The sequence below is a fragment of the Cupressus sempervirens genome, chromosome 2, assembly GCF_028749045.1.
Source record: "Cupressus sempervirens isolate cs-2001-9-10 chromosome 2, ASM2874904v1, whole genome shotgun sequence".
NCBI classification, from domain to species: domain Eukaryota; kingdom Viridiplantae; phylum Streptophyta; class Pinopsida; order Cupressales; family Cupressaceae; genus Cupressus; species Cupressus sempervirens.
The window spans coordinates 46403329-46691686 of NC_143119.1; the positions used below are offsets into that span (position 1 = coordinate 46403329).

Below are 288358 nucleotides of genomic sequence, written 5' to 3' on the forward strand. Positions count from 1 at the left end.
ATTTGGTTTTGTGGGTTTGTGATGATTTTCTGTTTTGACTAAATCATATTAAAGGATAAATTAATGATTTAATTTAATGGAAATTTTATAAAGAAATTCAATATTTAATTATATTTAATTATTTGGGAAATTAATAAAATAAAATAATTAAATTAAAAAATAATTATTAAAGTCCTAATTTAGGCGTATTTATATTTATTTAATTTAATAATTATTATTTAAGAGTTTTCTTTTAATAATGGACTCTAAATATATTATTAGTTGAATTAATAAATATATTATTAAAAATGTCTGGTGAATTAATTAAATAAAAGAATGAAATTTAAAGATAAAGTTATAGTTCTATTGTATATAGTTATATTTATTTAATTTAATTATAATTATTTAGGAGTTTTATTTTAATAATAAGCTCTAAATAATGTTATTAAGTAAATTAATAAATATATTATTAAAAACATCTCAAAAATCAATTAAAAAGAGAAAGCTAATTATTTAAATTAAGATATTTTGTAATTCAATATCTAAAAGAGTTGTGCATGAAAAGGTGAAAAGGTAATAAGGTAATAAATAGTAATTGATCAACAAATTCCCTCACGTGATTGCACAATCATAGCCCCAAATCAAGGGAGAACTCTTTATCAAAGATCTGGAGCTCATTTTACAAGGACACAGCTTTTGGAGGAGCAATTTCAGAGAGGAAGGTCTTCACACAGGGGGAGGGAAGAGAGAGAGAGGGAGGAATAGTTGAGTGTTTTATGTGACTATCATTTTAGCATCAAATCCAGGTAGGATCTCATGGTTTATTTATATAGTGGTTTTTTGTTCTTTAAATTTTCGTCTTCTCTGTGTCTGTTGTGTTTCTATTTTCATAATTCCTCTGGGTTGAAACCCTTGTTTGCATATTTATAGTTCTTTGTGTTCAAAGACATCTGTGAATGAATTTCATTTTTTTGAAATCAATGTTTGTTAATTTAGAATTGAGACCTTGTTTGTTGAAATTATCGCTCCTTGTTTCTTGAGAATATTTATAAATGGATTTAATTTGAAACATTTGTTTGATTGATTGAAAAAATTGAAATATGGGTTTTGTAATGAAAGCCAAGATTGTTTTACCGATTTCGATTGGTTGGTTCAAGTTTCTATATCAAGTTTATATTGGAAAATTTATAATAATAATAATATAATTACATAGTAATTTGTAATTACCATGTAATTACATTATTAAATATTAAAAATATATTGATTGAGGGAACACATATTTTCTTTTGATTAAATCAAAAAATAAAATAAAAATGTTATGTTGGGTGGGCAGGGGCCACCAACCCCCCACCCCCCTTCTTTTCCCCAATCTTTCTTGTCGTCGACAGTGGTACCGTCGTTGCATAACAGATACTGTTGCTATGGCAATAGCCTCCTACAAAAGCATTACCACAAGGCTAACAAACCTTTAAATAAATGTAAGGATTTTTTTTTTTAATGTTATTTCTTATTTATATTATTTATAAAAATAAAAATTTAATAAAAATTTTATTATATAGTTTTTAATATATTTAAAATTATTAAATTTTAAAAAAATTTAAAAATATTTTATTATATTTATTGTTAATTAAATTAACTAATATAATTTTGTTAACTATATTATTATTAATATTAATTATTATTTTATTAATAGATTAGTAGTTATTTTATTAATAATTTAAAATAAGTTATTATAATCATGAATAAATTAATGATTTTTGGGTTGTTGTTTAATAATATTTAATTAAAGTTTTTAATTAATTTATTATTAAAATGTATTGGTACAACATACTTTGATTTGTGATTTGGGGAGAATGGTAAACTCGAGTTATGCTTGATGGTTTAGTTTGGTCATGAAAATGATCTTTATCAACATTAGGGGAATTTTATGATTTGGGAATCTTAGTAGTTATCATACTTTGAAAAGACAGAAGCTAAACTCTGATTGTAATCACGAACTTTAGTGAATCTATGACTTAAAATGAAATGAAAACAGAAACCCTATTTTTGAACATCGAATCTTGTGTTTGTTTGAAATGAATTAAACTATGAAACTATGTTTAAGAAACTTTATATGATTTGTTGAATCGTCTAGGATTCTAGTGAACTCAAGAAACCTTACTGAATTTGGTAACTAGAGAAATGTAAATTGAAACCCTATTCTTGTATATCTAAATCTTGTGCTTGAAAGTGAAAGTGAAAACATGAAATCAATAAGTGAGAATTAAACCGTTGCATTTTCAAAACATAACGAATTGAGAAAATGAGTTTTGTATGTGCTTTTTTATGACACATGATTTTACAGTTGGGTGTTGGGTTGACTTAGTACTTTGACCAAATCAAGATGTTTACCAGAGGCTTGAGAGTTCTATTTTGTGATGTCATGATGATGTTTTGATCATGATCGTTTATACTCAACCATGGTAATGTGTCTTGTATGCTCTATGAGGAGTTTTGATCTATTGATTGTTATTGCTTTCTAGTGTTCTTGTGTGAAACTAAGTTGAATGTTGTGACCTGTCTAATTTAACCTTTGAGTCTTTGATCAGTTATTTTTGGATTGCTTTACAGTTGCTTGTATAGGACTAAGGTGTTTGTATGAATTTTTCTTGGTGATGTCTTGTTATGACATGGATTGGTTTATGTGTACTTGATTTTTGATCAATCATGTTATAATGATTGCATTAGTGAAAACTGTGATTCTTTGATTTGTACTTTTTCGAGCTTAGGGTAGGTTATCTGTATGTCATGTTTGGAACTGGCTTACAATGGAGGTTGAGGCCCTAAAGATGTTGATGGGTAACCTATTGTAGGTTATTTAATAAGTGATAACATTTCATTAAATGGGTTTAAATTGAATTAATAAGATATTGGTACCACACAAAGTCACCAGGGAGTTGGAGGATTAAAAGACTAGCCGATTAACCTTAGAGCTAACTCGTTAGTATGCCTTGTAAGTAGGAAAGGATACTAGTATCATGTAGAGTCACTAGGGGGGTAGAGGATTAAAATATTAGACATGTAACCTTAGAGTTGGCTCGTGCGATGACACTTGCCAACATGCATAATAAATTCCCTACATGTTTGTATTGCCTCTAGGATTAGTTGATACCCTTTGAGATAGTTTTCTTTCAAGTGATTCCTTGAAACTAGATGTTGGATTTAACTTTTGAGTTTATTATTTGATTTGGGACTTGAGTTTATCTACTCAACGTGGTGGGAGTGGACCTCTTTGGATTCCACGAGGTTGGTAGTAGTGTTTTTTCTTGTACCATTGAGATCCGATTGTCAAATGTCGTTACTAGATGTGTTTGTGCAAATGTTCCTTTCTATCTGATCTTGTATTTCTATGATGGATGGTTGTACTTTAGTGTATTGTATTTGATTTCATAGATCTTATGAGATGATGTTATCTATTTCATGATGTATATTATTATAGCCTTTCATACCCTATGACTTGTATAATGGATGATTGTGCATTCTTATTATTGCCAAGTGCAATTCGAGATAATTGTATATTGTTTAAATGGAATTTGCACTTGTAGTTATTCTTTAATATGGATGTGTTATATATTGGTTTTAGTATTAATTAAAATTAAATGTGATTGAACATCATAAGACCCCGAAGAATTGTAATCAATTTTATAGTACGTGCTTATGTGTATGTTAATACTTCCACTATATTATATTTGTTGTTGTTAAGTTATTATGTTTCAAAAAAAAATGTTTGGAAAACTTAGTGAAACTTTAGGTTAATTTCTTTTGGGTTCCTTGATGGGCCATTATAGAAGCCTTGGGGTGGCCCTCTATTTGAGCATTTTTGGAGTTGGTAGCTTCCTCAACAACATTGTTATTTCTATTATCGAGGAACTTGATAGTATAATAATGGGGCTAAACTAGTTTAAATACAACTTAAATAGAGCTCATTTGGACTACATGTATTGGCTTTTGGCTGCAATCAATGCACTCTTCTTGTGTATCTATATCTCTTTTGCCAGGAGCTTCATTTACAAGCAAGAAGAAAGAAATGTTTGGAAAGATGAAGAGATATCCTAATCATTAAACATCACTCACAGAAATATTCTATGACGGTCTCTTCAACTTTGTCAGATATTGTTATATAAGTACATAAAGACTCCATAATTTAAGAAATCAAGAGGAAAGTCTACCTTCATTTCAAATCCTCATTCTATGAATTTTTATAGAGAACATAATTTTTCTATCCCTTGTTTAGAACTATGTGTATAGAACATATATACACCATGCTTCAAGAAATGAAGAAGAAACTCTACTCTCGTTTCTAAACCTTCTTTGAAAGCTTTTGTATTGTATGCAACAACAAAAGAAAGCATAAAAGTTCAGACTTGTATATTATCAACTACCTGCATAGAATATGGATGAATTAGGTCTACAAATACCTATTGTTGCCCTTACTTTGACTTCATTGACAGTAAATTCAACTAATGTAGCACAAGATGACCAATTGTAATTATGATACAACTTAGATAAAACTAAGGACTTTTTGACAAAGTGTATCAAACACAATTCTTTGTTCCCATGAAAGTGGTTGGGTCAAAATTCCTTAGGCATTGTTGGAAGGAAGATTAGGATAGCTGAATGAGTATCACAGATTGAGTTTTTTATGTTAAGAGCTTCTTCAGGCTAAGCAAATAACTGCATTGAAAATCCTTGGCCTTTACCTTATATTCTTCTTGCAAGAATCTTATAGCTAATATATAATTTTTTTTGTGGGCAAAATGAAACATGTTGTATGTAGAGAGTCTTGCTAGCATTGATTGGGATTCTCATATTCCAATACTACGAAAGGCAATAATTCCAATCATACACAATCTTGTATGGGTGATGTGGTCCTTGCTATTATACTACCTTAAATTACAACCTTGTAACACTCTATTTAATTTTTTTTTGAAAATTAAAAACCACAAACCTTACTTTTGGGCTCTTTTATATTCTTCTTGAATCTCATATACTCATTTGAGATCGTGCTCATTATTATAAAGATTCACTCTTTATTCTCGTTCAAACATGTTCAGTAAGAAACTGAGAGTGGACACAAATGATTCGTCCATGGCTTAGTAGCCGCTTCATGACCACAATAGAGAAATTATTTGTTGACTACTTGAGATCCATTATTAGACTTTAAACTTATTAAACAACTCCCCTAAAGTTGTATAAAAATTGTTTCAATTTTTTTTCATGGTAGTGGACCCAAAACTTCAAAATTGCTCCTCCTTTGCAGATCACAATTTATATGAAAGATAAAAAGGCTGAGATCTAATAAAAATATGGAGATTGAGGTAATTTGTTAAAACCTTCAATGTTTTGATAAAATTGTGAAAAGTGTGTTAAAATTGTCAATGGAAGACGAGACCAGCAAAAAAAGATCCCTAAAAGCAGTTGCAGGGGTGGAATTAAGCTATCAAAATCTCTTTCTTATTTCTTCCAAAACCTAATATATTTTAAATTTATTTTTCTATTTGATCAGAGTAGTATTATTCATAATTTTAAATTTATAATTCTTTCCCTCCAACGTTTTGAGAAAATGACACCAACAAATAACTCATAGCACAAAACTCGCCACTGCACAATAAATGCTTGACCAAAACTCAAATATGGCCACCATGGTGTAAATAGGAAATGAAATAGATGTAATTTAACCCTTACCTTTAAATGCAACTATAATTTAACCCTTACATTTAAACAGCGTTGTAAAACTCTTCTCAAAGCCTCCCACACACCCGCACTTTGCCACGTAAACAAATGAAGTTTCATTTTTTTTAATATCCCGATGACATCAAAATTTATATGCCAAACTTAAATTTTTTCAAAAATTTGATGTTATCAGGATCATTTTTTTAATAAATGAATTTGACAAGCCAAATTGGCTTGCCGTAAAAAATGACCCTCAAATGTACTATTGAAGGAGAACTAAGTAGAGCAAATTGATGATCAAGCAGAGTTTGAGCAAAGTGAAAGTGTAAAGAAGTGAATCATCCAAATAAAGATCAAATAGAGATCAAAGAAGGAAGAAGAAGAGCATAACAAAGACTTGCACAAGCAAGCTAGTGTCAAATCTTACATACCATTTAACTATTACTTTCTTACCATTGTAGTAAAAAAATCTCTTAACCAAATGGACCTAACAAGTCTATGAAATCCTCTATGGTAACATTGATTAGTGATGTTTGTAAGTCCTTTAGAGAAAGTCACCCTTTAGACAAGATCAAGGAGGGATAAGGTTTAGATGATCTTTATGTTAAAACCCTCTAACTAGGTCACACAAAAAATGTGCACGTAAACCTTTAACAAGGTTGGCTCCTAACATAGCTCACTTCAGAAGAGTGAAAATTATTTTGGTTGTTGGTCTTAGGTTATTTTTTATTTACAACATTTTCATGTTAAATCATGGTGTCAATTATGTGAATGTTGTTATGTTGCAATTTATTTTTTCAAGGTATTAACTTTATATTGCAATTCAGTAATCACTAGGTAAAAGCCAAATTATATTTCTGATACTTGGTTTAATTAATAAACCAAAGTATAGGTTTTATTTAATTATTAGTTTGACTATAGTCAATTAATTGAATTAATTAACTAAGGAAAGAGCATACAATACAATAGTAAATTATGAGCCTCTCATCTGGGAGGTCTTGGGTTTGAATCTAGTTGATCCTAACACATAATTGTAACAAATCTAAATAAATAAATAATAAAATAATCTCTTGGCTTTGGCCCATTACCTATAATTTTTTTTGAATTAATTAGCTAAGGGATGACATAAATTATTTAAATATTAAATATTTAGTCAATTAATACCTTAAGAGATGACTAAATAGGATTACTAAAATTGTGCAATTAAATTTAGGTATCTACATTTTGCCTATTTTTGACATAGTGTTTGGAAAATACTATATCAAAGAAGTTTGAAAAAAATGACACAAATAAGATTTTTAAAGGAATGAAGTTGCTCTAATCTTGAACAGAAAGAGGAAAGACCAAACTGTGTGATGCTCCCTCAAAAAGTCATGGTGAAGCGTACTCCCCTTAATACCACAATTGCTTTAATGTCCACAAAGTTATAATAGCTTTAATGTCCACAAAGTTATAATAGCTTTTTGCACATCATATACCCTGCTATATTAGCTTTCATACATGTCCTTTTTTTAGTAAGCATAATGATGAGTTCCTCCTGTTGGTGTAAATAAGTATTTACTTATTACACTTACTTAAGTTTTACTTACGTTAATGCATTATTTAATTATTTTGCATTATTTTATTATTATTTTAGGTAAGACACTTAGGAGTTTGTGAACTCTCATTGAGTTACGCAACTCTAATTATGCACATGGTGTCTAGAACACAAGATTATGCATCATTCACTGAGTTGTCATGATAACAACGCAATTTTTCGCACTCCTCATTTAGCACATGTTGTCTAATCCACTAATTTGTGTGCTACACCATTGTAGTCTTATCCTCACATCATTGCGCTTAATCCCGTGCTTAACGGAGGATAATCCATATCTAGTGGACATGTGCCTGGTTGTATGACATATCATGATGCTGACTTCTATGCATTCTAGAAGCTCTCTTGAGGCCTTTATATTCAGGCACTCCTAGTGTACTTTGGCATCCAGTTATTGAATGAATATCATCATTCTAATCATACTTTGCCTATTTTGGTCTACTATGTGCTTGTGTTGAGTTCTTTAGTTCTTGGGTGAATTTTGGCCTAAGCCAAATTCTTACATGGTATCAGAGCTAAGGAGGATTCTCATCACGTAGCCATTCGAGACCATTCATGCTTTAGCACCTCGACACCAATCCAGAGGATCTACAAAAATTGGTAGCATCTAGAGCCAAATTTGACCTCTCTGATGCATCCGGAGCATCGATCCAATAAAGATTGACTATAAATTCGCCTATCTTGGGTGAAAGTTGATCGTGAGGCAAAATTTTTTTGTAAACCGGCACTCGAAGGCACAAATTTGCAAATTGGGTGTGATCTAATTTGATCTGATTATTTTATTTTATTTTCAAATCTATCTCTGTATTTTCTGAATTTGGCATTTTTCAAAAAAAATTATACATCATTGGCAAAGAAATTTTTTGGCAGAGCCGGGCTATCAACCCCTGGTCTGCATATTTGGTGAATTATTTTATTCGCAGGGTTTATTCTTAAATTTTGGCATAGGAGACCACAGACATCCCGGCAGACATCCTTTGTTTCGTAGTCTGTGGCACTTTGGTCTTAAACCCTGTCGAGTCTTCAAAACCCATGAATGTGGGATAATTCGCAAGTTCCCAACGGTGAAATTCATTTTTTGACACCCGTGAAGTATATATTCTGCTATCGCCTTCACTACTGAGACACGCTCATAGCATGACATGCGAAAAATTTCAAATAGCCCGTGCAGAGGTCGCAGACCGCCCGTAAGCGACATTAATCGACAACACCTACTTATAGAGCAAGCCATGCGGCCATCATTAATTAGGTCAAGCATCTGACAGTGGAAGAACGTGCCAATTCATCCATCCTAGTTAGCACCCTATCACAGACATGTTTAATTTTTTTGTACATTTCGTACAGTACGGAATTGCCACACTAGCAGCCATGTCAGCTAGTGGGCCAAGTCATTGGTGACATCATCATTCTGCAAGCCTAAAATTGATACTCGTCTAGACGTCATCACTAGCCAAATTACAATTGCTGTGATAGCCATATGACCATCAAATTTAACTCTGTCTTTTGCCGGTGCAACCCCTCACCAAATTGATTTTGGTTGTTGTAGTCCGACTTCAAGAGGCCATAACTCACACATCCGGACTTCAAATCAGGTGCAATTTTTTTTGAAATTGGGTAAAAATTTCTAAATCTTTCAGTGGTGCAGCTATTTTTTAGTTTTGGTGCATAGATTGTTCAAAAATTGCATTTTTTGGCGACTATACCTGGATAATCCTGTATTTTGCAACTTCAAATGCTCTGTACGGGCACATCTAGAGTAAAAAACAGGTTTCATTTTTTTTGAAAGTTCGTATTTTTTCGTTTACTTTCTAGATTTGGCATCAGATTATAGAGTTGTGTGGATAAAATTGTCACTTTCAACAAAAGGGCCTTTCTTTGCTTTGTAATGCTTTAGAATTGTAGTACATTGTAAAGTTTCAGATTTGTACTCTATTAAGAGGTTTTAACAAGCAAAATCAGAAGTCCATGAAGGCCAAAATTGGCAAGTGTCCCATTGTAATTGCACTACTAATAAAGTGCCCAAAGCATCTATTTTGGGGGTGTTTCTTGATTTAGTGAAAAGGGGGGGGGTATTCTTGGTGTTGTGTTCTCTCTTTTCTGCATTTTTCTTTCATTTTCTACATTATGGGCAACTTTAAGTTTCCTAAATTAACTCCTCATAACTATGCTTCGTGGTCAATCAAAATGTTGTATCACTTAATGCATAATGGAGTTTCACAATATGTGGATGGTACTCTTCCTAAACCAGCAGGTGCTTATGTATCAGCAAGTGAAGTTTCAGATTGGGTATCCATGAATAGGAAAGCCCTAGGTGATATATGTTTGGGGGTAGATGATAAGATCATGTATCAAATCAAGAAATGTACTACATCGAAGGAAGCTTGGGATACCCTCGAAATCCTTTATGGTAAAGTGTCTAAAGAGGATGTATTCAAAATAGAAGATGAGCTAGTTTCCTTAGATCCTAAGTCGTATGACTTAATACAGGACTTCATCATTAAGGTGAATGAATTAAGGACAAAGCTTTCTGATTGTGGGAATTCTATAAAAGATGATAGACTGATCTATCTCATCCATAACAAGCTGCCATCTGAATATTCCACATTTGTATCTTCTTTTAACACCTCAAAGACTACCTTAGGGTCTGCCTACAAGAAAGTCACTTTTGATGAATATGCAAAACTGTGGGATGATGAAGAAAAGAAGTTGAAAACAATGGGGATTCTCAAATCACCTCAGTCCAAAGCATTGGTGGCCAATGAGGGTTCTCAACATTCAACTGGACAATCTTCAAACAAAGGAAAGGGTAAGAAGAAATGGAAGAACAAATCTGAGGATTCAGAAAAGAAAACACCTCAATCAAATCAACAAGGCAAGTCCTCAAATTCCAACAAGAAAGGGGACAATAATAATGAGAAGAAGAAGTGTGCTTATTGCAAGAAAATAGGTCATGAAGAGCATGAGCGTTATATCAAAAAGATGGATGAATTAACCAACATCATGAAGAAATATAATGTTTGATTGCCTAATGCTTACAAGGAGAAGGGATCTTCTTCAGATTCAAAGGGCTAAGGGCAAGCATTCATGGCAAATGCAAACTCTTCGAAGGAATGGATATTTGAATCCGGTGCCTCATATCACATGGGTTCTTCAAAGGAGGATTTTTCTTCAATGAATCACTCAAAGGTACCACACATCTTCATGGGGAATGATAGCAAAATGGAAGTTGAAGGGAAAGGTAATGTGGAGATGGAAAATAGAGATTTTCAAGAGGTTGTCTATGTTCCAAACCTAAGTTCTAATCTCCTATCAATCTACCAAGTCACTCACTTTGGCGATGGACATAGAGTTGAGTTCCTTCCAGACTCAGTCAAAGTGCACAGTCTTAAAGATAATTCCTTGGTTGCAGTGGGGAAAGTGAATGATCACAAGAGGTTGTACTCTTTCTCACATTTTTTACCCAAGACTCCTTCAAAGGCCTTGTTAACACAATCAAATTCAAACATGCAATTATGGCATGAGCAGTATGGTCATCTTGACTATCGCTATCTTTAGCAACTTTGCACATACCAAATGGTCAAAGGTCTACCTCAAATCAACTTTTCTAAGGGTAAATGTTCATCAAATTCAGTTGATATGCATCCAGAGGGGAAGTTACAACAAGGGAAGTCTTCTAGAGCAACAAGTGTTCTACAAATGGTTCACATGGTATTAGCAAGTCCTTTTGCATTCAGCCAAGGTTGCTACATACTCACCTTAGTTGATGACTTTTCAAGGTTTACTTGGGTCTACTTTTTGCATAACAAGAATGAAGTATTGGACGCATTTATAGACTTCAAGGCTCATGTAGAATGAAAATCTAGAAAGACCATCAAATTACTCCGCATGGACAATGGAAACATGGATGTGAATAGAAGACTTCAAGATTTTTGCAGACATGAGGGCATTGATCTTTAGATTCCTTCAACATTCAGTCTGCATAAGATAGATGTTGCATCATTGAGGATCCAGACTCTTAAGTCTATGGCAAGTTGCATGATTCATGCCAAGTCTCTAGATCCATCATTAGAAGTCAAAGCAATCTCAAGTGCCACTCACATTCTTAATCGTTCTCCTCATCCAGCCTTTGATGGAAAAACTCCTTTTGAGGCATGGTGCAGCAGAAAACCTATTGTGACACACTTCAAAGTCTTCGGTTGTCTTGCATGGGCAAATAGATCTTCCAGGGGTCACAAGGCACAAACATCTTAGTCTTGTACCTTCACTAGTTATGAAGACAGTGTGAAGGCATATAGACTTCTAGATCCTGAGACACATCAAATATTTGTGGAGAAGGATGTACATTTTGAGGAAAGTTCTCCGAGCTTGTCCTCTACTCCTTTCGTAGATCATAAAGTGTGGATACTAATAGTGACACTAGCGATAGTGCTTCAACAGATTCAGACACGTGGGGTTCTATCGACAGATACAGTGAGAGGTCACTTCATCAGTTCAATCCACATGCATATATTGCCATAGTGATAGGTCCAGAACAGCAGGGTACTTTCATTCTTCCAGATATAGGTTCAGTGACAGATTTGGGGGATAGTATTGATGATTTTCCTCTTCTTCTTGATGCAGAATTACCTTCTTCAGTTGTTACGAGAGCTCCATCAGACTCTCTTGTTCATCCTCTACATGATCAATCATCACAGATTGAAGTGATTGTGGATACTCATGATCAGCAATTTTAGCAGGGTTCTTCATCAGTTAGAGAGATAGACAATTCTTTGGGATAGGTTCTTCAGCAAGTTGAACAGGTTTCAGAGACATCACTTATCCATGGGATTCTTTCCACACATAGTGGAAGCATCTCATTTGTACCCTTGGCATTGTTTCTTCCTAAGGGGAGGAACACCATTCTGCAGTCTTGGATTAGCTTCTTCATTGGAGCACTCACTGTTCGACATTCTTCTTTGGCGGGGGGGGGCATCCTGTCTCTCTTCCTCTTCTCATCATTCTCTTATGTATATATTGGATGTATGTAATAATGGGGGGTCCTGATTATTCCATCCATCAATGCATCCTCCTTTATCTCTCTTTTTGGGGGAGGGTTTTTCCCATGAGGTTTTCCCTCTTTCCTCACTTTATGAGAGATTGCATATCATTATGTACATGGGTACCTAACATGGCCTAGTAGTCGAGACCCATATTGCATTTCATCCTAGATTGCGTAAGCTTAAGGGCATTCCCCTAACTTGCACTTAAGGGGGGGTGTTGGTGTAAATAAGTATTTACTTATTACACTTACTTAAGTTTTACTTAGGTTAATGAATTATTTAATTATTTTGCATTATTTTATTATTATTTTAGGTGAGACACTTAGGAGTTTGTGAACTCTCATTGAGTTACGCAACTCTAATTATTCACATGGTGTCTACAACACAGGAGTATGCATCATTCACTAAGTTATCATGATGACAACACAGTTTTTCGCACTCCTCATTTAGCACATGTTGTCTACTCCACTGATTTACGTGCTACACCATTGTAGTCTTATCCTCACATCATCGCACTTAATCCCGTGCTTAATGGAAGATAATCCATATCTGGTGGACATGTGCCTGGTTGTATGACATATCATGATGCTGACTTCTATGCATTCTAGAAGCTCTCTTGAGGCCTATATTCAGGCACTCCTAGTGTACTCTGGCATCCAATTATTGAATGAATATCATCATTCTAATCATACTCTACCTATTTTGATCTACTGTGTGCTTGTGTTGAGTTCTTTAGTTCTTAGGTGAATTCTGGCCTATGCCAAATTCTTACACCTCCATTTTCTTAACCAGGACCCTTCAACGAATAATATAAAGAAATAACCACTAATGTATTCACATGATTTGATTATGTGTAATTGAAGGCTTCATATCTTGAACAAAGCATTATTTTATTCTATTAGCACGACTATATTTGTTGTTTTAAAACTAAAGATTCTTGGCATACATTCGCATCCATGTTCATGTCTTTTTTAACCATGTTAGGGAGGCAAGGCAATGCATTGTTAGTTTCTTTGACTTCATTAATTATTTTGTAAATTTTATTTGACATATGTACATTATATGTATTTAAAATATTCATTTTATTCTAATCAAGATTAATTAACTTAAAAGTAAGGAAAAAGAAATAGAACAATTAGGCACATAATAATAATAAATATTAATATTGTTTTGTAATTTGATTAAAATACCAAAAAAATGGCAAATCAAGCAAAAAAAGTAGTCTATCTACGAAAAGTAGATTTGAACCCTAACTCTTGATCGGGATCAAAAATTTGAGATCACGGGATGTGCCCTAAACAAATATGAAATTCTAAAGTGGGAAGAACAGAGATTGTTAGCAACATAAAACTGCACAAATAGTTCAACACTTTAGATCTAGGACTAGATGCTCAAAAAATCCCAGCAAAACCAAGCAGTTTTGAAGCTCTAGTTCAACTTCATAATAGTTGAAATGTCACCATTTTCAGGCAGCAAAAAAATATGATAGGCAAAGCAGAGGGAAATGGTAGCAAGTCATGAATCAAAAAAGCAAAAGATTTGGCTCCGCAATACCAATTTCGGTTCCAAGAAACAACAAAGAAGTAGAAGATGAGTGGTTGAAAAGCTAAGAAGTCTTCTTAAAAAAGAGCAAGTGTAATGAGAATCCTAGAAATACCCACTAAACCAACTGCTCTGATACCATTGTAATGGACATCTTGGAAATGCTCAAAAACTGAACCAATTACTAATAGAGATTTTAATGTCTTTACATAGATTTGTAACCAAATAACATGAACAAGAATGAACTTATGCAAACTGAAGATTGAACTACTACTGAAATAATATTAGTTCTCAAACTAATAAAATTAAATACATATCAAACTCACTAATTACTCCAGCATCATAAAATCAGATACATAACAAAACTCTTCAACTCACTAATTACACCCAATCTGCCTATAGCTGGAAATGCACCCAAGTTGCCTGTTAATGGAGTTAATAACAATGAATTCTAGAATGTCAAAATAGAGGATAGATTTCCTCTAATGCCAAGAATAGATTTGTAACTCACACATCCAAGTTCTTATCAAATGTAATTCACAATAATCTGATGCTAAACAATGAGGCTCTCACGCCTATTTATTTTTTTCCTTCACCCTTCTGGAAAGAACTAAAATATTAATTAATTGCATTTTCTAGAAGCTCCCCCTTTCCAATAATTAATGCATTCTCTAGGGGCTTCTCCCTTGCAATACAATAATTAATTGTGCTTCTAGAAAATTAAATTACCAAAGGCTTCTCCCTTTCCAATAACTAATGTACTCTCCAAAAGCTTCTCCATTACAATACAATAATTAATTAAATGTAAAGTCACCTTTCAATTTTAATCTATTTAATGAATTTATAAGAAATTAATTTAATCAATTTCCCCTTATTTCTCCACTTAGCCTTTGGAGAACGTAAAGGCTAAGAACTCCACTTAGTTGCCAAAAAGATGGGAACATTACAACAAGTATACGAAATTAGAAGAAATCAAGACAGTTAAAGATAGTATAGAGGGTAATTGCAAACCCCTATTTACACAAATCATTTCTAGACTGACAAAGGTTTCAGTTGCTAATAACATTAAACTTGGCAGTAAAAAATCACTGCCCCTCTACCCAATAACTCTATAGATAGATTGACTAAGACCGCAACAACGACACCTAAGCCGTTTGTTTATATCCCCCTGCATAAGAAGAAGCAGCTTCTCATAAACAAGTGGATCAAATTTTTTAATCCTCTTCATAGAAAAATAAACAATGTTAAAAATAGTGAAATGATCATAATTAACAATGAATATAGTGAAGTAAAATGGCAGGAATGCTCTGATCTTAGAGTATATGCGATCTGGAATGACCTGACGAGATACAAAGCTAAATTGGAAAGCAACCTAACAAGGATCTACGGTGCAAATGTAAGTAACATAACCCCTTTTGACAATTACTCTTGGTATTTGCAATGCCAAGATCGTAGAACTAGGAGAACTAGTAGAAATATCAAATTGTTATTATGAAGGGCATTCAATGAAATTCATAGCATGACAACCTAATTTTAATGAAAAAATTAGTTGAAAGTTACATACAATAAAATGGATGGAATGTGCAAATATTCCTCCATAACTAAATGATATTAACATTATAAAAAAAATAGGGCAAGCTTTAGGAGATATTATAGGCTTTGAAGTAAACCATTATAAACCAAGTAAAATAAGATTCTTAGTTTCAATAAAAACAAAATAGAGTGAGCCTATAATGAAAAAAATCATAACAAACAAATCAATATGTAAATTAACCTTTACTAAATATGAAGGATAAATCAATGAAATAATTGGAGAAAACTTTTAAAAGAAAAACATAAAGAACAATTTGAAAAAAGCCTTAAGGAACATCAAAAAAAGGGAGAAGGCAGAAGACAACAGGGAAAAAAGAAAATTAGTTGACAAAGAGAATACAAATAGTCAAGTCTTGAAGGAAAAAGAGGCAGAGCAAGAAGATCAAAGGTAAACTAGAAGGATAACATAAGAGGTCTAGAGATAAAGAGGAAGAAAAACATGGATTATATACTGAAAAACATATGATTATCTATTCTTTCGATTTTGACCTCTTTTGCAGATAATTACTAGTTTATTCTATGTCAGAATTCAAAGGATAAAGAGGAAATTCTAAAATTAGATAATTATTTTTACAAAGGACATCACATTAATTTTTCAGCATGGAAACCAAACTTTAAAAAAAACCTCATTTAAAACATAAAATAAATCAAATGGATGGAAACCCTAGAAGTACCATCAGAATTAATGGAGGAAAATATTGTTAAGAAAATTGGAGATTAATTATGAACAATTATAGGTTTTGAAGATAGCATAGATAAAGCAAATGCAATTAGGGTTTTGGTAAAATTAGATCTAAGTAATATAATAAGCAGAAAATTTATTACTAATAGATCAATATATTACTTAACACTTAAAGAATACTCAATAGATATAAACAAAATTAAGGATTCAAACCTAATAAAATCACATATTAAAAATAACATTAAAGATAGCATAGTTGTAAAAGGGAGCAAAGGCAAAAAGAAAGCATGGGATGATGAGGCTATTATAGAGTTGAAAAACTATAGAGGAGGTCAGAGCACAGAGAACGAAGTAAACAATTATGATAAAAGAAAGCTAGAAAATGGTAAAGTAACATTGCAAGAGGAAAAGGACAAGGATGAATTGATGGGAAAAGAATGGATGGGTAATATAAACTACCAACAGTCTCTGAATAAATTCAAAAGGTGTAAGGATTGCCAAACAGAAAAAGGGACTATTGAAAAAATAGATTTCAACATCGTTGAACTAAATAAGCTCTTTCGTGAAATCCTTTTGATAAAAATGGATCTAATAGACCAAAGCTTAATAGCGGAAGAAGTTCATAAGGAACATAAAGGAAAAAGGATAAAAATTATAGAAATAGGGAAAACATCAGGAAAAAATGGTGAGAAGAATGAGAATTTGAGGCATGATCAAGTAAAAGAACTAATTGAAGTTATAGAAATGGAGCAAATGGACCAAAGATCAGATAAAGGAAATGATCAGACTATGAACAACATACAAGATAGAGCCACTCAAAGGGAAAATACAGAGCAAGAGGTTAATATACCTCCAACAGACTCTGCCCAATGGAGTAATATAGCTATTAGGAAAGAAGGGAAAAAGAAAAGTTACAAATTTTGGGGAATTCCAAGTAATGGAATGGATATGTTTAAATCAGATACAGAGGATACAAAATTAGCTTCAAAAAAGAGAGGAGCATCGTCAGAGCCATCAAATATCTTGAACAAAGATCAAATCATGTGGAATGAACTAGAGAATAGCCCTAATGAAGATGATACTAGTAAAGAGGTCAACGATTCAAGGCCAAAACAAATCTCTAACAGCACGGATTACCAAATCAATAAACTAATGATTAAAGAAATTTTCATAGAAGATGATCAGGAGAGACAGGATTCAGCAATTGCAGAAAAAGTAATCAAAGAACAAAATCTTAAGAATAGGGATATCAGTGAATCAAGAAGGAATGAAGACTCCAAACTGTGTGAAATCAAAATAGAAATGTGAAAGGAAATCACTAAAAGAACTTAGAGAGGCAGCTGGGTAGGTAAAGGAACAAACTAAGATCCTCGATATACTGCAAAGTAGGAAGGGGAAGTTCCTTCCCAAGGATCAATGAGAATCACAACCTGGAATGCTAGGGGCCTAAATGCCCCTAGCAAAAAATTGGGAAAATGGAAATCAGAAGTCTATTAGTCACAAGGAGCATCAGGAGCACTTGGAATTATTTAGAAACCTCGGCAAGTTAATATAGAAGTACTCACCTCTCATACTGACTGGATGGGAGTGAGGGTAGTCAATAGAAAATCAAACTTGCAATCAGTCATAATAAATGTTTACAGGCCTACCCAAACAATAGACAAACTAGTGGTATGGAATGAAATTAACTCTTTTATCAGCTCAATGCCCCAAGAGACATTCATCTTAGGAGGAGACTTCAATGTAGTTTTAAGGAAGGAAGAAAAACATGGAGGATGCAATCCAATACTCGGAGCTATGGAAGACTTTCAAAACTGGGTCTAGAAGGGCTCCCTTATAGAGATCACTACAAAGAATGGAATTTACACTTGGAACAATAGAAGAAAAGGATTTTGTTATATAGTAGAATGGTTGGACATATTTCTTGTACAAGGTGAGCTTGGTATGGATAAGGTTCTAATTGCTGAAATCCTACCAATGACAGGTTCAGATCGGAAATCAAAGAGCAACTCAAACAAAGTAGGAACCCCTTCAAATGTGAGAAAATGTGGTTCATGGACAAATCATTTATCAACTAGATAAGAGGATGGCAGTAGGAGGAATAGTTCTAGGAATAAAAAAATGTTTTGGTTTGTATCCAAATTAAAAAGTATTAAAGAAAAAAATTTAAAATGGAATAATAAACATTTTAAAAATATATTTAAAGAAAAATTAGAGATTGAAGAAAAAATAAGTAATTTAAATAAAGAAGTCATTATGAATGGTATGAATAATGAAGCTTATCACCTAGAAAAAGAATACCAACTAAAACATGAAGAAATATTAGCTAAAGAAGAGGTATTCTAGAGACAAAAATCCAAAGAAAAGTGGTTACTATAAGGTGACTGTAATACAATTTTTTTTCATAATAGCACTATTCATAATAGAAACCTTATTAACATATCAAAGATCAAAAATCTGGAGGGGGAGCAAACTGAAAACCCAATAGAAATAGCATATATCTTTGTCAAGTATTTCCATGACACCCTTAACAATTATGACACATCTAATAGATTAGTCCAAGAGGAAATGCTTAAACATATTCCTAAATTGATTTCAACAAAAGATAACGGATTCCTTATCAAACCCTTCACTCTTCATGAAGTCAAATCTACCCTATTCAATATCAATCCAGATGAATCACCAGGTCCAGATGGTTTTCAAGCTTTCTACTTCCAGCAATGTTGGGACATTTAAGTAGAAGAACTATGGAAAGCCCTAGAAGCAACTCGAAATGGAGGTTCAATATTAACTAAAACTAATCACACTTTTCTTACTCTTATCCACCCAAAAAATGAAAGTGTCATGCCTATGGATTTTAGACCTATTGCCTCGTGTAATACTATTTAAAAGGTGTTCTAAAAAATCCTAGCTTATCATCTTAAGAGATTGTTCCCCAAGCTTATTTCGAAAGAACAAACAAGTTTTGTCCCTGGTAGATCTATATTAAATGGTATCTCCATAATTTAGGAAACTATTCCTTTCGCAATTAAAAACAATGAAGCCTACATGTTACTAAAACTAGACATCCAAAAAACATATGATAAAGTCGACTGGAGATTTCTTTGTAAAACATTAGAGGCCTTTGATTTCTCTAAGCAATGGATTAACATTATCTTTCAATTTATTTCTACCCCCAAAATTTCCTTTCCCATCAACGACACCTCGAAAGGATTCTTTAATATCTCTAGGGGTATCAAATAAGGAGACTTGATATCTCCATTTCTATTCATCATAATCGCAGAATCATTCAGGAGAGCAATCAAAGCTATGCAAGTAGAAAGCAAAATTAAAGGTTTTAAAGTCACTAAAGAAGTGCAAAATACCACCCATCAACAATTTTTTGACAACATAATACTAGCAGGAGTCAGTACTTTAGACGAGGCCAAACAAATGCAACACATCTTAGAAACTTACACCAAAGCATCAGGACAAATGATTAATGCCGAGAAATAAAAAATCTTCTTCTTAAATACACTCGAAGTTAGAGAAGATCAAATTTGTAATAAAATAGGGTTTTTAAAAAGCACTTTGTCATTTAAGTAGCTAGGAATTTATCTTGACAAAAGCAACAAAACCAACCTTGGTTGGGAACATATTCTTAGGAAAATTGATGGTCAAACAAAATCATGGAAAGGAAAATGGTTAACCTAGACTGGGAGGACAACTAAGATCAAAGTAGTCTTATTTGCAATCCCAAAGTACCAACTTTCGTATTCACTTCTACCTAATAATTTTAACCTTAAGATGGAAAAGAAATTGTGTAATTTCTTTTGGAATGGACTAGAGGACAAGAAAAAAATGACCTTAATCAACTGGACCAAAATTTGTAAACCCAAGGAATCTGGGGGCTTAGGAATAAAAATCTAGAATGGTAGAACAAAGCTCTAGGTGCTAAACAAGTTTGGAGACTATATCAAGAAAGGGACAGGAAGTGTGCCAGAATCCTATTTAATAAATATCTGAACCCCTTGGATAGTACATGTTTATTTAGAATCTGAGAACCCCCTAAAGGCTCTATGAGATGGAATTTCCTTATTAAGTGTCGAAACCTGATATCCAAATACCTTACTTGGGAGATAGGGAAAGGTGATACAACTTTGTTTTGGGAGGATTCATGGTATTGATACCCCCCCCCCCAAACTATTTCGACCTAGGTCCAAAATCAATTACTCATCTCAAAGCAATATGGGGGACAAAAGTGAAAGATTATATAGAGGAAATTGAGTTGAACTCAAGAAAGATATGGAAATGGAAAACCATTGCTAATTGTGGACTTAACAAAATGGATAGAGAGAAATTTGAAAAAAATCTTTAAAATTGATCAATTTCAACCAAAAATAGGGTGGACAAACTAATTTGGGCAGCCTCTAAAGATGGGAATTATAAAGTGAAAGAAGGATATAAAATGATTACAAATTCATAGAGCTGGGAAGTTAATACCCTCCCAATCAACCTATGTTGGGACCGAACAAGACTCCCTAAAGTAGGTATGTTCCTTTGGGCTTCCATACAAAGGAGAATTCTAATAGCAAATAGAATTCAAAAAATGGGCTTTGAAGGTCCCTCAAGATGCATTTTATGCAAAGAACATGAAGAGAACGCAGAACATCTCCTATATGGTTGTAAATTTTCCCAGGAATGCTAGAGGTGGCTCCAATGCAAACTGAATTGGATTGCCTCGCTTGAAGAAAAATGAATAAATCATCTATTGGGTTGGCATAAAGACACTTCAAATAAAGTATATGGAAAACTGTGGAATATTTCCCCAGCAATCATAACATGGGAGATTTGGAAAGAAAGAAATTGCTGCATTTTCCAAAATATTAGTCTTAATGAGAAAGCTCTCACTGCAAAAAATAGAAGTGACTATAATGAAAGTCATGAATAGTGATCTTAGGAAGAGGCTCAGAGAAGAAGGAACATTTTCTAATTGGGATGCAGAGATCAAAAAGATATGGCCACTTCTAATCAATCCACCCTTGTTTTACAAAAAGAAAAACAATTCAGCTGGGCAAACTTGCAAATGGGAACCCACAATGCCCGGATGGAAGAAATTGAACTTCAATGGGGCCTTAAGAAGAAATTTGGGTAAGACAAGCATAGGATACATAATAAGGGATGAATCAAGTAATTGGCTAGCAAAAAGTTCCAAACCGTTGGAAATGCAACAAATAATATTGCAGAACTTGAAGTAGTAGAAGAAGGAATCAAACTATGTATAAACCTAAATATCAAAAGGATTATGATAGAAGGGGATTATCATATCATAACTAATGCTCTTAGAAAAGGAGAAACCCCAAACTAGATATTAAATTCAAAACTAGAAACTATCATCGAATATCTCACAAAATTTGAAGATGTAAGATTCTCGCATATTTACAAAGAAGGCAATAAGGAAGCTGATAATCTAACCAACTTAGGAACTAATGATATTAGTTGTTTAATGTATAATCATACCTTATAATCATCATAGTTATCTCTCTCTCTCTCTCTCTCTCTCTCTCTCTCTCTCTCTCTCTCTCTCTCTCTCACGTGTTAGTTATTCCTTGGTATGATTTATGTGAGAGGAACTCATGCATTCATCAAGGCATCACTTCCATCATTTTGAGTTCAAGATCTTTCTCCCCCTTTATTTAAGTTTCAATATCGGGCTCGGTTAATAGTACAACTTAGATAGCATCTGGTATCAGTTTAGTTTAGCCTATGATTTGCAAATTAGGTCCTCCATGGATACCAATATTTTCCATTTTCATGCTTTTGAAAATTGAACTATGGCATTCTACGACTCGATAATGCAAGAAAGATGGAATAGGCTTTTACGACCAATTGATGACATAAGCCGAGTTGCAGTCAGCCGAGCATTGGGAGAAGGGGTTTTAAGCTATAAATATTCATGGAGGACTAACAGTGATATCATAGAGCTCTGGGTTGGATGTTTAGCTAGGTTGGAGTGGAGAAATTGGACACAATCAGGCTGACCTACAATATCTTTGAACCTTGTTGGTCGATAGGGTTGGAAATTGTGGTTGCCAACATTGACCATGTCTGGTTATAAGGGATAACATTTAGTTTTATAGAGAGTGACCGAAAATGGAATCAAGTATCAATTTCCTACTTAGGTTGAGAGGTGTCATTGAAGACCTGGGTAAAGACTAGCTCACAAATTATTTAAGGGCTTATGATGCATACATTCACCCAGACACTAATCTCACCAATTTGGAGAATGTGGAATTTTGCCTACCCAAAAATGACAAGTCAAGCAAAGGAAGGATGGCCTATGAATTTCCTCTAGGCTCAAAGGCCACAAATTTGCATGAGGCCTCAAAAATCATCATGGTCTTTAAGAAAGTATAGTGATATCTATAGTATTAGGGTCATTTTGGTAGTAAATTCGACCCAATATTAAAGGATTAAGTATATGTAATAGGTGTGGGTTTCAATTCTGTCGATAGTTTAATTGTCTAAATACTATGCTCGAATAGCAGGTAGTAGGACACTTTTTACACTACGTCCTCTTTGATTGTAATACGCATTAGTTTTTGAAATGTAAATAACGATACTAGTATTAATGAAGATAATCTATTTCCTAAATTCAAGCCTCACTATTGGGTTTCGTTTGCACTATTTGGATGCAAGATTCATTTTTGTTATTTAATTTGAGTTTCTATCATTTGGATTAATGGAACTTCAAATATTTATCTCCTAACATGTGATCCTTGCATAGATTTTTAGTTTATCACATATAACAATGATAAAGGAATTCACACTCAGTACTGGTTACCCTGACATTTGGCTTATGATTACATTCTTTAGTAAATTCTTACCACCTAGTACCTTAAAATATTTTAATATCTACTATTACATGGAGTTTTCTCCCCCCGGATTCCAATTGAGGCTATGGTTAATTGATTTTATTTTCTCTAACCCCTAGCCCACCTTGCTATTTATTATGTGATGTTTTTTGATCAGGACCTCTGTAGTTTATATCTCAGAGTGCTTCATAGACATATCTGAAGCCTTTTGTGTATCATTTTGGACTCTTAGTATGATTTAATAACTAAGGTATGCCCCTTTTATCTATGTATAATATAGGACTTCGGTCTCGGGAAAGACTGGAGGTCTTCTTGCCTTGTTCTTTCCTACTAGTGTCCATCAAAACAATAGATTGCTTGTACATTTAAATTTTATTAATAAAATATATCAATGCTACAACCGTTTATCAAATTTTTTTAATTTTTTTTTAAGTCTAATTTTTATAAATATCTACTAATTAAAAATCAAAATTAAAAAAAAACCCACTAGAAAGCATCAAAATTTGGTGGGAGCAAGACAAAGTAGAAGGTTTGAAGATGTTTGTTTTTGTTTCCAAATTAAAACTATTAAAAAAGCGCATTCTAAAATGGAACATAAATCATTTTAATAATATTTTTGAAGAAAAATTAGAGATAGAAAATCAATTAAGAAATCTAAACCTTGAAATTATAAAGTACGGTATGAACAAAGATAGCTATCTGCTGGAAAAAGAGTTATTGGCTAAACAAGAGTCAATTTTATCCAAAGAAGAGACTTTTTGGCGATAGATTTCTAGGGAAAAATGGTTAGAAGTAGGGGACCGAAATACCAAATTTTTCCATAACTCAACTTTATATAATAGATCTAAGAATAAAATTATTAGCATCAAAAATCACTTGGGCACTCGGATAAAAAAACCAAGTGATATTGCTGATACATTCATAACTCATTTTAAGAATATCTTAAACAACTATGAAGTGTCAAATAAAGTGGCACAAGATAAGATGCTTAGATTTATACCTAAATTAATATCTGCTAAGGATAATAAGTTTTTAAATAAACCCATTACCTTGGAAGAGGTGAAATTAGTAGTTTTTAATATGAACCCTGATAAATCTCCTGGACCTAGTGGTTTTCAAGCCTTTTTCTTCCAGAAATGCTGGGACATTATTGGGGTTGACCTATGGAAGGCTATTGAAGCCTCAAGAAATGGTAGCGCTCTACTATTTGAAAATAATTTTTCCTTTATCACTTTAATCCCCAAAAATAATGATCCTGAATCTATTGGGGATTTCAAGCCTGTCGCCTTATGCAATATGATTTCTAAGATCTTCTCCAAGATCATGGCAAACAGGCTTAGAGGTTTTGTGCCTAAACTGATCTGTGAGGAACAAACAGGCTTTGTCCCTGGGAGATCTATTCTCGACGGTATCATTACTATTCAAGAAACAATTCATTCAGTCGGCAAAAGAAAGGATCCTTAAATCTTTATGAAACTTGATATCCAAAAAGCATATGATATGGTGGATTGGAGATTTCTGTGTAAGGTTCTCGAAGCTTTTAGATTCTCTCATCAATAAATTAATCTCATTTCTAAATTCATATCTATGCCTAAAATATCTATTCTAATTAATGAAATTCCTGAAGGTTTCTTTGAAATCTCAAGGAGTATTTGACAAGGTGATCCTTTATCACCTTCTCTTTTCATCATTATGGCTGAAGCTTTTGGGAGAGCCTTAACTGATTCTTTCCAGAATCGATTAATTTCTTGTAATATTGTCACTAGAAATATGCCTAATATCACTCACCAACAATACGTTGATGATACGATTCTCCTTGGCAAAAGCACTATTTCAGAAGCTTCAGGATTTAAATCCTTCATAAAATCGTATATGATGGCTTCAGGACAAAAAGTTAATGAGGCAAAGTCTAAGATTTTATTTATGAACACGAATGAAGAAACTGGAGATAGGATTTGTGAGTTTATGGGTTATAGAAAAGGACAATTCCCATGTAAATATTTGGGAATTGTGCTTGAAAAGGTTTCCAAGTCCTACAAGGTGTGGCATAACACTATTGAAAATTTGGATGCTAGGATCAAGGGATGGAAAGATAAATGGCTCTTGAAAGCAGGTAAGGTTACTAAAATTAGTTCGATTGTTTTTGCCATTCCAGTTTATCTCCTATCTTGCCTCCCTCTTTCAAAGAGCTATCGTAATAAATTTGAAACTAAACTTAGGAATTTTCTTTGGAAGGACTATGAAGAAGACAAAAAATTGGCATTAATCAAATGGGATGATATATGCAAACCTAAGGAAATGGGTGGACTTAGTGTCAAGAACCTAGAATGGAAAAATGAAGCCTTGGGTGCAAAACTAATTTGGCATCTGTACAGAGAAAGAGACCAAAAATGGGCAAAGATAATATATAACAAATATCTCAATGTGGAAGACCCTATTTCTATTTTTAGAATGATCAATCCTCCTACGAGCTTCGAAAGTTGGAACTTTATGTTGAAATGTCATGATCTTATAGGTAAGTTTCTTACTTGGGATGTTGGCATAGGTGATAAGGCCTTATTTTGGGAAGACTCTTGGGATGGCCACCCCCTCTAGTTTCCAAACCCTATCCAAAATATTTAAAGGACTTGTTAATCTCTCGATGGGGGAATCAAGTTGGTAATTATAAAACTAAGATTATGAGTAATGGTGTGGCTAGATGGGTATGGAAATCAGTGGAAGATTTGGGTGTTGATCCGGAAGAAGTAGATGCCTATATCATGATTTTATTTGATAGGGTAGTCAAGTAATTAGAAAAGCTAGATAAACTTATTTGGGCTACTACCAATGATGGCAGTTATAGAGTAAAAGATGGTTACAAAGCTTTACTCTACTCTCAAAGTTGGGATAGTATTGATATCCCACTCAAGTTATGCTGGGATGGGCCCTGTCTTCCTAAGGATGGATTCTTCTTGTGGTTAGCCTTCCAAAATAGGATCCTAACCACTGAGAGGCTAAGAAAATTTGGTATTCATGGTCCTTCTAGATGTGTACTATGCAAACAGAACTATGAAGACCTAAACCACTTTCTTTATAGGTGTCCTTATTCGCAAAATTGTTGGGAGTGGCTTAGATTTAAGTTGGGTTGGTCTTTTCCATTCCCTCAGTCTTTTAGGGACCTTCTTATAAGTTGGCCCACCAACTTGGCTAAGGGAGTTTATAGTAAACTTTGGAATATGTGTTTGTCTATTGTATCTTGGGAGATTTGGAAGGAAAGGAATAGGCACATCTTTCAAGATTATGAACTTAGGCATGAGGAGTTAATCTTAAAAATTGAGGCTAGTATTGTGGAGGTCACTAACTCCCATCTTAGAAAATGTATGAAAGAAGAAGGATCCTTCTCTATCTGGGATGATCTTATGAAAAATAATTGGGCCAACTTGATTAACCCCCCTCTTGTTTATTTAAAAAAAAGCAAAGAAGATAGGGCTAACTGTAAATGATCCCCCACCCTCATGGGCTGGTCCAAACTCAATTTTGATGGAGCGGGCCAAGGTAATCCTGGCACAGCGAGAATTGGATGTATCATCGACAATGATTTTGGTCAATGGTTAGCAAAAAAGGTGATGGCCATTAGGCCTATGTCTAATAACTTGGTCAAACTAGAGGCATTGGAATTGGGGTTGCATTTATGTTTGGAGGTTGGGATAGCCAAACTAGTTATTCAAGGTGATTCTTAGATTATTTTGAATGCTATTAGGAAATGCTTTACTCCTAATTTGGTCCTTCACTCTAGACTTGATGTTGTCCTTGATCTTCTTGATTATTTTGAGGACTACCAAATTCATCACATTTATCATGAAGGTAATCAGAAAGCAGACCAGCTTGCAAATAAAGGTGTTGATGGTGTTAACATTCACCTCATGAAGGATTTGATTTTTCCTAATAATATTTATAAATTATAGTAGCTAATTTTCTTTCCTTAGTATATGCATGCCCTATCAATAGCACAGATTAGAAGTTTTAGTTACTCAAATTATGTAATTAGTGCTTATATTTATTCATGTTAATGCATGACTAATGTCACCTTAGGTTTGAGGTTGTTATTTCTTAAGTGCTATAGAGAAAGGGCTCGATGCATGATAAATTTTAGCCCAATATAATCAAATCATGATGGGCTTCTTGTTGGATGATTATCATTTTTTATCCTTTGTTTCCCTCGTGACTTGGTTCGATGGTGTCATCACCATTATTAAGCGCATTAGTTTCTTTCTAGATCCTCTTTGATTTGTCTTTTATGGGATTGTATTCACCTAAGTTTATTACCTTTTCTCTCTATGGAAATGGACACTAACATTATGGTATTCCACTCCAAAGAATCATGAACTATGGCTTTTTGTGGCCCTGTGAAACCAGAACGCTAGAATAGAATCTTGAATCCTTTAAATGATATGTCGAGGATTGTAGTGGGAAGGGTGATCAGTGAAGGTATTTTTGACTACAATTACACCTAGGAAACTAACAGTAGAATTATTGGATTCTTTATTAGATGTTTAGCTAGAGAAAAGGTGGATCATGATTTGATATTTCATCTCTGTAATGACATTTTTCAATCTACATGGCGCAAGGGGCTAGAGAATGCAGTAAGGAGCATAAACAACAAACTGCGTATTCTACTGCCTAAGAGATATATGGCTTTTCCTCTAGGTTCCTCTAAGCTGGACACAACTTACCATTGACCCTCATTAATTATCTAGGAGAGCCTTGCTTTCTACACCTAGTGGCCAAAAATGGAGGTGAGTATTAGGTTCCTTTTGCATTGAAGGGGCATTGTAGTTGAAGTTAACAGGGTTTGGTTGATAGAATACCTCAACATTTTCATGCATATATCCATACGGGAGTTTCATTTGATAACTTGGAAGCCTTGATCTTTTGTAGATCTTTTGTACTCCCAATGTAGAAAAGACAAGTAGATTTAAGGCTGGTTTTGAGCTCCCCCCTAACTTTCAGGTGGAAAACCCTAATGACATTTCTGAAGTCATTATGGTTTTTCTCGGGTAGGGTTTTTGGATGGATGGGCTCCCTCAGCTACTTTTTGGTATATAGGTAGTTACTCCACTTTTTGTCACCAATATGTTGGCTAGGGTTTTTATATTTATAAGAAGGTCCAGTACTCTGTATCAAGATTTAAAGATATTTTAGGTTTAAAATTGTATATCGCCTTTATGTAAAGGAACATATATAATTAATATACATAACAGTTTATATTAATGTGGATGTTGGATTTGTATCTTAAACGACTCCAAATCTGATATTTTAATCTTCCATTCTTGTTTAGTGTCTGAGCTATTATCTCATATGTTAGATGGTGGAATGATGATTATTTATTTAGAATTGGTGGTTCGTGTACTTGAGATTTTGGCTCCCCTGCATTTACAAATTCGTTCCAAATGGTTTTCTTCATAGATCAGATATGGGTTTTTGAAGGTTAATGTACTACTATCTTAGTAATCCTCTTGGTTAGTTATGAGTAATGCTCATTCTCGACTCAATCTTTAATCGCTTTATTATGATTATGGTGTTAAAGTAGGCTAGTTTGCATACCCCTTCAATATTATGATAAAGTTTCTTCGATATGCATTACCAGTAATTGGATGCTTTCCAAAGTTGCGAGATTGTTTCCTTTACTCTCATGTCTTGGAAGGATCTAATTAAAGCTCTATCTCTGATGTTGGTGAAAATAAGATTGCTTCTATTTTAAGCATGAAGATTCATTTAGAGGATTTGATTATGCCTTTTTTTGTGATTGATTATGATTATGTCATCATACTGTATATTAGAGATTCCAAGATTTAGGATGTTGGCTTCTATTTCATTTGGCTTTGATTTTAAAATGAGGGGGTTAAATTTTCTTATGTTTGGAGGTAACTACCTCTGTTGTTGCGATAGATAAAGTTCACGAGATTGGCAGGATAGTGATATTTGTGTTTAATTTCTTTCTTAGTTGGTTTCAGCTTTAGCAGGTTTAGGATATAACATTTGATTGAGTTTCCCATTTGTTATTTCTTTCCTTTTTTTAAAATATTTGGTGTTAGTGTAGATCCCTTATGGTTTATTTATTAATCATCATTATTATCATAGCTTTAGACTAATTTTAATTAGAATTTTTATGACTGGTTTCTCATGTCTTGCTGATGCTTGTTATATGATCTCCTTTGTTAGCATTCCAATTTGGTATCTTATAGTATGATTCCTATTTGATTGTTAATTTCAAAAATTACCAAGGTATGGAAATCGTTCTCCATATAATCTGGTTAGTAGACATTATTTTCTATGGTTTTACTTCATTGCTAATGTGTTAACTATCTAGCTCAACTTGAGAAAGGAATGTTCGATGGTGAAGAATCTCTCATGCAAGGGATATGATCATTTATCAATTAGACAAAGCTCTTCCTATGTATAACATTTAGATGAAATGTACACTTTTAAAGGGTTTCGTTACCTCATAATTTTGTAAAACTATATAAAGTCATTATATTCACTAGGGTATGCCCCTTTTAAAATGTACTAATATAGGACATATGTCTCAGGCTAGACTGGAGGTTTTCTTCTACGTTCTTTCCTACCAGCGCCTATTTGAATGGAGTAAAGCTTTTGTAAACCTTTTGAATTTCAATAAAATTAATCAAGGCCTTGGCCATTCACCGATTAAAAAAATTAAAACTTTTATCATGTTGGTAAATGGATTGTTCTTTCCAATGTAACTCTTACATGCCCGAACCTGTGAGAAATAATTTGATACCAACAGTTAGATAATCTATCATGAGATTGATAGATTTCCTCTAAATTGAAAGGTACAACTCCCTTATCAATGGTATTCAATGAATTTGTTTGTTCATAAACTAATTGAGTACGTTCTTAACCGGAGAACAGAAGAGGAAAACCAAGCCAGCTCTAGACAGAACTAACTCAGGCAGATTTTAGTTCCTAAACCTATCCAATGCCAAGAACCCACAATTCCTATGACTTCTTGATACTAATAATGCAATATGGATGCAAATTATGTGAATACAATGAAGAAATGAAGATTTAATATTCAGATTTATGCAATAGGAATACGTGCAAATACTTTGATCTACAACACATTCATTATTTGATGCAAGATGCAAGATAATGTCCAAAACTGAACACAACAATACTCTGATTGAATATATTCAGAAAATAATACTCAAATTCTCTGATTTTAAGCAAAACTCTTCTTTATTTTGAGCACAACAAATACAATGCTCTGATTTTTATTTGCCTGCAACTCTAGCCAAATCTATTGCAGAAATCAATGCATGAAATGAAATGCATAAAATAAACTATTGTCTTCCCTCTACTCTAGCAATACCTACTCTTGTAGAAAAGAAGCCCTTCTCAATGGAAAAGGTTTTACAATAAATACATTCTCTAGCAACTGTTTGGTTTCTTCCAGTGACTTTTCAATTCTGTAACTGATCTTGTCTCTTCAACTTCTCATATTTTTCCTTTTGAAAACTGATATGCTTATTAACTTTTAAAGTTAATAATGATATATATTAACATATTTAAATTATATGTTAACAATTGACATTTAAATATGTTAAATCAATATCAAAATCTTTCCTTCATTGAGTGGACAGCAAAATGAATAGTTCTGTCAGGTAAAAATGAGCCATTTTTCGTGGGGCATATCTTTTTATTCCACTGTTGGATTGAGCTCGTTTTTGGATATGTTCTTTCAAACTTACTTATCTTCATCCTAACTGGAGCGATCGGAAAAATAATCAATGAGTAAAAAGATATGAATTTCTGAATTCTGCTCTATATGACTGCTACAAAATCAGAATTAATAAAATAAAATTTTCAGCCATTGTTCTTTCAATGCTCTATAATCCATCTCTTCAATCTGCAACAATGTTATCTTCAATGCTTACAATGTTAATTCTCTGCTAAAATTTGGGAGAAATTCTTTGGAATTCTTATAGCGAAAATCTGACTTTTGTCTTCTCCCTTTGGTGGAAAATTCAACTTTGACTGTGAAAGTCGCAGTGGAAAATGAATTTTCCATTTTCATGTAGTGGGCACAATTTTGATGTAGATTGATTCACAAATTATTTTTCTGGAGTAATCTTGATGCTAGACCCCATATACCTTCATCTTGGATTGAGATTTGCCTTTTCTCTCCTCATGTGGAAAATTGGACTTTGCCTGCGAAAGTCGTAGTGGAAAATGAATTTTCCGCTATGCATTTTTATTTTTGCCGAAAAATCAAAAAAGTGCTTCTCCATGGAAAATTAGAAAATGACTGCGAAAGGTGCAGTGGAAAATGAGTTTTCCATTACACATTTTTTCTTTGGTGGAAAATCCCAAGTTGGCTTCTCCATTGTGGAAAATTAGAAAAGTGCTTCTCCATGGTGGAAAATTAGAAAAGTGCTACGAAAGTTGCAATAGAAAATGAGTTTTCCACTACACTTCATTTTTCCTTTGGTGGAAAATCTCAAGTTGACTTCTCCATTGTGGAAAATTAGAAAAGTGCTTCTCCATGGTGGAAAAATGAACTTTGGCTTCTATTTGCTTCCACATTTGTATATCTGGACCCAGAAATAATTCAATCCTTCATAGAAACTTTGTTAAGCATACTGGGAACAATTTTTGGGAAATTCTTTATGGGAGGCAACTTTAAAAGTTAAAAAAAAAATGGTGTACTGAAAGTGCACCTACATATCATAAACATAAATTAATTAAAATTTAAAATTCAATAAATTTGATATAAATATTGATTAATAAAAAATACATTCAATTTTAATTGAGATTGTAAAATATTGATTGTAATTATAAAAATGTTATTCTCAAGTATCTAATTATTCATTTCAAATAATAAAATACCTTGAACATAAACATTATCCACACATAACTATAGTTATAAAATAAAATCATATTACTATAAATATTTATCTATTCAAAATGTCCACCCTTTTTCATAATTCTAAAAGCGAAATTATTTATACTATTCCTTGGAATTCTATACTCAATTTTAAATAAAGATTAAATTAGATATTTAGAAATAAAATTCATATATTTTAAATAGAAGTTTCTACAAATTTGATATAACTGTTGTAACTATTAATAATAGCTTATTGCTTGAGTCAAATTCCACAGTGGAAAACCACATTGCATTATTCCTAATTAAAAAGACTTGTGAGCTAGCAAATAATTAATAAATCAAAGTTAATGATGGAGCTAAAAATGTGAAAGTTTTGTTTTAAAATGATGAATAGAGGAGTAATAAGTGTCCTTGAAAGCGAATTGTCCAGAAAATGGTAAATAAATGCTAATAAATGTGGACACTACGACACCAAGAAAATAGTAAATAAGGATCGACAAACGCCTGCAATTCAATTGTCTTGCAAGGTGTTTAATGAACTTTCAACCATTGATAATAATGCTAAAAAAAAAATTCTTCATGCCTTCGGTGTAAATAGTAAAAAAGAAAAAAAAGAGAGATAAAAATAAAGTATATTTTCTAGATTATCAATTAAGAAGAGACCTTCTAAGAACTTTGAGAATTTTTTTATATTATAAGTTTTGTGTATAAGTAGTGATTACAATAAATTTGTTTACATATGATATAAATGATGAAACAATAATATTACAAAATTTGATTTGAGTGAGGTTAAGCATCATTCTATGTTTATATAGTTATTACACTATTTTCAAGGGACACCAACATTTATTATTAGATTTCAAAAAAAAATTCAAAGTTGAAAATATTACTTTATAATATTTATTGAATTGCAACAATTGTATTAAAGACATTAACAAACAAATAACTTATTAATAGTATTCTTCTATGGCACTAGCTACGATACAACTTATTTGCACCATCAAAAGCCATGCCAAGTCTTGCCCATGCCCGACTTCTCTACTATGCGATGAAACATGGAATTGTGACGTGATAAGATGACAGGAAGTGCCAGTCAAATCCAACCTATGTGGCTTCTAGTATGTTCCCAACAAATTCTCCTCAGGCTTAGCGTAATGTTTATAAATGCTTCATTTTCCTTGTAAGCAAATTAATTTTAATTGATAAAGTTTGTTATCTAAAAAAATCAACATTTTTTTTATCATAGTTTCTTTTTTCAAATACGATATAATATTAAAGTTATAAATATTAATAAAAAAATTATATTATATTTTATATTTTGAATTGTAAGTGTTAGTTTTGTTTAACTTAATTATTTATCCTATTTAGTAATACTTATGACAATTTTATATTGTTATTATTAAAAAATTGCATTCATCTATTTATCAAATTCTATCTATTGCTATATATTTTTTAGAAATCTATTGCTATATATTTAAAATATTTATTTTTTAAATGAAAGTTATAAGTACAATAAACTAAATTCATAAAATTGACAAATATGATTTCAATTTTTTCACAATGTAATATTATATAATTCAAAAAATAAATAAATTTATTGTGATCTGCTTTTATTACAATTAACTTTTGTATTCATTTCAATAGTTTTGCAACTAATAGAATAATAAAAAATATTATTATTTGTTTTAAAATATCTTAATTATAAGCAAGGGCATACAACACAATGGTAAATTGTGAACCTCTTATTGAAGAGGTCTTGGGTTCAAATCTACTCACGATCACACTTGATGAATTATAATAATAATTAATTACAACACTAATAATTAATCTTGGCTTTGGCCTCTTATCGATCGAAGAAAAAAAAACTTAATTATTAATTATTATATTTTATAAATTAGTGAAAGAGAAAATTTGTGTAAATTATTTTTAAAAATTTATTATGGTCTATTTTTGTTATAATAATGGACTTTATCATTGAGATCTATTTGGTTAAATTTATTGCTTAACTTGTAACTTAAATCACTCTTTTACTTCAATTCCTTCTTCAATATATATATATATATATATATATGTTATTAGAAACCCTATCAAATTTAGATAATAAAACAAAATTTGGTTTTTCTTATAGTTATTAATTATCTTTTAATGTAACTCGTTATAATCAATATAAACATTCTAGCCATCTAAGCTTCATTCAATCAACAAAAACATACCATAGCATTGAAGATTTTCGTAACTCATTATCATGACAATTTTAAAACTTGAATTAAATCCAACATATAAAACATAAGATATCATTGATAAAGATTTGTTCACTACCATTAACTTGACAATCTAAGACTCAAATTTCATGTAACATCTAAAACAACACACGCGCGCATGCACACACACACACACACAAAAGAAAATACATCCAAGCTATAAAAGAAAAGATATTATTGGTGAAGATTTGCTCTCTATCATAAACTTTTACACTCTAAAATTCAAATTACACCCAATATCTAGAACAAAGTATATTATTGATGAATAATAGATTTACATCTAATTCATTGTTAGCAATCTTGATAAAAAAAAAACATTATGTAATTAAAAAACAAGAACCACTTAAACAATATATGCTTGTAAGAATTTGCCAAAGGGCAAAATTCACCCAAGAACTAAGAACTCAAACACAAGCACAACTGTAGACAAAAAATGGAGAGAGTATGATTAGAATAACAATGTATTCAATAACTTGGTTCTCACAGAGTACACTAGGAGTGCCTGAATATAAAGGCCTCAGGAGAGCTTCTAGAATGCATAGAAGTTAGCACCATGAAGTGTCATACAACCACGCACATGTCCACCAAATATGGATTATCCTCCATTAAGCACGGAAGTAAGTGCGGTGATGTGAGGATAACTCTACAAGGGTGGGACACACAAAACAGTGTTGTAGACACCATGTGCTCAAATAGAGTTGCGTACTCCTATGTTGTCAACATGACAACTCAAAAGGTGTGCAAACTCCCAAGTGTCTCACAAATAAAAATAATAAAATAATACAATATAATTAAATAATGCATTGACCTAAGTAAACTTAAGTAAGTGTAAATAGTAAAGTACTTATTTACACCAACACCCCTCCCTTAAGTGCAAGTTAGGGGAATGCCTTTAAGCTTGCGAACTAGGATGAAGATGCAGAATGGGTCCCGACTACTAGGCCATGTAAGGTACCCATGTACATAATGGAATGCAATCTCCCATAAAGCAGGGAAAGAGGGAAAACCTCACGGGAAAAACCCTCCCCCAAAAAGAGAGATAGAGAAGGATGCATCGATGGATGGAGTAATCAGGACCCCCCCATTACGACATACATCCAGTATATACAAAAGATAATGAGAGAAAGAAGAGAGAGATAATAGGCTCCCCCCCCCAAAAGAAGAATGTTAGTGTAGTTTTTTATTTTTCCTATTTTGCTAAGTTTTTCCTACACTTTTAATAATCTCGCTTAGGTTAATAAAGCATGTCTTATTAGGTGAATGGTTGTGAGGTGTCACCTTCCTACATGTGAGCATCTATTAGCTATCTTGGGAAGATACTTTGCTATCTTGAGTCCGATAGATGGTTGCTCCTCATTGGTTGGTGTTGCCACCTCCTCCCTCTTCCTAGCCTATATAAGCATGCTACCTGGCTTGTATTTGTATCTCTTGTCTTTGCATCCTCTTAATGCTATTTTGCTTCCAGCATTTGCATTACTCTCTTGGAGACTAACTCTATGATGCTATTTTGATTTTGTATCATTTGCATTCATAGTTTAGATATTTACTCTTTGCACTAGTTTTCTGGGTTATTAATCTTTTCAGATTCTAACATGGTATCAGAGCTTTTCTATGTGCAAGAGTAGATTTTAGTTTCCTTATTTGAGAGATTCCGGAGGGGGCAAATAAACTTTATTGTAGTTTTTTGAAAAATGAAGTATGCTCTTCTCTTGCATCTTTGGATGATCTTGAGAATCAGAAAAGTTTTGACAAAAACAGTTTTTCTCTGGGGTTTCAATCTCAAATCTGACAACCAACTTGCATATTTGGAGTTTTCAATCAGTTTTGCAGGTTCCAGCATGCCATTGATGGACTTAAGAAGCTAATCTAGCATTTGCATGTCAAATTTTGGTCGCTGGGGTCGTTTTCTGATTTTTTGAGCCGTTTTTTATTATTAAAGGCGTATGATTTACACTACAGCAACATCTTCTGTTCATCAGCAAGAAAAACGCTTTCTGGGTTTTGTTCGTAGCCCCGAAAAACCATCTGGGTATCTTTTACATTTTGCATGGAAGCTGTATATTTTTTAGAATTGAGCATGAAAAGCTACAGCCATACCCCTCTCCGTTGGCAGCCGCAGATTTAAATGCAGTTTTCAAATGTCTTGTTCTTGCTTATACGGACTCCGATTTTGATGATTCTTGTTATGAACTTGGCTATTTTTTTGTGTTCTATCCACTAGTGGAGTTATTTTTTGATTTTCATGCATGAATTCTTCAGAAATTGCAGATTCTCAGCCATGACTGTGCACAGTTCTCTTTTTGGAAACTTCAGAGGATCATAACTTTCTCATACGACCTTGTATCGAGGCGATTCTTTTTTTGAAAGTGCATAATTTTTTGAGTAGATCGCAATGATGCTATTTTTTTCCTTGATTATTGTGCCCAAGTTTCACTTTTAGCATATGTTCTTCATGAGGGTTTGTAATGCATTGAAATCAAGACCACTAAGTATCTCTTTCTAGTGGTAGTTGTAAATGCACTAAAATAAAGTGCCAAATCATATTTCTTTGGGGGGGGGAGGGGGTTCTTTGATTGAGTAAAAAGGGGGGGGCACTGTCGTGGCTGGGTTCTCTTTTTTTTAGCATTTCTTCTCTGCATTTCTTCATCATGGATCAAACAAATATGCCCATCCTAACTCCATACAATTACTTTGAGTGGAAATCATGCATGACAATTCACTTAAGGAAAGCTGGATTAAATAGGATAACTATGGGACTTGAAACTGAACCTGCTAAAGACGAAGATAAGCCTAAGTTGTTTAACAAATGTGATGAGGCATTTGGAACATTGTGTTTGTCTGTTTCTCATGACTTGCTATTTCACATTGAGTCTTTGGATACACCAAATGAAGTATGGACAAAGCTAGAAACACTATTTGGCACACAAGATTCAATGAGGGGTCATATGTTGGAAAATGAATTAATTAGTTTGAGTCCAGGAAATTTCAACACAATCCAAGATTTCTTCACCAAATTGAAATCACTAAGGCTGCAGTTAAAACAATGTGGAATTGAAAAGAAAGATGAACAACTGATTCTTAGTATTCTCTCTAAGCTAAGTTCAGAATATTCTGTGTTTGTCTCTACCTTCTATGCTACTAAGGGTGCACTTGGTACTCAATTCACCATGCCATCTTTAGATGATTTTGCTGTCAATCTCACTCAAGAATAGGACAAGCTAATCTAGATGGGCATTCTTAAGTCCTCTAAGTCACATGCCTTGGCTGCTAACCAAGGCACAAAAGAACAACAAGGACAAAGTAGTAACAACAATAGTAAGGACAAGAAACAAAAGAATAGCGAGGAGAAGAAAGATCAGATATCAATTTCTTCAAAAGCAACTATTGATACACCATCTTCCAAGGGCGATAAGCCTAAGAAAGAAAAGCTCAAATGTGCCTATTGTAAAAGACCTGGTCATGATGAACATAAATGTTTGCAGAAACAACTTGATCACTTGACATACATTCTTGAGAAGAATAATATCAGTGTTCCTGAGTCTATCAAACAAAGTTCTAATGAAGGGTCTAACAAAGAAAAAGAAAACAATAAGGGGAAAGGAAAGGGCAAGGCCCTTTTTGCAGTTGCTTCCTCACCATCCACTTGGGTTCTTGATTCGGGTGCTTTACACCACATGGCTTCATCTAAGGAAGAACTTGCATCCTTGGAGCCGTGTACTATACCTTCTATTTTGATGGGTGATAACACTCTTGTTGAGGTGTGTGGGAAAGGGTCTATTGATGTGGGGGATGGCACATTCCATGATGTTCCTTGTGTACCCTCATTGTCAACTAATCTCCTATCGGTACACCAGATCACTCACACAGGTTTAGGCAAGCGGGTTGAGTTCACTCTTGATTCAGTGGAGATACATGAGTTGCACAATGATTCTACAGTTGCAGTTGGGAGAGCAGATCATCAGTCACGACTCTATATGTTTTCTCACCTTGTTCCTGATCCTCCTTTGACTGTTTTGCTCACTCACTCTAATGATGTGAGCAGATTATGGCATGAGCAGTTTGGCCATCTTAACTTCCACTACTTGCATCAGCTTAACCAACAGAGCATGGTCACAGGGTTGCCTTCTACTTTGACATTGGAGTCACTTAGAATACATGATAGATCTTCTAATGGGTCAGATTCACTTGAGCAGTCTTCTACCTCCACTTTTGATGCAGAGAGTGATTCAGAGGACTCACCTCCTTCCTCTCCTAGTCATCATTTACAGGTTGATGATTCTCCTCTAGATTCTCCATCTTCTGGTCCACTTTGGGCTAGACAGACCTTGCAGTTTGTAGGTGATTGGGTTGGGGATCCATCAGACACCAAGCAGACTCGTTCACAATTCCAGGATGCTCTACGTATCTTCATTGCTACTGTCTCAAATCCACAGTCCTTTCATGAGGCTTCTGGTATTTCTGAGTGGGATACAGCTATGCAGGAAGAGTATAGTTCCTTGATGAGGAACCACACTTGGGATCTTGTCCCTTTTCTTAAGGGAAGAAAACTTGTTCGATGTAAGTGGATCTACCGGACAAAATTTGCAAGCTTTGTTGGAGGTGTGGGATGCTTCATCTTTTGGGGGGGCCTCTTCCTCTCACTTGGAGTCCTAATTTTCTTTGGGGAGTCTCTTTTCTCTCTCTTTTGGCGGAATTTTATGTACATGGGTACCTCATCAGGCTTGACTTGCCGGGACCCATTTCTACATCCACCTAAGCTTCGCTTATGGGGGGGTGTTAGTATAGTTTTTTTATTTTTCCTATTTTGCTAGGTTTTTCCTACACTTTTAATAATCTCGCTTAGGTTAATAAAGCATGTCTTATTAGGTGAATGGTTGTGAGGTGTCACCTTCCTACATGTGAGCATCCATTAGCTATCTTGGGAAGATACTTTGCTATCTTGAGTCCGATAGATGGTTGCTCCTCATTGGTTGGTGTTGCCACCTCCTCCCTCTTCCTAGCCTATATAAGCATGCTACCTGGCTTGTATTTGTATCTCTTATTTTTGCATCCTCTTAATGCTATTTTGCTTCCAGCATTTGCATTACTCTCTTGGAGACTAACTCTATGATGCTATTTTGATTTTGTATCATTTGCATTCATAGTTTAGATATTTACTCTTTGCACTAGTTTTCTGGGTTATTAATCTTTTCAGATTCTAACAAAGAATGCCAACAAGTGAGAACTGCTCCAAGGAAGAAGTTGGTCCAAGAATGCAGAATGGTGTTCCTCCCCTTAGGAAGAAACAATGCCAAAGGTACAGTCCTGAAGATGTGTGATGGCCCTAAAACCTGCTCAAGTATCCCTGTATTGATGTTGAAGTTCACCCCTTCCAACTGTGCTAAAAAGAATGAATGCAGATCTGGAAAGGATGTCTGTTGAACTTGTTCCACTGAGCCATATGTCTCCTCTACTGACAAAGAGACCTCCACTAATTGTCGTTCATAAGAATCCACAATCACGCCAACTGGTACTGATTGATCATGTAGAGAATGGACATGAGGGTCAGAGTGAGCCCTTGCAACAACTGTAGAAGAGTCATCATCAATGAGAAGATGTAAGTCCTCAAGTCTGTCTCCTAAGTCAAGTGAAGTTGGAGCTGGAAAACGAGATGTACCGTGATAAGATGGACCTTTCACTGTGGCAATATAAGCACGTGGACTGGACTTATGTGACCACTCACTGCAACTATCGATAGAACCCCATGTGTCTGAACCTGTTGAAGCATTATCGCTTGTGTCACTATCAGTTTCCACTGTGTATGATGTGTGGAGAGGAGTAGAGGAAAAGATCAGAGAACTTTCCTCAAAGTGAACATCCTTCTCCACAAAAATCTCATGAGTCTTGGGATCCATAAGTTTGTAAGCCTTCACATTGTCTTCATAACCAATAAAGATACAAGGCCTAGATGTCGATGCCTTGCAACTCCTAGAAGATAGGTTTGCCCATGCTAGACAACCAAAGAGTCTAAGGTGACTCACAAATGGTTTTCTGCCACACCATGCCTCAAAAGGAGTCTTGCCATCTAAGGTTGGATGAGGAGACCTATTAAGTATGTGAGTAGCACTGCTAATGGCTTCAACTTCTAATGTAGGATTGAGAGACTTGGCCTTTATCATGCAACTTGCCATGGTCTTGAGAGTCCTAATCCTCATAGCTGCAACATCTGTCTTGTGTGGACTGAATGCTAGTGAGTTCTGAAGATCAATTCCCTCAATTCTGTAAAAGTTCTTAAGTCTTCTGTCAACATAACGGTTCTCATTGTCCACTCTTAATACCTTGATGGCTTTCCTTGACTTGTGTTCAGCATGAGCCTTGAATTCTTGAAGCTTATGAACTACTTCATTCTTGTGATGAAGGAAGAAGACCCAAGTGAATCTGGAAAAGTCATCAACAAATGTGAGTATGTAGCAGCCTTGGCTGACTAAAGTCATTGCAAATGGTACTACTAATACCATGTGAACAAGCTAAAGAACAAATGGAGCTCGAGAATACTTCCCTTTATCATACTTCTTCTTGAGATGTGTATCCACTAAAAAAGATGAACACTCTCCCTTAGAAAAGATGATGTTGGGTAGACCTTTGACCATGTGTTTTGAGCAAAGTCGTTGAAGAGCAGAAGTCAAGGTGACCAAACCACTCATGCCATAAGTTGATGTTTGAATTAGAGTGAGTTAACAAGGCTTGAGAAGAACTCTTAGGCACAAAATGGGAGAAGGAATAAAGCCTCCTGTCATCATTGACTTTCCCAACTGTTACCAATGAATCATCTTTAAGATTGCGCACCATCATTGAATCGGGAAGGAACTCAACCTTATGACCATCTCCAAGGTGAGTGATTTGGTAAACTAATACGAGATTAGAGCTTAGATTGGGAACATAGAGAACATCTTTGAATTCCCCATCTTCCATTTCTACATGTCCTTTCCCTTCAACTTCCATCTTAGCATCATCTCCCACGAAGATGTGTGGTACCTGTGACTGCTTCAATGAAGAAAAATCTTGCTTTGAAGAACCCATGTGGTAGGAGGCACTTGAGTCAAGTATCCATTCTGAAGAAGAACATGTGTTGGCCATAAGTGCTTGTCCTTTACCCTTTGAAGAGTTAGGAGTAGAATCCTTGGAAGTACCTAGCACTTGAATCTTATTCTTCTTGAGTAGATTTTCTAACTCATCAATTCTTTTTGTCTTGCAATGATGCTTGTCATGATTTGGCTTTTTACATTATGCACAAAAGAGTTTGTCCTTCTTGTCATTACTTCCTTTCTTGTTTGAAGAAGAGCCACCTTGTTGAGAGGAGTCATTTTGTGTCTTAGATTGTGTTTTCTACTTCCACTGCTTCTTCTTCTTGTTGCTTTTTCCCCCTTAACTAGATGTATGATCATCACGAGCTACTAAGGCTTTGGTCTCAAATGACTTGAGAAGGCCAAAATCCACCAAGTGAGATTGTTCAATAATCAACATGTTTGTAAATCCATCAAAGGAAGGCTTCTGGTAAGCAGATCCCATGGTTAACCTATGAGTATTAAAACTTGAAACAAAGTTGACATACTCAGAAGGTAGCTTCTTTAGGATGTGATGAATTAACCTGTCATCCTTCATGGGATTTCCACAATCTTTAAGAAGTGCCCTATACTCATTGACTTTGATGATATAATCCTGCATTGTGTCATAATTCTTAGGATCCAAGAGAAGTAGATCATCCTCAATCTGAAATCCCTTTTCTTCATCCACTTTACCATAAAATTGTTCAAGTTTGTCCCAAGTTTCCTTAGATTCTGAACAATTTTTAATTTGAAAGAGAAGATCCCCATGTACACAACTTCTGATTACACCTAAAGCCTATCGGTCTTGATTTGTCCAATCAATGAGTTCTTTAGCATCAGTAGGTTTGGTAATAGTACCATCAACATATAAACTATATCCTTTTTCCATTAATCTACTCCATGCAATATCTTTCCATGTAGAATAGTTGCGTGAAGTTAGAGGAGGACATTTAAAACCCATGATGCAGAAATGAAAGAGTACAATAGAGAGACACAAAAACACACTACACACCCCCCTTTTTCACTCAATCAAAAGACCCCCCCAAAAGATATGCTTACGCACTTTATAAGTAGTGCGTTTACAATGGGCCACTTGTCAAAATGAACAAAGTGGACTTTCTGATTTGGCTTTTACAACTACCTTATGAGGCTAAAATCTATCACTTAAGCACTGTAGCTTAGATGTACAACAATTCTGAAAAGAATCAAAGCTTTACAATGCCAAAGAAGGCCTAATTCTGAAAGTGAGAAATTGGTCCACACAACCCTAGAATTTGATTTCAGATCTGGAAAGTAGACAAAAAAATATGCACTTTCAAAAAAAATGGAACCTGAAAAAGTGACCGGATGTGCTCGTACAAAGCTTCTAAAGTTGTAAAAGGCAGGATTATGCAGGTACAGTTGCCAAAAAATGCAAATTCTACAAAATCTGGGCACCAAAACTAGAAAACAACACTACCATTGGAAAATTCAGGAAATTTAACCTGATTTCAAAAAAAATTGTACCTGAATCGGAGTCCAGATGTCCAAGTTACGAGGTCGCAAAGTTAGGCTGCCAAACTAAAAAGCAATCTGGAGAGGGTTCTGGAGGAGAAACTGTGAGTGTAAATTTGATGATCAAATGGTCGTCAACACAGTTGTAAAATGCCCTGGAATGACGTCCAAACAAGCATTAAATTTAACACAGTGTGCTGCTGACGTGAGCAAAAATTCAACACCCTTGGGGTGACGTGGCAGTTGATGTGTCTGCCCGTACTGTACAGACATGACACGTGGCAAAAAGTACTGCTAATGTGGTAGTGCTATCTAGTTCCATGGGTGATGTGGCAGTCCGATCAAAGTTGCGTGTCAATTACAGCTGGGCGGTGATGGGGTTGTCCACCATGGCAGATTGTGGGCGTATTAAATAACGCCATGTGTCGTAGTTTAAATTGTAGCACAGAATGTCATGTGGCATCTGTCCTTCGGTGGGCAAGAAAGGATCGTCGATAGGAGTCTAAACAGTCGCTGGAGACTTTTGAACCCTCTCGAACAACCACAACATTACGTGGGATCTCCAAAATGCGGGCAGGAAAAGTTTGTGTCGAAAAACACCTCTGCACTCGCCAATCATCGGAAATGGCTCCACATCGGTGAAAAACAGTCGAACATGCCAGGATCTAGTTAACATGATGTCAAAAAATTAAGCTTGGCAGGAAATGGCGTGCCTAGGTTCGTAAACAATCAACGGCCAGAAATCGTTGAAACAACGGCGGTCGAAGGTACCAAACGTGAGCGCCGGAAGTGATTTGCAGCGGCTGAAAATCGAGATTTAATCCCACATCGGCCAGGCTGGGGTCTGCAGACTCTTTTAAATGAAAAGGGCCGCAAGACTTATGTAAAGAACAAAGTTCGTCGGTGGATGTGTTATCGGGCTTTGTATGTTCGGTTGGGTCGACAGCAAATATGAATACAGATTTGCCTATCGGTTAATGTGGTCGCCGAGAAATTTGTGAAGAAGGGTGTTGGGTTATGCAGTACGACCCTCTTCGCCAAATAAATAAAATAACTCCCTGTGATAAAATAAAATACCTTCCAAAAATGGTAGATTTGGGGTGTCACAGCCCGGGTCTGCCAAAAAAAATTTCTCTAAAATTCTGCTAATTAACTAACAGAAAATAACTACAGAGAAATCAAATGTGAAGATTTGAATTAATCAAATGAATTTGCGAAAAATAATCATACCTATACTGCAAATTGGGGCCTCCGGGTTCTAATCTGCAAAATTTTTTTTGCCTCACAATCGACTTTGAGCCAAGGTAGGCATGCTTATAGTCGATTTTCACTGGTTTAGCATTCCAAATGTAATGGAGAGGTTAGATATGGTCCTAGACACTCCCAATTTTTGCAGCACTCCAGATTCAGGCTGAGGTGATGAAGCAAACAAGAGGTCTCAAATGGCTTGTGATGAGAAAGTCTCCAAGCTCTGATACCATGTAAGAATTTGCCTAAGGGAAAATTCACCCAAGAACTAAGAACTCAAACACAAGCACAACTGTAGACCAAAAATGGAGAGAGTATGATCAGAATAACAATGTATTCAATAACTTGGTTCTCACAGAGTACACTAGGAGTGCTTGAATATAAAGGCCTTAGGAGAGCTTCTAGAATGCATAGAAGTTAGCACCATGAAGCGTCATACAACCAAGCACATGTCCACCAGATATGGGTTATCCTCCATTAAGCATGGAAGGAAGTGCGGTGATGTGATGATAAGTCTACAAAGGTGGGACACGCAAAATAGTGTTGTAGACACCATGTGCTAAAATAGAGTTGCATACTTCTGTGTTGTCAACATGACAACTCAAAAGGTGTGCAAACTCCCAAGTGTCTCACAAATAAAAATAATAAAATAATGCAATATAATAAAATAATACATTAACCTAAGTAAACTTAAGTAAGTGTAAATAGTAAAGTACTTATTTACACCAACAATGCTAATACTCATATATTATAAGTGTTCAACAATTAAAGTTAAATAAATTTTTTTAGACTTAATTTGTTTCTTACTGTGTATTACCTAAAAACTGTCAAATAAATTAATTGAAACTCTAATAGAATGAACCATATTTCAAATTCACCAAATTGAAACAATTCAAAATTGAAAACATTTTACTTCTTTAATTCATCATGTTGTGTAATGGAATTGACCGTGTTAAACTCTTTTCACCAATATTTTTATTTTTTCAATATCTATATTCTCAAGCGACCATATAATACAATTAAAAAATGGATACAATCAGATCTAAAAACTCTATTAAATATCATTCATAATGTTATGACATGAACTAAAATTTCTATAATCCAAATCAAGATCACCATTAAACATTATTCAGTCATATCAGACATTCATCTTAGAATAAACAATTGCACATCAAATGCCATATTCCACACATAAATGTTGAAAATAAAATTACACATTTCATTCACATTATTTTTGTTTAACTTTGTTCATAGTAGACCCTATTTATAAAATTCACCAATTTATTTATTTCAAAGTAAAATATGATCTAAAACAACATTAGCCAAAAAATGCAATTGTCCAATAAAAAACAACATTAAGTATTAATCAGAATTTTGGTCTTAGGATTAGCAAGTGTGCATCAAATGCCATATTCAACATACAAATCTTTGAAAATCCAAACATTGATTGAAATAAGAGGGAACAACGAACAATTGCTTTGTTTAAAAGGAACAAAACCTACTTCATTTTCTCTAGACTCCTCATTGAATCCTCACTGAACACAGATTTCTATTGTAGTAAACATAAATTTTTACTATCCTAACATATATTTCTTTTGTCCTTTATTCAACCTTGACACTCTAATTTTCTCTTTATACTTTACAAAAATATAATAATAATAATAATCAATAATTATAACACTAATTCTAATTTTTATTTTTATTTAATTATTTTCATGAAAATGAATGTTATTGTGCTTAAGAGTTTAGAATCAATATTTAATTTATCTTATAAATCTTGATTAATAAAAAAAAAAAATCACTATACAAGAAATCTAAATAATTTTAGATGAATACACTATACTATATAATTCATATTGATCACTTGTTGTATAATGCTTTATTAGTCCCTGCCTATATATAGGTAGGGTACTAATGTTTTCACTAGACCCCCCTATTTAATTTATGAAACTCTAAAAATACTCAAGTTCTAAAGTTTGACAAGATTTCTATTTCTAAATTAATTTATGTTAGTTTATTTCTAATTTTCAATTGGTCCATTGTAATTTTCATGGGGTTTTATGTTATTTTCCCAGTTCAAAAATTTAGAAATACATCTCTTTGAATAGACAACATTAATTGCACTTAATAGTACTCTATAAGGAATGCATTGCTAGTTGTCTGATCAAATCTTCACCATCCAAAAAGGCAAGTGTATAATGTGACTGTACCTGGTGGGACATGCAAACACGTGTAGGTCCCCTATCCCAACAACATCCAAACTTTGCTGACTCTACCTATGAGGGAATTAAAACCACTTTTCTTTTTTGTCAAACATTGAATTTTTTTTATTTACACACAACGACGTGTGAGATAGATATATTAAGTATAGTTTTATATTTATTTTAAAAGTAAAAATTGTTTTTTTTATCAATAAATGGCCAAGGCCTTGAATTTATTGATCAATAATTTTTTTATAAATTATAATAAAATCTAGTGTTCAAACGAGCATTGGTAGGAAAGAGTGGGAAAGAAAACCTCCAGTCTGGCCTAGGACCATATTCCTTTATTATTTACACGATAAAAGGGGCGTACCCCAATCAGATTATCACAATTGACGTTATTATAATAGACAATCTCATAATTTAATGAGTACAATTAATCAAATGATTGATATATACAGCTGAGACCTTTTGCTAATGAGCCATTCCAGCCACTACGTTTTACTTCCTTCCATAACTAGACGAAACATTCATCCTACCTTACTGACTTGTCAACCTATGTGGTTAGTGGTAGTGCTATATTTATTTTCAAGACATAAAAGGAACCTTGGCAAGATTATGCTAATTCCCTTATCTTAGGATTATTACTATATCCTACTATACTTGAAATGAAGCTTACCAACTCATCCAGATAAAATTACCCCAACTCAATTAACTAAATCCATACAAATTTCAGCAAAGTAGTTAGTATTAAATCCCTACCATATACATTATATATGTGCTTGTAATTAAAAATGATACTATCTTAAAAATTCTTTAGAATGCTAAACTATGATAAACTTCAGCATGCTTATTACATGAAAATGACAAAACTAAACCTCAGCTACTTTGTGGAGCCAAAAGAATTAGAAGAATTAGTCTCAGTCTACTAGAGCATCACAACTTACATCTAGACTTAATTTATTTAAAGAACTAGAGATGAAACAGGGCAGACTGAATTAACTACTGTTAGAGCCAATTGATACCTTGATTACTCAGCTCCACAACCCAACTTTACTATTTCCAATCGTCAATCAATTAAAATAAAACAGAGTTGAGTCCCAGACTATCAAACCCTTCGAATTAGGAATGAAAACACATAGTGATCCACTAAATACAAATAACTTGGTCTACCATGAATAAATTTAATACATGAAATTCAAAAATCTACTTGTTCGAACAACATAAATCTATATCTAAATTTCCAAACCAACTTTCCATGCATCAAGCCTGATGCATTACTAGATAACTCATAATGAAATGAAAGTTCAGATAAACTTAATACAAGAAATGAAGCCTTCAAAAGAGATGAATAATTCATACTAATGATTATTATTTAAGTCCATACTGAGAGCAGATAATTATAATTATACCCAAACATCTAATAATCCAAAAAACACAGAGACTATATGTTCCTTGATTACATCCTAGAATCAACCTTTAGTAGCTTCTTATCTTAACTAAAAGAGCCTTAAAAAGGGCTGGCATATACTTATCTAGAATGATGTGAAAAAATGACAGGATCTATTAAGCTAACCGCATATTTGAAAACCAAGAATCCCTAACAAATCTCCCAAATTTTGAGGGAGATATTACATCTTAGCCCAGCCAACACACTAGAGCAAAACAAATTGAGAATCCAAAACCATTGAAACTTGAGAACTCCTTATTTCTTCTAGAACACCATAATCACTTTTGTAATGTCATTCAGGTCTTTAGATTGAAAATGAGGGTTAAATTTGAACAAAGATCTTGCTCTGCTAGTCTTCTCAATATTGGGAGTGCAGAAATCCAACATATCCAAATTACCAAAACCCACTCCCGGGTGGATATAAGCCTTGAAAAGGCCGAGATAATCACTAAGCCATTCGAGGCCTTGATCCAGTCTGATCTTTCTCTAGTGAAGGAGGAAATGGAATCAGGATTCCATCTTAGGCCAAGCCAAATTGAATGTAGCCATATCCCTAATTACTATGGCAAGCCTCCTAAGAATGTTTGCCACAACCATACTTCTTGGTAGGTGATTCATATACATTTTCGAGAGAGGCACACATAAATTTTTATCCAAACTCATGATTACTTTGAAAACACCATGACACCAAGTAGAATTGAAGATGTTAAAATAGAGTCTTACTATAGTCCATTTGGAGATCTTGACTTTGGCCATGCATCCAATGAATATGCCAATGATATCGCTATTCCTTCTCCAAGTGAAATCATAGTTGAAAAAACCTTCACCAATAGCCCTACTTACTACAATGTGAGTCATCTCATCAACTGGCTTAAGAATTTGACTCCATCTTTTAGGTTTGATGTTGCCTCGAAAGGCCATAGTGCAGACCTCGGCGGTATGAAAAAAACATATATTTGAATACATGTTTGTAAAGTGACAAACCAAATGACAAAGACAAGGCACTATAACAAGAAGAATAAGACATGACAACGATTTCTCTAGAAGGTGCTCCACTGTTCTGCACTAACTAAGATGCTTGACGTCATTGGAGAATCATGAGGTAGATAAGCTACCATTAAAAGACATGCATCATTGCAAGGAGTGACAAAACCTAAATGATTATTGAAACTAATCATAATTTATCCTATAATTTAAAGAACCCCGTGAGAACATTAAAAAGCTACTAAGACTTAAAAAAGAACCAACCCTAAACCACCTAACTCTTATGTACCTACGGGAAGTATAAGGAACAAGAACACTAATTAACAAGAAACCCCAAACCACCTATCCTTATAAGTGGTTATCCTAAATAAGCTATCTAGGTAATATCTACATCGAGACACTGAGTACTTATAGACTAGACTTGAAGCATAAAAGTAAAAATTGTTAATGATTTGAAAGATAAAATATTTTCTACTTTTAGGTTAATTAATATTTTAGCTAAGACTAATAAAGATATTATAAATATTTAGCATTTGTAAATAATATTTTTGAAACTTTAATAATATTTAAAAATAAATAAATTATATACTATTATGACTCAATTTTTCATATTGATCAAAATCATTAAATAGTTTATATATATATAGTAAAATTTAATTTTCATTAATCTATAAATTTATTTATTATTTAACTAAGTTAAAAAATTAAATCTATAAAATCATTCAAAATTTATGTTGTATGTAGAGTTTTTCAATATTTCTATTATGGGTCAAAATTTAATTTTCGCTAAAAATAAATATTAAGACAAATAAGTCTAATATATTTCAATGTTTTCATGTTTCACGATGAAAAGTGAATGAAATATATATAAATATGCATTAAGAAATTAAATATATAAGCCTAACATAAATTTAATTGCAATAGTAGTAATAATTAACATTGAGCAATATTTATTTCAACCTATTGGACTATATTTTTATTTACAAATATAGTAATGTAAACTAATACAAGCTTTAAATGTCTTATATAGTACAAGTCAAATTTAACTTTTCACATATACATCACATCAAGATTTAGTATATTAACCATATGATTCACACAATTTTCCTAAACTTAATTTTTATATATCTATAAACTAATAAAAATTAACTTAATATTGTTACATAATTATAATCAAATATATTTTATAATACATAAATGTTAATCTTTTCTATAAAAAAAATCAAATAAATATCTAGAACTAATATCAAAATATTATATTGTATATTCACATATTATATCTCTAACTAATATTACATATATTTAGTTATAATAATTTCTCATACTTTAGCAGTAGGCAGGGACTCGTGCTCAATAGAGCTCTTATTAAATATTAAATAATTTACAAAATTATTTTCAAAGTCTAAAACTTAAAAAACCATAAACATTGTACTCTACAAAAGCAAAGAATTATATTGAATTTTGTTATATTATGTTAATATTTAAGTTTATATAAAATGAAATCACATACAATTTTTTTGGCTAAAATTATACAATACGGTATTCTTAAAGCATTTCTATATCACAAATTGGTTTAAACCAACGAGAATGCAAATAAATAATATTTTTTATGGAAAAAATAAATAATATAAATTTAAACTTTATAAATAAATATTTGGATAATGAAAAAAATGAGAAAGATTTTCATTAGTTAACATTTATTGAGTATTGAGATAAAGTGAATGCAATAGTATTGACAAGTACAATAATAATTTGTAATTATTTTATTGGTTGTGCAATTATTGAAATAAATAAAGGTACAAATTAAGTTATAATGTGAAGGCACCTACTACAGTCTAACTTATTTGCATTGTCAAAAGTTGTGCCAAGTCCTGCTCATGCTTGACTTCTCTGCTATGCAATGAAACAAGGAATGGTGATGTGACCAGGATGACATGAGTCAAATTTGACCTACATGACTTCCGATATGTTCCCACCAAATTTTCCTTAAGCTTAGCATAATGTTTATAACTAGTTCATTTTCTTTGTTGTAAGCAATTTAATTTTAATTGATAAAGTTTGTTGTGCAAAAAAATAAAGCATTTTTTTCAAAGTTATTTTTTTTCAAATATGATATTATATTAAAGTCATAATTTTTTTTTTGATGAATAGTCGTTTTCTATTAATAAAAATATACTAAGAGTACAATTCACAAAAAAGGGGGCCGAGGATACAAGATCACCCCTCAAGAGTTCACACGACCGAAGTCAGAATCAGATACTATTCATTAAAAAAACCATATAAGAAGCAAGTCCCCAGTCAACTAAAACAGTGCCAGATGAGGGGGGAAAGTCGTAAATTTTAATAAAATATTAATATTATATTTTATATTTTGAATTGTAAGTATTATTATTATTAATGATGAAGTGATAATTTTGTTTTGTTTTAGTTATTTATCCTATTTTGTAATACTTATGACAATTTTATATTCTTATTATTTAAAAAATTAATTCGTCTATTTATCAAATTGTATCTATTGGTATATATATTTTAGAAATTTATTGTTATATATTTCAGATATTTATATTTAAAATAAAAGTTTATGAGTAAAAAAAACTAAATTCATAAAATTAAAAAATATGATTTCATTTTCTTTACTATTTAATATCATATTAATTGAAAATTATTTTTTTATTTTTTTAAAGAACTTATTGTGGTATGTTTTTATTAAAATAAAAGCTGAAATTAAATTCATAAAATTAAAAAATATGATTTCATTTTTTCCTCTATGCAATACCATATTAATTCAAAAGATTTTTATTTTATTTAAAAAAAAATTACTGTGGTATATTTTTATTATAAGTATAGATTTTAGGCACTATCTATGCAGCAACATATTTGCACCTTGGTAAAAATACATATTGCTAACAAACAATAGTATGTTAGCAATTATGTTATTTAATAGTAAGTGTTTGCAAATTACTAACACATTTTTTTTATCGATAATAAGTTTTCTGTATTAATTAGAAAAACATAAGTACATAACTTCCATAATGGATCAAGTCCTACCATCATCAACCTCTTCTACCCTTCAAGCATACATTCTTTCTTCCCCTTTATAGCTAATTTTCATCTATTAGCCTTTCCTCTATTTTAGAACTATATAGTCTAAATTTTTACATACTACAAATTCATCCATAAAAAACATTTTTTGAAACTAAGATATTAGCTCATACTTGAGCTCTATCTCTCTTATGTTGCATTTTCATCTATCTGCAGTTTTGACTATACTAAACTCAAACCTGGTTTTCCTTCAAATTCATATAGTTGACTGAAGTTCTCTATCTTTCTCGTCATCTCCATGCAAACTCAAAATTTTGCTCATTCCCTTCATCGCTTGACTGTCGTCCTCAAAATTATATTTTGTTAATCTCTCGTGCCTCATCCCTTCATCTCCGCCCGATCCTGCCAAGAGCCTCCACTGCTTCTTTTGCGACGAGGAACATTCCTCCATAGCCTGACAACTGGATCTTGCTCTAACTGTTCCACAAGCCCCAGTTCCCTCACTACTCTATGCCAAGCATCCTCTACTTTCCTATACATTAGGGTTTTATCAACTTGTGCTTTCTAGTGCAAAAAGGGCATGTAGCTGAAGCATCGAGCATCATCCTTGTCAACAAAACACTCACTGATATCTTTCCCAATACCTAGAATCAACCACTCCATGATTGATTCTAGTCTATCTAGCATATCCTCTACAAACAATGCTCGTGTTACCGATTCCACTTTGTAGGTGCTCTTGTTCAGCTCCAAACCCCATGCAATGAAGACTAAAATCATGTCCAGGTTTGTGCGCCTTTTTATAGCTCTTTCTTGGAACTGGTCTCCAATAACCTCCAACACAACTGAGATCATCTCCTTTGTTTTTATTTTTAGTAAACCTTTAAATCGTTCCCATCTTGCAGGTTCCTTGAAAGCTCTTAGTTGTTTGTTTGAATCAACTAAAAAAAGTGACCTCCATCTTCATTTTCTTCTTCCTTAAAAAAATAAAATAAGAAATCCTTACTTTCTTACCACACTTTGTCTTTGCTGCTAGTAATATAACCACTCTTGTTGCTCTATACTCTTCCCTTCACACGCTTTGTCTGTCACCTCACAATTAATTCTTCTCGGAGTTTAGGAATGCCGCCGAAAACCACCATCATATCCATTTGGGCAGTCTTTAATTTGTCTCATAATTACAATTTTACATCACATCTCCCACCATCTTTATAGATGTGCCATTACTTTACTATAATAACTCTTGTTGCGAATAGTCGTTGAAGTTCTCCAACATCACTTCTCCAATATTGGATAAATTTATCGCCTCTCTAAAGTGTGGTTAATTTTAAAGTTCGTGAACTTATCCAAATATTTAATAATTTCATCTATTTGGCTTTGTAAATACCAAGTTTGTGAATGTCTCATTTAAAACATACTGACTATGATCTCTGAATCTTTTTCCAAATGAAAATTATTGGCCCTCAACTTGGGCATTGACTACGGTGCAACTTATTTGCATCGTCGAAAGTTGTGCCAAGTTGTGCTCGTGCTCGACTTCTATGGGCTTAAACATTGCATGACACTATCTACGCAATAGCATATTTTCACTTTGGTAAAAAAAATATTGTTAACAAACAATAGTATGTTAGTGATAATGTTAGCTAATTACATTAATATGTATTAGTAATATGCAAACACTTACAATTAAGTAACATAATTGCTAACATACTATTGTTTGTTAGTAATATGTTTTTTTACCAAGGTGCAAATATAAAACACATTGCTAATAAACAATAGTATGTTAGCTAATTGTATAATATGTGTTAGTAATTAAGGGAAATGTTGCAAGTAATTACTTTTCGAGGATAGGCTAATAGGATTTTCTCTTCATGGGATTGTTTGATTCAGAGAAATTGGTTAGATGTGAAAATTAACTGGTATAATGATGGAAGTAGGAGAGTGGACAAAACAAAAGGTAGGGAGAATGCAATTTGAATACCGCTGGATGAAGGTTGGATAAAAAATAACTTCAACGGAGCCTCTAAAAGTAACTCGGGGGTTTCAAGAGCAAGGGCCATTGCAAGAAAGGCTAATGGGGAGGTTAAAGCCATAACATCAGAAAGAAAACTGGATGGAACTAATAATGTAGCGGAATCTCATGCAACTCTCCTAGCCATGCAACTAGGAGCCAAGTTGAGGGCTCTGTCGAGGCAACAACATATTTGCACTTTGGTAAAAAACATATTGTTAATGTAAACAATAGTATATTAGCAATCCTATTAGCTAATTGTATTAATATGTGTTAGTAATTTGCAAACACATACAATTGAATAACATAATTGCTACCTTACCAATATGTTTTTTTACCAAGGTGCAAATATGTGGCTGATGTAGAGGTGTCCAACCAGCCTATTCTTTCAAATTTCACCATTCGATCCTTTTGTTAGGGCTGATCATATTGGGAATATTGTATGACAGACGATGGAATGTATTCAATTCGGAAAGATATCCTTCAAGAAAAATCAGTGGGCAAAGAGAACACACAGCTTTTCGTAGCATATAGTCAGGAAGCCTGGAATTTGACGGTCACCATATCTAGCACTTGGAGGCCACTTAGACGGTCACCCTATGCTGAAATTTGAAATTTGAAAGAATGGGCTGATTGGATATGAAGTAGTAGATGAAACAAACAACGAGCATATGTGAAAAAAGCAAGACACCAATTCTTGCTTGGCCACCATTAGTGTAAATGGTCAAGCGTTGCAGCTATTAGAAAATGTGCGTTTCTACCATATGCCCTACAACATGGTTGAGACTGGCAACTTCTTTTCAACTTAGAGGAAGCAGCGGAGTAAAATTAGGTTTCGAAGGGGGGCAAAGCTTTTCCATCTGTAAATGGAACAATAGTGATAATAATTTTGGGCAATACCAATGGAATCTTAGATACCCGTCCTTCTGTACTTCAACAGTGCATGCTATTCGTGCTGCAGAAATTCCACCATTGATTTCGTCCATTGTTAGGTACCGATTTAGGAAATATTCAGCGGTTCGCAAGGGTCAAGTTCAGGTCATTTCTCTTAAACTTTTCACCTGCAATGAAATTTTGATTCTGTTTTGAGAAATAAGAACATATTTTATCAGGCATTTGTGGGTACACGACAAGGCTTTCATGTTGTTTGCTAATTTCTGTTGTTATAGCCATGCTTGATTGCTGAGCAAAATTGCATGCGAGGATGCTCCTTTAATCTTTGCTTTTACTTTTCAATATTTATTTGTGGTTATATCATAGTATTTTCCAATTACCAGCTTGGGTTCGAACCTAGGTTCTTCTGACGACTGTGTTATGTATCTTATACATTTATTGCCTCAAACAAACTTTAGCAAAGGGAAGTCAGAAAAACAGGAATGGAGCCTTTGAATTGTTTAGTGAGATATCACATCAGGGCTAAAATCAGAACCAATGAATGAATTTCAGAGTGCTTTGGTAGTCATATTGGCATCACACAAGTTTGCCCATTTTCCCAATTTCGTTTGAGCCATACATTGGTATGTTGAAAGAGCTATACCTGCCTATCAATATGCCGACAGATCTAACCAATGGAATCGTTAGAATGAATACTTGAATTACAAGATTAAATATTTCATATGATGCTATAAGTTTTAACACTTCCTCTGGGCAAATATGAAATTAATTAGGAATTACTGAGTTCATTCAATGAACAAAAATATTTTATTCATAATCATAAGAACACTCAATGTAGAGTTTATTCACAAATAAAAATCATGGAATCACTCAACATGATAAACTTGTAAAAATCTCAGCTAAGCCTTTTAATCATGGATGATCTCCACATGAACTGTCATGGAGTAACTCAACATGACATCAAACTCCCATCATGGATTTACTCCATGTGATGTCATCATGGATTCACTCCACATGATGATCATTCCTAGAGTGAAAGAGTTATCATAGCTAAATCTTACAACCTACCTTGTTTATTCACACATAAATAACAAAACCAAGACTTAGATCCATTTAAGTCTCAAAGTTGATCATACCTAGCTTATTTCTAAAATAAGAAAGTTTCACCTTAGACAATGGCTTGGTGAATATATCAGCAGTTTTCTCATTTGTGCTGATGTATTTCATCTCCACAATCTTTCGAAACACCATGTCTCTTAAGTAATGGAATTTGATTTCTATGTGTTTAGACTTGTCATGGAAGACAGGATTGATAGAAATTTTAATACAGCTCTGATTGTCACAAAAAATAGTGGTAGAGTTCAATGATTCTCCAAATAATCCTATGAGAGTTTACGAAGCCATATTGCTTCTTGAGCTGCTGTATAAGCAACCACATATTCAGCCTCAGCTGAGCTTTGAGCAACACATTTTTGCTTCTTGCTGCACCATGAAATCATAGCAGACACAAGGCTGAAGCAAAAACCTGTAGTACCTTTCTGTCCATAATGCAACCAACCCAATCTAAATCAGGAAAACCATGAAGCTGAAGATCATCAGTGTGTGAAAACTTCAATCCATACTTTAGAGTTCAACGGACATATCTAAGAATGTGCTTAGCAGCAATGAGATGAAATTTCCTTGGTTCTCACATAAACTGACTCAAAGTATTAACTGCATAGTAGATATCTGGCCTAGTATTAACAAGATACATGAGGGAACCAATCAACTGTCTATAGAGAGCGGAAATAATCAAATCTGAATCAGCAAGAACTTCTTGAAGTCTTTTCAAATTAACCTCCATAGGAGTCACATTTGGTTTGCAATCAAGCTCTCCGAATCTTTTAAGAATATCTACAACATACTTGCCTCAGCTGAGATTAATCTCATCAGACTTTTGCAAAATTTCCAATCCAAGAAAGTAGTGCATTAATCCAAGATCTTTCATCTCAAATTCAGAAATTAAGTCATTCTCACATTTGTCTATCAATTTATCATCATTAGTAATGAAGAGATCATCAACATAAAGAACTAGGATCAGCATGAGGTTATTATACCTTTGAAATAGATATTCGGATCAACTTCATTATTTATAAAACCCAAGCTCAGAAGATATCTATCAATACGAACATACCAAGCCTGAGGAGCTTGCTTTAGACCATACAGTACTTTTTTTCAGCTCGCAAACATGAGAATCTCTGTTTATGAATTACGAATCCTTCAGGCTGTTCCACAAAACTTCTTCATCAATGAAACCGTTAAGAAAGGCTGTCTTGACATCCATTTGGGGTAGCTTCCATTTTTTAACCGCTACAATAGTAATTATAGGTCTAATACAAGTGTATCTAGCTACAAGAGCAAAAGTCTCATCATAGTCTATACCTTTTTTTGAGAAAAGCTCCTTGCTACAAAGCTGGCTTTGAATTTCTCCATACTCCCATCAGCCCCTTGCTTAATTTTGAACAATCATTGAGAAGAAATAACAGATTTACCTTTTGGACGAGGGACAATCTCCCAAAAATCATTTTTCATGATTGAATCATACTCCCCCAACATGACGTCTCTCCAAACTTGCCGTCCTTTAGCTAAATCAAAACAAGAAGGTTCAGAGTCAATGATATTACACATCAAGGCTACATAACTGTCAAATTTCTGAGGCCTTTTACTTTCTCTAAGGGTTCCCCGTGGAGCTGAAATGTTTTCAACATCTTGTACAGTATTTCTAGCCCACAATGGGCTTTTCTTTTCATTCACTGGAACACTAGGACCAACATCAAAATCAGGCAGACAATCATCAGGAGAGTCCTCCCTCTCAACAAGTCTAGGAGAAGAGGGAGTAGCAAGAGGAAGTTCTTGAGAGATTACAGGTGCTTCCATATCAATATCTGAAGAGGGTTCGATAGATCTTCCACATATCAAATTTTCTTCAAAGGAGACATCTCTTCTTAACTCAATCATCTTTTGACCCAGAATGTAAATTTTATAAGCCTTAGACAATTCACTATAACAAACAAAAATTCCCTTCTTTCCCGAGGGTTCCAATTTAGATCTTTAATCTTTGGGAATATGAATATAAATTGAACAACCAAATATTTTAAGATGACATACATCAGGTTTAGAACCAGAAAAGGCTTCTTCCAGAGTCATGTTGTTAAGATCAATGTGAGGGCTCCTATTTTGAACATATGCTGCTGTCCTGCAAGCTTCAGCCCAATGAAAAATCTACAACCCTTGATCATGAATCATGGCTTTAGCAGCCTCAACTATGGCTCTGTTTTTCCTTTCAGCAACACTGTTCTGTTGAGGATTGTAAGGAATGCAAAAGTCCCTCTTAATTCCCAAATCAACACAAAAGGATTGAAATGCACAAGAGATAAATTCACCCCCATTGTCAGATCTGAGAGTCTTGATCTTCTTTTCTGTGATATTTTTTGCAAGAGCTTTAAATTCCTTAAACTTAGATAATACTTCATCAGATTCCTTGGATTTAAGAGAGAAAATCCAAGTCTTGCGAGAGAAGTCATCAATAAATGTGACATAATACCAAAATCCACTTAATGAAGCTGAAGACATGGGCCCACACAAATCAGAGTGAAACAATTCTAGCACATGCTTAGCTCTACTTTCGCTTGAACGAAAAGGATCCTTAGTGAATTTGCCCAATGCACATCCCTTGCAAATGCCATCATAGGAAGCACTAAGTTTAGGAAGACATACAACCAGCTTATCCATAGTAGAGAGAGATTTGGAGTTGAGATGATTAAACCTTCTATGCAACAACAAATTATTATCAGAGGCATCATGATTTAAAACTCGAATTTGATTTACAGAAAGCTTGTAGAGACGTTCATGACGAACTCCAATCACTTGAGTTAAAATCAGAGGTTTTCTTCCATGCAACTACTGTTCCATTAGTGAAAGCAACATTAAAACCTATATCCTCTAAGGCTGAAATAGAAATTAAGTTCCTCTTGATACCAGGAACAAATAAAAATTGCTAAGATGAAGAGGTATACCAGAACTTAATTTGAATGAAGTGTTACCAGCCCCTTTAGCGGAATAGGAAGCATCATTTCCAATGATTACTTGCAAGTGAGAGTCCTTTTCTTTAAAATTTGATAGATGTTGCTTATAGCCTGAAATGTGGTGAGAAGCACCGCTATCTATCAACCAAGTATTGCAATCTGCTGGAACATTACTGGACAATGCTGAAATGAAAAGAAATCCTTCTGGATAATTGTTGGAGTCCTTGAAAGAACTTGAATCTTTTACATCAGAAACAACCACTTGATGATCAAGATTCATAGTACACTTTCTAGAATAATGACATTATTTATTACCTCTGAAACATTTCACTTTGGACATATCTCTTTTCCTTTTAAAATCAGAAGATGAAGAAGAGGGATACTTATCATCAAAGCTCCTGAATTCCTTTTCTTTCCTTTTTTCTTGGAACTATGAGTATTAACTATTAAGGACTTGATCTTCCTCATTGAAAGATTTGCAAGAATTTCCCCTGGCCTCCAACTTGCATTCTTCTTGAATACAATCAGATCTTAATCTATCAAAATTTGGAAGCTCGCTTCTACCATTGATACCTTAAATGAATGATTCCCAAAAATGTGGGAGACCATTCATGGCTAACATGACAAGTTCTTTGTCATTAATAGACTCTCCAATAGTATCCAATTGATCTTTTAATTCTGAATGTTTCAGAAAGAAAGAACTAATGGAGTCTTCTTTGCCCATTTTGATATGAAGAAGCTGCATGTGAAGAGCCAAAGCCTTGCTAGTATTGTTAACCTCATACAACTTGTGAAGATGGTCATAGATTTCCTTTGCCGAGATTATCAGTATAACTATCATCATTCTCAAAGTTAAAATCATGAAATTACAAGAAAGCTAAGCTATCATGTGTGATAAGTCTCAAGGAAGCCAATATCATATAAAGAATGTTATTTATTGATGTCGAAAGAATTTCGCAAGATCCAAAAGGACCAAAAGAGAAGTCAAGTTTATATTATTGATTATGCACTTTTGAAGAGTTAAAGATAAATGGATCTAAAATTGTACATTGCACTTATACAAATCAAATACAATGTATGCGATAGGCATTGAAGAGTATATGCAATGTTGAGGAGTTTGGTGATTGAGGATTGATGGATCAACTTTCATATGATAAGCTGTGATGTATTGAAAAAGATGGAAAAGAGTGATATCAAAGTAGGAAAACAAGACAAGTATGCAAATTATTTAACGTTGATGATTTTATCTTACAAGTCTGCTGATGACACTCTCATATTACGAGTAAATAAACTCTATACACAACAATCTATATGAATAAACTTGAATAGTGATAAAAGACCTGCCATATTCATGTGTTTATCTAATAATGAACACATGACATCCTTGGGAACCATACAGCGAATGCAACAATGTGACCAATATTATGTGATGGTATCTAACCAAAAAAGAATGGATTAAATGCAAGGAAAAATATGTAGCAATTGTTATGAGTTCAATACAGAATAATGACTGTGCCAAGGAAAATAAGAAAGATGTTATAAATCCAAATTAGTTCATGGGATGTAAAGAAGATTCCATCAATATCATTTAAGCATTTGGTGGCAACATATTGTCCATGCCATCAAAGGCTACGAATAAGTCAAGGAATATTGTCAGAAGTTTTAAAATATTACATACTTGCTAACAAATGCTAAAATATATATGTATTTGCCTAACACTACATATGCAGTGTATGTACTACAAGGTAACGACATGAAGTAATAAGAAGCGGTTAAAGAAAAATCAATACAACGATGCCAGTATGGATGTTGACCGAAAAATCTTATGAGAATACTATCGGGAGTCTTCAGCCCAGTCACATGATTACCATTTTCAATGTCATCTTCAAGAAAGCTGCCAAAACTTTGGAGGATATGGAGTAATTGACGACAAATACTGTCAACATACATTGACCAAGCAGCAACAAATATAATATTGTGTATGCAACAATTATATTGTAGGAGGACATGGTAATTGAACCCAGGGGAAGTGGCAATATTTTCCATAAGGTAATAGTCTTAGTGAAGGCCCGATAAAAAGACAACGAACAAAACATAAGCCTGCAATTCCTCAAGTGCATAGAACAACAAACAGGTTGTGTGCCAATGGCATCTTGAGTCTGCAATAAATCCCGATGGAGTTAAAATATTGGCCATAGAAAGGAGTGATTTTTGTTGTGAGGTTTTCACACCATCGCCCCAAAATTTTGGGGACCCCATTTTTCAGTTGCCTTAGCAAAATTTGGAGTTGTCCAGAGGTTTTCGATTAGAAAATTTTACACCTTGGACGCCTTTGGGCTAGGAAAGGGATTTGATTTGTTTTCACCCGATGCAAAACTTGATTTTCCAGAACATGTAATTTTGTCCTTAGGCCAAACAAAATTCAACGATATTTGGTAGGATAAAATTGCAAATTTTGGACTTAGAGATTTTTTTTTGAAAATTTGAAATAATTGTATAAGCTTGAGTAGTTTCAAAAAGAAATTTTTTGATTTAGTCGTTTTGGAAAATCTTGAATTTTTTTGGTGAAAAGGAAATTTTCTTTTTTATAGTGAAATTGAAATTGGAGTTTGAATTTCAATTGCCAGGAATGTTTTGTTTAGTGAAAAATTTGAAATTGTATTGCAAAATTGAAATTGGATTAAATTGCAAAATCTCATTAATTTGGTTGAAATTTATTGAAACTAGAGCCTAGAAACTAAAGATGAAAATCAGTAATAAATAAAATCATTAGAAAGAAAATCAACACCAGAAGATATCCTAGGAAAACCCTTCTAGAATGAAGGGAAAAACCCAGCCACATAACAAAAGATCATTTTATTGATAATAAACATTGAAGTGTACAATATCCTTTGCTTGATGTGAATATATAACAATAGGAGAGACTCTTCACATTATAACCAAAAGTCTCTTGAGATTCCCATAACTCTTGTAATTAATTATAACTCTTTGAATATTCATGCGTCAATGCATGTGAATGACACGTCATTTACATTTAATATTCCAAATTTGAACTATAAATGTCCTCTTCAGCTGAAGGTGACAATAACAGTAATAACGTCCATATTTCTAGAGAAAAGATCTCTATCACAGCTACAATCTTCAACACTCCCTCTTAGCCAGAGAGAGATCTTTAATTGAAAAATCACACAAAACTACAACCAAAAGTCAATGATAAAATCTCATCATATAGATCCTATAAAATCCATGGAATCACTCAACATAAAAACCTATAACAATTACTCATATTCATGGATTTGTTTAACATAAAAACCTGTATCAATTACTCATTTTCATGGACATGCTCAACATGATAATTGGTAACAATTACTCATTGTTAATAATCAGGGAATCACTCAACATAGCAGATTTGTAAGACTCACAACTAAGCCTTTAATCACAGACTCTCTCAATGTGAGCTGTGATGGAATCTCTCAACATGACATCTAACTCCCATCAGGAAATCTCTCAACGTGATGACATCATGGACTCTCTCAACATGATGTTCACTATCGCATAGTGAAAGAGTTATTAAAGCTGATCTTACAATCTCATTTATTCACACATAATTGAAGTAGACATAACAAAATAAGACTTCGTTCCATTTAAGTCAAATTATACAAATACCACAAGCATCACAAGCATGTATGATAATGAAGGGGATATCATAAGTACTCCTTCTTAATTATGAAGTCTCCCTCTAAATCTAACATTTCCCAAAGCAACCTATTGCCTTTCTTGTTACAGCTGCAACAATGAGATATAAAAGATTAATCAGTCAAAGATATTAAACAATAGTATACTCTATTTCTAGCAATTCTCATAAATACTCATCTCTTTGTAGTCTAATCTCAATAAACACACATAAACAAAGAGATTTAGAATAATGCTTGTAAATCTCATAGCATCAATATAATTATAAGAATATGATATCAACATAAAAATAATACTTATCTCTTCAATTCCTTAGTAGTTGTAGCAATTTGTTGTTTAGTTTTCAGTGGCTATTTAAAAATAATGAAGAATCAAGAACTCTAGATAAAATATTTGCATGAGTTCAAAACATATCAAGAGAATCAAAGCACACTGTTAGAGAACCCAAAGATGCTGAAACCTCATTTATTAGTTGGAGAAATAGGGGAATTTAATGGTGGATAATAAGAAAGAAAAAAGATAATGATAAATTTATTATTTTACTCATGTCCAACAAATGACCACAACCAGTCAATGGGACTGAAGAGCCAAACAAGAGAACAACCAACAGAAGGAACACCAAATGGTGACCACAAAACACAGAGCAACGAAAAGAAGGAAAGAGAACCCTGGACCTTGACAAACATAAAGAGGGTAGAAGGGCAAGAAAACAACCTTAAGCCACTAAGAAAACTAGGGAATCGAGGAGGCAATAAAAAAAAAACACCCAAGGACAACCTGGGTGGTGTCGATGATGCTGCCTCTGAAGGCGACTCACCTGCCAGGGAGTGGATCTCTACGAGTAAGATCTGTGGGTCTCACAAACTTGGAATGAGAAGGCAAAGGTAAATGCTTTTTTGTGCCACACACCAAACTAAGCAAGAATGAGGTAATGAGCTGATTAGACAAAGGGCAAAAGCGGCACCAAAAAGAATGATCCCATGCACAGATGGCCTCCTGCATATAAAGAGAAACACATCTTTGATCTATGTACCTAAAGGAGAGAGATTGGGCCTCCCTAAAAATGTAATAGAACTTGCCTATGCAGTGGAAGATAATGTGCTCAAACTCCACCTCACTAAGAGTACAAAGCTAGCAAATCCTATCCAATTGGTGGTCAGTACGATCTATCTAACCAAAGGAGGAGAGAGATTAGGCCTCCGTGAAAAGACAATAGAACTTTCCTATTCAGTGGAAGATAATGTGCTCCTCAAACTCCACCTCACTAAGAGTACAAAGCTAGCAAATCCTATCCAATTGGTGGTCAGTATGATCTATGTACCTAAAGGATGAGAGAGATCAGGCCTCCATGAAAAGAAAATTGAACTTGCCTATGCAATGGAAGATAATGTGCTCCTCAAACTCCACCTCACTAAGAGTACAAAGCTAGCAAATACTATCCAACTAGTGGTTAGTACCATCTCAAAGATGGTGGGAACTGGCTTCAAACAACCCAAAGGAAATCTTGAAGGACTACAGCTGATGAAAAGAGGTATAAAAAGGATACACAATGATGTCATCTTGAAGCTCCAAAAAGTGCTCAACATAAAAGACATCTTTGGGCAAAGAACCTGGTGAGGTGCTTACTTAGGTGATGTGAATGTACCAAAGTAACGAGACTCGGACCTGGCTCAAACTTGACAAGGGTAACTCAACTCGTTACCCAACTCGAACTCACCTATGACTTGGCAGTAACTTGGCAAAGTAATAAAACCCTTGAAATTTAGAATTTTTTTTGGATTTAAATTAATTCCGTGCACCCTTGATTGAATAAAGATTAAAGACATAAAAACATCATAAAATAGAAGGTAATTTGATCACATACATAACATACATCAATTACGTAACTACAAAGGCAAAAAAATTAAAAATCAGCCAAGTCAGATGAGTCAGCCGAGTTACCCTGCCGAGTCAGCCGAGTCAACTCAGTTATTTTGACCCGGCTCAGGTAACTTGACTAGCTAAATCAGAGAACTCGCCCAACTCGCGGCGAGTCTTGTTACTATGGAATGTACTACCTATAAATATCATTCTTGATGGACATGTTCAATTGCTGCCTAGGAGGGAGGAGGTGGAGGGTCATTCAAAGGATACTGGAATAGGAGAAGACAGTCAATCTCAATTCTAATAGTACCTAGAAGGGTTGTGGCCCTTCTAAACCAACAATGAGACCAACTAGAGGGAGAAAAAGAGAGAAAAAGGGACTTAGAGAAGTAGTAGGCGAGGTAAGTGATGAGAGTGATTTGTTAGAAATTATCTTATATTTTACCCTTTACATAAGCCTTCATCCTTATTTTCATATTCCATGTTCTATTCCATTTTCCCATGTTTTGTTGCATATATTTCAATATATATACGTAATATTTATTTTAGTTTTTAGATAAAATATTTGATTGTATTTTACTAGCATTTATTATGCCGTAGGAAATTCATATTTCATATGGAGAAGAAATCCCAAATATGTGACAGCCTATATGCAAATTCAATATTAATTATTTATGACTAAAATCAAGAAGAAGCTTGTGGCTAAAATCAAGGAGAAGATTATGGTTAAAATCAAGGAGAATATTGTGGCTAAAATCAAGTAGCAAACTATGGTCAGAATCAAGAGGAATATTGTTTGAATATTGTTTGCTAAAAATATGATGGAGTGAGATTTGAACATGCATCCTACCAAATCCTATTTATTTCTATTACCACTCCACCATGCATGATTTTCAAAATGTCACATTCCATTTACTCAAATAACAATGCTCATTTCAAATAAAATGGGAGACCAATGGTTTAGAACCATTGATCTCAGCCTTCCAATTACAGCCTTTTAGCCAATGGGTTATGCATGCTCTTTCCTATCTAATTTGTATTATATTCTATCTAAAATGAAATTGCTCTGTAATTAGAAAATGGAGGACCCAACGGTTTCAACTATTCAGCTCTTAAATGAGGGCTAAGAGATGAGATAAAGGAAGTTGTAGCACTTTACATGATGATGTAGCTTTGCCAATTCTGATCCACGTAATTCTACTTCAATATTACTTGTCTTGGGGTAAAAGGTTTGTTTTGGTTTTGGATTGAAACAATTCTTATTATGAGCAAATTGGAGGACGGTGGTTTGGAGCAGCAATCTCCTATATTTTCTCTCTGCACACTCAATACTCTGCAAATATTAGCCAAGAGGCAAATAAATTTGTCTTGCCATGGATAACCATCGTTTCCTATATTTTATTTCTTGTCATAACTACCTACAGCCTTTAAACAAGGCCGTACAGAAACTATTATTCTGTTTGTTTAAAACAATATCAATTGTGGTACATATTTGTTATTAGCTGCGTATATATAACCACCATAAGGCAAACTCAATGAACATCTCTGTATTCTATTTGAGAAATAAAATATCGATTGTGCTGATCAATCCAATGTCCACCATATTTTATCTCACCGCCTGACGGATTGGGAAGGGGCTCACACTTTCCAAATCTCCAAGCCACAGGATTCACAGTAGGAGATTTCAGCAAACCTCAAATCCATTATACTTCAGCAGTGGAATAAAAATACTTCTCAGATATAGTGACGAACAATAGAGAAGTTGGGCAATCTTAGCTATACCTCAGTAAATAGATTGCAAGTGCAATTCTTAGAATTTCCAACCCTTATACATCAACAAGGGCACAAACTTCAGACTCGGAAATGTCACGAAGACAACAAAAGCAAATAATATTTAAATGGATGCTTTACTTATCAAATGGGCTCATATTTATAATCTCCAAATGGCACAAAATTTCCCAAATGAACTTCACTTAAGAAGCTTCCCACACACAACATTAAAACATGATAAAGTGCCATTATAAACTAATTTATTAGTTGCTCTTGGCTCCAAAAGTGACCTTTTCCACCATAGCTTCAAATTCTGACATGTAAGGCCATTTTTTCTTTTTCCCATGATTTAAAACTTTTTGTCCCGATTCTAACAAACTATGATACTGAGGTGACCAATCAATAACACTAATAAAAATAGCAACCTCAGCATATTTAGATGAATAATAATAATTCACCCGTCTTGCATAAACAAGAATAATCATTAACATATAATACAAGAATAATCATGTCATCACCATCTATCTTAAAGTATAAGTAGGATCAACTTCATTCTTAGAGTACCCTAACTTTCTTAGATAGTTGTCTATTCTTTCATACCATTCTCTAGCAGCCTGTTTAAGACCATATGGTGCTTTTTTTAACTCCAACATATGAGATTTTCTATCATGAGTGAAGAAACTTTTTGTTTGCTCAATATAAACTTCTTCTTCAATTTCACCATTTACGAATGTTTTTTTAACATCCATTTGATGAACTTTCCATTCTTTGGATGTTGCAATTGCGAAGATAGTCCTAACAGATGTGTATCTAACAACTGGGGCAAATTTTTGTTCATGATCGATACCTTCTTTCAATGAGAAACCACGTCCTACAAATCTAGCTTTGTATTTTTTATTGCTATCATAAGGTGCATGCTTAATTTTGAAAAGCCACCTAGAAGAAACAACTGATTTGTTTTTAGGTCTACGTACAATATCCCATACATCAATTTTTAGTATTGAATTATATTCTTCAATCATTGCTTTTTTCTAAGCTTTTCTTGATAAAGTTTCTTCAACATTTGAAGGTTTTGTTTTGATAAGTTCAATTAATAGAGCTACATAACATGACTGATTTCTTGTACTCTTGCTTTCTCTAATTACTTAATCAGGTTCAACATCATTCTCTTCTCACATTTTCCTAGCCCAAAGTGGCCTCTTTTAATTGTTATCATTTTCAATTGTTAAATCCTCATAACTTGATCATATTAATGTTCTGATATTCTAGATTATATAGATCAAATAAGCATGTAAGTTCCCTTACATATGTCCTTATGATGAATACTTCTCCCTATACTGATCGGCAATTTGCTAGGCATTTTTATATGCCTTGTAATTAATTATTGTAGTTGATTATTAATTGACTATTAGTTAAATGAAAAGGTCGTCAATTTGTAGTGGAATAGGATTGTTTCATGGAGGGCCGACCTAGAAGGGGTTGTGTCTTATCAAAAGACAAGACCCTTGGTTAATGTATAAAGGAGCAAGATTGTGGATAGAGGACACACAATATTATCAAAAGTTTGCTCTTCTAACAATCTGATCCTTGACGACTTAGTGCAGAGATAAAATATAATTTCCAAAATTTATTACAAAATTCTTGAACTATAACATTCAGCCCAAAATTGAAGTAGATCAATTTGTAGTAGGAGTAAAGTCAATATATTAGTAGTCGTTGATCAAAATTTTCAGAAATCTTACACGGTATCAGAGCTCTAGTAGTCAAACCTAGGCTCTACAAATTGACAATCAAACTTAAAATATCTAGCAACATCTTGCTACCTTCAATGGCTAGCACAATTAGAACCGAAGACAGGTTTGATGGAAAAAAAAACTTTGTTGCTTGGAAATTCAAAATTATGATGATTCTTGAAGACAATGATGTAATATAATTCGTTGATAAGGAATCCAAGCAACTTGATGATGTTCCTCATAAAACTATTTGGATTAAAGGAAACAGAAAAGTCATGCCAATCATATTAGACGGAGTTAAAAATGAAATAGTACCTATGCTAATGAAACACCAAACAACATTTAATATGATGAGTGCATTATTAAATGAGGTTAACAATGCAACTAGAACCCTTGCACTAAAAAAGCAACTAAATCATATAAAGATAAGGAAGGTAGAGTCTATGAATTCATACTTCCTAAGGATGGCTAGTCTAAGACAAGAACTTGCAAGTATAGGGACCATAATTGAAGACAAAGAGCTATCACTTATGGCTATAAATGGGATACCGGATTCATGGGAAACATTCTTAGAAGGAGTAATTGCTAGAGACAAACGTCCAGACTTCAATAGACTTAAAGGAAATTGGCTTCAAGAAGAATGTAGGCAACTCAAGAAAGGAGGGAAATTAAAAACTGAAGATGAAGAACTTCATGTCCTCAACACAAATTCCTAAACAGGTAAGAAGAAGCATTTCAAGAACAAGAAGGGTAATCAAAGAAATAAAAAACCTAAGGAAGATTTATCCAAAATAAAATGCTTCAAATGTGAAAAATTTGGACGCTATAAATCTAATTGCCCTGAGAATACAAAGCAAAAACTAAACTGTACAAACGTTACTAGGAAAGGGGAAAACTATGATCCTAAGAAACGTGTATTGTATTTAGCGCTATCAAATGAAGTATCAAGCAAAGCATGGGTAATTGATAGTGGATCATCTCGACACATTGTAGGATACAAAGAAGTACTAGACTCAATATCAGAAGAAGTTAATGATGAAGTTACCATAGGTGATAATTCAACTCATTCTATCAAAGGAATTGGGAACTGCACCTTGAAACTGAAGTCAGGTATTTTTCTTCATCTCAAAAGAGTACTCTATGTACCAGGGATCAAGAGGAATTTAATTTCTGTTACAACACTTGAAGGTGATGGACATAAGGTTGCATTCTTGGACAAAAGTAGTGACCTGGTCTAAGAACTCTTCATTTAAGAAATCAAAGTTGATTGGTCAAAGAAAGGGATGCTTATATGGATTAAATATAGAAGCTATTCAAGCCTTAATTCATGAAACTGCATATAAACAAAATGTAGCATAAAAGGTTAGGCCATCTAAACTTTAAAGCCTTATTGACTATGGAAAAGATGGTTACTAGTTTATATAAATTGAATAAAATCATTCGAACATATGCAAAGGATGCGCTCTAGGTAAGAACGCCAAAATTTCATTTCAAGATAGCACTAAAAAACCTAACAATGTTTTAGAATTAGTCTACTCAGATTTATCTAGACCAATGTCTATTCCTTCTCTTGTAGGGTTCTAGTACTAAATACTTTTTATAGATGATTTCTCTAGGAAAAAATGGATTTACTACTTAAAATGTAAAGAATCAGAAGAAATCCTTAGGAGATTTAAAGAATTCAAATCCTTAACTGAAAACCTATCAGGACACACAATTAAAACTCTTAGAACTGATAATGGAGGGTAATATACTTCAGATTTGTGTAAACATTTTTGTAAAGAAGCAGGAATTAAGAGGGAGTATACTGTTCCTTATAACCCATGGCAAAACTGGGTAGTAGAAAGGAAGAATAAAACAATTATAGAAGTAGCAACAACTATGATATTTGATCAAAATTTAGAATATTATCTTTCGGCAAAAGCCTCATTGACTGTTGTCTATATTCAAAACAGAAGTCCTCACTCCCACTTTAGAGAGAAGACTCCTGAAGAAGTTATTTCTAAGGTTAAATCAAATATAAGTCATCTTAGGATATTTGGGTGCCTAGTATACATACATGTTCCAAAAGAAAAAAGAACTAAGTTACAACCCTTTAGGAGAAAAAATACTTTTGTCGGGTATAGCAAAACTGCTAAAGCTTATAGAGTTTACATACCTGGTCAGAGAAACATTGAACTCGGTAGGGATGTAATATTTGAAGAAGATTTAGCATTCAAAAGAACCCTAATTTCTGAAAATCCTACACATATACCTAGTTTTGAAGAAAATCATGAATTTAAGTTTCGAAGGGAGAACATTGAAGAAATTGAAGGTGAAATTCAAAATCTTAATATTGAGAAAACTCAAAATCCTAAGAAAAGAACACTTTGGGCTATTAAAATTGTAGAGGAAGCACAAGACTTTGTTGCACTATCTGGAACCTTCAGAGAAAGCAAAAGACACAAAAGATTTTCTAGCTACGCAACGAACATGAGTGATTTGTCTAAATTAGAGGCAACCAATGTTTCAGATGGTATTAAACATACAGCTTAGAAGGATGCTATGATGGAAGAATACCAGTCCATTGGTAAGAATGATGTTTGGGAAATTATTCCAAGGCCTAAGGGAAAATCTGTTGTTTCTTCTAAATGAATATTTTAAATCACACGTGTTGCCAACGGTAGAATTGAAAATATAAAGTCAGATTCGTAGCCAAAGGATTCTCTCAGAAGGAGGGAATTGATTATAAAGAAAATTTTTCTACCTATGCAGCAAACATAAGTGATTTATCTAAATCAGAACCAGCGAATGTTTTAGATGCTATTAAACATATAGTTTGGAAGGATGCTATGACGGAAGAATACCAATCCATCATTAAGAATGATGTTTGAGAAATTATTCCAAGGCCTGAGGAAAATCTGTTGTTTCTTCTAAATGGATATTTAAAATCAAGCATGCTGTTGAGGATAGAATTAAAAATATAAAGCCAGATTTGTAGCCAGAGGATTCTCTTAGAAGGAGGGAATTGATTATGAAGAAACATTTTCTAGCTATACAACAAACATGAGTGATTTGTCTAAAGTAGAACCAACTAATGTTTCAAATGCTGATAAACATACAGCTTGGAAGGATGCTATGACGAAAGAATACCAATCCATTATTAGGAATGATGTTTGGGAAATTATTCTAAGGCTTGAGGGAAAATCTATTGTTCCTTCTAAATGGATATTTAAAGCAAGCATGTCGCTGATGGTAGCATTGTAAGATATAAAGCCAGATTCGTGTAAAGATTATGAAAATTCTATGAATCAGACTTCTATTTCCTTCTTTGATTGCTTACAATGATCTTCTACGTTCTGAATATTATGAAGTTTACACTTATAATTCTGATCTGAGAATTATATATCTGCAAATAGATCAGTCTAATATATTGCTGAGAAAATAACCTTAATGGTGTAATATATGGGGAAAATCGAACTTCTCTTATGCTAATATAATAATTAACCTTGTGACTGAGAGTATCTTCTGAACTTTGATTGCAGGGTATTGGTGCTTAGTATAGTAGACTTAATTGTTTATGTGTATTCTCTAACTACACCAATAACCCTCCTATATATCCTTACTAAAGGGTATGTCCCTCAAAGGGACATATCCCTTCCTAAACTCACACTAACTAAACTCCCCTTAAGTCAGTGATCTGGGAAAACAAATATAATAACACTTAGCTATGTGTTAGTTTAATTAAGCATTATAATGTTGCTTCATGAGAAGTCGCCGGCTCCTATAGGAAGAGTTATATATCTAATATAATGCCAACTTTTATATATACAATAATAAGAAAAGGAAAGTACAGTCTATACTATCAGACCTATAGGTTATCTGGGTAATATTCTTAACACTCCCTCTTAACTTGATAATCCTATAGAGAGATATTATATCTAGAAACACTAATACAGATGAATAAGCAAGAATTAATATTCTATATCTGTTTGATTCTTCCTAGTATCTGGTATCATAGAACACATGATACAAAGTCATATTACTAAACTTGTGATATGACAAATCACTGCTACTAGTGATATTATATAGGGTAAATCTAAAGAGTAATCTAAAGCAACTTTCTCGTATTTCAGTCCAAAGTTAATAGTGCCTTTTAAGTATATCCTAATGTGTTTTACCACAACTGGGTGAGTCTCCTTTGATTCACACAAAAACTGACGTAAGGCATTAATTGCATAACAAATATCTGGTCTTGTATTTACTAAGTACATAAGGGACCCAATCATTTGTCTATAGAGAGTAGAATCTATGGAAGGCGATTTTGTTGTTGCTTCCTTAAGTTTATGTAGATTAGTCTCCATTGGAGGCAACAGAGGTTTACAATTCCACATTCCAAATCTCTTCAAAATGTTTGATGTATACTTTCCTTGATTAGGTATGATACTGTTAGAATTCTGTCGTACTTCTAGTCCTAGGAAGAAATGAAGGAGTCCCAAATCTTTCATTTCAAATTATCTAGTTAGATCTTTCTTGCATTGATCTATGAGATGATCATCACCAGTTATTAGTAAATCATCAACATACAGTATTAAAATTACCATATCATCTTTATCTCTTTTATAATATAAATTTCGATCAGCTTCATTCTTGGAGAATCCTAAGCAGGTTAGATACTTATTAATTCTTTCACACTAGGCTCTGGGAGCCTGTTTAAGTCCATGGAGAGCTTTCTTCAGCCTGCAAACAAAAGCGTTAGTATCATGAGTTTCAAATCCTTTAGGTTGCTCCAAACATACTTCTTCTGAAATCTTTCCATTTAAGAATGTTGTTTTTCCATCCATCTGATGTATCTTCCATCCCTTTGATGCAGCAATTGCTAAGACTGCTCTTACAGAGGTATATCTGGCAACAGGGGCAAAGGTTTCTTCATAATCAATCCCTTCTTTCTGAGAAAATCCTCTGGCTAGAAATCTAGCTTTATACTTCTCAACACTACCATCAGTAGCATGCTTTATTTTAAATATTCATTTGGAAGATACATGTGGTCATGTCCGTACATCAAATTTTGTCCATATCGAACATTTCTCATTTTTTCATGCATGATACAGAGCAAAATAAGTACATAATTCCAAATCCAGGTACAACAAGATAAACACTAACTTACAAGTATAGAGACAAATCCTGCAAAGCTTTTTGTGTGGTAGTAACAGAGACTGACAAGAGACTGACCTGCAGGTAAACAAGTTTCGAGTGACCTTGCACATGAATTCTTTGAACTCCCCTACTAAGAGCACCTTCTAATCCCAGAATTATTGCACGATATACAGCCATATTATGTGTTGCTATTCCCAAATTTTCCTTTAGTTCACAAATCTATTTATAAACAATCCATTTTAGATTAAAAACTTCTACACTGTCATGGAAACAAACCAATAAGTGAACATCCTTATCAAATGCATATAAAAACTCTTTAAAACAATTCTACCAATACCATAACTATAGTAAGTTTTTTTATCATACTACTGAGCCATATTGATTTCCCAGCACAGCTCCAGCTCCTGCTTTGCCAGGGTTTCCTTTCGATGCACCATCAAATTCTAACTGATAAAACCCCTATTATATTCAGAATTTTGTAGATCAAATTAAAAATAATAATGTACTCTTGCAAATATCTATATCTTCAACTGATTCCTGCACATAGCTCAAATAATAAAAAAAATAAAAAATGAACAAGATAATAATAAAACCCGTAATTCTAAAGATACTAGTAATTTTTTAATTCAATTTTAGACAAGCAATATGACAACCACCACCATAAAGAAAAAAATAGAGATTTAAAAATACACAGGCATAAAAGAAATGTGACAAGTACAGTACGTATTGCAACATAAACAAATATAATGCATTTTATTAAATAATCATGAACTGTGGAGCAATTCCCTAATCATACCATCATCCGTGAAGCAATTCCCTAATCCTACCTCCAAAGCTCGACTGATACTTTTTTAAATTATTACACTCAATTTATATTGAAGTATAAAGCATAAGCTACAACATAAAGCTTTTGTCAAGTTTAGAATGAAGAGAATTTGTAATCTATCAATATTTAACACCATTATACAATCTGAAGGGAATGAAAAGCTTGAGCTTTGAGACAACCCATTGATCCCACAGAACAGAAGCATTTACATTACAAGTTCGCATAAAACAGCCTTACAAGATAATAGTAATACACTAAATTTCCATTTCTAATAACATAAAATCAGAATGATTTCATATTATCTATACATAAAAATAGATAATCGCTCAATAATATACATTACTTTTGAGCTGGTAGTCCAGACATTACCTTAAAGACGGTGTGATAATACTTTTAATGATCCATCCTGCAGCAATCACCAGGTCAGATTGAAACTGCTTTGAAAATCTGGTGATGCGAACTTCAGTCCCAGCCTGCAGATTTGGATTGACCAGGACAGGCTTAAGACTGAATAGAGAATCTTTTTATTCAGTTCAATACCTCAAGATGACTTTGCATTGTAGTGCCACCCCATAGTTCCCTACGATTTGTTTTTCTGATATGATATTTATGTGGATGTTTTTCGTATCCTATCACTCTATGGATGGTTATTTTACATCATGGATAGCATGGCCTTTTCTATGAGGACAATGTGACATTGTTCAATTTGGTGATTATGTGGCAATGCATATATCATGACATTTCCTTCTGGATGATTATTGATATAAAAATTCTATGTGGTTATTTATTGCTGTGAACACTTCAATTATCCAGTCCAGGACAACACTAAATAGAACAGCATGTAGCCACAAGCCTTTCTTCAAATTATGAGGGAAGATCCTTTATAGTAGATTACAAGAGTAAAACTTATAGAAGATAAGATAATATAAGATTATTAATGTCCAACAAATGGACACAAAGGTCTATGGGACTGAGAGTTTACGACTAGACAGCTTACAACAACAGGAGCACCAAACAGTGTCTGAGAAAAGCGAACAAGAACAAGAAATAAAAGGAAACAAGAAGACAGAGGACAAGGAGAAGACTAGGAGTCTTTCCTTGGCAAAAAGAAATTAGACACAAAAGGATAAGACTGTAAGTGAATAGGTGCCCTGAATTGTCTCTGTGAGCTCGTGGAGGAGTGTCGCTGACATAAGTAACGACTACGAGATGTGATGGATCTAGAATGACCAGTAGAACTGGTAGAAATAGTCATCCTTTTCACACCCAGTAAAGGAGATAAGGGTGAAAAAAGGCAGTAATAGGCTGATCAGAGCAATGTCGGTGAGGAAGTAGTGACTATAGAGTACTATCACAGAGCAGAGTGGCTTCCTGAAGATAGAGCGCAAGACACCAGCTGTCACAATAATTGAAGAAAGCAAAAAGAGAAAAGCAGTCCCGGAACAGACAATAAAATCTCCCTCTGATCTCATAAAAGATAGGGCATTGGAAAGTAAAGTGAATCTCTATCTCGACCTCGGCTAAAGCACACAGCTTATAGACCCGCTCTCCTCTGTCAATATGATGATCTGTCTAAGCACGAACACGGTGAGAACCAACTCTGAAAGACCCTGGAGAGATAGGAAGGGCATGACTCCACGGTCGAGAAAGGTAACTAGGATCGTCAATAATCCCATCACTGATATCTAGAAAGTGCTCCGTATAGAAAGCCATTCTCGAACGTAAGCCACCATGAGGGTTAGTCCAAGTAGTAATAATATAATGTCTATAAATATCAAGCCTGACATGCTCATTTAACTCCTGTCTAGATGGGACGAGATGAGCAGGGGCATTCAAAGAAAATTGATAAGGAGGGAACCGATCAATATTAATCCCAATCGAGCTCAACAGAGAAGATGCATGTGCATAATAACAACAAGCTCGAGAGCTAGTATCAGAACATGCAATAGCAACCGAAGAGCACTATGCCAAGTAAGAATATCTATCACACTCACCAATTGAATATGCAAAACCAAGCAGACAATGAAGGAATCAAACCAAATAATATATGGCTACAAGACTAAAGGGATGAGCACCAAACTCGGCAAGAATGATACTGTGAGGAGTGAATCTGTGACATCTAATGATGCACCATTGAAGCAATGTCCGAACCCACTCGATCAAGGCCCAATCAAAACTAAGGAGACAAGGCCCCCAAACCACTAAGTCATAAAGAACAGTCGGCCGAACAAGGGAGTCCAAGAGGGATAACTTGGATGAGGTACCCTGAAAATGGTGTCTGAAGCACTATTTCTCAAGCATAGCAAAAGAACCCATACCCTTGCTAACTCTGGACTATATTACTAGTCTCATACTAAAACGAGGTCTAGAAAACTTGACTCCCAAATACATATAAGAAGTGATCTCAATCTCCTATCTGAAACAAATGAAGGTCAGAAGTCTTAAGGCAATTAAAGATCATAACCCGAGTCTTACCCAAGTTAACCGCTAGTTGTCTTTGAACACAAAAGGAAACCAAACCATCCAGGCACTTTGTGAACTCTTTGTAGAAGAAGCAAGAAGAATGACATTGTACGCGAAAAGAAGAATGGAGATCAAAACCTAGTGTAAATAGCAACCATCACCTAGGAGCAAAGACTTCAAAATGAAGTCCTCAAGCTCATCAATATAAAAAATGAACAAAGTGGGAGAGAGAGGGCAGCCTTGTGTAACCCAAATGGAGTTGTGGATTGGGAATGAAAAACCATCAGGAGTCCTAAATCTAACCACAACAGTTTCATAGAGTCTCATGATAGCCGTTAGTAACATCTCAGAAATCCCAATCTCCTAAAGCCTCTGAAATAAAGCCATCCTAGGAACAGAATCAAAAGCCTTATGAAAATCAACAAAGCAATAGTAATCTTTCTTTGATCTATGTCCAACCTCCTCAATAATAGCTCGTAAAGTGAAAATATGATCCATAGTCTGGTAGCCAGCAAGGAAACTAGCCTAACCTCTAGCTCTACAACCCTTTTTGTGAAGCTCTCTAGATAACATAGCATTGAGAGCTGTAGCATATAATTTGGCAAATGTGTGCCCAATCATAATAGTCCTATAATTCCCAAGATCAGATGTAGGACCGGTCTTATGGATTAGATAAATCAGATGTATGGACCAAGAAATTGGAAACCCAGTACAAATCACCTTATTAAATAGTATGGAGAGATAAAGGCCTAGAATGGAGGCACCGAACTTGAAGAGTTCAGCCTGGAACCCCTCATCATCTGCCGCTCTGCTACATCTCATGGATCTGATGGCCTTGTAAATGTGAGAGGGGGTGAACAGGTTATAGAAAGGAGGCGAAATGGAATGAATGGAAGGCTGCCCAGGAATGTCATAAAGAACCATGGTGTGAGTGGTTAGGGAGCAAAAATCAAGGATGGAAGATGGAGGGGTACAGTGGGGGAAAGGAGTGTGCTGAGAATGCTAGGGATTACGGATCAACATGGAGCAAAGGGATTTACATTGGGAAGCAGTAAAGGATTGTTTCTTGTAGTGAAGAAAATGAAGGTAAGACAACTAAAGGTGAGCATAATCAGGGAACTGAACCTCAAAACCATTTAGATTTCTAATTTATGTACAAGATTCTAAAGACACATTGCAAACAAATTAAAGAAATCGCCTATCTGATAGCTCCCAAGCAAGGACTCAAGGTATTAAAATAATATTGTCATAATGGTCAACTTATTTAGAAAGTTCTTTTTATGTAGGTAATATTCCATCCCCTTTTGTAATTTTCAAATTAGTTGCAGAATATTTGACTGTGTTTTCAAGGGTTTTTTTTTTGTTTTGTGAATTTTTCGATTGAAATATGTGCTTGAATGAAAGGAAATTATTTGCTAACAAAAATGAATTCATATTGCCCAATAAACTACAAACTTCCAACATTAATCAAGAACTATAACATACCATCATTCAGGCATCCAACATCAGAAATGAATTGAGCAAATCAAACTGTTTAACTGCAGACCTACAGTTTGGTGAGCAATGCCCAAACCAAAACGTCCTCCAGTAAAACCTGTTTTCTGATATTAATGTCCATAAAATCACAGTAACTGTTATGGCCTACTGCACTGGAGAACTCGGGTCTGAAGCATTCCAAGAAAGCCCAAGTCTTTCCTGCAATGTGATGACTAGCTGAGATATGATTGAACAATGCCTTGTGGTTGAATTCTACATGGTGAGGATGGTAAGAAAAATCACAAATTGATAAATCAGCATATAAACCCTATCAATTCTACCCTCTAGTAAAATCTGAAAATGATTAAAATGTTCACTATTGTAGGTTGTAAAATAACTTGTAGAAATGATTAATTGGTAGGTAGCCCAATGCAACCCATGTGAAATTGCCCATATATTATGCCCTTGAGTGATATTTCACACCTGCAGACATTCAGATTTGTCAAGAATTTTGTCTTCATAAATAATCTATGTTGTTTGGGGATGCAAGCCCAGCTCTAAAACCCTCAAACCCTTGTCCCTGTACCAAAAACAATCTAGGGACTTAGGCACATCCATGGGACATCCCCTCCTAATACATGATTTCTGAAAAAATCACTAACAATGTTCCCAACACTCGAGTATGGCTTCAAAATAATTTGGGGACCATCAGGGATGCGCCTTGACCATCCCTGATATGAACAGGTGTCCTTGACAAGATAGGTGGTGTCAACACCTAAAAATTTTTTTAAACTCTTTCTTTTTTAATTTAAAGTGTGCACCCTTCCTTTCAACTTGATCCTAACATTACCATTTGGTCGTCAATTCCTATTGTTTGGGAAGCTCAAATTAGGACTGGAAGAAAAAAAAAATTGGTAGTCATGGGAAACATTCTATCAAGAATTGTGAAATTAAGAATGTTGTAACAGTCAAGGAACATGCTCAAAATCATAGCAGACTGTTTCCAAGGTGTTGTGACAGTCTGAAACTGCATTACAACCTGGAACTTGCATCTTATGTCATTTTGTTGCATCAAGGTGCCATCTTGCTGTAACAGACCTATATCATGATCAAAAATTTGAAACTACATAGCATACCTGTTTGTATAAATATCAATCCACTTGCAATGAGATGGGGATGTAACTCCAATTTAAATCATTGGCAAATTTGCTGAAGAGTTATAATTGCATTAGGAGACATATACTTGATCCACTGTCTGTAGCAGCACACTGGATTCAATATCAAACCTACAACAGCCAACTCCAACACAGTTTCCAAGGTATTTCATGTTCATATTTCATAATGTCATTTCAAATTTTAAAGTACTGGCACTATTGTGTGAATCAGTATTTTCCAAATCGATTGTAACGATATAATGTGTACACTAATTATTAATATTAGACTTAAATGATAGTAGCGTTGTTTGCCATACAGGTAAAATAATTGAACGCATATAGACAACATAACTCTTTTAGATTATTCACATATAATGGAAACAATATATAATGAAAACACGAACAATAGAACTCTTTAGATTATTCGCATATGCCAGAACATTATATTATGCTATATCAGATGAATGATTAATGATAGATGATTTACAATGATTCCAGACAGGATATAAATACTATCCACCGAACTTGCCCGAAAGAGTTCATCGGCCACAAACATTATGTCCACTACAAACTATTTACCCGTCGGCTTCAGAATACAAAAACACCGATGACAATCATCCCGTCAGCTACAGAAACACCGACGACAATCCAGCCAGCTGACACCATCCCCTCCAAAAAGAAAAGTCGTCCCCTGATGACTAACAAAATATGTGAGACAAATTAACAAACAAAATACATTCACGGACTAATTACAACAAGATAAATCTGCTTCTGACAAATCATTGTCACCTTCGTCCCGTGCCTATAGCCTCTGTTAACACAATACTATCTCCTCAAGCTGACCTTGATAGCCACCCATGCTGCTTTGTCTGCTTCCAACACTGGGTCCACTAAGATAAGTGTTGGTGTACTGCCTTCTGGATGACCCACTCCTCCCGAGCTCTCAATGCATCCACCAAGACAGCCTCTCGGCCAACACCTACCAATACCCTATCAATGGAGCGCAGAGGCAAAAGATTCACAATTGACCTGCACATGCAAATGGTTGGCGAGGAGGCCCCATCGTCAGATTCAGAAAGTGACGGTGAAAGTGACGATGAAGGTAAGAGGAGAATGGAACCAGACGAAGGAGTATTGAGACTTGACAGAGGATCGAATGATGACGACCTGGACTCAGTGAATGGTCTTTTCCATTGGCAGCTAGAGGACTACGAATTGTTTTCAAGTTGTAATATGTTAAGGGTTGATGAAGGGGAGAAAACAGAGGAAAATGAATGTCCTAAGGAATATGGAGAAGCGGATGAAGGAAAGGCCGTTAGTAGTGGCTAGGGATTGAAGGGAATCTAGTAGAGGGATCTTCCTCCAACATAGCTTGTATGTTGGGAGCTTCATCAAACTAATCTTATCTATCTGTTGTTTGAGTCAATCAAATTTCTTTTTATTGAAAAATGGAGGATTAGTTTCTTGTCGAGAAAATCTATATTGTAGCCAATGGGTAGAATTGTATCTAAACGAGCGCGTGACGGTTGAGTCACCCTTTGGTAAGGTATATGTACACTATCCAAAATGGACTTTGGATCAGCATTGTAATCATTGTATTCGGATTGTAAGCATTGAGTGCATATTGCATATATGAATAAAGTATCTGTTCTGTGTTGTATCGTGCTATACTACACATGTTAAGTATCTTTACCCTGTACGGTAAACATTTGGTGTCATTGCCAGATGAACATGGAACGAAGGAATGTTATGACGACTAATGCTGAATTTTCTTAACAAGGATAGGAACAAGGTAAAAGACGAGGATGAAATGTGCACAACACAAGAAGTTTTAATTTTAGCACAACATGCAGAGGGCAGGCAGAAGCTTCAGAAAATTGCCGAGAGGCACCGAAGGGGTGAAGATGCACAGATAGAGGGAGTGCACTCACCTAGTAGGCTGAGGAGTGCCAAAGAATTGCTGGAGGAGACTCGACAACGACTAAATTTGGTGGAAGAAACAACAGAGGAGTTTCTTAACCTCTATATGTCGAGGGTAGAGTATTTGAATAGAAGGGAAGCAACTCACACGGCTCGAAGTGCCGAAGGAGCATGAGCGTGGAGTGAACTCTTCGTTCTTGATACATCGGCAATAAGTTTAATGCAATTAGCTTACAAACATAAGCAATTCTACCTAAGAAACGACTAGTTGAAGCAGTAGGGAAGAACTAGTGTTATCTAAGTATGTAAGAAGGCACCACTTAGCTGATTAGATCATTAGATATAAGGATGGTGGAGTGATGACAAGAAGAAAAAAAAGAGAGACTACATGTCTACTCTCGCAAGTTGAGCCCAAGGCTAGAAAAGAATCTTGAGGGATAAAGATTGGATGAAGGCCATGGAGGAAGAAATTGTCGAAATAGAAAAGAATTAGACATGGACACTAGTTACCCGAGCAATGGATACAAATGCATCAGCAAAAAATGGGTATAAATGAATAAAATTAATGAAGATAGGGATTTAATAAGGAATAAGGTCAGACTTGTTTGCAAAGGATATTCATAGGAAAAATAAATTGAATATGGGGAGACCTTTGTACCAATGGCCAGATTGAAAGGAGTCGAGATACTCCTAGCATTTTCAGCTTACAAAAGATTCAAGGTATATTAAATGGATGTAAAGTCTGCATTCCAAAATGGAATCCTAGAGGAAGAACTGTACATAGACCAACCTAAGGGGTTTGTGTCTATAAAGAACAAAGTGTGCAAGTTGAAGAATGCCTTGTGTGGATTGAAATGGACACGCTGTGTATGGTATGACAGACTTCACTCATGTCTAATTAAGGTTGGGTTTGTGAGGACCAGTGACAATGTCAACATTTATTTGAAGAAAGAGATTGAAGTTGAATTGTTGATTGCATAAATATTTGTAGATGATATCATCTTTGGAGGTGATGATAAAATGAGAAAGGAGTATGTATAGGAGTAGAATAAAGAATTTGCGATTCCATGATTTGATAGATTAAAGTTCTTCAATGGACTACACGTATCTCAATTAAAAGGTGGAAACTTAATAAGTTAGACAAAGTATGTGAGAGAGATTCTAAATACCTCTGGACTAGATGAGTCTTAACTGGTAGCCACCCCAATGGTGAAATTTTGCAAGTTGTCAAAGGAGGATGAGAGTCCTAAAGTAAATGAAACACTTTACCATTCCATGATAAGCTATTGTATGTGGTACACGAAACACCAAACATTTCACAAGTAGTAGAGACAGTGGCTTTCAGTTTGCAGAGAGGAGGTCCGAGCTTCGAGTGGTGTGCGTGGTTTCGGTGGAGTTGCTTGTTTGATTAGAGATGATCTGTTCAGTAATACCACATTGGTTCTTTCTAACACTTATGCCAGATTTATGTGGATCCGAGTTGGAGGTACCAGTCATCGTCAGAAAGATATCTTCATTGTTGTTTGTTACTTCCTACCGACTACCTCACCTTACGCCATTCATAGTGTTGAGGATGGGAACCCTTTTTCAGACCTATTCGAGAGAATCTCCAAGTTTGGGGCTATGGGTGAAATCATCATCTTAGGAGATTTTAATGCACGGACTAAAGATCTCCAGACCCCCCAATATGATCGTGGGTCATATTTGATTTGTACTATTGAGAGGGATCTTACTAGTATGGGGCTTCAGCATTTATTTGAGAATCACAATGGACCTCTAACTTGTTATGGTTGCCACCTTCTCTAGCTCTGTGAGTCCTCCTACTTGGTGATTCTGAATGGCCTCTCTTATTTCTCGGGTTCTGAGCTTTTTACGTGTTGGCCTCATAGTGGGGGTGCAAGCATGGTGGATTACATCCTCGTTGTTGCTTCCTTCCTCCCCTCCATCCAAAATTTTACTATCTCCCGTCTTCCCTTGGCTGATCATGCCCTTCTTAGCCTTTTGATCCGTGTTTCTTCCCACCTTTTATTACTCATCTCTAATTACCCTGCCCGGTTCCACCCCCACACTCGTTTCTGTTTCGAGGATAGTGATCAAGACTTCTTCGTTTTCCATTTGAGAAGATTCCTTTGCCCAGCTAGCTTCACGGATCACAGTCAGGTGTCCACCGTGTTTCACTCACTAGCAATCGCGATTTGGGAGTCGACTCTCCTCTCTATCCCTCACCGCTCCATTTCTAGCACTCACAGATCGGCTTGACGAAATACTTGTCTCATGAATCAGTGGTTTGATGATGAACGTAAAACTTTCCACCGCTCCTTGCGCTTAGCTTTTGATATTCATTCCCCTGCTTTCACCAATTTACGACTCTCTTACAAATGCTTTCTTCACCATAAGAAGCGATTATTTATTGCTTCACAAGGCAGATCACTCCGAGACACTCTTATTCAGTATCCCAAGTTGTTTTGGTGCATCATGTTCCCCATACGTAGCCAACCCCAGTCCACCCCCGACCTTCATCTCCTTGCTTCCCATATCTCCACGTTGTATGACATCTCGGGTCAGCTCGCCCCCTTTCCCAGCCCTCTCCCCCATTGTCACTTATTCTCCACCTCCAACATTAACGAGGCCATCAGACTTATGAGATGCAACAGGGCTATTGGTGAGGAGGGTTTTTAGGCAGAGCTCTTCAAACTCGGTACCACGATCTTGGGCCCTTATCTCTCTACGCTCTTTAATAGAGTGGTTTGTTTTGGTTTTCTGGACTGTTGGTCGAGACACATTATTCACCCGATCCATAAGTTTGGACTGACCTATGATCCCAAAAACTATAGGACCATCATGACTGGGCATACATTTGCCAAACTTTATGCTACAACTTTGAATACTATTTTATCTAGTGAGCTTGATAGGAGGAATTTCAGGGCTAAGGGTCAAGCAGGATTCAAGACAGCCTACCAGACCATAGATCATATTTTTACACTACGAGCTATTATCGAGGAGGCTCGACATCACTCGAAGAAAGTCTACTGTTGTTTTGTGGATTTTCGTAAAGCTTTTGATTCCATCCCCAGAGCAGCCCTTTTTCAGAGACTGAGAGATATTGGTAATTCTGAGATCTTATTGACGGCTATTATGAGGTTATATGAGATTGTGATTGGTAGACTCAGGACCACAGAGGGCCTCTCTGATCCTATCCAGAGCACCATTGGGGTGAAGCAGGGCTGCCCTCTCTCGCCCACCTTGTTCGGGATCTACATTGATGAACTCGAGGCTTTTCTTAGTGACTCCTCGCTTCCAGGTGATGGTTGTCATCCATACCAGGTATTGATCTCCATCCTTCTCTTTGCTGATGATGTGGTTCTTCTTGCTTCCTCTCCTGAGGGTCTTCAGAGGCTTTTAGATAGACTTGCATCTTTTTGTGATATGAGACCGCTGGTTGTGAACCTTGAGAAGACTCGGGTTATGGTCTTCAACGGTCTGAAGACTTCACATCTCCATTTTCACTTCCAGGGTTGGGAAGTTGAGATTACATCATCTTACACATACCTTGGGGTTAAGTTTTCTGGATCTCATTTTAGCTTGAGATCAGCTATTCAGCCTCAGATTAGTAAAGGGTGTGGTGCCCTTGCCATGCTCGAGAGAGTGCTTCAAACACCACTTTTAGGATACATCGTCTAAGCTATCCCTCCTGGATTCCTTAGTAAGACCCACAGTGTTCTATGGTTTGGTGGTTTGGGGTCCTTCTCTTTTAGACTCGGATTGGGCCATGATCGAGTGTACCCAGATTATGCTCCTCCGTCGGATTATTAGATGTCACGGTTCTACTCCCCAAAGTATTATTTTGGCTGAGTTCGGTGCTCACCCATTCAGACTTGCAGCCATTTCTGACTTGATTTGGTTTCTCCATAGTCTTCGTGGCTTTGTTGACTCGGAGGAAGGCCAACACAGATACCCTTATTTAGCCTACTGCTCCTCAGTTGCTATTGTTGACGTTGATCTTGCCACTAGAGTTCGCGGTTGGTATGCTCTGGCTACTATCCTACTGAGTTCAGTGGGGATCGACATTGATCATCTTCCTCCCTACCAGTTCTCATTGGATGCCCCTGCTCATCTACTCCCTTCTCGGCAGGAGTTGAATGGGCATGCCATACTTGACATTTACAGGAAGTATATCACACGGACTTGGGTGGATCCTCCAAGGGGACTATGTTCAAGGATGGCTTTCTACGCTGAGCACTTCTTAGTTATCCGAGATGGGATTATTGTACAGCCTGAGTACTTACATAGATACTGGACTCACGCCCTACGTATCTCCCTTGGCTCCTTTAGGTTGGGCTCACACAAACTCTGGATTCAAGTCGATCACCATATTGCTAGAGAGGTCGAGTGTGTACACTTTGTACCTTAGCAGAGGCAGAATCTGAGATTCATTTTCTTTGCAGATGCCCCATATACTACGAGATTAGAGGGAGATTTTACTGTTTGTTTAGAGATTGCAGATCCCTCTCGAATTTTTTTAGGTACACTGATCAGCGTTGCATTGCACTCTATCTTCACGAGTCCTTATAGCTTCGTGACCATACTTTACAGCTTTCATTTCCCAGGAGTCAGACCCAGGCACAGCTTATTACAACCTTCTTCTCACCCTTAACTCCAGCTCGGGGTGTGAAGCGACCGTAGAGTTTCCCTAACATGGGCTGTTCCAGATCGATGAGACCCCGCAGGGGGCCTTTTTGCCAGTGACACTCCTCTTGTGGCACTCAGCTTCATCACAAGGCTTCTAGTACCTGCACAGTTCAGTCATTGTTGGACTTTTTCCCTATGAAGACGGATACCTAATCTTTTCCGTGATGTTTCGTGCTTTCTTCTTCTTTTGTTGTGCTTGTTATTTTTTGAACACTGTTTGGTGCTCTGTTTGTCTGCTTTTTCCTTGTTGTAAGCTTCCAGTCCCATAGACCCACGTTGTGGTCTTTTGTTGGACATTAATAATTTTATCTTATCTTATCTATCCAAAGGATCACACTTAGTTGCTGCAAAGAGGATGTCCAATACCTGAAGGATACTGAAGAATATGATTTATGGTATCCTTACAAAGGAACCTTTGAACTCAATGTCTTGACATATGCTAATTGGGCAAGAAATATCATGAAATAAAAATCACAATTAGATCTGCATTCTTTCTTGGAGGTGATAGAGACCTAATTTTTGCAAATTAGGGCATCCATTTGAGAAATAATTTTGGAGATTTATAATGGAAATATAATCATTGATGTCAAAAGTGGAAAGAAGGAAATTTCCATAAGAAGCTTGAAGAATTGATTAGAGAGTGCTGGAAATCTAGTTGCAGTTTGACATAAGACTTTTGGTATGTATTTATGTGGAGGAGCAAAAATAACTGACATAAAATACATCACTAGTTTATGTGCAACAACAATATGGAGTTAATATGTTCTTTATTAATAAGCTTTTTCCTGGCCTATACAATGTACAGTAATTAACATAGCCAAGGCAACGTATTGTTTTGACTGAGTCAGTAGGAGACGAAGGAGACTAATACAATGCAGTGATAAATACATTATTAATGTCTTGGAGTGACAATGACTTGAATCCTACAAGCAGTAGTCACTTATCAACAACATCAATAGCAATTAACAACAAAGAAGAGTTTTGCTTCTGCAACAACCAGTAGGCACGATGAAGTCAAATATATCTATGATGCACTTTAATAATTTAAAAGTAAGAATATTGAAGACTAGTAATCTAAAGCAAATGCAATGTACTATACAAAGAATGGTTACATTAAAGAATAAACATGAATCTATCTTCATGGAAGCAACCCTTCAAAATCAGAAATACATGGTAGAGATTGAAACTATAGATATGCACATACAGAACAAAGGGAGAAACTAGCTTACAAATTTTTGAAAGGTTGTTGTCGATATTTCTCAAGAAATCAATTAACTTTCAAACAATAACGCAAAGCAGAAAACTGACATAATAGTCCAAGGAATTTATAGTATTCTCAAGGCGCTCCAACTAATATACAATACTAGAGATCTCCCCAAAGATAAATTAAATTATTAAGACATCATTTCTCAAACATGTTTAAGGTTCGATTCCAAATTGATGAGATTAAAATAAAAGCCCGATAAAGTCAATGGTAAACGACGTAAATGTAAATGTTGTCGCACATGATAGGGATACTGTGTATATATTCGATGCTTTATGTCGCCTAAGGAGAGTAGAGTGAAAATGTTGAAAATGTTCGTGATATATTTGTAAAAAAAAAGAGTATGTATATATAAGGAAAAATTTAAACATCACATACTAAGCATATTTTCTAGACCAAAAGTGTTAAACAAGGTTGCATGGGTACTCGTACCCACACCCCTGGTACTCGTACCCATTGAGTACCCACGTACCCAAGTACCGGGTACACGTATCCCACGTACCGGGTACTCGGTGGAGAGCATCATAGCTAAGGACCTTGATTAAGATTCTTTTTTTTTTTTTTTGTTTTTTTTTTTTTTGTATTAGCTTGTTGTTTATCAAACTTAATTCAATACCAAATCAGTTTGAAACTTTGATACTCATTAAAAATAAACTTTATCACTGTTCAAGTCATAAGTTTATCATTTGCAATATGTCATTGTTATATGATTTAGGATCCTCTTGTTCATTTTTAAAGTCTGCCTTCTTTGTTATGCATCTAAACATTTATCATGTATTATTATTTCAAACATATAGCAAATCTGAAACTGAAAACAATACATTACATTTGCAAACTTTATCACTGTTCTTGTTTTGAAAAACCATTGTCATGATTCATAATTTCAGATTTTTTATAAATATAAAGGTATAATTTTTAAATAAGTTTGACATACCCAAGTACCTTCGTCCCCTATTATGAAAAATACTTTAAACATTAAACATTCAGCAATAGCATATATATATATATTTCAAATTTCTTGTTTTGAATGCTCAATGTCATGACTCATGACATATATTTTGATTTTTATGTTTTCTATAAAATATTAATAATATAGAAAAAATAGGCATACACACGTACCCCCGTCCCCTATTTTGAAAAATATGCGTACCCGCACCCGTTCCCGTACCCGTCCCCGTTCCCGTACCCACGTACCCGTGCAACCTTGGTGTTAAATAGTCAAAGTTGATTTTTTTTTTTTCTGAGCTTAATTCTTCCCTTAGTGTATGACATCAATGATGAAGTCAGGTGTATATGACATTGAGAACAAATTTGGTAGAAGAAACAATAGTATGCAACAACCATATATGATGTCTTTGTGGTTATTTGAGTCAGCCTGTTATGTGTCTCTCCACATCACTCAGTTTGAGGTATGCATATTGAAACAAAGATATAGTGCACCTTCATAAAGTATTAGGTCTATAAAATTATATCGTTGGAGATTTATGGTGGCATCTCTTTTGTGCATATGCAAGTTAATAAGGGTACATGGTGATGAAATCCATTTAACCCAATAAGTCAATTAAATTTGACAAACACAAGTATGATTAGCAAGTGTTATTTAATTTTGTTAATAAAAGGCAGGACTCTTGACTTAGAAAATTCACATTTTCTTGAATAATCAGATATATGTAAGGAGTGAATCATTTGCAAAGGAAATTTAGCAGTTGAATAGTAGAAGAGAGAAGTTATATTAAATAAGAAGAAAAAGGGATAGAGAATGGAGAAAAATATAGAGATACATAGATAAGAAAAATAAAATGTTTTATGTAGTTTTTGGTATATTGGATACTGTAATTAAAGTACAAATTTATTGTACTCAGTTTCAAAATTAATGCAAGAGCCATGTTTTTCTTGTTCATCTTGAAAATTGAAGTTCAAGTATTTTACTCTGATTAACCCCCTGTGATTTTTTATTTCAAAATCAATTGCTACTAATGGAGAAGAAATTGATTTCAGTACATGTCTTTAATCATCAAAATTTGCATATGAAATGTTGTCTATGTGAATTTTGTTTGATTGGGTTTTCCAATGAAATTCAATTCAATTAGACTAGGTTTTTTTTTGCGAATTAGACCTTCAATTCATTAAGTAGTGGATGGTATAACACTATTTGTCAGGGTTGTATATTCTGAAGAAAGTTTGACTCTATTTACCCAAGGTTGGATAAGGGACTCATCTACAATTTATTTTGTGAAAGTGGGTTGATGTTTAAGGCCTTAAGTTCAATATTTTATGCCATATCCATAATCCAAAAACACTATTGGTTTCATTTAAATAATATTCATTTCACAAGTAAATATCTCAAAGCATTCATATAACTTTTATTTTGATTGATTTTAAGGTATTTTCAAAATTAAGAACTCACAAATATTAAATTCTCCATAGACAAGCTTTGGACCAATTGATCAAGGTTTTTAGGTGAAGGTTTATCCACCTAGTTTTAGTAAAGTGTAAGGTATGGGGGAATTGAATCAAGAGGTTATTCTCATTCACTATCGAAAATTGATTGATAATCCTATTAGAGAATTGGAGAAAGTCTTGGATTTCCAATATGCATTTTTGGGAACCAAAAGGCAGAAGACTGGTAACATGGGCCAACAAGAAACAACATTATATCTCTCAATTGACAATAAAAGTTGAGTATGTAGCTGTAGTAATAAACTACACATAGATAGCTTGGATCAAACAACCTATAAGGTATTCAAGAAAATGTGATGGAACTAGTGGTTATAAGTTGTGACAATACAAGTGCCTTTAACTTATCAAAGAACTCAATTATGCAATCAAAGAAAAAGAACATCTCTACTAAGTGTCACTTTTTGAGAGAGCAAGTGCAAGAAAGAGGCCAAATTGGAATATGTCCCAACTAAAGAGCAACTAGTAGATATTTTCACAAAATCTCTTTAGATGATACTTTTGAATATCGATGGTTGTAGAGGAAAGTTAGGGGTTAACCCCCTATCATGCCTAAAGTAGAATTGAGAGGTCATACATCAATTCAGAATCTTCAAAGATTTTATTTACACTTGATTGGATGACCCGGTGAAACTAATCCATATGGGGAGTAGTCACAACAATAAAGGTGGTAGATATGAGCCTTTGGCATTGTTATGAAAGGGGAAGAAGTCAATAGAGGAATAAAGCACAATGGGAAAAGTAAGGGCATAAGTAGATATAGAATCGTGAGTAGTATGGAGAGAACTAAGAAGCACCATAAGAAGAGTAATTAAAGGGGAGCTACAAGCAAAAAAAGTTAAAAGAATGAAAAAGAAGTAAACAACAAGAAGGGATGAAGTGGGAAAAGGAAAGAGAAAATATGTGTGCGCGCGCGCTGTGTGTGTGTGTGTGTGTGAGAGAGAGAGAGAGAGGAACACCTAAAGGATTCAACTATCTTAGGAGGAGAGAAACATATTAATATATTATTTTCTAAGTATGCAGTAGTTAATGACCATTATATAATGTGAAGATTGTGCTAAGGCATGCAACAATGTATATAGTGTTGAAGTTGCCATCAATGCCAAAGGGAGAGATTTTTAGCATAAAAATCAAAAGAGTCATGAGACTAGTGGAGCTTACCAGTAAGATAGGTTATAGTAGTGTTGTCATTGATGTCAATAAAGAACTGAAGTGTCAACAAGGTATGACGCTAGTGTATCCTAGTTCATAGTAAGGTGAAAGTAAGATAAGTAAACATGGGTGATTTTCACATTCATACTTAGACAATTTTGCAAAGTACAAGTTGGCAGTGAGCAAGGAGTCAATCCAGACATACAGGAATTGGAGATTGGTTGCCAAACTAAAAGGAGGTCCTGAAGGATGATACATGAAATTATAACAACATTAAGGATAGAGATCCAATAAATGAAACATGTGACTAGGTACATCATGAGTGAAAGTGAAATCATTTCACACCTCAAAGAATGGAGAGGGAGTTGTCACATCATGCTCCATCGAGAAAAGAGGCAGGAGAATTTGAATTTGAATTCTTTCTAGCAAGAAAATAGAAGTTAGAAGAAACATGTGACCTCTATATTAGGAAAGTACACCTGACATGCATAACCTAAAATAATGATGCATGATAGACATAAGAGTACACACATGAAAAAGGTAAGATAATTCAAATTTTGAATTCTTAGATTAGGGTTTGTATATAGTCATTCATTTTTGAATGAACAAGTTGGATTGCACATTCTAAGAAGTTGGAATGCCAAAGTGCTAGGATGATTGCAATCAAAGAAGAAAATGTGAAGATAGTGAGAGTTGAAGAAAAGTGTATTTGGTGATGCCTATTGTCCCCAAAGTTATATAGGAAAGCTTTGGATGCACCATGTATCCATATCATCCATCTCACTCAACATTATAGGCCTTGACCTCTTCCACACTAAGAAAAATTAGCACTTTAGTTACAGTGAAATACTAAAGATACTATAATTGATCAATTAGATACATTGATCAAATCTATTTATGATCATTATCTAGATTTGTAGACCACATCAATGAGTATTGTTGAATAAAATTATAGGTAAACTCACGGAGAGAGTTTCTAAAGTCATGGAAAAGCTAGCTGAACTAGTGAAGGATGTTGAATAAATATTGATTGAAGGAGGAAAATTTTTCACAAAAGTATCAAATTATTATTGTTTTGTGAAAAAATACAAAATAAAAGAAAGGTGAAGCATAAAAGGAGATAGAGAATTTTAGCAATTAGCTTGTTCTAGTATCAAGTTCAAGTACTAAATTTAGTGGAGAATCGAAGAAGATTCTACATAAGATAAGACAATTATAATTGGAACTGTTGAAAAAAAAGGTTGTTGAAGTATAGAAATCTATCATGGGAACAATCATTATTTTGTCACTGATGTCAAACCTACTACTTGCTGGTAAGACAATTGCTTCTTTGGTCAGAATGCTATCATTTGATTGATTGATGTAGAGATTTTGAAAAGAAAGGATAACAAGAGTATTTAGAGAAAGGTTGAGTTATATGGTGTATAAAAGGAGCACGAAGACCAAGTAAGACCTTGATGATATAATGTATTGTTTATCTAATTAAGGCTACAATGGAAGGATACCAAAGAAAAAGACAAGAAGAATAGTTTACAATAAGTATGTTTTTGCTAAGCCTAACCAAAAAAACAATGTAGTTTAGGCTGAGAAAAATTTAGTATGTGCTGAGAAAAGTGAAAGATAGTATGTGCCAAGTGTCAAAGATTGCAATATTGACCGAGAAAGATCTAGTATGTGTCGAGAAACCTAGTGTTGGCTGAGCATCAATAGTCAATTATTGCCGAGTGATAGTAAAAAGAGTTTGAGTTGATTTCTTGAAATATGTGAATTGTGTTGAAGATAAGCTTGATGAGCTGGTGGCACATAATTCAAGATAAATCATTTTTAGGAAAATCTAATGAGGATTGTAAGAGAACTTTCTAGAGGGAACATAATGGAAAGAAGGGAAGATTCAATGAATCTAATCTAACCCTAAGATGGACAATTGTGATTAAGCAACAAAAGATCAAAATTCTTTATATAAGGAGATACAAGGCTAGAAACAAATAGAGTGAGTGTGTGAGTGAGAAATAATAAATCTGGAGGTGTTGCTTCATTTAGTGGCCAAAGGAATGAACCTGTTGTTGGCATACTAAGCATGAAGGCTTAAGGAGGTGAAGGCTTGAAGGATAAACAAGCAATCAAAATAAAGGAGAACGAAGGCCAAGCAGAATGGAGAGCCAAATCTAAGATATGAAATTTGCAAGTGAGCTGTTTTGTTATCAGACCAAGTCCTATTATTACACTCTAATAGTTGTATTAGTCTAGATAAATCCTTTGGATTAAGGTTGATCTAACAGTCATGAGTAAATCCTTTAACCGAGTGACATCCTAATGGGATGTTCTAAATTTTTCTAACAAGGCTCACTTTTAATAGGGTGATTGAAATCCTTTAACCAAGTTCACATTTAATAGTGTGCATTGTAACCTTTAATAGGGTTGGCTCTTGACAGAGCTCACTTTAGAAGAGTGAAAATTAGTAGCATGTTACTAGTGGTTTTTCTCAAATTATGTTTCCATGTTAAATCATTGTGTCAAGTTGTGTGATTGAATTTGTAGTGTTTCATGTTAACATTTCTACAAAGTTCATTTGACCTAGGACAAAAATATACAAAGGTTTGAAGATATTGGATGATCTAATCAATGCATGCACATATATGTTTGCTAAGCACTAAAAAGTTTTTTTTGAATATTTGGACCTTGGCTAATTGATTCACACCCCCCACCCTCCTCCCACCTAGTTATTTTAAATTATTCCAAAAAATGATATTAGAGAAATTGGTGCTTGTGAGGAAATAGTTTGAAGGTACTTGAAGCTAATGATCAAGGTGTACAAAAAGGAGGTACCCAAGCTAAACAAGGAAAAATTTCCTACATAGAAAAGTTTGATGAAGTTGCACTTGGGTGGACCTGGAGATTTTGCAATGTTAACTATGACCATTGAATATGTGGAAGTGGTTGGAGCTCTTACTACAAACAACTGAAAGAAAATAATGAACACAATCAGGCAATGTTGGAGATTGCATCTTTCCTAAGCTATTCAGATTTTGATGACATCAAAGAATGTACTTCTACTAAACAAATGTGGGATGCCCTAAAGAAAATCTATGGAGGAGACAAGAATGTGCTAAGAGCCAAAACAAAAAAGTCTACAAGGAAAATTTGATTATATGAGAATGCAAGAAGGTGAAACTATAGTTCAGTATTGTGGAAGAGTCAAAGATGTTGTAAATGGAATTAGAGGATCAGATGGAAAGATTGAAGATGGGACTGTGATAAAAAAGTATTAAGAACCCTATTTCCTATCTATGCTATTAGAGTCTTTGCTATACAAGAACTGAGATGTACTCATGGTAATTATTTGACCCTTGAAGAACTGGTAGGTAGACTCATTGCTTTTGAACTTAAAAATTTTGATAATTTCAAATATGAGAATGTTGACTCTACTTTCAAAGCTAAACTACCACTCAAAGAACCTAAAGATAAGAAAAAGAAAAAGGTTAAGCATGTTGGTAGTGATAGTGAGACAGATGATGAAGACCTAGATGAACTTGATGCACCATTAGATAGGAGATTTCATAGAGGCAAAGGAAAATATAAAGGTAAGTTACCCATCATATGTTTTAATTATAATGAAGTTGGTCATATTGCAACAAGATGTCTTGAGAAGACAAACAACAAAATGGAGAAAAATATAGAAGTAGAAGAGATGAAAGTGACAAAGACTATAAAGATAAGGGAAAGAAAGATTGCTACATTGTTGAAGAAGAATCTAATGATGAATTAGATGATCATGATGAAGAAGTTATGTATGTTTCTATCAAAGATGACTCTGATGAAGACGATGCAATTGTATTAGTATCTTATGTGAATAAAAGTGACATATGGATCATTAATAAGGGATGTTCTCATCACATGATTGGTGACAAAAGTAAGTTCAAAACTCTTGAGCATTATAGTGGAAATAGTATTAGATTTGTCAATGATGCACCCTGTCTAATAAAAATTAAATGATCAATAAGATTGACAGACAAGATCATGTGTGACAACACTTATTATGTGGAAGGACATAAGTATAATTTTTTGAGTGCATCAAAATTGAATAGTTTAGGATGCAAAGTTGAATTTGAACACAAGAAGGCCAAGATCTATGATGTTGATGGAGAACTTATTGGAAGTGGTGATCATACAAGAGGTAATCTATTTTATCTTGAAATGACTAAAGCAACTTGTTTTGTTGTACAATTTGATGATATGTGGATATGGAAAAAATGATTATGTCATGTAAATCTTGACAACTTGATTAGTATCAGTAAGATGAAAAGAGTCAGAGGTTTTCCAAAATGGAAGAAACCTAATAATGTGATTTGCAAACAATGTCAATTAGACAAGATGACAAAGTCTAGTTTTAAGAGTAAGAATCATACTTCAAATTGAAATTTTGGAATTAGTTCATATTGATCTATGTGGACCAATTGATGTGAAAAGTTACAAAGGTGACAAGTATTTCATTCAAAATGTTGATGATTACTCTAGAATGATGATAGTGATGTTTTTGAGAGAAAAATATGATGATTTTAAAATGTTTAAGTGGGATGTGGAAAGAGTTGAAAAGGAAACTGGTAAAAGCTTAAAATATCTGAGATCTGATAGAGTTGGAGATTTTACATCAAATGAATTCAACATTTTTTGCAATGACAGAGGAATCAAAAGACAAACTTCTGCACCTAGCTCCCCTCCACAAAATGGGATAGCTCAAAGGAGAAACATGTCTGTGATGGACTGTGCAAGACATAAATGATGGAGAAGAATGTTGCTTTGAAATATTGGAGAGAATCTATCAGTACAACTGTCTATACCTTGAAATGAGTACAAGCCAAGAAAGGTACAAATTTCAGAGTTTTTAAATTATGTTACAAATACTCACCCAATGTCAAATATTTTAAAGTATTTAGAAGCAAGTGTTACATTCTAAAGGACAACAAAAAGGGTAAAATTGATGCTAAAAGTGACGAAGGCATATTTCTCGGATATTCCACAAGAAGTAAAGCTTATAAGTGTTTAAATACTTACACTAACAAAGCTGTGGAAAGTGCAAATGTAAAAGTTGATGAATATAAATAAATACATGAATACGAACAAAAGAAGGAACCTAAAGATTACAAAACCTTTATGTACTACTATGAAGGCATATTTTCTAATACTGACGATTCTAAAAACCAAGCTACATCAACAAGAATTAGTAACTGTCAAGTCACATACAATGGATGTCGAGCTACAGTCATAAGCCAAGATAAATTCTAATGCCTAGATCAGTTTACAAGAAAGGAATGTCGAGTTACCTGACAGAGAAATAAACACTGAACTTGAGATTGAACTTCATGAACAACCTATTTTTAAAGAAAAAAGAACATAGGCAAGATTATCAAAATATGTTAGAAGACATCATCCTGTTGAACAAATCATTGGAGGAAAAGAGGATGAACTAATGAAAAGGAATAGATTAAGAAATGGCACATGTTTTTTACATGAACCTAAAATAGTGAAGGATGCACTAGAGAATGAAGATTGGATTCAAACCATGAATGAAGAAATTAATCAGATTGAGAAGAAGAAAACCTGGACACTAGTACCAAGACCAAAGTATAAGAATGTTATTCGAACAAAGTGGGTATATAGAAAAAAATTAGACAAGAATGATGAAGTAATAAGGCAAGATTAGTCTACATAGGTGATGCACAAAAAGAGAGAATTGATTATGAAGAGACATTTGCCCCAGGTGCAAGATTGGAAGGAGTAAGAATGTTGTTTTCTTATTCTTCTTATAAAGGATTCAAAGTTTATCAAATGGATTTGAAGTATATTGGTATCCATTGGATGGTATACTAGAAGAGGAGGTTTACATTGAAAAAACTGAAGGATTTTTTGATCCAAACTATAGAAACATGATATGTAGATTGCACAAATATTTATATGGTTTAAAGGAAGCTCCTTGAGCATGGTATGAAAGACTACATAATTATCTTGTAAAGAATTGTTTGGAGAAGATTGATGACAACAACAATCTACATTTGAAGATAAAAGGAGGTAAACTAATTTTACTAACTGAAATTTTTGTTGATGATATCATGTTTGGAGGACAAAATTCACTTTGTAAGATATTTTCAAATGAAATGATGAAAGAATTTGAGATGTCTATGTTTGGAGAAATAAAGTTATTTTTAGGATTACAAGTATATCAAATGGGATATGGTATTTATATTACTTAGTCCAAATATGTAAAGAAAATCTTAAAGACTTTTGATATGGAATATTCAAGACTAGATACCACTCCCATGGTGATAGGACATCAATTATCCACAACTGATGATTTTGCTAAGGTAAATAAAACATTGTAGAGGTCTATAATTAGAAAGTTGCAATGTGCAGTTCATAGTAGACTTGATATTGCACTAGTTGTTGGGATTGTAGCAAGATTTTGTGCAAATCTTAAGGAGAATCACTTAATGACTATTAAAAGGATTATGCGATACTTAAAAGGGATATAAGACTATGGCCTATACTAGAAAGAAAATGACAAGTTTGAATTGAAAGACTAAACAAATGCTAATTGGGCTAGAAACATTGGTGATAGGAAAAGTACAAGTGGTGGAGCATTTTTCTTAGGAAAAAAATTATTTTCCTATACTAGCAAGAAACAAAATTGTATTTCACAATCTACTACTGAAGCTGAATATGTGGCTGTTGTAGTAAATTGTACAAAAATGGCACAAATGAAACAGTTACTCAAAGGAATGAAAGAGGAAATCATTGAACCTATGGTAATCTACTGTGGCAATACAAGTGCTATAAACATATCTAAGAATCATGTGATGCATCTAAAGAAAAAGCACATTGCAATCAAATATCATTATTTGAGAGAATTAGTTCAAGATAAAGAAGTGAGAAAGGAATATGTGAATACAAAGGAAAATATAGCTGATATATTCACAAACGCTTTACCTAAAGATGCACATGAATGTCTTAGAGGTAAGCTAGATACCCCTATCTCAAGCTACTTAAAGGAGTAATAGTAGTGCCCTGCATCAATTGAGTTGAATGACATACTTTACAACTTGATGCAGTGGATCTTAGTTTATGAACTGCCTAAAGTAGGGAAGGAACTAATATAAAAGATTTACAGTCACAAGCAAGGTGACAGAGGGAGAACATTATCAAGGAAACCTCAATTGGTGATACCTGCATGAATAGATGACTTGCCCTTGGCATTGTTGTCAAAGAGGGAGATTTCATCAGAGAGAGAGAGAGAGAGAGAGAGAGAGAGAGAGAGAGAGAGAGAGAGAGAGTTTACATTGAATATCTTGAAGAGAGAGTTTATCCAAGGAAGAAGAGAGATTGAAAAGAAAACAACAACCTATATAGATGAAGGATGTTGATAGAGGGAGAGATTTCAATAAAAGGTATTAAGTTTTTTTTGGTAGTTTTTTTGCTATTGGTTTGCCATCAATGCCAAAGAGGGAGATTATTGAAAAAGAAGATTATTGAAGTATAGAAATCTATCATGAGAATAGTCATTATTTTGTCAATGATGTCAAACTTACTACTTGTTAGTAAGGCAATTGCTTCTTTGGTCAAAATGCTATCATTTGATTGATTAAGGATTTGAAAAGAAGGGACAACAAGAGTATCTAGAGAAATGTTGAGTTATATGGTGTATCAAAGGACCACTATGACCAAGTAAGACCTTGATGATATAATGCATTAATTATCTACTTAAGCCTACAATGAAAAGATATTGAAGCAAAAACAAGAAGAAGAGTTTACAATAAGTGTGAGTTTGCCAAGCCTGACCGAACAAACAATGTAAGCCAAGCACTTAGTTTAGGCTGAGAAAATTTTAGTATGTGTCAAGAAAAGCGAAAGATAGTATGTGTCAAGTGTTAGAAGATTGTAGTATTGACTGAGCAACCTAGTGTTGGCCGAGCATCAACGGTTAGTAATTGTTGAGTGATAGTAAAATGAGTTTGAATGAAGATTTGACAAATCTAAGCCGAAAAAGTTGATTTCTTCAATTGCCTAAATCATGTTGAAGATAAGCTTGATGAGCGGGTGGCACAAAATTCAAGATAGACCATTGATGAGCTAGTGGTAAAGTTTATTTGACGTAGGACAATCATATACAAAGGTTTGAAGGTATTGGATGATCTAATCAATGCATGCACATGTATGTTTGCTGAGTACCCAAAATATTTATTTGTACATTTGGACTTTGATAACTGATTCACCCCTCTCAGTTATTTTAAATTATTCTAACAAGATCAAGATAGTAGAGTGATGCATATACTTAAGCTAAATTTCTATTTATCCCCAATAGCTAGAAACACCCGCATCCATATTATATTTCCTAGGTGTAGGATGACCACAAGGTCATGGTCACTGAACAGCGCCCAGTGAAATTCAAGATTGGGGGCTACTAGCATGAGGTACTTTGTGATATCATACCTATGGAAATATGTCATATGTTATTGGGTAGGCCATGGACGTTTTATAGGCGTTCCATACATGATGCTTGTGCAAATACCTATACTCTGATAAAATGATGGAATGAAATATAAGGTGAAGCCATTAAAAGATAACAAAGAAAAGGTATATAGTAATGTTGTAGAATTTTTTGTGGATGGAAAGTGTTAGTGTAAATAATTAATTATTATTACACTTTACTTAAGTTTACTTAAGTTAAATGCATTTTCATATAGACACCTCGAATTGTGCGTAGTTATATGAGTTGTCTTATTGACAACATAGGAGTTTGCATATTCATTTGAGTTGTCATGTAGAGAACACAGTTGTTTGCACTCTAATTAGACGCATGGTGTCTACAACATCTTTATACAAGATACACCTTGTCATACTTATCCTCTCATCATCGCACTTCTGTGCTCAATGGTGGATAATCCACCTTTGGTGGACATGTGCTTAGTTGTGAGACTTACAATTTTGCTAACTCCTAGTCATATACAAGCATTTCTAGTGTGTATTGTATAAAGAACATTTTGATTATTTTTATTCTGATCATCCATTATTGGTTCATATTGTGCTAGTGTTTAAGCTTCTTGATCTTGGTGTTATTTTTCCCTAAGGCAAATTCTTACATGGTATCAAAGCTATACCAAATTCTTACATGGTATTAGAGCCGAGAAAAATTCTCTTCACATAGCCATTAGAGACCATTTTTGCTTCACCTCTCGGAGGACCATGATTTAGATCCGGAGTATCTATAGTTATTGAGAGCGTCTAGAGCCAAAGTGGACCTCACCATTGCATCTAGAGCATTGATTCAGTGAATTTTGACTATAAATTTGCCTACCCTAGGCTAAAGTCAAATTTGAGAAATTTTTTTTTTGCAAATCGGACTTGGAGGCTCGATTCTACAATTTGGAGGATTACATTTGATCTTTGCCATGGTAGGGGTTTGAGTTTTTTTTAATTAAAAAAAATTATTTTCAATTTTTTTTTTAGATCTGCATATATTCTACTATTTGAAGATTTGGGTATTTGGAATTATTGGTGTATATTTTTTAATATCTGTTATTTCAATTTTATTTGGGCGTATTATTGTTCTTGGAAATATCTGAGTTCAATAATCTTGAAACCACCTTCAATTCTATAGGGAAAAAGTCTGCATATCGGAGGTTAAGCTTTATGGAGACTTGTGTTTATTCATATTTGCAAGCGTGAACATAATCATAGTCCCAACCTGAGATCTCTATAGATAGGAGTCGATAATTTGTGAAGTATCAACCATATGGATTAAGGCAAAGCCCAAGATCCAATGAACTTTGCATTCACCCAGCTTGGGGTTCTCACAAGTGTGAACCTCATCTCTTTGCTAATTTGTGTCATGTGACATGTTTGTTTGTGTCTCATAGCATCATATTGCCCTTCAATCTGTACCACATTGGCAATTACCACTCTAGATGAAGCTCATTACGAGTTCAAACATGGGTCAACTCATGCATGGGAATTGCACATTGTGAAACAAATAGCTTAGCTCCCATCTCAATCCCTGCGGTTGCATTACTATTCAAATCATCACCATAGTAGGTTGAGGTGTTACATTTGATTGGTGGATGATGGAAATTGTAGGTCCAAACATTTGGCAAGATCTCCATAAATTTGAGCTCAGATACAATGTGGTCATCATTCCCGCAGAGTTTCCCGGCACAAGCTTCATTAGCATACTGAAAGAATTGCTCCTTTGATTGGATCAATGATCCCGAATCTTAATAAAGAGGAAGTGCTGAGTCTAGATCATCTCACAATTATGACATTGGAGGATTGTATCAGTTTGGACAAGATCAAATCTACCACATTTGAGCATAAGTGAAGACATTAAGGCTCCAAGACCCCTCGATGATAAGCAATGCGACACTTGAATGGTAAATTTTATTAAATTTTTTGGCATTTCCATCAATTCTTGTCAAGTAAAATTTGACTGGTGTTCAAGTGTCATGGGATCCTTGGTGGTCTTTCATTTTTTTGTCGAGACCCAAACCATCAAAATTTATACTCATGCTTTGCTGACATCATTAGCTACTTGAGAATTGGAACCCCTCTTCATATGCGTTTTGATTTGATAGTCTAATTTCAAAGAGCCATATCTCAGTCCTCCAGACTCCAAATCAGGTGCATTTTTTTTTTTTGGCTATAATTCTTCGAACTTTTTAGTGTTGCTATTATTTTTTGGTTTTGGTGCACAGATGTGTCAGAAATTTCAGTTTTTGGCAACTGTACCTGTCTAATCCTATGTTTTGCAACTTCAATTCCTTTGTATGGGCTGATTTGGACACATTTTCAGGTTTCATTTTTTTTTTTGAAAGTCCATAATATTTTTCCTACTTTCCAAATCTGCAATCATATTATAGGCTTGTGTGGACAGAAATACCACTTTCAAAAATAGGTCCTTTTAAAAATTGTATTGCTTTAATCAAACTTAAAAATTGTCAATCAAAAGTCTGCTTTTGTCCATTTTGACAAGTGGCCTATTGTAAACGCACTACATATAAAGTGCCAAAAGCATTCATTTGGGGGGGGGGGGGGGGGGGGGTTCTTTGATTGAGTGAAAAGGGGGGGGGGGTGTCTTGTGTTATTGTGTCTCCTTGATATTGTGCTCTTTCTTTTGCATTATGGGTTCTTTCTCTAAGTTAACTCCACATAATTATGTTACTTGGAAAGAAAAGATAAAGGAACCATTGGTTGAAAAAGGTTTACTGCATTATGTAACTGGTGCAACAAAGAAACTGGTGTAAAAGGTTTCTCACAGGTTCCTAGTATTGACTATACTAAGACCTTTGCACTAGTAGCAAAGATGAACTCCATTTGTTTGACACTAGTTATTGCTACAGCTCATGGTTGGCTTGTACATCAGATGGATGTGAAGAGTGCATTTTTTAATGGTGATCTTCATGAGCAGATTTATATGGAGCAGCCACAGGGGTTCATACAGGAGTCTACTTTGGTTTGCAGATTAAAGAAGTCTATCTATGGTCTTAAGCAAGCTCCTTGGGCTTGATATGCCAAGATGGATTCCTTCCTACTCTTAATAGGATTCACCAAGTGTCATTCTGATTTGAAATGTCTACATTCTTTAGAGGGATGAATCACACTTGATACTTGTGCTTTATGTAGATGACTTGATCATTACAGGAAGTATTTCATCCACCATTGCTTGTGTCAAGACTTCTTTGCAGGACGGATTTTCTATGAAAGACTTGGGTTTACTTTATTATTTCCTTGGTATTGAGATCACACAGTCTTCAGTTGGGATCACACTTTCTTAACTCAAGTATGCTCTTGATTTTCTTTCTTGATTTCACATGAGTGATTGCAAGCCTGCAACTACTCCCTTTCTTTTAGGTGTCAAGTTAGAGGCCAAGTATTCCACTCCACTTGCTGATGCTACATTATATAGATAGGTTGTTGGGAGTCTCATCTAATTGACACATCCATGCCCTGACATAACGTTTGCAATTGGCATGGTTTCTCACTTCATGCAAGAGCCACATGAGCTTTATTGGAAGGCTGCCTAATACATCTTGCATCACATATAGGGTACATATACACCTGGATACACTATGTAGCAGGTACTGGACTTTAGTTGGTTGGATATATAGCCTCAGACTATGTAGGGGATCTTGATTCTCACAAGTCTACTTTAGGTTACATGTTTCATGTTGGTTCCACACCCATTTGTTGGTAGAGTAAGAAGAAATTTTTTTTTGCTCTTTCTTCAAGTGAGGCTGAGTATCGAGGAGTGGTCACTGCAGCTACAAAAGCTATTTGGTAATAGTATATTTTGAAGGAGTTTGGATTTTCCATACCTAAATCCATAGTCATCTATTGTGATAATAAGAGTGATATTGAGATCTCCAAGCATCTAATTCAACATGAACAGACCAAACATATTGATGTTCATATGCACTACGTCAGAGAGCTAATACATGAACGGGTCATTGCATTGTAGTATTGTCCTATAGTAGAGCAGGTCAAAGATATCTTCACCAAACCCTTCACTGAGGTAAAGTATATCCATTTGCGAGATCTCTTGTGGGTGCGGGATGGTTCAAAAAGGGGAATCCCTTAACTTCTCTCTTCTTTCTTATGAGAGGGATCTTTTCCTTACATAAGGTCTTCTTCTCTCTCTCATATATATGTAGAGCATTTCATTTGTACATGGGTATCTAACATGGCCTAGTAGCCAGGTCTCATCATGCATTTTCATCCTAGCTTTTGTGAGCTTAAGTGCATTCCCCTAAGTTGCACTTAAGGGGGGGTGTTAGTGTAAATAATTAATTATTATTACACTTTACTTAGGTTTCCTTAGGTTAAATGCATTTTCCTATAGACACCTAGTAGTGTGCATAGTTATATGAGTTGTCTTGTTGACAACATAGAAGTTTGCATATTCATTTGAGTTGTCATGTAGAGAACACAGTTGTTCACACTCTAATTAAGCACATGGTGTCTACAACATCTCTATAAGAGAAACACCTTGTCATACATATCCTCTCATCATCATATTGACTTCTATGCTCAATGGATAATCCACCTCTGGTGGACATGTTCTTAATTGTGAGGCTTATCATTTTGCTAACCCCTAGTTATATATAGGCACTTCTAGTGTGTATTGCATAGAGAAGATTGTCATTATTCTTATTTTGATCATCCATTATTGGTTCATATTGTGCTAGTGTTTGAGCCTCTTGATCTTGGTGTTATTTTTCCCTAAGGGAAACTCTTACAGAAAGAAGTTTGTAGAGGGTATGAGGTGCAAGAATATGTATTTTTCTATAATTATAAAATATGATAAAAAAGAAGTAAAAGAGGTACTTATAGAAGTTGCAGATTTGTTGGATGAGTTTCTAGATACTGTATCTGATGATATGCTTGAAACATTACCACTAGTGAGGAAGATTAGCCACCAGATGGACTTGATTCTAGGAGCTAATTTTCTAAACATGGTAGTACACAAAATTACACCAACAACAAGTGAAGAGTTGAATGAACAAGTGCATGAGTTATTGCAAAAGGGGTTTATTTGAGATAGTCCAAGCCCATGTATTATACTTAAGTATTGGCACTAAAGAAGAATGGAGAAGGGAGGATGTGTACATATTCTTAAGATATCAACAACATAAAAAATAAATACATATTTTCATTGCCATGGATGGATGACATTATGGACTGTTTGAGTGAAGTGTATTTCATAAAGATAGATCTAAAGAGTGGGTACCATAAGATTTGGATCAGAGAAGGAAATGCATGGAAAACTTCCTTCAAGATAAGGGAAGGATTATATGAGTGGTTAGTCATGCCTTTTGGGATAACCAATGCACCAAGTAGTTTCAAGCGACTCATGAATGATGTGCTGAAGGAATTTCTGGGTAAGTTTGTCATTGTTTACCTAGATGGTATTTTGATCTTTAGTAAGTCATTGGAGGAGCATACCATCCATACTCATTGGGTGTTTAAAAATTTGAGGGAAGAAATTTGTTGATTAATCTAAGGGAGTCTAGTTTTGCAAAGGAGTTAGTGTATTTGGGATTTGTAGTTCCAATAGGTCTCAAAATGGACCCTAAGAAAGTGAATTCCATCCTTGAATAGCCAACTCCAAGGAGTGATATGGAGGTAAGTGTTAGAAAGTAAATTATACCAAGATAACTAAGAGGGGGGAGTAGGGTGAATCAATTATACAATTAAAAAAACTCACAATATCTTTATTAATTTTGAAACATGTAAACAATAGAGTCAAAAATCATAGAAAGATAACCATGCACAATAACACTAGACATATTAATTGGGAAAATCCTTGATCCGATGAAAAATCCTGATGGGGATGTTACCCACAAAATGATATACTATTATAAATGTCCCTTGTTAGAAGATAGACCATGTTAGGAGTCAATGAAATACAATGAATGCATACAATTCCCTATTAGGAGATTCCAACCCTATTAGGAGTTCTACCAACCATGTTAGGAGTTGAAAGGAAACCCATTGAACCCTCTATTCAAATAGCTTATATACTATTCCTTCTGAATAATACAATGTGAAACAACTATCCAATTGACAACTTGTCTTGCTAAATATAGTTCTTTTTAAGATCACTATGCCTCTACTACACCAAAATCTTCTATTATCTGTACAAATTTGCATACAAATCTTGTATAATAGATATTATAAAGATATGATTTCATATCGTTACAAAAATAATATCACCAATTATAAAATATTTGCAATAGATACCTATCCATAAAGAAATGACCTTTCCTTTATACCAAGTCCTAAAAGAAATTATTGAGTTGGCCTTGAGGCTTTATCAAATTATAATTATAATACAGAACCACCTAAAGATATTAAAATACACGTTATACTATAATTTTACACTTTAATTGAGATTATACACAAACTATCAACTCATGCTCATCATAACTTTTCACTTGATGATCTTCAAATTATGCCATGTGAGCCAAAGAATCTCTAACATGTCTTCAACCTTTATCTTATTTTTCTCTAACTTAGAAGATAGAAAAAAAAAATAGTACCCACTTTCTTGAAATACTGTCATAAAGATGCCTTCACTAACTCATAACACAATACTCAAGAAAGGTGTCTAGAAATACTATTGAACATATTCTCAAGTGTGTATAAGCTAATCTTCAATCCTCAAATTGTGCCAAACACTTCTTTCTTTGTAAATGTACTAGCCTTTACAAAATAAATAGTATGTTGATATCAATGGAAAACACTATCATGAATGCTACACATAAGCTCCAAATCATGTCTCCAACAATGCTAATATACTCTCCATAGGAATATCATTATCATTCATTCTAACTATGTCCCCCTTTGGCATTGATGACAACATATATGAAAAACATATAAGTTCCAAGATTACCAAATATACTTCTTCCTTATCTGCCTTTTCTCTCTAATTCATGTTGCTCATGAATGTCATCAAGTAAAGGAAGGTGCTAATATCACCCATACATCAATATCTTTAATAAATACTCTCCATCAATCAAGTACACATCTTTCTCCCAAACTTCTTTTTATCTCTCCCCAAGCATATCTCTCATGTTTTTCATGCTCCCATGTTTTTCCTATATATATCTCCCCCCCATTGACATCAATGGAAAAGGTATCATTATGTCAATTTTGTAAGTTCAACCATTTCCAAAATATTTTTTTCAAGCTCTAGTGTCAAAAGACAGTATAGAATACCAATATTAAGAGTCCTCAATGACTCAGCTCATTCATAAATACTCCCTTACATAAGAAGCATTAAGCATCTAGTCCAGATAAAGAAATAGTGCTATGCTACCAGCCAAACCAATGCAATATTTGCATCAACTACAGTAAAGTAAGATGGGGCATAACCCTAAGCATGTGTCTCAAATACTGAAAAGTGTCATTAACCAAAGGTTTTGTGAATATATCTGCTATCTTCTCCTTTGTGTTAGCATATTCCAATCTGATCTCTTTTTTTGCAAATTTTTCTCTTACAAAGTGATATTTTATAGATATATACTTTTTTTAAAACATAATACTAGATTCTTTGATGTACTTAGAGTACTTGTGTTATCACAATGTATGATAATAGGTTTAGTAAACTCTAACCCAATGTCTTTCAACATTCTATTCATCCAAATAATTTGATTACAATTGTTTGTCGTTGGTACATACTCTACTTCTTCCATACTCTATGAAATATAATCCACTTTCTTTCTTATCCAAGAAACCAATCTTTCTCCCAAGAAGAATGTTCCACGATTGGTGCTCTAACTGTCATCTATAGTTCCTACCCAATCACCATAAATATATGCACATAAGGAAAAATCATGTGATCGGTCATACTATAATCCATAATTAGGCATGCCTTTCAAATATTTGAAAATTATTTTTACTACTGCATAATATGTCTGTTTAGGATCTTCCTAAAATCTTTACACAATTCTAAATACATTAGCTATAGTAGTTATGATGTGTGTGAAACTTTGCAATCCACCAATCATAGATTGTACTTTTTCTATTCAATAGTAGGGGATTCATCTTTGCTAGATGACTTACATCTAGTTACCATAGGTATTCCAACATGTTTACAACTTTCAATCCAAATATTTTTTTGAAAATATTTAGGATACTTTGTTTGTTTTATAAAAATGCTATCATTGTTTTGTAAAATCTGCAATCCCAAGAAATATTTCATTTCTCCAATCATACTCATCTCAAACTATTTCTTCATTTCTTCTAAAAATGCCTCACTTCATCATTACTTACAAAAATAATGTCATCCACACATACTACAAAAATCAGTAATCCTTTATCATTCTTTTTGAGATGCAAATTACTATCAACATTACCTTTCACAAATTCAAAATTTGTCAAGTATTTATCCAATCTTGCATACTAGGGTTTAGGTACTTGTTTGGATCCATATAATTCCCTTTTCAATCTACAAACCAGATCATCTTAATCTAGAAAACTCTTTACAAAACTCTTTAAGTATAGAAGATTTTAATCTAGTTCATGTTGTTCATGAGAAGAGTGTGGGTGATGAAAAGTGATGTGAACAGTGTGACAAACAAGGAGCGAAATGTGAATGAAAAAGTGAAGGATCAAGATCAGATCATAAGTCATTGGAAGTGTTGTGTTAAAATATTAACAGAGCAAGTGACCTATTCAAAGTAGTGAAGGGAAAGAATCTTTTTATTAGATTAGAAAGAGAGGATCAGTTTACAAAGAGAAGACTCAAAATCAATTTATAGAGCATATTGAGAGTTAGGTACTAAATTAGTTTTAATCAACTTTAATCAAGGTAAATCTCTTAACAAAGTGGTGTTAACAAAACTTTGTAAATCTCCTAACAGAGTCCTTACTTTTTTGTAAGTGACAAATCCTCTAACAAGGTGAGTCTCAATAGTCTCAAACAATTCTAACATGGTAGACCCCTCACAGAGTAGATCATATATTATGATCAAACATTGTAACCCTAATAGGTTAACTTGATTACTATAGCAGTAAAGATTTGTGGGTGTCATCCCCACCCTAGTTTTACCTTCACCTTGGAGGGTTTCTAGGCAACAAATATTGTGTTATGTGTTAATTTTCATGCATGTGATAGATTAAATTTACATGTTACAACAAGTTTATCGTTAGAAGCTTTACATGCACAAGATAAAATATAGAGAAAGAAACTTAGACTGTGACCATTAAAGATGATCATAGTAGTGGAGAAAGTTTAGGTGTGTCAAGTCTGCAAGGAAACATGTCACTAGTATATGCCGACACCCCTTACACTCTAGAGGCTGAGAAATCAAGGCTCATAGGTATAGAGGAAAAAAATGAGTTAAATGACATAAGTGTAGATAGTCAAACTATTAAGTACCTCACATTGAGGAAAATAAACAGATGAGTAGAGCTCAATTGAGTGCAACCATTGTTGTCTTGAGCATTGATGCACCAACATGACTAGGTGGTGAAACTCCCTCACCAACTCCCAAAGTAGTGTCGAGCACCAAAATTCCTTCATTGAGTAAAGAAAAAGCAATAAAAGACACATCACAAGATATTGAAGTGAGTCAGGATGAAGTAATTGAGATGCCATAGTTAGATTTTGCAAATCTTACCTTGGAATAAACAATTTTGGCAAAAAAGAGAGGAAAGAAGAGATAAGAAGAGAGCCCAAACAAAACCAGGTACTTTATGATGTTAAAAACAATTTTGTACATGATTTTGATATTGAAAAATTTGATGATGAGGCCCCAATTATTACCCAACTTGTAAATATTATTGAACAAGTAAATTATGATAGTATGGAATCCAATGAGAAACTAAGGGATTGGTCAGCAAGAAGATTGTGGATAAAGTTTCCATAACAATTACTAAGTAGAAAGTTCAATTACAAGAGCATGTACAGATCATTTCATAACTTATACAGAAAGTAAAACATTTGTACAACATTTTGTCAGATGTTTCAAGGTTCAAAAATGATATCTAGGCACAAATACACTAGATTCAAGCTGAGATCAAGAGATCCTACAATCTTATTTCATAGTCAACAACATCTACTATTGACCACTACAATAAGTTATTGAATTCTCAAGGCACATTGGTTGAGATTCAAACAACTGATAGCAACATGAGATCTAAAGTGATCTCTCTTCAAAAAATGTTGATACCTCACTTAGAGGTCTTGCAAAGGGAGATGTAATCAACCAAGAATCTTATCAAAGAAGATCACAATCTTTTAGTGGTTGATAGCTTAATTGACTTACTTGTAAGATTACAGTTGCAAAATTACATTTTGGAGGCAACAAGAACCACATGGCATCATGCACTTTCCATGATCAACCAAGTCCATGATACATTCATTGATAAATATGGTTTTCTTCCACCCATTAAACCCCAATAATCATAAAATAAGTGTTCAAAAACAAGGGAGATTGAATTTTTTGAATTTGTTGTTACATTGTCATAAAAAAGAGTATGTGGATAAGTATTAATTTTATTCATTAGTCATTTTTTCATAAGTAATAAGACTTGGGGGGGAGCTCAATATTAGATTGTGTTTGTAGTGATGTAATAAAGATAAATTGTTTTTTCCACTAATGTCAAAGGGGGAGATTGTTGATATATCTAATTATTAATATCTATTAGTGTTAAACACTTAGTCATTTACCAGGCAGAGTCAGACAGTCATCACTATGACTGAGCTACTCTATATAGGTTGATTCATGTAAATAAGTGTATATGTACCAAGCTCTATAAGAGTCGAGTAAGTGTATGATCATCGAGTATTTTATATACAAGTTGAGCTCAACACCTACCAAGCAGTTCAAGAATGTAAGTGTCAAATTATATAGTTCATGCCAAGCATAATATAGACTGAGCATCAGCAATACCGAGTATCAGAAAATAGTAAAGGATGCGCAATGTAGAGCTTACATAAAAGTTAGAAATGATATAGATTTTGAGGTAAATCATTTTCAAGATGGCATGAAAGGAATATTTAATATTTGTAGAGATTCTTACAGAGATTTTTATGCATTTATGAAGTGGATCACATATCCATATGTTTTGTGATGAATGATTTCAATGAAGAGGAAACATATGGAAGCATCTAGAAAACTCTTTATGCAACTCTTTAAATAGAGAATATTTTAACCAAGATCTTGTTGTTCATAAGAAGAGTGTGGGTGATAAAATGTAATGCATACAATGTGATAGATAAGGAGTAATATATGAATAGTGAAGTGAAGGATCGAGATCAGGTCATAATTTAGTGGAAGTGTTATGTTAATATATGAATAGTGAAGTGGAGGATCAAGATCAGATCATAAGTCAGTGGAAGTGTTCTGTTAAACTCTTAACATAGCAAGTGACCTATTCAAAATAGTGAAGGGAAAGAAAAGTTTTATCAGATTAGAAGAGAGGACCAGTTTACAAAGAGAAGATTCAAAATCAACTTACAAAGCATATCGAGAATCAGGTATTGAATCAGGGTAAATCTCTTAATAGAGTGGTTTTAAGAGATCTTTTTAAATCTCCTAACATAGTCCTTACTTTATTATAAGTGTTAAATCCTCTAACAAGATGAGACCTAGTAGTCTCAAACACTTTTAATAGGACATAACCCTCACTGGGTGGATCACATATTATGATCAAACGTTGTAACCCTAACATGTTAACATTATTACTATAGTAGTGAAGATTTGTGCATGTCATCCCCACCTAATTTTACCTTCACCTTAGAGGGTTTTTGGGTAACATATATTGTGTTGTGTTAACTTTCATGCATGCGATAGATTAAATTTACATGTTATAGAAAGTTTATTATTACAAGTTTTACATGTAGAAGATAACTGGTGAATGTGTGAATGAAATTGTTGAAAAGTAAAAGTTCTTAAGATTTCGATTCACCCCCCCCCCCCTAGTACCTTCTTATTCTATTTATACTTCCATCAATCAACACAGTTAACTAACAAACCACCTTTTTGAGTAAATACAATGAAAGAAAATCATAGAGAACAACACCAAGGGGATAGCGAACCAACAATATCTCATTAACTCATCAAATGATCTAGAAACATGTCTGACTATGAGGCCTTCTAGGTTACAACCAATACAATGATCATATGTGTGTGTGTGTGTGTGTATCAAAATGCATCCAACATGATATATTTGTGTTTAGATATCTAGACTCTAGTTCGCTAATTTCTATGATTATTCTACTTGATCAGATGCCCTTAAACGTAAATCTAGGCTCTCTACTTATGCTTGCCAAAATGGCTTAAAGAAGATTCTAGATCACTACATAGAGAAATTTGACCCTATAGAAGTCTAAAAACATCCCAATGCATGATCCTTATATTAAATAGACAACTTTAAATAAATGAACAAGTCATCTCACAAAAGATCCAACACATAGAGCAACACAGTCAAAGAAGGAATTAGACACAACTGAACATCAAGAAAAATGACCATTGAATAGGTTTGACCAACATAACATTCATTCAATACTAGCACTTGATACTCATACGAACTTAGCCAACACTAAACCTAAATGTGACCAATAATGGAACTCATCCAATATTGGGACTCAAAATAAATTAAAGCTGCAACTTGGCCAACACTGAAACTCAACAAAACAAAAATGATGAGAAGGATAGCAAAGCAACCTAGGATGCTCCTACATTACAAGTCTTCTATGTGAGCTACAATTGATATCCCTTATAAACAAGATGTCCAACACTCAATTTTTTTTTGTTCCAGTCCATCTACAAATTAAACATCTTCATTGTTAGTTCTTCCATTAAGTGTAATAAATCCTTTCCGTTTTATGTGACATGTTCCATTATCTCCAACTCTAACTATTTCACCATTATAACTATTTAAATACACAAATTTCTTCATGTCTCATGTCATAGGATGGGAACAACCACTATATATAATCCAATCAAACCTTTTCTTTTTAACTTGTGATACTAACGATTTTTCTTCTAAATTTTTTTTCCAGGGTTTTCTTCTTTTGATAGTGTTGAAGTTGATGACAGATCAACCCCACAACTCCCAAGAATCATTGCATGCAAACACCTATTATAAAAAGATAGGAGAGAATCTAAAGAGGCTTGAATAGAAAGATTCAGAAGATGAGACATTGTCTCTAGAAACAACCAGAAGGTGTTGACAACTAAGCACGAGTCTTTTCCAACCTTCTAGATGAGTCACAAGGTTGTAGACATCATGTGCTTAATTTTTTTGCTAACTCCTGTGTTGTTGAAATATGTGCAATCAAGAGGTGCGTTTACTCCTAGGTAGCCTTATAAATTTATTTTAATTCTTTTATTATTTCTATTATTATTATTTATTTACTATTTTATTATTATTGTTATTATTATTAATTTTAATATCTTTTATTTAATTCTTTTTCTCAATTAATTCCCCATTTAATTAATTAAAATCAAAATATCAAAATATCATGACATTATATTAATTTTTTCTAAAATAATTAATTAAATCTTTTAATTTTAGACTTAATTAATAAAATATTCTCCAAAGACCACCAAGATAAAATATTAAAACCCATCATAGAACAATCCATGCAAAATCAGTCTAAAGGGTTAAAATCATGAATTATGTCATCCGACACATTCGAAAGGTAAAATATCTCGGATACTTGTTCTACCTTTCTAGGACAAATGGTTTAAGGGCTTAAGATTTGGACTCAAGAATTTATCGCCCCTCTCTTACCATTGAGATGGTGCGATAAGGTACGCTCATCCTGGCAATTCAAAGAAGTCGATACCCAATACCTGCAACTTGCATAAACTCCATGCATGTACATACAATATATATATGCTAAGCTAAATAGGCAATTGCAAGAAGTGGTGCATCGTGTAGATCCTGACTAGCAGGTGACTGCAACTCCCTTCCTTAACCACATCAGTAACACCATACAATAAGAGAACAAACACGCACACCATACACATGCAAGTATGGGGTAAGTATCCATATGAAAACACGTGATAATAAACCATCTAACTAACCACGATGAATAACTGGGAATAATATAATAATCATCATGCCTACATGAAATGTAGAGTCTAAGTAATCTCATCACATATCAACTGAATCCATAACACAATATCTGAAAGTCTCAAAACAATGCTACTAACCAACAACATAAAACTAGTCTAACAGGGTTCGACCATGATAGCAACAATGTATCTAGAAAAATGTAAACGAGGGGAGGCACTACATTCCCATAGCTTTACAAACAATAGAGAAAGTCTTTTTTGGAGTACTAGGGATGTTGAACTTGGCAAAAATTCCCTCCCAAGACCCTAACTCATTATCAATCAAAATATATTTCAGCATGGAAATACCAAATTAATACCATTTTTTTGTGGAGCAACTATGGGTAAGGGCTAGGGATTTCCCATTAGCCACTACACCTGACCATAAGGATATATCTATGAAAGAGTATGTAGGAGAGCCTCCAATAGCCCCCCTATGCTTAATAAAGTCCCTAATACTAGATCAAGCCTTCCATGGAGACTAGATAACTTTAGAGCCAAAAATAGATAGTTGCAAGTTGCCAAAGATCTTATCACACAGAGAGACATTATTCCAATTTTTGCCTTTCTTAATGGAAGATTTAATAATATTATTCCTAATCAGGATCTTCCATTGTTTCTCCCCCTGAAAGAGACTGGATGATACACTTGGAGGCTAATGCAATACCACAAGCCTTCAGATCTTTAGTACCAAGCCCCCGCTATTTTTTAGGAATACAATGCCAATCCCATTTAACAATATGTCTCTTTTTGTTCCCCAAACCATCAGGCCATAAGAAATATCTCATGATTTTTTTCCAAACTATTAGATTGATAATTAGCAAATAACTGGGCAAAAGAGAAGTAAATATGATGAGTTGAAAGGACCTTTTGAACAACTTGAATCCTCCATTACATGGATAAAAGATTAGACTTCCGCTTCATATACTTCTTTTCAATTTTGGAAAAGAGACAAGAGCACATTTCCTTAAGAGATGGGTCAATAGAGAAAGAAATTCCTAATTACTTAACAATAGGGTTAGCATCAAGCCATTGCCAACCATTAGTCACAATCCATTCAAGGGTTTTAGAAAGCAAATTAGTAATAAAGGACTTGTGAGTGGCAACTTTAGATTTTGATACCAACAAAAAGAACTAAAGCCTATTATGACTGTTATCAAAATTATTATTATCTAATTCTATTAAAAGAGTAGTGTCATCTGCAAATTGGGCATTAAGAAGAGTCTCCTTGTTAGGAAGAGTAATACCTCTTACTCAAGAACCAAGGTGAGGAGTCCTGAGAATGTAGCAAAAAGAATTTTCTACTATGATAAACAAGGTAGGAGCAATGGGGTAATATTGTCTTATATATCTTTGGATTTTTAATATTATCTAATAATTCACCATTAATGTCAATGATAGTGGCAAAATCTTTAAGGAGTGGAATCCAAAAGCTTGAAGCATACCCAAGACAAATGGCCATTCAATTCTATCACATGCCTTCTCAAGATATATCAACACCATAATTGTATTTTTGATCCTCACACTTAGCCAAATGCATAGCTTCCCAGCTAGTAATCAGATTCTCAACTATGAATCTCCCATTGATGAAACTAGTTTGGGTAGGAGAAATAAAATCATTTAATAGGAACCCTATTCTCCTAGCAAGAATCTTGGTAATAATCTTATACAATGGATTTAACAAATTCATTGGCCTCCAATTCCTCATTTGTTTAGATTATCACCTCATTTAGGAATAAGTTTGATAATCCCTTTGTTTATATCCATTCCCAAGGATTCTTTCTCAAAGACATCATCATACAACTCCAATAGTTTAGGGACAATAAATTCCTTGTTATGTTTATAAAATTCAATTGGAAAGCCATTAGGGTGTGGGAACCTGTCATCGGCCAAGGAGTTCATAGAACATTCAACCTCTTCCAGGTTGATGGGGGTGTCCAACCACTAAGCTTGTTTAGTTGAAATTTTCTTAGGAACGAGTTTTAAACATTCATTTAGAGAATGCATGTTATTCTCATTATATTTTGATGTAAAGATATCTTTACAAAAATTGAAAAAAGCCTCCTTGATGCTGCTAGGATCATCTAAGATATCTCCATCAATTTGGATCCCTTTGATTCTCTCCATTTTTTGTTTAGCTCTAACAATAAAAACAAAATATTTGGTATCTTTAACTCCTTATTTCAACTAATTCACCCTAGCCCTAATTCTTTGTCCTTTGATCTTTAATTGATGAAGCCTCCCTAAATTCCCCTTGATACAAACTAATTGGTCCTCTAGTTGAGGATCAAAGCCTTTAATTTACAGTTCCTTTTCAATAAAATTTAGTTTATTCTATAAATCATGCTCTTCCTTAACCCCCTATTAGATGTTTTTTCTTACCAACAATCCAATATATTTTCCTCCAAGCAACAACCATTGATGGTCATCTTTCTTTAGGATCCTTACCTTGATTAAAATATTTTCTTAAGGTAGAAACCATACTAATGACATCATTACTATCTTCATCATTCAATAAGGAGAAATTAAATTTAAAAGAGCCATTATTCCTTCCTCTACCCCTATTAATATTAGGATCCTCTATGAAAACACAATTTGAGATTGGATAGTGATCTGGCATAGAAATAGAGGAGACTCCAACGGGAGCATGATTAGGTTCAACAACACAGAAGAAGGTGGAACCTTCAATATATATCATGTCTAGTCAGCAATAAACTTTTTGGTGACTCCTTTGATTGTTACACCAATAAACCATATATATATTTGAAATATTTTATCTTGCCAGCTAGAAGGTCATTGATACTAAAGTTCCTCTTAAAGTTTGACCAAAATAATAGTTTATTCCATTTCTAGTTATGTAGGTTACCCCACTCTTATCCTCTTTTTCTTTAACCATACTAAATTCTGCCACAATAATCTAGTGATCTTTAGGAAGCTCTGAGATTAGCTAGTCCCACAAACTAGCTATGTCCCTATAATCATTATGGGCATAAGTATTACAGATTCCAATGTTGCTACTATTATGTTTAAAGATAACCCACAAGGCCCTTTGGCATGGGGAAACACTATTAGCTTAAATTTTGTCTTTCCACTGGGGACCAACCATAATAGAAGTGCCCTTATTGCCTCTGGTATGATTGGAATAAAATCCAAACAAATTTATCCCAAACAAATTTTAAAATGGAATAGGCATGAAACCTAACAACCTTAATCTCTAGGAGAAAAATGATATGATTTAGTTTAAGGTTGTTACACCATCCACTCACCAAGTAATTTCTATTTGGCATCTTAAGGCCCCTTATATTCTAGCTATGGGTATGAATCATTTAAATTGAAGATATTTGGAATTATAGTATATCCTATTAAAGAATTCTTTGATACCTTTACCCGATTTCCTACTATCATTCAAGAGAGATTGCCTCTCCACAATCTTCCTCTTTTTTTTAGGACTTATTAATAACTTCAATGAAAGGAGGCTCATTCATAGACTCTACAATTTCATTTTTTTGAAAACATATTTAAGAGTTCTAGTAAGTTCATCATAGGAAGGAGGCCCATTAGAGACTCTCCTAACATACTCTGCTCTCTCTTTAATCGAGTTGAGAGCATTTTTTTGAGAATTCAACATAGGTAGGGGTAGGGGCTTAATAACTACCACGAAGTTTCTCATATTATTACTAGATTTTAATTGACACTTAGTTAGGGCCTTGGTGGTTCCCTCATGTGTGGCAAGAACCACTTCAAATTCATCTTTGAACAAAGGATTATTCAAACATAAAAATTTCTTATTATGAACTATTCCTTGATTAAATCCATCTACATCATTATTGCCAATATTATTTCCAAAAAAAATCTTTATCAATATTACTAACATTTTTTAGTATTAGGGTTAGCAAAATTCTTGTTGTTATCTATCTTATCATTATCCTTTGAATGAGCATTGAAATCAAATTTAGGGTTCTAATAATTTTTGATAAGAATTTCTAGGGTTGGACAATCCTTTTTAGTATGACCACTCTTTTTATAGTGAAAAAAAGACCCTAAGTTCCCTAAGAGAGACATCTCCCATAAGAATTTCTCTTTATCTAAGACCATCAAGATAACCTTAGGAAATTCAATCTCCGAGGCTAGAGATATTAAAATCCACACACTAAGATCAGGGAGTGTATGTTTAGATTCTTTGATTTGAAAAATTGAACCCAAGGGTTGAAAATTTATGCTATGAAAGGTCAAAATTCTAGCTATAAGTTTTTAGTTTCAATCCAATGTGGATAGGAATGAGTAATCACTTACTCAACATTTTTTTTGTAGACAATTGAAAAGCCGTAAAAAGATAAAGACCCACATTGTAGTATCCTTTTTTTAAAAACCTATCTTGCATACTGTTGGATTTGAAGAAAACCACAAAGAGGCCCTTTTGAATCATTTTCCAAAAACTAATTTGAATCCCTAGTTTCCTTCCCTAAATATTAGCTATCCAGTGATCAAAAAACTTATGAGAGGGAAGAGAATCTTTATCAACACAAACAAAGAAAATAGCAATATCTCTCAACCAAGATTATTCTTTTTGAATAGCTTTTATCATGTCTTTGTTAGGAGAAAGGGAGAGAGTTCTAGGTTCATAGGGAGGAGACTTACCAACTCCTCCACCTCTATCAGATTTGTCTTTATTTAATGAGTCTCCATCTAGTCTATTTCCATCAGCTATGGGCCTTCCATTTTCTTTCTTCCTATAAGAAGATACATTGAAGGTGGTCGAGGGAGGGCACTTGAGCCGGGACTAGTCATCCACCATGGACTTATATGAGGGTTTATAACTACTTCTTTCTAGTTTTCTATTTTCCCCAGACTCAACACCCAAATTCTCACCCAATTTGGGGGTTTTATCAACATCTATCTCTTAGTTGTCATGAGCATTATTTTGCAAGGTCATACCCTGTATGAGTGAACCAAGTTGGGATCCAAGAGAGTTCGACTCTAAAGACATAAAACCCATGACAAACCCAACACACAATGTTAAAAAATGATGAGCCCAAAAATAAAGCAATAAGGAACCAAAATGATTTCACAATAAGATACAAAATAAAGCTATAAGAAAGAAGAACACACGGGGTATATGCAAAGATCGAATAGAGACTCTTCTGGTACTATAGAATCCAAGGAAACCACATCAGCGTAGGTACTTGTACGGTTGTAGAGCCCAACTTCAAAATCACATCAACTATATTAGTCTATATTAAGTTAAATATGGTATATTAAGTCTTTCAATGTATAATAAAGGCACTGAATAGTTAAATAATAATTGACATATATCTAGAAAATAATAAATACTTTTGTAATAATAATTAGATTTAAATGTATAAGAATCATAATTATAAAGGAATTAGAATGTAAAATTTTGATTCTCTTGCTATAGTCCTAGGACTTGATAGATGGTGTTGTGTAAGGGAAGACAGAGTAAATCTAGAGAATGTATTGGTGTCAAGTGCCCTATGACAGGTGAATCCACACTCTCCTTAGCGTTGATATTAGGAGAGAAGTAATTAATTGATACATAAAAATGATAATTGTTAAATATATTATAGACTTGATCTAACATACATTTGTGACATCAAGATAATAATGTATACTAAGTCAATTCTCTAATCACTCATTAACATCACCAAGAAGATAGGGGATTTACATAAGGGAATAAGTAATTCAATCATTTTGGGGTGGAGTTCTAATATGAGTGAGAACTATGAAGGAGCCTCATGTTATTTATTTTCATAAACAAGAAACAATAATTTACCATCAGCTTTAGGGTTAGTAATTATGAGAGAAATAAGGAATTAAGGATTAAGTATGTATTATAAGTCAATTATTTATGAATACGATAATTAGAATCCTCTTAGTATACAACATAGGTGGTCCAAAACCTAATTAGTAATTTTTAGAGAATATTTAAGAATGTTGTAATAGGGGAAATTACATCAATACCCTCCTATCTTGAATAACCTTTACATATTAGTCTAGCTTTGTTTCTTACCACTTCTCCTTGCTCAATCATCTAGTTTCTAAATACCCACTTAGTTCCTATAAGGTTCTTGCCTTTAGGCCTCATAACCAATTATTATGTATTTTTTATTTTTAATCTACTCTATCTCTTCCTTCATAAAATTAATCTATGATTCATATTTTCATTCTTCATTAGTACTCTTAGGTTCAAATTGTGAAATGAGGCATAGTTAATTTATCATTCTGCCTCTACTCATTATTCCACTACTTGCATTTCCAATAATCTATTCATTGAGATAGTGTTGGAAATATATGTGATAGGCTAAGTTATTGAGAGGGGAGGGGTAAATCAATAACCTATAAAACTTAATCCTTTATTAGCAATTAATCCTTCTTGTATATCCTGATCTAATTACATGCATGAAAAATTGAAAGCGTCAAAACATTCATAACACTTTTGATTGATGATGCAGGAGCATCCAGAGGTATAAGGGCAATCCTGTGTCACCCAAAAAAAAAATGTACTTAGACTTAGTTTTTGTTTGATGTGTTTTCATTTTTGGATACCCATTTGGGTCAAATAAAGGTTCCAACTCTCACAGTTCCACTATTAGTGCGTTTGAAAATCCCAAAAAAATAGGAGCATGTATTTGGGCCATCATTTTGGTAAACTAGAAGGTTTGAATTGGCCAAATGAATGTAATCATGATTTAGACCATTCCAGAAAAAGAATCAGGTCAATAGGCCCCATGGTTTGAAAGTTATTGTAGTTTTTTGAGTTTTGGAGACCTCCTAAGAATGCTTCAAAGTCAGGTTTGGGGCATTAAATGACCTCAAAAAGGGTCAAAAAATGGGCAACGAGTGAAGCTGGCCCATAGGGCTATAGAGCGCTTCGAGAGCTTTTCGAAAATGTAAACGGTTCGTCAATCGGAGCTACGGTTCAAAAGTTATGCCTCCCGAAAGTTCGGTTACCGTTTCTGGATTCTTCTAGATTTGCACCGACTTCTAATGCAACTTCTGGAACCTCTATTTTGTCGGTGGATGCCTACTGGCACTTTCTAGAATGTACTCCTAGTCCTTAACCCTTTGGGGTCTATTTAAGGAGATTTATGGCATTGTAAAAGGGAATTCGGAGTGGAGTTTGAGAGGACGTACTAAAAGGAGAAATTATCTCCAGATTTATGCTATTGTAAGCCCTTAGGGCATGTTTTGAAGTTTATTTTCTCTGTACTGTTTGTACTAGCTTATTTTCTTAGTTAATACAATTTCCCTTTTCTGTTGTGTCCATTCTGTTCCTGGGTCGTGTTCCATCAATTGATCCACCTGTTAAGATGAAACGGTGGCTAATCTCTAATTTGCAACTTGGTTTGCTGAGTGAGATTCCTTTGAGTGTAATGATCACCTTGCTGTGATAGATAAATTTTTGCTACTCCTTATACTACTGTAGCCTTTGTACGTCACACTTTGTTCTTCTTTGCTTGCGAAATTACTTCCATACTATATATTGGATGTGATACAATACATTACATATATACCAATCCAAATTACAATTCAACAAAGTCGGCTACAATACAAGTTTACACAAAGTTACACAAAGTTAGCCCAATTGAAAGTCAGATACTCAACATCTCCTATCAATTCTTGACATCATCATGCATTCAATATACATAGAAGCTTGGTCCATACTGATCACTTCCAAGAAGTCTAAACTCAATCTACACTAGCGACTCTGTGAATACTGGAAAATTGACATATAAATTGAATTACTTGATTCACATTGGATAGCTCGGTCAATGCTATCACAATGAGCTCAGTATAAATTGAATCACTTGGTTCACACTGAATGGATCGGTCAACATTGGATTCACATCACTATAACTATGAACTTAGTAAGCACTGCACAACTTAGTTTACACTGAGGAACTCGACATACATTGAGATGCTCGGTTTACACATCTGATCACCATCTTGTTAGAAATTGCTCGACACAAACTAAATATTGTTCCTTGAACTTAGTAAAGCCTTAAATTCTTGGTTAACATTGTTTACTATGCAATACACTTGGTATATAATATCTATCTAAATAAATGTGTGTCACTAATAACAAACATGACTATAATGTCAACAATCTCCCCCTTTGGCATTAGTGACAAAAACACTTATCAGTCAGAACTAAATTCAAAAAGTTCAAGAACACTTTTTATTCATCATCTTGTGTCTCCAACTCAGTAGGGTACTTTGTTTTTGAGATTTTTCAAAATTGCTTTTATAAGAAATGTATCTTTGAGTATCTGTACATATATGATATGATCATTCTCCCCCATTATGATACTACTATACATTTTTTCATATCTGATATATACATTTTCTCCCCCTTTATCTATACTACATCTTATATTATATCTTCTCCCCCTTTTTGACTTTAATGTCAAAGATGTATGTTGTATACTATATAATAACGCCAAAATGTGACAAGAAATCTGAATGTACATTTAGAATCAGTGCCATTATCTTGTCCCAATTTTCTTGCAACACCTTGCATGTGTGCAATGCAACTTGAACTTCTACCAAAAGTTCTATAAAGTGATATGCCATTGAGAAGTTGTTATCATGGATGAGGGTTTTAGCATGCGCAATATGTTTTTGAATTGCATCTATGTTTGGGAGAATCATGCCCTATATGTTTGCCAATGTAGCTCTTATTCTGACTTCTTCTCTAAGCAATTTTGCCTGCATATCAGTTAAAAATCTAATGTTTCTATAGTGGGCAGAGCTGTAACTCAGGTCAACTTGCAGCTATTGTTCACTTGCCTTTAGATCTTCAACAATCTTTGAAAGTTTATCTTTGATTTCCTTGGTGAAAATTGAAGTATCATAGAGTTTACCAAATAATGAAGTCATATTGTTGCAAGAGGTCTCCAATGAGCTTAGAATAGTAGATAGATCTACTTGATGAATTACAATTTTTTGTGCAATTAGCTCCAAAAATTTATTTTCAAATTTCTTCTCTGCTCTCTACAACAATTTCTTTTGTTCATTTAAATCTTCATTGAATTTCTGGACTACCTCTTCTAATTGAACCAAAATTGGTTGAGAAGTGTCAACCTCAATGCTGAGTGCCTCTTTTAGAATATTCTTTGCATCTTCAAGAACTTAAAAATCTTTATCTCTTTCTTCTCTAAGCCTTTGCTATTTAGCTTTCTTTTGAAGTATCTCTCCAAATAAATGCATTTGATCAGGATTGAGATTGGAGATGTCCCAATTCAGAATAACAATCTCCTCATCAAGATCAATTTGTTCTTCTTTCTCTTTGTCTTTACCGAATTTTTTTTTACTCGGTTGAGGCTTTGTCTCAACTGTCTTTGTACTTATTATTTGCATGTTAGGAATGGAAACAATGGTAGAATTAGTAGGACTAGCTAAAAATTTAGATACTGCACTTATTAACAAAATACCTTGTGTAACCAAAACTGATGGAGGAGGAAGTGTTGTTTGCTTGGTAGATGAAGTGGTTGTCACTTTTGTTAATGAATTACTGATTAAAGCAGGTGCATAAATTGATTGAGTGCTTGTACTTTCACTTTTTGACACAATCAATCTTGTAGTAGCTTTCTTTAAGATTGTTGTTTTCAATGCTTCACTCAAAGAATGAGGACGTGAGGCTATAACCACTACTACAATTTTCGTAGGGTCAGTCTCCTCTATGTTCTAAGCTTCAGGTAAATCTTCCTCGGTAGCTTCCTGTCCTTGATCCTATTCCTCATCATCTATGTTATCATTATGTATTACTTCTTTATCATCATCTTCCTTGTCATTGACATTAACAATCAAATCACTTTGTTTGTGAAGATTGTACATGTTCTTCCATGTGTTGGTGGCATTCCTTACCACATGTTCAATGTCATTGATCAAAATTAGACAAGTGTTAAACTTCAAGGTAAGATTTTCTTCATTCTTCTTTAAGGATTCTTTTACTTCCTTGTCACTTAAGCTTCACATGAGTTACCTTAGGGTCTGTTCATGTATGTCTTTAGAAATTTGCCTTGCATGCTCCCATCTTGGCTTAACTTTCTCCATTAATTCACTTGGAATCTGCTAAACAAGACCGTCTAGAGAATATTTCCATTTGCCCATCTTAGACATAACCATTTCTTCAATTTTCTTCTGCTCCTTTGTAGTTTTGGTTTCATACCTTAATGCTTTGAAATTTGTTATGTTGACTCCTAAATCTATTTCTTTCAATCTTTCCTGAAAGGTGGGTGGAGACTTCTTGAAAATTATATCCTTTGCTTCTTCATCCATCTTTTGTTTCTTCCTAGATGTCCTTGTGAACACAAGAGTACCCTGTTTGGTAAGTTTGGTTATAATAACCTTACCTTTCTTCTTTATAGGTTCTTCTTCTTCTAAATTTTCTTCATCTTCTACTTCATCATCATCAATGTCATCTCCTTTTCCTCCAGTCAATAGAGGAGTGAATTTGGTTTTCAATTCTGCAATTCTCTTCTTTCCTTTGTTGACTGCTTGAGGGAGTTTTATTTCAAGTTCTATTCTTGCCTTTGCTTCATCATAGGTGCCAAAGTATGCAAATTTTGGGTCAATAGGCTCATTTAATAGTGCTTCAATAATGTCCTTGGTTTCATCAATGTTAACCTCATAACCTAGAGGCTTGACCCATACATTTTTCAATCTAATTGCTTGAATATATACTTTATCACAGTCAACCATAAAATAAATATCATCTTTGTAATCATCAAAATTTTCTTTGGTATCCTAAATCTTTTATTCATCTTGTCCTTAAATGTATCAAAGTACTTATCTGTAATACTAGTATAGTTTTCTCCCATTTCAGCTATATATTCATTAATTTGATAAAGAGCAAGTACATCCTTCCTCCATACAATGGTACCTTTAGATGGGAAAAAATTTTGCACATAGAAAAATAGAAAAATTAAGAGTGAACCAAACTTACAAGCATTGTTCTTTGAAGTTCTTATACTCTCCATATTTTTGTTGAATTGATTCAACATCAATTTGGCAAGGTCAAGTGACAAATTTTTTTTTACCACTTCGTATGCTAGATCCACTACTTCACATGATACATTGTTGAGTCTGCTTGAGTTGTGTATTTTGTGTAAAATGACATGTATCTTGAACTTTAGTTTCATATCTGTAACACAACTGATCTTCATTCCCCTTGCATCCCACTCGGTACGGGTTTTCATTTCTAGCTTGACCTAACATAGGCTTTTGGTCATTTTAGCTTTTGCCAACATTAGAAGACCAATGATCCTATGCATCATCCTTTTGGTTATCACAATAGGTTTCTTTAAGCGCAATTGACCATTATGCACACGAATGAGGATAAATCTTTATGCATTTGATCTGAAAATCTCATGTCATATGTAGAATGTAAGTCAAACCCTTCACTTCAAGGTGTTGAAAATGACGAAAATAGAAAGAAAATAATAAAAAATAGAAAATAGGAAAAAAATGAGAAAAAGAGAAATTCCTATTTTCAATGTGCATAGGTGGCATGAATAAAGAGGAAAAAAAAAAAGTTGGCATTCCATTTATTGAGGTGTGTAGGTGGCATCTTAAGAAGCTTGTGGAAAGTTCCTTAAATCATGTATTTAATATTTGTTGGGTGCTTAGTTGTATTTGGGTGGAAATTTAATATTTATTTAAAGGTAGTTGTATTTACCTTTTATCCCACGTTGGTTGTGTTTGTGATGAAGGGCCAACACCACCCTTACAAACTCACAACCAAGATCACAACAATATGGAGATAGAGAGATGACAAAATGCTTCATAAAGTATTCATTAATACTTTAAATTCATTACAATATTCTCCAAATGGAAAAACTCCAAACTCTTATAATATAAGAGAACTTCCTCACTAAGGGCTTCCAACTAGAAGAGCTTACAACAAAAGAGTTTGTTCACTACACCTTGAGAGCTTCCTTACAAGAGATTACATTCGAAGAGCTTCTATTTTTTGAACTTGATTACAAATGATAATAAACCTTGCTTAAATAGACACTTCTAACCCAAGACATTACAAACACAACCATTGTGGGATAAAAGGTAAATACAACTACCTTTAAATAAATATTAAATTCCCACCCAAATACAACTAAGCACCCATCAAATATTAAATACATGACTTAAGGAACTTTCCACAAACTTCTTAAGATGCCATCTACACACCTCGATAAACGGAATGCCAACTATTTTTTTTTCTTTTTATTCATGCCACCTATGCACATTGAAAATAGGAATTTCTCATTTTCTCATTTTTTTCCTATTTTATATTTTTTATTATTTTCTTTCTATTTTCGTCACTTCATCTCTCCTCCACAAATTTATTTATTTATTTATTTATTTATTTATTTTAAAATAAATAATTTTCCCATGCAAGATGCTTCTGCATCAGACTCCCCAGGTAGATAGAAAAGTGTGTCCCACACTTTGATGCCAAATGAAAGATATCCAACCATCTTCATCTTCACCAAAGGTTTCCACGCTTTTTTTTTTTTTTGATGCATGATGCTCCTGCATCCGACTTCCATGGTAGGAAAAATTTTGTGAATATGGATTCACAAAATGAAGTAGCCACTGTTCACATTTTTTTTTCCTCTTCCTCCAACACATAGCTAGAACAAGTATCCGGTGCCAATATATTTCCTTCTTTCTTCTTTTCCAACACCTGGCTGGAACAAGTGTTTGTTGCTGAAAATTCCCCTTCGCAATGAACTCTATCCAAGTATAACTCTCAGCCTCAACCAATCTTGTTGAATTAATTACACCTGTAATAAACTCAGCAACACCATACCAATCTTTCTTCGTATACCATACATCACAAACAAGATCCTCATGCAAACCATCATTAATATCTTTCAAAATCATATCAAAGACAACATCCCATGATTCATAAGAATTTACCTCTTTCATGTCTTCATCTTTAATTTCTTCTTCTATGTTTTCAACAAAGCATGTAATAACTTCACTTTCTTGATCTCTAACTAAGCCACTATATGTTTCCTCCATTGCTTCAATCTTCAAATCATCTTCTTCTGCTTTTGGCATATAAATCTGGTTATCTTCATGCTCTTCCTCTTTTCTTTCATCTTCTTTAAGTTCACAAATAATTTTCTCTGCATCCTCTTGCTCTTCTTTTGGACCACATGTCTGAGACTCCACTAGGTCTTCTTTCTTTTTCGCATCCAAGAAATTATCAACATCCCTTTTCTGGTAATGTGCTCTTCGTTTTCGCAACTCAGCTTCTAATTCATTCACTTGCTTCTGCAAATCCAAAAATATTTCTTCTTGCATTCTCCTTCTAAATCTCTCAAGTTTAGGAATCCTTAGAATCCATCCAATCACAAAAGTCATCTTCTTCTTTTTCTTCTCCATACTCAAGTCTATATAAGACAAATCTTGTGCAACACAAAAACCTTGTGCAAACTGCCTCACAATCGGTGATCTATCTACACAATCAAGAACTTCTTGACAAACTTCACCCAACTCAAGGTCCTAGTGCAAGCTGCCTCACGTTCGGCGATCTGTCCGCACGCTCAGGAACTCCCGCTCTGATACCACTTATGAAGGGCCAACACCACCCTTACAAACTCACAACCAAGATCACAGGAGATAGAGAGATGACAAAATGCTTCATAAAACATTCATTAATACTTGAAATTCATTACAATATTCTCCAAATGGAAAAACTCCAAACTCTTATAATATAAGAGAACTTTCTCACTAAGGGCTTCCAACTAGAAGAGCTTACAACAAAAGAGCTTGCTCGCTACACCATGAGAGCTTCCTTACAAGAGATTACATTCAAAGAGCTTCTATTTTCTGAACTTGATTACAAATGATAATAAGCCTTGCTTAAATAGGCACTTCTAACCCAAGACATTACAAACTGATGCATGATGTTTTCCTATTTTTCAATTTTTTATTATTTTTCCTTCTATTTTCGTCACTTTGTCTCTCCACAATTTTTTTTTTCCCTCTTTTTTTGTTTTTTTTGTTTGGTTAATAAATAATTTTCCCATGCAAGATGCTTTTGCATCAGACTCCCCAGGTAGATAGAAAAGTGTGTCCCACACTTTGACGTCAAAAGAAAGATATACAACCATCTTCATCTTCACTAAAGGCTTCCACATTTTTTCTCAGAAAATAAAATAAAATGCGTGGAGACCTTTGGTGAAGATGAAGATGGTTGTATATCTTTCTTTTGGCGTCAAAGTGTGGGACACACTTTTCAATCTACCTGGGGAGTTTGATGCAGGAGCATCTTGCATGGAAAAATTTTTTTTTTTTAAAAAAGAAAAAAGAAAAAGAAGAAAAAACAAAAAAAAAAAAATTTGTGAAAGAGAGAGAAAGTGACAAAAATAGAAAGAAAACAATAAAAAATAGAAAATAGGAAAAAAATGAGAAAAAGGGAAATTCCTATTTTCAATGTGCATAGGTGGCGTGAATAAAAAGAAAAAAAAAATAGTTGGCATTCCATTTATCGAGGTGTGTAGGTGGCATCTTAAGAAGTTTGTGGAAAGTTCCTTAAATTATGTATTTAATATTTGTTGGGTGCTTAGTTGTATTTGGGTGAAAATTTAATATTTATTTAAAGGTAGTTGTATTTACCTTTTATCCCACATTGGTTGTGTTTGTAATGTCTTGAGTTAGAAGTGCCTATTTAAGCAAGGCTTATTATCATTTGTAATCAAGCTCGGAAAATAGAAGCTCTTCGAATGTAATCTCTTGTAAGGAAGCTCTCAAGGTGTAGCGAACAAGCTCTTTTGTTGTAAGCTCTTCTAGTTGGAAGCCCTTAGTGAGGAAGTTTTCTTATATTATAAGAGTTTGGAGTTTTTCCATTTGGAGAATATTGTAATGAATTTAAAGTATTAATGAATGCTTTATGAAGCATTTTGTCATCTCTCTATCTCCATATTGTTGTGATCTTGGTTGTGAGTTTGTAAGGGTGGTGTTGGCTCTTCATCAGATTTACAAACATACAATGAAGTATGCACTCAGTAAAGAGATTTATAAAATATAGTCAAGTCTACCTTGTGAGATTTATAAAAGACTGTCAAGTCTACCTTGTGAAAGGATTTAATTGATCTGTACCAACTCCAATAGGTTATAACTTCTTCAAACACCAAAGTTCTTTATACTTTAGTTGTTTGACATTGCATTAAACACTTTGCAAGCAAGCTCTGATACCACTGTAATATCCCTTGGGCTTATAGGTCTAAAATGTGCTTTGAGTGACACAAGGAATATTGTCAAATGCAACATGTACAACCTTCCCACTTGCTGGTCTAATGTTACCAATCTGATATGTACTTAAACATAACTATAGGTGGCTTCTAATGCTTGAGAATCAACACATCAAAATGTAAATTATGCTCTGATACCACTGTAATAACCCTCCTCAAATCTGCTCTCAAAAATGCTGATTGAAGACTCAAAGAATTTTGTCAAACAATTCACATGCAAGGGACATATGACTGATATAGTATTTCAGCTTTCTTTAAATGACTCTTTCTTCAATTTGCATCAATAAGAATCTTGTGCTAGAAGACTCAAAATGGACTACACAATGACCTAACATGAATGTGCAATTTATTCTAACAATATTCAATGCATATATGTGACTAAAACTACTTGCAATATGCAGCTACAACAATTAGTAATTTTGAAAAACACTTGGGATGTAAAATTATAAAATTATTTATGCCAAAAGAAGAACCTACATCCAATTGACATTTTTGTCAAACAATTGGTGTGCAAACTAATAAGCTGATCATGAATGAAATGAACACCTACAGCCAATTGGCATTTCTACAAACAGTTGGTATGCAAACTAACTAGCTGATAAATAATAATATTGAATTGCTCAAATGACACCAGCAACTATTATCTCCTTAATTGCAATGAAATTTCTAATACAATGCTCATGAAATATGGCCAAGACTTTGTTGGAATTTACATAGATTACAAAAATGATAATGCTGGTATAATGCACACCTACAGCTGAAACTTATTAACACCTAAAAAAGCAATACTAACAAAGGAACCTAGTTGTAGATGACTGTAATAATTTTCTTCAATGCTACCCCTTCTGCTTTGCTTTTTCGATCTGCTTTTTCCACTTGCTTTTTTCCGGATTTGCTTTTCTCGTTTTGCTTTTTCAAACTGCTTTTTTAGATCTGCTTTTTTCAAACTACTTTTTCGGATCTACTTTTTCAAACTGCTTTTTCAGATTGCTTTTTTCGGAACTGCTTTTTCAAATTGCTTTTTCGGAACTGCTTTTTCAAATTGCTTTTTCGGCCTGCTTTTTTCAGTTCTACTTTTTCGGTTTGCTTTTTCGGACTATTTTTTTGGCCTACTTTTTCGGTTCTGCTTTTTCAGCTTTCCTTTTTTGGACTGCTTTTAAAAAAAAATCAAACCCTTTTGAACTGAAGTAGAAACTTCCTCAAGATATGCAATAAAAATTCCTTCAAACAAATCCTCTAGATGTTGGCCCTTGGCCACAGTTATGCGTAGCTTGAGATAGCTGGATACTATCTCCAAAGTGCAACCCTTCAGAAGGTCTTTCACTTCCTTAGTTATGCAATCTCTTGAGAGGTATCGTTCTCAAGGATTATGCTAAATATTTGCAAATCTGGATGGTGCCACAAATGCTCAAAGAGAATGTAGTTGAATTATCAAATCCCGTCCGTCCAAATGAGAGGCCAAGCCCTCTATTTATTCACTTTTCTAAGAAGTTACTAAGAACTTCTAGAAGCATGCATTATAAAATCCCATTATAATGCACTTTTATAATTGAATAACTTTATAAAATAAAAAGTGCAATCTCAACTTAAAATTATAACATGTAGGCTGCGTATAAAAAGTAATGATAAAATAATATCTCCAAGAGCATAATAAACCATACAATCCTCAAATAAATGCCAGAATGACTCTCTCATCACAACCACTAGTCTACGAGAGACAATGGTAGACTGATTTGGCACACAAAACGATGTCAGCCAAAATGGGGACATTACATGATCCACTTGTTAGGATAAAATAGTGGTTGATCTCTTATCTAAAACTTGGTTTGCTGAGTGAGATTCTTTTGAGTGTAATGATCATCTTGCTGTGATAGATGAATCTTTGCTGCTCCTTATACTATTGTAACCTTTGTACTTCATATTTTTTGTTCTTCTCTGCTTGTTACATTACTTCTATAGTATATAGTGGATGTGATACAATCAGAGTAACGAGAATCGCGCTGAAATCGCGTGAATCGCCGATTCAGCGATCAGATTCATGCACCCCAATTTTTTTGGAGTCGGAAATCGTGATCGGCGATTTCATCGGGTGAATCGCCTGAATCGCATGTATCGGCGATTCACTCAAAAAATCGCCTGAATCGCCATTAAAAATCGCCAAAAATTGGCTGGCAACAGCATGCATGTTTAGTTGGAAATAATAAAAAAATCACTTATGTTTTTTGCTTTCTTTTTTACCTTTCCTCTTTGTTATAACCCTAAAGGGCCTTCTAATTGTTAAGCATGACTAGAAGAGAGGAGAAGAGAAAAGAAGAACCATAGGTTATAAAAAAAAAAAAAAAAAAAAAAAAAAAACGATGACAAATAAAAAATGTTTAGAATGCATAACGGATGATGCCCAAGGGAAGAGAAAGACATAATCAGGTAGTAAAACATCAGCGGTTTCCCGAAAGAGTGTGGGATCAAAAGAAAATCACAAAAACACTGTGTTCCATATAGTTTTGTGTGGGTTTCAGAGTGCAAATTTGGTTTTTGCGCTACCCCAGGACCCCGCGAGGGCGCTGCCCCTCGACCCCGCTGGGGGCGTTGCCCCCTAGACCCCCAGTCGCTGCGGTTATCAGTCGTGGGAAGTCTCACCAGTTGATGAGACCTGAAGCTGTTACAGGCATGGAGTGTCTGTGGTGGAGAGAACAATAGAGCAAGCCTTTCGAGAGGGGTGATATGCTTTGAAGCACTTGGAGTAGGTGTTGGATGTGAATTTGGGTGATAAAAACTCTTTACCCCATGTGGTAAACACAAACTTCCATGTTTATATATGTTAAGTTTCAACTTCTATTTGATGATGTTATAGTGTGTTTAAGTTATATTCAATAAAAGGTGCATGAAATAAGTCTTAAATTGTTAAAATCTCTACATTTAAAGGGTTTTTTCAAATTTGCCGATTCATCGCCGATTCACCGGCGATTCACCCCCGATTCACGATTCGATTCGGCCATGCCGATTCCGATACAATTTCGATTCTCGTTACTTTGGATACAATACATTACATATATACCAATCCAAATTAGAATTCAACAATGTCAGCTACAATACAAGTTTACACAAAATACACAAAGTCGACCCAAGTGCAAGAACTCAAGTTCTAAAGACTATCTTGTTGAGGTTAGGATACTCAACATCTACTATCAATGCTCGAAATCATCGTGCATTTGGTAGTCATAGAAGCTCGGTCCATACTAATCACTTCCAAGTAGTCTAAACTTGGTCTGCACTGGTGACTCGGTGAATACTATGAAACTCAACATATAAATTGAATCACTTGATTCACACCACATAGCTTGGTCAATGCTATCACAACGAGCTCGATATAAACTAAATCACTTGGTTCACACTGAGTGGCTCGATCAACATTGGATTCACATCACTGTAACTATGAACTTGGTAAGCACAACACAACTCACTTTGCACTGAGGAACTTGACATGCACTGAGATGCTTAGTTTACACCGTTGATCACCAACTTGGTAGAAACTACTTAGCACAAACTGAATATTATTCCTTGAACTCGATAAAAGCCTAAATGCTTGGTTAACATAGTTTATTGTGCAATACGCTTGGTAGATACTATCTATCTAAATAAGCGTGTGTTAATAATAACAAACATAATGTAATGTCAATAGATGATTCAAAGCTTAGTACCTTTGTGATCTCTATTCTTCTCTTGGTTCTTCAATCTAAACATGAATCCCCTTATCTATCTCAAATAAGTTTCCATGTTTTGTAATCTAATTCTTAAATTTTCACTTTCAACAATCTTTTTAATCTTAGATCACAACATATGTAAGCTTTACTTTTAGTAAAATAAATAATAAATATACCTTCATCACTTCTAGGATCAAACTTTCCCATTTCACCATCTCTTTTGATATAGCATTTGCTTCCAATGATTCCAAATTACTTTATTTGTAGATACATGACCAAACCAAAGTTCATAAGATTTTTTACCCACTCCTTGCCTTATTTTAACTATATTCAAGGTGTATAATAAAATAATTAATGCTTATATCCAATGTGCATGTGCTACATTACCTTCAAGAAATATCACTCTTTTTGTGTCACAAATAGTTATGATTATTCTCTCTACTACACTATTTTATTATAGTGTCTTAGGGGCTAAAGTTTGTTTATGAATACCACACCTCACAATATGAATTGGATTTATTAGATGTAAACTCTCCTCCTCTATTATATTTTAAACATTCTCTCTTAATTCCAAATTTATTTCCAACTTTATCTTTAGAGATCTTGAACTCATCAAATGCCTAAAATTTATCTCTTAATAAATGCACATCATTCTAGTGCAATCGTCAGAAAAAGGAATAAAATACTTCTCACCATAGAATAATCTTGTCTTAGTAGGACCACATATATCTGTGTGTGCCAATTCCAACTTCCTTGTAGCAGTAAATTATTTTCTCCGAAATGCATTCCTCAATTATTTTTTCATTAGACATTCCTTAAACATCATATTAGTTGGATTCATAACCTTAGGTAGATCTCTGAATGCATTAGAATTGCTGGTCTTCAATATATTATCAAATTTTATATGATAAAACCTTCTATGTCATAACCAATTATCATCAACTTTTTAAAAAAAACAACTTACTTCAAAATTATTTAACTAAATTACATTACCTTTGGTCTTAGCACCAGTTGCAATCTCATTCCTTGATTTATCTTCGACTAAACATTTTCTATTTTTTAATTGTAAATGGTAACCCTTCTCTACACACTATCCAAAACTTAGCAATTTTTGTTTGAAGCCATCAAAAAATAAGATATCATTTGTGTTAGTCTTACCATCAAGTGTGATAGAACATTTTCCTTTTATCAAGTAAGGTGTATTGTTACCAAATTTGACACGTTTGCCATACGTTTTTAGCTCAATAAACCTGTCTTTTTAACCTATCATATGATGTGAACATCCATAGTCTATAATCCAATTTGATTTCTTCTCTATGTGTGAAACTAATGCTTTTTCTTCCTTAACATGATTCTCATCTCTAACTGCAACAAATCCTGTCTCATATTCATTATCACTTTCCTCAAAGTTGATTCCCTTAATTTCAATCTTATCATCACTAACATTAAGACATTCCTTAGGAAATTATGACTTGTAGGGACTATGTTTAACCTTATTTTCTCTAGTAATACATCTTGATGCAAAATGACCAAGGGTAAAAGTACAAATGGATGTCACGGTGAAGGACATCTAAAGTTGTCTTGGTCAAATTTATTTCTCCATAAAAAACTCAACTTTCGTCAAAAATAAAATAAAATACCCTTTTATAGATCTCGAAGTTAAGATCATCATCATATAAATTTCATAGTTTTTTGATTAGTTATGTTATAATTTCAAAGTAGTGCAAGTAGAAATTTTTGCATTTGGGAAGATGCTACTTAAAATATAGAGAAAAGTAAGTTATGTCAAAAGAATTAAAATCTATATTTAGCACACGAGGAGAGAGTCATCTTCATGAATATGTTATTTTCACCAAAAAGGTGTAGATTTGATAGACAAATTTTGATGGGAAAAAGAACTACTGATTTATGATACGTTCGACTTTGAGTACTTATAGTGGAAAAGTACACATCAAAAATTATTATTTTTCACTAGCTATACATGTCATCTATAAAATATTTTAAATTAGAGTAAAAAAATATATTTTCATATACTTGTTTGGCGGGAACTACACCCCATATTTTCAACAATTAAAAAAAGAACTTCAAAAATAAAATAAAATGCAAAATTTATTGCTCATTTTTTTTCAAAATTTATAGGCATAAACTTCATTCAATGTTATGTATTTCATCAGTCTACATCATCTTAAAAATTTAAATAAAAATACTACTTTTATGTCATTTAAGTTGAACAATTTGCATGTTGTCATCCTTTTCCTTTATAAAAGTGTGACACAAGTTTGTACTTTTACCCCCAATTTTATTGCATGAATTTTAGATTAAAATTAATATTCCTTTAATTATCCTCTTACCTCTTTTCTACTATCTTTAAATGAAGTTTCATCTTTAGGTAAAGAATATTTGAATTGAGTAATTTCAAAATCTTGTGACTTACCAATTAGCATCTCCATGTTGAATCCATTGGTTTGAGAAACTACTTAATAACATTGACACTTGGGATATTTTCCACTCGACCTGTGCTCGCTTCCTTGTTGACTTGGATTTTTGTAAAGGTCTTCCTGAGGCGGTCTGTTTGGATTCCCCGAGGGGGTCTTGGTCTCAAATGTTGGATTTTGAGGGAATCCCTTTTCGTTGCAGGAAATGCCACTTGACGGGTCACGTTGCTGCTCATTGTGTAGTTGGGAAATCCAAACCCAAGCGTTCCCCCTCTTGGTGGATTGGGGCCTCCTCTGAGCATTATACGGTGAAACAATCCTCGGTTGCTCCTACGGTTTCAGAGGTTGAGGCTAGTGTTCCTTTCGTGCCGGTGGTTGCGGAGGTTGCTTTGGCGTCTCATCCTGTGGATTCTGTGGCTGTGGGCAGCGTTCTTTCCAAGCTGGTGGTTAAGGATTTGGTCTCTCCCCCTGCTTCGGTTGACCCTCCTAGGGGTCAGTTGTCGTCTGTCTCTCATAGGGTGTTTGCTGAGGCCTTTGCGTCCCCTGGGTTCTACAGGTCTTTGTCCTCTGAGGATTGGGTGACTGAGGCAGTGAAGTTTGAGGACGGTTGGATTGCGGTTAAAGGGAAGAAGGCTAAGCCTTCTGCTCCCCCTTTAGATATGACCCTTCCGTCGCGTAAGGGTAACCTCATTTTAAAAGGATAATCTTTTGTTCCTTTATGCTGACTGGTTGTTCTGAGTTGGTGTTATGGTCTTTTCTCTGGTTTTCTGGTATCTGGTTTGGATAGCCTTCCTGGCTGCTTTTCTCCAGTCTGTTTGTCCTTTCAGATTCCAGAGTTTTTGGTTAATTTTATTGGTCATATCTGCTGGTTTCAGGTCCCTGCAAAACCTGGTTTAGTTGTTTGGCTGGTTTCAGGTCCTTTTAATACCTGGTTGTGCTTAATGGTTTATCTTTCTCTTTGATGTAATGTGTTTCGGGGCCCCTTCAAAACTTGCTTTTACCTTAATCTAAAAAAAAACATTGACTTTATTCTCATTAGATGGTGTCAAATATTTGAGAATTTTCTACACTACCTCATCCTTAAGTATTATTCATCATGTGTTGTTTACCCCTATTGCAATCTTTTTGATCATTTGTACATAAGATTTGACGATTTCATCTTCTTGCATGTTGTATTAAAATTCCTTCTTTTCCTTATATGTGAATGAAGATAGCTCACTCTCATATTTGATATCAATCTCATACATAACGAGTGTTCAATAATGAACTCCATATGAATCAAATGTGTTACCATCTTATTCTTCTAGTTTTCATAATCATCTCCATTAAATTTAAGACTCATTCTTGTAAGTCATTGCAGATCTCCTCAAGATTCTAAGCTTCTATGATTAATTAAAAACTTATGAAACTAATCACCAAGAATTTAAAAAAATGTATAACACTAAGAGACCATACACCGTAACATATTGATTTTTGTCCTCAAAGAAAAACCTTGATCAAAGGGAAAGCCCTGATGAGGATGATGCCCATGAAATAGTTTACTAACATGTAAGTTCCTTGTAAAAAGATGTGATCTAGTTAGGAGTCAAATATGGTACATTTAGTACAACATACCTTATTAAAGTAAATATCCCTTTTAGGAGAGCTTGAGCCCTTTTTATAAGGTTCTAACTATATTAGGAGTTGATGAGAATAAAAGGCACACTGTTTGATCTCATAGCTAAAAGGATGAAGGGTTAAACCACCTTTACAAAAGGATAAAAAATCCAACAATGTGAACTGATTGATATGCAACTTACTTACCAAAATATCTCCTTTGAAGTCCACTAGGATGATAGATTCCACTCATACCTCTTCTCAAATCACCCAACAACTTATCATCTCTTCTTTGACAATCCAACATCAAGGCTCAGATCTATACTTATCATTCCATACATCTCATTCCTTATAATAACTTTTATATATATAGCAATTATAAATAATTAATTAAGTTAGGCTATTAGGGCTTCCTTGATGTACAAATAACTACATATAACCATTATAAGGTATACATGCATTATCAAGAAATTATACAATCATTACATGAATTGTTCTACATGATACAATAATAATTTAACATTTTCCAGTACCATTTCACATGCTACAATGATCTAGTCAATTGCCAGTAAAATACATTGCATATTACACATGTATTCTTTCCAGAGTACAATATATGCACACAAACAAGTCTTTTATCACCTTCCATGCTCTTCAACATTGGTTCCTACTTGCCATCAAGATATAACAAAAATATTGCATCCGCATCTGGCATATTTTACTTCTCACTGGTTTGCTACTAGTTTTCACTACACAAATTGTAACTCATCTATAATATTAAATAAAATACAATGAACATTGACATGATGTATATAATCCTTCTACACAAATGTAAGTTCATGTGTCCAAATCTATTGACTATTGCTTACACTGAACTTATGTTGGCATCAACGATAAAACCAATTATTAATACAAAACTTCTACAAAAATCTAAGTGCCAATAATCTCTACTATTTCCAACAGTTTAATCATTTTACCTTGAAATCACAAGTCCTAGAACTAGATCTTCATCAAAGGACATGATGAAAGAAGGTAATTAAAGAATTTTCTATTGGAAATATAAGGTAGGCAAGGTTACTGAGAAGGGAAGGGTGAATCAAGAACCAATAAAAATTTATCTTACTTCACTAATTAATCCTTCATATAATATTCTAATCTAATTTTATGCATGAAACAATTAAATGAAATAAAAATTTATAACACTTTGACATAAGAAATGTTGATCCAGAAACCTTTCAATGAGAAAGTAAAACTGGGTTGGGGATGATACCCATAAGCTTTAGTACTGTAGTATAAAGTTAACTTGTTAAGGCTTACAATTGACCATTTCTAGTGATATTGCCTGTTAGGAGCAATAAGGATTGTGAGGTCCACCTTGTCAAAGGATTTACAAACATACAATGATGTATGCACTCGACTAGGAGGAGATTTAGTAAAGATTGTTAAGTCTACCCTATTAAAGGATTTGGTTGATGCACTTATTAGGATGAACCAGTGGCTGATCTTTGATTTGCAACTCTAATTTGTTTGTTGAGATTCCTTGTATTACAATAATCACCTGACTGTGATAGATAAATCGTTATTATCCCTTATACTACTCGTAGCCTTCTTCAATTTGCACTTATTCTCATCATACACTCTTCAATTCTCTTCTTTGGATATGATACAATAATGTATTACATAAATACCAATCTAATTTATAACTTATTAGAGTTAGCTACAATACCAATTTCATCACAATTCATTGGGTCAGCCCAACTACTATAGCTTGGGTTCCGAAGACAAACTTAGTGATGTTCTGATACATGGAAAACACTGTCAACACTCGACAATCTTTGGCACTCAGTTGAACTTTGAAGCTCAATCCATACTAATCACTTCCAAGTAGCTTGCACTCAGTCAAGACTATGTGACTCAGTGAACTCTAAGAAACTCGATAGCAACTAGATCACTTGGTTGACACTACATGACTCGATCAACACTACATGACTCGGTCAACACTAAATCCACTTTGTTAACCCTGTGAGCTTGGTAGACAGTCTTGGACTTGGTTAACACTATAGAGCTCAGTTTACACTATGATCTTCTTCACTTCCACTAACTGGCCTGGTAGCCTTTGTTATTCTTGGTTTGCACTGAACCTTGTTTCTAAAGCTTGGTAAACACTGTGTAGCTCGAAAAACATTGCAAACTGACTTAGGTGCTTGGTAGATACTGTATTCTGATTACTTAGCTCAGGAGCAACTGAATCACTTAGTTAACACTACAAACTAAATGATAAGCTCAGTAGCAATATAATCAATTGTTTAAGTGTTGAGACACTAATAGAAAAATTAAGCTTTATATCAACAATCTCCCCCTTTGGCATTAGTGAGAAAAACACTTATCAAAACAAAAATATGATCATTCAAAACTGTAAGTCAAAACTTCCTTTTCCATCATTCCACGTCTTCAACTTGGTTTTGACTTCTATTTGCTATGGCTTGGTAACATACTCTTATTTTATAATGTTTCAAAATTGCTTTTCTAAAGGTATTCCTTGCTTATTCATACTATACTGCTCCCCCATACATATATCTCCCTTATATATACATAGTATAGTATACTTATCCTCCTTTACATATTATATACACTACTCCCCCTTTTTGACATAAATTCCAAATGTTTATAATAATTATATTTTAATACCAAAATGTGACAAGAACTCATAATGTACCTTCAGAATAAGTATCATCATCTTGTCCCAATTTTCCTGTAGTGCCTTTCTTGCATGCAATACAATCTAAACTTCTACTGATAATTCCATCATGTGATCAGCTATGGAGAAGTTTTTATCATGGATGAGTGTCTTTGCATGTGCAATATGTTTCTGCAATGCATCCATGTTTGGAAGAATCATGCCTTGGATTTCTGCAAGCATGACCTTGATCCTATCTTCTGCCTTCAATAGTTCTGCCTATAGATTGGTCAGATATCTAATCTTTGTATAATGTGTAGAGGAATGGCTTGGGTCAAGTGATAGCTGATGTGCACTTGCCTTCATGTCTTCATCTATCTTGGATAACTTCTCCTTGATATCCTTGATGTCATCAATGTTAACCTCATATTCTAGAGGTTTAACCAATGCCACTCTAGGTTTTACTAGTTGAATGTATACTTTGTCACAGTCCATCTTGAAACATATATCATCCTAGTAATCTTCAACAAGTTTCTTGGAATCCTATATCTATTATTCATCTTCTCCTTGAATGTTTCAAAGTAGTTATCCATGATAATTAAATTTTTTTCACCCATCTCTGCTATATACTCATTAATCTAATAAAAAACAGGAATATCTTTCCTCCATACTACTTTACCTTTGGAAGATTTAGGAGTAGAGAAGAATAAACATGTTATAAGAGATCCAAACTTACATGGATTATTCTTTGATCCTCCGATGCTCTCCATATTCTTGTTGAATTGATTCAAATAAAACTTAGCAAGGTTGAAGGATACATTATTCTTTACAACCTTGTAAGTTAGATCGACATCTTCACATGATCCATTATTTAATCTTCTTGTATTGTAAATCTTATGTGTAATGGTATGGATGACAAATTTCAGTTCCATGTCAGTTACACTGCTAATCTTTATTCCTCTTCCATCCCACAAGGAAAGAGTTCTCTTTTATGGTTCTACCTAACCTTGGGTTTTAGTTTTCTTTTCATTGTTAAGCATTGGGAGTCTAGTGATCTTATGAATCATTTTCTTGGTTATTTGAATATGTTTCTCCAACCATAATTGCCCATTATGTACATGGCTCAAAATATATCTCATCTATTTGACCTCGAAGCCTCTTGGCATATGAGAGATATGAGTCAAGCCCTTGGTTTCTAAATGTTGATGTTTGGGTTTCAATGCATCATCCACACATAATTCCTTTTATTCTTCATTCATTTACAGGGTTTCAAGTTGTTGGATTGACAATGATAAAAAGAATAGATGTATGCAAGAGTAATACCTTAGGCAGAATTTGTGATTGTACACCAACTGGGTCAAGCACCTCTCCAATCGTTGGACTCAACTTGAAGTTTGGTGTGTTGCAATCAACTCCATGAACCAACATTTCAAACCCTTTCTTTTCTTTTCTTCTCGAAGATGCCATGCTCGGTAGGGTTTCTGAAAACTTCAAAAATCCTTTAACAACAAATGCTCAAATCGCTTGGGGGATCTAAAATCGGTCTGCACTAATAGCTCTATAAATTTGCAATGAAGAAAATGCCTTTGATTCCTTTCTTTTAACAAATTTCCACCTTTCAATCACCATTAATGTTTTGTACTTCATACTCACTTGGCGACAGACTATTCTCCACTCGGTTTAGTGTTTAATACTCAGGAGATATCTACAACTTGGTAGAGTCTCCATCACTCGGTATGGACTATCAACTAGAGTCTGCAATAATATGTAACCCGACCTTTCTTGGTAAGGTCCTATGACCCAACCTTACTTAGTAAGGTCTTTTGCTTTTCATCATGCTTGGTGATCCCTGTGCGTCTCGAATGTTGATTGGATCAGTCTTTCTACTGGCTGGAACTGATGTTAGATTACTTCCTTTGAATCATAGTTCCAGTGATCTCTATAGGGAACTAAGTTGAAGTTTTTGGACCACCCAAATAATTGACTTGGGTGTCATTCACTTCATGATCTTGGTTTGCATTCTCTAGAGATTTTAGTGCCCATTGTTTCATCATTTTCTTTCTTATATTGTTAGCTTTGGCTTTCTTTTCATCTTCAATTCTACCTGTGTTGATATAGTTCTTTGAAAGATGTCCAAGTTCTGTATAGATAAAACATCTCTTGTTAGTGTCACTTTTTCTCATATGATGTTTGACACAATTTGCTCCAATGTGCCCAAATTCACCACAGTAGTGACATCTCCACCATGTATTGTAATCCCATCCAAATATTGCTTTCACAATTTGTTTTATTGGGTTCCACTGCTTGGTTTTACATTCTAAAGATTTTTGTCCTTGTTTCTTGCAATTATGACATTTAGCTTCAAACTTAGGTTTTTCTTTACATTCACTTGCTCTATGACTGTGCTTATTACCTATAACACTTTCCATTAAATTTTGCTTTACCATTATTCCAACATTTATTTGATGTATGACCTATCTTACCACAATGATTGGAAGTAGGTCTTTGATTCTTTTGAGCTCCTTTCTTAGATGATTCACCTGCTTCTATGTATCCTATTCCAACTTTTTCTTTGTGTCTATATTGACTTTATTCATTCAATTGATTCATGCTTTCTTGAGATTTCATTATTCTTTCATAGGTTTTGTTTTTAGTGTTGAGATCATTCTGTAATCTTTCATTTTTTGACCTTAGATTTATAAGTTCTTCATTTGCATTAGTGAGTTGATCAATGAAGTCTTCTTGCTGAAGGGATAGATTTTGAATTTCATTGTTCTTTCCTTCTATCTCTTCTTTAGTTTTGTCATTTTCTTTCATGACTTCACATAATCTCACTAATTGGATTTCTTGTTCTCTTTCCATCTTTCTAACTTCTTGAAGATTGGAATTCTTTTCTAATAGATCTTTGATTACTTCATTAGCTTCATCTAAATTATTTCTTCAACGTAGAGATTGTCATTCATTTGTACTGCAAGATCTTTTTTTTCTTTTCAATAATTGAGAGAATTGCTCCTTTTCTTTCTTTAGTTTCCTAATGGCCAATTCAAGATCCAAATTTTCATTGTCAATAGCCTTATCTAGCTTGTATACCTCCATTGCCTCTATTCTTTTCTCAGTTTGTTAAACTTTTTATGTGAGAACTTGACTAGCTTTGATACCAATTGTTAGAAATATAAGGTACACAAGGTTACTGAGAGGGGAGGGGTGAATCAAGAACCAATAAAACTTTATCTCACTTCACCAAATAATCCTTTATATAATATTTTGATCTAATTGTATGCATGAAAGAATGAAAGTAAATAAACATTCATAACACTTTGACACAAGATATGGTGACCCATAAACGATTCAATCAAAAAGTAAAACTTGGGTGAGGATGATACCCACAAGCTTTAGTATTGTAGTATAAAGTTAACCTATTAAGGCTTACAATTGACCGCTTCTAGTGATCTACCCCATTAGAAGCCATAAGGACCGTGAGATCCACCTTGTCAAAGTATTTACAAACATACAATGAAGTATGGACTCAGTTAGGAGATGTAGCAAAGACTGTTAAGTCTACCCTATTAAAGGATTTGGTTGATGCACCTATTAGGATGAACCAATGGCTGATCTCTAATCTGTAACTCTAATTTGTTGGTTGAGATTCCTTGTATTATAATAATCACTTGACTGTGATAGATAAATATTTTTTGTCCCTTATACTTCTTGTAGCCTTCTTCAATTCGCACTTCTGCTGATCATACACTCTTCACTTCTCTTCTTTAGATGTGATACAATGTATCACATATATACCAATCCAATTTATAACTTACTAGAGTCAGCTACAATACTAATTTCATCATAATTCACAAAGTTGGCCCAAGTATTAAAACTCGAGTTCTAAAGAAAAACTCGGTGTTGTTTCGATACACGACAAACACTGTTAATGCTTGACAATCATTGGCATTCAGTTGAACTTTGAAGCTTGGTCCATACTAATCACTTATAGGTAGCTTGAACTCGGTCAACCTTGTGTGACTCGATGAACTCTAAGAAACTCAGGAGCAACTGGATCACTCAGTTGACACTACATGACTCAGTCAACACTAGATCCACTTTGTTAACCGTATGATCTCAGTAAACACTATTGAACTTGGTTAACACTATAGAGCTCAGTTAATGCTATGATCTTCTTCACTTCCATTGACTGGCTCGGTAGTCTCTACTACACTCAATTTTCCCTAAACTTTGTCTCTAAATCTCAATAAACACTATGTAGCTTGACAAACATTGCAAACTAACTCACGTGCTTAGTAGACACAGTATTCCAACTACTTAGCTTAGGAGCAACTGAACCACTTGGTTAACATTGCAAATTGAATGATAAGCTCGGTAGCAATTGTAGAGCTCATAACAATGTAACCAATTGACTAAGTGTTGAGTCACTGATAGACAAATTGACCTTTATGCCAATTTGTTCTAAGTGAGTAGTTACTATTTTGTCCTTTCTATATTTTTTTTTGGTAAAAAGAATATGTATGTTAGATGAAAATGTGAAATATTTCTCCTCTAGGCCTTAGCTTCTTTTACTATCCTTATTTCTATAAAAGGGTAATCGAGGTCAAGAGATAAGAGCCAACATCTTTTCGGTAGAACTTTATTTTTGAGTTTGTTAGTCCAACAAAATTTTATGGAGTTCTAAGAAATTTTGTAAACATTCAATGGAGCAAACAAAAGTATTTAGTGTTATTATGTTGAAATTTTTGATTGAGTTTGATTATGTCTCTCATTATATATCAAGAGTAACATTAAACATAATGAGATTACATATTTGTGGCTTATTTATCTCAAGGGTGTGAATCTTATGCATTTTGTTCTAATTTGATCAAGGATCTTATTAAATCAATACATTATTATGATATATTTGTTTGTATTCATGATTTAATTCAAGGAACTAATTAAAGTGATAAGATACTAATGACAGATTCATTGGGTTTACTCAAGGACTTTGATAAGTAGTCTTGGTCATATATATACTTGTAAGGTAGTGTTATCTTAGATCCAAAAGTTAATCTAGAAACTTCTCATTATAAGGTGTAGATATATGTCAAATTTATAATGAACCAAATAAATAGGCACTTTCATATTATTTCACACAAAAATTTGAAGAAATAATGAGGTTCATTTTTTAATTTGTATATTGAATAAGTTTGTAATACCTTATGTCATGCTTCATTTTAAGTAGTACAGATCAATGAATAACTAGCCATTGTTTAGTATCTCCTTAATTATGTTCATTCTAGTACTAGATTTATCTAATTACTTGATTTCATCTATAAGTTTGGTGTAGAGATTATACAAGATTATCAAATGAATACATGACTAGGTGTTGTGGAGCCTAAAGTGTAGAAGGCGTTGAGTCTTCCTTATTAGTTGGTCCAAGTCTAATTATCTAGTGATAATAAGAATTGGTCTCTTTAAGTAGATGAATGGATCACTTAATTTCATTTATGATTAAATCCTATTCTAGGAACAAACAATTAAAAGATTGACATTTGTAGAATTAATATTCAAAGCAAATGTAGCTCCAAGAGGTGGTACATAGGTGGAAACACTAGATAATGAACTAGGAATCATATAAGTCTCAAAACTACTAGTAGGTTGGCTCAAATGAAGATAATGAGGATAATCCTTAATGTGTGTACCATTTTGATCAATGATATGTGAAATAGTATGCAAGAAATCAACACAATGGTCATCATTCTGAAGTATCTTCCTCATCATTTCTACTAACGTGATGACGTTTGAATTAGAATGTTCTTAACCTTCTTTGGAAATATTTTTCTCTTGGGTATGAGACATTCTTAAGGTTTCATCATCATCGTGAGAAGAGTGGGGAGATGGATTCTCAATAATAGTGGTAATGTCATTAGAATTCATGTGTGGTTCATTAAGATTCCTAAGAAATAAAGAGGGCTCAAGATCAATGGGGCCATAATTATACAAATTATCCTAACCAAAATTCTATAGGTATGATTCAATTGTATAAAAATAATGTAGAAGGAAATATGGAAAAGGTATATCTATTAAATGGAAGAATGAAATTTTAAGGGTAGACAAAAACGCAACACTAATTAGATTTATCCACCATAAATGGATTCAAAATACACAATTACACATGAGATCTAATGAATAGAACATATAACCATGAAATGATAATGAATTGAAAGGAGATATATCAAAATAAGTAGGATTGACTAAAATGCATAGTAAAAAAGTGACGCACGTGTAGTAGAGGCCATATTGTCTACCCCTTTCCTAATGTATAATCAAAAAAGAAAATGACCCAATAGGCTAAAGTGGGACTTAAGCACTTAGCGAGTGTAGTAATATTTTATGATTATGGTTAAGATGAGTTGGAATTGAGAGAATATGGCTGAGTAATGTACTTGATAAAAGCATAATTAAGGACAATATGCAAGATTCAACAAAAACAAATAAATATAAGTTAGCTAGTAACTTGTGGTGCCTTGAATCACCAATTAGAATGTAGATTGAATGTGTGGTTTTATTTTGAAGTAGATTTGGAGCATATAGAATTCCTTTGCCATTGTATGCTTAGGTACAAAATATACCCACCCACTGTATATCTTGCACTTTTGTTTATATTTGTTAGGTGCAATCCATTGGATCACATACTTTTCATATTTTTAACAACTTCATCACATGTTCCTATCAACATAAAAATAGGGATAGTTTAGTTGTAAAGGATTTGCCTTGCTCAAGCACATATTTAGGAATCAACCTTGAAATTAAAATGAAATTGCATAAAGGAAAGCATGTAAATATAAAGGTTGTATGGTTCTTAATATTAGTTGTCGAATCATGGAATGGAATCCAAGATGCATTTTCACAAATGCATGGATCTATGAACACCATTCCAATATCTTTAATGTTGTTATGCTTAATGCATTCTTTCCTTAAAGAATGCATGAATACATGCATGTAGGTGACAAAAAAGATCTTCTTTCTTGATTGAGAACTCTTGTTGGACATCATAAGAGATAATCTTTCTATATTAGAGAAGACTTCCTATAAAATACCTTAGGATTCTTATAGAATGATTGAGACATGAATGCTTGAAAACTCTAGAAATTTTTCCTTTAGATAGCAACAAGAAGCGAGGTTCAAACTAGGCATTTTATTTCCTTTTTTTTGGTTCATTTAGGTAGTTTAACTTTAAATTGAAAATTTAAGACTATAATAATTTTTTTAGAACAATGAATTTATTTCTTTATGAGACTTTGAATAGTTGAGATTATTCATCAATATAAATGAAATAAAATTAACAGGTAAAGATGTTAGTGAAAGGTTGAAAGATATTGATGTTTGTATACTATTCAATAATGTGACAAATATTATAAAAATAATTTAAAACGCATGATAATTATAGGGGATCCTACCATATTCAACATAATTGTATCATTTAGGATTATTAGCGTGCCATTTAAGAGCTTTAAAACTTTGAGTAACTAACCTTGTTGAATATTCATATAAAATATCAACCTCAATGATAAAAGATATATATTTTACTTTAACAAAAATATTTAGATTATGTTTAGAAGTAGTAGGAAGGTGAAAGAGTTTTGGGTAATTCATAGGTCCATTTGAGGTAGATGGAGTGAGAGGAGAATGTGAAAGAATTGAAAGATGATGATTAGAATTTCATTTGGCATGATTTTGAGGATTATATCCTTCAAGGATTCAGCTTTGTCACTTGTTGTGCACAATGAACCATTATAGGCTCTAAACCAAGGGCATCTTATTCCTATTTTCTCTTTACTAAAGATGTTTACTATTTTGGAGATGCTACTTGTCCCAGTATTGTTTTGAGTGAGGAGCTCCTCGTGATTTTGGGTGCAAATAATATAGTGGATAAATATTTGTCTTCCTATACCTTCTAAGAACTTTTCATCTCCACTTTACCAATGTTAGAGTCGTTGCTAGGGCCTAGAGTTGACTAGTACAAGGAATCATCAAAAGTCCAAACCACATATTGTAGTCCTTATATTATTGTTGTAGAGTGTAGTTATTAGGTGTAAAAGGTACTTGATTTCCTTGTGAAAAAAGTTTCATCCAATCTTAAAAACTAGTAGGGAAATTGTGTAGAGTCTAGACTCAATATTGATGTTTTTAGAGCTTGGTCTTAAGAGAAAATATACATAGATTCATTGAGACCTTGGTACTTGTGAATGATTTATTTCTCTATGTTATCCCTCCAAGAATATTATATATGTACTCTCTTATTTGGTATTGGTTTTTTTCATAGATTTACTGAGACCTTAGTACTTGTGAATGATTTATTTCCCTATGTTATCCCTCTGAGAATAGTATATACGTATTCTCTTATTTAGTATTGGTTTTTTTTGTAATGCTAGCATTTTCCTTAAGAAGTATCATACAATCTTGGATTTAGAGAAATAATAGAGTCCTACACAAGTTAAGATTTCCTAGTTTATAGATCAAACACTAGGGCAAAAATATTTGGATATGAATTTCTTGTATTGTTGGCCAAATTGTTAATGATACATAATGTAGATAATAATGATTTTGTATGATTCTATATTGATGTGTATATTGAGCAGGTGCTTGTTTATCTAGTTACATTATCCTCTAAGTTGGGGAATATGATGTAATAGATCAAACATATGAGCTCTTTAGGTTTTGAAATAAATGCGCCATGGCTGGTTATGTTTTTGATGGGTGTAGGACATGAAATCAAGTTTAATCGAACAAAAAAGATCTGTCAATTCTTTTAAAGGTTGGATTCACATCCTTCTATGGGAGGGAGAGTTCTCTCTTCTAGACAAGACATTTTGAGCACATCATTCCTTGTTTTGATGACCCTATGAAAAAATATTTAGAGGAGTTGGATAAAGGAGCATTTTGTGAAAGGGTATGCCTCAACAAGGCTAACCCAACTTCTTGGGAAAAATGATTGAAGACCTCAAAATATGAAAATAGGAAGACATGCAACTAAAGTCAAGTTTAGTAGAAAATTAATGACTTACAAAATTAAACAAAATATAAGATAGATGAAAATGATAAATCTATAAAAATAAACATAGTTCAATTGATTGTTTGAACTATTTAAGTTTAAATCTATATAATAAAACATTTTAAAATACCTCTAAAATATTCGTACAAAAGAACTATAAAATCAATTTCATAAAATTCAAGATTACATTTGTTTCAAACAATCTAGTTTTTATTTATTTACATCGTTAGAGTAGCTGTTCAAGAAAACAACCAGCTGTGGACCCTCAATTTTGAGTTACAGGAGGTTCGACAATCTGAACAGCACTAAAACAAAGTCATTACATTATGAATTACATTTTAAGAATGTGTGTCTACAGCACTTGCCAACTGCCTTCTTGCTGTAAGAAAAATAACTGCTGGAAGAAAAATTATAGCAGGGCAAAAAGAAAAGTTACATTGTGTGAACAAATTGGAGCAGCTGGAGGAAACTGTTGAGGGAAAGACGAGCAGCCACAAATGTGTCAGCCAATTACCGTTACAAATTCAATTTAATCCTTGTAATGTTGGAAACAATATTAAAAAAAGTTTAAAAATCACTGAAAATTCAATCTAAAAACTTAAAATTTGCTATGTTAGAAAGTAAGTCTAAGTCTAATGACTTAAGCTGATAGTCTTTTAACAATTCAAAACAATGTCCTAAGAAGAACACCCATCCCTTTGCAACAAAGCAATTATCACATCCTTTCAAAAGCAAACTGATACAATTTTCACCATTTCTAAAGTCTCCATGAAATTTGTAGTCACAACTGATCTTCTCAATGTACTCATGTTTCCCTTCTAAATATTAATCTACATCTTACCTTTTAATTTCAAATGTTGCACCATTAATTCTTCACACATCTAAATTATTTTATACCCATCAATGACTATTAATTGCATTTGAGCTTCAAATCACTGTCATCTAGTCAACATTTATCTGACATCACAGAAGTGTAAAGATAATACAAAGCTGTTACTTCTTCATCCTTGATTCGTTTCATTAATTCAATGCTTTTAGTAGTTGAATTGTACTTACATTATGTTTTATCCAATCTGCAGCAGAAAATAGACATCAATTTGTTTTCTCCCTTTAGTGAGTCTTCTTCCATCCCGATGCTTGAGATACCATACTGAACTTTCATTGTCAAACCAAGTCCAAAATAAGCATGGTTTACCCCAGGGAAGGAAGGACAAAAACTATGCTGAAACCCTTAATGCATTGAAAAAGGAAGAGGAACATGAAACTTACAATATCAGGAATCCAAAAACCTGTAATATCTCATTTCGGAACAGGTGAATATTTTGATGTTAACAGCAGCAAAAATTTGATTAAAGCTGTGATATCCATGGAATTCGCTTCAAACTGCCTGCATGCTCTTTCCAATTGTATGAAAAGGTAATGGCCTACATTATTCAATCAACTGAATGGAATTTTTCATTTCGAAGGTTCGGAGGTTGCGTTGGATATCACTGTCTATTTAGATTCCCCAACAATTGGCCTTCATACTGAATCACTTTTGTTTTGCACCTGCATAAGGACAATGTTGACAATTAACTATATATTTTCTAAGAAAAGCTCGCAAACATGTGTTTTTAAAGTACTACAGTTTTAGACTTTCAAATTAGCCAATGAATAAATGAATGAATGAAACAAAAGCAACTTATGAGACTCGCAAGTTAACACACGCTACAGAAGGGAGGAAGAAAACTTTAGCTAGTTGTGACCTCTGTAACCTTTTGATTAATGTGTCTCTTCGTTGGTGGATTTTAATAATCAGAAATTACAAATCACAAACTATGCTACGCCCTTAATGTTGGTGTATATAGGGATATGGATAGTCAATTTGTGGCTATCTTAACCCTTAATCAAGTCATGTTATCATTATTATATTATTATTTAGGTAGGTAGGTCAGCCTAGGTGTTATGTAGAGTTGTGTCTATTCAACCTAAGCATAATTAAGAATATATAGGAGGTTGTGAGTCTTATTTCAACATCATATTGTGAAGTGTGTTCTCATTGGAGATATCTGGAGGTTGCCCCCTCGAAGTGGCCTATTGCTCTCAGTTATTATCAAGTATTTATATAATATTTCATATTTTTTCTTCTATTGTGCAAGTTATTTCATTACAAACTATCTATTAATTTCGATGCCTTTCCAGATAAAATATCATGTCAACTAATATTCGCATCTTAAGTGGCCTCATCACCCAAATGAAAAGTAGAATCTGAAAACTCATTCAAACTATGACAAATAACTGAAACAATATGATTGAAAAATGTCTTACAGAATCTTTGAAGAACTTACATCAATGCATTTGAGAGCTGAACCTGCAGTTGCACTATTGCTTACATGGTGGTCATCATTAGAATTCTGTATAGTCAAGCCCCCAAAGAGTTGCAAATGGTTAGAGAATCGTTGATGCTTGCATTGTCATCATCATTAGAACCCTATTATAGTCAAAATTCACAAAGGGTTAGAAAATGATGAAATTAAGTTATTCTTAAGAAAATTATAATCTTTGAAGAACTTACATCAATATTTCTACTAGTACTGTTGCTGACACCACCATCATCATGAGACTTTTGTTAAGTCAAGTCCACAAAGGGTTAGCAAATGTCAGATTAAGTTAATCTTAAGAAAATTAGAATATTTGAACAACTTACATGAAGACCTCTATTAACATCATGGTTGACGTGGTCATCATCATCAAGCTCCTGTTTTAATCAAATCCACAAAGGATTAGAAAATGGTCAGATTAAGTTATTCCTAAGAAAATTAGAATCTTTGAAGAACTTACATCAAGACAATGGAAAGCTGAACTTCCAGTAGTATTGTTTCTTATATAGTCATCGTCATGAGGTTCCTATTAAAAGTTCTCAAAGGTTAGCAGATAATCAAAAAGGAGAAAAACAAACATATTAGTTGTAACAATAGCATAACTTTTAAATCTTACTTTCTATTTGAAAAAGACATTACAGACCTTTCAAGATTCTTACTTTTCTAATAAATAATATTAGCACAGTCCATTATCAACTCAACATATCTTTGATAAACTCATTCAAAAATGGAAATTAGCAAAGTCTAGATTAAGTTATTCTTAATAAAATTAGAATCTGTGAACTTACAACAAGACAATAGAGAGCTGAACTTCTAGTAGCATTTTTGCTTACATGGGCATCATCATCATACTCCTATTATAGTCAAGTCTGTAAAAGGTTAGTAAATGCTCAGAATAAAATATTCCTACGAGAATTAGAATCTTTGCAGAACTTACGTCAAGACAATGGAGAGCTAAGCCTTTACTAGCATAGTTGCTTACATGGTCTTCATCATTAGACTCTTGTTATAGTCAAGTCCGCAAGGAATAGAAAATGGTTAGATTAAGTTATTCCTAAGAAACCAAAATGTTTGAAGAAGTTACATCAAGAAAATAGAGGGCTGAACCTCTAGTGGCATTATTGCTTACCTCGTCCTCATCATCAGATTCCTATTTAAAGTCCACAAAGGTTAACAAAGAGACAGACAAAGTTAGTCTAAATTGTAACAAAACATGTTAGTTATAATATTAGCATAACTTATTTCAAAATTCTTGCTTATCTAATAAAAAATATTAACATAGTCCAATATCAATCTGACATACCTCTGATAAACACATTCGAAAACCTTTATTTTCTAGAACCCAACATAAATCTGATAAATCCAATCGAAATCCTTCCATCCCTTTTGGGACTATTGGAATAGTTTCAGTATCATTAGTGACATCAGATGATGCTCCACCAGGCCCAAAGTAGATGTTGCAATGACTAATGGCCAAGGTAGGTGTTGCAAGATTTGATGGAGAAAGGTCATTTGAACTTGATATTGGCATTGTGTTTTCTATGCAATAAATGAGAAGCAATTATTAGAAAACAAATAAAATACACTGTTCAATGCAAAAAGTTCTTGCTTGTTAAAGATACCTTTAGTTGTAACATGGAGGTTCTTTTTAGGTTTCGTTGACAATTGTATCAATTACATTAAGTATTACTGCCAACATGTTATCAGTGTATTTGTTATGACTACTATGATTTTGCTATCTTGTTTGCTTCATCAATCAACAACATTCTTCTCTTTTATGTCATTTTGTTAGTATTTGATGCTGAAGCAATACAATTATCTACAAGGTCTTGAAAGATTGGAAAACAATAGAGTCCACCTTAACAATGTGTGAAGGTATATTTGGGCTATTATATTAATGTACTTGATTTGGAACTTTATTGGAATTGATATTTTGTTTGTAGATTCTAGACTTTTGATTGGACTATTAAATAGTTTATAGTAGAGTTTTTGATTTCGGTAAAAACAGATTTTGAGGGGATTTGAAACCCCATACAAAAAATTAAAAAAGAGATCAAAAAAGGAGTCCACTAGGTTTTTCAAGGACCGGGAACCTGCAGTTCTGGCAGCTAATAATAGAGTTACAATTGAACAATCACAATATATATTTCAAAACTATCTCATAAAATTATATTCAAAATTTGATAGATGCTTGAGAGTCTTGAGGGAGATGTACCTTTGATTCTCGAAGCCAAATGCTCTAAAGATCCTAGTGAAGTTTGACAATCATCATTAGATTTTAGTTGAGCTGAAGATTGTTCAGCACAATGCTCTAGAATCTTACGAGCCATCTCTTTGGATTTTTGTGGTACTAGGAGTTCATATGCCAATGAAACACCCTGCTTCTCTGTTTCCATTGGTTTCTTAATAACTGCAATCAAAAGAAAGACAAAAGATTGAGATTCTTTTATAATCAATAATACCGGGAAATCTGTATATAGATCTATAGATGACTTATAGTAATATCTACTACCCGCAAGATTTCAAGTTATGACCTCTCTTTTAAAACTAGAGCTATAGATTCAAACCTAAGTTTATTAAATATAAAGAATTAAGAATTTATTTGATTGAATTGTTAAGCAGCTTATTGAAATGGACTAAAATTACCCAATGGGGAATCAAAGTTTGTCCTTTGTCGGGTCATCCTCAATGGCATATGAGAGCTATTACTCCTTTTTAACAACTGCAGTGCAAATCATATCATGTCAAAAACCAATAATTTATCTCAAAAACCAAAATCTTAGGAGAAAAATGTTGTCAAACAGAGTTTCTCACCTGCCGTCCACCTGTAATTGGAAATTGTATGGGTGACCACTGCGATTCTGGAGTGCTTACTAATGTTCCATCATCCATGTCCTGCAAGCACAATTAAAATATTCATGGAATAATATAATAGAACTGATTCAACTTTCATCAATTTTGAAACTAAACTAGATACTCCTAAGTAGGATTTCTTACACATTTTTAAATCTATGTATCATACATTTAGTGGGCTTACTACCACAAACTATGAGGAGATGAATGAATTGTATGTCAAGTTTAAGGACCAAGGTGATATGTAATATATATAGTCTTCTAATGTCTAATAGTTTTATCTTTTAGAGGACTTTTTATCTGTAGCTTTGGAGCTTTTAATTTACTGTTAGATAGGGGAAGTAGACTGTTTAGCTTTTCTATGGTAGTGGAGATTTAGTGGTATGTGTTTTACACAATTCTGAAGTAGATGCATGATATCCATGATAGCTTCTAGTTGTGTATGTTCGTTTAAAATTATATATGATTGAAACTAAAATCTATCATAAATCCAATAGAAACTTGGATTGGCTTTGAGATGGTGACATTGGGCTTCAAATATTAATTCATGTTTATGAAAATGTTGTAAATCTTGGATGCTGAGGATTTCTTTTGCATGGGATGAACACTTGTTATATAATACCAGTCTGTAGCTGTAAACTCCCTGAAATTATAATTTGTATGGTGTAATGGAATATTACCTGAAGTATCCATCTGGTATACTTGAATGAATTTTCTATATGACTTATTACAAAATAGATGCTCTTGTATTGGTAGTAGTTAAAAGTCAGTTTTTCTACATCTTTATAGAAGGTTTGATTGTGGAAACTTAGACATCAGATTTAAGTTTCTCCACATCTTTATAGGAGGCTTGATTGTGGAAAGTTGGCATCAGATTTAAGTTTTTCCACATCTTTATAGAAGGTTTGACTGTGGAGACTTGGCATCAGATTTAAATTTTTCTACGTCTTTCTAGAAGATTTGACTATGGAAACTTGACATCGGATTTAAGTTTCTCTACATCTTTATAGAAGGTTTAATTGTGGAAACTTTGGCATTAGATTTCTTCCATCTTAAGCCAAATTACAGGTCAACACCTGACTTGTTCTCTATGTGTGTAATCTAATGGGCGAGTCAATCCAAAAGGAAGTACAAATAATGATAATGCACATCTAATCTTGCAAAGTACTATCTTTAGTGACTTTCAGATATGAAATATTTTAAGTAAGAAGTTTATTTTTCGAGAAATGTTTAATGGGTGAGTAGGAAATAATTTTATAGCAAGTTAAATTATGATATAGCTATCAGGATTTAATTGTGTAGTTTTTGAGTAAAACCAGTTGATCCATATTTCATGAGTAGTGATTGAACACGAACCTAACAAAGCACCCGACTTCCCCAGAGCCCGGAGGAGGTCACCCATCCCAATACTACAACTTGAGTGTGCTTAACTACAGAATTTCCTACATGATCAAACAAACAGAGGCCCCTTGACAAGAGAACTGATAACCAAGAAAACGCTTAAAACAACATATCATATCTTCACAAATCCAAAATAAAATTTGATTTCAAAATATATACTGAAAAATACAAATAATGTCAATCATCAAAGTTTATAGAGAGCTCAAATTATTTTGAAAAACATGTTTGTAGGTTTCGAAGTATTGGCCTTTCCATGTAATCAGTTTGCTGCACAAGAACCTGGTACTAATGAAGAGATTGCAGCAATTGCATGCCCTCGCTTTAAAGCCAACTTTCCCATTTTTGATAAGGTTTGCATTTTAAATACAGGGGACATGGTATATGATTTAAAAGTAAAGTTTTTAGTTAACATTATTTCCTTAATAATGATTTGAAATACTAATTATGAATATGCAGGTGGATGTGAATGGTGAGAATGCAGCTCCTGTATACAGGTTCTTAAAATCATGCAGAGGTGGTGTTTTTGATGAGGACATCAGATGGAACTTCTCCAAATTTTTGATTGACAAGGATGGAAATGTATTTGAAAGTATTTTGAGTTACATATATACTACAGTAGTTCACCATTAGATATATGAACTCTGTTTTGAGCAGAAGCCACTAACCTCTAGAGAGTGAGATCTGCCATGATCATGTATATCCTCCGTTCTTGACCTTTTCCTCTGTTCTTGCTCTGCATGTTGCATGTTGTTTTCTTCCTCTGCCTCAGGATCCTCCTCAAATTCTTTAAACGTGCGCTTCCTGCTGATGCAGCTGAACCATTTCAATGCACATTCTTTTATAACACGTCTCGCTGGATCCACAACTCTTTTCATTAAGCCCTTTGCAGTTTCCATTACCCTGTTTGAAAGTTGTTTCCTGATCTTTTCCGTAGAATGAAAGTTGTTTCCTGATCTTTTCCGTTACCCTGTTTGAAAGCTGTTTCCTGATCTTTGCAGTTTCCATTACCCTGATGAAAGCTGTTAAATTTTGCGGTTTCTATTTTGGACTGCCTTTTCTAATCCGGGTGATATGGCATTTAGGGATACAGTTTTGCAGCGCCTATCCAGCCAAATTTAAACCGGCGAATAATTGCATTATGATTTGTTTGTGGTTTTCATGTCCATTCAGCAACGTAAGTTTAAAAATCTGTTCGGTTTTCCCACTGAAAAAGAATCCCTCTTCAGCGAATGGAAGAATCGGGATTCGAAAAGTCCATAAAATCGAATGCCAACCGAATATTAGTCTTGAAATAATGTAACTCAGAAACAAGTGTTATTAGTTCTAATTTGATTGTAATTTTATTATATGAATGAAATATATTAATGTTTAGTTTTAGAATATTTTTAAATTATATTCAAATTATATTCTATGTATTTTTCAGGTGAGAAAGTAGTATTCTTGGTCATTGCAATATTTTTTGAAACATGTTTAAGAAGTGTCTATTTGTATAACCAACACATTAACTCATAGAATCACACATTGTAATACATATAATATAAGTGGAATCATTTTTCTTTTCTTTTAACAATATCACTAATTAAATAGCACTTAACTAAGAATTGTAATAAATAACTACACTAAACATTGTGTGTGTGTATTTCAATGTATTTACTTACAATTAATTAAAACATTTCTAATAGTTCTAGAAAAGTATGAAAGATCAAATTATTCATTGTATTATTATAATGTATAATTTTCTATTCTAAAATCTATGTACAATAATTAAAGTCTTAAAATAGAAATTTAAAGTACTTTGAATAAATAAATAATAGATGTGCTAAAACATATAGAATCAAATTCAAATATTTTATTAAAAATCATACCATAAACTCACAAAGCTTCATTTGAAATCTAAGTTTTCCTTTAGGTTTCAATGGTTATTATTATTATTATAGTATTTGCAACTAATACCATTGCAATCACTTCTACTTCGTTGGCGAGCTTAGAACGTTTGTGAGTACCCCAAACTAGAGTGTCTCCAAGGTGCCCTAAGCATGTTTGGGTTGTGATCTTCTGACACTTGTATCTTAGAATTGTCATATGCTAAAGAACCATGATATCGATGTCCACAATAACCTCTTTTAATTATGGGACATTCAATTTCATTTGAAATTGACACATCGATCTTGGTCGATGCCAAACCTCACACTGTTCCTTAGTGAATTGGTGCACCAGTGCGCAACTTTTGAACCATTCATCATGACATCATTTTTTCGGCACTGTTAACTTTGGATGGTGAAGTGAACCCCAATGACACTACTGTTTCGACCACGGGGAGCCTAGAATGTTCGCAAGCACCCCAAACAAGAGCGTTTCCAAGGTGTCCTAAGCACTTCTAGGTTGCAATCTTCTGATACTTGTATCTCATAACTTGTGAGGCTTATTGAAGAACTATCACATGCTATAGGACCATGATATCAATATCCACTATAACCTCTCTCAGTTTTGCAAGATTCAATTTTGTTTCAATTGGCACAATGATATTGGTCGATGCCAAATCTCATAGTATTCCTCAGTGAATTGGTGCACCGGCACACAACTTTCAAACCATTCATTGTGACATTGATTCATCATTAGAAAGTTCACAAACACCACACATCGAATTTCCCACAAGGTGCATTAAGTACATTTGAGCAGTAATCTTTGAGAGTCATAACACAATGACCTTGTTTTTTCTTTATGTCTATGATTAGTTGGATGTTGAAAAATTTCAAGGGCTTGTCTTTGCTTCTAGCTATTTTTCCTTAAGGAGGGATTTTGGTTTTGTGGTTGCTTAAATCTTTGGAGGAGTTCAATTATTTTCTATTAGTGTGATATTGATTTCATAAACCACAAACAAGATTTTAATGAACAAGACTACAATGAATAAGTTGCATAAACCATATACAAGATTCCAATGAATTAGAATTCAATTAACAAGATTCTAATAAACATTATTAAAATAAACAAGATCCCATACACTATACAAATACACCTATGCAACAATTCACAATAATACAATATATCAAAGTATATAATCATATATAGATTCGATGCAAATGTATGTCAAAATGTACATTCGTATACAAAATATGGCACATGTCATCAAAATATGTCTATGAAATCAAAGTTTATACATAAAATATGGCATATGTCATATGGAAATGTGCCCCAAGGCTTCCCTAAAAGACTACTATGTCCTAGATTGTAGGAGGATCATCAAAATGAAGCCTCTTCGATGAACTCTTTAAACTCACTAGGTCCTGTATGGACAAGGGTGAGTGCACCAAGATGGTGTACAAAAAGGGGGGTATAAGTGGGCAACTTTTTTTGAAAATCAGGTAAACCTGAACTTGGACGAGTCATTTGAGGAATATCCACTAAAAATGACAAGATGCATAAAACATATAAATTGTAGTACTTTGAATCTACTTTCTAAAATACTAGAGTTTTTATGAAATAGACAAGATTAGGTGGGTCAAAACCTGTGCACATGAAAAATAGTTCCTAATTTTTTAAGAAAAGATAACATAGTTATTTTTGTGTGCAACACAAAAGACATAGTTATATTTAGTATTTTGCATATCCCTTGGATAGTATGAGCTAATAGTCATATCTAGAAGTTGTGTGTTTTTTTGTACTTTTATGATTAGTGTTTTTTTTGTTATGAATTATTGAATAGACTACATCCTAAAATTTTGGTACATGTTCATGTGTTGAGCATAACTTGCATGAAAATAAATTTTGAAAATGGAAACTTATCTATATATGTAAAGTATAAAAAAATAATATGTAATTTATTTTAAATTTGGTTAATTATATCAAAATTTATTAAAAAAATGGTAGATGTATGTATGTGAGGAATGCCAAGGCATTCATAAAAGTAATTAAAGTTTATAATGTTAATGTTGTCCAAAAAAAAATTGTTAGAAAGTTAAGAAGACGTGTAAGATTATGGTGGTGATTTTAGAGATACCCACTTTACCATTAGTGTACCTAATGAAGACAAAGATGATAATTCATCTTAGAAGATGAAAAAATGTCTAAAGGAAAAAAAATTGGAGGGAAAATAGTCTCCCAAGGCTTTGGGTCATTTTCCTAGGCTATCACCAACCCATAAACCAATCAGATTTTTTGGATTCAAATAATCCAATTGGGTTATGAATATAAAAAATGCATTTAGAACCCAATCAAGTTCTAGAAAACTTGATCGGGTTTTGTATTACTACTACACAAGGTTAGATTGAGGGAGGGAGGGACATGGAGAGAGAGAGAGATTGGGTTATGTATTTTGCTAAACAAGTGTCTATCATATCCCCCAATCCTTGTTTCCATCCCATCCTCTCTCTCTCTCTCTCTCTCTCTCTCTCTCTCTCTCCATTACTCTCTCTCTTGCTCTCATTTTCACTCTTTATCCTATCCTCGTCTCTCTCTCTCTCTCTCTCTCTCTCTCTCTCTCTCTCTCTCCTATCCCCTTCTCTCTCTCTCTCTTTATATCATATCCCCTAATCTCTCTCTCTCCTATCCCCCTCCCTCTTTCTCTTATCTCCTTGTCTGTCACTCTTTCTATCCTTTCCCCAAATATCTCTCACCCCCCCTCTCTCTCTCCCCTCTATATTTCTCCTATCCCTTTCTGTCTCTCTCACTATTTATATCATATCCTCTAATTCTTCTCTCCATCCCATCCTCTCTCGATCTCTCTGTCATTCTCTCTTTTTCCTATACCCTCCCTCTCTTTCTCCCATCACCTTCTCTCTCTCTCTCTCTCACACACACACACACACACACACACACACACATCCCTAATCTCTCCCTTCCTCCCTCTCTTTCTCTCTCTCTCTCACACACACGCACAAAATTTCTATCATATCCCTTAATCTCTCTCTCATATCCCCTTTCTCTCTTTCTCCTATTCCCCTTTCTCTCACTCATTCTCTCCACCTCTCTCACACCCTTTCTATCATATCCCCTAATCCCCCTCTCTCTTTCTCCTATCCCCTTCTCTCTCTCACTCTTTCTATCATATCCTCTAATTCTTCTTTCCATCCCATCCCCCCCTATCTCTCCCTCTCTCCCTCCCTCCCTCCCTCTCTTTCTTCTATCCCCTTCTCTCTCTCTCTCTCTCCATCTCTTTCTCACTCTTTCTATCATATCTCCTAATCTCTTAATCTCTCTCTCTCTCTCTCTCTCTCTCCTATCCCCTTCTCTCTCTCACTCTTTCTATCATGTATTCTCTAATTCTTCTCACCATCCCATCGTCTCTTGATCATATTCTCTCTTTGTCCTATACTCTCCCTCTCTTTGTCCTATCCCCTTCTCTCTCTCTCTCTCTCTCTCTCTCTCCCTCTCTCTCCTATCCTTCTCTGTCCCTCCCTCCCTCCTATCCCTCTCTCCCCCTTCTCTTTCTCACTCTTTCTATCATATCCTTTAATTCTTCTCTTCATCTCATCCTCTCTCTCTCTCTCCCCCCCCCTCCCCTATACCTTCCCTCTCTTTATCACATCCCCTTCTCTCCATCTCTCTCTCACTCTTTCTATCATATCGCCTAATCTCTCTCACACTATTTCTATCATATCTCCTAATCTCTCTCTCCCACTCTCATATCCCCTCTCTATCTTTCTCTTATCCCCTAATCCTTTATCCATCCTATGTCTCTCTCTCCCCCCCATCCTCTTCTCTCTCTCTCACCCCCATTTCCTCTCCCTCTTTATATCCCCTTCTCTCTCTTTACCCTATCCTCACCCTCTCTCTCTCTCTCTCTCTCTCTCTCTCTCTCTCTCTCTCTCTCTCCATCACTCCCCCCCTTCTTCAATATACCTTTTTTTAGTAGTAATATAAAACCCAATTGAGTTATTTATCTATACGGACAATGTAGTTAGAACCCAATAACTTGACTAGGTTATACGCAATTTGATTGGGTTATTAAAAAATGTAAATAAAATAGCATGTCAATGATTATTATGTTGTTTTAGTGTGATCCACCAAATTCTACTATTGTTTCATATGTATTCTTTACCAAGTATGCAAGTGTAAGGTTTTTTGTTCTTGGAAAAGGTAAATTTTATATTTTTCATGCGCCATTATCTTTTTTTATTAGTATCTTGTGATTGGGCATAAAATCATCATGCAATTTTGTTTAGTTATGTATTTTATTGTTTATTTTATTTATGTTATTGTTTGTAGGGTAATTTGCATCTACAATCATGGGAAAGAACAAGAGAGGAACTATTAGAAAATGAGAGGCAACAAAGGAAAAAAAGGAAGCATATGAGGAGATTATGTGAAAGTACACCATCAAATGCCTTTAATTTAAGTGATAAAAATCTACCTATTGATATTGATGTTGCAAATACACCTAATTTAACAAACAAAAATGTTCATGAAAAATACACTTACATCACCTAATGCCCCTAACGCAACATTTCAAGTTGAAATAATGAATGTGCATGATGTACGTAATAAAAATATAGAGCATGTGTGTACATCAACATCTCCTAGGATAATTTGTAGAAAACCAAAGTTTTCTAATTGACATTGATGAAAATATTTTGAAGTCAATGCATGATAAAATGTCAAAAAGAAATTGTAGGATAACTAAAAGATTTGGAATAACTGTATTGAAAATTTAAATCAAAGTGGAAGATGCCAACTTCTTGTTGAAATGGTTAAAAATCTGAAATTCAGAGAGACAATGAGAATTTTGGGGTTAAGCACATTTGAAAATAGTAGTGCAAGAAGCATTGTTAGAAATCTCTTTGATGCATACTAATCTATTGGTTCAAAAAGCACGTACTAAAGATGCTAATACGAGTCAATGGGTCCTCACATCAACCATAATGGGAAAGGAAATGGAAAAAAACTCGTATGGTAAGAAAAATAAGTAAATCATTAAGGATAAGTAGAACAATGTTACTCAAAGCCTTAATGAGGCGAAAGAAAGTTGAGAATTCTAATGAGACCTCTTTTTGGTCATTCCAAGGTAGACTCCCACATAAGGATAAAGTTATTGTTGATGCAATAAGAATATTAATAGAGAAATTTTGGCATGATAATACAAGGGCTTCACCAAACCAAAAAGATGAATTGAAAAAGAAAACCATGAGCCACATGCAAAACATTTTTTACATATGACTCGAACACAATTTTATGAAATTTTTCTTCAAAGATTTCCTCAAGTTAAAACCAGTTTAAGAATTTTTGAGATAAAAAAAACCATTCTATGTTAAGATAAATCATACATGCACTACATGTTGTTGTAGGGTTCATGTTGAGTTTTCTATGCAGTTTGATGTATATCATTATATATGTTGTACTTTGCATACTAACACAATATTGTAGGAATGTGGTCTACAACCTCCTAAGTTATTGAGAATTTTTTTTGCAAGTGTACTATGTAAACGAAATGATGGGTGTATTTATTATAAGACCATGTGTTTGAAAGGATTTATTCCTCAATGCAGTGATTTGCAAAAGTTGCATAGATACCTACATCTAGATAGCACACATGAAATTGGTAAGACACTAGGTTTTCTTGGAAAGTACAAGTCAGTTATATATGGTGTTAAAGATGGAAAAGAATTAAATAGGTGTGAATTAGTGAAAAGTGATGTATGTATAACTAATTTTATGCAATTGTTTCAAGATAAAATAGTTTATGACTACATAGGTCATACACATAGAGCTAGATTGTTAGATGAGAAATTCAACTTGTGTAAGAAATTTTTTCTCTTGGGTATGATTGTTTCAGTTGTTGACTTCACTAAAAACTATACACCAAAACCTCAAAATAAAGTGCAACCAATGTATTACAACTCTATGCAAGTGTCAATTTTTGTACACATAACATTTATTCATGCACATGATAGCACAAAGGATGACAAAAAAGTATTAAGAGAGCATCATTTCTATATTAGCGATGATCAAACTCATTCATCAAATTTTGTGCAAGGATGTTTTAGATTTTTCTATGAAAATTTGAGGGAAAGAGATGAAAGATACAATCAACACATTATATAGTCAGACCACTGCACTGCACAATTCAAGAATGCAAGGATGTTCTATTGGTTGAGTAGGATGTATGTGACAAGAGGAGTGCAACATTTTTGGAATTTCATTGATGTGGGATATGGAAAGGGAGAGCACGATGGTGTTGGAGCATGTGTGAAAAGAGCCCTTAGTAGAGAGGAATTAAAGTACAAAGGTGGAACAACACTAGAAATATTGAAGTAATTGTCCAATGGTGCAATTCTACAATGGGACCGGGTAATACACGTAAGTCTATGGTTTCTAGATATTTTTGGTTGATACATGAACCTAAAATTAAAAATTTGCAAGATTGTTGTACACTTACAGGGTCAAGTGAGATGCATTCATTTTGAAGTTCAAATGCAACGTCACTAGCTATTGATACTAGAAAGATTGTATGCTTTTGCTCTTTGTTTATGCATCATTTATGAGATGAATATGAATCAGAAGAGTGGGTTGGCAAATTATGGTCTTGTAGACCTTTTCATTCAATTGATTCATATCAACTTCCTACAACACTACAACTCAACTAGTTTGAAGCATCAACATATTTTCAGCATGTATTTGACCTAGTTAAATCAGGTACTAAGTTATCAATTTAATACTTGGTTAAAATAGTTTACTTTCAATTTTACCATTACTTATCCTTTTATATAATGTAGGTCATGTATATGTAGTTATTGCATATGAGAATAATGATAGAGTGAATTACTTTCTATGTTGGTGTATTGAGCCCAAAAAGAAATTGATAGATACAATCATTGATGGTGAGGATATTGAGCACCCAATAGGATCTATTATTGTGATAGGCACATGGCTTAGAAGGTAGTTTTTTTTTCCCTGCCATAAAGATCTCTTTAAGTCAATTTGTCATGTATAATTTATCAATTTTAACTTTAAGTTGTCTTTACAATTAAATGTAGGTACCCTATCAATAATTCTACCATGTGGTTATTTGAGGATTTTGAGACATACAAACATATTCTTCATTATTATAACCCTATTGTTGCAATAAATATTCAATTGATACTATATCATGGTAGGCCTCTTAACAAGAAGTGGAAAGTATGTGAATTTAATCACTAGGCAATACTTGATACAATAAGGATTAGAGTTGATCCAAAAGGTTCCCTTGATTGATTGTGTGCTATATAGTTGAATCATTCTACATATGGTAGAATAGTTTTGAAAATTTTGTATATATGTTATGCAAAATTTTGCAACTTTGCAGTGATATGCATATGTAGATGCCAAATTTTGTGTATAAATCTAGTAAGAGATGTCACATGTGCATATTTAGATGCCAAATTTGTATATAAAAAAGAGAAGACATGTAACATGTGCATATTTAGATGTCATATTCTTATAAAAATCCGATAAGAGATATCAAACATGTGGATATTTAGATGCCAAATTTTCTATGTAAAACTAATAAGAGATGTAAATATTGTAAATTATTGTTATAAATTTGTTATAAATATATCTCTTGAACTTTTTTTTGTGGGTTTGATGATATCCTTAAAAAATATTCAATTATCTTCAACTTATATAGACTTAGATAGCTGCCCGCTTTCATTTTTCTCCCAAATTTCCCAAAACATCAGGAAAATAAATTATAGATTATATCCATTTGGCCTCTCTACAATAGATGCAAATCTTGGATATGGTTGTTTAGGACCATGTCCTTAGTGTCACACTATGTCACCCCTTTTAAGGCTTAAAATAGCCCTTTGATTGGCAAAAGGCATGATGATGATGCCATCATGAGCTTAATAAGGTCAACAAAGAGTTGGAATTAGTTTTTTACCATAGGCAAGGTTTATAGGTAAGTTTGAGATGATAAGAAGGTCATTTGACCAAATTGGTGAAAAATTGCAAAAAATGTAAAAGTTGTATTGTGCAATTTTTGGCAAGAAAGTTGCAAAGCATTAAAGAGGAGTCCTAAAGGGTTACTACCCACCCAACCACCCCATATAAAGCATGAGAAAATCAAAATTGCATAATAGTGCAAAGAGTTGTTAAAAAGTTGCAAAGAGAAAATTTTGCAAAAGTTGTCAAGAATGTACAATCAAGTGCAAAAGTTGGTTGGGCAATGATCAAATGACCCAGAGGAGTGTAAATGTGTTGGAGATTATGATGCAGAGGCTAATGGAGGATTTTCAAAATCTTTTAGCAGAATGCTAATGTTTTCTTTTCTTTTGTAACAACACCTTATTTCCTTCCAAAAGAATAAACTCTAGGCCCTCAACCCATACTATAGACATATCAGTTATCAATTTCATCATTGCGTATCCCCACTAGACTCCACAACCTTAATACTCTTCCTCATCTCTATAGCTATGCTTTCAACCATGACCTATGCCTTATAGGCCTAATACCCCACATTTTCAAAGCAACCCTATCATGGGTGTACTCCCAGGCCTTGCCACTTTCAACACTATCATGAAATGGATCTAATTTGAGGAATATGAATCCAATTTGACTCTATGACACATCTGGATATGAAAGCCCCAATTTGGACCCCAAAACCCCAAAAATGTAGGGCTTGCTCAATGTTTGACCTCCCAACAGAATACCTGCAAAATGAAAGTTGTTACACCATCCTTAAACTATTCTAAGATGGAATCCATCATAAAAAGACCCCCTCTAATGGCTATATCTTTTGTTGCTACACCTATGGCTCCATTTCATGACCCCAATGATACTCCAAAATACCATCAAACTCCTCCAAATACTCTCCACCTACAAAGTCTCATTCTTTCCTGGATTAGCATTGTTATAATACAATGTTAGGACAAGATGTAGAGGGTCTAGGGCTCTAGCACTTAGCAACTCCTAATTAATGATCCAATCCTTGAACCATTCAATGGTTCTTGTTTTCAAAACTATAACCATTCCTTCTTGACCTTTCTTAACACCTCTGAATCACAACTATAACCATTCAAAACTCACTACCTTCAAATAGGGCTGATGAGGCCTATTTTATTTAGGTTTATTAACAGTTGTACTAGGGCATTAAAGCACTGCAAAAACAAATAGAAATGCTACTACAGTTTGTACAATAGATACACACATGTGGAATTTAATTGGAAACTTTATAACCTTCCAAAATATGTTCCCCATGATCATATACCTAAGCATGGGTAGTTACAACTTCCCAAAAAATTGCAAAATTTGCTCAAGCAACTTGTGGAGCAACTTCACAACTTTTGAGCAATTTTTGCTTTTGACATCTTTTGGTCAAATGGGCCCATCTAGGACTATTCTAGGACCCTATCTAAGATTCCTAGGACCTAATAAGTAACCTAATACCCTAGTTTCCCTTCCCTAATAATGCCTAGCCTATTGAGAAACTTTTGGTTCATTGAGTAACTTTTGACCAACTTAGGACCTAATGAGAAATTTTGACATCTCCTAGCAATCTGCAACTACTCCATTAGGTCAGGTTGGTTAGGTTTAGGCTAGGACCAAGCTCCCTCTGATAGTATTGCCCATAGTGAACAAAAGCATCCCTAAGAGTCTCTAAGCACAATCAGACTGCGATCTTTGATTGGGCATTTGTCTGATCTTATTTGAGGTATTGAAAAACTACCAGGTGATACAAGATCACATTATCTATGCCAAAAAAAACTTATCTTATTTTTTAGAGATTCAACTTTGTTTAGATTTGGAATTTGTATCTTGCCTATTGCCAAAAGTTGTAATGTTTCTCAATTAGAATGAGCAAGGTTGTGTATATTTCAAACTGTTGGTCTTAGGATCATATCATCTACTATATTAGCTCGAGTTGGTCAAGTATGAGCTAGGAGATCAGCCTTTATTCAGCTATAACATCCCTCTGACGATATTGACCACAATAAATAGAAGCATCCCTAAGGTTCTCTAACTACCATTGGGATGGTATCTTTGATTAGACATTTATCTGAGTTCATTTGAGGTATTGAAAACCTATTAGGTGCTATATGATCGCGTTATTTAGGACTACAACAACCTATCTCATTTAGAGATTCAAGTTTTTTTGGATTTCTCATTCATATCTCACCTTTTGCCAAAATTTGCAATATTGCTCAGTTAAAATGAGCAAGGTTGTCTATACTTCAAACCCGTTGGTCCTAGGATCGAATTGTATGCTCTGTTAGCTCTAGTTGGTCAGGTTTAGGTTATGACCAACCTCGTTTCAGCCACAATGTCCCTCTAATAGTATTGATCCCACTACATGGAAGTGTCGCTAAGTCTCTAAGCACTATTGGGTTGTGAACTTTGACACAAATACACAAGTCATGACATATTTTTTTATATTCGTGTCTTATTACATCAAAATAAGTGACATATGATTACATTTTATAATGAATTTGATAAACATGTTACATTTTCTATATAAAATAATGAAAGTTCATGTATTTGATTAATTGAAAGAAAGTAAGTTAAAATACAAGTTTGTATGCACACATTAAACAAGATGGATGGAAATCCAAGTTTAATGTATATCAAAATGATCAATACATTATGTCATATCAATCATGTAGTTACAAAAGGATGTTATGTCTCATCATTACATTACAAAAGTTGAATACTCGAGAAATTTTGAATGTGTACAATAGACATGTCGAATGTGCACAATAAAAATCTCAAAAATATATAATGCAAAAGTTGGATACCCAACAAATGTTGAATGTGTACAATAGAAATGTTCAATAGACAACACAATACAAATCTTGAATATATACAATACAAAAGTCGAATATATGTCAATGTTATATGATGACCACAACTACATATGTATATCACTATCAATATCTATGATTGCAGGATCATCAAAATTGAGCCTCTTTGATGCAGTTTGTGGCTTGCCAGGTGTTTGCAGAAGAAAATTTAAGATACACTATCAAATATGTTACCTATAAGTAATATGAAAATAACTAGAAATTGGGTTCTAAATTATGGATAGTTGAGTTGTTCATTACATCATCCCTTTGTCTAAATTATTATGGTAATGGGATCCTTGTTTAATGGGTTGGAATCCTAAAAAAATAATGAGGTAGAGTGATGATGGAAGACACAACTACTTATGAATCAATGCTCATGGGAGGCACAACCACTAATGAATCAATGCTAGTATGAGGCACAACTTTTATGGTAAGCAATAAAATGCTAGCATTATAGAGTGGCATTAGGGATTCCAAATAAAGTAAAAAAATAAAAACATATTACCACTTGAGCTAGATCTCCCATGCTAGCAAGAGGTATAACCACTGATGAATTAGTGTTGGTATAAGGAACAACTTGTATGGTAAGTGATAAAATGTTAGCATTATAGAGTGGCATTAGGAATTACAAATAGAGTAAGAAACAAAAAACATAGTGCAGCTTGAGCTAGATCTCTTGTGCTAGTAGGAAGTACAACCACTGATGAATCAGTGCTGGTATGAGGCACAACCTGTATGGTAAGCAATAACATGTTAGAATTATAGAGTAGGCTTTAGGGAATCCAAATAGAGTAAAATAAAATTTTCTATAGCTTGAGCTAGATCTCTAGTGCTACCAAGAGGTACAACCATTCATGAATCAATGTTGGTATGAGGCTCAACCTTTATGGTAAGCAATACATCTTTAGCAATATAGAGTGGCATTAAAGATTCCAAATAGAGTAAAAAACAAAAAAAATACTATAGCCTAAGCTAGATCTCCTATGCTAGCAGGAGACACAACCATTGATGAATCAATACTGGTATGCGGCACAACCTGTATGGTAAGCGATAAAATGTTACAATTATAGAGTAGGTGTTAGGGATTTCTATCACACACAAGCAATCCAAATTGAGATCACAAGAGGGCTTCAACTAAGACTCTACATACATACCTTTGGCCTTTATTGTATTTGACCCCATCTTTGACCCTCGGGACTCCTAACAAAATGAAATGGGAAAGGATTTGCATAAAGTCTCAAAAAGAGTGATGTAATAGGTAAAAGATAAATAACACATGTTAATAAGACAAATTATTGATAATAACCATAAAAATGAAAAAAAATGTAATCATTTGTAAATGCAACTATTTAATATGTATATAGAAAAAATGCATACTATAACCTAAAATTTATGAGAAGGAAAATATGAAATTTTACCTCTTCTTCCATTGCCTCAACACCAACAATCCTAGGTGCATTCACCAACTCTACAAAACTAAATTGTTTCTACATATATACAACAAACATGTCAACATGTATTCATCAATATTGAGTACATGTATATAAATTTGTTCATAATAAATTTCAAAATATAAACTTGACTTGTATTTCATACATTTTTTTTCAGTGTTCTTGCTAATTTCCTTCCCTTTCCTCCAAATCTCAAGCTATGTGGAGTACCCTAAAGAAGAAACAAATATAACATAAGAAGAATCAACAAAACACATCATGAGTTCAACTCAAATCATAAACTTGATAGGTGTACAAGATGTGACACTACATAACTCTCAAGGCCAATGTTAATGGTAGAAATGTGGCATCATCAATTTGAGAAATTTCAGCCCTTAACAAGCCCTATAAAATAGTAAAGCGTATTATTATAAATATGAGATAATGTTGTAAATGGAAAGAAGGAACAATAACAACAAGAAGATCATAGGAGACAAAGAAGACACAAGAAGGAATTAAAGGAGAATATTGGAAGGATAGTTGAAAGATAGGAAAAATTGGGGCTCAAAAAGACTACAAGGTCTAAATTGAAAACAAAGAGACTGAGAAGAAAAAGAGAGATGCGAAAGAAATTTTGGCACCTTGTCAAGAAATAAAAGTGAAGATTCATGATCCTCACACTCCTTCAAGACATCCTATGTGAATGGAGGTTCTTCGATGCAGATGGGTATATGGAGGTTGAACTTGTGAGGTTCATTAGATAGAGCTTGGGTATGCTAGGAGCAAGATATGTGGATGAGAATTGGATGGATTTGATGAATTTGGGAGGGTTTCAATGATGGTAGGAGATGGAGAGGTATTATTGTAATTTTAAGAAAACCAATTAAGAAACAATATTTCATAGCCAATATATTATTGTACTTTGAAGAATATTTTAAAAACTTTACCTTGGGTATTCTTGCTGGACTAGCCTCATACCTCTAGCAAAATGAGTACTATGTAGTGTCCTCATACCGCTTGCTGCACCCTACATCACATATTATTTGAAGATATCAATGTAAAATTCTCTATAAAATTAATTAATTTTTTACTTTTATGATATTTAGGTGATTAAATAGTATCATGTCAAAATTAATGAGGTTCATTAGATGGGGTTTGGGTAAAGCTAGGAGCAAGAGTTGTGGATGGGAATTGGATCGATTTGATGAATGAGAGGGTTTCAATGATGGTAGGAGATGGAAGAGGATCTATAAGCAGGTTGTTAGTGTTCATACAATTAAGAAACAATATTTTAAACTCAATGTATTATTGCACTTTTAAGAATATTTGAAAAACTTTACCTCAGGTGTTCTTGCTTCTAGCCTCACACCTATAGTAGAATGAGCATTATGTGGTATTCTTATACAACTTGCTGCACCCTGAATAACATCTGTCAATGATGCAACCACATGAAGTGTCTGTAAATCAATAGAATCCTTTACAATTGATGGGAGAACAACATGAGACATGGTTTTTTGTGTTATACATCTCCTCTCATGTTATGGTACCACCCTATGAGTCCCAAGTCTATCCTTTGTAGAGCTTGTCTTCCTCTACCCTAGAACTGACAGATGTCAAAGTGATTTAGCTTCTTGCCAAGGATGAAATCACAATATAGCTTTCTCAAAAAATATAGAGGCACCTCATAATTATTACATGGTGGTAGTTCAAATAACATATACCACCTATCCCAAAAATATGATCTCATCCTAGTATGAGTGCACTAATGAATGGGAAAAGTTTTGGTTGTGTGTAATATAGGGTTGCCAGATATAGGATCGGTGAAAAGAGAATATATAGTACATTTCTTTGTCTTTATGTTTCACTTGCTAATATGATAACCTATTGGCATAAAATGCACAACACATATCCCTGCATGTGCCCCATTTTGTAACCTCCCTAGACTCCTCATTTTCATTTTGGGCAATTTGTTCAAGTGTATTTGCTAGGGTTGAGTGGTGAGAAAGTGTAAATGACCAAAACCTATTGACCATTTGGGTAATGTTAGCACTATTTTGTGTGAGGTAGTTAATGAGGTACTCTTGTGTAGTAGTTAAATGATGTAATTGTATGCATAGAGGGTTTATAGGAGGTGCTGGTTGTTGAAGGGGAACATTGAGTGGAGGGTTTTGTGGTTGTGTCACTACAGGTGGATGGTTTTGTGGTTGTGTCACAATGGGTGGAGTGTTTTGTGGTCAAGTGTCATGACAAGTGGAGGGTTTGATTGTGTAGGAGGTGGTCTTTCATCTGCCCCTCATTTTCTTGGATTCCTTGATGCATCTATATTAAATAATTTTAAAAATAGTTACAAGACTTATAAATTACAAAACCACATAAAAAAATTTGATTAAAAAATACATAAATGATGAATAGGATGAAGGCCTACCTTGTTTATGGGGCACCATGGATGGAAATGCAATAGACAATCAATTTTTATGTTAAACCTGAACAAGTTTTGATGTTCTCTTCCGCACTCCACATTGGTAATGTCATTTGAGGGTATAAAAATGCCCTTAAATGCAGACAACAGAAAAAAATATAGCTTACAAAACCTCATCAATTTTTTAAATTATCTCATTTAATAACCCAATCAAGTTTTTAAGAGTATAATGGACAGGCCTAGATTCCAAGCCTAGCTGGCATTTCACTTTTAAGATTTATTTTTTTTGGGTGTCCACTTTTTCATACACCAACTTGGTGCACTAGCCCACAAAAAAGATAAAATCCAAGTTAGACTAGTTAATTAAATGGATTTGTACATATAGAATACAATTTTTTTCAAATTGCATATTGATCAATAATGAAGAAAACTTTATTTACCTCTTTCCATGCCTTCCTCCACTGTTCAAGAGTTCTCACATATGTCCTCAACAAATCACACACCTTGATAAGTCCATCCTAAACATGTTTGAATGGTTATCAGATTGATCTAATACAAGTTTAAGCTATAATGTTATTAATGATAACTTAATCAAGAATTCAAATTATAATTTTCCTTAAGTGTTCTCTGATCAGCAAATGTCGACTAAGTGAGAAAAGATACAAAGCCTTACCGATCTCCCTCCATCACATTAGGTGCTTCCTATGACAATTAAGAATATTGTTTTCACAATAAAGATGAAAAATATTTATTTTTAATCTAAGAACATTAAAATAAATGATAAATATACACACTATAGGGATCTTGTTGTGAATGGAAATGCTAAAGGGTCTATAATGGTGAATCTAGGTATGTGCATCATCAGAGGCCACCCCCCAAAAATAATAATTTAATCACATTTCATTAGTACAAACAACTAAAAAGTACATATCTATCTATATATGCATTTAATGACTTTGAAACATATAATTAGCTTCCCCTTCTCAATGGTTAGTGGCACAACCCCCTCACATTGTCCCCCACTAACAGGTGAAACTTACAAAAGAAAAAGAAGATGAGAAATCATGTAAAATATAGTACAAAACAAGAAATTACTGAGTAATCAAATAATACATACCACAGAGGTCTCAAGGCCAAATGAAATGGTTAAAAGTGTGATAGCATTCAAATCTCTCATTTCCTCCTCTATCATTAGCTAGATTTGATGTAAATGAATCAAAAAATGTACATAAGTATGAAGTTATAATTTTTAAAAAATATAAATATTGATTTTAAATTAAAAATTCTATGACAAATCAAATTTATAGACTTACTAGAACAAAAGGAGCCCATGTCTCTACCCACCCCTCATTGTCTCTTGTAGGAGTTTGGTTGTCTCTACAATCATTGTTTGTTGTGTCATCATCCCCAACCTCAAACTGAAACTCAGAACTAGTAATGGGACCTAGACAAAGACTCTTGCACATATCACAAGTATGAGACACACAAACATGTGAGGAACTACCAAATGTACTAGCACCAACATCATTGACACAACGATGCAATAATGACCTAGCTTGGGTGACTAGTAGACTACTCAAATGATGAATGTCTCTAATAAATGCCACACTAGCCTTAGTGATGACATCAGGATGTTGGCTTAGAGGAGGGGTAGGGATATCAATATGGACAAATGTGTTGACTTTCTTATGCTTCACCCTAGGTCTATCTTGTGGAGCTCCACCTCCTATGCCCATATTCAACTTCATGCTCAAATAATTAACTTTAAGCCTTTTGAAAAACTTAGCATATAAATTTTGCAAGAAATATATGGGCATCTCAAATTATTGTGTGGTGGTTTGTCAAAAACCATCCACCAACAATCCCAAAAATGAGTTCTAATGGCCTCATTAGTGCACCATTTGATTGACAATTTTGGTTCTCAAGGGTCAACTATTTTACCATTTTTGGGGTCAAAAAATAGGTCGGTTAATTCTTTTTTACTAATATTAAGGGCCACAACCCCATCATAATCCAAACCATCATCAAACTAGCGATGCATCTCATCATACCAATGAAGAGAAGGATCATGCTGGTAGGTAAGGGTCTCAATATTAGCCACAATAGTATTTAAGGTGGCTAGCACATGAGATAAACTACATAAAGTGTTATATGTTTGTTGCACAACCCTCAATTGATTTAGATTTTATTTAATTAGGTCTTGAATTCAGGGAGGGTTTTGAGGGGCTAGTGGTGGTTCTAGATTTTTTTGAGCATCATCATTTTGTGGGGGATTGTTTGGAGATTGGTTAGGGTCTACCATGCCTGTTTATAATGAAAATGAATGTATAATTACAATTTGAATGAATAATTTATAAATCAAACTTAAAAACTTCCATTTTCATTACAAAAACATAAATTTAAAAAAAAAATTGAATAAATTTAAAAAAAAATAATTGAACAAACTTGTCTTTGGATGCAATGTAGAGTGAGAAAATAGAAATGAATTTTTAAAAAAATCTATGCACAAGTTTTAGGTATCTGATATATTGAATAGTCGATATATCAGATACTCGATATGTCTTCTAGTAGATTTATTTTGTTTGGTATTAGAATTGGGGGAAAAAATTACAGTGTATTTTAAATTGCTTTTGGATGTTTTTGGACTAGTTTTTTTTCCACATCGCTAGCTTTTGGTCCACCATGATCCTACACATACCCTAAAAATTCATTGTTGTGGAGGACAACTTCTATTTTGGGAAAGTGATAATTTAAGAAGCCAAGCAAATAAAACAAACTATACTAGATTAGTACTTGCATATTTCTAGGCAAAAGATCAACTTCAACAAGTCCAAGGTTTATGTCTTTAATGAAAAGGCAGTTGTTAGGAGAAAGATTGTTCATATCTTGGGCTTTTAACGTACAAGGATGCCTTGTACTTATTTGGGAATCCCTTTCTTCATGGGTGCAAATAAGTCAACATGCTGGTCAAATGCTATAGATAGATTGAAACCTCAAATTTCTACATGGAAAAATAGATGGCTTTTATTCTAAGGTCACAATTTGTTGATAAAAAATAGTGTTAGCTACATTCAACAACTATTTTTTTGCAATTCTTAGATCCATAGCAATAATAGTGGAACATATTGAAAATATTATTGGGAGTTGATTATGGAAAGATAACATGAATGATGCTAAGAAAATGCCATTGAACTCTTTACAAGATTTAGCTACTAGTAAAAAGTCTAAAGGAGTTGGGATGCATGATATAGTTAAACAAAATTCAACATTTGGAGAATAGTTAGTTTGGCAGTTGTATTCTAAAGCTAATAATAACTAGTACAAAGTTATGCAAGCAACTATTTAGACTCTTCAAATACCACTAGAATATCTACAATAGAAACCCCCCCCCCCCTCAAGAATCAATATTATGGAATTTCATTGCAGCCTTGAAATATATAATGACATAATATATTTCTTGGAAGGTCCATAATGGAGAAGAGGTGAAATTCTAAACCAACTCTTGATATGGTTTGCCTTCTCTATTACAATTCCTTTAATTCCAGTAATCCATTCTAGTAATATCGCAAGATTGGGTGAAAATCTAATTGAATATGTAGATTATGTAAAAATCATAACAAGTAAAGAAAATTGGAAAGATGTCTCTAACTTGTATATTTCCATAGAACAAAAAAACTTCCTGGCTCAAATTTTACTTGAGAGAGTGGTGTTTATCAACCAAGAAAGAGACAAAGTCATTTGGGCTCCTTCAAGGACAAGGGGGTATTTGGTTAGACTAGGATAGCAAGAAATTTGAAAAATGAATTATTAGGAACCACCACACAGAACATTTTATTTCAGTTGGAGGACATAAATCATTTATTTCTTCCATTTTCAATTCTCATTTGTCTAAAAATGTTGGTAGTGGGTAACCTTTCTTTCAAAATTTGTCTCAACATTCCTTTCTAATATTTTCATCATGCTTCATTCTTTACATAAGTTTCAAATTTGTGTAGAGAAAGTTGTCGATAGATCTGGTTTTTTTTTCCCAAGATAATAGGTAACTCACAGCAATCCAAAATTATGATTTGTGGATGGGTTATAGAGCCATATTGGTTGTCTTTTCTCCTACTATTTCCATCTCAAAAGTTGTGTTTATGTTTCAATCTATATGATGCTAAAGACACCTTGGAGACACATGCTTTATGTTTTTTTTGCAGGTGGTCATTGATAGGCATTTTATTGCCATGTGAACAAAGTTAGAACAAGGGTTTCAACCATCCTCGCCTTGCAAGTGACCATAAATATGATGATCATCAACCTACAAGATTTCCTGTTCACTTGGGTCATGCTCAAAGGACACAAATTCATTTTGTTACTCCAGGATAGTCAAAGTTCTTTCCACCTTCGTATGATTGTTGCTCATCCAAGATGATCATATAAATGATCTCATGACACAAAGGAGGATGTGCAAGATGCAAATGATGTAAGTAGGATGATGAATGTGGTTGTCTTTTTTTCTTTTTTTTTCTCCCTAAAATCATACATAGAAACCTAGGTACTTAATCCCATTTGGAGTAAAAATGGGTTTACTTATGATTGGTAAAGAGCTATTTATCAAACATTTTGGTTTGTGTTTTTTAAATATATATGTTTGTGTGTCTTTATATGTGTGTGTGTATATACATGCAGAGGTTGAATGTGAAATAATATGAGTTTGATATAGTTATTGCATTCAAGATCTTTATTTAGTTCATAACTTCTTGTGCTTGCTAACTACAATTTCTAAGTAAAGATATAGTATTCATATGTTGTTAAGATTGATACAAATATTTAATAAGTGTGTATGATAGAAAACTTTATGTGTGTGCAGGCCTTATAACTTCTTTGAAAATTGTCAAAACCTATTTTCCATAAGAAAGAGATACTAAAAATTGTCTAAACATATGCAAGCAACTTTTATACTAATTTGTTTTTTAATTAAATAACTGATTTTAAACTAACTTTAATCTTTTAAGTAACTGCCAAAAACATTTTTTCCTCCTTTTCTCATAATTAAATAATTTTGATTTCCCTTAAAGACTAATTATTCTTTTTCCTCCACTTTCTTTTAATTAAATACTTTTAAAAATTATTTCATTTTCTAACAAAATCTCTTATAATTTAATGAATTCTTTAATTTATTTAACGATTGATATTTCTAAACATATCTTTTGTAGATATAAATTAAATTTTTATTTATTTATTCTTCGCCTACACACAATTAGCTATTTTGTAATTGGCTAATGTTAATTATCTTCACTTCCACCTATCAACTATCACTCATTTTGAGTTTAGCTAATCAATCAATTTTGTCCATTTCTATTCAGTAATCAACTATCTCCCAATTGAAGCTCAATTAATTCCTCTCATCAAATAACATCCATTAATCTTCATGTATTCTAGTCATATCACGATTGTTGATTGATATCGAACAATTCCTAAAATGATTGTTCAATCATCAATCATTTCTAATAATTTAAATTTTGAGCTTTAATGATTGATTGCTCTTGATTTCATTCATACACACTAATTGTGTTGGGATTTTAAAAACTAGATTGAATCTTTTGGTAGTAGATCCCTTTGATGAATTGAAACTATCTTAATCAGTGATCTTATACATTCACATGCGTCAATATTATGCATACACCCACATAGATTATCTATCTATTATACATGCTGGAAATATGTATTGTACAAATATAATAGTAAATCAGATAGATGGCAAGAGTCAAACATGGGTGTACCTTATATTTTTTAGAGAAAAAACTAAATGAACTTGGACCACATCAACAACTTTGAGGGTGTCAAAGCATATACCGTTGACATATCTGGGCCTTTTCTATTAATGCACATCACATGATACATTAATTGGTTATTTATATATTTATATCAATTTCACATGAGATAATTTCACAATGATATAATTGATCAATTTTTTGTCATTTTTATAATATTTTAATAGTACTTATATGGTCGGATTTTCTAGACATTATGACCTATCTTGTACTCTTGCATGTGTCATGTAGCATCTTACCATACTATATTCATCCGTATATGATATTGTCAAGATCACATCCTCAACTAATATTTTTATCATTTTTAGATGTTATTTTCATAGTACTTACATTTGATCACAATTATTTTTATGTTTTCTAGAAACCATGACTTATCTTTCTCCTATTTGATGGCATTTAACATATGACCATCTTATTTTCATCCATATAATACTTTCAAGATTGCAATGTAAACTAATATCCCTTATCATTTATAAATGATATTTTCGAAGTACCTATATATGGTCACATTTTCAATGTTTAGTAATATATCTTACCCTTTCTCAATGGCATTCAAGACATAAACCATATTAAATCTCTTTCCTACACATAAAACCCATACTAAATCCCTCCTTCTCTCCTATTCTACCAAGGTGAGGAAAAATACACCAAAGTAACTTATTATATCATTTCAATGTATATCATTTTTAGATGGTATTTTTATGGTACTTGCATGTGATCATATTTTTATATTTTTACTTGGACATTGTGACTCATCTTACTCTTATTCAATGAACATTTAACATATGACCATTCAGTTTTCCTCCACATATTATCATTTCAAGATCGCATTCTAAAGTAATACCCTATACCACTTATAGATGACATTGTTGCACTACTTATTAATGATCACATTTTCAATATAGTATATATCTTACCACAGTGACATATGACACATAAATCACACTAAATCCCATTTTTATACACAAAACCCACACTATATCCCTTCATCCCCTTTTTAAGCTAGAGTAGAGACATGCATATACTAGAAAAGAACTTATATCATTTTTATATGACATGTTCATAATAGACACATATGTTCATATTCTATATATTTTCTAAACATTTGACTCACTCACACCTAATATATTGATGGTACTTAACATGTGTCCATATTATTAATGTTGATAGGTGTTCTACAATGGCAAAATGGGGGAGTGGGATGGTGTGATCGTGTTAATGTTAACTTTTAGCCTTCTAGGTTAATTTTGACAACCATCTACTTGTCAAAAGTTTAAATCTTAGTATAAATAGAATATACTTTTAAAAATAATTTAATGAATATCATATAAAATTATAATATTTGGGCTAAAAATCATCCATTTTTAAAGAAATTAAAATAAAGAGCTCAGTTAGTAAAAAACTAAATAAATAGAGATAAGGGAAATATAAATATTTTTAGATGTAGCAAATTAAATTATAATTATTTGTAGTGGATATCTATCAACATTTCTTTAGATAGATTTAATTAAGATATCTATACTATTTTTCCTCCAAATATCATACTTCCAATATTACATTCTAAATGTACAACCATTATCATTTGTAGATGACATTTGCTCATTACTTGCATATAATTAATGCTGATAGGCATTTTATAATAGCAAATGGGGGAGTGGGATGGTGTGAGTGTGTTGATGTTAACTTTTATTCTTCTACGTTAAATTTGACAACCATCTACATGTCAAAATTTTAAATCTTATTATAAATAGAATATACTTTTAAAAGTAATTTAATAAATAGAACATAAAATATCCGTTTAAAACAATATTTGTAGATATAAATCATCCATTTTTAAGAAATGAAAATAAAAAACTTAAATTAGTAAAAACAGTAAATAAATAGAGATAAAAGAAATATAAATAATTGTAGATGTAGTAAATTAAGTTATAATTATTTTGTAATAGATATCTAATAGCATTTATTTAAATAAATTTATTTAAGATATCTATACTAGTTACATTTTCAATACCATTTATAAACATAAAACCCACAACAAATCTCTTCCTCCTCGAAATAAATCTCTTCCTCCCCGAGGGTAGGGAAAAGCGCACGAGAGGAACTTATGCAAAGTCTTGGTTTGAATTGGTTGTTTATGGTTGACAAACGAAATAAATGGTAGGTAAATATGGGCTAATGCATCGAAATTATTGGAGTCTCAATCCACCAACCTAATCACATGGACAGGACTAAGCTATCAAAGTTTCTCTTTGTCACCTAAATACCGTAATTTACATGTGGAATCCCAATGCACACCTATATCAGTGCTATTCTTGCTGAACTCAACCACACATTGCTTAGACAGTCCATGGCAGAGGTGAGTATATATAAAAGTTTTTCTCAGGAAGAAGAAGAGTGGGATGACATATTCAACACTCCTCTGGACATTTGTAGTCCTGACAATGCACAAATTGACATGGATCTGGGTTCCAATGAATGGTCATTCAATGACCATGACACACACCAATTCATTGTTCCTTCCCCGCCCTTCACAGCAAACTTGCATGCAATTGAAGAATACTTAATAGATTCAAACCTCCACAATAGTAATAATCATAATGTGGGAATGGAAGTAGACGATCAGAATCAGCTTGAGCTTGACGATGATATCTTGGGTTCTATTGATATGCCTCAAGACTTGGACATGGTGGACTGTTTTACTGATCTGGTTCCTCAAGAACTCATGGTTTTGAATGATGATTCCACACAAAGTGATAGCATCACAAATACCAATATCAGTAGCAGTAGATCAATTGAAACTACTGTTAAAGAACCCAGCTCTATTGATGATGGTGGTTTGCAAGAAGGTATATTCTTTGTACATTTCAATTACAGCGTATCAACATTTGAACCTTTTGGAATGAAATTCTAATCTTAATGAGATTAATAAGTCTTTTGGAATCTGGATTCCCATGTTTCAATATTTTTTCGATGATAGATAATATAGATTATTGATTGTGATTCGATACATTTGCTGTCATTCTGAGTATATTGATGTGCTGAATTCAAGGAGTCCATTGTTGACATGATGTTTTGTGTGAATAAATTTTATAAAAACTGTCTAGAGCGTAGTAATGGCAGCTAGAGTTTACTTGGCATTGTAGGGTTTTGTTGATAGTGCAAAAATAAGTTTCAAATAACAGAATAAGCAAAATGTTTGAGTTTCTTTTATTCTCTTAGCATTGTGATAAGTTTTGTAGATGATTGGATTCATGTTAATAACTTGCCTTTTTTTTTCTCTGGATGAAATTTAATGTTTGCAGGGTAGAGATAATATTCTTTACAATCTGCTTATGATTCCATTAAAACAAAAAAGAAAAGTCCATCCAAGTTTAATATATCCTGTTATGCTTATTTCTAGGGTGGCAGTCTATCACATCCATTCCAAAAGGCGCTCAGTTATATCCATTCCAAAAGGCGCTCAGTTGAATCCGGTATCACATGAAAGTCTGTTGTTATATTATAACTTAAAGTATTTAGTAAATTTCCAAATTAAGCATCCTTATTTGAATATTAAATGAACGTTTAATGAAAGTCTGTTGTTATATCAGAACTCTGAGACCTAGGTTTTATTAAACAATTTAAACTCCGCATCTTCATCCCAGTTTTTAAAAAATGATGGTTATAATGTGACTTTTAGTTGATGATTTTAGAAAATTTAATCCATTATACATTCTTTTCATCATTAGTCCTTCTCTTATGTTCTCTACTCGATTTTTTTTTTTTTTTCTAGATCTCGCTTGTCTGTTTGAGCTGAATTTTTTTTTTAATACTTGGTTCAAACTCTATCAGTTTGTTTTCTAAGGGCTAAGAAACTGATTGCAGAATGTTGGAACAAGACAAAGTGCAGGAAAAAATCTTCACATGTATCCATCAGATTTTATATCTATACTTTCAAGCAAGAGGTGAAATCTGTTACAGAAGAATTGCACCGCTTACAAGAAATTAAATGCACCTTCATATTGTTTTTAGATTATGTTTAGATTGTATTTAGTAATTTATTATTAAAATAATGGAAAATCAAAGTAGATTATAAATTATGAAGTGTGATTCCAAATGTTATTAAAAGACTTATAGGCAATCTTTAATACAGAAAAAAGAAAAAAGAAAAGAAAAACTTATATTATGTAAGTTTTGATTAGCCAATATAAGTCATCTTAGAATTTTTGGGTATCCTGTATATATCCATGTTCCAAAAGAAAAGAGAACCAAGTTAGAACTCTCTGGGAGGAAAGGTATTTTTGTAGAGTATAGTGAAACATCTAAGGCATATAGGATTTTCATACCTGGACAGAAAAGCATTGAACTTAGTATGGATGTAATTTTTGAAGAAGATCTTGCATTCAAAAGAGCCATAAGTTCTGAAGAACCTTCTCCTTTGTCTAGTTCTGAAAGAAATAGTGAGTCTAGGTCCCAGAGGGAGAACTTAGAAGAAATTGAAGATGAAATTTAAAATATGAACCTTGAAGAAAATTCAAAGAGAAGACCACTTTGGGCAATTAAAATAGTTGAAGTAGCTCAAGACTTTGCTGCACCTTCTGGAACAGTTAGAGAAAGCAAAAGACCTAAAAGATTCTCTAGTTATACAACAAACATGAGTGATTTATCCAAAATAGAACCAACCAATCTTTCTAATGCTATTAAACATACAGATTGGAAAGAAGCTATGATATAAGAATACCAATCTATCATGAAAAATGATGTTTGGAAAATTGTTCCAAGACCTAAAGGAAAATCTGTTGTTTCTTTCGAATGGTTATTTAAAATAAAGCATGCTGCTGATGGTAGCGTTGAGAAGTATAAAGCTAGATTTGTAGCCAGAGGATTTTCTCAAAAAGAAGGGATTGATTATGAAGAAACCTTTGCTCGGACTCTTGCCAGATATACCTCCGTCAGAGCAATCTTAGCAATTGCCGCATCAAAGGGATGGAAGATACATCAGATGGATGTAAAAACAACATTCCTAAATGGAAAGATTTCAGAAGAAGTATGTTTGGAGCAACTTAAAGGATTTGAAACTCATGATCCTAACGCTTTTGTTTGCAGGCTCAAGAAAGCTCTGTATGAGCTTAAACAGGCTCCCAGGGCCTGGTGTGAAAGAATTAATGAGTATCTAACTTGCTTAGGATTCTCCAAGAATGAAGTTGATCCAAATTTATATTATAAAAGAGATAAAGATGATATGGTAATTTTGATACTATATGTTGATGATTTACTAATAGCTAGTGATGATCATCTCATAGATCAATGCAAGAAAGATCTAACTAGATAATTTGAAATGAAAGATTTAGGACTCCTTCATTACTTCCTAGGACTAGAAGTATGAAAAAATTCTGATAGTATCATACTTAATCAAGGAAAGTATACATCAGACATTTTGAAGAGATTTGGAATGTGGAATTATAAACCTTTGTTGTCTCCAATGGACACTAATCTACATAAACTTAAGGAAGCAACAATAGAATCACCTTCCATAGATTCTACTCTCTATAGACAAATGATTGGGTCCCTTATGTACTTAGTAAATAAAAGATCAGATAATTGCTATGCAATTAATGCCTTACGTCAATTTTTGTGTGAATCAAAGGAGATTCACCCAGTTGCGGTAAAACACATTATGAGATACTTAAAAGGCACTCTTAACTTTGGACTGAAATACAAGAAAGTTGCTTTAGATTACTCTTCAGATTTACCCTGTATAATATCACTAGTAGCAGTGATTTGTCATATCACAAGTTTAGTAATATGACTTTGTATCATGTGTTCTATGATACTAGATACTAGGAAGAATCAAACAGATATAGAATATTAATTCTTTCTTATTCATCTATATTGGTGTTTCTAGATATAATATCTCTCTATAGGATTATCAGATTAAGAGGGAGTGTTAAGAATATTAACTAAATAACCTATAGGTCTGATAGTATAGACTGTATTTTCCTTTTCTTATTATATATATATATATATATATATATATATATAAGTTGGCATTATATTAGATATAACTCTTTCTATAGGAGCTGACGACTTCTCATGAAGCAACATTATAATCTTTAATTAAACTAACACATAGTTAAATGTTATTGTATTTGTTTTCCCAGATCATCGACTTAAGGGGAGTTTAGTTAGTGCTAGTTTAGGAAGGGATATGTCCCTTTGAGGGACATACCCTTTAGTAAGGATATATAGGAGGTTTATTGGTGTAGTTAGAGAACATACATAAACAATTAAGTCTGCTCTTCTAAGCACCAATACCTTGCAATCAAAGTTTAGAAGATACTCTCAGTCAAAAGGTTAATTATTATGTTAGCATAAGAGAAGTTCGGTTTTCCCCATATATTACACCATTAAGGTTATTTTCTCAGCAATATATTAGATTGATCTATTTGCAGATATATAATTCTCAGATCGGAATTATAAGTGTAAACTTCATAATATTCAGAACGTAGAAGATCATTGTTAACAATCAAAGAAGGAAATAGAAGTCTGATTCAAAGAATTTTCAAAATCTTTACACGAATCTGGCTTTATATCTTACATTGATACCATTAGCAACATGATTGCTTTAAATATCCATTTAGAAGGAACAATAGATTTTCCCTCAAGCCTTAGAACAATTTCCCAAACATCATTCCTAATAATGGATTGGTATTTTTCCATCATAGCATCCTTCCAAGCTGTATGTTTATCAGCATTTGAAACATTGGTTGGTTCTGCTTTAGATAAATCATTCATGTTTGTTGTATAGCTAGAAAATATTTCTTCATAATCAATTCCCTCCTTCTAAGAGAATCCTCTGGCTACAAATCTGGCTTTATGATTTTAATTCTACCCTCAACAACATGCTTGATTTTAAATATCCATTTAGAAGAAATAACAAATTTTCCCTCAGGCCTTGAAATAATTTCCCAAACATCATTCCTAATGATGGATTGGTATTCTTCTATTATAGAATCCTTCCAAACTGTATGTTTAATAGCATCTAAAACATTCACTGGTTCTGGTTTAGATAAATCACTCATGTTTGCTGCATACCTAGAAAAGGTTTCTTCATAATCAATTCCCTCCTTCTGAGAGAATCCTTTGGCTATGAATCTGACTTTATATTTTCAATTCTACCATTGGCAACATGCGTGATTTTAAATATTCATTTAGAAGAAACAACGAATTTTCCCTTAGGCCTTGGAACAATTTCCCAAACATCATTCTTAGTAATGGATTGGAATTCTTCCGTCATAGCATCCTTCTAAGCTGTATGTTTAATACTATCTGAAACATTGATTGCTTCTAATTTAGAGAAATCACTCATGTTTTTTGCGTAGCTAGAAAATCTTTCGGGTCTTTTGCTTTCTCTAAAGGTTCCAGATAGTGCAACAAAGTCTTGTGCTTCCTCTATAGTTCTAATAGCCCAAAATAGTCTTTTCTTAGGATTTTGAGTTTTCTCAATATTAAGATTTTGAATTTCACCTTCAATTTCTTCAATGTTCTCCCTTCGAAACTTAGATTCATGATTTTCTTCAGAACTAGGTATATGTGTAGGATTTTTAGAACTTAGGGTTCTTTTGAATGCTAAATCTTCTTCAAATATTACATCCTTACCGAGTTCAATGTTTCTCTAACTAGGTATGTAAACTCTATATGCTTTAGTTGTTTTGCTATACCCGACAAAAGTACTTTTTCTCCTAAAGGGTTCTAACTTAGTTTTTTTTTCTTTTGGAACATGTATGTATATTAGGCACCCAACAAATATCCTAAGATGACTTATATTTGATTTAACCTTAGAAATAACTTCTTCAGGAGTCTTATCTCTAAAGTGGGAGTGAGGACTTCTCTTTTGAATATAGACAACAGTACATGAGGCTTCTACCAAAAGATAATATTCTAAATTTTGATCAAATATCATAGTTGTTGCTACTTCTATAATTCTTTTATTCTTCCTTTTTGCTACCTAGTTTTGCCATGGGTTAAAAGGAACAATATACTCCTTAATTCCTGCTTCTTTACAAAAATCTTTACACAAATATGAAGTATATTCCCCTTCATTATTAGTTCTAAGAGTTTTAATTGTGTGTCCTGATAGGTTTTTAGTGAAGGATTTGAATTCTTTAAATCTCTTAAGGATTTCTTCTAATTCTTTACATTTTAAGTAGTAAATCCATTTTTTCCTAGAGAAATCATCTATAAAAAGTATATAGTACTAGAATCCTCCAAAGAGAAGGAATAGACATTGGTCCAGATAAATCTGAGTAGACTAATTCTAAAACATTGTCAATTTTTTTAGTGCTATCTTGAAATGAAATTTTGGTGTTCTTACTTAGAGCGCATCCTTTGCATATGTTCAAATGTTTTTATTCAACTTAGATAAACTAGTAACCATCTTTTCCATAGTCAATAAGGCTTTAAAGTTTAGATGTCCTAACATTTTATGCTACATTTTTTATATATCCGTAGTTTCATGAATTAAGGCTTGAATAGCTTCTATATTTAATCCATATAAGCATCCCTTTCTTTGACCAATCAACTTTGATTTCTTAAATGAAGAGTTCTTAGACCAGGTCACTACTTTTGTCCAAGAATGCAACCTTATGTCCATCATCTTCAAGTGCTGTAATAGAAATTAGATTCCTCTTGATCCTTGGTACATAGAGTACTCTTTTGAGATGAAGAAAAATACTCGACTTCAGTTTCAAGGTGCAGTTCCCAATTCCTTTAATAGAATGAGTGGAATTATCACCTATGGTAACTTCATCATTAACTTCTTCTGATATTGAGTTTAGTACTTCTTTGTATCTTGCAATGTGTCGAGATGATCCACTATCAATTACCCATGCTTTTCTTGATACTTCATTTGATAGCACTAAATACAATACACATTTCTTAGGATCATAGTTTTCCCTTTTCCTAGTAACGTTTGCACAATTTAGTTGCTTCTTTGTATTCTCAAGGAAATTATATTTATAGCGTCCAAATTTTTTACATTTGAAGCATTTTATTTTGGATAAATCTTCCTTAGGTTTTTCATTTCTTTGGTTACCCTTCTTGTTCTTGAAATGCTTCTTCTTACCTGTTTAGGAATTTGTGTCGAGGACATGAAGTTCTTCATCTTTAGTTTTTAACTTCCCTCCTTTCTTGAGTTGCCTAGATTCTTCTTGAAGCCAATCTCCTTTAAGTTTATTAAAGTCTGGACGTTTGTCTCTAGCACTTACTCCTTGTGAGAATGTTTCCCATGAATCTAGTATCCCATCTATAGCCATAAGTGATAGCTCTTTATCTTCAATTATGGTCCCTATACTTGCAAGTTCTTGTCCTAAACTAGCCACCCTTAAGAAGTATGAATTCATAGAATCTCCCTTCCTTATCTTTATATGATTTAGTTGCCTTTTTAGTGCAAGGGTTCTAGTTGCATTGTTAACCTCATATGTATTTAATAATGCACTCATCATATTAAATGCTATTTGGTGTTTCATTAGCATAGGTACCATTTCATTTTTAACTCCATCTGATATGATTGGCATGACTTTTCTGTTTCCTCTAATCCAAATAGTTTTATGAGGACCATCATCAAGTTGCTTGGATTCCTTATCAATGAATTATATTACATCATTGTCTTCAAGAATCATCATAATTTTGAATTTCCAAGCAACAAATTTTTTTTTCCATCAAACCTGTCTTCGGGTCTAATTGCGCTAGCCATTGAAGGTAGCAAGATGTTGCTAGATATTTTAAGTTTGATTAGAAATTTGTAGAGCCTAGGTTTGACTACTAGAGCTCTGATACCATGTAAGATTTCTACAAATTTTGATCAACCACTACTAATATATTGACTTTACTCCTGCTGCAAATTGATCTACTTCAATTCTGGGCTGAATGCTATAGTTGAAGAATTCTGTAATAAATTTTGGAAATTATATTTTATCTTTGCACTAAGTTATCAAGGATCAGATTACTAGATGAGAAAACTTTTGATAATATTGTGTGTCCTCTATCCACAATCTTGCTCCTTTATACATTAACCAAGGGTCTTGTCGTTTGATAAGACACAACCCATTCTAGGTTGGCCCTCCATGAAACAATCCTATTCCACTACAAATCGATGACCTTTTCATTTAACTAATAGTTAATTAATAATCAACTACAATAATTAATTACAAGGCATATAAAAATGCCTAGAAAATTGTCGATCAGTATAGGGAGAAGTATTCATCATAAGGACATATGTAAGGGAACTTACATGCTTATTTGATCTATCTTATCTAGAATATCAAAACATTAATATGATCAAGCTATGAAGATTTAACAATTGAAAATGATAACAATTAAAAGAGGCCACTTTGGGCTAGGAAAATGTGAGAAGAGAATGATGTTGAACCTGATGAAGTAATTAGAGAAAGCAAGAGTATGAGAAATCAGTCATGTTATGTAGCTCTATTAATTGAACGTATAAAAAAAAACTTCAAATGTTGAAGAAGCTTTATCAAGAAAAGCTTAGAAAAAAGCAATGATTGAGGAATATAATTCAATACTAAAAATTGATGTATTTGATATTGTACCTAGACCTAAAACCAAGTCAATTGTTTCTTCTAAGTGGCTTTTCAAAATCAAGCATGCACCTTATGATAGCATTAAAAAATACAAAGCCAAATTTGTAGGATGTGGTTTCTCATTGAAAGAAGGTATCGATCATGAAGAAACATTTTCCCCAGTTGTTAGATACAGATCTGTTAGGACTATCTTGGCAATCGCAACATCCAAAGAATGGAAAGTTCATCAAATGGATGTTAAAACAACATTCATAAATGGTGAAATTGAAGAAGAAGTTTATATTGAGCAAACAAAAAGGTTCTTCACTCATGACAGAAAATCTCATATGTGTGAGTTAAAAAAACACCGTATGGTCTTAAACAGGCTCCTAAAGCATGGTATGAAAGAATAGACAACTATCTAAGAAAGTTAGGGCACTCCAAGAATGAAGTTGATCCTAATTATACTTTAAGATAGATGGTGATGACATGATTATTCTTGTATTATATCTTAATGATTTGTTAATAACAGGTGAAGAACATCTTATAAAGAAGTGCAAACAAGAATTAACAACAGAGTTTGATATGAAAGATCTAGGTCTTCTCCACTACTTCCTAGGACTAGAAGTCTAGCAAAAAGCGTGCTACATTTTCCTAAATTAGGGAAAATATACTATTGATATTTTGACAAAATTTGAAATGATGGATTGTAACCCAGTTACTGCACCTATAGAAGTCAGACTTCACAAGATGAAGTATGATATGATTAACTTTAAATCTTCGAATCCTACTCACTATAGGAAAATTATTGGATCTTTATTGTATTTGGTGAATACTCATCCAAGCATATGTTATGCTACTAACACCTTAAGCTAGTTCATGTGTGGACCAAAGAAGATACATATAATGGCAGGTAAATATATCTTAAGATATCTAAAAGACACTATTGTCATGGGAATCAAATATGATCGAGTAGAAATCAATCTTCATGGATATTCAAATTCTGATTGGGCAGACAACTTTACTAAATGTAAAAGTGCTTTTGGGTATTGCTTCAATCTTGTATTTGGGATGATTTCTTGGTTTTGTAGAAAACAATCCTTAGTTGCATTAAGCTCTACTAAAGCAGAATATATAGCCTCTTCCTTGGGAGCCAGAGAAGCTATATGGTTACAAAAGTTACTAGTTGATTTGTTTAAAAGGGCTTTGAAGCCCACTGTGATTCATTGCGACAATTAGAGTTGTATCAAGCTTTCTGCTAATCAAGTTTTTCACAATCGGTCTAAGCATATTGAAATTCTGTGTCATTACATCAGAGATATGGGAGATCTGGGTGTTATCAAACTAGAGTACATCAGTATTAATGAGCAAAAAATAGATGTTTTTACCAAGGCTCTTTCTAAAGTGAAGTTGGAATAATTTAAAAGAAAACTTGGCATGATTAAATTGTAATATTGAAATATTGAATTTAATTTTTAATTTATGTGTTTATGCTTCTATGGTTGTTTAGTTGCATCAGATATGTAATGAAAGGTGATGATCTTTGATGGACATGTATATTTAGAAGGTAATCTTTGTAAGATGACAATCTTGCAAAGGATAGGCCTGTTATCATGATAGTTTGTTCTAGATATGTCGGAAGTCATTGATAAGAAATGCATTATGATTACTCTAGATATTTTTTCAGACAATTAAAGATCATAATATATGTTCTGATAGTTTTCATAGCATGGTGATTTTAATTATTTGACAAGTCACTATTTTAGAGTGTTAAAGTCAAATAATGTGTTATATACAAACATTCTATATTCTAGTATCTATTAAGGAATCTATTACTTCTCCCTTGCTAAGAGGGAGTGTTGAAGTAAAGCATCAGTCAAAGTAATATTGAACATTTGAATCTGGTTGTATGAATTATATTTCAGGTAAGAATAACAAATATATATACCTTTATACATACACAATATACACATATGTGCTTATATGCATGTGTGTGTGTGTGTAATTAATATTACTACCACCCATTCATATTAGGATCCATTTTTTATTGAGTATAGTACTATCACTGATTCGTATCGGGTTTCATGCATTGGTTGTAATCTGTATCGGGCATGTGAGTGCCACTGATCATTAACTTGCAATTGCATTATTATTAAATGGTAATCGAGTAGTTATGCCCACATAGGGTCATGAACCTACGTAGCCTTTGGCCATGTAGGGGACATGACTCTTCGTTGTATATATATATAATTGCATCGGTGGGGACTAATCATATATCAATCACAAGTCAAAGGTGTAGTCCCATAAATCTCTATTTCTTGTAGGTTATTGAAGTCCAATTTATCAATCCTTTATTCAAGTAGAAGATTCTCCAAGCATAGAATACTATTATGAAGTTGAAGATCTGCAATACACAATCTGTGATCAAGCAAGTAATCTGATTTATCATAGTCTAAAATTATAGTTTATTTCTATCAGAGATCCTATGCATTAATAGTGATTAATTAATAGAAGTGATTAGAGATGATTAAAGTCAAGAAGGCTGTTATAATTGAATGTGTTTGTTGGGAGGAAACTCATCATCCCAATTAATAGTATATAAGAAGGCACCCATTGCCATTTTTCAAAGAGGAGGAAGACTAAGGAGATATAGCAAAGAAATATAATTTAGGATACTCTTTAAAGCAAAGAATAAGAGTATAAACATATGCGCTACTCAAGACAAGAAAGAGAGATCATTCTTTTAAGTAACATTATTTGAATTCTATTGAGGATAAGTACACACACACACACACACACACACACACATTATAGCCAATTTCTTAATCACTTGCTATAGCCCGTCAAGAGGATTGGTTGGTGTTATGTAGGGAGAAACAGAGTAAATCCACAAAAGGTGATTGAATCCCATGATGGGGTAGCGATGGGGTCTAAAGCCTTGAGGGATTAACTTGCTTGTAGATTAGTTTCAAGTGCTCTACACAAGTAAATTCACAATCTCCTTATGGATTAGTGTTAACCAATCTTATGAAAACCTAGGGTGGTAGCCATGCCTACATTTTTTGAATTATTTATGATTGTGATGCAAGCATATAAAGGATACGTAAAACTTTAGTTCATTCTTTTATATCCCTAAGTCTTAATCATTTTCTTCATATTGCATGTTATGTTCTTATGAATATTTCAAGCTATGATAATGCGACTGCATTTCATTGCCTTGTCACTCTAGTTTAACACTTAGCCCTTAGATGGGTCGCTAGCATGCAGTTTCGAGTTGCGAGGTTGCGAAGGAAAAGGGCATCTACATTTATCTTCCCAATCGTTAGATCTCGATAGATCAACGCTTAGCATTTTCCCGCTTTTCAAAGATGCACAAAGTTTAACTAAAGTGGGATAGTGAGAGTTCACCTCATGTCATGGTGGGACTAGGTGCATGTTATCCTCTTCATCGCATTGTTGCAAGGGTCAGGAGATAGTTAATATGATTAATTTCGAAGGAATTGTTTGTCGAATAAAGAAGATAAATTGAATCGATACCACTCCATTGAAAAGCTTTAGTGATTTAAGTTAAAAAATTGCAAAAGTCAACAACCTTAGTCAAAATTTTCAGTTGTCACTCCATTGCATATGGTTAAAGGTTACCTTGGGTCAGAGTGGCAATGTGGCAAAAGACTATTGTCATGGCCTCATAGGGTTAAAAAATTGGTTAAGAGTTAAGGTTGTGGTAGAGTGATCAATAGTTAAAAATGTCATTGTAGTTTCGCAGGTCAAATGGTCAATGAAGAAATGCAGTTGTGAGGTTGCAATGGCATGAAACAGTTAAGTTTAGCAGTTATTGCAATATCGTAGGTAAAAGAGTATTGAAGACATCTTAAGTTGCGAAGGTGCAAATGGTGATCATAGCAGTTAAGGAACAAGTGTCATCGCAACATCACATGGAGTTAAAGATAACTCAGAGTTAAGTCTGCGAAGTTGCAAAAGGCTTTTTTCGCATCTTCACTGGGTTAATGCTATGGTTAAGATTTGAGGCTGTGAGTTTGTGAACAAAGGAAATTTTATAGTTAAGGGCTAGGTGCAACTTCGTAAGGTTTCAGTGGCAGTTAAGTTAAATGGTTGCGAAGCTACAAAACAATGACAGTAATCATCCAGGGTAGTAGTCACAATGTCGCACAATTAAGAAGGATGTCTGTCTGGCAGTTACAGAGAGGCAACACGGTTAAGGATAAAGACATCATAGCATCGCACAGTTAAACAACAGTTAGAGCTTCACCATTGCGAGGGTGTGAGGTAGTTCTTTTTATGATGTTTGCAAGGTTGCAATGGTTTGTGAGATAAAGTAATTTCTAGCTGTGAAGTAACAATAAGACATGAAATGAGGTAGTTGCAGTTTCACATGGCTAAACATTTAATGAGGGAAATGGGTTGCAAAGCTGCAAACTAATGCAGGCGTAGGTCAACATAAGTGATAGAAGGTTGGGTGGTTTGGTAGGATGTTTAAAGGTTATAAGGCCACATGGAAGGATTGACTATTGAATTTTGTTGAATGATGACATAGCTGATTTGGCATGGTTGTGAACATGAAACAACAATTCTTTGATGGCAAACAAGTCCTTTGAATGCCTTCAATCTGCATGTGGATGTGCACTTGATCAAATCTCTTGGATTAGTAATAATTATTCTCTGCAACTTAAAGGTAGCAGTTGAGTTTTTGCTTTCGGTAGAAGTTTTCTCGATTATGCTTAAGCTATAAAAACAAATTTTGTAAGATTTTCAAGGGTTAGTCTTTTTGTTGGTTCTATATCAGATGTATTGCATACTATGGTACTATAATTCCCTTCGGCTCTAAGTGAATATAATTCTCTATTGCATCTCTTTCTTCCATCAATATTTTGTGCAATATCTTATTACCTCATGTTGATGTATTGCTTCCATTCTTTGATTGTATGATTGTATCTACTTGGCTTTTGAATGATATAGAGTGAAGCTCTTCCTTATAGCATTCTTTTGGTTTCTAATCTACATATGATGAGATTGAATCTATGTATGTTGAGATTATGTTGACGAACTGTGCATTTCTAAGTAGAGATAAGATTGAACATACTATTTGGTATATTATCCCTCTAGATTAGATTAGGTAGTTTTATTTGCATGCATGTCCTTCTCCCTTTTCCTCTCAAGTAGTAAGGAAGAACCCTAATAGTAAGGAAGCTGACCTTCTCCGGAGACTCAATCTCATTGTTCAAGTCCTAGAACATGAAGATTGTTTACATGTTTCACAAGGTTGCCTTTAGGTCAAACTTCGGGGAAAGATACAAAATTTTGTAACAATAGTTTTTGGCACACCCTATGGGACTACATTCAAGCTTTAAGAAGTCTACTGGTTTGATGTTGTCAAGAAAGGACTTCAACTTATACTAAGTAAATAGTGTTGTTCTTAGCATTTCAAGCCTTCAAGAGGCTCACATTCAAGCACTTGGCAACTCCATCTTGATATCTTGGTTTCCAAACCAAAATTCCTGTAATTCATGCCCAAGGCTCAAACAAGGCCATCTTCTAGAGGTAATTTTCATTATACTAAACTTTAATTTTCAAATCCTAGAAGAAAAATAAGTAGACTCTATACCACTAGTTAGGAGTTCAGAAGTAGCACATACACTTTTTAAATCACTTTCTACTCCTTTTATTGGTAGATTACAACCTAGGGTACTGTCTTTTCATCTGAATGGATCATTATTCCATATGCCACTCCGTAGGAATCAAGTTTTTGCTACCTTTAATGGTGGTAGTCCTACCATTTTAACCCAAAGACATGATATCCCAGTGTTTTCTCTTAAGAGCCTACCTGATTTTACTAGTGAATCTTCCATTTCTCCTATAGAGCATAGTCAATAAATTTCAAACATCTACAATATACATGGTATTACAAAGGATGATGGTGCTGTTAGACTTTTAGCTTCATCATTAAAGGAAAAAACCTTACAGTGGTATAGGGGATTGCCACATAACTCTTATCACTAACTGGGATGAGTTAGGGGAAAGATTATGCAAACATTTTGAAAATAAAAGTGATCACCTATCACTTTTAGAGCAGCTAACTACCATTAAGAGAGCACCCCATGAGTAAATGATAGACTTTAATTATAGATTCCAAAAGACATGGGATAGAATACCTACTGCAGTAAAACCTTCCCCTGGTACTGCTTTCTAACATTACCTTAGAGCTTTCAATATTGATATTGCTAATACCTTACAAGCCATGTGAGGGGATACCTTACCAGCTCTATATGAAATTTCCATAAGGGAAGAAAATGTCTTGATTCTAGGAGGGAAGTTAGCTCCAAGGCCTCCAATGCCTTTCTTTCCTGACATGCCTACTCATTAGCCTAGAATAGCTCCTATTCCTACCACATCTACATTTCAACCTCTTGCTATTGGCCCCTCAACTCCCACATTGCCGAGTGGGACAGATAAGATCGAGGCCATGATGCAGATGATGATGCAAAATACAGAAAAAAAGTTCTAGGATCATAGCTCTAATATAGAAAGGAAGCTACAAGACCAAAGTTCTAATCTAGAAAAGAAGTTGGAAGACAACTTCATAGTGGTGCAAAAGATGGGCATCAAGATGGTGGCCTTAGAAAGGTAACAAGCTCAAAATAGTAGGCCCTTCTGACCTCATTATCAAAACTCCACATATACTAGGCCACTAAATCAAGGTCAAGGTTATGTTCCGCACAACCAAAATAGACCTATGGATAATACTTCTGCTGCAAATACAAGCACAAATACAATAAGGGCATTAGTTCCTCAAAACAACTTTTCTTAAGAGCAAGATTTTTTTCCTTGCAATTATTTGTATGAATATTGTATGTGTTATAAGGCATAACCATCCCAAACATTAGTTACAGAAGATCAAGAAAAAGGACAACAATATAGTGCCACCCAACCTATAGATGGTCCTCATCAACAATAGGGTGATTGTTCTTTTATGAACCATTAGCTAGAGGAACATTGCCATGCCAACCATGAGAAATATGATGCTATGGATCATAATAACAGAAGCAAAATAAGAGCTATTGAGAATGCTAAACCTCCACCAAATAAAGCTTCAACTTCAGAAGTTTCTCCTAAGCTTCCAGTTACAAATGCACAATCAAGTGTTGCTCCCCAATAGAAGCAAGACATAAACAACAAGAAGACTACTGAACCTCATGCTGCTCAAATTCAGTCATCAGTTTCCAGGGCTCCAGTCAAAGCAATTGGCACCTCTCTCAACTATGTAGATCAGATGAAGAGGACTAGTGTTAATATTCCTTTGCGAGATGTTACCATTATGCCACCACAGTTGGAGCTACTACAACAAGAGTTAAAGAGTATAGAGGTGTCAAATCAATCAGCCAAAGAGGATGGTGCAACAAGTCGGGTGTAGCCAACAAAGGAAGGAGATACAAGTAAGAAAATTATGCCTCCTTCCTTTTATGTCTCTTTGATTATAGGGGACAAACTAGTTCATAATTGCATGATTGATTTTGCAGCTAGTAGTTTTGTGATGCCTAAATGTATTGCTAACCTCCTGGGTATTGAGTATAAGCTAGTTAGATGGTAACTCTGTTAAGATAGTAGGAATCCTAAAAGATGTGGAAATGGCATTGCACGCTGTTGTGAAGTTTTCACATCATCACCCCAAAATTTTTGGTGACCCCCTTTTTTTGATCACCTTGGCAATAATTTTTTTAAGTTGTCCAAAAATTTCCAATTTCAGAAAATTTTACGCCTTGGACACCTTCGGATCAAGAGGGAGGAGGTTAAATTTATTTTTCACTTGGTCATAGCATGATTTTTCAGAATTGGCAATTTTATCCTTAGGCCGAACAAATTTCAAAGATGACTTTTTTTTTTATGGTTAGAACAATATTCAGCAGGATAAATTAACAAATTTGTGGACTTAGATGATTTATTTTGAAAATTGGATGTAATTATATAATCTTGAGCATTTTTTCAAAATAAAAATTCTTTTTAGATTTAATTGTTTTGGAAAATTTTTAATTTTTTTTGGTGAAAAGAAAATTTTGTGATAGTGAAATTGAATTGAAAAAAATCAATTTTGGATGTTAAAGAAATGATTTATTTTTTGTAAAAAAAAATTAAAAAAATTAATTGCATTGCAAAATCGAACATGGATTAAATTGCAAAATTTTGCATTAAATTGGTTAAATTTGCATTGAAGATTTTAAAATTATTTTTAAAAAATTGGTAAATTAAAGTTGAAAATCAATTTTAGCTTGCTAAATTCAATTTTAAATGATATTTTAATTACTAAAACGTTATTAATTGGAAATTTTAACATATGCAGGGCTTTCTTAATTTTATTTTGCAATTTTGGTCCTAACCGACAATTAAACATATGCTAATTTCACTATAGAAGAGGTAATTTTACTGATGCATTTAAATTTGGACCATGAATGGTGGCCTAATTTAATTTTTTGTCTCTCCCAGGGCAAGTCGGCCAGTTTGGACGATTAGTGAAATGTTGGTATAAGAGAGGCTCGCGCCTCTTTCATTTGTAATTCCATCTTGCTCCTCATGTGTTGGGCGAAATTTGTGGAGAGGCAATTTCTAACCTAGGCGATTTTCTTCTTAGAGCAGATTTTCCTTACTTGGAATCATTTTTTTTCTTCTTCCATCTTGGGCGAATTTCTGCCCTAGGCGATTTTGAGGCAAATTTAGTTTTTTCTTGCTTGGGCGAATTTTGTGGAGGCCTGATTTTTGGGCAAATTTAGTGGAGGATTGATTTTTTTTCTTGTAAAGGGGTTGTTATGTTATATCAAATTTTTTCATGGGTAGTGAGCTAGGGTTTTGAGGCATGTGTTAGCATCTAGGGTTCTGGTGACTCCATTGTGGACTGTTTTGGGCAACATTTGTTTTATTTTTAGATCTGATCCTTCGACATCAATTCTAGTCTTCATAAGGCAGCAAAATCCATCACATTTGACAACCTTCATTCTATGCAATTTGCATGTGCATGTTAGGGTTTTATTGGCAGCAAGTTCTAGGGCATTTTGGACAGAATTTGGATAGTGTTTTGGAGGTCTGATTTATATTATTTATGAAAAATTTGAGGGCCTAATTTGACAAGTTTTATTGCAGCACTTCATGCCCTAGCTGGGTCATAACCAAACTCTAGTAATTTTTATTGATATCTTCTACTTTTGGCAACTTTTTTGAAGGATATTGAAGGCAGATTTGAGGACATTGTTTTGTGCCCTAGATCAAGTATTTCAATAACAATTTCCAAAATTTGATTAAGTCTAATTTGGACAACATAAGGGAAGATTTTCAAACATTTTGGTGCCCTAGACAAGGAGTTTTAATAAGCATTTTCAATATTTTCCTAAGGTGGACAGAATTCCAAGGTCTTATTTAACTTGCCATGACTTCACGTTCGTGCTTGGAGGACTAATTTTCACATGTAAGAAAAATTTCCAAAGGCATTCTTTGTTGGTAGAATGACGAACTTCATTCCATGTTTAGAGGCCGCTCTAAGGGCAAGGTTGTCTCTCTCTTGTTCTTGCTTGGTTTCATTCTTCTTCCCTTGCTTGTACTTTTCATCCACCACTTCATCATCCCATCTATAGGTTGAAGATTGGAGAGATAAGTGTAGATTCCATGATAGGACATTTGGTGAGGTAGAAATAAGCAAGACCACCCTAGGAATGAAGTTGGGAGATATAAGTTTTGTCCATCCTAAGGTAATGAAGAGGTAAAAATAAATGGTAGTCCCTCCCCTAGTTTGAAGATTGGAGATTGATAAGTGTAGTGATAAGACTTGGCGAGGAAGAAATAAGTTAGAATCCATCGATGGAAAGAAGGTTGGAGATCAATAAGTGTAGTCCATATCACTTAGAACAAAGGGGTAGAAATAAGTGTTTAGGATGGTAGATGTTAGTGCAAGCAAAAACCCTAAGAGAATGTATACCAAAAAAGACAAGGAAGACATGATGTCAAAGATAGACTTCTCAAAATTGAAGCAAGTCTGTGACACCAATAGTGGCACTATAAACATGATATAGTTGAGAGACAAACAATGGATCAAGCTGCCAAGTTCCACTAGGATAATCAAGATGCCTACTTCACTCTACTAAAATAGAATTGGGTACATGAAGGCAAGAAGGGAGTCACCAAGGTGTCAAGGTTCACTTGATCAAACTTCAAATCAGAGTATGGTGACCTCATTGTGCTACTCAACTAAGTCATGCGTGTCTCACAAGGTATGCAATACCAGAATTTGATGTATTACTTCATGATGAAATTGCAAATGGAAAGGGCATAATTTGATTGGGCTAGAATTATAAGTGGAAATATTGAATTACAACTTAGGGCAGTGCAAAACTTGAAGCAATTCCACATGTGGTCTTAGCCCTTCTATTTGATTGCAAAATAGCAAAGGTTGAAGTGCGAGCTTTGGTGAAGAATGAAATCGAGTAAAGGGCGAATTTGATTGAAGATTGAGATTCAAGAAGCCTCACAATTTCAAGAAAGAGCGGATTAGTAGAAGATATTTGAAAATATTTGAGGTTGGGCAAGGCTTGGCTATTCGTGCAAGTTAGCTTGGTTGGATTTGAATGGGAAGGTGGGAAGACCAAGAAGCTTAAGGAAGGCAAGGATAATGGGGGAGGTTAAGTTCGATTTCAAGGTAGTGGCCAAGAGCAAGGCTCTGAAGTTGCAAAGAAGTTCACATCCAAGGAAGTTGGAGAATTTTTGCCAAAATACTATCAAAATTGTTCTCTATTCATTATTGTGGCTTGCATGGTGGATATACATGATCATTTTGACGTATTGCATGGTTCTTATCTCTCAAATTAATGTAGGATTTCATTTCATGTTGTTAGAGTAGAAGTAGATGGCTAATTGTATGGTGATGTTAGTGAATGTTGATAGGGACCTATATACTAGGCCACTAGCATCCTAGCGGCTTGTTAGGAAGCCTTGTGTGGTAATCTAGTCCAATCGCTCCTAAGTTCTACTTGCATATCATCTTTCTGCTTGTACTTCAAGTTGGGTTGGAAGATAGGTGTCAGTGTGAAAATCCTAAGAGTATCCCTTAGAATCATTGCACCAATGGAGGTAGTGCTATTGGCAAGCTTTCATTTGGTTAGATCCCCATCCATTTCCTAATTTCTTCATCCATAGGAGTAGTAGTAGAGAAATAAGCATTTAGTGGTAGGAGTAGTTGAAAGTGAAAGTGATCAAGGAGAAAAGAATAAGTCAAGCAAGAAAAGTACCACTTAGTTATCTTCGAATGAATAATGTAAACTCACTTACGTGATTACTAGCAAATCACATCGATATACTGAGTTAGTATCCATAGGTGTAAGGAACATTGGAGTTACTCTCATGTCCTCATGAGTATTAAATTTTTAAGAGAGGGATTGAGTATTTGATATTCTGTATCAAGTATTCAATCACTATATGTTATGTAGTGTTACAAAAACTGACATCAACACACGCATGCCCTAGTTGTACTGTCACGCAAGACATATCAATAGCTGAAGTTGAGCCACATTTTACCATCTTTCTAGAGACTTTACTGCACAGATAGGTGGTTATATTGCATTAGATTGGTCCTATGTGTTCTTTACAACAAGATATGGCACAACAGCTTCCATAAGGGCAAAACCTCTGGCCCTTAATCACATAGAGACCTATACACCTAGTCCTTTAAACATGAATTGTACAATTCATGAGATAGATGACAAGGGAATGACCCATGAACCTACTAGTTCCTTAGTAGAGGTGCCTAATTATCTTTTAGATGAGTGAGCCACTACTTTTTAGTTTGATCCAACACACGAGGCTTTGGAAATAGGCCTTGGTACATATTGTATATTGGACAAAGGTACTCCTAATCCTAATATCATGAAAATGAAAGAAGACAATGGTGGAGTATGGAGAATCTTCTTTGATGGCCAAAGAAACAAGAATGGCTTAGGGGCCGGTGTGATGCTGGTCTCCCCTAGTTTGGAGAAGTTTTACTTCTTTAGACTTCAATTCAGCTGCACCAACAATATAGTAGATTATGAACCCTTCTTCTTGAAGTACTTCTTCTTACCTTTATAGGAATTTGTATTGAGAACATGAAGTTCTTCATCTTCAATTTTCAATCTTCCTCCTTTCTCAAGTTTTCTAGATTCTTTTTGCAGGCAATCTCCTTTAAGTCTATTAAAGTCTAGAAGATTGTCTCTAGCACGTACTCCTTGTGAGAATGTTTCCCATGAATCTAGTAACCCATCTATAGCCATAAGTGTTAGTTCCCTATCTTCAATTTTGGTCCCTATACTTGCAAGTTTGTCTCTTAGACTATCCACCCTTACGAAGTAAGAGTTCATAGATTCTCCCTTCTTTATCTGTATAGGATTTAGGTTCCTTTTTAGTGCAAGGGTTCCAGTTGCATTGTTAACCTCATATGGATTTAATAATGCATTAAGCATATGAAATGTTGTTTGATGTTTCATTAGCATAGATACTATTTCATTTTCACTCCATCTACTATGATCTACATGGCTTTCGTATTTCCTTTACTCCAGATAGTTTTATTAGGTTCAACATCAAGTTGCTTGGATGCTTTATCAACAAACTGTTTCACATCATTGTCTCCAAGAATCATCATAATTTTGAATTTCCAAGCAATGAAGTGTTCTTTCCCATCAAATCTATCCTTAGGTCTGATTGTGCTCACCTTTGAAGATAGAAGGATGTTGCTAGATATTTAAAATCTGATCATTTAATTTGCAAAGCCTAGGTTTGACTACCAGAGCTTTGCTACCATGTAAAGTTTCTAAAAATTCTAAACAACCAACTCTAATATGAAGCTTTTGTACTTTGTTAAAGAGTGTTTTTATCAACACCAACCAGTATATATAGTATTCTTTAATCGATGTATAAATTTTCAACTGTATATTTAATTCTACTAGTAAGTCGAATGAGACAAAGAATACTAAAGAAATAGACTTGTTATTCTTGTGTGTTCTTTATCCACATTCCTATCTCTTATTTATAAGGCACTCAAGAGGCATGTCCTAAAAAAGTACATGAATTTTTCTAGGTTGGCTCTACACACACACCAAAGTGTATATTGCCCAGATCAATGTCTCAAGAATAAACAACTTAGTAAATATACTAACAATGATTATGCCAATTAGAACATTATTAAATGCTCTAAGGAAACTGATTAGGTTAATATATATATGGTATTCAATAGGTTAAATCCTTTCTAAGGATATCAATGCTTTGCTAGATCTATATGATCTATAGTTCAGATCAGTTATGTTATCACAATTATATAGGATTAACATGGATAGAACATTAACAATTCAACACTATAATGTCCCTCTTTTTAGCAGGTTCTTGTAGTTGGCCAGGTCAATTCACCATCGCGACCCTTGTGAGCTGACAATTGGATTTGTGGGTCTTAGTTATGTGGTTATAGGCTTTCAAGCAGCATATGGTGTGTTTTGGCTTCGTTTGAGGGTCTTACTATTTATAGTAAGTCAATTTGTTGGTTTCGATGAGCTTAGTTGAGTCAGAGGAGTTGGAGGATGCTCTCAGTTTTTATTTCGAGCTTCTAGTTTGGGCTCCAAGAATGTTGGAGAGTGCATCTATTTATAGTAAGTCACTTTGTTAGGTTCATTCACTGTCTTTCATCATCATGATCACTTTGGTGTTGTGAGATTTTGATTCTGATGCTTCGTTAGTTGTTTATGCAAGATGGAAGAATTATTATTATTACTCATCTAAATACCCTGAGGTTGCTATTTTTATTAGCATTATTGATTGGTCACCTCAGTATCATAGTTTTTTGGAATTGGGACAAAATTTTTTAAATCATGGGAACAAGAAACAATGGCCTTGCATGTCAGAATTTGAAGCTATGGTGGAAAAGGTCATTTTTGGAGCCAAGAGCAATTAATAAATTAGTTTATAATGGCACTTTATTATGTTTTAATGTTGTGTGCGGGAAGCTTCTTAAGTGAAGTTCATTTGGGAAATTTTGTGCCATTTGGAGATTATAAATATGAGCCCATTTGATAAGTAAAGCATCCATTTAAATATTATTTACTTTTGTTGTCTTTATAACATTTCTGAGTTTGAAGTTTGTGCCCTTGCTGATGTATAAGGGTTGGAAATTCTAAGAATTGCACTTGCAATCTAGTTGCTGAGGTATAGCTAAGATTGCCCAACTTCTCTATTGTTCATCACTATATCTAAGAAGTATTTTTATTCCACTGCTGAAGTATAATGGATCTGAGGTTTGCTGAAATCTCCTATTGTGAATCCTGTGGCTTGGAGATTTGGAAAGTGTGGGCCCCCTTCCTAGTTTGTCAGGCGGTGAGATAAAATATGGTGGACATTGGACTTATTAGCACAATCGATATTTTATTTCTTAGATAGAATACAGAGTTGTTCATTGAGTTTGCCTTATGGTGGTTATATATACGCAGCTGATAACAAATATGTACCACAATTGATATTATTTTAAACAAACAGAATAATAGTTTCTCTATGGCCTTGATTAAAGGTTGTAGGTAGTTATGAAAAGAAAATCAAATATAGGAAACGATGGTTATTCATGGCAAGACAAATTTATTTGTCTCTTGGCTATATTTGCAGATTATTGAGTGTGCAGAGAGAAAATATAGGAGATTGATGCTCCAAACCACAATCTTCCAATTTCCTCATAATAAGAATTGTTTCAATCCAAAACCAAAACAAAACTTTTACCCCAAGACAAGTAATATTGAAGTAGAATTACGTGGATCAGAATTGGAAAAGCTACATCATCATGTAAAGTGCTACAACTTCCTTTATCTCATCTCTTAGCCCTCATTTAAGAGCTGAATAGTTGAAACTGTTGGGTCCTCCATTTTCTAATTACAGAGCAATTTCATTTTAGATAGAATATAATACAGATTAGATAGGAAAGAGCATGCATAATCCATCGGCTAAAAGGATGTAATTGGAAGACTAAGATCAATGGTTCTAAACCATTGGTCTCCCATTTTATTTGAAATGAGCATTATTATTTGAGTAAATGGAATGTGACATTTTGAAAATCATGCATGGTGGAATGGTAATAGAAATAAATAGGAGTTGGTAGGTTTTATATTCAAATCTCACTCCATCATATTTTTAGCAAAAAATATTCAAACAATATTCCTCTTGATTTTGACCATAATTTGCTACTTGATTTTAGCCACAATATTGTCCTTGATTTTAACCAGAATCTTCTCCTTGATTTTAGCCACAAGCTTCTTCTTGATTTTAGTCATAAATAATTAATATTGAATTTTCTTATAGGCTGTCACATATTTGGGATTTCTTCTCCATATGAAATATGAATTTCCTATGGCATAATAAATGGTAGTAAAATACAATCAAATATTTTATCTAAAAACTAAACTAAATATTACGTATATATATTGAAATATATGCAACAAAAAATGGGAAAATGGAATAGAACATGGAATGTGAAAATAAGGATGAAGGCTTATGTAAAGGGTAAAATATAAGATAATTCATGACAAATAACTCTCATCACTTACCTCGCCTACTACTTCTCTAAGTCCCTTTTTCTCTCTTTTTCTCACTCTAGTTGGTCTCATTGTTGGTTTACAAGGGCCACAACCCTTCTAGGTACTATTAGAATTGAGATTGACTGTCTTCTCCTATTCCAGTATCCTTTGAATGACCCTCCACCTCCTCCCTCCTAGGCAGTAACTAAACATGTCCATCAAGAATGATATTTATAGGTAGTACATTCTATAGTAACAAGACTCATCGTGAGTTGGGCAAGTTGTCTAATTTAGCTAGTCAAGTTACCTTAGCCAGGTCAAAATGACTTGTGACCCTAGCTTGACTGGTCAACTGAGTTGACTCAACTGAATTGGTAGGGTAACTTGACTGACTCATTTGACTCGGCTAATTTTTAATTTTTTTTCCTTTGTAGTTACGTAATCGATGTATGTTATGTATGTGATCAAATTACCTTCTATTTTATGATGTTTTTGTGTCTTTGATCTTTATTCAATCAAGGGTGCATGAAATTAATTTAAATCCAAAAATATTTCTAAATTTCAAGGGTTTTATTACTTTGCCAAGTTACTGCCAAGTCATAGGTGAGTTCAAGCTGGGTGACGAGTTGAGTTACCCTTATCGAGTTTAAGCCGGGTTCGAGTCTCATTACTTTGGTACATTCACATCACCTAGGTAAGCACCTCACCAGGGTCTTTTCCCAAAGATGTATTTTATGTTGAGCACTTTTTGGAGCTTCAAGATGACATCATTTTGTATCCTTTTTATACCTCTTTTCATCGGCTGTAGTCCTTCAAGATTTCCTTTGGGTTGTTCGAAGCCAATTCCCACCATCTTTGAGATGGTACTGACCACTATTTGGATAGTATTTGCTAGCTTTTTACTCTTCGTGAGGTGGAGTTTGAGGAGAACATTATCTTCCATTGCATAGGCAAGTTCAATTGTCTTTTCACAGAGGCCTGATCTCTCTCATCCTTTAGGTACATAGATCATACTAACCACCAGTTGGATAGGATTTTCAAGCTTTGTACTCTTAGTGAGGTGGAGTTTGAGGAGCACATTATCTTCCACTGCATAGGCAAGTTCTATTATCTTTTCACGAAGGCCTAATCTCTCCCCTCCTCTGGTTAGATAGATCGTACTGATTACCAATTGGATAGGATTTTCTAGCTTTGTACTCTTAGTGAGGTGGAGTTTGAGGAGCACATTATCTTTCACTACATAGGCAAGTTCTATTAATTTTTTAGGGAGCCTCGATCTCTCTCCTTTAGGTACATAGATCAAAGATGTGTTTCTCTTTATATGCAGGAGGCCATCTGTGCATGGGATCATTCTTTTTGGTGCCTCTTTTTCCCTTTGTCTAATCAGCTCATTACCTCATTCTTGCTTAATACGGTCTGTAGCACCAAAAAGAATTTACCTTTGCCTTCTCATTCCAAGTTTGTGAGACCCACAGATCTTACTCATAGAGATCCACTCCCTGGCAAGTGAGTCACCTTCAGAGGCAGCATCGTCGACACCACCTAGGTTGTCCTTGGGTTTTTTTTTATTTATTGCCTCCTCGATTCCCTAGTTTTTTTAGTGGCTTGAGGTTGTTTTCTTGCCCTTCTACCCTCTTTATGTTTGTCAAGGTCCAAGATTCTCTTTCCTTCTTTCTGTTGCTCTTTGTTTTGTGGTCACCATTTGGTGTTCCTTCTATTGGTTGTTCTCTTGTTTGGCTCTTCAGTCCCATTGAATTCTTGTGGTCATTTGTTGGACATTAGTAAAATAATAAATTTCTCATTATCTTTTTTCTTTCTTATTGTCCACCATTAAATTCCCCTATTTCTCTAACTAATAAATGAGGTTTCAACATCTTTGGGTTCTCTAACAGTGTGCTTTGATTCTCTTCATATGTTTTGAACTCATGCAAATATTTTATTTGGAGTTCTTGATTCTTCATTATTTTTAAATAGCCACTAAAAAATAAACAACAAATTTCTACAACTGCTAAGGAGGCACAAAAGTCCATTAGGAAAACTAGTGAATCCAATCTTTAGCACATGTGCAAACAGCTGGTCTTAGAATCCTAATTGCTGAAACTTTTATACATTGTTGTGCAACTAAAAAATATCTACAACATCTTTGATGTGCTAGTAGTAAGTAGGCTTTGATAGTTCTCTAATATTCCTTTCTACCATATTCCAATAACTTGAGATTTATTCACCCATCCAACTCAGGAAAATTTTCTTAAACAATTGATATATATGGTGCCAATTAATATTCAATGCTTTAATAATTTAGAAATAACTATACTATGTTCAATACTAATTGACATTTTCACAACCACTTTCCTTTCATGGAGTGATACATCAACCTGTTTGCTTTTGAGACTTGTTTTTCAAGGAGGAAGGGATGCAATTGCTATTCTCGAAGGGGAGCACAAGAGGGTCCAACTACCATTGCATTTTTTGGCAAAGCTTTGAAATAAGGGGACCTAGCCAAATGAAATGAATAGGGCATAAAAATATGTGGCAACTGAATCATTGGCTTGTTCACATTTTTACATATTTATCAACCGTATTTTTGTATTTTTTCCACTTTTAGAAAAGTGGCTTTTCGTTTCCCTCTACCCCAACTCTTGCAAACAAATTCATTGGACTAGTCATTATGATCAGTAGATTTTTGTTTCTTATTATGAGTAGTACCATTGATTTTGGCCTCAATCCAACTTTTCCATTTTAACATTTTATTCTGATGACATGTTTACTAACTTTAATCCTTTGTCCTAAAATATCTTAAATGGATATTTTCTCTGCTACTGCTATAATATTTAATTATATAAATTATATTTTCCTATAGATTTTTCTTTGATCTTATAGAGCTAGACAAAAGTTGCAGAAGAATGTTGTTTCTTTTGTATTTTTTAGAATATAGTTATTACAATGAATAAATAACAACTAATAAATAGAAGTGATAGAAATAATATGTAGCAATACATACTAATTCGAAAATGATTCTAAAACCATACCAGCAGAATCTAATTTATTCTAGAATAGTACCAATATAGATGTGCTTCAAACAAGATGGATGCCAGCTGAAAATAGGATCTAGGTGAGTTGTTGTAATAAATGTTAGGCTAAACCAAAGTGGCTGCCTTCCCTAAAAATCCATTGCCTACAAAGTGTAACTGCAATACTAGAAACCGATCCACTGCCTTGATCAAATTGTATGCATAAGAACCTTCGAACCTGATCTTGTTGAGGGCTACATCCCAAAAAATCTACTCTCAGCACTAGGGTTTGCATCTTAGGTGAGGAATGCTCTTCCAAAGCAATGCCATCCAAAATAGGATGATAAAATGATAAAAGATACTCCTCTTTAGGTTGTCTTCTCCTTATATCCCCTCTCCAAGGCATTTCGAACCCTAAAAGAACCCTAAAGTAGATTGCATTTGAAATTTATTATATAACATTATTTTCCTAATAAAGGCATCCAAACAGAAGGAAATCATTACTTTATTAATGAAAAATAGCTCCAAGCATCACATAAGTCCTAGCAAGTGATAATCAAATACTAGAGACTGAACTCTTTCCAACGAGCTATCACACAGGCAAATTGATCCAAATGGAGCCAAAAAACTCCTTATTACTCTAAAATGGCTAAACATAGCCTGATTTAAATTATTAAAATACTAACTTAGGAGAATATTTAAATATATTAAAATATTTCTCAAGTAGCCAAATATGCTAACAACCCAAACACCTCTAAAACATGAAATTGAGTTTTTCACCTGCCTATGACTAATGCCAGACAACCTAGGCCAATTGGCAGTCACACCCTCAAATCTAGGGATAATCATAAAATATAGGGAACACACCCAAATCTCTTGAAATTGAGACTAGGGGATGATCTCATAGAACCTCAACTCTGGAAATGTCACCACCTCCTAAAAGGTAGGAATCTCCTTCTACAATCAAGGAATTACCTCCTAAAATCAATGAACTGCTCTCCACTGATCTACTATTGCCTATAATACCAAATCTAGATGCTGAAAACGTTGGTTGAGTCCCTGATCACCATTGCTAGCCTGTGAGACTCCATAATAGGTTAACTCTTATGTCACTACCAGACAAAGCTAAAATGGGTACATGAAAAATTCTCCCCTGTTGGAGATGCTTGCCCACAAGCAATTGCAAAGTTGTATGCTATACAATAGTCTCACCCTCCCAAGTGGTTTCCTCTATAGGGAGACCTGTCTAGCGAATCAGATAGTCTGGAATCACCTTGCTTCTTAGCCGCTGTTCCCTCTCTTCCAAGATCTGGAGATGGTATAATATGTTGTCCCAGTGTCTTTTTTAGACACAACACATGGAACACATTATGAATCCTATTGCCAAATTGTAACTCAATCTCATATGCAACCTCTCCAACACGCCTGATAATCCTGTACTATGTGTGATGTAGAAGAACTTCATATTATTACCATCACTATCAAGTAACCCTTTGTTTATGCAAGACACTATAACTATGGGTGAGTAATATCTTGCATTCTCAAAAACTATCAACAATGGCCACCATATCTCATTGTCATAACTCTGACCAGTAATACAAGTGATATCAAACATACTATCAAACCAATTCCAATCAACAAAAAACACTCCCCACTCCATCGCTAACCTATAAGGGCACCTCCCAACACTCCCATATTGTTGGAAACCTAATGTAGACAGTGAAAAACTCAGATGAGTCATAAGATACCCATTAGGATAGTCACTAATCCTCAATGGATTGAAGAGTACAAAGTTACCAATCAATAAGGTTATTTCTGCCTTGTCAAGGAAACCATGAGGCCACCTCTTAACAGAAGTATATGTGTCATCCATGCCCATAAGGGACAATTTTTGAGTGGCTGGCCCACCAAGTGTATGCTTAACTTCACAATCATACTCCAAGATTAAGATCCTTATATCATTTGTGTCATCAAGATCAAGAGCCTCCTCATCATCTAATTCAAAGGGTTGGTTATCTAAAATTAAATCAGCACTCATCTTAGAAAAGGGGTTATCAACAATGACTGAATGCATGTCATCAACTTTTTAAAGACTATAGGCAACAAGCTCATGAGAATGGGAAGTAAAATTGCCACTATCCAAACTCATAATTTTGGAATCCTCCTCTATACCTTCTTTGGAATCATCTTGTATATCCTCAGTATTGGAACTACTGGTGTCATTGGATAATGTATCATCAAGTGGTTCCTCTTCCTCATTCACCTCATGAATATGTTGTCCTTTTGAATAGGCTGTTGCAAGAAGTAGGTTTTCTGATTGAGCTAAAGTAGAATGTAGTAGACTTAGCTCCACACAATGTTCCTCCCATTTTTTGATTTTCTAGGTAAAGCATGAATTAAACTCAACTCCCTACTGAGTTCTTCAATCTAATTTTCTGCCATGAGGAGAGCTGCTTGAGAATTTTCCAAAGTTTTTCTAACCTTTAAAAGTTCTAAAATAAGTTGATCAATCTCCTCTTCTTTCCCCCTCAAAGCAATAGAGTAAATAACACCAAGGCCAAGAAGTTGATCTCTATCTTAAGAAAGGTTTAAGTAATTATTTTTCATTGCCTCCATGGTTGTCTTAAGCACATGAAAATTAGAGATTGATGAAGCCTCTTCTTTACATTTATGTCTTCCCTCAAGTTGGACCTTCCAAATGTAGCTCTCTACTAACTTGTGGGAACTATCAAAACGTGACAAGGCTGCAATGACATTTTCTTCATCAACCTTCAGTTGGCTCTCCAAAATAAGCTTATGCACATGTGTAAATCCATAAGAAAAGGATGTGGACTACCATTGAAGAGTAGGGCTCTCTTCAATATCCTCTTTTAATACCCCCTCAAGATCTTCATGTGGTAATTCCTCTTGTTGGTTATTGTTGGTCTGTGTTTCCTTTGTTAACTTATTTTCTCTCCCAATACTTTTTTTTTCTATCCTTTAATTCTTCTTTCCTTCCTTGCTGTTGATATGAACTTTTGGATACCAAATCATCCTCGACATCTGATATACCCATAAATTATGTGAATGCAAGCATGTCTTGTATCTCCTTAGGAAGAGAACGATACTGATGGTAGCTGCTCATTATTGGATCATTGAAAGCCTTAGCAAGAGGCCTCTTATTTGTACCTATTGATGCAGATGAAACCTTAGAGCACCCATTTCTCATTCTAGCCATGGTATTCACCTGCAACTAACCCAACAGGTTGGTAGGAACTTCCTATTCAATTCCAAAACTTTGCTTAAGTTGAGCTCTCCTGTGCATATAAAATCTGTGTATCTCAGCTCTTGGATGCATAGATTTGTAATCAAATCCATAGGCTGGAAAGATCAGGCTTTGATACCACTGAGATATCCCAAATTGATATTTTCTCTATTGCTACTATAATATTTAATTATATAAATTATATTTTACTATAGATTTTTCTTTGATCTTATAGAGCTAGACAGAAGTTGCAGAAGAATGTTATTTCTTTTTGTATTTTTTAGAATATATTTATTACAATGAATAAATAACAATAACTAATAAATAGAAGTGATAGAAATAATATGCAGCAATACATACTAATCCGGAAATGATTCTAAAACCATACCAGGAAAGTTTGATTTGTTCCAGAATAGTACTAATAAAAATATGCTTCAAACAAGATGGATGCTAGCTGAAAATGGGATCTGCGTGAGCTGCTATTATAAATGCCAGGCTGAACCAAAGTGGCCACCTTCCCTAAAAATCCACTGCTTGCAAAGTGTAACTGCAATACTAGAAACTGATCCACTGCCTTGATCAAACTATATGCATAGGAACCTTCAAATCTGATCTTGTTGAGGGCTATGTCCCAACAAATCAGATCTCAACACTAGGGTTGTGTCTCAGGTGAGGAATGCTCATCCAGAGCAATGGTGTCCAAAATAGGATGATAAAATGATAAAATATACTCCTCTTTAGGTTGCCTTCTCCTTATATCCCCTCTCCAATGCAATTCAAACCCTAAAAGAACCCTAAAGTGGATTGCATTTGAACCTTATAATATAACATTATTTTCCTAATAAAGGCATCCAAATAGAAGGAAATCATTACTTTATTAATGAAAAATAGCTCCAAGCATCAAATAAGTCTTAGCAATTGATAATCAAATACTAGAGATTGAGCTCTTTCAATGAGCTATCACACATAGGCAAATATATGCAAATGGAGCCAAAAAACTCCTTATTACTCCAAAATGGCTAAAAACTTAGCCTTATTTAAATTATTAAAATGCTAACTAAGGAGAATATTTAAATATATTAAAATATTTCCCAAGTAGCCAAGGAACAACCTAAACACCTTTAAAACATGAAATTGAGTTTGTCACCTGCCTGTGACTAATGTCAGATAACCTAGGCCAACTGGTAGTCACAACCTCAAATCTAGGGATACTCCTAAAATATAGGGAACACACCCAAATCTCTTGAAATTGAGACTAGTGGGTGATCTCATAGAACCTCAACTCTGGAAATGTCACCACCTCCTAAAAGGTAGGAATCTCCTCCTACAATCAAGGAACTACCTCCTAAAATTAAGGAACTACTCTCAACTAATCTACTACTGCCTGTAATACCAAATTCGAATGCTTAAAACCTTGGCTGAGTCCCTGATCACCACTACCAGCCTATGAGACTCCATAATAGGCTAACTCTCATGTCACTGCTAGACATAGCTAAAATGGGGACATGACATGTCCACACTCACCCAATAGATGTTTTATGATCCTAGTATGACTTAAATGATAATCAGTTTTACAAATATGATAACCAGTGCCTATTGCACTTGTATTTTTGCCCTTATTAATGGAAAAATTGCTGCCAAATTGAAGAAATGGTATTTTGTGTTGAATGACCCTTTTGCAAATTTTTGAAGAGAGGGTGAATGACATTCAAAACATTCTCATGGAGTTCCAATAGAACCTATGCTTGGATTTTTAGAATTAGAAGAAATATATGTTTCGATTTCTTCATTGTCCTCATTCACATTATCATCATTGGAACTTTGGAAACTATTGAATTTTTGGTATAGCAAAAGGAAACCATTATCTGAAGAAAAGAGAGTAAAATTAATAGTAGTTAGAATTTTCAAACTGTCTAATAAGCTACAAGAACTAAAGCCATTATATTAAAAAAAAGAAGTAAACTTAATAGTAGTTAGAATTTTCAAACCCTGTCTAACAAGCTACAAAAACGAAAACACAAGATAACGTACCTTGACATTGTTATATCAATATGCTATTTGAAATTTCCTTGGTGTTTTCAAGATGCCAAGCTTCAAGGTTTCAATTGCAGTTCCTTGAAGCTCAAAGTTTTGAGTTCTTACTTTAGTTTTTTCTTCTTTTGCATGGAAAACAAGATGTTTGGGTGTATAAGGGGCATGGGATAGTTGGCAGGATCCCTGTCCACTATAACTGAAAAAAAATTAAAAAGCATCTCTTTTTGGATGAAACTAACGTGAAGCTTTCATTTTCAGAGGGGACACCTAGCTGTCCCTAAGACTGTCAGGGGACATCTGAGACATTCATTGGCTTTTCAGGACAGCCAACTATCCCCTTTGCATTCTTCAATGTCCCCAATATTGGGAATATCTTTTGGGATGATTCTTTTGAATGACAGATTGGGGGGATGACAAGACAAAATTTGCTAAAATCTCGTCATTCTGCAAACATGCTAGTCAGTGGGGATGCCTAAGACTGTCAAGGGACATCCAAGACATTCATTGCCTTTTCAGGATAGCCAACTGTCCCCTTTGCATTCTTCAATGTCCCCAATATTGGGAATATATTTTGGGATGATTTTTGTGAATGGTAGATTGGGGGGATGGCATGACAACATTCACTAACATCCCGTCGAGGTCCTGCAAACATGCTAGGGGATGGGGATGGGGGTTCGAGGGGTTGAGACACATCCCTATGTAGCATGGATAAATTAGAATCCATTCACCAATAGCTTCCTATCTCCTATATGCATATTAATAGTGTATGTGTTGAGTTTGATTCTGCTTTATGGCTATTTTTTATTAGCTAGGTCTATCTTTTATCTTGATTAAAGTGGACTTGACAATTAGATCATGTTTTTTTAATCTGAATGAATTGTCAAATTTTTGTCTTGATTTATATTTATTATTTTTCTGTAGTTTATTTTTGATGGCTCAAATTTACATTTTGTCTTGTTGGTTCTTTTCACATTGTACTTTCTTCCAAGTAGCCTTTGTGAGTATATATTTATGAGCTCCTGCATACAATCCATCTATTTTGAATTTTTTTGCAGTTTGTTTCAGCTAAATTTTTTTTCTGTAATAGTCTAAGACTAATGCATGGTCATAGTTTAAAATATAATTACTATTAATTTCAACAGGAATTGTTCTTCTGCATTCATTTAAGACAGTTTCATACTTGGGACTACTTTTCCACTAAGATGTGATGTAATTGCAGGTCCAGGGTTTGTGCACAGTCAAAAGTAAGAACATTGTTGGGTTGCATAGGGAGACAAAGCAATTGAAAAGTAAATTTAAGGAATTTTGCATCAATCACGTAGACAAGGTAAAGTGCACACTCTTTGCAATTATATTTGTTTGACATCATAAAAAATACTTCTATGGCTTTAGGGAAACTTATATCGATGAGTACGATCAACATGATTTTTTTTAATAATATCGTTCACCAAGTTATTAATATTTTGAATGTCTTCTTGCATAAGCTTAATGCAATGAGCTTACTGAGAGTTGAAATATATTAAACACTTATGAATGTGCTCAATTATATTTATTGGGTAATTTTTTGATGCTCAAAAAGTTGAATTGATAAATAGATTAGTTGTGTCAAGTTCTATTTTGAGACTTGAAAATTGCAAGAATGATATAGATATAGGAACTTAGATAAATTTATAGGAATGAATGTTTTTTTGTGTCACTCACCAAATTTTTACTTTCCCTTTTTAAAATTAATGTCTAATTATAGACACCAATTGTTCTAGTGTATGATAATATGTTTCTTTTCATATGCAAATTACAGGAGCTTAATGGCGAAGCCAACAATCTAGCAAATGCTTCTATAGAACTTTAAAGTATGTGAAAATTGTTTTATTTGTAACTATCTTATCTTTTGATATAGCCAACTTGCTAGCCATCACAATGCCTTTTAGGATGGATCTGGTTTTAAATGTACTAATGTCTTATCCATTGTGCATGTAGTGAATAGACTTCAAGCAATAAAAACTGGCGATTGTATGGAAGGACATCAAGAGATGATCTGATTTGGCTAAAATTTGAATGGTTACAATTCTAGGCTTGAACAAGAGCTAGTATAGATGGGAGGATGGGTCTTATCAACATTGGAGGATCACTATAATAAGGAAAAAGGCAACGAGGTTTACATTCAAATTTTTATTTTCTAAAAGTGTGGCATAGTGTCATGAAATTTCAAATTGTAACCAAGTAATATCACATAATATTTCTGTACCATGGAAATTATACTTTTACAATTGGTGATGTTGGGGAATATTTCTCTGCAAGCTTGTTGACCGATATTTTTTTAAGATAAGTGGTTCTATAGGGACTTATGCGCACACTATTTTCTTTTTTACAATTGCTCACTGGTATTCTAGTTGAATTCTACCAACTCTTTTCTTTGGTGTCTTGAACATATAATGGAATAGAAATTTAGTGAGAATAGACTTCATCATCAGCTAATGTATGCACTTATCTTTCATCTCAAATTCTATAGTTAGATCTTTCTTGCACTAATCTATGAGATGATTATCACCTACTATTAGTAGATCATCAACATACAGTATTAGAATTACCATATCATCTTTATCTCTTTTATAATATAAATTTGGATCAGCTTCATTCTTGGAGAATCCTAAGACAGTGAGATATTATCAACTCTTTCGTACCAAGCCCAGGGAGCTTGTTTAAGCCCATAGAGAGCTTTCTTGAGTCTGTAAACAAAAGCGTTAGGATCATGAGTTTCAAATCCTTCAAGTTGCTCTAGATGTACCTTCCATCTCTTTGATGCGACAATTGCTAAGACTGCTCTTATGGAGGTGTATCTGGCCACAGGAGCAAAGGTTTCTTCATAATCAATCACTTCTTTCTGAGAAAATCCTCTTGTTACAAATTTGGCTTTATACTTCTCAATACTACAGTCAACAACATGCTTTATTTTAAATATCCACTTGGAAGAAACAACATATTTTCCTTTAGGTCTTGGAACAATTTCCCAAACATCATTTTTCATGATAGATTGGTATTCTTCTATCATAGCTTCTTTCCAAGTTGTATATTTAATAGCATCAGAGGGATTGGTTGGCTTTGTTTTGGATAAATCACTTATGTTAGTTTTATAACTAGAGAATCTTTTAGGTCTTTTGCTTTCTCTGACTATTTTGGAAGGTGCAACAAAGTCTTAAGTTGCTTCAACTATTTTAATGGCCCAAAGTGGTATTTTCTTTGAATTTTCTTCAAGGTTCATATTTTGAATTCCATCTTCAATTTCTTCTAAGTTCTCCCTCTATGACCCAAATTCACTATTTCTTTTAGAACTAGATAAAGAAGAAGCTTCATCAGAACTTATGGCTCTTTTGAATGCAAGATCTTTTTCAAAGATTACATCTCTGCTAAGTTCAATAGTTTTCTATCTAGGTATGAAAATCCTATATGCTTTAGAAGTTTCACTATACCCTACAAAAATACCTTTCCTTCATAGGGTTCTAACTTGGTTCTCTTTTCTTTTGGAACATGGATATATACAGGACATCCAAAAATTCTAAGATGACTTATATTGGCTTTTACTTTAGTAAATACTTCTTCAGGTGTTTTACCTTTAAGATAGGAGTGAGGACTTCTGTTCTAAATATATACAACAATACAAGAGGCTTCTGCCCAAAGATAATATTATAGGTTTTGGTCAAAAATAATAGCCCTAGCAGCTTCTATAATTGTCCTATTCTTTCTTTCTCCTACCCCATTTTTCTCTAGGTTATAAGGAACAATGTACTCCCTCTTAATCCCTGATTCTTTACAAAACCTTTTAAACAAGTCTAAGGTATATTCTACTCCATTATCAGTTCTAAGGGCTTTAATTTTATGTCTTGAAAAATTTTCAGTTAATGCTTTGAATTCTTTAAATCTTTGTAGGATTTCTTCTGATTCCTTCCATTTAAAAAAGTAAATCCACATTTTCCTGAAGAAGTCATCTATGAACAAGATATAATACCAAAATCCTCCAAGAGAACAAGAAGATATAGGTCCACATAAATATTTATGAATTAATTCTAGTACATTATTTGTTTTCCTAGTACTATCATGAAAGGGACTTCTAGTGCTTTTACCCAGAGCACACCCTTTGAAAATACAATACTAGGGTGGTCTTTATTTAATTTGGGTAATCTAGTAACCATATTTTCAATAGTGGATACATTTTTAAAATTTAGATCCCCTAATCTTTTATGCCATATTTCATTTGAATCTTCAGCTTTGTGGACTAGGGCTTGAATGGATCGACTAGATTCTGTATTCAATTCATAAAAATATCCTTTTCTTTGACCAATTAACTTTTCTTTCTTGATGGAAGAGTTCTTAGCTCAAGTTAATACTTTTTCATCCATGAATGCAACCTTGTTTCCATCATCTTCAAGTGTTGTAATTGAGATTAGGTTTCTTTTAATCCCTGGTACTTAGAGTACACTTTTAAGAAGAAGAGTATTTCCTAATTTTAGTTTCAAAGTACAATTTTCAGTTCCTTCAACAGAGTGTGCTGAGTTATCACCAATGGTAACTTCACCATTAACCTTCTTTGATAAAGAATCTAGAGTTTCTTTGTATCCTATTATATGTCTAGAAGATCCACTATCAATTACCCATGCTTTATTTGAAATTTCATTTGATAGAGAGGAATACAAAACACGGTTCTCAGGATCATAAGTATCTTCTTCTCTAATGACATTTGTACAATTTGCCTATTGTTTGGAATTTTTAGAAAAATTAGATCTATAGTGAAAAATAAAATTTTTACATTTGAAACACTTTATTTTAGATAGATCTTTCTTGGGCTTTCATTCTTTTGATTTCCCTTTTTCTTCTTGAAATGCTTCTTCTTTCCTTTATAGGAGTTTGTATTAAGAATGTGAAGTTCTTCATCTTCTACTTTTGGTTTCCCTCCTTTCTTTAGTTTTTTGGATTCCTCTTGAAGACAATCATTCTCGAGTCTATTGAAGTCTGGGAGCTAATCTCTGGCACTTATTCCTTGTGCAAATGTCTCCCATAAATCTAGCAATCCATCTATAGCCATAAGCATTAATTTTGTGTCACTAATGATGGTTCATATGCTTGATAGTTGATCTCTAATGCCAAAAACTCTTAAGAAGTAGGAACTTATCAATTCTCCTTTCTTTATTTGAATGTGATTCAATTGCTTTTTTAGTGTAAGAACCCCGGTTACATTGTTTACTTCATAGGCATTTTGTAATGCATTCATCATATCAAAGGCAGTTTGATGTTTTGTAAGCATAGGTACAATATCATTTTTAACTCCATCCGAGATGATTTGAATAGCTTTTCTATTTCCTCTGCTCCAGAGAGAGTTGTGAGGTTCAACTGGGGGTTATTTAGATGCTCCATCAATGAATTATTTTACATTGTTCTCTTCAAGAATCATTGTGATTCTGAACTTCCAGGCTTCAAAGTGCTCTTTCCTATCAAACCTATCCTTGGGTCTGATTGTGTAAGCCATGGAAGATAGAAGATTGTTTCTTGATGTGTACAAAGTCTAATTATTGAAATTTAGCAAAGCCTAGGTTTGATTACCAGAGCTCTGATACCATGTAAAGTTTATGCTAAATCCTTATCTCTTAATCAGAATTTTAATCCAATCTTATATGCTGAGAATGATCTTCTAAGTAGTATGAATATTGATGAAATTAGTGCTTGTTATAATGCAGATACAATACTGAATATTGAACCTTTTATTGTGATTGAGAATCTCAGATATAAATTGCAAGATATAAAATGCTTATAGGAGTAGACTATTGTAATTGTGTTTCCTATAATATGCATTTACAACCTATTTATATATCCTTTCTAAAGGGCTTACTTGGCACCTATAGGACACACACACACACACACACACACACACACACACACATAGATATATATATATATATATAAATGCCAACATTAGAGATATATTACTATTAAGAGGAAGTACGGTTTGTACTGTTAGACTTGTAGGTTTATCTTGGTTAATATTCTTAACAATAAATAGGAGTAGAAGAGACATCTCGTGAAAAGACATGTATCTACGTTATTTAATATTGGTTATTGTAACTTAATTGCCATTAGACATTAGAAACACACTATGTAATAATGATTAAATCATAACCATAATACAGTTGATTAATAATGATTAAAAGGAGTCTAACATCATTAAAGGTAGCCTTTGATATGATGAATGCATCACAAAATGCCTAGGAAGTAAACAATGTAACCAGGGTTCTTGCACTAAAAAGGCAATTAAATCACATTCAAATAAAGAAAGGAAAATTGATAAGTTCTTACTTCTTAAGAGTTATCGGCATTAGAGATCAACTATCAAGCATAGGAACCATCATTAGTGACACAAAATTAATTCTTATGGCTATAGATGGATTGCTAGATTCATGGGAGACATTTGCACAAGGAATAAGTTCCAGAGATTAGCTCCCAAACTTCAATAGACTCAAGAATGATTTTCTTTAAGAGGAATCCAAAAAACTAAAGAAAGGAGGGAAACCAAAAGTAGAAGATGAAGAACTTCAAGGAATTAGAAGAAATCCCACAAAGATTTAAAGAATTCAAAGCATTAAGTAAAAAAATTTTAGGACATAAAATTAAAGCCCTTAGAACTAATAACGGAGGAGAATATACCTTAGACTTGTTTAAACGGTTTTTTAAAGAATCAGGGATTAAGAGGGAGTACACTATTCCTTATAACCTAGAGCAAAATGGGGTAGGAGAAAGAAAGAATAGGACAATTATAGAAGCTGCTAGGGCTATGATTTTTGACCAAAACCTAGAATATTATCTTTGGGTAGAAGCCTCTTGTACTGCTATATATATTCAAAACAGAAGTCCTCACTCCTATCTTAAAGATAAAATACCTGAAGAAGTATTTACTAAAGTAAAACTCAATATAAGTCATCTTAGAATTTTTGGATGTCCTATATATATCCATGTTCCAAAAGAAAAGAGAACCAAGTTATAACCCTCTGAAGGAAAGGTATTTTTGTAGGGTATAGTGAAACTTATAAAGCATATAGGATTTTCATACCTGGATAGAAAACTGTTGAACTTAGCAGAGATGTAATCTTTGAAGAAGATCTTGCATTCAAAAGAGCCATAAGTTCTGATGAAGCTTCTTCTTTATCTAGTTTTGAAAGATTAATCAAATGTAATAATGATTAAATAATAACCATAGGGAATTGAGTCTAGATCAAAGAAATCCAACTGAAGCTACAACATCAAATTTCCTCTTAGCTAGGGAGGATAAGCACATGACCATATATTACCTCACTTGTAATATAATAATATCTTTGATTAGAAGATATTCAACATTTAGATATCACATTTGATATCATGAGTATTGGCCTAAAAATTTCAATAAGGTGTGTGTACACACATTTTCATAATACTTACCATAGGAACAACCATGGTCTGTTTTAGAAACTTCATGGTGTATTTCAAAATTCTAATCCACCATGTATGTAATCTTTTAGACATCATATGATATCAATCATAATAGAAGGCTATGGTTTGTTGAGGAACTTAATCCACCATGCAAGATATCATCTGTCATGATTTGCTTAGACATCATAAGATGCCCATCATAATAGATGCCCATGGTCTTGATTGCTATAATTTATTGATTAGTGGAGAGTCCACCTCAACATGGTCCACTCCATTTGAATCAATACGACCAAGATCATCGAAGGTTGACTGAACCATATCCTCTATTTGTTCCCTCTCTTTCAAGGCTTCCTTTAATGATGCTAGACTCCTTTTGACTATCAATCTCCCTCTTCTTGTAATAACATATAGGGAAAGATCAATGCAAAATGCTCTTATAGGATGCATAAAGATACAAGTAAGAATGTTAATTAGACTGATAGAAATTTAACTCCATCCTACTACTAATAATAACACATAATCTTCTACTTTTCACACTCCTGTATTGGATCTCACAATTATTGTATCAAATTTTTAATGTCATTAGATGTATCTGTACGCATGCGTGCATGTGTGGATAGATATATAATTGTCACGTATATCCATGTATAGTACTTATCTAATTGTTTATCTAATAAGAGTTACCTTAACCTCTTGCACTGGGACTAAGCCATTATATATATAGAGATGAGTGATGAATCTATATAGGCACTATAGACACTAAATCATCTTGTAAGAAAATATAAGGACATCCTTGTATCCTTTAATTCACTTAAATCTCTAAGTATCATTCTTAATTTAATACAAGATTGCTTAATAATGAATTTCTATATTATGATAGATTTAGTAATAACATATATACACATTTAAGTATGTTTTAATTTCATAACATAATATCAACTTAAACCACGTCTTACCTTTTCCTACCTATTTAGGCATGGGTTCCAACACCCAACACCCTCTATTCCAACCTTGATACACATTGCTTGTATCTCTTTTGAGTGGTTGATGTGTCATTGGCCGATCTCTACAAGTCATTCCAATTGCTATCGCTACAAACGACATGCTTATTCCTTGTCATATATTATGGCTGATTACTATTTTTCCTAAGTTGATGTTCATTAATGCTAGAAGTAAATATTTTATTCAATGTTTGCATCAGTTGCTTCAATCTTTGAGACAACCCTCCCGCGAGACTATGTCATCTATCGAACTAAGTCTTTGTCCACCAATTCTTATGTCTTTGCTTATTTACTGGATGTCTTCCATTTCATCAACATCTTTGGTGTACAATATTATATTTGTGTTGATCCTCCTTAACTTCTAACATAATTTCTCTCTATTCTCGTCCCATTGGAAATTACGCTATCTGCATTTGTAGATGATATTTGTATGCTAATTGTTTTTTCTCTCATAATATGGGTTGACCATGTGCTTAATGTCATCCCAAATGGAGGTCAAACTCAGACTCACCTTATGGCTTGAATTGTAAGTCATGCGGGTGAGGAAATAAGGGTAGTTGTCTTCCTGTTGTCATCACCCTATAGCATGATGTTTAATGTCCAATCATGTGGTAGTATATTTGACTCAAGAGAAACATGTAATATAGAGTGATGTTAGAAGAATGTATTCTCCATGTATTATTTTCTATTGGTGTGATGTCTACACATTTGGTTGTAGTAATTTGATAGATACATTCATTGTAATATTGGATGCTTATTTATTTCATCATTATAATTCTTACATGTCCAGCCTGCTTTGATACCATGTTATATTTTCAGGATCATAGAAAATGTACTAAGCACTGCTATTTTTGTGGCATGTGTTTTTCAAATACATATCCAAGGTATATAAATAGGAGTAGAAGAGACACGTCTCTACATTAATAAATATTGGTTATTAGTCCCTGCCTTATAAGGTAGGAGACTATAGTTTTCACTCAGTTTATACTATTAATATTTTTTTGACAAAATTTTGAAAACATTGGATAATCTTAAATGTTTCTCAATATTATTATTAAAATAGACATTTTTCATATTCTAATACTATTTTGTGATTAGTTGTCACAATTTTTCTAGTGGTTTTAAATATATATTTTTTAAAAGAAAAATTGTCTAAATCCATTGATGATGAGTAGTTGAAGTGTCTACCATATATGGATTTTATGGAGGTCTAATGAATTAAATATAAGTTTAATAAATGACTTACTTATGTGCTTGTATTGTGTTTCCACGAACGAATGTCACTATTAAAAAAAATTATATATACATGTTTATATTTCTGTTGTGTATTGGTTGAGGATAGTACAAAACTTTATTTGTAGGTGTGCGCATTGGTAAACATTCTTCCATTTCAGTTGGTTCTTTTCTTAAGTTGGGTTTGGGGATATTGAAATTATTGTGTGCGGTTGCCCATATTAGCCATTGTATTCTATGGCTCTTTAACTTGTCCATTTTTTTGTGTGTTTTGAAGGGTTTCTATTTGTTGTAGGTTTCTTATTCCTGAGTTTAGGATTTAGTTACATTATTGCATTTTAGCTTGTTGTTCTCTTATATTGGGTTTCAAGATAATGAAAATCAATGTTCCTGGTTGTCCATTTTAGCCTTTCTATTGTATGGCTATGTAATTTCTCCATTTTAAATTTTGTTTTCAAGGGTTTGTATTTGTTGTAGGTTTTTCATTATGTGACGACAAGGAAAGGGGGTTGTGTTTCATGTCAAAACTAGTATACCTAATGTTTTACAAGAAGGGTTTATATATATAGAGTTTAAAAAAAAAATTGAATGCTATTTGTGTGCATAACTAGTCTTTAGCCATTGCATTTTATGACTTTGTAATTTCTCCATTCTATATTTTATTTTCAAGGGTTTATTGGCCTCTAGTGCTAAGCACATTGAGGAGCGTATTATAAAAAAATGGCATACATATATAATTGAAGAAACATAACATTAATGACTTTGCTTTGCTTTTGTGTGTGTGTGTGTGTAAAATTAGTTTTTTTTGAATGCTATTTGTGTGCATAACTAGTCTTTAGCCATTGTATTTTATGGCTTTGTAATTTCTCCATTCTATATTTTGTTTTCAAGAGTTTATTGGCCTCTATTGTTTTGCACATTGAGGATCTTATCATAAAAAATTGGCATACATATATAATTGAAGAAACATAACATTGATGACTTTGCTTTGCTTTACTAACGACCAACATTTGTTTTCCGTATTATCTATTAATCATTTAAGCACTAAATATTTGTCTGGTCCACATTAGTTTGCATATCCTATGATTAGAAATGAAGGTTTTTCTATATATACCCTAGCCACTCTATTTTTGTAGTAATATATTGGGGTTTAAAGGTTTCAAGCCTCAACTGTCTTTTCCATACCTTTCTCTACTACTTTATCTTGTAGATGAGTAGATGAAAGGTTTCAATGCATTGCATGCAAGACAATTTTCTTTCATATATTTAGGGACTTTCATTCTAATTTCCTATGGATTGATTCCATAAGGCTTGACTGTTGACTGTAATATTTTCAAATGTTTACATCACAAAATGGGCATAATGATCTTCATAATGATTTGTATTATAATCCCACAATACTCTCATCTTGTATTCCTTTACCAAATTGTTTGACTTGGATAACCAACAACTTGAACTCAATGGGAAATAAAATGGGTTTCTCTTTTATATCAAGATTTCACAATCATAGAAAAATGTAGTCTCAAATACAAATGAATCTTCTTGTTGTTATTAGATTACCATTATTGATGCATGATGCTCCGAGGAATTTCTATTTTCAAGGTGCATGGGTGGCATAAATAGAAAATAGTAAAAATAGTTGTCATTCCATTAATCAAGGTGTATAGGTGGCAATTTAGAAGTTTGTGGAAAGATCCTTAAATCATGTATTTAATATTTGTTGGGTGCTTAGTTGTATTTGGGTGGGAATTTAATATTTATTTAAAGGTAGTTGTATTTACCTTTTATCCCACATTGGTTATGTTTGTAATGTCTTGGGTTAGAAGTGCCTATTTAAGAAAGGCCTATTATCATTTGTAATCAAGTTGAAGGAATGGAAGCTCTTCTAATGGAAGTTCGAGAAATAGAAGTTCTTGAATTGTAAGCTCTTCAAATGTAATCTCTTCTAATAGATTTCAAGTATTAATGGAATTTTTATGAAGCATTTTGTCATCTCTCTTGTCTCCATATTATTGCATTTTTGGTTGTGAGTTGGTACGGGTGGTGTGGCCCGTCATCAGTGGTATCAGAGCAGGAGTTCCTGAGTGTGCGAACAGATCGCCGAACGTGAGGTAGTTTGCACCAGGACCTTGAGTTGGGTGAAGTTTGTGAAGAAGTTCTTGATTGTGTAGGCAGATCGCCGACTGTGAGGTAGTTTGCACAAGATTCTTGTGTTGCATGAGATTTGTCTTCTAAAGACTTGATTATGGAGAAGAGAAAGAAGAAGATGACTTTTGTGATTGGATGGATTCTGAGGATTTCTCGACTTGAGAAAGTTAGAGCAAGAAATCAACAATCATTGCTAGTTGATTTGCAGAAGCAAGTGAATGAATTAGAAGCTGAGTTGCAAAAGAGAAGAGCATGTCACCAGAAAAGAGATGTTGATAATTCCTTGGATGTGGAAAAGAAAGATGATCCAGTGGAAGAGCAAGCAGATGAAGAGGAAATCATTTGCGAACCTAAAGTTGAAGAAGATGAAAGACAAGAGGAAGAGCATAAAGATGACAAGATTTACAAACCTAAAGTAGATCAAGATGATTTGAAGATTGCAACAATGGAGGAAGAATATAGTGCCTTCGTTGGAGATCAAGCAGGTGGAGTAGTTACGTGCATTGTTGACGACATAAAAGAGGCAAGCGAAAATGAAGATGTCAAACAGGTAAATTTTTATGAATCATGGGATGTTGTCTTTGATATGAGTTTAAAAGATATTGATGATGGTTTGCATGAGGATCTTGTTAGTCATGTGCGGTATGCAAAGGAAGATTGGTATGGTGTTGCTAGATTTATTACAGGTGTGATTAATTCAACAAGATTGAATGAGGATGAGATTTATGCTTGGATAGAGTTCATTGCAAAGGAGAAATTTCAGCATCGGATACTTGTTCCAGCTATGTGTTGGAGGAAGAGGAAAAAAAATTATGTCAACAATGGCTACTTCATTTTGTGACTCCATACTCACAAAATTTTTCCTACCATGGGAGTCGGATGCAGGAGCATCATGCATCAGCAAAAAAAAAGGTGGAAGATTTGCATGTTGGTTTTCTTGTCCCTATTGAGGTGGAAGCTTGTGGTGAAGATGAAAATGGTTCTATATCTTTCTTTTGACATCAAAGTGTGGGACACACTTTTCTATCTACCAAGGGAGTCTGATGCAGGAGCATCTTGCATGGGAAAATTAAATTATTAGAAAAAAAAAAAGAAAGAGAAAAAAAAATTTAAAAAAAAAAAAAAAAATTAAAAAAAAAAAAAATTATGGAGGAGAGAGAAAGTGACGAAAATGGAAGGAAAATAATAAAAAAATAGGAAAAAAAAAAAGGGAGAAAAGAGGAATTTCTATTTTCAAGGTGCATGGGTGGCATAAATAGAAAATAGTAAAAATAGTTGTCATTCCATTAATCAAGGTGTATAGGTGGCAATTTAGAAGTTTGTGGAAAGATCCTTAAATCATGTATTTAATATTTGTTGGGTGCTTAGTTGTATTTGGGTGGGAATTTAATATTTATTTAAAGGTAGTTGTATTTACCTTTTATCCCACATTGGTTGTGTTTGTAATGTCTTGGGTTAGAAGTGCCTATTTAAGAAAGGCCTATTATCATTTGTAATCAAGTTGAAGGAATGGAAGCTCTTCTAATGGAAGTTCAAGAAATAGAAGCTCTTGAATTGTAAGCTCTTCAAATGTAATCTCTTCTAATAGATTTCAAGTATTAATGGAATTTTTATGAAGCATTTTGTCATCTCTCTTGTCTCCATATTATTGCATTTTTGGTTGTGAGTTGGTACGGGTGGTGTGGCCCGTCATCAATTATTTATATATATATATATAATTTGTGTAAGACATTTTTTTCCCAAGATAGTGTGGTGCAATTTGATTACAGATACACTCAATTTCTCACATTTTATATTTATTGTATTGAGTCTGGTACTTGTTTGAAACATTCCATTGAAACCTTCCAATGTCTTTTCTTTTTTAATAGTATTTGAATTGTTTTCAAAAGTTTTACATATATGGTTGTGTACTATTATTGTTGTTCTTAAGACAATCGCATTTCTGGTAGTTATAGCTTGATGTTTAGGGGGTCTAAGCATGTACATTTAGATTAACTTATCTTGCTTTCTTATTAAGTTTATATGAAATTATCTAGACTTAGAATTTGATGGATAAAAAAATAGAAAAGTTACAAAATAGTCTTTTGAAAATAGATTTAAATATAACAAGTCAAAGGCTTGATTACATTTATAAAACCAACTTTCTTTATCTTTTATTAGATTGGCTCCATTTTTGTATTAGTTACTTTATATTAAAAAAATGTCCAATTTATGTAATTGAAAGGTGTTAAAGACTTAATGATTTTAGATATTTAATCTAAAGTCATTAAAGACTTAATGACTTATATATGAAAGGGACAAATTGGAAAAAAGGGTCAATCTATATCATTGATCTCTTTTAAAGATTGTTAAATATTTAATTATTTATCTATGCTTTCATGTTGCCAATGAAGATTCTATGTTATCACATCATCAATATATTTTTAACTACTTTATTTGTAATGAAATACTCAAGTTAATGAATGCAAGAGCATAATACAAAAAGGTTTTAACTTAATCTAAGAAAACTGAGCAATACGACAATGATGAATTATGATTTCTAAATTTGACTATTATTAAATAATAAAATTATGCTATACTACTCTTGTTGTCATGCACGAATTTGATATTCATACTACCCATTGCACCACAAATAATCAACAATTATTCATAATCTTATTTATTTATATGGTTTTGGAAAATACTCAACTCTAAACTCCAAATGATACAAATCTAAATAAGATCAAAGGCAAAAATTTATTTCCCTGTCTTCTTTATTAATGTGAAAGTCTTTTTTAACTTAGAATTTTTGATACAATCAATAAAATATTCATTTTTCTTCTCTACCTTAAAATAGATTTATTAAACTAATTATAGCTAATTAATAAATCACTAAAACAATCATCTTTTTTTTACCAAAAGGTAGGGATTCTAGCTCTTAGAGAGCACTTGTTGTAAGTTAGTTGTCATTAGACACACATAATTGACAATTAATCAAATACTAATGATTAAACAATAACCATAAGGGATAGAGTCTAGATCAAATGAATTTGACTGAAGCTACAACATCAACAATCTCCTTTGTGATTGGGGACATTTGTTTAGATCTAAGGTGTGATGTCCACCAACACTAGCCCATGTAATTAGGACATATGGGTTTGGGGGGGGGGGGGGAGAGATGTATGTTACCTTTTTAGGATCATTGCAAATGTACAAAGCACTACCATTTTGTGGTATGTGTTTTTCAAATGTAGATCTAAGATATATAAATAAGAGTAGAAGAGAGATGTCTCTACATTAATTAATATTGGTTATTGTGAGTTAATTGTCATTAGACATTATTAACAACTATATATATATAGTTAATCAAATGCTAACATTCTATGTTATGATTGGGGACATTTGTTTAGATGTAAGGCATGATGTCTGCCAACACTAGCCCATGTAAGTGGGACATTTGGGTCATGGTAGAGGGACATAGGGTTTTGGGTCATGAGAGAGAGAGAGAGAGAGAGAGAGAGAGAGAGAGAGAGAGAGAGAGAGAGAGAGAGAGAGAGAGAGAGAGAGAGTAGTAAGTTGTTACAAAATGAAATTACCTTGCAAAAATTTGTTATTAAAAACTATTAAATTCAATTATAATAGCTAATATGTAGATATTCACTTGTTTCTACATAATCCTTAAAGAGTTCTTCAAATCAGGCTTCCTAATTCTTTGGGAGGATCCCCCGTGTTCTACAAAATGTCCTTTGATTACTCCACGTTCTTCCTTGAAACTATTATTCAAGCCAAGCTTTATAACCCTCAAGGAGGGCACCCTGTGTTCTATAGACTAGCCCTCAATTAGTTAGCCATCTTTTTTGTAGGGTGTCTTTTAAGGTCTATTTGACTTGTCTATCAAATCCCTAAATTTGCTTTGAATGGGATCAATTAAGTTTATATCTCTTCACATGCCTTTGTATGGCTTCTAAATAAATGATCAAAGATAATATCATTGTCTTTCTAACATCATTTATAAAATCTCCTTAAGTTATATTCAAACTAATATTATATTGGCATAACCGTCAAAAGAGTCAAGTTATGAGACTAGTGGAGCTTATTGGTAAGACATATTAAAGTAGTGTTTTCATTAATGTCAATGAAGGATTGGAGTGTTGACTGATATGGGAAGGGAAACTAGTAAGAGAAGGTATGAAACTAATGTGTTATAGTTAGAAGAGGACTAGAGTAAGATAACAGTAGGACAAGTAAAGGAAAGCAATCTTCATAATTACACTTAGACAATTGGGCCAAGTACAAGTTCACATTGAGTGAGAAGTCAAGATAGACAAACAAGAAGTGAAGATTGGTTGCCAAACAAGACACAATGAAAGAAAGTCCTCAAGGACAACTGATGAGATTATAAAAGTATCAAGAATAAAGAGAAAAGGCAAGAAACATGTGACTTGACATGTCACAAGGGTAGATGAAATCATCTAACACCTTGAAGAATGGATAGGGATTTGTCACATCATTCTCCAATGAGAAAATAGGTGGGATAGTTTAAATTTGAATCCTTCCCAATGAGCAGACATGGGTCATAAGAAATCCATGACCTTCTATGTCAGGAAAGTACACTTGACACACACAACCTAAAAGAACAATGCATGACAAAGACTAGAGTGCACACAAGAAAAAGTAGGACACCCCAAATTTTGAATTCTCGGATTAGGGTTTGAAGGAGATTGAGTGAGTACTATATATAGTCATTCATTTTTTAATGAGCAAGTAGGATTGAACATTCTAAGAAGTTGGAATGCCAAAATGCTAGGTTGATTGCAATTAATTAGCCTATAAATTGTCATATTTATATTTATTTATTATAACACTTTACCCCATGATTGCAATATATTTCAAAGTCATAGCCATACATTAACTTGATTTATGAAGCATTTACTATGATTAATAAGCTATTGATTAACATTTGTATGTTTGGCTAATTAATGTTAAATTGTGATGGTTTATCCTGATATACGATTATTATTAAATAATAATTATCTTAAGATGATTAACAAATTTTTTTCCAGGAATTTGAGTCATTCATATAGCTGGCATGGAGAAGCAATTTGACACTTGTCAATATTTAAAAGTTTTTGGAAACGTAGAAAAAGTTAAAGTCATTTTTCAGTAAAATGGGCATATCTTACTCAATTCTCAATGAAATTAGATTTTTCTAACATATTTGGAAAGCTAAAAAAGAGGTGCACAAGCCATTTTGACCGTTTGAATTAATTTGTAATTGTTCATGTGAAACACTAACAAGAACTTGATTGAGTAAAAGGTGGTGAGTTTGAAGGCAACATAAACCCAATTTTAGTAAAATGACGATATCTTTCACATTTCTTAATGAAATCTAGATTTTCAAAATGATCCAAAAAGCTAAAAAGGAGGAACGTAATTTGGTAATAGAGTTTGATCGAATTCATAGTAATAAAAGAGTATTATGCATTTGAAGTGGACTACTAAAAAGGTCGAATAGAAAATTAGCACACTTAGTGAAACTTCTTCTATTTATTGTAATTCGAGTTACAACTTCAAAGGAGGCTGGATAAGATTTTTATTGTATTGTGAAAATCAACAAATCTTCAAAATTCATCTTTGTCATAAAAGAGTCCAAACAAACACTTTTTCCAATCCGTCAAGAAAATAAGTTGTATTTAGACTCTTCTTTATAGTCATTGTTTTAGAATAAGTCTGTTCATTATTTAAAAGAATACAAGGTCACATACTATATACTTGTTAAAGAGTAAATAAACTTATAAATCAAGCAATATACATAGAAGTTGTAGATGTTAATTAGTTGGTAATACATAGTTCCATTACTGTGCACTTAGATGTATTTCTAGCATTGTTGCATTTCCTATTTTGTAATGTTATAATAGCTTAGAGAATCTTATAGTTCATATACTTTGTAGACCCATTTGAAGTATGTGTCCTCATGTTGATAATTTAAATGATCTTTCTTTATTAGAAAGATAACTAGTTAGTTTGTATGTCCAATCCATGAGTTATGGCTTTAGAACCAAGTTATTAATTTAATTGGGAAGCCAACATAAATCACATGAAGAAAAAAAGACAAAAGAAAAGGTAAAGGATTTCCAATCCAGGAGTTGTAGCTTTAGAACCAAGTTATTAATCTAATTGGGAAACCAACATCAGTCACATGAAGAAAAAAAGTGAGAAGAAAAGGTGAAGGTATTGAGAGTTGAAGAAAAGTGTGTTATATGAAACCAGAGAGCCAAACACACAATGGAAAAGAGTGTTGAAGTTGAGAAGGGTGGTGAGGGTGGAGCACAAAAGTTGTCAAGTCTAAGTTGCAAAGCCAAGGAGAGTTAAGCAAGTTGTAGACCGATTTAAGAGCATAAAGGTGATTTGAATCAAGCTAAGTAGCTACTTCTCCTGGGTCAATCATTTTGTTGTACTCTTATCATTAGAATAAAAAATCCCATGGTGGGTGGACTCTAGCAATTCCTTTGTATAAAATCCCTTTATAGGGTAAACACATTCACTTTTGTTCCAAGTCCTTTAACCAAACCACCTTTAACCGAGTAAAGAATCTAACATGTCTCTCTCAAATCTTTTATCCAAGTGACACCTAATAGTGTCATTGTAATCTTCTAACATAGATAAGCTCTTGACCAAGCACACTCTATAACAATGCAAACTTCTTTATTATCATCTCGCAATTGTGGTTATCACCCTAATTGGGTTTCCATGAAATAAATTGGTGTTATGCATGTATATTTTTTTTTCTTGCATATCATGTTGTTTATCTATTGAATGGTTAGAATGCATGAGGTTATATCAGTAGAAAGCTAAATGATAAAAGTTTGAATCTATTAGTATAATATTGATTCACCCCACCTCTCAATATTTGTTGCATTGTGTGGACCAACAAGTGGTATTAGAGCCACAATCCTTTGAAGACAAGTCTACGAACGTGAGGAAAAGATCAAAATGATGAAAAGAGAAGCACCAAAGTTTTTGAAGGAAAAATATGTTTTGTAGTGTTGAAAAATAAAGTTGCATCTCAGATTTCTGGGAGATGCATATTGGAAACACGTTGAGACCAAATACATCCATCCTGCAATATCACTTGATGCAAACCAAACTAAGGAGAAAAAAAAAATGTTTTTACCATGGATGCCCTGGTAAGTACTCTCTCATATGTTGAGTATGATGATGTAGAAGACTTTGATATTGCATTTGAAATCTAGGAAGCTTGAAACTGTTTATGATGGAGACAAGAATGTCCAAAAGGCAAATGCTAATAGCTTGAGAGGAAAATATGATGACATGAGGATGCAAGAAGAATAAAAAATTTATAAATATAGTAAAAGAATAAATGATCTCGTGGTTGATGTAAGATAAGGAAGGCAACTTGGAGGAAGATAATACAGTGAGCAAGATACCAAGGATGGTGTAACCTCAATATGCTATAAGAATCTTAGTCATTCAAGAACTCAGATTACTGGAGAAAGGTGAAGTTTCTCTTGATGCATTGATAGGAAAGATTGCAACATTTGGATTGAGTAATTATGATAACAACCTTTTTAAGGGAGATACAACATCAAAAGTATCTATTGCACCTAATGAACCTAGAAAAGCTAAATAAGTGGAAAGATCTTCTAGAACCAATAGAGACCTTAAGAGTCTCTTTGCTAAACAAGTTGAACATGATGATCTAGAGATGTTTTTAGTAAGAAGATTGACTAGAGGTAAAGGGAAGTACAAAGGTAATCTTCTTTTGAAGTGTTTTAGTTACAACAAGATAAGACATATAGTTGCAAGATGTCTTGACAATAACTAGAAAAATAGGAACAAGAGGTTGAAGAGCTTCAAAAACAAAGGCAAGAAGCATTGCTATCTTGTAGAAGGTGTGACTAATGAAGAGTCAACCATTTTAGATGACAATGAGGAGATAGATTTCTTTGTGGTAAATGAAGATTGGGTGGAAAGGACTCTAGTGTCAAGCACAAGCCACAAGAAAAATTAGATCATTGGTAGTGGGTTCTCTCATCACCTGACCAGAGACCAAAGCAAATTCCTCAAAGTGGTGGAATGTGATGAAGGAACGAACATAAGATTTAGTAATGATGCTCTATGTGCTATAATATGTAAGGGTTCTATATCCTTAAATGATTCCACAAATTGTGACGATGTATTTTTTATGAAGGAGTAAAGTATAACCTGTTGAGCATAGCTCAACTAGGTAATAAAGGTTGTAGATTCAATTTTGACAAAGGGTCTTGCATGATATTAGACAAGACAAGTTCATTTTTTGCAATTGGTTAGAAATGAAAAGGTAATATGTTTTACCTTGACTCTACTATAAGAAAGTTCTTAATAGCCACAATAGATAATAGTTGGTTGTGGCATAAAAGACTATGCAATGCAAATTTTGATAGCATTGTAAAGGTAGGAAGAAAGAAACGCTTGAGAGGCTTGCCTCTAATTGCTAAGCCTAATAATGCTATGTGTAAAGATTGTCAACTGGGTAAGTTAGCTAGTTCACATTTTTATAGAAAATTATTTACTTTAGAACACATTCTAAAGACAATGCACTTTGACTTGTGTGGTCCTATGAGGAGTAGCAATATATTTGGTGATAGAAATTTTATGTTTTTCACAAATGATTTTTCTAAGATGACATGGATTCTTTATCTGAAGGAAAAATATGAGTCATTCCTCATGTTCAAAGTGTTTAAAGCTAAAGTGGCAAGAGAGATATGCAAAGCTCTGAAGTGCCTAGGATCAACCAAGGGAGTTGGGTTCACCTCACAAGAATTTGTAAGTTATTGTGAGGAGCACACTATTAAGAGGCACATGATAGTCCCCAAATTCCTTAATAGAATGGTCTTGTTGAGAGAAGGAACAATATAATAATAGAATATGCCATACCTCTAATGATTCAGAAGAATATTGCACAATTCTATAGGAGGGAAGCATTGACCACTGTAGTGTGTACTTTGAACAAGGTACAAGTGAAGAAAGGTATACATAATACTCCCTATGAACTATGATTTGAATACTCACCATCAATGAGTTACTTCAAGGTTTTTGGAAGAAAATGCTATAGTAAAAGAGATGAGTACCAAGGGAAATTTGAACACAAGAGTGATGAATAAATCTTCTTAGGATACTCCACAAAAAGAAAGTCCTACCTATGTCTAATCACCAAGATGGATAAGATAGTGTAGTTTTCCAACATAAGAGTGAATGGGTTCTCTAAACAAAATGATGAATGAAGTGATAGAGAACTAGAAGACTACAAGCAATTCATTTACACCCCACTTGTTGCACCTATAGATGCTTTACATGAACATGTACAGACATAAGCAATTCTACCTAACAAACGACTAGCTGAAGCAGTAGGGGAAGAACTAGTGTTATCTAAGTATGTAAGAAGGCACCACTCAGCTGATTAGATCATTAGATATAAGGATGGTGGAGTGATGACAAGAATAAAAAAAAGAGAGGCTACATGTCTACTCTCGCAAGTTGAGCCCAAGGCTAGAAAAGAACCTTGAGGGATAAAGATTGGATGAAGGCCATGGAGGAAGAAATTGTCCAAATAGAAAAGAATTAGACATGGACACTAGTTACCTGAGCAATGGATACAAATGCATCAGCAAAAAATGGGTATAAATGAATAAAATTAATGAAGATAGGGATTTAATAAGGAATAAGGTCAGACTTGTTTGCAAAGGATATTCATAGGAAAAATAAATTGAATATGGGGAGACCTTTGTACCAATGGCCAGATTGAAAGAAGTTGAGATACTCCTAGCATTTTCAGCTTAAAAAAGATTCAAGGTATATTAAATGGATGTAAAGTTTGCATTCCAGAATGGAATCTTAAAGGAAGAACTGTACATAGACCAACCTAAGGGGTTTGTGTCTATAAAGAACAAAGTGTACAAGTTAAAGAATGCCTTCTGTGGATTGAAATGGACACTTTGTGTATGGTATGAGAGACTTCACTTATATCTAATTAAGATTGGGTTTGTGAGGACCAATGACAATGTCAACATTTATTTGAAGAAAGAGATTGAAATTGAATTGTTGATTGCATAAATATTTGTAGATGATATCATCTTTGGAGGTGATGATAAAATGAGAAAGGAGTATGTAGAGGAGTAGAATAAAGAATTTGGGATTCCATGATTTGAGAGATAAAGTTCTTCATTGGACTACATGTATCTAAATTAAAAGGTGGAAACTTAATAAGTTAGACAAAGTATGTCAGAGAGATTCTAAATACCTTTGGACTAGATGAGTCTTAACTAGTAGGCACCCCAATGGTAAAATGTTGCAAGTTATCAAAGGAGGATGAGAGTCCTAAAGTAAATGAAACACTTTACCATTCCATGATAAGCTATGGTATGTGGTACACAGAAGACCAAACATTGCACAAGTAGTAGAGACAGTGGCCAATCCTAAAGGATCACACTTAGTTGCTGCAAAGAGGATATCCAATACCTGAAGGATACTGAAGAATATGATTTATGGTATCCTTACAAAGGAACCTTTGAACTCAATTTCTTCACATATGCTAATTGGGCAGGAAATATCATGAAATAAAAATCACAATTAGATCTGCATTCTTTCTTGGAGGTGATAGAGACCTAATTTTTGCAAATTAGGGCATCCATTTGAGAAATAATTTTGGAGATTCATAATGGAAATATAATCATTGATGTCAAAAGTGGAAAGAAGAAAATTTCCATAAGAAGCTTGAAGAATTGATTAGAGAGTGTTGGAAATCTAGTTGCAGTTTGACATAAGAATTTTGGTATGTATTTATGTGGAGGAGCAGAAATAACTGACATAAAATACATCACTAGTTTATGTGCAACAAAAATATGGAGTTAATATGTTCTTTATTAATAAGATTTTTCCTAGCCTATACAATGTATAGTAATTAAGATAGCAAAGGCAACGTATTGTTTTGACTGAGTCAGTAGGAGACGAAGGAAACTAATACAATGCAGTGATAAATACATTATTAATGTCTTGGAGTGATAGTGACTTGAATCCTATAAGCAGTAGTCACTTATCAACAAAATCAATAGAAATTAACAAAAAAGAAGAGGGTTGCTTCTGCAAAAACTAGTAGGCACGATGAAGTCAAATATATCTATGATGCACTTTAATAATTTAAAAGTAAGAATATTGAAGACTAGTAATCTAAAGCAAATGCAATGTACTATACAAGGAATGGTTACATTAAAGAATAAACATGAATCTATCTTGATGAAAGACAACCCTTCAAAATCAGAAATACATGGTGTAGATTGAAACTATAGATATGCACATACAGAACAAAGGGAGAAACTAGCTTACAAATTTTTCAAAGGCTGTTGTGGATATTTCTCAAGAAATCAATTAACTTTCAAACAATAACACAAAGCAGAAAACTAACATAATAGTCCAAGGAATTGTAGTATTCTCAAGGTGCTCCAACTAATATATAATACTAGTGATCTCCCCAAAGATAAATTAAATTATTAAGACATCATTTCTCAAACATGTTTAAGGTTTGATTCCAAATTGATGAGATTAAAATAAAAGCTCGATAAAGTCAATGGTAAACGATGTAAATTTAAATGTTGTCGCACATGATAGGGATATTGTGTATATATTCAATGCTTTATGTCACCTAAGGAGAGTAGAGTGAAAATGTTGAAAATGTTCTGGATATATTTGTGAAAAAAAAGAGTATGTATATATAAGGAATGACTTAAACATCACTTACTAAGTATATTTTCTAGACCAAAAGTGTTAAATAGTCAAAGTTGATTTTTTTTTTCTGAGCTTAATTCTTCCCTTAGTGTATGACATCAATGATGAAGTCAGGTGTATATGACATTGAGAACAAATTTGGTAGAAGAAACAATAGTATGCAATAACCATATATGATGTCTTTGTGGTTATTTGAGTCAGCCTATTATGTGTCTCTCCACGTCACTCAGTTTGAGGTATGCATATTGAAGCAAAGATATAGTGCACCTTCAGAAAGTATTAGGTCTATAAAATTATATCGTTGGAGATTTATGGTGGCATCTCTTTTGTACATATGCAAGTTAATAAGGGTACATGGTGATGAAATCCATTTAACCCAATAAGTCAATTAAATTTGACAAACACAAGTATGATTAGCAAGTGTTATTTAATTTTGTTAATAAAAGGCATGACTCTTGAGTTAGAAAAGTCACATTTTCTCGAATCATTTGCAAAGGAAATTTAGCAGTTGAATAGTAGAAGAGAGAAGTTATATTAAATAAGAAGAAAAAGGGATAGAGAATGGAGAAAAATATAGAGATACATAGATAAGAAAAAAAAAATGTCTTATGTAGTTTTTGGTATATTGGATACTGTAATTAAAGTACAAATTTATTGTACTCATTTTCAAAATTAATGCAAGAGCCATGTTTTTCTTGTTCATCTTGAAAATTGAAGTTCAAGTATTTTACTCTGATTAACCCCCTGTGATTTTTTATTTCAAAATCAATTGTTACTAATGCAGAAGAAATTGATTTCAGTACATGTCTTTAATCATCAAAATTTGCATACGAAATGTTGTCTATGCGAATTTTGTTTGATTGGGCTTTCCAAAGAAATTCATTTCAATTAGACTAGGTTTTTTTTGGCCAATTAGACCTTCAATTAATTAAGTAGTGGATGGTATAACACTATTTTTCATGGTTGTATATTCTGGACAAAGTTTGATTCTATTTACCGAGGTTGGATAAGGGACTCATCTACATTTTATTTTTTGAAAGTGGGTTGATGTTTAAGGCCTTAAGTTCAATATTTTATGCCATATCCATAATCCAAAAACACTATTGGTTTCATTTAAATAATATTCATTTCACAAGTAAATATCTCAAAGCATTCATATAACTTTTATCTTGATTGATTTTAAGGTATTTTCCAAATTAAGAACTCACAAATATTAAATTCTCCATAGACAAGCTTTGGACCAAGTGATCAAGGTTTTTAGGTGAAGGTTTATCCACCTAGTTTTAGTAAAGCGTAAGGTATGGGGGAATTGAATCAAGAGGTTAGTCCCATTCACTATCAAAAATTGATTGATAATCCTATTAGAGAATTGGAGAAAGTCTTGGATTTCCAATATGCATTTTTGGGAACCAAAAGGTAGAAGACTGGTAACATGGGCCAAAAAAAAACAACATTATATCTCTCAATTGACAATAAAAGTTGAGTATCTAGCTATAGTAGTAAACTGAACATAGATAGCTATGATCAAAAAACCTATAAGGTATTCAAGAAAATGTGATGGAACTAGTGGTTATAAGTTGTGATAATACAAGTGCCTTTAAGTTATCAAAGAACTCAATTACGCACTCAAAGAAAAAGAACATCTCTACTAAGTATCACTTTTTGAGAGAGAAAGTACAAGAAAGAGGTCAAGATGGAATATGTCCCAACTAAGGAGCAAGTAGTAGATATTTTCAAAAAATCTCTTTAGGTGATACTTTTGAATATCAATGGTTGTAGAGGAAAGTTAGGGGTTAACCCCCTATCATGCCTGAAGTAGAATTAAGAGGTCATACATCAATTCAAAATCTTCAAAGATTTTATTTACACTTGATTGGATGACCCAGTGAAACTAATCCATATGGGGAGTAGTCACAAAAATAAAGGTGGTAGATATGAGCCTTTGGCATTGTTATGAAAGGGGAAGAAGTCAATAGAGGAATAAAGCACAATAGGAAAAGTAAGGGCATAAGTAGATATAGAATCGTGAGTAGTATGGAGAGAACTAAGAAGCACCATGAGAAGAGTAATTAAAGGGGAGCTACAAGCAGAAAAAGTTAAAAGAATTAAAAAGAAGTCAACAACAAGAAGGGATGAAGTGGGCAAAGGAAAGAGAAAATGTGTGTGTGTGTGTGTGTGTGTGTGTGTGTGTGTGTGTGTGTGTGTGAGAGAGAGAGAGAGAGAGAGAGAGAGAGAGAGAGAGAGAGAGAGAGAGAGAGAGGAACGAACACCTAAAGGATTCAATTATCTTAGGAGGAGAGAAACATAGTGAAACATATTAACATATTATTTTCTAAGTATGTAGTAGTTAATGGCCTTTATACAATGTGAAGATTGTGCTAAGGCATGCAAAAACGTATATAGTGTTGAAGTTGCCATCAATGCCAAAGGGATATATTTTTAGCATAAAGATCAAAAGAGTCATGAGACTAGTGGAGCTTACTAGTAAGATAGGTTATAGTAGTGTTGTCATTGATGTCAATAAAGAACTGAAGTGTCAACAAGGTATGACACTAGTGTATCCTAGTTCATAGAAAGGTGAAAGTAACATAAGTAAACATAGGTGATTTTCACATTCATACTTAGACAATTTTGTGAAGTACAAGTTGGCAGTGACCAAGGAGTCAATCCAGACATATAGGAATTGAAGATTGGTTGCCAAACTAAAAGGAGGTCCTAAAGGATGATACATGAAATTATAACAACATTAAGGATAAAGATCCAATAAATGAAACATGTGACTAGGCACATCATGAGGGAAAGTGAAATCATTTCACACCTCAAAGAATGGAGAGGGAGTTGTCACATCATGCTCCATTGAGAAAAGAGGCAGGAGAATTTGACTTTGAATTCTTTCTAGAAAGAAAATAGGAGTTAGAAGAAACATGTGACCTCTATATTAGGAAAGTACACCTGACATGCATAACCTAAAATAATGATGCATGATAGAGATAAGAGTAAACACATGAAAAAGGTAAGATAATTCAAATTTTGAAATCTTAGATTAGGGTTTGTATATAGTCATTCATTTTTGAATTAACAAGTTGGATTGCACATTCTAAGAAGTTGGAATGCCAAAGTGCTAGGATGATTGCAATCAAAGAAGAAAATGTGAAGATATTAAGTGTTGAAGAAAAGTGTATTGGGTGATGCCTACTCTCCCCAAAGTTATATACGAAACCTTTGGATGCACCATGTATCCATATCATCCATCTCACTCAAAATTATAGGTCTTGACCTCTTCCACACTAAGAAAAATTAGTACTTTAGTTACTATGAAATACTAAAGATACTATAATTGATCAATTAGATGTTAGAGTAATTGTTTGTTTGCATTTATTAATTAAATCACTTTGATTTAATTAATTAAGTTGCCTATTACTCTAGTTTGCTTAAGCTATCTTATAGTTGCATATAATTAATATTTTATTAATTATATTGTGCAACCTAGCTTTTTTAGGCTTCAGGGCTCTCATTCGCCTTCAAGGTTGAAATATTGTAATTCTTTTTTCAAGGATTCATTCAATCAATCTAGGAATACAATTTTTCTCTCATCTTGTTGAGTTCTTCCAAGCTCTGCTTTTTCCTTCTTTTTCGGTTTCTCTTCAACAGGTTATTTGCATGCAGGTGATCTTGGAAATCTATGAAGTTGGTTTTCACAACTTCTACATTAGATACATTGATCAAATCTATTTATGATCAAGATCTAGATTTTTAGACCACATCAATGAGTATTGTTGAATAAAATGATAGGTAAACTCACGTAGAGAGTTTCTAAAGTCATGGATCAAATTATTATTGTTTTTTGAAAAAATACAAAATAAAAGAAAGGTGAAGCACAAAAGGAGATAGATAATTTTAGCAATTACTTGTTCTAGTATCAAGTTCAAGTACTAGATTTAGTGGAGAATCAAAGAAGATTCTACATAAGATAAGACAACTATAATTGGAACTGTTGAAAAAAAAGATTATTGAAGTACAAAAATCTATCATGGGAGCAATCATTATTTTTTCATTGATGTCAAACCTACTACTTGCTAGTAAGACAATTACTTCTTTGGTTAGAATTCTATCATTTGATTGATTGATGAAGAGATTTTGAAAAGAAAGGATAACAAGAGTATCTAGAGAAAGGTTGAGTTATATGGTGTATAAAAGAAGCACTAAGACCAAGTAAGACCTTGATGATATAATGTATTTTTTATCTAATTAAGGCTACAATGAAAGGATACTAAAGCAAAAGACAAGAAAAATAGTTTACAATAAGTATGTTTTTGCTAAGCCTAACTAAAAAAAAAAAGTAATTTAGGCTGAGAAAAATTTAGTATGTGTTGAGAAAAGTGAAAGATAGTATGTGCCAAGTGTCAAAAGATTGCAGTATTGACCGAGAAAGATCTAGTATGTGTCGAGAAACCTAGTGTTTGCTGAGCATCAATAGTCAATTATTACCGAGTGATAGTAAAAAGAGTTTGAATGAAGATTTGACAAATCTGAGCTAACAAAGTTGATTTGTTGAATTATGTGAATTGTGTTGAAGATAAGCTTGATGAGATGGTGGCACATAATTCAAGGTAAATCATTTTTAGGAAAATATAATGAGGATTGTAAGAGAACTTTCGAGAGGGAACATAATGGAAAGAAGGGAAGATTCAATAATCTAACCTAACCCTAAGATGGACAATTGTGATTAAACAAAAAAAGATCAAAATTCTCTATATAAGGAGATACAAGGCTAGAAACAAATAGAGTGAGTGTGCAAGTGAGAAATAATAAATCTAGAGGTGTTGCTTCATTTAGTGGCCAAAGGAATGAACCTGTTGTTGGCATACTAAGCATGAAGGCTTAAGGAGGTGAAGGCTTGAAGGATAAAAAAGAAATAAAAAATAATGAAGAATGAAGGCCAAGCAGAATGGAGAGCCAAATCTGAGATATGAAATTTGCAAGTGAGTTGTTTTGTTATCAGACCAAGTTCTATTATTACACTCTAACAGTTGTATTAGTCTAGATAAATCCTTTGGATTAAGGTTGACCTAATAGACATGAGTAAATCCTTTAATCGAGTGACATTCTAATGGGATGTTCTAAATTTTTCTAACAAGGCTCACTTTTAATAAGGTGATTGACATCCTTTAATCAAGTTCACATTTAATAGTGTGCATTGTAACCTTTAATAGGGTTGGCTCCTGACAGAGCTCACTTTAGAAGAGTGAAAATTAATAGCATGTTACTAGTGATTTTTCCCAAATTACGTTTCCATGTTAAATCATTGTGTCAAGTTGTGTGATTGAATTTGTGATGTTTCATGTTAACATTTCTACAAAGTTCATTTGACCTAGGACAATAATATACAAAGGTTTGAAGATATTGGATGATCCAATCAATGCATGCACATATATGTTTGCTAAGCACTAAAAAGTTTTTTTTGAATATTTGGACCTTGGCTAACTGATTCACACCCCCCACCCTCCTCCCACCTAGTTATTTTAAATTATTTCAAAAATTGATATTAGAGAAATTGGTGCTTGTGAGGAAATAGTTTGAAGGTACTTGAAGCTAATGATAAAGGTGTACAGAAAAGAGGTACCCAAGCTAAACAAGGAAAAATTTCCTATATAGAAAAGTTTGATGAAGTTGCACTTGGGTGGACTTGGAGATTTTGCAATGTTAACTATGACTATTGAATATGTGGAAGTGGTTGGGGCCCTTACTACAAACAACTGAAAGAAAATAAAAAACACAATCAGGCAATGTTGGAGATTGCATCTTTCCTAAGTTATTCAGAGTTTGATGACATCAAAGAATGTACTTCTATTAAAAAAATGTGGGACGCTCTAAAGAAAATCTATGGAAGAGACAAGAATGTACTAAGAGCCAAGAAAAAAAAGTCTACAAGAAAAATTTGATGGTATGAGAATGCAAGAAGGTGAAACTATAGTTTAGTATTGTGGAAGATTCAAAGATGTTGTAAATGGAATTAGAGGATCAGATGGAAAGATTGAAGATGGGATTGTGATAAAAAAAGTATTAAGAACCATATTTCCTATCTATGCTATTAGAGTCTCTGCTATACAAGAACTGAGATGTACTCATGGTAATTATTTGAACCTTGAAGAATTGGTAGGTAGACTCATTTCTTTTGAACTTTAAAATTTTGATAATTTTAAATATGAGAATGTTGACTCTACTTTCAAAGCTAAACTGACACTCAAAGAACCTAAAGATGAGAAAAAGAAAAAGGTTAAGCATGTTGGTAGTGATAGTGAGACAGATGATGAAGACCTAGATGAACTTGATGCACCATTGGATAGGAGATTTCATAGAGGCACAGGAAAATACAAAGGTATGTTACCCATCATATGTTTTAATTATAATGAAGTTGGCCATATTGCAACAAGATGTCTTGAGAAGACAAACAAAAAAATGGAGAAAAATATAGAAGTAGAAGAGATGAAAGTGACAAAGACTATAAAGATAAGGGAAAGAAAGCTTGCTACATTATTGAAGAAGAATCTAATGATGAATCAGATGATCATGATGAAGAAGTTATGTACATTTCTATGAAAAATGACTCTGACGAAGATGAGGCAACTATATTAGTATCTTATGTGAATAAAAGTGACATATGGATCATCAATAAGGGATGTTCTCATCACATGATTGGTGACAAAAGTAAGTTCAAAACTCTTGAGCATTATAGTGGAAATAGTATTAGATTTTTCAATGATGCACCCTGTCTAATAAAAAGTAAATTATCAGTAAGATTGACAGACAAGATCATGTGTGACAACACTTATTATGTGGAAGGACATAAGTATAATTTTTTGAGTGCATCAAGATTGAATATTTTAGGATGCAAAGTTGAATTTGAACACAACAAGGCCAAGATCTATGATGTTGATGGAGAACTCATTGGAAGTGGTGATCATACAAGAGGTAATCTATTTTATCTTGACATGACTAAAGCAACTTGTTTTGTTGTACAATTTGATGATGTGTGGATATGGAAAAAATGATTATGTCATGTAAATCTTGACAACTTGATTAGTATCAGTAAGATGAAAAGAGTAAGAGGTTTTCCAAAATGGAAGAAACCTAATAATGTGATTTGTAAACAATGTCAATTAGGCAAGATGACAAAGTCTAGTTTTAAAAGTAAGAATCATACCTCAAACTAAAATTTTGGAATTAGTTCATACTGATCTATGTGGACCAATTGATGTGAAAAGATACAAAGGTGACAAGTATTTCATTCTATTTGTTGATGATTACTCTAGAATGATGGTAGTGATGTTTTTGAGAGAAAAATATGATGATTTTAAAATTTTTAAGTGGGATCTGAAAAGAGTTGAAAAGAAAATTGGTAAAAGCTTAAAATATCTGAGATCTGATAGAGGTGGAGATTTTACATCAAATGAATTCAACATTTTTTTGCAATGACAGAGGAATCAAAAGACAAACTACTGCACCTAGGACCCCTCCACAAAATGGGATATCTCAAAGGAGAAACATGTTTGTGATGGACTGTGTAAGGGCATTGATGATGGAGAAGAATGTTGCTTTGAAATATTGGAGAGAATCTATCAGTACAACCGTTAGTAATTGTTGAGTGATAGTAAAAAGAGTTTGAATGAAGATTTGACAAATCTGAGCCAACAAAGTTGATTTCTTCAATTACCTAAATCATGTTAAAGATAAGCTTGATGAGCAGGTGGCACAAAATTCAAGATAGACCATTGATGAGATAGTGGTAAAGTTTATTTGACCTAGGACAATCATATACAAAGGTTTCAAGGTATTGGATGATCTAATCAATGCATGCACATATATGTTTGCTGAGTACTCAAAGAATTTATTTGTACATTTAGACCTTGATAACTGATTCAACCCTCTCTTAGTTATTTTAAATTATTCTAACAAGATCAAGATAGTAGAGTGAGGCATATACTTAAGCTAAATTTCTATTTATCCCCTATTTTGGAAGTCATGTTGATGAACTTACAAAGAGTAGAGGAAAATTGGTAATGTGGGAGAATCTCGAGCATAAGAAAAATCCTGCATCACCCAAAAATATTTAATTTACGTCTCTTGAGTAAGGGTTGTCTCAGTGTAGAGTTGTTATTTGTGGAAGCTTGCTACTTTGTAAGTTAATCATACGAGCTCATAATGTTCTAATTTTATAGGTTGACGTTCATCTTCGATAGTTTAGCCTCTAGTTAATGTGTAATACCATATCATGAGCATTCATAAAGTTATTACAAATTTTTAGTGTGAAATTTTGTTACAAAAATAATAGTCTAAGTTTTGAAGGCCTTAGAGGCTCCATATGAGGCTTGAAACTCAATTGACTAGAGCCTACACCAGCCAATTATTGTAGATCAAGAGATGATGATTTTTTAATGGTGTCATAATAGTCACTTGACTTAATATTTCCCTAATTATGGTCTCCAAAAATTAGGCTACCTGAAAATTCTAAAATAACATTTTAAATTAGTTTGAGCCAACTTTATGTGTAATTTTAGGGTTGGTCAGCCTCAAGGGTTAGGGTGAAATGTCTAGAGCCTTCCCCGTTGGTAGAAAATTGTCTATATAAGGAAGGCCCATAGGTTGTCTAGGATAGTTCTAGGTGATGGTTCACAACTCTATTATGTATATTATTGTAATGAGGGCACCCATGTGGGTTTTCATATTGCATTTTAGAATTTTTTAATTCCACATTTGTGGAGATAATAAGAAGCCCATGTTTTATTCTCACAATTTGTTTTTGTTTCTATATTTTTTTAAATATATTTCTAGTATTGAGGGGAGTGCCCTTCATCAAGTGATATCATAATAGGAGTTCCTAAGTGCACAGATAGATCACCAACTTTAAGGTAGTTTGCACCAAAACTTTGGTTTGGGATAGCTATGTAGACAAATAATTAATTATGACATAGTTCCACTAGTCTTTCAAAGAAAGTGTGAAAATTTCTCCATGAAGGGAATGTAATGGAAGAGTTGGATGTATTACACTTTAGAGTTTAAAATCCCTCCAGAGACAACTACAAGCATTATAAGAACAATTTCACATATGAACAAATTTTGTTGTAAGAGTTGAAAGTTAGGATAAAGGTGAAGAAGAAGGAAATGTTGAAGAAGAGAAAGTTATGAACCCAAAAGAAGAAAGACCTTTTAAGGGCATCTTCATGATTGGATAAAGACCTAGGTTTAAGGTTCCCACATTCTCAAGAAATATTAACTTAGAGAAATTGATAAATTAGACCAATAAATTAGAAGAATATTTTGAGTATGAGGATATTAGGATCTTGATGGGGTCAAGTTTGCAATTGCAAAACTGAAGGGTCATGCAAAGATTTGGTAGCAAGAGATTCAATTGGAGTAGAATGGAAGAGAGAAGAAAATAATTATCAGATGGGATCATATGATAGCTAAATTAAAGTGACAATTCATGCCCATAGATTATGATATTGAGCTGAAGAAAATACAAGGGTTGAATCAATTAGAAAGATCTATTTAGGAGTATACATAAGAGTTCTACCAGTATCTTATCAGAATAGACCATACAGATGGTGACAAATAAAAAATTTCACACTACCTTAATGGGTTGAGGCCAAACATTAAATTGGAATAGAGTTTGGTCTAAATGAACAATATTGAAGAGGCATACCAATTTTCCCTAAAAGTAGAGGGAAATCCTAATAAGAACTTTGAGAACAAGAAAAGAAGAAGAAGTCATGGTGGATGATCCGATGGAGGCTATAATGAAGATCAAAAGAAGGATGAAGCCAAAAATAGTAGTTAGAATTAGAGGGAAAATAATTTTTATCATTTCCATGAAAAAAATAATAGATATCATAGAGGAGGTGGAAGAGGACAAGGGTCAAGAAGAAGAGGCTTCTATGGAACATGTTTTCACTATCGAGAAGGTCATAGAAAATTTAAATGTCTTTAGATCCAAGGAAGGATAAATAGGATAATTGAAGACTAGGCTAGAGTTGTACATTTAGATGAAGATGCAAAATCATCACATTCTAAGAATGCTGAAAGAAGAGAAGTCTTGGTTAACAAAAGAGTACTAGTGAGTGGTGGGAATGAAACTAATCAAAGTAAGAGCTTGTTTCACACTAGGTACAAGTGTGAATATAAGTGTTGTGATGTGATTATTGATGGTGGAGAACTAAAAATTTGGTGTCCAAAGAGATGGTCACAAAGTTAACACCAATAGCTAGAAACATCCACATCCATATTATATTTCCTAGGTGTAGGATGACTACAAGGTCATGGTCACTGAAAAGTGCCCAGTGAAATTTAGGATTGGGGGCTACTAGCATGAGGTACTTTGTGATATCATACCTATGGAAATATGTCATATGTTATTGGGTAGGCCATGGAAGTTTTATAGGTGTTTCACACATCATGCTTCTGCAAATAACTATACTCTGATAAAAAGATGGAGTGAAATATAAGGTGAAGCCATTAAAAGATAACAAAGAAAAGGTATGTAGTAATTTCATAGAATTTTTTGTGGATGGAAAGTGTTAGAATAAATAATTAATTATTATTACACTTTACTTAAGTTTACTTAAGTTAAATGCATTTTCATATAGACACCTAGAATTGTGCATAGTTATATGAGTTGTCATATTGACAACATAGGAGTTTGCATATTCATTTGAGTTGTCATGTAGAGAACACAATTGTTCGCACTCTAATTAGGCACATGGTGCCTACAACATCTTTATATGAGATACACCTTGTCATACTTATCCTCTCATCATTGCACTTCTGTGCTCAATGGAGGATAATCCACCTCTGGTGGACATGTGCTTAGTTGTGAACTATCATTTTGCTAACTCCTAGTCATATACATGCATTTCTAATGTGTATTGTATAGAGAACATTCTCATTATTTTTATTCTGATCATCCATTATTAGTTCATATTGTGCTAGTGTTTACGCCTCTTGATCTTGGTGTTATTTTTCCCCAAGGCAAATTCTTACATGGCAGTCTAGAGCCAAAGTGGACCTCGCCATTGCATCTAGAGCCAAAGTGGACCTCACCATTGCATCTAAAGCATTGATTTAGTGAATTTTGACTATAAATTTTCCTACCCTAGGATAAAGTCAAATTTGAGATTTTTTTTTTTGCAACTCAGACTTGGAGGCTCAATTTTCCAATTTGGAGGATTACATTTGATCTTTGCCATAGTAGGGGTTTGAGTTTTTTTAAATTAAAAAAAATTATTTTCAATTTCTTTTTTCTTAGATCTGCATATATTCTATTATTTGAAGATTTGGGTATTTGGCATTATTGGTGTATATTTTTGAATATCTATTATTTCAATTTATTTGGGCATATTATTGTTCTTGGAAATATCCGAGTGCAATAATCTTGAAACCACCTTCAATTCTATAGCGAAAAAGTCTGCATATCAGGGGTTAAGCTTTATGGAGGTTAAGCATATTGCATTCACGTAGCTTGGGGTTCTCACAAGTGTGAACCTCATCTCTGTGCTAATTAGTGTCATGTGACATGTTTGTTTGCATCTCATAGCACTATATTGCCCTTCAATCGGTACCACATTGACAATTACCACTCTCGATGAAGCTCATTATGAGTTCAACCATGGGTCAACTCATGCATGGGAATTTCACATTATGAAACAAATAGCTTAGCTCCCATCTCAATCCCTGCAGTGCCATTACTATTCAAATAATCACCATAGCCATTTGAGGCATCACATTTGATTGGTGGATGATGGAAATTGTAGGCCGAGACATTTGGCAAGATCTACATAAATTTGAGCTTATATACAATGTGGTCATCATTCCCGCAAAGTTTCTTGGCACAAGCTTCATTAGCATACTGAAAGAATTCCTCCTTTGATTGGATCAATGATCCTAAATCTTGATAAAGAGGAAGTGTGGAGTCTAGATCATCTTACAATTATGACATTGGAGGATTGTATCATTTTGGCCAAGATCAAATCTACCACATTTGAGCACAAGTGAAGACATTAAGGCACCAAGACCCCTCAATGATAACCAATGTGACACTTGATTGGTAAATTTTATTAAAATTTTTGGCATTTCCATCAATTCTTGTCAAGTAAAATTTGACCGGTGTTCAAGTGTCATGGGATCATTGGTGGTATTTCATTTTTTTGCCGAGACCCAAACCATCAAAATTTATACTCATTCTTTGTTAACATCATTAGCTACTTGAGAATTAGAACCCCTCTTCATATGCATTTTGATTTGATAGTCTAATTTCAAAGAGCCATATCTCAGTCCTCCAAACTCCAAATCAGGTGCAATTTTTTTTTTTGGCTAGAATTCTTTGAACTTTTTAGTGGTGCTATTATTTTTTGGTTTTGGTGTATAGATTTGTCAGAAATTTCAGTTTTTGGCAACTATACTTGTTTAATCCTACATTTTGCAACTTCAATTCCTTTATACAGGCTCATCTGGACACAATTTCAGGTTTCATTTTTTTTGAAAGTCCATAATATCTTGTCTACTTTCCACATTAAGGTATACAAACTCATGGATCTAGAGACACATGAAATCTTCTTTGAGAGGAGTATTCATTTTGAAGAGACTTCTCCAAGATTGGTTTATTCAACTCCTCCTTATTCCTCCTTAATGGAGAGTGATGATAGTGATGATAGTGAATTGGAAGATGAGATTTCTTCAACCTTGACTCATAGGACACCACCTTTATAGGGTCCACAAATAGTTGAGGATATTCCTTCTTCTTCTTCCACTAGACCTCGTTGGGTACAACAAACACTTGATTCAACAAGTTCATTGGTGGGGAATCCTTCAGATACTAGGAGGACAAGGTCACAACAAAAATCATTTCCACATGCATATATTGCCATTGCTTCTAATCTAAAATCATTTAAGGAAGCATCATGGATTCTTAAATGGGACAAGTCCATGGAGGAAGAATATAACTCTGTGATGAAAAAAAAAACTTGGGACTTAGTTCCTCTTCCTAAGGTAAGAAAGTTGGTTTGGTATAAGTGGATCTATTGGACCAAGTTTGGAGTAGATGGAAGTGTGGATAAGCATAAGGCTAGACTTTTTGTAAAAGGTTTCTCATAGGTTCCTAGTATTGACTATACTAAGACCTTTGCACTGGTAGCAAAGATGAACATCTTTTGTTTTACACTAGTTATTGCTACAGCTCATGGTTGGCTTGTACATCAGATGGATGTGAAGAGTGCATTTTGTAATGGTGATCTTCATAAGCAGATTTGTATGGAGAAGCCATAGGGGTTCATACAAGATTCTACTTTGGTTTGTAGATTAAAGAAGTCTATCTATGGTCTTAAGCAAGCTCCTCGGGCTTGATATGCCAAGATGGATTCCTTCCTACTCTCAATAGGATTCACCAAGTATCATTTTGATTTGAAGTGTCTACATTCTTTAGAGGGATGAATCACACTTGATACTCGTGCTTTATGTAGATGACTTGATCATTATAGGAAGTAATTCATCCACCATTGCTTGTGTCAAGACTTCTTTGCAGGATGGATTTTCTATTATAGACTTGGGTTTACTTTATTATTTCCTTGGTATTGAGATCACACAGTCTTCAGTTGGGATCACACTTTCTCAACCCAAGTATGCTCTTGATTTGCTTTCTTGATTTCACATGAGTGATTGCAAGCCTGCAACTACTCCCTTTCTTTTAGGTGTCAAGTTAGAGGCCAAGTGTTCCACTCCACCTGTTGATGCTACATTTTATAGATAGTTGGTTGGGAGTCTCATCTACTTGACACATACATGCCCTGACATAACTTTTCCAGTTGGCATGGTTTCTCACTCCATGCAAGAGCCACATGAGCTTTATTAGAAGGCTGGCAGATACATCTTGCATCACATGTAGGGTACACATACACATGGATACACTATGTAGCAGGAACTAGACTTTAGTTGGTTGGATATATAGACTCAGACTATGTAGGGGATCTTGATTCTAACAAGTCTACTTCAGGTTACATGTTTCATCTTGGTTCCAAACCCATTTGTTGGCAAAGTAAGAAGAAAAATACTTTTTCTCTTTCTTCAACTGAGGCTGAGTATCAAGGAGTGGTCACTGCAGCTACAAAAGCTAACAAACTAGCTTTCTGAGTAAATACAATGAAAGAAAATCATAGCAAACAACACCAAGGGAATAGAGAACCAATAATATCTCATTAACTCATCAAATGATCTAGAAACATGTCTAACTATGAGGCCTTCTAGGTTACAACCAATACAGTGATCATATGTGTGTGTGTGTGTATCAAAATGCATCCAACATGATATATTTGTGTTTAGATATCTAGACTCTAGTTTGCTGACTTCTATGATTATTCTACTTGATTAGATGCCCTTAAACCTAAATCTAGGCTCTCTACTTATACTTGCCAAAATGGATTAAAGAAGATTCTAGATCGCTACATAGAGAAATTTGACCCTATAGTAGTCTACAGACATCCAATGCATGATCCTTATATTAAATACACAACTTTAAATAAATGAACAAGTCATCTCACAAAAGATCCAACACATAGAGCAACATAGTCAAAGAAGGAATTAGACACAACTGAACATCAAGAAAAATGACCATTGAATAGGTTCGACCAACATAACATTCATTCAATACTAGCACTTGACACTCATACGAACTTAGCCAACACTAAACCCAAACTTGATCAATAATGGAACTCATCCAATATTGGGACTCAAAATAAGTTAAAGCTACAACTTGGCCAACACTGAAACTCAACAAAACAAAAAAGATGAGAAGGATAGAAAAGCCAACTAGGATGCTCCTACATCACAAGTCTTCTATGTGAGCTACATTTGATATCCCTTATAAACAAGATGTCCAACACTCAATTTTTTTTTGTTCCAATCCATCTAAAAATTAAACATCTTCATTGTTAGTGTTTCCATTAAGTGTAATAAATCCTTTCCCTTTTATGTGACATGTTGCATTATCTCCAACTCTAACTATTTCACCATTATAACTATTAAAATCCACAAATTTCTTCACGTCTCATGTCATAGGATGGGAAAAACAACTATATATAATCCAATCAAACATTTTCTTTTTAACTTGTGATACTAATGGTTTTTCTTCTCTAATTTTTTTTTTCTTTAGGGTTTTCTTCTTTTGATAGTGTTGAAGTCGATGACAAATCAACCCCACAACTCCCAAGAATCATTGCATGCAAACATCTATTATAAAAAGATAGGAGAGAATCTAAGGAGGCTTGAATTCAAAGATTCAGAAGATGAGACATTGTTGATGTGCAAAAAATAATTACCAATTGTATTGAATGAATGAATAATTACAAAGAGATCAATCCTTATAAAGGAGATCAAAACCCTAAAAGGTAAAACCTAGGTTTTATTATAATAATTAATAAAATAATTAATTATTAGATGCATACAGTTTAGCTTAAGTTAAATAGAGTTAATAAGTGACTTAATAATTAAATCAACAAGATTTAATTAACAAGGAAATACTTTATTAGTCTAACATGATTGAAATTATAGGAAGCCAAAGTAATAGGATGTTAGAAATAAAATAAATTACTATCCAAGCCAAAAAAATGTTCAAACCATTAAAAATTTATAGTAATAAGCTAACATGGTAGATATTTATTAATTATAAGTAATTTTTATATTAAATTATTATAAATAATAAAATATATATCTATTAATTTTAGTAAGATGAATGTGTATATTAAGTTAACTATGATATATAAAAAGTTTAAACCCAGAGGTTACTATTAGGAATAAGGTGTCTCAACCTTGTATAATTCCTATTCTTATTTTTTTTTTTTTTGTAAATGTATTTTTATAAATAATATGTAAATGTGAGTGTACATGTCTAGTTGGTATGTTGATCACTTACATCTGTTGGCATCTTGAATTGTGTGAAGGAGATCATGGCTGAAAAGGTTATGATGGATTCCTATGATGTGTAAGAGCTATTTAAGGAATGAGCTATGACAAGTGTAAGAGAATCTTATGACATGGGGCCTTTTTGGGTGCCCAAGAATGAGTGGTTGGTGTGTGTAAGAGAATATGCCAAAAATAGGTTGGTATGATGGATTCCCTTACACTTCTCTTGTGACTGCTATTTTTGGCAGATTCTATGACAAGCTATCATTGCCTATTCAAGGGATGGACACCTTTTTCTTGGTATTGCATGTACATATGGAATTGTGCATGGTTCTTGGTGGTTGAGCCATGAAAAATGTCTAACTCCTTTGTGGCCATTTTGTTGGGTCTTAAGATGTTCATAAAAGTAGTATTGCATGTTGAAAATGTAAGAGAGAGGAAGAGGAGAGTGTGCAAGTACTAAGGTGCTACTGAAGTCTTCTATTGTTGTTTTTAAACTTGCATTGCAAGTGTATTATAACCTTGTGTTGAAGATAATACATTGTGTAGGTTTTGAAGGGGTGGGGTTGTTTTACTAAAAGGTTTTTCCCCACTGGCAAATCTTTGTGTTATGTGTTTCTTTCTCTACCTATTTTTTGTATGCATGGTTGGCTATAATATTGTTGCTTATATGATATCAAATTTACAAGTGTAAAAATTTTAAAAGGACTTGCACCATACTTTCCTTAAGAGATTAGTGTAGGAAGTTGTTTTCGCACCTGAGTTTCCTTACAAGTTGTATCAGAGCTTGATCAACTTTTAATCCTAGTTGTTGGGTAGGGTTTTTTGAGCTAATCTCAAGTTAAGTGGGAGTCTTGTGTAGAGCATCCTGAATCTTATTTGCAAATTGAGATGGTGAGTTTATCATATGGAAGAATGGAGGTGGAGAAATTTAATGGCACTAATTTCGAGTTGTAGAAACTTAAGATGGAAGACATGTTGGAAGATCGTGACCTATGGGAAGCAACTTCAAGTGCTACAAGACCAACAACTGTAGCTCAAGTAGATTGGGATATCAAAGACCGTAAAGCTAAGGGTCTCATAAGACTCTGTTTAATCGATGCAGTTCTTTTGAGTGTTCTAGATGAGAAAATTGCATATAGTTTATGGACACGACTTGGGTCTTTGTATTAGGCCAAATCCCTAGTGAACAAGTTGTTCCTGAGGAAGAAGTTGTACTCTCTGTGAATTGATGAAGGTGGATCCTTAACAGATCATTTAAATGTATTTAATATGTTGGTTGCACAGTTGACATCAGTTGGTGTCAAGTTAGAGGAGGAGGATCGTTGCAACACACTTTTGTGTTCTTTACTAGATTCATGTGACCATCTTGTGATGGCTCTCGAAAGAACGTTAGTCACTTTCAAAATGGATGATGTGGTGTCTTTGCTACTATCAGAGGAGATGCGGAGAAAGGCTTTCATTTTGGAAAAAGATGCCCTTGCTATTCATGGGAGATCCACAGAAAGAGGGAAGAAAAATGACAATAAGTCTAAAAATAAGGGTGGATCCAAATCTTGTGGGAAGTCAAAGACTTCCAATAAGTCCAAGGCAAAATTTTGGAACTGTGATAAACTTGGGCACTTCCGTAAAGATTGCAAAGAGCCGAAGAAGAAGAAGAAAGGTTCAGATTCAGCATCAAAAAGATCTCAAGAAGATGGTGATGCATTCATCATAGCTTTGGTAGCCCATGCATTTGATAACGTGTGGTTGGTTGACTCAAGTGCATCTTTTCATATGACCTCTCATCGAAACTAGTTCTCAAAATATGAAGAGTTCGATGGTGGAAAGGTGTACTTGGGTGATGATTCTCACCTAAAGATAGTTTGACGTGGAAGGGTCACTACCAAATTTCCTGATGGACAAGTAAAGGGAATCAATGGAGTTATGCACATCCAAGGTTTGGGACAAAACCTATTATTTGTAAGTATGTTGAATGATTTAGGTGTGCAATTTATTTTTTCGAAAGAAGGATGCAAGATGATGAGAGGATCGATAGTGCTTGCAAGGGGTAGTAGGAGAGGTACCTTATTTTAGCTAGATGCATGTATTCCTCTATGTAATAGTTCTTCATCCTCACCATCTGAATGAGCAGTGAATAATTCTATGGTTATTGGTTCTGATGGAAATGCAAACTCTTTGGAAGGTAAGCTTCCTACAAAAAAGACAATGTTGTGGCATATGAGATTTGGTCACATTGGTGAAAAGGGTCTCAAAACCCTAAAAAATAAAACTGTCATTGAGGGGTTAAAGGATTGCAATCTCAAGTTCAACTTTTGTGAACACTGTATCTATGGTAAACAAAATTGTGTTCAGTTTTACTCTATTTCTCACAAATCTTTTGATATTTTGGATCTTATTCATTCTGATGTATTTGGTCCTGTAAAAGTTCTTTCAATCTCCAAGTCTATATTTTTTGTATCTTTCATAGATGATTATAATAGAAGGACATGGATTTATTTCCTAAAAAGTAAGACACAAGTCTTTAGTCGATTCAATGAATTTAAAGCACTTGTAGAGAATTATACTAGTAAGAAGATTAAATGTGTGAGAACTGATAATGGTGGTAAGTTTTGCTTAGCAAAGTTTGAACAATTCTGTAAAGAATGAGGCATCAAGAGGTAGAAGACAACTCCTTATATCCCATAGAAAAATAGAGTTGTAGAAAGAATTAATAGGACACTGATGGAGAAGGCTAGGAGTATGATTAGTGGAGTTGGCTTAGAAAAAAATTTTTGGGCCAAAGCTATGGCCACTACTTGCTATCTGGTTAACAGATCTCCTACATTAGCCCTTGTTGGTAAGACACCCATGGAAGTGTGGTCTAGTAAGAATCCTTCAATTAGACATCTTTTTGTTTTTGGTTGTGAAGCTTATGCACATGTTCCAAAGGAGAAAAGATCTAAGTTGGAAAACAAAGCTATTAAATGTATTTTCATTGGGTATAGTGCTGGTGTCAAAGGATACAAGCTTTGGGATCCTGTGACTAGTAAGGTGTTGTATAGTAGAAATTTTATTTTTAGAGAGCTAAAATCTTTTCCTATTGTGCTACAACCAGATGAAAATGAAAAGAAAGAAGATATTGTTCAATTTCCTCCTACCCCTAAGAAGACTAAATAGAAAGACCATGTTGGGTCGAATGATGAGGAGAGTTCTGGTAGCTCTGATAGTTTAGAAGAAGAAGAGGAAGAAAAACTTCAACCTCAGCCCTTGAGGAGATCCACGAGAGTAAGAAAGTAGCCAGAAAGGTTTGGTTATTCTATGTTAGATTCTAATTGTGCTTACACTTTGGTTACTAATATTGATGAGCCTAGATCTATGAAAGAGGCTTTGGGTATGGAAGATGCAGGTTCTTGGATTGAGGCCATGGATGATGAGATGGCTTCATTGGATTAAAAAAAAAAACTTGGGATCTTGTACCTTTGCTTAAAGGACGAAAACCTATTGATAGTAAATGGTTGTTCAAGAAGAAATTTTGTATAGATGGCAGTGTTGAAAGGTACAAAGCCAAATTGGTTGCAAAGGGGTATTCACAAGTAGAGGGAATAGATTATGGTGAAATATTCTCTCCTGTTGCAAAGTTGTCATCCATTAGATTTCTATTATCTCTTGCAACATCATATGATTTAGAGATAGAATAGATGGATGTGAAGATAGCTTTCCTTCATGGTGATTTGGAGGAAGAAATTTATATCTCACAGCCTAAGCACTGCATTGTTAAAGGTAAAGAATCTTGGGTTTGCAAGTTAAAAAAGTCTTTATATGGTTTGAAGCAATCTTCTAGGATGTGGTACCTTAAGTTTGATTCCTTTGTGTTGTCAATTGGATTTGTAAGATCAAAATCAGATCATTGTATTTATTTCAAAGCTCAAGATGATCGCCTTCTTATTGTTGCATTATATGTTGATGATATGTTGCTATTTAGCAAGGGTAAGGGTATGATTTCTATTTTTAAATCTCAATTGTTAGCACAATTTGAGATGAAAGATCTTGGGGAAGCAAGGTACATCTTGGGTATGGAAATTAGTAGAGACGGGTCTAAAAAAAACTTTGGTTGAGTCAAAGTAAGTATGTGAAGTCTATGTTGGACAGGCTCAACATGGCAGATTGTAGACCTTTGTGTGTTCCTGTTTCTGTGGGAATAAAGTTATCTGTAGAAGATTATCCAAAATCTCCTAGTGAGATGGAGGACATGAGTAGAGTACCTTATGCTAGTGTAGTTGGTAGTCTTATGTATGCTATGGTCTATACTAGACCAGACATTGCCCAAGCAGTGGGAGTTTTGAGCCAGTTTATGGCTAATCCTGGACGGGTACATTGGGATGCAATTAAGCGAGTATTTAGATATTTGAGGGGTACACCAGATTACTCCATATGTTATCATGGTAACTCTTATGGAGCTTCACATTTAGTTTGTATTCATGGATTTGTGGATTTAGATTGGGCAGGTGATATTGAAAATAGGAGATCCACCAGTGGTTATGTGTTCACTATGTTTGGTGGTGCCATCAATTGGATGAGTACTATGGTTTCTTTGTCCACTATAGAAGCTAAGTACATGGCTACTACTCATGCTTGTAAGGAAGCTGTTTGGCTTACAAGACTATGTTCTGATATTGGTGTTGATGCAGGAAAGATTACTATTTCATGTGACAGTCAGAGTGCTATTTGCCTTGTAAAGAATCCAACTTTTCATGCCAGAAAAAAGCAAATTGATGTGCAATTTCACTTTGTGAGAGATATGGTGGAAGATGGAAAGGTAAATTTGGAGAAGGTGGATACCGCAAAGAATGTTGCAAATGCATTGACAAAACTAGTGGGCACAGATAAGTTCAAGTGGTGTTCGAAGTCTATGGGCCTTCTGGCCTACAATGGTTAATCCTTGTTATGTTCCTATTTCTCTTACAAGGTGTTCGACAAGTGGGAGAATGTTAGGAATAAGGTGTCTCAACCTTGTATAATTCTTATTCTTATTATTATTTATTTTGTAAATGTATTTTTGCAAATAATATGTAAATGTGAGTGTACATGTCTAGTTGGCATGTTGATCACTTACATGTGTCGGCATCTTGAAGTGTGTGAAGGAGATCATGGCTGAAAAGGTTATGACAGATTCCTATGATGCATAAGAGCTATTTAAGGAATGAGCTATGACAAGTGTAAGAGCATCTTATGACATGGGGCCTTTTTGGGTGCCCAAGAATGAGTGGTTGGTGTGTGTAAGAGAATATGCCAAAAATAGGTTGGTATGACAGATTCCCTTACACTTCTCTTGTGACCACTATTTTTGGCAGATTCTATGACAAGCTATCATTACCTATTCAAGGGATGGATGCCCTTTTCTTGGTATTGCATGTAAATGTAGAATTGTGCATGGTTCTTGGTGGTTGAGCCATGAAAAATGCCCAACTCCTTTGTGGGCATTTTTTTGGGTCTTAAGATGTTCATAAAAGTAGTATTGCATGTTGAAAATGTAAGAGAGAGGAAGAGGAGAGTGTGCAGGAACTGAGGTGTTGCTGAAGTCTTATATTGTTGTTGTTAAACTTGCATTGCAAGTGTATTGTAACCTTGTGTTGAAGATAATACATTGTGCAGGTTTTGAAGGGGTGGGTTGTTTTACCGAAAGATTTTTCCCCACCAGAAAATCTTTGTGTTATGTGTTTCTTTCTCTATCTATTTTTTGTATGCATGGTTGGCTACAATGTTGTTGTTTATATGATATCGAATTTGTAAGTGTAAAACTTTTAAGAGGATTTGCACCATATTTTCCTTAAGAGATTAGTGTAGGAAGTTGTTTCCACACCTGAGTTTCCTTAAAGTTACATCGAATGTATATTAAACTCTAAAACTATAAGAGGATTATGCCTCAAACAAAGCTAGATGACTTTAGAGACTATCATTTTATCCATTTAATATCAACAAGTGTGGTTGGAATATAAAAAAACTAGATGCTGATAACAACCCAAAACTATGATCCGGCCAATCATAGATTACAATATATAGCATGATAAAAAAGAGAGTAACAAAATGCAACATTGATACACCCTTCAATTACTAGGAGACTAGTCTTTGGAAGTATTGACAATGGCCTCAATATCAAACCCACTTGCATTTACCCTAGCTTCAACAATCCTATCTTCAATCTTGAGATCATTCATAAACTGGTTCAAATTATCAAGTTCCCTCTAATTAAGCATGTCCTTGTGTATTGAGAAGTATTGGTAAGATATAACATCCATCTTGTGGATCAAAAATTTTCCCTCCCTCATAACCATCATAATGAAAAGTCCAAGGTTCATACATTACATTTTTGAATGCTCAATCATCCACTGTACATGCCATAGGGTATGAAAGGCTTAAAAGAGTATACATATGTGAAATAAAGTACATCATCCTATTCTAATCCATGATGCAGATGCTATAAAGTAAATGAAACCAAATACCATACATGATACATCATCATCATAAAGATATAAACATACATCATAAAAGATAACCATATATCAAACATAATTACCTAAGTGCACGGTTCCTCCCAACCCTAAATAGCATCATTAGACCATCGTGGGTCCTAGCCATCCCTTCATGTGTAACATTCCAAATCACCGAAGAGATCATCAGTATTAACATAGTAGGAATGTCACTCCTAAAACATACTACATCATATGCAGAAAAGAAATCTAACATGCAAAGTAAAGCATAAGATAACATCATCTAACATATACAAATCATCAATGTAAGGATACGTGTCCACCATCATAATCCATGAACAGAATGAAGATATATGCCAACAAAGAATGCATTAGCCATAGTGTCTCAAACAGATCTCAAATGGTAAGAGTGAAAAAACACTACCACCCAACCACGTGGAACCTAAATGGTCCACTCCCACCGTGCTGAGGAGATACTCTCAAGTCCCAAAAAAGATATCAAATGACATAGCAAAAGTACTCTCTAAGTCCAGGAATCCTAAAAGTATATTAACTCAAAGGTTCCAACACAAATCAATATCTAATCCCAGAGGCACAACATAGACATGTAGGAAACCTACTATGCAAGCGGGAAAGTGTCATCGCATGGATCATGCTAGAGTTACCCTAGTAGTCTCCCAAAGACCCCAGCCCCCTAGTGATCTCTATGTGGCCACTAGTATCCTCTCATATAGAAGAGGCATACTACAGAATGCAAGGTTGCAACCAAGCGTTCTCTCTACTCCCATCCTAGTCTATACTAGCACTCAAGGCATGGGCAAGAAAAAACAATTATCTTATTAGGTTCATATAAGTCAATATTAGGTGTAATGTTTTCACTTATTAAAACAACTTACAACGAGTTACCCTGGCAACCTCTTAGGGCCCCAGCCCCCATTGTAAGCCACTTCCCTACACTACAAGTAGATAACCTACCCTAAGCTCATGGAATCATAAATCACAAATCACCATAGTCCTATACAAAGCGACTGGAAAAATACCAAAGAATAATCCACAATATAAACATCAAATCTCCATGAGCAACTGAAAAGCATCCATAGATTATCATGACCACAACAGTTCTCTATTGGCAACTGAAAATGTCAATGATAATCACAATATCCATTGGTTCTCAATAAGCAACCAAAAAGTATCTCAAAATAATATTGATCGGAGACTCCAAAATGGTCGAGTCAAAATATGTCACAACATGACACCATCAAGATCAGATAAACAATTCAATCCCATCAAGGTGACTAGAAAGTAATCCAAATACAGCTGATTGATACTCATAAAAGGTTACATATGTCACAACTTACACAAGAAGATTGAATACAATATCAATCAGCATGCCATCACATAACCATGGTTGGGTTTATAAAAATTGATATCAAAAGACATCATCATGACATCACAATCATTACCCCTGAGCCTCTTGTAGATTCCCTATAACTGGTCAACAAACTAGTCAACCCGAAAACCCAAAACAAGGAGCATAGAGAAAACACAAGATGCAAGCACAAGTTTGGGTTCATTAAAATCTTATAATTGAATTAAGTTTGGAGGTCTTAGTTTTTGTTTTCAAATTTAGATATCGAGTGGAGAAATTTATACATTTTACCTAACCCATGTATTTGTTTGATAGATAAAAGTATTCGCCCCAAAACCCATAGACTCAATTTTCTAATTGTTATAATAATATACTGTTTATATAAATGTTGTTTGAAAAATGACCCCTATCGTGTTCCAATAGGACTCATTGTAGATTTTAACATGAGTAATTACCAATTCTTTTTCGTTAACATCTTTCCTTCATAATTCAAGTCAATTAAATAATTAAATTAAATCTATATCGTTAGACTATAATATTACAAAATAATCAATTATTAAAGAAATGATCTATTAATACAATTCATTTATCAAATATAATAATTATTAATTATTAATAACATATATATATACATACATACATACATAAATATATATATTTAATTATTAATATTTAATAATAATAATAAATAATTATAAAAATCAAAATGTAAAACAATTCGATTTTCCAACACAATAATTAAAATAAAATAAAAACATAACTCATATATATATATATATATTATAACCGTTGTCACGGTACACGGTACCCTGTAGTCGCAAGGCCTATGGTGATAGTGGTTACAAAGTACTTGTGGTCGACACAGTACCTGTGATACAGGTACTCTATGTTCATTCGTAGGCAGGGTATGGACTTGCCCTCCTGATTTCAATATAATTTTTTTTATAAATGTTTTCAAAAATTGTTTTTCTAACCATGCATCAAATAATTTTGTTTTAAATGCTTCCCACTGTCACGTTTTTTTTAAAGCAGTGTTTATATATATATATATATACATATATATATATATATATATACATATATACATACATATATACATACATATATACATATATACATACATATATACATATACATATATATATATATATACATATATATATATATATATACCTATATATATATATATGTATATGTATATATGTATGTATATATGTATATATATATGTATATATATGTATGTATATGTATATGTATATGTATATGTATATGTATATGTATATGTATATGTATATGTATATGTATATGTGTGTATATATATGTATATGTATATGTGGATATATACACGCAAATTTTATATATTTAAAAATAGAAATGCCCTTATTGCCTCTGGTATGATTGGAATAAAATCCAAACAAATTTATCCCAAAGAAATTTTAAAATGGAATAGGCATGAAACTTGACAACCTTAATCTCTAGGAGAAAAATGATATGATTTAGTTTAAGGTTGTTACACCATCCACTCACCAAGTAATTTCTATTTGGCATCTTAAGGCCCCTTATATTCTAGCTATGGGTATGAATCATTTAAATTGAAGATATTTGGAATTATAGTATATCCTATTAAAGCAATCTTTGATACCTTTACCCGATTTCCTACTATCATTCAAGAGAGCTTGCCTCTCCACAATCTTCCTCTTTTTTTTTAGGACTTATTAGTAACTTCAATGAAAGGAGGCTCATTCATAGACTCTACAATTTTATTTTTTTGAAAAAATATTTAAGAGTTCTAGTAAATTCATCATAGGAAGGAGGCCCATTAGAGACTCTCCTAACATACTCTGCTCTCTCTTTAATAGAGTTGAGAGCATTTTTTTGAGAATTCAACCTAGGTAGGGGTAGGGGCTTAATAACTACCACAAAGTTTCTCATATTATTACTAGATTTTAATTGACACTTAATTAGGGCCTTGGTGGTTCCCTCATCTATGGTAAGAACCACTTCAAATTAATCTTTGAATAGAGGATTATTCAAACATAAAAATTTATCATTATGAACTATTCCTTGATTAAATCCATCTACATCATTATTGCCAATATTATTTCCAATTTTTTTTTTTATCAATATTACTAACATTTTTCAGTATTAGGGTTAGCAAAATTCTTGTTGTTATCTATCTTATCAATATCCTTTGAATGAGCATTGAAATCAAATTTAGGGTTCTAATAATTTTTGATAAGAATTTCTAGGGTTGGACAATCCTTTTTAGTATGAACACTGTTTTTATAGTGAAAACAACACCCTAAGTTCCCTAAGAGAGAAATCTCCCATAAGAATTCCTCTTTATCTAAGATCATCAAGATAACCTTAGGAAATTCAATCTCTAAGGCTAGAGATATTAAAATCCACACACTAAGATAAGGGAGTGTATGTTTAGATTCTTTGATTTGAATGATTGAACCCAAGGGTTGAAAATTTATGCTATGAAAGGAAAAAATTCTAGCTATAAGCTTTTAGTTTCAATCCAATGTGGATAGGAATGAGTAATCACTTACTCAACATTTTTTTTGCGGATAATTGAAAAGCCCTAAAAAGATAAAGACCCAGATTGTATTATCCTTTTTTTAAAACCTTATCTTGCATACCATTGGATTTGAAGAAAACCACAAAGAGGCCCTTTTTAATCATTTTCCAAAAACTAATTTGAATCCCTAGTTTCCTTCCCTAAATATTAGCTATCTAGTGATCAAAAAACTTATGAGAGGGAAGAGAATCTTTATCAACACAAACAAGGAAAATAGCAATATCTCTCAACCAAGATTATTCTTTTTGAATAGCTTTTATCATGTCTTTGTTAGGAGAAAGGGAGAGAGTTCTAGGTTCATAGGGAGGAGACTTACCAACTCCTCCACCTCTATCAAATTTGTCTTTATTCAATGAGTCTCCACCTAGTCTATTTCTATCAGCTATGGGTCTTCCATTTTCTTTCTTCCTATAAGAAGATACATTGAAGGTGGTCGAGGAAGGGCACTCGAGCCAGGACTGGTCATCCACCATAGACTTATATGAGGGTTTATAACTACTTCTTTCTAGTTTTCTATTTTCCCTAGACTCAACACCCAAATTCTCACCCAATTTGGGGGTTTTATCAACATCTATCTCTTAGTTGTCATGAGCATTATTTTGCAAGGTCATACCTTGTATGAGTGAACCAAGTTGGGATCCAAGAGAGTTCGACTCTAAAGACATAAAACCCACGACAAACCCAACACACAATGTTAAAAAATGATGAGCCCAAAAATAAAGCAATAAGGAACCAAAATGATTTCATAATAAGATACAAAATAAAGCTATAAGTAAGAAGAACACACGAGGTATATGCAAAGATCAAATAGAGACTCTTCCGGTACTATAGAATCCAAGGAAACCACATTAGCCTATGTAATTGTACAGTTGTAGAGCCCAACTTAAAAATCACATCAACTACATTAGTCTATATTAAGTTAAATATGGTATATTAAGTCTTTCAATTTATAATAAAGGCACTGAATAGTTAAATAATAATTGACATATATCTAGGAAATAATAAATACTTTTGTAATAATAATTAGATTTAAATGTATAAGAATTATAATTATAAAGGAATTAGAATGTAAAATTTTGATTCTCTTGCTATAGTCCTAGGACTTGATAGATGGTGTTGTGTAAGGAAAGACAAAGTAAATATAGAGAATGTATTGGTGTCAAGTGCCCTATGACAAGTGAATCCACACTCTCCTTAGAGTTGATATTAGGAGAGAAGTAATTAATTGATACATAAAAACGATAATTCTTAAATATATTATAGACTTGATCTAACATACATTTGTGACATCAAGATAATAATGTATACTAAGTCAATTCTCTAATCACTCATTAACATCACCAAGAAGATAGGCGATTTACATAAGGGAATAAGTAATTCAATCATTTTGGGGTGGAGTTCTAATATGAGTAAGAACTATGAAGAAGCCTCATGTTATTTATTTTCATACTCAAGAAAAAATAATTTACCATCAACTTTAGGGTTAGTAATTATGAGAAAAATAAGGAATTAAGGATTAAGTATGTATTATAAGTCAATTATTTATGAATATGATAATTAGAATCCTCTTAGTATACAACATAGGTGGTCCAAAACCTAATTAGTAATTTTTAGAGAATATTTAAGAATGTTGTAATAGGAGAAATTACATCAATACCCTCCTATCTTGAATAACCTTTACATATTAGTCTAGCTTTGTTTCTTACCACTTCTCCTTGCTCAATCATCTAGTTTCTAAATACCCACTTAGTTCCTATAATGTTCTTGCCTTTAGGCCTCATTACCAATTACTATGTATTTTTAATTTTTAATCTACTCTATCTCTTCCTTCATAAAATTAATCTATGATTCATATTTTCATTCTTCATTAGTACTCTTAGGTTCAAATTGTGAAATGAGGCATAGTTAATTTATCATTCTGCCTCTACTCATTATTCCACTACTTGCATTTCCAATAATCTATTCATTGAGATAATGTTGACAATATATGTGATAGGCCAAGTTACTAAGAGGGGAGGGGTGAATGAATAACCTATAAAACTTAATCCTTTATTAGCAATTAATCCTTCTTGTATATCCTGATCTAATTACATGCATGAAAAATTGAAAGCATCAAAACATTCATAACACTTTTGACACACAATATGGTGACCCATAAACCTTCCAAATATAAAGTAAAATTGGGGTGGGGATGATACCCACAAGATTTAGTATTGTAGTATAAATTCATCTTGTTAAGGTTTACAATGATCACTTCTGATGATTTGCCCTGTTAGGAGCAATAAGGACTACTAGGTCCACCTTGCAAAAGGATTTACAAACCTAAAATGAAGTATGCACTCAGTAAAGAGATTTATAAAAGACTGTTAAGTCTACCTTATGAAAGGATTTAATTGATCCACCTGTTAAAATGAAATGGTGGTTGATCTCTAATTTGCAACTTGGTTTGCTGAGTGAGATTCCTTTGAGTGTAATGATCACCTTGCTATGATAGATAAATTTTTGCTGCTCCTTATACTACAATAACCTTTGTACTTCACACTTTTTTCTTCTCTGCTTGCTAAATTACTTCCATACTATATATTGGGAGTGATACAATATATTACATATATACCAATCCAAATTACAATTCAACAAAGTCAACTACAATACAAGTTTACACAAAATACACAAAGTTAGCCCAACTACAATAAGTTGGGTTCTAAAGACTAGCTTGTTGAGGTTCTGATACTCAACATCTCCTATCAATGCTTGACATCATCATGCATTCAATATAAATAGAAGCTTGGTCCATACTGATCACTTCCAAGAAGTCTAAACTTGGTCTACACTAGCGACTCTGTGAATACTGGAAACTTGACATATAAATTGAATTACTTGATTCACATTGCATGGCTCAGTTCATGCTATCACAATGAGCTCGGTATAAATTGAATCACTTGGTTCAGACTGAGAGGATCGGTCAACATTGGATTCACATCACTATAACTATGAACTCAATAAGAACTACACAACTTAGTTTACACTGAGGAACTCGACATATATTGAGATGCTCGGTTTACACTGCTGATCACCATCTTGATACAAATTTATTGACACAAATTGAATATTGTTCTTGGAACTTATTAAAGCATTAAATGCTTGGTTAACATTGTTTACTATGCAATACACTTGGTATATACTATTTATCTAAATAAATGTGTGTCACTAATGACAAACATGACTATAATGTCAACAATCTCCTTTTTTGGCATTAGTGACAAAAACACTTATCAGTTAGAACTAAATTCAAAAAGTTCAAGAACACCTTTTATTCATCATCTTGTGTCTCCAACTCAGTAGGGTACTTTTTTTTTGAGATTTTTCAAAATTTCTTTTACAAGAGATGTATCTCTGAGTATTTGTACATATATGATATGATAATTCTCCCCCATTATGATAATACTTTACATCTTTTCACATTTGATATATATATTTTCTCTGCCTTTATGTATACTACGTCTTATATTATATCTTCTCCCCCTTTTTGACTTTAATGCCAAAGATGTATGTTGTATACTATATAATAACACCAAAATGTGACAAGAAATTTGAATGTACATTTAGAATCAGTGCCATTATCTTGTCCCAATTTTCTTGCAACACCTTGCATGTGTGTAATGCAACTTGAACTTCTACTAAAAGTTCTATCATGTGATATGCCATTGAGAAGTTGTTATCATGGATGAGGGTTTTAGCATGTGCAATATGTTTTTGCAATGCATCTATGTTTGGGAGAATCATGCCCTATATGTTTTCCAATGTAGCTCTTATTCTGACTTCTTCTCTAAGCAATTCTACTTACATATTAGTTAAAAATCTAATCTTTCTACGGTGGACAGAGCTATAACTCAGGTCAAGTTGCAACTATTGTGCACTTGCCTTTAGATCTTCAACAATATTTGAAAGTTTATCTTTGATTTCCTTGGTGAAAATTGAAGTATCATAGAGTTTACCAAATAATGAAGTCACATTGTTGCAAGAGGTCTCCAATGAGCTTAGAATAGTAGATAGATCTACTCGATGAATTACAATCTTTTGTGCAATTAGCTCCAAAACTTTATTTTCAAATTTCTTCTCTACTCTCTACAACAATTTCTCTTGTTCATTTAAATCTTCATTGAATTTTTGGACTACCTCTTCTAATTGAACCAAAATTGGTTGAAAAGTGTCAACCTCAATTCTGAGTGCCTCTTTTAGAATATTCTTTGCATCTTCAAGAACTTAAAAATCTTTATCACTTTCTTCTCTAAGCCTCTGCTACTTAGCTTTCTTTTGAAGTAGCTCTCCAAATATATGCATTTGATCAGGACTAAGATTGGAGATGTCCCAATTTAGAATAACAATCTCCTCATCAAGATCAATTTCTTCATCTTTCTCTTTGCCTTTACTGATTTTTTTTGTACTCGGTTGAGGCTTTGTCTCAACTGTCTTTGTACTTATTATTTGCATGTTAGGAATGGAAACAATGGTAGAAATAATAGGACTAGCTTAAAAAGTAGATATTGCACTTATTAACAAAATACCTTGTGTAACCAAAATTGATGGAGGAGGAAGTGTTTTTTGCTTGGTAGATGAAGTGGTTGTCACTTTTGTTAATGAAGTACTGATTAAATTAGGTGCAAAAATTGATTGAGTGCTTGTACTTTCAATTTTTGACACAATCAATCTTGTAGATTTCTCTGAGATTGTTTTTTTCAATGCTTCACTTAGAGAATGAGGATGTGAGGCTATAACCACTACTAAAATTTTCTCAGGGTCAGTCTCCTCTATGTTCTAAACTTTAGGTAAATCTTCCTCAGTAGCTTCCTGCCCTTGATCCTATTCCTCATCATCTATGTTATCATTATGTGTTATGTCTTCATCATCATCTTCCTTGTCATTGACATTAACAATCAAATCACTTTGTTTGTGGAGATTGTAAATTTTCTTTCGTGTGTTGGTGGCATTCCTTACCACATTTTCAATGTCATTGATCAAAATTAGACAAGTGTTAAACTTCAAGGTAAGATTTTCTTCATTCTTCTTTAAGGATTCTTTTACTTCCTTATCAGTTAAGCTTGACATGAGTTACCTTAGGGTCTACTCATGTATGTATTTAGCAATTTTCCTTGCATGCTCCTACATCTTGGCTTAACTTTCTCCATTAATTCACTTGGAATCTACTAAACAAGATCATCTAGAGAATATTTCCATTTGCCCATCTGAGACATAACCATGTCTTCAATTTTCTTCTGCTCCTCTATAGTTCTAGTTTCATACCTTAATGCTTTGAAGTTTGTTATGTTGACTCCTAAATGTATTTCTTTCAATATTTCATGAAAGGTGGGTGGAGACTTCTTGAAAATTATATCCTTTTCTTCTTCACCCATCTTTTGTTTCTTCCTAGATGTCCTTGTGAACACAAGAGTACATGGTTTGGCAAGTTTGGTTATAATAACCTTACCTCTCTTCTTTATAGGTTCTTCTTCTTCTAAATTTTTGTCATCTTCTACTTCATCATCATCAATGTCACCTCCTTTGCCTTCAGTCAACAAAGGAGTGAAGTTGGTTTTCAATTCTACAATTCTCTTCTTTCCTTTGTTGATTGCTTGAGGGAGTTTTATTTCCAGTTCTATTCTTGCCTTTGCTTCATCATAGGTGCCAAAGTATGAAAATTTTGGGTCAATAGGCTCATTTAATAGTGCTTCAATAATGTCCTTGGTTTCGTCAATGTTAACCTCATAACCTAGAGGCTCGACCCATACATTTTTCAATCTAATTGCTTGAATAGATACTTTATCACAGTCAACCATACGATAAATATCATCTTTATAATCATCAAAATTTTCTTTGGTATCCTAAATCTATTATTCATCTTGTCCTTAAATGTATCAAAGTACTTATCCATAATACTAGTATATTTTTCTCTCATTTCAGCTATATATTCATTGATTTGATAAAGGGCAAGTACATCCTTCCTCCATACAATGGTACCTTTAGATGGGAAAAAATTTTGCACATATAAAAATAGACAAATTAAGAGTGAACCAAACTTAAAAGCATTGTTCTTTGAAGTTCTTATACTCCATATTTTTGTTGAATTGATTCAACATCAATTTGGCAAGGTCAAGTGACAAATTTTTTTAGACCAATTTGTATGCTAGATCCACTACTTCACATGATACATTGTTGAGTCTACTTGAGCTATGTATTTTGTGTACAATTACATGTATCCTAAAATTCAGTTTCATATCTGTAACACAACTGATCTTCATTCCCCTTGCATCTCACTCGGTAAGGGTTTTCTTTTCTAGCTTGACCCAACTTAGGCTTTTGGTCATTTTAGCTTTTGCCAACATTAGAAGACCAATGATCCTATGGATCATCTTTTTGGTCATCACAATAGGTTTCTCTAAGTGCAATTGAACATAATGCACATGACTGAGGATAAATCTTTATCCATTTGATTTGAAAATCTCATGGCATATGTAGAATGTAAGTCAAACCCTTCACTTCAAGGTGTTTATGCTCTAGTTTTAACACACCATTCACACACAATTCTCTCAAGGATTCATCCATTTCCAGAGTTGCAATATCTTGAATATCACACCAAAAATGTGAATGAATATCATTTAGCAACAATACCTTTGATGGAATTAGAGATTGTGCTTCGCTCAAATCTAGGGTTTCTATAATAGCCAGACTCAGCTTGATGTTTGGTGCCTTCCATTCCATGCCTCAAACTAACATTTCTAACCCTTTCTTAGGTTTTCTTCTAGTGGATGCCATTTTTCTCAGTAGGGTTTTCAAAGTTACAAAAATCTTCAATAGTAATATGGACAAATCACTCAGATGCTTAGAAATTGCTTTGCACAAATAGCTCTAAGAAATTCATAGTGACAAATGACTTCAATTTTTCCCTTTTTATCAAATTTTTCCTTTCAATTGTCATAAATGCTTGTTATGATTGTTCACTCAAATGACAAACTATATTCCACTTCGCTTGCATTAAGTGCTCAATAGAGTCATCCACGACTCGGTGACCACATAACAATTTTAGTAGCTCCTGTCCTTACTCGGTAGGCTCTACAACTCGACTTCACTTGGTAATGATTGGCATCTCCTTGAATGCTCACTAATCCATTTTCATCTTGAATGCTAATATGGATCTTTCATTCTACTAACTAGAACAAATGTGAGATGTCTTCTTTAGAATCCTAGTTCTAGTTCTTCTTGGGAGAGATCAAGTGGAAATGCTTGAGTCACCCAATTCTTGAGTGACATGTTCATCATTTCTCGGACTTGCATTCTTAGAAGATTTTGGAATCCAATTCTATCTCATCTACTTTCTAATGTTATCAGCCTTGGCTTTCTTTTCATCTTCAATTCTTCCAGTATTCATATACTTCTTGGCAAGATGACCAAGTTTTGTACAAATGAAACATCTTCTCTCAGTGTCTCTTGTCCTCGTGTGATATTTTACACAATTCATTCCAATGTGTCCAAATTCTCCACAATAATGACATCTACACCAAGTTTTATAGTCCTAACCAAATATAGCTTTTATAATCTATTTTAATCGATTCAATATCTTAGTTTTGCATTCTAAAGATTTGTGCCCATGCTTCTTATATTTGTGACATTTGCCTTCAAATTTAGGTTTCTCTTTGCATTCATTAGCTCTATGACCATTTTGATTACAATTGTAACATTTTCCATTGAATTTAGCTTTCCTATTGCTCCAACATTTATTTTATGTATGGCCTCTCTTACCATAATGAATGCAAGTAGGTCTTTGATTCTTTTGAGCTCCTTGCTTGGATGATTCACCTTCTTTTATATATCCAATTCTTGCTTTTCCTTTTTTTCTATAATGGCTTTTCTCATTCAATTGATCCATGTTTTCTTGAGATTTCATTATCCTCTCATTGGTTTACTTTTTAGTGTTTAGGTCATTCAAAAATCTTTCATTATTTCATCTTAGATTCATGATTTCTTCATTTGCATTGCTGAGCTGATTAATGAAATCTTCCTGCTAAAGGGATAGGTGCTAAATTTCATTGTTCTTTCCTTCTATCTCTTCTTTTTTCCTTTTTTTCTCTTCCATGACTTCACACAATCTTACTAACTAAATTTCTTTCTCTCTTCTCAGTTTTCTTACTTCTTGAAGATTTCTATTTTCCTCTAATAGTTCTTTGATTGCTTCATTGGTTTCATTTGAATCGCTTGAATGGATGTCTTCAATTCTTTCTTCAATGTAGAGTTTGTCATTCATATGGATTGCAAGATTTTTTCTCCTTTTCAAGTATTGAGAGAGTTGTTCCTTTGCTTTCTTGAGTTGTCCAATAGCTAATTTCAAATCTAGCTTCTCATTGTCAACAGCCTTATCAAGTCTGAATACCTCCATAGCCTTTGATCTTTTCTCAAGTTGTTAAACTTCTTTCTTGAGAACCACAATGCTCTGATACCAATTGTTGGAAATATATGTGATAGGATAAGTTACTGAGAGGGGAGGGATGAATCAGTAACCTATAAAACTTAATCCTTTATTATAAATTAATCCTTCTTGTATATTCTGATCTAATTGCATGCATTAAAAATTGAAAGCATCAAAACATTCATAACACTTTTGACACACAATATGGTGACCCAAAAACCTTACAAATAGAAAGTAAAACTGGGGTAGGGATGATACCCACAAGCTTTAGTAATGTAGTATAAAGTTGGCCTATTAAGGCTTAGAATGATCACTTTTGATGATCTGCCCCGTTAGGAGCAATAAGGACTGCTAGGTCCACCTTGTAAAAGGATTTACAAACATACAATGAAGTATGCACTTAGTAAAGAGATTTATAAAATATTTTCAAGTCTACCTTGTGAGATTTATAAAGGACTGTCACATCTACCTTGTGAAAGGATTTTACTGATCCACTTGTTAGGATAAAATAGTGGCTGATCTCTTATCTACAACTTGGTTTGTTGAGTGAGATTATTTTGAGTGTAATGATCACCTTGCTATGATAGATGAATCTTTGCTGCTCCTTATACTATTGTAACCTTTGTACTTCATATTTTTGTTCTTCTCTACTTGTTACATTACTTCCATAGTATATAGTGTATGTGATAGAATACATTACATATATACCAATCCAAATTACAATTCAACAAAGTTGGCTACAATACAAGTTTACACAAAATACAAAAAGTCAACCCAACTGCAAGAACTCAAGTTCTAAAGACTATCTTGTTGAGGTTCTGATACTCAACATCTACTATCAATGCTCAAAATCATCATTCATTTGGTAGTCATAGAAGCTCGGTCCATAATGATCACTTCCAAGTAGTCTAAACTTTGTCTGCACTGGTGACTCAGTGAATACTGTGAAACTTGGCATATAAACTAAATCACTTGATTCACACCACATAGCTTGGTCAATGCTATCACAACAAGCTCGATATAAACTAAATCACTTGGTTCACACTGAGTGGCTTGGTCAATACTGGATTCACATCACTGTAACTATGAACTTGGTAAGCACAACACAACTCACTTTGCACTAAGGAACTTGACATGCACTAAGATGCTCAGTTTACACTGCTGATCACCAACTTGGTAGAAACTGCTTGGAACAAACTAAATATTATTCCTTGAACTCGATAAAAGCCTATTAGTAGTTATAGCTTTTAATCGCACCTTGGTACGTCGTGGTCTTTTTTTTTTTAAATTTACCTTTCAAGTTGAACTTGAAGTTTTGTTTACTTCAACTTCAACTTCAAGCCTATGTTGATTATCTTCCGTGAACCTAGTTCCTTTCCTCGAGTCTACCTTAGCAAAGATGAAATAGAAGTTGAAACCCGACCACCCAAAACTTCAACTTTAGGTTCAGTGTTGATATTATGTACTAAGTAAAGTTGTATGCAGGTTTCAATTCTTGGAATCAAATCAAAGTGGGTCCCAGTGCAGCATTTCCCAGACACGTGAAGTTATGAGTAAAAGGATTTAAGGCAGTACTTGTTTGGCTATGGAAAAATTTGATTGAGGGATAAAAGTTTCATGTCATGATCACCTAGTATAGCAGTACACATGCAGATTTGATGTAGTATTTAAAACAAAGCACACGTGGCGTCTCTTCAAATCCATGCCACATGAGTGGGTAGTTATTGCACTTACTTGCCAAATATGTCCCTATGATTTTCCACACAAATCATTCCTTAAATGTATTTATTTTAGCCCTTTTTCCCACTCTTTCCATTTTCTCCATAGAAATTTCAGCGTTAACCAGTAGGAAGGGTGAATTGCAGGCTTTGCCTTTATCAAACTGTAAGTGCATTTTTCATTCCCTTTTGTATTTCAAGTTGTGTTTGCTTTGTTTTGGGATATCTCAAGCCTTATTATTTTTGATAATCATGATGCTTTTCTGCCCAAAATTGCCCAAATTAGAAAAACCACCTTTTCTCAGTTCACTTCCTGAGATTCGCGACACTTTCATGGTAAATAGAAATCTATCTGAAGTAATAGAATGAGCTAAGAACAACCCATCAAGTCTTATTTACCAGAGATTAGTGGATAGTGGATTAATAGAAGCCACTACTTTTGCTACTGCCATTGCATACCCTGTGTGTGTCCTTGAGTGTGCAAATCATTTTGACCCTATTTCTAGGTGTATTAAGAAAACCTCAGGGGATGTAATTGTCAAAATCAATAGAACCAGTGTCAATTCCACCTTGAAGATCCCTCATAAAGAACCCTATGAGCCATGGACGTTCGAAGAAGTTGAATGCCTGTACGCTGTAAACAAAAGTAGCTATGACACCAAGATTTCTCAGTCCTAGCTTATGAAGCCTATAGATGGAGGTTCTAGGCTGCCTAAACCCCTGACTATAGAGCACTTTATCAAAGAAATTGTAGACATTGTCCTCCTACTGAATAGAGTTAAGGGAAATGAACATGCTTTCCACTGGAAGTCTTGGATGTACTTTTTCATGTACAAGATAGTTGAGGGAGCCAAATTCATCGATTGGTCGGACCTCATAGCAGAAAACTTGCATAAGGGTTTGATAAATGTTAACAACTGTGGTTCATTTTTCTTGTCTTCTTATCTGACTTACATCCTAGTAGCATCTAAAGATTGAGACTACCTTCCTCATACACCTTGGATTGATGATATGCCTATCTATAAATACTACAGAGATCTCCAAGAAGACATAGTATGCAAATAGTTTAAGAAAGTCAATGATGTCTTTTTAGGGAAATTGGTATTTTAACTACAAGGTCGAGAGAATGATAGGATGTCTGAAGAAGCTATGTAAGTTGTGCAAATTTATGGTTGCTATTATATTCAATTTCCCAGATTTACATATATCAGAGTGGGCAATTTTCCTGGCGAACCTTTGAAATTGCCATGCTATTGTTTAGACTCTATAGTGTTATCTGAGATGTGTAGGCAATTTGTCTCTCTTGTTGAGTCCTTTCAAATTTCCAAGAAATCTTCTTCAGTATTCTTCTCGATTGAAATTGAACATTATAGATGCCCCAGTCTGAAGGAAGCCATATTGTCAGTCAAATCATTAACCCGCTTATGTTTTAAGCCTTTCTCCTCTCGATTAGATTTTTACTACATTGGCTTTATTAGAAATAATGTCAAAAATGCAATCTCTCTATTTCATTCCCCACAATCAGAGGATTTTTGGGCAAATTGCCATTATGAATTTGAAGTGAGAAAGAGGTTGTGGTCATGTTTGACCATTAAATAGATCATTATGTTTAATGTGGAGTTAGATACTTATGGGCTGAAAGATGATGGTTCTGAGGAGGTACTTGATCAATTTTACATGGATAAGATCGAATACATGCCTATCCCTAAGATTGACTAGGAGAAAAGGGAAGAAAATGATGTATATTCTCATACCAAGGATGTAATAGCTAGAACTGCCAAATGGATAAAATCAAAGGTAGCAACTACTCCAAGCTTTTCTGAGAAGTCTTCAAGAAACAAAGATAAAAGGATTGTCCAAAAGAAAACTAATCATAGTGTCCCTGATTTTGTTGTAGATCCACTTGAAGTTGAACTTGAAGCAGTTCTAGAAACACTTCAACTTTAGGTTCAAGAGGAGACTCCGAAAAGCAAAAGGATAACCCGCTCGAGCACAAAAAAGGCATCGATCGCTAGAAGCAAGAACACCAAATTTGTTGACCTCGAGGTAGTGGAAGATCCACCTATGGTAAACAATTTACCAAAATCTTAGAACTTGTCAGCAACTGCCAAGAATCAACAAAGTAATCTCATTCTAGTCAAACGTTCCTCCACTACAGAAAAAGATCAGGCAATCCCTAAGTGGCTAGAGACATCAATGGAGAAGAAAAGGAGCATAGTTCCAATATCCATGCCAATTGATGATCTGGTTAGCAAGTGTCTTGGTAAAATGCCTAAAGTAAAGAAAGCGAGAATAGAGGCGAGGATCAATTTTGATAAATCTTCAGGACAATGTGTAGCGGTGATAGCTACACCACCAGATGGAAGCTCTCACGATTCTGTAGCTCCTTAAGACTACCAGATAACCAAGGTTGACCTAGGAAAAGGGAATCATGAAATAGACATGGAGTTCTTTGAGGTGTCCAATCAAAAGATTGTGCAAAGAGTATGGAAAGACGGGCAAGATAAGTAGGAAATGAAAGAAATGATTAAAAATATGGCTCAGTATATTAACACTATCCTTCACCCTAAAGCTAAGCTGATCAGTGAAATGTCAACAATCGTTGATGTGTCCTCTATGACCTATCAGTGATCACTGAAAATTTTGCACAAGTGTAAAGCGGTGGCAAAAATAGCAAGCGGATGGGTTCTGGATGTTCTACACAACACTGTAAAACACATAGGTCACTTAGACCAGGCTTCAAAAGAAATATCAAACATTTCCAAAAAAGTGAAAACAAGAAATGAGGGATATGAAAAGGAAAGGAACAACTGGGCCAAGGTAGCCATGTGGCTGGAAGACGTACAGGAGCTCAGCTTGCAAAAATTTTAGGTTGAATGCCCCGTGGCCAATCTTGATGAAAAGGTCATGTATGTCATCAAAGATTGTATTGAATGGAGAAATGAAGTATTGACATAGGGAATATCTGAAATAAAAGAGGCTCTACAGGAACTCAAAGTCATTCATTAGATCATTCAAAATGATCTCAAATGGTTTGCCAAGAAGTTCATGGAAAAGGATGATGACTCCGTTGCCCAATTGGATGAAATAATCAAAGAAGTCCAAAGAAATTTCAAGAATGGCAAGAGAAAAAGTCACCAACGTGGCAGGACTTCTCCAATGTGGCACATATGGAAGCTATGCTAATCATCAACTTAAAGCACCTGAAGATGCATGAAGAAAAGGTCATTGAGGTGAAGAAGATAAAGGATATCTAGAAGCAAAGATTTTCCTATATCGGCTTGCTGCACCAGTCAGTTATCTCAACCTTTTCAACTACCTATGAGATGTGGAAAATGATGAAAGGTGTGGCCAGTGGAGATAGCGCTACATGACCAACACAAGCGGTTACGCTTGAAAGTGTTTAGTTATATTTTCTTGACCATTTTCTTTCAGTTACTTTTTTAAGATTAGCAATTTCTTTGGAAAAGGACAATTAACTCCTGGCAGGGTAATTTTGGCTGAGGTCTAGTCCATGCCTATATAAATTTAATAACTAGTATTGTTATGGGGTTAGAATTTCTCTAGCAGACCAATAGACAGAACTACTTTTTTATGGTTTTTTATTTCCAATTTAGAAGTAGCAATTCAAAATTTCTGCAAACATATTGAAACTCTACAGTTTGAATTTTTGTTGAAGGCTTTGTAAGTAGATACTATTATCTGCCTATTTAAGTTAGTATTTCTATAAATACTATTTAAGCTTTTGACTGCATCTGTCATTGATTTTGAGGTTACGAATTCTGTGTTTGGAAATACTGCGAGAAACTAGTTTTTATATTGCCTGCTCGATGATTCAACAATATGGATCATTTTGATAGTTAAAATCTAGTGGTTCTTGTGCATTAAAGTTTGTTTCATATTGATGAGATGAAATAAGTTGTTTCACCACTTTCAACAGATTATTTTTCTTGTTAAGATCTTTCTATTGAGTTCTTTAGACTGAAAACTTTCATTGCAATAAAGATAGTTGCACCTGTTTTCATTGAAGAAATTTTAAGTAGAGAATACCTAAGCCTCTCGGATAGGAATTCATTTTTTAGTTTACATGCTTTTTCTCTGTTTTTACATATGAATATGTGTGGGAAAAACTATTCACTAACAAAACCTAAATGCTTGGTTAACATAGTTTATTGTGCAATATGCTTGGTAGATACTATCTATCTAAATAAGTGTGTGTTAATAATAACAAACATAATGTAATGTCAATAGATGATTCAAAGCTTAGTAACTTTTTGATCTCTATTCTTCTCTTGGTTATTCAATCTAAACATGAATCCCCTTATCTATCTCAAATAAGTTTCCAAGTTTTGTAATCTAATTCTTAAATTTTCACTTTCAACAATCTTTTTAATCTTAGATCACAACATATTGAAGCTTTAATTTTAGTAAAATAAATAATAAATATACCTTAATCACTTCTAGGATCAAACTTTTCCATTTCACCATCTCTTTTGATATAGCATTTTCTTCCAAAGATTCCAAATTACTTTATTTGTAGATACATGACCAAACCAAAGTTCATAAGATTTTTTACCCACTCCTTGCCTTATTTTAACTATGTTCAAGGTGTATAATAACATAATTAATGCTTATATCCAATGTGCATGTGCTACATTACCTTCAAGGAATATCACTCTTTTTGTGTCACAAATAGTTATGATTATTCTCTCTACTACCCTATTTTATTATAGTGTCTTAGGGGCTAAAGTTTGTCTATGAATACCACACCTCACAATATGAATTGGATTTATTAGATGTAAACTCTCCTCCTCTATTATAGTTTAAACATTCTATCTTAATTCCAAATTTATTTTCAACTTTACCTTTAGAGATCTTGAACTCATCAAATGCCTCAAATTTATCTCTTAAAAAATAAATGCACATCATTCTAGTGCAATCATCAGAAAAAGGAATTAAATACTTCTCACCATAGAATGTTCTTGTCTTAGTAGGACAACATATATCTGTGTGTGCCAATTCCAACCTCCTTGTAGTAGTAAATTATTTTCTCTGAAATGCATTCGACAATTATTTTTCCATTAGACATTCCTTAAACATCATGTTAGTTGGATTCATAACCTTAGGTAGATCTCTAAATGCATTAGAATTATTGGTCTTCAATATATTATCAAATTTTATATGATAAAACCTTCTATGTCATAACCAATTATCATCAACTTTTTTAAAAAACAACTTACTTCAAAAATATTTAACTAAATTACATTACCTTTGGTCTTAGCACCAGTTGCAATCTCATTCCTTGATTTATCTTTGACTAAACATTTTCTATTTTTCAATTGTAAATGGTAACCCTTCTCTACACACTATCTAAAACTTAGCAATTTTTGTTTGAAGCCATCAAAAAATAAGATATCATTTGTGCTAGTCTTACCATCAAGTGTGATAGAACATTTTCCTTTTATCAAGTAAGGTGTATTGTTACAAAATTTGACACCTTTGCCATACGTTTTTAGCTCAATAAACCTCTCTTTTTCACCTATCATATGATGTGAACATCCATAGTCTATAATCCAATTTGATTTCTTCTCTATGTGTGAAACTAATGCTTTTTCTTCCTTAACATGATTCTCATCTCTAACTGCAACAAATCCTATTTCATATTCATTATCACTTTCCTCAAAGTTGATTCCCTTAATTTCAATCTTATCATCACTAACATTAAGACATTCCTTAGGAAATTATGACTTGTAGGGACTATGTTTAACCTTATTTTCTCTAGTAAGACATCTTGATGCAAAATGACCAAGGGTAAAAGTACAAATGCATGTCACGGTGAAGGACATCTAAAGTTGTTTTGGTCAAATTCATTTCTCCATAAAAAACTCAACTTTCATCAAAAATAAAATAAAATACCCTTTTATAGATCTCTAAGTTAAGATCATCATCATATAAATTTCATAGTTTTTTGATTAGTTATGTTATAATTTCAAAGTATTGCAAGTAGAAATTTTTGCATTTGGGAAGATGCTACTTAAAAATATAGCAAAAAGTAAGTTATGTCAAAAGAATTAAAATCTATATTTAGCATAGGAGGAGAGAGTCATCTTCATGAATATGTTATTTTCACCAAAAAGGTGTAGATTTGATAGACAAATTTTGATGGGGAAAAGAACTACTAATTTATGATAAGTTTGACTTTGAGTACTTATAGTGGAAAAGTACACATCAAAAATTATTATTTTTCACTAGCTATACAAGTCATCTATAAACTATTTTAAATTAGTGTAAAAAATAATATTTTCATATACTTGTTTGGTAGGAACTACATCCCATATTTTCAACAATTAAAAAAAGAACTTCAAAAATAAAATAAAATGCAAAATTTATTGCTCATTTTTTTTCAAAATTTATAGGCATAAACTTCATTCAATTCTATGTATTTCATCAGTCTACATCATCTTAAAAATTTAAATTAAAATACTAATTTTATGTCATTTAAGTTGAACAATTTGCATGTTGTCATCCTTTTCTTTTATAAAAGTGTGACATGAGTTTGTACTTTTACCCCCAATTTTATTGCATGAATTTTTGATTAAAATTAATATTCCTTTAATTATCCTCTTACCTCTTTGCTACTACCTTTAAATGAAGTTTCATCTTTAGGTAAAGAATATTTAAATTGAGTAATTTCAAAATCTTGTGACTTACCAATTAGCATCTCCATGTTGAATCCATTGGTTTGAGAAACTACTTAATAACATTGACTTTATTCTCATTAGATGGTGTCAAATATCTAAGAATTTTCTACACTACCTCATCCTTAAATATTTTTCATCCTGTGCTCTTTACCCCTATTGCAATCTTTGTGATCATTTGTACATAAGATTTGATGATGTCATCTTCTTGCATGTTGTATTAAAATTCCTTCTTTTCCTTATATGTGAATGAAGATAGCTCACTCTCATATTTGATATCAATCTCATACATAACGAGTGTTCAATAATGAACTCCATGTGAATCAAATGTGTTACCATCTTATTCTTCTAGTTGTCATAATCATCTCCATCAAATTTAAGACTCATTCTTGTAAGTCATTGCAAATCTCCTCAAGATTCTAAGCTTCTATGATTAATTACAAACTTATGAAACTAATCTCCAAGAATTTAAAAAAAATGTATAACACTAAGAGACCATACACCATAACACATTGATTTTTGTTCTCAAAGAAAACCTTGATCAAAGGGAAAGCCCTGATGAGGATGATGCCCATGAAATAGTTTACTAACATGTAAGTTCCTTGTAAAAAGATGTGACCTAGTTAGGAGTCAAATATGGTACATTTAGTACAACATACCTTATTAAAGTAAATATCCCTTTTAGGAGACCTTGAGCCCTTTTTATAAGGTTCTAACTATATTAGGAGTTGATGACAATAAAAGGCACACTGTTTGATCTCACAGCTAAAAGGATGAAGGGTTAAACCACCTTTACAAAAGGATAAAAAATCCAATAATGTGAACTGATTGATATGAAACTTACTTACCAAAATATCTCCTTTGAAGTCCACTAGGATGACAGATCCCACTCATACCTATTCTCAAATCACCCAACAACTTATCATCTCTTCTTTGACAATCCAACATCAAGGCTCACATCTACACTTATCATTCCATACATCTCATTCCTCATAATAACTTTTATATATATACCAATCATAAATAATTAATTAAGTCGGCCTATTAGGGCTTCCCTGATGTACAAATAACTACATATAACCATTATAAGGTATACATGCATTATCAAGAAATTATACAATCATTATATGAATTGTTCTACATGATACAATAAGAATTTAACATTTTCCAATACCATTTCACATGCTACAATGATCTAGTCAATTGCCAGTAAAATACATTGCATATTACACATATGTATTCTTTCTAGAGTACAATATATGCACACAAACAAATCTTTTATCACCTTCCATGCTCTTCAAAATTGGTTCCTACTCACCATCAAGATATAACAAAAATATTGCATCCGCATCTGGCATATTTTACTTCCCACTGGTTTGCTACTAGTTTTCACAACACAGATTGTAACTCATCTATAATATTAAATAAAATACAATGAACATTGACATGATGTATATAATCCTTCTACACAAATGTAAGTTCATGTGTCCAAATCTATTGACTATTGCTTACACTGAACTTATGTTGGTATCAACGATAAAACCAATTATTAATACAAAACTTCTACAAAAATCTAAGTGCCAATAATCTCTACTATTTCCAACAAATTAATCATTTTACCTTGAAATCACAAGTCCTAGAACTAGATCTTCATCAAAGGACATGATGAAAGAAGGTAATTAAAGAATTTTCTATTGGAAATATGAGGTAGGCAAGGTTACTAAGAAGGGAAGGGTGAATCAAGAACCAATAAAAAGTTATCTTACTTCACTAATTAATCCTTCATATAATATTCTAATCTAATTGTATGCATGAAACAATGAAATGAAATAAAAATTTATAACACTTTGACATAAGAAATGTTGACCTAGAAACCTTTCAATTAGAAAGTAAAACTGGGGTGGGGATGATACCCATAAGCTTTAGTACTGTAGTGTAAAGTTAACTTGTTAAGGCTTACAATTGACCATTTCTAGTGATATGCCCTATTAGGAGCAATAAGGACTGTGAGGTCCACCTTGTCAAAAGATTTACAAACATACAATGATGTAAGCACTCGACTAGGAGGAGATTTAGTAAAGACTGTTAAGTCTACCCTATTAAAGGATTTGGTTGATGCACTTATTAGGATGAAATAGTGGTTGATCTTTGATTTGCAACTCCAATTTGTTGGTTGAGATTCCTTGTATTACAATAATCACCTGACTGTTATAGATAAATCTTTATTATCCTTTATACTACTTGTAGCCTTCTTCAATTTGCACTTTTTCTCATCATACACTCTTTAGTTCTCTTCTTTGGATATGATAAAATAATGTATTACATATATACCAATCTAATTTATAACTTATTGGAGTCAGCTACAATACCAATTTCATCATAATTCACAGGGTCAGCCCAACTACTATAGCTTGGGTTTTGAAGACAAACTTAGTGATGTTTTGATACATGGAAAACATTGTCAACACTCGAAAATCTTTGGCACTCAGTTGAACTTTGAAGCTCAGTCCATACTAATCACTTCCAAGTAGCTTGAACTCAATCAACACTATGTGACTCAATGAACTCTAAGAAACTCAATAGCAACTAGATCACTTGGTTGACACTACATGACTCGGTCAACACTAAATCCACTTTGTTAACCCTGTGAGCTTGGTAGACACTCTTGGACTTGGTTAGCACTATAGAGCTCAGTTTACACTATGATCTTCTTCACTTCCACTAATTGGCTTGGTAGCCTCTGTTATTCTTGGTTTGCACTGAACCTTGTCTCTGAAGCTTGGTAAACACTGTCTAGCTCGATAAACACTACAAACTAACTTAGGTGCTTGGTAGATACTGTATTTTGACTACTTAGCTTAGGAGCAACTGAATCACTTGCTTAACACTACAAACTAAATGATAAGCTTGGTAGCAACTATAGAGCTTAGTAGCAATATAATCAATTGTCTAAGTGTTGAGACACTAATAGAAAAATTAACCTTTATGCTAACAATCTCCCCCTTTGGCATTAGTGACAAAAACAGTAATAGACAAATTAACCTAGGGTTTTAGTTGTCTTTTCATTGTTAAGCATTGGGAGTCCAGTGATTTTATGAATCATTTTCCTGGTTAATTGAATATGTTGCTCCAACCATAACTACCCATTATGTACATGGTTCAAAATATATCTCATCTATTTGACCTAGAAGCCTCTTGGCATATGAGAGATATGAGTCAAGCCATTGGTTTCCAAATGTTGATGTTTGGGTTTCAATGCATCATCCACACATAATTCATTGAATGCTTCATTCATTTATAGGGTTTCAAGTGTTTGGATTGACAATGATAAAAATAATAGATGTATGCATGAGTAATACCTTAGGCAAAATTTGTCATTGTACACCAACTGGGTCAAGCACCTCTCTAATCATTGGACTCAACTTGAAGTTTGGTGTGTTGCAATCAACTCCATGAACCAACATTTCAAACCCTTTCTTCTCTTTTCTTCTCGAAGATGCCATGCTCGGTATGGTTTTTGAAAACTTCAAAAATCTTTTAACAAATTTCCACCTTTCAATCACCATTAATGTTTTGTACTTCATACTCACTTGGTGACAGACTATTCTCCACTCAATTTAGTGTTTAATACTCAGGAGATATCTACAACTTGGTAGAGTCACCATCACTTGGTATGGACTATCAACTAGAGTCTGCAACAATATGTAACCTGACCTTTCTTGGTAAGGTCTTGTGACCCAACCTTACTTAGTAAGGTCTTCTACTTTTCATCATGCTTGGCGATCCTTGTACATCTCAAATGCTGATTGGATCATTCTTTCTACTGGCTAGAACTGATGTTAGATTACTTCTTTTGAATCATAGTACCCATTGTTTCTTCATTTTCTTTCTTATATCGTTAGCTTTGGCTTTCTTTTCATCTTCAATTCTACCTGTGTTCATATAGTTCTTGGAAAGATGTCCAAGTTCTGTATAGATAAAACATCTCTTGGTAGTGTCACTTTTTCTCATATGATGTTTGACACAATTTTCTCCAATGTGCCCAAATTCACCACAGTAGTGACATCTGCACCATGTATTGTAATCTCATCCAAATATTGCTTTCACAATTTGTTTAATTGGGTTCCACTACTTGGTTTTACATTCTAAAGATTTGTGTCCTTGTTTCTTGCAATTATGACATTTACCCTCAAACTTAGGTTTTTCTTTGCATTCATTTGCTCTATGAATGTGCTTATTACCTATAACACTTTCCATTAAATTTTGCTTTACCATTATTCCAACATTTTTTTGATGTATGACCTATCTTACCACAATGATTGGAAGTAGGTCTTTGATTCTTTTGAGCTCCTTTCTTAGATGATTCACCTTCTTCTATGTATCCTATTCCAACTTTTTCTTTGTGTCTATATTGACTTTATTCATTCAATTGATTCATGCTTTCTTGAGATTTCATTATTCTTTCATAGGTTTTGTTTTTAGTGTTGAGATCATTCTATAATTTTTCATTTTTTGACCTTAGATTCATAAGTTCTTCATTTGCATTAGTGATTTGATCAATGAAGTCTTCTTGCTGAAGGGATAGATGGTGAATTTCATTGTCCTTTCCTTCTATCTCTTCTTTAGTTTTGTCATTTTCTTTCACGTCTTCACATAATCTCAATAATTGGATTTCTTGTACTCTTTCCATCTTTCTAACTTCTTCTTGAAGATTGGAATTCTTTTCTAATAGATCTTTGATTGCTTCATTAGCTTCATCTAAATTTATTTCTAGATATATATCTTCAATTATTTCTTCAACATAGACATTGTCATTCTTTTCTACTACAAGATATTTCCTTCTTTTCAATGATTGAGAGAGTTGCTCCTTTTTTTTCTTTAGTTTCCTAATGGCCAATTCAAGATCCAAATTTTCATTGTCAATAGCCTTATCTAGCCTGTATACCTCCATTGCCTCTAATCTTTTCTCAATTTGTTAAACTTTTTATGTGAGAACTTGACTAGCTTTGATACCAATTGTTAGAAATATAAATTATGTAAGGTTACTAAGAGGGGAGGGGTGAATCAAGAACCAATAAAAATTTATCTCACTTCACCAAATAATCCTTCATATAATATTTTCATCTAATTGTATGCATGAAATAATGAAAGTAAAGAAACATTCATAACACTTTGACACAATATATGGTGACCCAAAAACTTTTCAATCAAAAAGTAAAACTGGGGTGAGGATGATACCCACAAGCTTTAGTATTGTAGTATAAAGTTAACCTATTAAGGCTTACAATTGACCTCTTCTAGTGATCTACCCTATTAGGAGCCATAAGGACTATGAGATCCACCTTGTCAAAGTATTTACAAACATACAATGAAGTATGAACTCGGTTAGGAGATTTAGCAAAGACTGTTAAGTCTACCCTATTAAAGGATTTGGTTGATGCACCTATTAGGATGAACCAGTGGTTGATCTCTAAAATGTAACTCTAATTTGTTGGTTGAGATTCCTTGTATTATAATAATCACTTGACTGTGATAGATAAAAAATTTTTGTCCCTTATACTTCTTGTAGCCTTCTTCAATTCACAATTTTGCTCATCATACACTCTTCACTTCTCTTCTTTAGATATGATACAATGTATCACATATATACCAATCCAATTTATAACTTACTAGAGTCAACTACAATACTAATTTCATCATAATTCACAAGGTTGGCCCAAGTATTAAAACTCGAGTTCTAAAGACAAACTCGGTGTTGTTTTGATACACGACAAACACTGTTAATGGTCGACAATCATTGGCATTCAGTTGAACTTTAAAGATTGGTCCATACTAATCACTTCTAGGTAGCTTGAACTCAGTCAACCCTATGTGACTCGGTGAACTCTAAGAAACTCAGTAGCAACTGGATCACTTGGTTGACACTACATGACTCAGTCAACACTAGATCTACTTTGTTAACGATATGATCTCAGTAGACACTATTGTACTTGGTTAACACTATAGAGCTTAGTTAATGCTATGATCTTCTTCACTTCCATTGATTGGCTCAGTAGTCTCTACTACACTAAATTTTCCCTAAACTTTGTCTCTGAAGCTCAATAAACACTATGTAGCTTGACAAACATTGCAAACTAACTCACGTGCTTAGTAAACACTGTATTCCAACTACATAGCTTAGGAGCAACCAAACCACTTGGTTAACATTGCAAATTGAATGATAAGCTTGGCAGCAATTGTAGAGCTCATAGCAATGTAACCAAATGACTAAGTGTTGAGTCACTAATAGACAAATTGACCTTTATGTCAATTTGTTCTACTTGAGTAGTTACTATTTTGTCCTTTCTAATTTATTTTTTTGGTAGCAAGAATATGTATGTTAGATGAAAATGTGACATATTTCTCCTCTAGGCCTTAGCTTCTTTTACTATCCTTATTTCTATAAAAGGGTAATCGAGGTCAAGAGATAAGGGCCAACATCTTTTCAATAGAACTTTATTTTTGAGTTTGTTAGTCCAACAAAATTTTATGGAGTTCTAAGAAATTTTGTAAACATTCAATGGAGAAAACAAAAGTATTTAGTGTTATTATGTTGAAAGTTTTGATTGAGTCTGATTATGTCTCTCAATATATATCAAGAGTAACATTAAACATAATGAGATTACATATTTCTGGCTTATTTATCTCAAGGGTGTGAATCTTATGCATTTTTCTCTAATTTGACCAAGCATCTTATTAAATCAATACATTATTATGATATATTTGTTTGTATTCATGATTTAATTCAAGGAACTAATTATAGTGATAAGATACTAATGATAGATTCATTGGGTTTACTCAAGGACTTTGATAAGTAGTCTTGGTCATATATATACTTGTAAGGTAGTGGTATCTTAGATCCAAAAGTTTATCTAGAAACTTCTTATTATAAGATGTAGATATATGTAAAATTTATAATGAACCAAATAAATAGGCACTTTCATATTATTTCGCACAAAAAATTGAAGAAATAATGAGGTTCATTTTTTTTATTTTTATATTGAATAAGTTTGTAATACCTTATGTCATGCTTCATTTTAAGTAGTACAGATCAATGAATAACTAGCCATTTTTTAGTATCTCCTTAATTATGTTCATTCTAGTACTAGATTTATCTAATTACTTGATTTCATCTATAAGTTTGGGGTAGAGATTATACAAGATTATCAAATGAATACATGACTAGGTGTTGTGGAGCCTAAAGCGTAGAAGGGGTTGAGTCTTCCTTGTTAGTTGGTCCAAGTCTAATTATCTAGTGATAATAAGAATTGGTGTCTCTTTAAGTAGATGAATGGGTCACTTAATTTCATTTATGATTAAATCCTATTCTAGGAACCAACAATTAAAAGATTGACATTTGTAGAATTAATATTCAAAGCAAATGTAGCCCTGAGAGGTGGTATATAGGTGGAAACACTAGATAATGAAGTAGGAATCATATTAGTCTCAAAACTACTAGTAGGTTTGGTTAAACCAACATAATGAGAATAATCCTTTATGTGTGTACCATTTTGATCAGTGATATGTGAAATAGTATGCAAGAAATCAACACAATGGTCATCATTCTAAAGTATCTTCCTCATCATTTCTATTAAAGTGATGACATTTAAATTAGAATGTTCTTAACCTTCTTTGGAAATATTTTTCTCTTTGGTATGAGACACTCTTAAGGTTTCATCATCATCGTGAGAAGAGTGGGGAGATGGATTCTCAATAATAGTGGTAATGTCATTAGAATTCATGTGTGGTCCATTAAGATTCCTAAGAAATAAAGAGGGCTCAAGATCAATGGGGCCATAATTATATAAATTATCCTAACCAAAATGCTATAGGTATGATTCAATTGTATAAAAATAATGTAGAAGGAAATATGGAAAAGGTATATCTATTAAATGGAAGAATGAAATTTAAAGGGTAGACAAACACTCAACACTAATTAGATTTATCCACCATAAATGGATTCAAAATACATAATTACACATGATATTGAAGATAATGAATAGAACATATAACCATGAAATGATAAATGAATTGAAACGAGATATATCAAAATAAGTAGGATTGACAAAAATACATAGTTAAAAAGTGACACACGTGAAGTAGAGGCCGTATTGTCTACCCCTTTTCTAATGTATAATCAAAAAAGAAAATGACCCAGTAGGCTAAAGTGGGACTTAAGCACTTAGCGAGTGTAGTAATATTTTATGATTATGAGTAAGATGAGTTGGATTTGAGAGAATATGGCTGAGTAATGTACTTGATAAAAGAATAATTAAGGAAAATATGAAAGATTCAACAAAAACAAAAAAATATAAGTTAGCTAGTAACTTGTGGTGCCTTGAATCACCAATTAGAATGTAGATTGAATGTGTGCTTTTAGTTTCAAGTAGATTAGAAGCATATAGAATTCCTTTGCCATTGTATGCTTAGGTACAAAATATACCCACCCACTGTATATCTTGCACTTTTGTTTATATTTGTTAGGTGCAATCCATTGGATCGCATGCTTTTCATATTTTTAATAACTTCATTGCATGTTCCTATCCACATAAAAATAGGGATGGTTTAGTTGTAAAGGATTTGCCTTGCTCAGGCACATATTTAGGAATCAACCTTGAAATTAAAATGAAATTGCATAAGGGAAAGCATGTAAATATAAAGGTTGTATGGTTCCTAATATTAGTTGTTGAATGAATGAATGAATACATGCATGTAGGTGACAAAAAAGATCTTTCTTGATTGAGAACTCTTGTTGGACATCATGAGAGATAATCTTTCTATATTAGAGAAGACTTCCAATAAAATACCTTAGGATTCTTATAGAATGATTGAGACATGAATGCTTGAAAACTCTAGAAAATTTTCCTATAGATAGAAACAAGAAGCGAGGTTCAAACTAGGCATTTTATTTCCTTTTTTTTGGTTCATTCAAGTAGTTTAACTTTAAATTGAAAACTTAAGACTATAATAATTTTTTCAGAACAATCAATTTATTTCTTTATGAGACTTTGAATAGCTGAGATTATTCATCAATATAAATGAAATAAAAATAATAGGTAAATATGTTAGTGAAAGGTTGAAAGATATTGATGTTTGTATACTATTCAATAATGTGACAAATATTATAAAAATAATTTAAAATGCATGATCATTATAGGGGATCCTACCATATTCAACATAATTGTATCATTTAGGATTATTAGTGTGCCATTTGAGAGCTTTAAAACTTTGAGTAACTAACCTTGTTGAATATTCATATAAAATATCAAACTCAATGATAAAACATATATATTTTACTTTAACAAAAATATTTTAGATTATGTTTAGAAGTAGTAGGAAGGTGAAAGAGTTTTGGGGAATTCATAGGTTCATTTGAGGTAGATGGAGTGAGAGGAGAATGTGAAAGAATTGAAAGATGATGATTAGAATTTAATTTGACATGATTTTGAGGATTATATCCTTCAAGGATTTAGATTTGTCACTTGTTGTGCACAATGAACCATTATAGGCTCTAAAACAAGGGCATCTTATTCCTATTTTCTCTTTACTAAATATGTTTACTATTTTGGAGATGCTACTTGTCCTAGTATTGTTTTGAGTGAGGAGCTCCTCTTGATTTTGGGTGCAAATAATATAGTGAATAAATATTTGTCTTCCTATACCTTCTAAGAACTTTTCATCTCCACTTTACCAATGTTAGTGTCGTTGCTAGGGCCTAGTGTTGAATAGGACAAGGAATCATCAAAAGTCCAAACCACACATTGTAGTCCTTATATTATTGTTGTAGAGTGTAGTTATTAGGTGTAAAAGGTACTTGATTTCCTTGTGAAAAAAGTTTCATCCAATCTTAAAAACTAGTAGGGAAATTGTGTAGAGTCTAGACTCAATATTGATGTTTTTAGAGCTTGGTCTAAGAGAAAATATACATAGATTCATTAGACCTTGGTACTTGTGAATGATTTATTTCTCTATGTTATCCCTCCAAGAATATTATATATGTACTCTCTTATTTGGTATTGGTTTTTTCATAGATTTATATAGACCTTAGTACTTGTGACTAACTATTTCGCTATGTTATCCCTCTAAGAATATTATATATGAATTATCTTATTTAGTATTGGTTTTTTTTGTAGTGCTAGCATTTTCCTTAAGAAGTATCATACAATCTTGGATTTAGAGAAATAATAGAGTCCTACACAAGTTAAGATTTCCTAGTTTATAGGTTAAACAGTGGGGCAAAAAGAATTGGATATGAATTTCTTGTATTGTTGGCCAAATTGTTAATGATACATAATGTAGATAATAATGATTATGTATGATTCTATATTGATGTGTATATGAAGTAGGTGCTTGTTTATCTAATTAAATTATCCTCTAAGTTGGGGAATATGATGTAATAGATCAAACATATGAGCTCTTTAGGTTTTGAAATAAATGTGCCATGGCTTGTTATGTTTTTGATAGGTGTAGGACATGAAATCAA

The 288358-nt window shown here is 33.6% G+C and overlaps 1 protein-coding gene across 1 annotated transcript; it reads left to right on the top strand.

The window, feature by feature from the left end:
• The first annotated feature begins 54086 nt into the window (after positions 1-54086).
• On the top strand, positions 54087-154760 carry LOC149570996 (uncharacterized). The gene is made up of 3 exons (XM_089808344.1): positions 54087-54693; positions 154401-154519; positions 154626-154760. The coding sequence occupies exons 1-3, from the start codon at positions 54403-54405 to the stop codon at positions 154633-154635; spliced, it is 420 nt and encodes a 139-aa protein (XP_089664470.1). The 5' UTR covers positions 54087-54402; the 3' UTR covers positions 154636-154760.
• The last annotated feature ends 133598 nt before the right edge of the window (positions 154761-288358 follow it).

Excerpts from the sequence above, each read along its gene's own strand:
- LOC149570996 (XM_089808344.1), top strand. The coding sequence starts at position 54,403 with ATGTGCGTTTCTACCATATGCCCTACAACATGGTTGAGACTGGCAACT. Across the intron at positions 54,694-154,400 it reads TTCGCAAGGGTCAAGTTCAG|GTTTCGAAGTATTGGCCTTT; the intron begins GTCATTTCTCTT and ends ACATGTTTGTAG.